The following is a 288,358-nucleotide window of genomic DNA, read 5'->3' as shown; positions in this document are numbered from 1 at the left end:
TGTTAGGAATAAATAAGAATAACTGGGATGCATGATGAAAAGTGTTAAATGCTGAGGTGTGAGATTTAAAACACAAGGGGAACACCGTTCTATACTAGAAGATCCTTCAAACACAATTATATCTTATTCTGTTTTATGTATTCAGACCCTAGATAAGTTGCTAGAAAATAGTAGGCAGTCAATAAATGCATGTTGAATAAATTAATGAATAAATGAACATGGCTGTACTTGGTATTCCTATATTCTGTATCAGCCCATTTTCATCAGTTAAGCACAAAACTTTAGGACCTGATCACAAGGAACAACTTCAATGAGACCAACCATCAGGCTCCTTCCAACAGGAGATAGAGTCTGAACTCATCAACTTTTCATCAGTCATCAGATCCTTTGGAGATCATGATGTTGGTTAAAGAATGCTGGCCCTTCTCATTTGCAGGCTTACCACAGCATGAAGAGCTTTGTACCCTAACGAGGGCTCAGGTGTTGGAGGAAGTGTTAGCCCCTAAGAAGGAAGGTAGCTATCTGGTATGAGCTGATAAAACATTATCCAGCCTCAAACAAGCCCTTCTCCCCACCTGGCAGAAACCTGGACTTTCCTACTCTGCCTTGTCTTTGGCCTTAAGTTGATGTCTCCAACCAACAGGGTTTGGCTTCTGTCTTCCTAACTCCCCTTCTTCTTTTTTTTTTTTTTTTTAATATATTAAATTTTTTTTCTTTTCAGCATAACAGTGTTCATTGTTTTTGCATCACACCCAGTGCTCCATGCAATACATGCCCTCCTTAATACCCATCACCTGGCTCCCCCAACCTCACTCCCCCTGCCCCTTCAAAACCCTCAGATTGTTTTTCAGAGTCCATAGTCTCTCATGGTTCACCTCCCCTTCCAATTTCCTTCAACTCCCATTTCCTCTCCATCTCCCCTTGTCCTCCACGCTATTTGTTATGCTCCACAAATAAGTGAAACCATATGATACTTGACTCTCTCTGCTTGACTTATTTCACTCAGCATAATCTCTTCCAGTCCCATCCATGTTGCTACAAAAGTTGGGTATTCATCCTTTCTAATGGAGGCATAATACTCCATAGTGTATATGGACCACACCTTCCTTATCCATTCGTCCGTTGAAGGGCATCTTGGTTCTTTCCACAGTTTGGCGACCGTGGCCATTGCTGCTATAAACATTGGGGTACAGATGGCCCTTCTTTTCACTACACCTGTATCTTTGGGGTAAATACCCAGTAGTGCAATTGCAGGGTCATAGGGAAGCTCTATTTTAATTTCTTGAGGAATCTCCACACTGTTCTCCAAAGTGGCTACACCAACTTGCATTCCCACCAACAGTGTAAGAGGGTTCCCCTTTCTCCACATCCTCTCCAACACATGTTGTTTCCTGTCTTGCTAATTGGCCATTCTAACTGGTGTAAGGTGGTATCTCAGTGTGGTTTTAATTTTAATCTCCCTGATGGCTAGTGATGATGAACATTTTTTCATGTGTCTGATAGCCATTTGTATGTCTTCATTGGAGAAGTGTCTGTTCATATCTTCCGCCCATTTTTTGATATGATTATCTGTTTTGTGTGTGTTAAGTTTGAGGAGTTCTTTATAGATCCTGAATATCAACCTTTTGTCTGTACTGTCATTTTCAAATATCTTCTCCCATTCCGTGGGTTGCCTCTTTGTTTTGTTCACTGTTTCCTTTGCTGTGCAGAAGCTTTTGAACTTGATGAAGTCCCAAAAGTTCATTTTCGCTTCTGTTTTCTTTGCCTTTGGAGACATATCTTGAAAGAAGTTGCTGTGGCTGATATCGAAGAGGTTACTGCCTATGTTCTCCTCTAGGATTCTGATGGATTCCTGTCTCACGTTGAGGTCTTTTATCCATTTCGAGTTTATCTTTGTGTACGGTGTAAGAGAATGGTCAACTTTCATTCTTCTACATATAGCTGTCCAGTTTTCCCAGCACCATTTATTGAAGAGACTTTTTTCCACTGTATATTTTTTCCTGAGACTGAAGCAGTGATCAAAAACCTCCCAAAAAAACAAGAGCCCAGGACCTGACGGATTCCCTGGGGAATTCTACCAAACTTTCAAAGAAGAAATAACACTTATTCTCCTGAAGCTGTTTCAAAAAATTGAAGCAGAAGGAAAAGTTCCAGACTCTTTTTATGAAGCCAGCATTACCCTGATCCCCAAACCAGGCAAAGACCCTACCAAAAAGGAGAATTTCAGACCAATATCACTGATGAATATGGATGCTAAGATTCTCAACAAGATCCTAGCAAACAGGATCCAACAGCACATTAAAAAGATTATCCACCATGACCAGGTGGGATTCATTCCTGGGCTACAAAGATGGTTCAACATTCGCAAATCAATCAATGTGATAGAACAAATCAATAAGAGAAGAGAGAAGAACCACATGGTCCTCTCAATTGATGCAGAAAAAGCATTTGACAAAATCCAGCATCCGTTCCTGATTAAAACACTTCAAAGTATAGGGATAGAGGGAAGATTCCTCAACTTCATAAAATCTATCTATGAAAGACCCACAGCAAATATCATCCTCAATGGGAAAAAGCTTGCAGCCTTCCCGTTGAGATCAGGAACACAAGGATGCCCACTATCACCACTCTTGTTCAACATAGTATCAGAAGTCATAGCAACAGCAATCAGACAACAAAGAGAAATAAAAGGTATCCAAACTGTCAATGAAGAAGTCAAACTCTCTCTCTTCGCAGATGACATGATTCTTTATATGGAAAACCCAAAAGACTCCACCCCCAAACTACTAGAACTCATACAGCAATTCAGTTACGTGGCAGGATACAAAGTCAATGTACAGAAATCAGTGGCTTTTTTATACACTAACAATGAAAATACAGAAAGGGAAATTAGAGAATCAATTCCATTTACTATAGCACCAAGAACCATAAGATACCTGGGAATAAACCTAACCAAAGAGGTAAAGGATCTGTACTCGAGGAACTACAGAACACTCATGAAAGAAATTAAAGAAGACACAAACAGATGGAAGACCATTCCATGCTCTTAGATCAGAAGAATAAACATTGTTAAAATGTCTATACTGCCTAGAGCAATCTATACTTTTAATGCCATTCCGATCAAAATTCCACCAGTATTTTTCAAAGAGCTGGAGCAAATAATCCTAAAATTTGTATGGAATCCGAAGAGACCCCGAATTGCTAAGGAAATGTTGAAAAACAAAAATAAAACTGGGGGCATCACGTTACAAAGCTGTGATCACCAAGACAGAATGGTACTGGCATAAAAACAGACACATAGACCAGTGGAACAGAGTAGAGAGCCCAGATATGGACCCTCAACTCTATGGGCAAATAATCTTCGACAAAACTCCCCTTCTTCTGCTTTTATTCTCCCTCTCTGACTTGTGATGCCCCCCCTAAGAAGGAAGGATTTGCAAGTCAAAAAAAAAAAATGAGGACAATATTCATGTAGCCATCTGGAAAGACCACCCATAAATAAAGTAAAATAACAAAAAGAGAGACAGAATGATGTGCATAGTCCATGGAGGGGAAAAGATATGTAAAAAAAGAAATACTGGAATGATAAACAGGAAACTATTAAATGAGTACATGAAATTGGTGAGGGGGAAACGAAAGCAAGAGTTCTGTGTATGTATTCTGTATTGCTCTGACCTTTGAATTATGTTGATATAGTAAATTTCCAAAAAAATTAAATTGGGTGAAAAAGCCTCAAATTGAAAACAAATTGAAAGAAATAAAACTAAACTACATATTAAACTGGTAACAGTGGAAGGATTTAATTCGAAAGACTTGAAAACACAGTATTTTGACTGTGAAGACTTAGTATGAGATAGTTTAAGGAAAAAATAACCATATACACAAAAATAAACCTTCCTCAGTAATTAAACTGTTTGTTATAAAATTGGTGTTGGTATTTTCAAACTATATTTAATATAAAAGCAAGTAACTATGTTGATGATGGTTCAGGGATCAAAACTTTCAGTGCAAAAAGAATACAAGTATAAAATTTAAAAAGGGTAAGTGAAAACACGCCAATGTTAAAAGTTGAATTTAAAATATGAATATGAGCTCATGACTTTTTAATTATATATTTAAAGCCCTGAAAAATTCCCAGAAGCAGTGTAACCTCAACAGCAATGCACATTCCCGGCCCCCAGATTATGGCCTCTATTACCACTCTCCACGGAAAGAAACCAAGGCTTCCAGAAGAAATGGCTGATTCATCTGGGGAGAAAAGAAACAAAATGAGCCTGGGATCTTTTATTGTATCAGAAAACAAGGGAGCCTGCGAAGATTAATGGGACTGTGCCAAACAGATCCAGGAGCCAATGTGGAAAGGCTACTACCCCTGGTCAAAGTTGTGACCATCTGGACCTCAAAGAGAATAATGAGTTTAGTGGATTGAAACAGATTGAATCAATGAAAAATCAATGATTACATAATGATATTATAAAAGAGAAAGTCATAGAAATCATATTTGTCACCATTTGAGGTAAGTACTTACACAACTCCTCTCTTTGAAAATTGGGAAATAAAGAAAAACAATTGATCATTTATCTGTCTTTCTGGTGGCAACTTGTTTCAGGGTAATAAAAAGAGCCCACTTGGTGAGGGAAATGTGTTCTTTACCTAGAAATGTCGGCCAACAGATAAAGGAGGAGTGGCAGAATTTTGAAAACATTTTAGAAACTATAATTAAATTAACTGCTTCAGGGAAGGATTATCAGTTGGGGTCAAAACCAGTAGGTGAATGGTTTATAGTAATAAATTCATACAGTGCCAAATAATACCACACAGATTTCTTTCTGGTCCCAAGAGAAAAAAAAGTAATTTTTACAATGGAGAGACTGAATTGTCCTTATTTTAACCCAGGATCAATGTTAGTATCAACAAATATATGTTTTCTGGCATACTACAATATTATATATCTAAAATCAACTAAAATAGTCAGAATGTTTAACTTGAATGCATTAAGCTTTTTGATCTAACTTCCAGTATATGGGAAATTCACAGGACAAGAGACGTGTGCCAAAGCACACAAGCCAGGCAGATAAGGATCGTAGTACATTCTGTCCTACTTGAACAAGTCAGTGGCATAAGAAAGAAAGGGATGGGGAAGCTACACCAGATTAAATGAAACCAGGGACAAAGGCATGCTGGCAAATGCTTCACAACGAGAATGAAGGGAAGCCCCAATATGCACTATTTACCAATTTCGATGCCGTGAACACCCCCATGATGATGATTTCAAGCTACCTGTGTGAGATCAAGCAGCTCACACAACTCCTTGTGCACAGTACAAGACAGCTGTAGTTCATATACCACCGCTGAGGGGACATAACACCTCGTCACTGCGGTCCCAAACTGACACAGGAGAAATCAACTAACTACAAGAGTCATATGAATGTCCTCTGGGAGAACATATGACAAGTTTGTAATTCAAGAAAACGGAAAGGTGGACATCATGACTGCAAAAAGAAGCAGGTTGGGTGCCTGGGTGGCTCAGTCATTAAGCATCTGCCTTCAGCTCAGGTCATGACCCCAGAATCCTGGGATCGAGCCCCCATCGGATTCCCTGCTTCTCCCTTTCCATACTCTCCCTGCTTGTGTTCCCTCTCTTGCTGTGTCTCTCTCTGTCAAATAAATAAATAAAGTCTTAAAAAAAAAAAAAAGCAGCAGGTTGCAGGTAAGTGTGTACAGTATGATCTCACTTGGGCGTCGATACGCACAGACGGATATACAGTAAGGTGCAGGCCATGTTGACTTCTGGGTGACGAGAATGGACTGTTGTTTTTTGTTTGTTTTCTCTAAATGTCAGCGATATACCTCCACTGAGGCTGTAACACTGGGTTTTCACCTTATAGGAATATTTTTAAAAGAGAAATGATGAATGAGGCAAAATGGACATATCCGAGCACAGCAGTACCATGATAGATGCTGTTTGAGGAATTGATGTCTGCTCTCATCCTTCAAAAAGCTTTTTCTTTTTCTTTTTCTTTATTTTTTATTTTTATTATTATTATTATTTTTTTGCCAGTAGGCCCTATTTGGGACCCCTGGAAAAGAAACAGGCTGCACCTGGAGCATTTCATAGATGAAACAGAAGTCACAGCTCATTAAGTCTTCCCTTTCCTTCCGAGAGTTCTCTGTGAGCCCTGCAGCCCACTCCGTTTTGAGTCCTCTCTCCGCTTCAGTCTGACAGAGCAGACTGTCAGACTTTCATTTGTTTATTTCTCCGTCACTCACTCCTTCACTCCACCAGCCGATCTGGATCCTCTGCCACTGGGCGGTTTTGCCACAGACACTGGGTGTGGAAACTCGAACGCATGTTTGTGGCCCTTGGCAACTTTCCCGGGACTCAGCAGATTCCTCTTTTCCATGATGGGGGTGTTTTGAGGGTGGAGACCATCACTCGTGTATCTTTGTTTCTATTACAAAGTTTAGCACAGGACTGTTCACATACTCCTAAAATAATTACTATCAGATGGGCCGACTCTGTTTTTGTTACTTCCTAAGACAAAAAAAGCATACCAACCAGTATAGGCCATTGGCTGGTTACACTCCCTCAGTACAAAAGTACACGAATAAAAACTGAGCATTGTTTCTCAAAGTATGGACATTTCTTTATCTATGAAATACATGTTATATACCACTATGCTAACTTAATATGTCTAAATTTTCTTATTTTTGTACAATAAAAGTATTTCCACGTGTTCTCAAAAACAGTGCTAAAATAGCCTTCCTTTTGTCCTTTTTTATCCTCTCTGCTCTTTTTTCAAAATCCACGAGGACAGGTAGCACAAAATTCTCATTTAAGGAAAGAGAGATATGGGACTCACCGCCACCCTGAATTAAAAGCAGGCCCCCAGCCTCCTCCACCTCTTCTCCGCCTTTCATCTGGAGGAAATGTCACCCGATGGGTCTTGCTCATGTATCTCCCACTCACACACACCCTACCTCTTCAATCTGGAATGTAAGCCAAGTAAATATAGCTTTGTTACCCACTGCATAAATAATACCATCCCCGAGTAGCTTCCAAATGGCTCCAGATGTGCTCTCTGCACACCGCCAGAGAGAAAATAACTTTGAGCGAGTGTCATTTCGGCAGAGAGCTAACTCAGTGATTTTCATCTGGATGAAATAAGGAAGAACTATCAGGACTTGTCTATTACCCATGCAGGTGAGATAGGAATAGAAACCTTGGCTCCGTCAAATTGAATGGCCTCGTACTTTAGCACTCTTAGACTCTGGTTTAACATCAAGATGTCTTGGGCTTTAAATGAAATGTCAAATATAATTTGGCTCTGGATTCCCAAGATATATAGTTGCCCTTGGAGAAAACTTGGTAACTCAGCGTTCCTGCGTCAAATGTGTATCTACCTGATAGGGCACTCTGTAAAGCCGGTCCCCCACTCTCCCTCCACCACATAAAAACCCTCAGCCAGCCTGATGAGCCAGGCTCCACTCCTTGCTTTAACAGGCATGAGACTCCACAAGGAAAATTTTTATGTCCACGAGGCAAAGGCCACTGTTCAGAGTTCTCTCTGGGACTCCAATCTGCATGGAATAGGACAGCCTGGTATTAAAATGCAAAAACTTGTGAAGTCTTTGGACACAGCTGGCCAGGCCAACAACAGCTTATCATACATATTACCTTCCCTTCAAATCTCCTGAGCTCTGCATTTCACTGCCTTTAGTTTGGCATTAATTTTCTTAATTTGTGGGAGAATCAGACTTAGTCCCAAAATCCAACAGAAGAAAAAAAATAAAGAAGTGCACACACACATGAGCGCCCGGGTGGCTCAGTGAGTTAAGGCCTCTGCCTTCGGCTCAGGTCGTGATCCCAGGATCCTGGGACTGAGCCCTGCATGGGGCTCTCTGCTCAGCAGGGAGGCTGCTTTCTCTTCTCTCTGTCTGCCTGCCTCTGCCTACTTGTGATCTTTGTCAAATAAATAAATAAAATCTCTAAAAAAAAAAAAAAGTGCACACACACACACACACACACACACACACACACAGGTATATAGCAGCCTGCTTCTTTAAAGCAAAAGAGGGGCGCCTGGGTGGCTCAGTGGGTTAGGGCCTCTGCCTTCAGCTCAGGTCATGGTCCCAGGGTCCTAGGATTGAGCCTCGCATCGGGAATCTCTGCTCAGCAGGGAGCCTGCTTCCTCCTCTCTCTACCTGCCTCCGCCTACTTGTGTTCTCTGTCAAATAAATAAATAAATAAATAAATAAATAAATAAATAATCTTAAAAAAATAAAATAAAATAAAGCAAAAGAAACTCAGCCTAAATTTGGTAGAGCTGAGGAGCTGGTATTTGCCCAGAGACTATTAGATTACTAGATACTAGAGATAGGGTAGTGAATGAGATCAAAAGACTCACAAGTCTGGTCCAAAGCGATTTTTGAAAACTAACGTGATAGATAAAGAAATGTGATAGCCTTAGCCTTGAGAGTACATAAACATTTTAGTGGAATTTGATCTGTAATAAAGGGCCTTTCTCTCACTGATACATTGGCGTGTCAGAAATCCCAAACTACAGCCAGTGCGCTGAGTGTAAATATGGCCGTGAACTGTGTCTCTGGGAGGGGCAATGAGCCATCCTATTACGAGCATACTGACTACTCCTCATTAAGCATTTAAAATGAGCCTGGCAGTTTAGATCCATTATCTCTAATCCTCAGAACAGCAAAGGATGATGCTCTGATTTGAATTGTGTTGAAGTCCTATCCCAGTACCTCAGAATGGGACCTCATTTAGAAACGGGGTCTTTAGAGAGGTGATCAAAGTAAAGTGAGTTCAATGGGTTGCAGAGTGCTAATCCCATGACCAGTGTCTCTCTAGAAAGGGGAAGTTTGGACAAGGGACACAGAGGGAAGATGAAGGTGATGTGAAGATACAGAAAAATGTCATACGAAGATAGAAAATTGGGGTGATCCATGTACAAGCCAAGAAATGTGTGAAGCCACCAGAAGCTAAGACAGAAGCATATAGCAGATCCTTTTCTGGTGTCTTTAGGGGGACGACAGCACTACAAACACCTTGATTTCAAACTTCTAGCCCCCAGAACTATGAGATAATACATTTCTACTGTTGTTGTAAGTCACCCAACTGTTAGTATTTTGTTATGGAAGTGCTAGCAACTAATACAGAAGGTATCACCATTACTATGTTACAGAGGTGGAAACTGAGGGAAACTTGAATTCAAATTCAGCTCTGTCTGACTCAAGCGCATACTTGGGCAACCACAGCAATGTTTCCAAACAGGTTTCCGCAGGCCTAGGATTCATAGGTATCTGGAATTCAAAGCTTTCAACCCAAAAAATTCCTAATTTTCCATTTGTACTGCAATGGTTTTTGAAATGTTGAGTATGTATAGGCTTGTGTTAACGGCCATCTAATAGCCAAACACTACCCCATGATTTCCGTGTCCAAGCTTGTGTTTGGGTTGGTAATGGAGCTGATTACAACTGGTACTACTTTAATTGTCACAAAATAATGAAAAAGGAGTACAGCATGTTTATTATGTAAATAATGATTTTGGCACAATGTGAAGTCCAAATAGCATCACAGCTGATTATGTGAAAAGAGGTCACAGTAGCTAAAACAGAAAAACTGGGGGCAAATGGAGTCATCATCACACAAAACAACAGGACACTCATGCTGACCTCCAAAGGCCCAGGCCACAGCAGCCAGAGCCAAGGTGACACCTTCTGTGTTCGTTTGTTTGTTTTTCTCCAAATACCATCATCATATATGAGTAAATTGTTAATATAAGTTTTATTGGATTGTGCATTTGCTCCTGTTTAATTAATAACTTTATTATGTTTATTACTATATAAAAAGCCAGAGGCATTAAAAACCATATAACCACTTCTATGACTGTACAAGAGGTAAAAGGATTTACCAAGATATGAAATTGTGTTTTCTGGTCTGTATCAGGCACTTTGTATTATCTCACATCAGGAGTATTTGTGGGGTCCTGCTGAAGCTGGGCTCTATGAAAAAACTTCACTTATTGAGGAAATATGTTGAGTATATCAGAAGGGGATGGAAGAAGGCAAAGATCCTTGCTAGAGAGGAAGAAGCAGAAAAAGTGATGTTAGATTTACCCAGCTGTGGAGGGGGAAAAAAGCCCTGAAGTTCCCTCAAGTAGTAGAAATCCGTGTCTACTCCCCAACAGGAGTAGCATAGGAGTAGAAGATGGGATGAACGGCTGCTTCATGCCCCTTGGAGAATTGGATCCTGGGGATTCCTGGACCCCAAACATGGTCTAGAAGGGGCACAGCAATAGACTGGAAGTTGCCTTGAGAGCTTGGACAAGACCACCTCATTGATAAGTAGTACAACTAATGGCTTACAGGCTTTGTCACTGCCTAAGACTCTCCTAAGAACTTTGCACAACCTTTAGTAAACGTTAGCTGAGACACAGAGAACAGTAATAAGACCAAGATTCAATATCTTGCTGGCCTGATAGTAAGAGCTCAGAGTCTTATTCAGTCTGAATGAAAATACATAAAGTAATATAACATAGCCAGTACACGCAAATGTTCTGCATACCTACTGAATTGATGTTATAACTCAAAATTATCTAGGTTATTACTTTGGGTCTGAAATGCTTTTTTTCTTCTAAATGAAAACTGTATGTTACTAGGTTTAAAAGGCTTAGCATCATTCAGAGTTGCCTCCTATGGTATCAACTAACAACTCAGCATGGGTTAGTCTACCTGCTAGCTAGCTGTCACCGTGGAAACCGAGAAGCAGAATCCTGAGGGATGGGGTGAGTGGATTTATAGACTTAAATACCAATTCCATATAACAAGAGAAGAAATGTCACATGATTGATTGCCAAACGAGTTGCACAAATAGTATCTGCTTAAAAATAAGAGCTCCTTACATATTCTCAGGTTAGAGTTTATAGAACATTTCCGTACACCTACTTCACTCAGTCTTACTGAACTAGCTAAAAATGGGCTATCACCATATGAATCTGCTCCACCACCACCAAATAAATACTCTGCCACCCACTCACCCATATTTGTCATGCCCCTGGAGAGGAACACAGAAGGTGAAGAGACTTAAAAAAAAAAAAAAAAAAAAGACAACTGGTTATCTCAGGAAGATGTAAGAAAGTAAAATTTTGAAGGTACCTGCTATTACTGGGGGACCTGGACAAGATTTTACCCCCTACCCATAGCTCCTAGTTCCACACAGCTAGTCAGCCACTAGGCCCCATCTAAAGATCTTTCTCCAACCAGCCCTCCTCTCCCTGTCTATCCTGCCTATAGCAGACCTTCATTATCCTTCATCTACACATGGCATAAGTCTCGTAACCACTTTCTCTGCTTCCTTTCCAAAGCCCCTTCTGACGGGCAAATGATATGGTAGTGCCACATACCTACAGCTTGTGGGAAGCCCTCCACCCACCCCCCACCCCAGTGTGATCGGCCTCTGCAGTCCTGACGGCCACTCCTTCCTCACAGACCCTACCTGCAGACTTGCTGTGCTGGGATGGGAGTTCACCACCCTCTGTCATCAAGCTTGCTCTCGAGTCTCTGCCTAGAATTGCCTCCTTGCTGTCCTTCCTGACAAGACCCCACTGGGCCTTCTAGATCTCTCTCTTCCTCCATGCTTGACTGCCTAAGGCACTCCTGCCTCTCCCTCCCATTGGACTTGTTTGGTGCCCGGCTCCTGTTAACAGTTATCAGTGCGGTTAGGAATAGTTTGTATTTAATGAGACATCACCCATTGTCTTAGAATCTGGGCTAAAACTGAGGACAAGAGATATGTACCTACATATTCTAGTGAGAAGCTGAAGACCACGTCACCATCCAGGCTGTGTGAAGCAGGAATTGTGAAAAGGGGGTTCAGTGAAGGAACAGAAAGTTCTTGGCTTTTCTCAACCAAGGGGCTGGAGGAAGGACTTGAAGAGCATCATTTTCAGATCCTGGGGTAGCTGCAAAAGGAGGTTGGAGTCCCACCCCCAGCAGGACACTCACTGGGCCACCAAGTTACAGGCTTCACAGCTGGCTTCACAATCAGGGATCCAAGTGAAGCACAGAGTATTCTTGGGAGAGCTTGAGTTAAGGAACACATGTAGACAGGGAGGCTGAAAACTGCTTCCCACATGGAGGATCCTGGAGGTGTAGGGCTGGCCAGAGGAGCCCAGGATGGCAGGGGGAGGCCAGCAGGATGCGGTGGAGCAGTGTCGGACTTGACCTGTGCCTGTACGTTTCCTGTGGACCAAGTATATGGCACAGAAGATTCACAGCCGAGCTGGAGGCAACGTGATGAGATCCTGCCCAAGAGGGCTGGATGCCTCTGGACTGACCTCAGAGAATGGGAGCTGGAAAGGGGTTGCTAGGAGACATTCGGAGAATGTGGCCCCCACATCAGGAAAACACACTGCGGATATCCTCATGATGGAGGTGGGTGGTGGTGCTGGGCAGCAGCTGGACACCTGCTACAGGGAAGGCGTGGGTCCTATCTTACAATCCATTAGTCCTGTGAATCACTGCCTCCCCTACCCTTGCAACATCTAATGCCTGACCTCAGCTCTCCTACACCACCCCCAAGCCCTGAAGGAAAATGAAGCAGAAAGAGGAAACATGGAAACAAAATGTAGAAACAGATCACACTGGTCCCCTGCCTTCCTCCCCCACAATGGTCCCTAAGCCACCAGTTCAACCTGCTCTGAGAGAAAAGCTTTAAATTAGACAAGATCTTGAAGTTTTAAAAACAATAAGATTCGGCTTCCAAATACCTGAAAGGGACTCTACAAGGGAATGGCATTGCTTTGGAACCTGCCCGTGATGCCATCAAAAGGCAAGGAAGGGAAGTGAGATAAAGCATGCTGAAGGAAATAAGCCATTTCCTGTTTATACTCTCCAAAGTTCAGCCCAAGTAATAAATCCATTTTATTTCTTACATATATACGTGTGCACATGCATGTATGTAGGGACATATGTGTATGTGTCTATAAACGAAATGTATATAAATAAGTATGTATGCACACAGACATCCTTTTAGTCTGTAGCTTTTCATAGAAAAGGGCACATTTGTTCATTTGTAGGGCCCTAGCCCCTAGCACACCACTTATGGCAAGATGGAGATGAAGGGGCGCTAGGTGAATAGGGACACGTGCTATCAGGTGCACCCCCAAAATGTCAGGCTGCCAGACACAGCAACTCTGGGCCCCGCTTCACTTTCTCCTCCTGCAAGAGTCCCTTCTGATCAGCGCTGTGACTCCAGGTGGAATCCTAAGAGGGCCTGTGGTCATTACAGAGACCTCTTCATCCTTCCAACTCAACTTGTCTTCTAAAGGCCCACTGTGATGGGGTGATAAATCCCACGGCCAGGCTCATATACTCCCACGTCATTCACCCCTTTGTCAGAGGGTTTCTACCTGTCAGCTGTGTCCAGATGACAAATGCATTCAATATGAAAATGGAACCGCCCAAGCCCTCTTTTACAAAAATGACTTCTCTCACAATCAGGCTTGTGTGAGGTCTCAGCAGGAAATGAAATTTCTGTGGGAGAAACTGAAGAGAAAGTGGGCGGAGAGGAGGCTGCAGCTCCGGAGTATATTTCCCAGGGAACTACTTAAAGGTGTTTTTCTAGTGACCCATTGCCATGCCACAAACTACCCCAAAAGGTAGTGGTTTGGAAATATATACATGTATTTTTGTGTGAAATTTAAGTTCATGACTGGATAATATTAGGAAGAGGTAGACATATATAAAAGCAAGTATCGCTCTCTCTTGGTTGGATTTAATTGTCCAAATCCAGAAAGAAATGGGCATTCATGCCTAATAAATTGTCAGAACCTCAAAAAAAGCCCAATTATTTTATTTGCCTCACATTTTTGTGGGTCAAAAATTTAGAAAAGGCTGGAATGAGGAGTGGAAATCTGAACCATGCAGCATCAGCTGGGGCAGCTGAGGAAGGACGAGTCACATTCCACAGGGCATCTGCCCTCACGACACTGAAGGCTGGCCGTGTGCCTGCCAGCTGATTCTGGCTGATGAGACTGGGAGCCCTGTCGTTTCTCCAGCTTCTCACGGCAGGTGGTCAGGCTCCCCAGAAAGCATCCCCAGAGCAAGGGTATCAAAGGGCTCAGGCAGATGCTACAAGGGCTTTTATGACTGATCTCAGGAGTCTCAGAACATTGCTTCTGCCACATTCTTTTGGTCAAGCAAATCACTAGAAGAGCAGGATCAGAGTCCATCTCTCAATGAGAAGAATAACAATCTATGGCCATTTTTTTAAAAGATATATTTACTTTGAGAAAGAGAGTTCAGTGGGGAGGAGGGATAGGGAGAGCCTCCAGCAGACTCTGTGCTGAGTTCAGAGCCAGATGCAGGGCTTGATCTCAAAACCCTGAGATCACCACCTGCACCCAACGCTTAACCAACAGTGCCACCCAGGCGCCCCTCTGCCATTTTAAATCCCCACAGGGATGATGAGATGCGTTCCACTGGAAGGGAGGGTGACTCCCTCTTCAGTTACTTCTTTCTTCACCTCCTCTTTACAGAAACGGGGCACAGCATGGATATGACAGCAAGAAAAAAGCTGGGTCTTCCTTACACCCAAGGTCAACTAACTGGTCTCACCTTAAGCAAGACATGCGAGCTCTCCCTGCATGTCAGAATAGGCGCTGTTTCCCCAGGTTTCGGTGAGGTTAGAAGCCACGTGCTTGCAGAGTCTGCAAGCCGAACCTCGCCTCCCAGTTTGTTTGGTATAACCACTGCTTTAACAGACATATACACACATTCATATTAAAGCATATATTTGCTTAACTGACACACTTAAAAACTGGATGATGCCATATACCATTCAGAAACAGCAAACTGGACGTGCATTCCAGCACGGCCAAAACCATTCAGAACTGAGGGTCAGTTCTACAGAGCGGCAGTCCCTCTCTGGTGCCTGCATCACTGGGGCACAGCCCACACCGGGGCCAGAAGACATCAAGTCTGCTTCTCCACCACGTGGGGTGATGGTTAAGAGCACACCCATGCTGGCTTTGTGAGGCAAGTACTCAAGTCCCGGCTCTGCCACTTTTAAACTGTGTGACCTTAGGGAAGTTGCTGGACTTCTGGCTGCCTTAGTTTCACTGTCTGTCTTACAGAGATGATGACCTGCCTCCCAAGCTTTGGTGAGGTCTGAATGAATTTACATGTACTGTATTAATAATTGATATAATGTAATAATTAATATATTAATAATATATGTAGAACAGTGCTTAGCCTGTATTATTATCACTTTCACAGTATGATAATCACAGTAAGAATCAAATGAAAGGTTTAATGTAAAATTACTTTGAGTGAAAATGTGTAGGCATATACACATACCAGATTATTATATTTTTACTACATGCAGCACAGTTTTTTTTTAAGTTGTTTTGTCTTTTGTTTTAATTCAAGTATAATTAACATGCAGTGTTCTATTAGTTTCAGGTTGACAATGCTATACAGGTCTCAGTGCTCATCAAGATAAGTGTCTCTTAATTCCCTTTGTCAGTTTCACCCATTCCCTCACCCCTCACTCCCCTCTGGCATCCGCCGGCTTGTTCTCTGTATTAAAATTCTGGTTTTTTGGTTCTTTTTTGTCTCCTTTTTCCATTGTTGCTCATTTGTCTTACTTCTTAAATTCCATATGCGTGAACTCAAAGTGGCTAAAATCAAAAAACACAAGAAATACTAAGTGTTGACAATGCTGTGGAGAAAAAGGAACCCTCAGGCAATGTTGACAGGAATGCAAACTGGTGCAGCCACTATGGACAACAGTAATGGAGGTTCCTCAAAAAATTAAAAATAGGGAGCTCCTGGGTGGCTCAATCAGTTAAGTGTCTGATTCCTGGTTTTGGCTCAAGTCGTGATGTCAGGGTTGTCAGACTGAGCCCCCTGTAGGGCTCTGCGCTGCGTATGGAGCCTGCTTAAGATTCTCTCTCTAGGGACTCCTGAGTGGTGCCATTGGTTAAGCGTGGAACTCTTGGCTTCAGCTTAGGTCCTGATCCCACTGGTCTTGAAACAGGAGCTTGGGAGCTTCGGGAAGGGCTCTAACTCAGCGGGGAGTCTGCTTGAGCATCTTTCCTCAGCCCCTCCCCCACTCACTCGCTCACTCCCTCTCCTCTCTTTCTCTCTCTCTCAAATAAATAAATCTAAAAAAATTCTCTCTCTCCCTTTCCCTCTGCCCCTCTCCACCTCCCCCTCTAAAAACAAAACAAAACAAAAAAACAATTACAATATGATACAGTAATTCCACTACTGAGCATTCATTCCTTGGTTAGTAGTTCTATTTTTTAGAAAGCTCTTCCTTAAATTAAGCCTCCATGAAAGCTGTCATAACACCTTTCCATGTAACCGAATTTCCTTGCTCCTATGAACTTCTGTAGGACTTATTTTCTGTACTTTTCCTCTGGCATCAACTTCCTTATTTCTTCAAACATACATCATCCGTCAGACACGGTGCAGGGAACCAAAACTACCACAGTGAATAGCACCCAATTCCCACGTGAGAGCAGCTCACAGATGAGTGCACCTGTCTACAAGGTTGGGGGATGCTCCATGCAGGAACTATTTCACTCTTTTCTGCATGAAAGTAACACCACCCTGATTTCTCTCATGGGTTACTATTTATTAAGTGCTTCCACAGACCTTATAGCAACTGATTCTCAGAAGAACTCCGTGGAATAAACACTATTGTTCCAATTTTAGAGCAGGAAACTGAAGTTTGTGCTGTGCTCTCTCCACACCATCCCCCTGACCCACTCCATGGCCTGGCACAGGGTTGGCCCCAGAGCACAATGGAAAAAACAGTTCAGTAAATGAATAAACTACACCAGAGCCAGTGAGGAACTGGCGTAGTCCTGGCCAACACCATTTCCAAAGCTGAGCGGCTAATTCAGTCCAAAAGCAATGTAGCCCGTTAGAAAACAACCCATCTAGTTAGGAACAGTCTGAGAACAGAGGGCTCCAGGAGGAGCATCTCCAAGAAAACATGGAGATCATGAAATATCTGATATGTTTAACTCTATAAAAGCCTTTAATAAGAAGTCACTGGATTTAGGGGAAAAATTAGCAACAGACATATAGAAAAAAAATGACCACATTTTAAAATGAGGCAGTTATAAATCTGGACAAAACAAAAACATATATGAGAAAGAAAACATAATTTATGTATAATCCTTGGCTCAGAGGTAAATGACACGAAGCACGTGTGTGACTGTATTGGGAGATCAGGAGGAGCAGAAGACAGTGGCAGCACTGCTAACTCTTTGTCTGCCAGGACAAAGCAGGGACAGAAAATCAAGGTGCTTTGCCAGGGACAGGAGGGAATGGGAATGGAGAACTGCTGTTTCACGGGTACCAAGCTTCCCTTTTACAAGATGAGAAGAGTTCCAGAGATGGGTTGCACAAAACATGCTTGTACTTAAGGCCACGCTTGAACTGAATGCCTAAAAATTTAACCTTAGGTGTACTTAACCACGATTAAAGAGTGTTTTTAAAATAAAGCAACAAACAAAGATATCACAATCCGAAATGTGATGGGGTGATAACAAGACAATATTCAAATACTTCCCAACCAGCCTGGCATGGCTGTGGGATAGTCAGAAGGGACACATACGGTTAAACTGTGAAAAAGTCAGCCACCAACTGCATGCTTACTCCACAATATTCAAATCCAAGCTTTGACCTTTTGTATCTATAGGACGGCTTCATGCTATGAGTACACAGTGTAATTCTGGAGGAACTGAGCCAACAGCAGAAATCAGGAGACCCGGCACATGATAAAGCAGAAAGATCACTGAACCTACAACCAGAAGGCGCCCGTCTAAGCTTTGCTTCCTCCCTGCTTAGCTGAGTCACTAACCTTCAGTCGATCTGTAAACTGTGTAAAGCGATCTTTACCTACAGTGCCAGGAACATAATAGGAATTCAAGAAATATTTGTTGGATAAATCAACAGAAAGAAAGCTTTAAAGGGATCATAAATATGAAAGTATACTGTGGCTATATGTGGTGATGGGTGCTGGCTAGATCTGCGGTGATGATTCTACAAGGTATACAAGCATCAAATCATAATGCTGTGCTCCCGAAACTAAGACAGCATTGTAGCCAATTATGCCCCAAGAAAAAAAATGTAAAGCAATGACCATCCCCAGCCCCCTCCCAAAAAACAGAAAAGAAATCCAACCATTGATATTCTTCCCAGCCTACTCCAACTTGTTCAAACCCGATAAGCCCTCCTTAATTACCAAATTATTGAACAAAGTTGGGATCAACACTCTAGGATTTTCCTCAATCAGCTCTCCATGTGAGTCACCCACTGAATTCACTCTCTCATGAAATAAAAAATAGAAAGTGTACAAACAACAAGGTGGGCACTAAATCTTGAGTCCCCTAAAGCATAAATCAGAAAAATAATACTGCCTAGAAGAGTTAGCTTCAGTGGGATACAGAGTGGGAAGGCACTGCATAGGATGATGACGTTTCTAAAGGGAGGTCTTCAAAATGGAGAGGTAAGGGCAACAAACAAAGACCTTCTGAAATTCACTCTTGTATCAAAGGAAAGCCCCAAGGACAGACCGTCTTGGGGGTTCCTTTGGCTCTCTCATTCTGTAGCCTCCTCCCAGAATTAGGAACTGGAAAGACCTTTACACTGGTAAGTCCAGAGTCTTGGATTTAGTGATTCTGGCATTAACTAGTTGCATGAGCCCAGTGCAGCCCTTTTGATCTTTTTGAACTTCAGCAGCTGCATCTGTAACACAATGGGATGGTTAAGATGGTGTCTCACCCCCTTTAGTTCTAAGGTTCTTTGAACCTGTCTGTTCCCCTGTTGTATCCAAGAGTTTCACTATGAGCCAAACTTGGTGACAGCCACTTCTAAGAAACCGCTGGGTAGAAAGGAGAACAAAGTGGAAGTGAGGCCATTTGGCTCAGACAGTATTTTCTCGCTGCTCTCAGGCATGGGGAGGGGCTGTCACTGACAATCTTAGGGTTCATGAATAGTGCTCAGTGACTCTCCACACATTTCTGGGGTCAAAGATGTGCCTGGAAGACTGACATCCTATAAAAGGTAAAGGGGAAAGACAACCTAACCTCCATCAATGAAGAAATGGGAAGAAGGAAGGTTTGAAGAATTGAACAGGCTGCAAGAGCTCTGGAAGATGTAGAGTGTTTAAAAGACCCAAATCACTCATTCATCTCTTCATTCATTCTTCCAGCAGATATCTATTTAGTCCCTTCGAAGTAAAAGTAATTAAAAAAACGTTGAAAAATACCTTTCTATCTGAATGATGCTTTATAATTTTAAATGCAGTCTTGTTTTATAGTTTCACCTGATTATCTTAACAATCTTTTTGGGATATAAATGGCAGGTTAGTATTATTCCTGCTTAAGAAGAGAACAAAACTTAGAGAGGTCAAGTGAGTTTAATGAGTATCACAGAGATAATTCACTGAAAGGTCAGAATTTAAATTCGGCTTTTCTTATTCTTGCTTTTGGTTCTTCCTCTAACACACAGACATGACCATCTGTTCCAACAAGTTCTACTCTTGGCCTATCAAGTGGATGGCGTTGAGCCTCACCATGTTAAAGCCCTTCTTTTCCTTTATTTGGTTAATTGAGAACAAAAACAAAAACAAAAAAACCTGGAGATAGAAGACATGTAAGAGTGAAAATATTATCCAACAGGAAATGAGAATGTACATTTTCTTCCCAAGAGGTAACAGGATGGTATTCTTGGACCATAGATGGGCTCTCAGCTCTGACACTAGCTCTGTATTAGCTTCTCTGGACCTCAGGCTTACACCTCCCAAACCAGTGATCACATTTTCCCAGCCCAATGTAGAGACTGGTTTCTAGTATCAAATCAGGTAGAATATGTAGAAGCCCCTTGAAAACAAGAAGTGAAGCCATAAATGTGTGGTGGGTTATTATGGTTGTTAAATGAGAAGATATAATAACCGAAGTTGGCTTGACTTCGGGCTTGGAGATCAAGCAAACCCAGAGGAGAGGAATTTGGATGCAACTCCTATCCAAAGGAGCAAATTCCATAAGCAGCTCAATGCCTGGAAAATAAGGAACAGTTGGTCTCACAGCCTGGCGAGGCAGGAGAGTTGGCACGTACCCCCATATCATTGTGCTCTGCCTGGTGAATCGAGTGTGCCTCGCCAGGGGCTGGACATTAGCCTCCTTCTGGCCGGAGAGAAGCAAGGGAGGTTGTGACCACCTGTTCTGCTCAGGATGACACTGTACCTCTTGCACATCTTGCTGCAAAGGCAAAAGGAGTCCAAGCCAGATCCTAGGCAAAAATCACAAAGCAGGAATCTCCTGCCATCATCCTCCCCCATTTCTTCTTCAACATCCCTGTTTCCTCACTTCACAGTCCCCTAGAAGTGCCCAGTGGACCCTAATAGCTCACGCCCCTGGCTCTAGGGGCCTGGGGAGCCAGACCCTGTGCTGCAGATATTTCTGTTCCCCTACCCCCAGATTCACTGAAACTGCACTGCTCCTTCCTTGTCCTGCTCTCAGCAAGCTGCCAGCTAGAATTCGGAGCTAATGAGTAGCTCACACCTGAAAAGCTTCTAAAAGATGACCAAATGTAAAAGTAACTCTTCTCAGGATCACTAGTATAATAATAAGCTTTTGAATAATTTTTCCCAAGAGAAAGAATTCATGAATATCAAATGGATTATCTCCAGGAAAATCAGCGGCATCACAGGGCTGACATCTTGAGGCTAAGGCTTGAGGAGTAAGGGGAGAATTCTACTTACTCTCCTCTAAAAAGCTTGCATTTCAGGTCCTGATAAAGATCTCCTTAAAAAAACAGAATGATTAAACAAAAGCCAAAAAACAAATATAAAGCCTATTTGACAAAATAAAAGCTTTCATCAGTTTTAAAATGCAGGCATATAGAGATTATATTTCTCTTTTTTTTTTTAATTAAAAAATAAAACAGACATTGAATTGGCTCTGGAAACGTCAGATGGATAGTGCAATGTTAGTATGACAAGTGGTTTGGTGTCTGATGTCTGCCGAGGGCTCGGAGTGACACACGCCCAACTCTGGTTGCGCACCTTGATTCAGCTCGTTTTAACAAATTCTTCACTCTTCAACACATTAAGATCTGAGGTCACTAGGGGTTTCACTGGCCATTGGGAATATCAGTCTCCTCTAGAAGATACCTGAGGGTCTGAAACCTGCCTACCTGCTCCCTACGAGCACTTGTTCTGTATCCTTTCTATAGAGTGACCCATACTGGACAGAGACCCAAAGACACAGTCTGTAGCAGGCATGTGTTTCTTTCAAACACCGGAAATCCTTCCCTCGGTGAACCACTTCCTCTGCATCCCATATGGTTCTAGTCTGAATCAGTCAGGTCCTCCAAGAAGTAGACACCAGGTCTGGATGAGTAAGCAGGAGATTTTTAGGAGGAAACTCCAGTGAAGGATTGAGAGAGAAGAAATACATAGTGAGAACCTTCATTTTAGACCCCGAAGGAGGTCTGGCATCTATAAGAGAAGAAAGGGAAGGAATAATTGGGTGGAAAGGGCCTCAGACTACAGGGCAGTTCTGAGAGTCTCAATCAGACCAATGGTGGGGGTGGGGGAGTGCCCAGAACTCAGAGAGCCCATTAGAGGAATCAATCTGTCACCCTTACTGGGCTCGGTCATTGGCTGGGAGCAGCCCAGTGAAAATGTGGCCTGGCCTGAATGAGGCAGCAGATCCAAAGGAGCAGCAGCTGCAGGCACTCAGTCAGCTATGCTCCCTGCAGCAGGTGCTCTAGACGGGAGATCCATCTAGAACATCTCCATCTGGTGGGCTGTCAATCATACCACCCAACACAGCGAGAGAGGGACAGAGGAGCCAAGTAAGACCCCTTAGAGTCCATCTCTGGAGCTGATACACAGATTTAGAAGGAAGCAACTCCTGTTCCCACTAAGGAATCCACGGGGCCACCAACTTTTCTTGGCAAATACTGGAAGCCAAATTGCAGACCAGAGAAAATAAGACCAAATCACAGATGAAAATGAATTCAAATTGGGAAGCCTAGAGTCATTAAATATCTTCTTTTCATTTTTTTCCCATTCTAGTTTGAGTTGTATTTCTGCTATATTAAGAATAGTTATTTGCCTAATACCAGCATGTTTTCCCTGTCGTTATCATCATAGATCAGATCTTGAAAGGCCCTTGAGTCCCTAGCCCTTACTATACATTATAATAATCTATGGAATTTTGTTTTGTCTTTAAAGATTATTTATTTATTTATTTGACAGATGGAGATCAGGAGTAGGCAGAGAGGCAGGCAGAGAGAGGGGGAAGCAGGCTCCCTGCTGAGCAGAGAGCTCGATATGGGGCTCGATCCCAGGACCCCGAGACCATGACCTGAGCCGAAGGCAGAGGCTTAATCCACTGAGCCACCCAGGCACCCCCGGAATTTTGTTTTGATACCTACATTGGACCCCACCCTAGTCCAATTTAAATCAGAATCTCTACAGGTAGAGCCCACCTATCAGTTAACTTGTTCTTTTTTTTGTTTTTTTTTTTTTTGTTTTTTTTTATTTCTTTTCAGCATAACAGAATTCATTGTTTTTGCACCACACCCAGTGCTCCATGCAATACGTGCCCTCCTTAATACCCTCCACCTGGCCCCCCCCCGTAGTCTCTCATGGTTCACCTCCCCTTCCAATTTCCCTCAACTCCCCAGGTGATTCTGATGTCTACCCAAGGTTCAGAACTACTGGTCTTATCAAACCCTCATTCTGAGGATGTGAAAACTGAGGTTCAAACAGAGGAAGTGATTGGTCCCAAATCCACAAGTTCTTGGAGACAGAGCCAGGAGTTAAACACAAATTGCCTTATTTCTAATCTGATTTTTTAAAAACATGGTATGTCATCTTACCTTTGTTCTTTAAGAAGTCTATGTTACTCTGTCTCTCCTAGTGCTTAGAGTTATTTATTTAAGTATCAAAACAGGAAGAAGTTACCCTTCTCTGAAACAAGACCCAACTACAAAATAAAGAGTGCATTACTCCATCATCACAAGTCACTCTATCACAGTGCCATCCTCCCCTTCACAGCCCTCAGATACCCAACACTGGAGGAGAGAATAGGAATTATAGGAGGAGCCACACCATCATGGAGAGAAGCACGGAACAGGAGAAGATTGTTGGTTTTCACGGTGGCTGTACTCACACACAACGATCATTCTACAGCCTGACGTAAAGATGCATCCCCTTCACTCTTGGGAAATAATGACTCCTACCACTCAAAACCCAATTAACATGTAACATTACTCAGATTTTTGTCTTCTGAAAAGCCACCCTATTTCTGAGTCCTCTAGCTACAGGCACTTCAACATCATTATTATAAACACATTATTATTTAAAATGTTAGTAGAAGGAAGAATGCAAATTTGCAGTTGTCACTGCAACTAAGAAAAATGAATTAAAAAAAAAAAAGGCATGAGTTAATGATGACCACTTCTGGATGATGGGGTTTGGGATCTAATACAACATGGCAGGGTCCAAAGTAAAGGAGACCGTAACCAAAAGTCTAGGCAAGCTGAAGGATGAGATGATAGTCATTAGTCTGAGGACAGGTACCAAGTTCAGGGCAAAGGTGAATGGATATAGGGGGAAAACCCTCAAGGCCTGGGGAGATCAGGAACATATCAAATCCCTGGAAAAGGGATTCATGTTCTGTTATGTGATATGTGATAAATATGATATATTTCTTTTTGGCTTTATTATTTTTAAAGATTTTATTTATTTATTTGTCAGAGAAAGAGCACAAGCAGGGGGAGCAGTAGGCAGAGGGAGAAGCAGGCTCCCTGCTAAACAAAGAGCCCAATGCAGGACTCTATACCAGGACCCTGGGATCATGACCTGAGCCCAAGGCAGACACTTAACTGACTGAGCCACCCAGGCACCCCAGGGGATTGATGTGTTAAGGGAAAATGGTTTCAGTTGCCAATGCAATAACAATTGTACCAAAATGGTTTTCTTCTTGAAGGACAGAGTAGAAGTACTGTATGTTACGACTTAGTACTGAGAACTCCTGATTCTGTCACTAATCAGTTTTGTGACTTTAGAGATGGCATTTCCCCATTCTGGGCCACACTGAAGCTACAGTCTTCAGTACACAGTAGACTGTAAGATAAAAGTGGTGAACTAGATCAGTCAGCAAATATTTTTTGATACTTGTTTGCATGCTAGCCATAGGACGTTCAGTTCCCTGTTCTCATGGGTAATGGCTTTTAAGCATTTTGATATGACCCACTGTAAGAAATACACAAATATATTTTAAATCATATACCTGTATGTGTGCATAAAAATAAAAATGCCATGAAAATTCTACTAATCTTATTATATGCAGTACACTTTGCTGTACTGCTATGTTCTAATTTTTAAAAATGCTGTCATTAAATTGATTTCATGCCTGACTAAAGGGTTATGACCAGTGGTTTGCAAAACATCATTCTAGAGGACAGTCTCTAAGATTTCTTACAGCCTTTTAAATCAACGAGTCCATCACTCATCTCTCATCTCTTTAAGCTTCTCCAAGCAAGTGACCATTTATTTAATTTGTGTTTAAAGTTGGGCCCTTTATAATCATGTGGACAGTCAAAGTGACCTTCTAGATCCAGAAAATATCCACATATGGAGTGATTTTGGCCAGAGCACACAATATTATTTCTAACATGCCCTATCTACTGACTTTCATGAGTTTCCTGATGTTGAATAGCTTTGAAATGCTCTTTTCCCCCCCAAATTTCATGATTTTTATTATTATTATTATTATTAGAGAAAATCCACATTCTTCCAACACCTCAGCTTTACAGAAAAAAAAAAAAAAAATACTGCCCATGGCAGAAGGTAAATTCAAAAACATTATCAACCAGTATTTCCAGGAGAATGCCTTTCTTCCCTTGTCATTTTGACCCAGCAGAGCTGGGTTACTTAAGAACATAGTGCTTGCACCAACAGGAAAGGTACTTTTGAAACAAAGCTGTGCAACAGGATGAAAAAAAAATTGTACTTTGTGATAAAGAAACTGTGCTTTTCTTGTTTTACGAAGAACAAATTGGTCCAAAGATGATCCTCCAATCTGGTGTTTGGTCAATTGCTTGTTAGTTTCCCAAAGAAGGGAATTTCTAAGAACTGGAGAATAAAAGGAATTTTTAAAATGTGTGTTATTAAGAATGTGACACACTCATGTCCAAGAGCCCCTAACTCTCTCTGTTCTTTAATTGGGCAGTGTGGTCTGATGGGAAATACCATGGAATCAGAGACGGAAGATAAGAATTTGAGTCTGGCTTCTCTTACGAGTAGGTTGATACAAATAACGACTAAACGCCTTTATTCTTCCCACTGAGAAATTTACAAAATATGGGGCATTAATATAAGAAAATAAATAGGTAGATCAAAGAGTTTTTTAAGACTTGCATAACAACTGTGATATCTCTAACACCTGGGAACTCCACAAATGTCAGCTCCCTCTCATTCTACGTGTCAAACAACTAACAGAGAAGCCAGAGGTCAATGGGGGCTGGGGGAGGGCGGTGAGGTGGAACCATTATACTGAAGGCTTGGGACAATTCGGGTAGATGGCCAGGATTTCTAGAATCCAAGGAGAGGGGACTCTGGCAATCATCTCACTATGGATACAGTGAAAAATCATTCAGTTGAAGTCATCAATAATGATTTGAATCCTACATCTTGTGCTTTCTAACTCCGATCTTGGCCATATTCCATCCCATGTGAATCTCATCCTTTCATGTATTTAAAAAAAAAAAAAAAGTTAATGTTGCCTGTCCTACCCATATAACCTCCTTGTTTTGTTAAAAGAGATGGTTCTGATAAGAGAATTTTATAAACTGTGTTGTGTCTTAGAATTCAAATTAATAATATTCTTTCCCCCAAACAAGCATCGAGGACCTGGGCTGGCGTCTTTGGACATAACTGCAAGTAACCTGGCTGCTTTTCTCCAACTGCCAACTGCCTGCAAGAAGGTAAACGGGAGGAGAGAACTAGGTGAGGTTTCACCAACAGTTGTGTATAAGCAGGTTCTTGAGAGATAAAAAGTAGCTCACTATTTAAAGCTGACAGTAGGGTTGGGGGAAACATGGCTGCAGGCAAGACTTAGGAGAAGATTCCCAAAGGAGAATAACATGAACAGATATCTGTGGTTAGTTCAGTTAAATCAAATACATATGCTTCACACTGGGAAACCAAGATGAATGTGCCATAGGTTCTCCCCCCTAGAAAGACAAGGTCAAGGTACATCCCACGAGAGAGGCGTGCCCCGGATGCCACAGGTGAGTCAATAAATGCATAAAAATGTAGCCAGGTGACACAGAGAAGTAGATCACCTCTCGGAACAGGAAACCAGCCTGTGTGAGCACACGAGGACATGTGAAAGCATGTAGCATGCAGGGAAGGAAAATGGCCAGTTTGGGGGAGGACAAAGAAGCCAACCTATAAACATGGCTTGCACACAGCTTTCAGGAGACAGCTAATGAGTCTTTATCCTGTCGGTGGTGGGGCACACAACAGTCTTCTGAACAGAAAGATGATAGTATCAGGGAGAATATTTCCAGCAGCAGTGACCTGGACATATTAAGGTGGAGAACTAGAGCCAGAGAAGACCAGCTGCAAGGTAAAGGCTGAAAAAATAAACCAGGCCTGGTGATAGTCCAGACCAAAATAGTGGCAGGGGAAATGGAGAGATCAGACATATTTTTCTCATGTGTCAGATGGAGGTAGAGTTCTTTCATAGTATCAGTTGACGATATTAATGTGGATTTCCTTCATTTTAAAATTCTGATGCCAGGATATTTTCTGCTGGTTATTCCTCAGCATATATTTAAAAAGATCAACAGCAGAACCATTAATGCTGCAAGCCCAGCCCTGAATTGGACCGATGAGGAGCCTGAGGCCAGAAAACAGAGAGGACTATCTTAAATCAGCCAGTCTTGGGGACCAGTAAAGGAGAACAGCTCCATTCCTGCAACTCCAGCGTACTTCTTGTCACACTCACATTTCTCTCTAGAAAAGATCCATCATTTTCCCGAGAGACCAATGTACAGAGCGAGGGTTACAGAGGTGGAGGAGGGTGGAAGACGCTCTCAGCTCTGGATTCTCCTGGTTACTCCAAGTGAGAGGCAGAACTTCCCACCCCTCAGGCCCTGCCACCCCAGATCACACATTTACTATCGAATAGTAGGCCTGTGAGTGTCTACAAGGAGTCCTTATGAAGGTGAGCGGCACTTTGCTGACTCCAACAGCCAATGGGATCTGGAATTCCCTCTGCACGGTTAGGTCCAGAATGCTCAATGCATTCACTAGGGCTGACACATAGATTTGAATCTCAGTTTCCCTTGGATGATACCCCTTCAAGCCTGCCTTATCAATCCCCCTCACTGGAACCGAGGCTATGTCCCTGAAATCTTTAGCTACTGACCAGGATATGGCCTGCAAGCAAATGGGCACCCTGCCATGGGTCTGACTTTGAGCATTCCTACTGCACAAAGACACCCCCTGCAATATATTTCACCTGTATTGCAATCTCTTGGCTTCTATGGGAATTAAATCTCAATTTGCCATGCATGTGTATCCAAACATTTTTCACTACAGATGCCTCCTTTGGGGTCAACGTGGCCAGTTTGGTCAGTCCTCATATTGCCTGACCCAGGGTACCCAAAGCTACTCCTCTTCACATGCTCCCTACTGCAGTCCCAGATATGTGTCAGAGCAGAACCATGTGGGACAGGACAAAAGCAACAGGTAGGGAAGACAGCATTTCCCAGAAAACCCAGAATAAAACGGGGCTTTCCCTAAATACTGGCAGCAAAGTACCAAGAAGTAGAAGAAAAGAAAGGGCAGGCACTACGCAACGCATTGACCCTCCCTGAGACTAGTGAAACCCAGATACATGGCTGTTTGGACACGGCTTCATTCTTAATCCAGGTTCAGCTGTCCCAATTAAACTGTGTAGGTTATTTACATGGAAGTGCTGAGCTTTTGTAGGGATTCTTCACCTACAGCTCCCAGGTTTATGTGCGTTCCAACCGATCATTATAGTTCTCCGAACAAGATGAAAAAGCAGAAATAAACCACCCAGAACCATCAAAAGGGGGCTCCTCCCTCCGCTAATGAGCCACCACAGCCAAACAAATGATGCTTTCTGATAATGCACCGTATTATATATTGCCGTAGCCATGGAAACATACTTAGCAACAAAGAAACCTTGACCTTTTCCCATCTGTTTAGAATCTTCACAATGACACATTAATTTCAACATATGAAAACAAAAAAAAAGAAGGGCACAAATGTTACATTTTCTGTAATTCCCAGGCAGCACCTAGCCAGTGTGGATACATCTCATAGATGAGGAAGGGATGTCGCTGTTAGTTCTAGCCTAACACCCCGAGGTGGGACCCAGGTGACATTTTACTGGCAGTAAGCAAAATGACTCAAAAATGCTCTGCAGCTTACCGAGAGATTCCTGGAAAGGCTCCAAAATTGGGCCAGAGATGGACAGCTATGACAGCAAACACTAGCCAGTGTAAATATTCCCAAGAGACAATAATGGAGATCTCCAGAATCTAATATTCTGTGAACACTACAGCTCTCTTTCCATGCAAGCTATCATTAGCAGCCTAAGGCTGAAGACAATTGAGACAGATTCAGTTCAATTCTATCCAATCCAATAAACATTTCAGGAGACTGTCTCTATTTTCATTGACGGATAAGAATTGGATATAGAAGAAGTATACAACAAGGTTCTTCCTCTAAAATAGTACACTTTTTGTAAATAAAGAGATTTTAACTCACTTGAATCGATTACAAAATCTCTATGAAAGGCAAGATGGATGTTGCGGAAAGAGTAAGCGACGGTTCCTGTATGAAGTGTCGCCTGAGCTAAACTTGAAGATATCAGAACATTTTTCAATAAGGTAACTGTCATATGAGTAGAGAGATGAGTCAAAGATGTATTTAACTCTTTAATAAAAGGACCAGCAGGATGGCAAAGCCAATTTGAAGGAGGTGAGAAACTGATATATATCAGTGGAAAAAAAGAAGATTGCAAACTTAGATTGAAAACCAGTTAATGTCCTACAGGACAATAAAACCATAGCCTCTGGAGGGATATTTTCCACCTAATAAAAATCATTTGCAACACATAAATCTTCCACAATTTAGAATCCAGTTTTAGAGAATCTAAGCCTTAATCAAATAATAAATAATAAACCAAACAAAGTCACCTTCCTCCAGTGTGTGAGATGACCCTTGGGTGAATTTGTTACAAAATGCTCGAGGATGACACTGAAAGGGGCATGCCAGATACCGTCTGCCTGATTTCCAAGTTCTGGATAATCTTCCTTAACAAAGACAGAATATAAGTAGAGAGCAACAGTGGAAAGGAACATCTTTAAAACTGAAGGAAGAATTGGAATGACAGGGTCATTATTCAACTCTCCACTCAAGTGCATTGTTACAAGAAAAACATCACTCTCAGCTATGGACTAAATAAGAGCAAACAGAATTCTGAGAAATGTAAGATTGAGCAGATAATCTTTACAGGATTAGAAAAATGTTGAGAATCCTTTTTTTTTTCCATTTTCTAAAAATCCTTGTGGGTAGGTTACAAACAGACTAATAATGTGGTAGAAAATAACTTCTGAGAATTACTGACCTCCTAGGGGAAAAAAAAAACAAACAAACCAAGAGCTACATACAAAAAGGATTTTGACTTGGTGCTGTTTCCTTTAGAGAAATATGAAATACTCAACACTTGCTGTTTTTTCAAGATTTTATTTATTTATTTGAGAGAGAGTAGGGGGAGGGGTAGAAGGAGAGAAACTCAAGCAGACTCCATGTTGAACATGGAGCCTCGATTTTACAACCCTGAGATCACAACCTGAGCCAAAATCAAGATTTGGACACTTAACCAACTGAACCACCCAGGTGCCCCAACACTTGCTATTTTTAATTAAGAGCTAATACTAATACATTCAATATAAACAATATGTGCTGAAAATACATATCGTCCTTCAATTTCATGTTTATGCAATTTGGATGGGAGGAAAGCTGGGGGATAGATAGGAAAAGGCAGAGAAAAGGAAAAGCAGAAAAGAGATCCATGAGCAAACTGTCAGACTGGAATAGAACAGACAAAGATGGCAGCTGGTTGGAATAGGGGATGGGAACAGTGGAGAGAGGGAGAATCCGGAAACGTCACAAATAAGGAGGAACAGATGTAGAAGAAGACATTTAAAAAGAGATGAGGTTAAAAGAGCAAAGTGAGAAGGGGCAAGCAAAGAGAGGGCGGTTCGGGAGAACAGTAAACAAAGGCAAGTTGAAATTTCCACTTGCCCTCTGATGTCTCTGTCATGCTGTCAGAGCAGGAATCCCTTGACTGACCATTACTCAAGGTCCTTTAGTCACTCTTTTCCTTAACCCCAGAGGGGGGAAACTGCACTCTATTCCACAAGAGAATATCACACTGCCTGGATGAACTCAAGCTGGAGTCCGAGACTGATTCCCGGAAGTAAAAGGTTTCTGCTCCCAGTGAAACTGAGCAGCTGAGAGGAAGTGACCCATGTCCATCGTCCCACAGGGCTGTCACCTGACTCTGTGACCTAAGCAAGACCGGGGGCCCTGGCCATCTTCTCATGTGGCAATAGGAACAGGGACTGTATATTGCAAGGACATAATCAAGTTCGAGTGAAACAACAGAAGAGAACACGTGGCCGGGGGGGTGGTGGCCTCCAGTCTCCAGGCATGACAGCCCCTGTCTGGACAGAGTGGGCCAAGGACCATGCTTTCAGGGGACACATACACACGATGATTCCACAGCCACCTCTGTGCTCCTGCTTCTCTGACTAAACCTTCTTCCACTTTACCCTGGGCTCCAGACACAACCGACCCTGCCTTTAAGTGGTTAATACAAGTTAGAGACTGGCTACTTGGAAGTTTTCTGCTTTTAATTTCTGTTTAATGACATATTGGCTGGGGCGCTATCACGTCGTCTTACTTAACAGCCTTTCCTGGACAATAAACTGTGCTTGGCACCCACCTCAGCCCACAAACTCCACAATTAAGTGATCGTTAGTCCTCACAAGCCTGACAGAAACAGGAGTCTGAGGCGGGCTGGGAGGAACCCAGATTTATTAAAGTAATAAATAACGTGGGAGCCCCCACGAAGCCGCTGACTCCCCCTTATTTACTTCCTTTTTGCAGCTTCTGAGATGGGGAGACGGGGGCACTTAATTGCTTGGAAAGAAAGTTGCCTAAAAGCTGCATAGCGCTCTCATCCCAGAAACAATAAAATAAAACTGGGAGGCTTTCGGGCTACAGCTTAATAACGGCTCTGCTGCTGGCTGGGCTGGGCTTCTTGGCAAGCACTCACTCATTCTATGTTTCTAGAAGAGCAACACTCACTGCTGCCCATAAATGCGCTCAGTGAGGCAGACGGCCATCGTGCCGGCCAAAGGGAGGGCCTCCAAGATGAGGTCCTTATTCACCTTGTCATTTGTCCCATCCCCTTTATTTTATTGTTAATGACAAGGTGTAGTTTTGGTTTTGGGTTTTTTGGGGAGGGGTTTTTTGTTCGTTTGTTTTTTATTTTGTTTTTCTCAAAAAATCATTTGGCAAATGCTATCTTAGATGTAAAAATTCCTGGTTATTACCTTGTACTTCATATTTTTAAATGTCATTCTTTCCCTCAGATGTTCTATCTCATTTGATCACAAATTTTAAAATTATCATCACAAAATGTAGGTTCCTGGCCAGAACTCATCTTTGTAGGATATTCTTGTATCCAAAACTTTATAACATTATATATTTCTCCTTTTTAAATTCAATTTAGTTAACATGGGGTGCATTATTAGTTTCAGGGATAGAATTCAGTGATTCATCAGTTGCACGTTCATACCCAGGGCTCATTACATAGAGCATTACATAAAAGTCTTAAGTAAACAAAGCAGTTTTGTAGAAAGTCAAAATAATGCCATACATATATAGTTGTCTATCTATATATCTATACCTACACACACACACACACACTGCTCACTTTATTTTATACAGAATTCTCACAAATGTATTAGTATATTTTCTGAGTCCCCAATCTAGAAAGTAATAATCCTTCCCACAGGCTCATTTTTAGAGACAAATCACTCCTCTTGCTACCCTCCTTGTCCAAACTAACTTTGTGAAATTTACATAATATAAAATTTACCACTTAAAGTGAACAATTCAGTGGTATCTAGAATATTCAGAATGTTGTATAATCACAACCTCTGTCTTCTTCCAAAACATTTCCATTGCCCCAATTTTGACAGTAAGAACCTCGACTCAGTGACATGTGTATCAACCACAAACACGGCCTGAGACTCCAGCATGTCAATAACACTGAATCAGGCATACAGGGAGTCAATGATTAAATCTCGTGGCCAATATAAATCTAGTAAAAGAACTCAAAGAAGCAATCTCAAGAATGTTCTTCTTTGGAATATTACCAAAGGAAATATCAAACTTTTGAATCCTTGAGCCCAAAGAACCATAAATTGATCCTAAGATCATTTCATTATTTAGAATTTTTCTTTGCTGTTTCCTCTCTTCCAAACCATTTGCTCTGACGGCATTACACCCGACCAGGACAGAATGTCAAGTGTGGCGGCTGCTGTGGAAATTAGGAAACTTCTCAAACCCCAGGGATCTGGAAGCAAAGCAGGTTTAATTAGTAGTTTTCCTCATGTCCTGCCAAAGCTTTTTTTTTTTTTTTAATCTATTAAACAGAGACATCTAATTATAACCTGTAATTCTTCTCTTTTGGGATGTTTTACTTTCATCTTTGGCCCTCTCATACAGTTGATATAAATTATCAGGTATTGTGCCTTTTAATACCAGCGAAGTCTATAGATGTTGCACATGAGAAGGAGGTCCCAACTGCATATACATGTACAAAAAAGTCTAGAAAGTCCCCACTCCACAGTTGTGTTTATAAGGAACCACCCAGTGCAACTATCTGAGTTCAGATTACATAGGACAGGTGGTTGCAGTATATTGAGGGGTTAAAACTGGAAGGGGATGTGAAATGTTGCAGTGGAGAAGAGGTTTCCTCTTATTGTATAAAGTCTTGTTCATAATTTAGATTTCAGAGATAGGAGGGAGATGTCCACATCTGGCTTCTGCATCATAATATGAATTATATGAATCAGAAAGTTCTTTGACTTCTTAGAAGTTATTCCAGGGCTACTGCAAAAGGAGTCCTCATTTGAGGATCAGAAAATAGCAGCTCATTTTTAAGGAAGAACTAGAAGTATGAAAACACACGCAGACACACTTTACGCCCAAACGACCCAACTCTATCACCTTATAAAACACTGATAAGTCATCTGGTCTTTATAAACCTGGCTTTCCCAATCTGTGATACATGAAAAGTAATTCCTTTCTTGGCTATTTCCCTATATTTTATTTAATACTACCATTCCACTGAGCAGTTCTCTGTACCTCACTTTTCTGAGAGATTTTTTTAATCCCTAAACATCCTTCCAATTACAATATTCTCTATCCATGTCGTCGCAAAAGGCAAGATTTCATTTCTTTTGATGGCTGCATAGTATTCCATTGTGTGGAACTAGAGGGTATCATGCTTAGCGAAATAAGTCAATTGGAGAAAGACAACTATCATATGATCTCCCTGATATGAGGGAGAGGAGATGCAACATGGGGGGTTAAGGGGGTAGGAGAAGAGTAAATGAAACAAGATGGGATTGGGAGGGAGACAAACCATAAGTGACTCTTAATCTCACAAAACAAACTGAGGGTTAATGGGGGGGTGTGGGGGGTTGGGATTATGGACATTGGGGAGGGTATGTGCTATGGTGAGTGCTGTGAAGTGTGTAAACCTGGCGATTCACAGACCTGTACCCCTGGGGATAAAAAGATATTATATGTTTATGAAAAATAAAATTAAAAAAAAAAAAAACAAAAAAAAACAATATTCTCTAATCTGTGAAAGTAAAATTAATCATTCTGAGCACTGGCTACATGAGAAGGAAGTTAGCTTAGCTTCAGAGAAATTCCAGGAGCAAATGAATTTGTCCTTGGAAAAGAGGTGGGACTTAGTGGAAATGAGAGAAAAGAGTTAGTTCATTTTCATTGGCCCTGAGAGAAAGCTAAGACCAGACATTGGACAGTTAGTTATTGTAGTTACATCTTTTAGCACTGTTGGCATTAAGTATTAATTATAAAACAAAACTAGATATAAAAGAAATATATGTTTTTGGTTGCTTGGTAATAAGTATTTCTTGAGATTATCATGAATACCTCTAACTTCATCTGAACCTAGGCTTTTCTCATTTCCTGACATCTATATTCTAAACTTCATTTTCTTATTTTTTTGTGATTTTCCCCCTTTTAAGGATGTTCATAGGACTTCTGCTTCTGGCCAAGATAGAGCAGCAAGAACCAGATTTACCTTCCCCTGGAACCAATTTCGAAAAGGTAACGTATAAACAATTTTTAAGAGATTACACATCAAGCAATGAAAGAGAGTGATACGATACCCAAGAGACAGAAAACATTTGACTGTGTCAGATTACTGCAAGAGTGCACCTAGAAAAAATGCTATTCTGGTCCCACCTAAAAAAAAATTTTAAATTATTCCCAAAAGGATCAAACTATTTCCAGGCAAATTAACTATTAACTACAAAAGAATTTTAAAATATTTATAAGAATACACAAATATCTACCACCCCCAAAAATAAAATTCACCATGTTTGGCATCTAATTGTTAAATCCAGAGAATACAACCCCTAATAAGGAAAAAAGTCAAGCAACTGAACTAACCTAAAACTAGCACAAATGTTATAATTAGCAAACAAGAATATAAAATAGTTATTATAGGGACACTTGGTTGGCACAGTCCATTAAGTGACCAGCTCTTGATTTCAGGTAAGTTCATGATCTCAGGGTCCATGAGATCAAGTTCCATGTTGGGATATGCTCAGTGCAGATTCTGCCTGTGATTTTTCTCTCCCTTTCCGTCAACCCCTCCTGCTTCTGCTCTCTTTCTCTCTCTCAAAAAAATATATCTTAAAAGATATATTTATTAACATAAATCTTAAAAGAATATATAGCTATTATAACAAGTAGAAAATCCCGATATAGGAAGAATCTGAAAGGTAGCAAGAATACAAGTACTTGAGATAACATGGCAGTGAGTTTCCTGGGTTTCCATTTTGTCTTCCATATATCCAAGAGAGGGGGCTGGGGAAGCCTGAAAACTTGAACTCCAAAGAGTCACAAAGCTCCAAGAAAAGTTTACTCTCTCTAGCTGAAAGAATGGGAAAAGAGCAGCCTTACAAAACAAAAAATATTTTTGACAATACTCACCCTACTCCAGTCAAACACTGAGAGAAAACAATGGAAAAATATACTGTGGTATCTGTGGGGCCAATCAGGTGGTTAATCATCCAGCCCCCACCCACAGAAGTCAGTGGCACTCCAATTCCCCCATTAGAGTACTTATGGCACAACCAACTGGGGAGTTGGGTTTCCATGCCCATCCATCAGCAACAAGGAAGTATAAGTTCATGCTTCACTTTCTCCAAAGAGACATCAGCAGGGCCCAACCAGAAGCTGAACACATACCACACTCCTGTGCAATGAGGCAGTGTTAAATCAGTACTTCTCTTTTGTCAGGGTAGTGTCACCAAGACCCAGCAGGGAACTGAACATTCACTCCCCAACCTGGACCTATCCTTTGTACCTAAATAGAATGAGTGCCAGTTAAAACAAAGAAGAAGAAGAGGTTAAAAAGGATCCAAAGTTTCATAATATAATACCAAAAATGCTAGGATACAACTGAAACCTCTCCTCATGCCAAGAACTAGGACAATCACAAACAGATTGAGAAAAGACAATCCATAGATACCAACACTGAGAAGACTCAGATGTTGGAATCATCTGACAAGACTTTTAATGCTGTCATCAAAAAATTCATCAATTAGCAATGATAAACAGTCTTACAACAAATGAAAAATAGAAAAATCTCAGCAAAGAAATAGAAGATATAAAAAAAAATAAAGAAAAAATGTAGAGATGAAAAATACAATAACCAAAATAAAAAACTGTCACCAAACAGGGTCAAAAGTAGACTGGAGACAACAAAGAAAAGAATGAATGAACTTGAAGACAGATTAATAGAAATTCCCCAATAGGAACAACAGAGAGAAAGGAGATTGAAAAAAAAAAAAAGAAGAAGAAGAAGAAGAAGAAGAAGAAAGCCTGAGGGACATCTGGGACATTAACAAAAGATCTAGCGTCTACATCACTGTCTATACAGAGAGAGAGGAAAGACCTGGAGATGAAAAAAAAAATAATAACAGATACAATGGGTGGAAAATTTCCAAGTTTAGTGAAAGGCATAACCCACTAATTCACGAAGATAAGTAGCCCTAAACAGAATGAAGCCAAAGAAATTCACAACAAGACATATCATAATCAAACTTCTTTTTTAAAAAAGATTTTATTTATTTATTTGACAGACAGAGACCACAAGTAGGCAGAGAGGCAGGCAGAGAGAGAGGAAGGGAAGCAGGCTCCCCGCTGAGCAGAAAGCCCGACACGGGGCTCGATCCCAGGACCCTGAGATCATGACCTGAGCCGAAGGTAGAAGCTTTAACCCACTGAGCCACCAGGCACCCCTTAATCAAACTTCTTATTACCAAAGACAAAGAAAAACCCTTGAAGAAGTTAGTCTTTTCTGTAGGGGACAAAAACTTTTCAAATGACAGCAGATTTCTCAGTGAAACCCTGGAAGCCAGGGAAATGGCATGAAAGAGGCACATTTTCCAAACTCTGCAAGAAAGGAGTTGTCAACACCAAATTCTGTATCCAGTGAAAATATCCTTCAGCAATGAAGGAAAAAATAAAGTAATTCTCAGAATAAATAAAACTAAGACATTTTTGCCAACAAACTTACTCTTAAAGAGTGATCAACAGGACTTCTCCAAACAGAAGAGAAGTGATAAGAGAAGAGAAGGAGACATGAACATAAGAAGGAACAAGAGAATGGGTAAAAATAGGCATAAATAGAATAGACTCTCCTTTCTTTCCATTATGAGTTTTTTGTATTATATGTGATGGAGGAAGCAAAAATTATAACATCCTCTGGTGTGGTACGCAGTGTACACAGAGGAGATACTCAGCAACATTTATGTCTTAAAACTGGGAAACAGAAAGGACCTAAATGGAAGTAAGATTTTTACATTTAACTCAAAGTAATAAAATGTTGATACAAGTAGACTATGCTATGTTACCTGTGTATATCTAAGAAACTATGCAATGTTATGTTTAACAACACTAGAGGGAAGTGGAAATGGAATTCTAAAAATGTTCAAGTAAGTTACCAGAGAGTAAGAAAAAGGTAAACAGAGGAACAAGAAAAAGAATGAACAAAGAGAAAAGATAGAATAAAATAGCAGACACATGAATTAACATCTTAAAAAGTTAACTGTATTCCCGATGTTCAAGAAAGAAAAATAAGTAGCACTACAGATGATATGAATAAAGGTCCAACAAACACCTAAAGTTGAAAATTACAACGTTTGAGGAGGAAAAAAAAATGCGTAGTACGTAACTAGTGTTAGATTAGTCATGGCAGATAGGAGATTAGTGAACTTCAAGACACAGAAATAAAAACTACTCAAAAGGAAACACAGCAAGAAAACAAAAATTAAAAACCTAAAAAGGGCTGTGAGCTGTGGGACAAGCACTCTAATAAAGTGTAATTGGAGTCCTTAGGGAGAGCGGTAAATAAATAAATAAATAAACAAATAAATGAAATAACCAAAATTGTCCAAAACCTGATAAAAACTATAACAGATCCACAAATTTGAACAAATCCTAAGCACAAGAGCATAAAATTAAACCAGGGGATCTCATAACCAATTTTCACAAAAGCAGTGATAAAAAGAAAAAATACTTCTTCTGACCTCAGTGGAATATAAATTAGAAGTAAAAGAAGGATATCTACTCCTCCAATATTTATGAAAGAAGTAGTACACTTCTGCATAACCCATGAATTAAAGGAGATCAAAGAAGAAATTAGAAAATATTTTGAACTGAATGAAAATGAAAAAGTAACATATCAAATTCTGTATGATATAGCTAGATCAGTACATAAGAATTTACAATAATCACCTACATGGGAAAGACGGGGAAAAAAACAAATGAGGCCTCAAATTAATGACCACCTTAAAACACTATAAAAATAAGAAGAAGTAAAACACAATGTAAGCAAAAGAAGGGAAATATTAAACATTGGAATGAAAATCAAGGAAAGAATTCTGATATTTGAGAAGTGCAATGGGTCCCAAGCAAGACAAAAAACAAAACAATAAATCCACAGCAGCCATCTCCTAGTGAACCTACAGAATGTAACTGAGAAAGAGATATCCCAACGGCTACCAGAAAGAAGTGACTGCTTCTCTAAACAGGAATGACAGACTAATAATATAGATTTTCATAAGCAATAACAGATACCATAAAACCAAAGATTGATATCTTCAAAGTAGTGTGGAAATTAATGTCAGCCTAGATTTTGACAGGGAACTAAAAAATCACGCAGGAACAAAACGCAAAATAAAAAAAAATGTTTTCATAAATACAAACACTGCAAGTGCTAACTGTTTCCAAATCCTGAAGCAAGTAACTATGTGAGAGAGATACCTGCCCAAGAGGGAAACTAAACCAAAGAGCAGAAGTAGAGTGCAAGAAACAAGAAAGATGATGGCAACCACTGGAAAGCAGAAACGTGTATTGAGCATTAAAAAAAAGGGGGGGCAAAAATAAGGATGAAACTTCAGAGGATGTTTCAGAGAAGAAAAGACTAATTTTAACCTTTTTGGAGTAAGTGTACATGTTTAAAATGTAAGAGCAACTACCAGAAGAAAACAAATTATATGGATAACTTACAAAGCAGTAGAAGTAAAAAGAGAAACTTAAAATCTCAGTCATTGTAACAGAAGTTAGACATGGAGGAGAGGAAGGAAAAAAAGAAAGGATAATGCTGTCTACTTTGGATTGAGAAGTCAGAGAAAAGAAGTGATGCTTGGTTGAGATGTGAATGACAAGTCACCAGGCCTGCCAAAAGCCAGGACAGAACAAACCTCCTAGGCTGAGTTAAGAGCTATAGTGAAAGCCTGAAGACAAGAATGAGCTTGATTATTTCTGGGACAAGAGCCTGGTCCCTGGCAGGAAAGTCCAGGAAAATATGTCAAAAAAAAAAAAAAGCAGAGAGACATAAAATGCATTTAGGATCTTAGGGAAATTAAAACTTTTTTTTTTTTTCTTTCCTGAGATGGAAGTAGTTTTGGTGGAGGAGGACCTGGTGATGATACGTGGGTTGGAGGGGGGGGTGCCACCCAGGCAAAGGGAAGAAAGGCAAACAAACTCAGAAGATAAGTTAAGCCTAATTTGGGGGCACACTCAGTGCCAACTGAGCTGAAATACCCTGTCTACACTGGTGGGTCATCCTTTCTATGACTTGGACTCTCCCTTTATTGCATGTGTTCTTGTGAGTACCACCCACCCCAAGGAAGAATGAGTTCTCCATGTCTGACGTCAGCATATGTGAAGAGTCATCGAAGTCCTCAGGAATAACATCCACGTAGAGAAAGTAAGCTTCAGAAAACTCCCTGCCTGCGTGCAATCAATCTGCAGTCATCAGAGAGACTCACAGAACATTCAAGCTATGTGCAAACTTAGAGACAATTCACTTTTATTACTTTGTATTTTACATCTGAAAAAATTGATGCTTAGAGATGAAACTGTCTTTCCTATCTAGAAGCAGAAACTTCCTTGAAATCCACACACTTCTTTTACATGCAGACGCCCTAAGAAGGAAGAGGAAAAATAAGCTTTCATGTCAGCACAAGACAGTTTTAAGTAGGTCCAAAACAGCAAGTCCTTTAAAGAGAATTTAAGACAAACAACAGACTGGGGTGGGGGGGGGAATATTTGCAGAAAGACGTATTTGATAAGAACATATATCCAAAATATACAAAGACCTCTTAAAACTCAACAGTAAGAAAGCAATCCAATTTAAGAAATGGGCAAACAACCTGTATAGACAACTCACCAAAGAAAATAGCACATAGCAAAGAGATATGAAAGATGCCCAACTGCAGATTAAAACAACGAGATACTACTACACTTCCGTGAGAATGGCTAAAAGCCAAAACCCTGACAAAACCAGTGCCAACAAGGATATGAAACATCAGGAGCTCTCATTCATGCCCATGGGAGTGCCAAGTGGTACAGCCACTCTGGAAGACAGTTCGGCAATTTCGTACAAAGCTGAACATACATCTCTGTGATCAGCAATCATGCTCCCAGGTATTTACTACATGACTTGGAAACATATGCCCACATAAAAACTCGCACACACGGCACCTGGATGGCTCAGTTGGTTAAGCGACTGCCTTCGGGCTCAAATCATGATCTTGGAGTCCCAGGACCGAGTCCCACATCAGGCTCCCTGCTCAATGGGGAGTCTTTCTCCCTCTGACCCTCCGCTCTCTTATGCCCTCTCATTCTCTCTCTTTCAAATAAATAATAAAATCTTAAAAAAAAAAAAATGGCACACAAGTGACTATAGCAGCTTTATTCATAGTGGCCAAAATTGGAAGCAATCATGATGTCACTCAGTAAGTGAATGGGTAAACAAACTGGTACATCCAAGTAATGGAATATTATTTAGTAATTAAAAAAAAAAAAACAAAAAAACAAAGAGCTACCAGCCATGAAAAGACAGAGAGGAATCATACACTCATACTGCTAAGTGAAAGAAGTCAGTCTGAAAAGCTAAGTACAATGATTCCAATTATATGACATTCTGGAAAAGGCAGAATTATAACAACAGTAAAAAAATAAATAAATAAACAACAAAAAAAAACACACCCCCCCATATATAGATAAAGTCAGGAGTGATCCAAGGTTGGGGACCAGGGGAAGGAGGAATGAACACTTTGTGGAGCGCAAAGTAGTTCTAAGGGGTAAAACTATTCTGTATGATGCTACAATGGTGGAAACATGACACTACACATTGGTAAAAGCCTGTAGAATCATACGACACAAACGGTGAACCCTAATAAAAGAATGGTCTTTAGTTAAGAAAAATCTGTATCCATATTGTTTCCTCAGTTACAACAAATACATCACCCTAATGCAAGACATTAAGAATAAGGAAAATTGGCACGAAGAAAGGGATCTGGGAACTGTCTGCATTTTCTGAGCAAGTTTCCTATAAACCTAAAAATGCTGTAAAAAATAAGTCTCTTAAATAGAAAAAAAAAGGATATTTTTTAAAAAGCAAATCACAACAGTAACTAGGACAGAAGTATTTATCACGCAAAATATCAACAGAGATTGCAGTGCAACAGCTAAGACTAAACCCAAGCTCAAGGCCAGTGTTTTCTTATATTTATAAAGTTAATATTTTTAAGAGAATAGAACAGAGTGTATTAAACAAAAGAAGCTGGAACTCCAACCCTATTACGGTATCTCTTGGGTATCTGTAATTCAAAGAGAATGAAGTTTTAAGATAGCATTTCTCCTTTTAACTTACTCTGTGTTATTATTACCAAAATCTTATCCAAATGATATGACTTTCTTTTGGAAGTCGTACTTTAATTGTTGATCTTCGTTTCTCTCCAGCCCATATTTTGCCTGGGATGTCACATTTATTTTCTTGATACCTATCTTGACTTTAATCATGTAAACCAAAGTTCTAAAAAGTGATCCAATCTTCAAAAGTTTACTTTATAAATGCTGCCTCCAAAACGGACAGCTACTTCAGGAATACCGTGTTCAGATCTGTACCTCAACACTAACGACACTAAATGACAGCTGAGCTGAGAGGAGTTAAGAGTGACCCTAGAGGGAAGACTGAGTGGCTCAGTGGCTCTGCCTTCGGCTCAGGTCATGATCTCAGGCTCCTGGGATCAAGCCCCGCCTCAGGCTCTCTGCTCAGCGGGGAGCCTGCTTCCCCACTCTCTCTGCCTGCCTTGCTGACTACTTGTGATCTCTCTCTGTCAAATAAATAAATAAACTTTAAAAAAATAAAAATTAAAAAAATTTAAATTTAAAAAAAAGAAAGAAAGAAAGAAAGACCCTAGAAAGGGTGCCTGGGTGGCTCAGTCAGTGAACCCTCTACCTTTGGCTCAGGTCATGATCCAAGGGTCCTGGGATGGAGCCCCGCATCGGGTTCCCTACTCAATGGAGAGCCTGTTTTTCTCTCTCCCTCTGCCTGCCTCTCCCCCTGCTTGTGCACTAGGCTCGCGCGCGCTCTCTCTCTCTCTGCAAATAAATAAATAAATAAATAAATAACTTCTTAACAAAATAAAAATAAAGAAAGACCCTAGAACATACAGAGAGGCTTTCTTTTTTCAGTTATGTAAGGAGAAAAAGCTCTTTCAGCCTTGTTTCCTGAAAAACAAGGTCCGGGGACTGCAGGCAGTACCGCACCAACCGTCTGGTGGGCAGCGCCATCTACTGGCAAGACTTTGTACCTAGTCCTAGTTTTACCAGCAAGAGGGTGGATGGCTTCAGAAGTCCCTCATCTGCCTCAGCTGTCCCCTGCACAAAACTGGAAAAGGCAGTGCCTGTTCTGTCAACCTTCTCAGCTACGGACAGGGTGATAGTACAAAGTAATGCAAAGCCTTGGGGTCTCTGTCCTAAGTTCATAGCTTCACTTCAAAGATGAAAGTTAATTTTTGCTCTAACAGACAGTAGGACCCCTCAAGGTCTTGTGAATTTGGGCAAGTGTGGCTGAAAAACCATGTGTTTTCCCTCCTTCCGGGACTGTGGCACACATCAACCCAATTAGTGCATCTGAAAATTAATGAAGTGACTGTGTAGAGCCCAATAACCTTTACATCGCATGTGGTCCACACAAGCCAATTATGTGGGGGAAATTACGGGCCCGGTTCTGAAGCAATCCCTGGTAAATCTCACAGGAGGCTGTGAGGGGACCTGATGCTCACTGAGAAAGCAGACAAAACCAGATGCGGACTTCTACCCGGCTTGGCCAGTGTCCTGCCTGGGATCCTACGGCACTGAGGTGCTCAGGCCTGAGGCCTTCTAATTGGCTTTTCTTGCCTCTGGGCCTCCTTTGTTGCCTCCTCTCTCATTTATATTCAAGACCACGGGTGGAAGCCTTGAACGGGTATGCAAACTGTTTTTTAAATGTAGACAATTGAAATATAAATGTTCCTCCCATGCGTTATTAATTAGTTTACGGCGTTCCCCAAGCACCCTTTGTATAGTTAATGACTTAGTGCTGACCACAAAATGTGAAGAGAATTTTCCCCCAGTTTTTCTGTCCCTGCTTCTCAGAGGCCTCTTGGGTCTACACCCAACCTTCCCCTCTCCCCTCTTAGATTTCAAGAAGGAAAAACTGCATCAAAAATATGCTATGCCTTTCTCTCTCTCTCTCTCTCTTTTTTTCTTCAGTGAGATGGTAAAGAGCCAGAAGCTCTTTGAGTACAATCCCTGCTACTAATCATCCCTGTGACCAGAGTGAAGCTGCCGCTCCCTTACCTTCACCTGTGGCATGAAAAGAGCAGGAGCTGACTTGTGAAAAGCATCAGCACTGCCTGGCACACAGTAAGTGCTCATGGACCAATATTTTAACTAGCTGGGGACAGAAGCATTTTTAAAATAAGAAGTGTGGCCAGTTTCCTGGTAAGGGAGAATGAGATCAGTCCCGAAGACCTATCAGTGCTCTCAAAGGAAAGAAACTGTGGAGGACACTAGGGAGGAATCCGACTCCAAGCGATTCACCGACTTTTGTCACTGACCCCAGTGCCTAACACAGAGTAGGTTCTCAGTGAGACATCAACGATGAATGGGCATGCCACTTATGGGGAGACAATCCTCAATGGGTCTTTGTTGTATCCCGTAAAGCAGAGGCACTGACTCTATTCTGATCTTTATAAGGATGTTTGTGAAGCTAATACTCTTAGAAGATCTCTCCCCAGAGCCGACGGCAGGTCTATTTCCTGTACAGTAGAACAAAGATGATTTCTGAGGCACATATTGGAGAGTCCATTATAAAATGTGAGGGTTTCCTAAATTGGGGGGTTCTCAGGTATGACACAAGCTACTATGTACACAGCATCTACTTGGGCTGCTCATGTCTTTTCAAACTTGAGGGCCAAAGGGAACTGATATGGGGCTACAGCTCATGCTGTTTGCTGTGCCATGAGCAATGAAGTCCTTTGTTTTTGACTTGGGAGATGTATGCCTTCCACCAGTGCCCAGGAGACTGGCCAACTGGTTAGCATGCAGTGTTGAGTAAAATCATCAGATCCTGAGGTGCCTGGGTGGCTAGTTGTTAAGTGTCTGCCTTTGGCTCGGGACGTGATCCTGGGGCGCTGGGATTGAGCCCCTAATCGGGCTCCCTGCACATTAGGGTCCCTGCTCCGTGGGAAGCCTGCTTCTCCCTCTCCCACTCCCACTCCCCCTGCTTGTGTTCCCTCTCTTGCTGAGTCTCTCTCTGTCAAATAAATAAATAAAATCTTAAAAAAAAAAAAAAAATCAGGCCCTTCAGAGTGTTGACATCAGGGCTTTAAATTTGTTTTCTAGTCCCCAAAATGAGTCCTCCAAATGGGCATCTTAGGCAGGCCACTGTGAGAACTCAATAAAATGAGACTCCATCTCCACTTAAAACCCAGTTTGGAAAACCCAAACATGACTGAATCAACTAGCCATTTCATTTAGATAAGTCATTCCTTATCCAAATTAAACCTATTTTCTGTGTGTATAAACACTTCTATGTGTACCTTGAACTATTTTCATTTGAGTCTTCCTCATTCTCCAAAAAGGAGAAGGTCAGTGTGAGGTATTAAGAATCTGAAATATCACGTCTTGCTTAGTAGCTCTAAGCCTGGAATATTAGAGGCACATCTCAAGTTCTCACAACATTGTTCGGTGTTTTTCCATTTTATAGAATGTCAAACTGGGGTTTCAGAGATGTTCAGTATTTTGTCAAGAGCACACAGCTAGAAAGTTGCAGAGCTGGATTAAGAACTGAATTCTGTCTGATTCCACATAGGTTTTGCTCTACCATATTATTTGTTGGGATGAGGAAGAACAGAGGGCCATCCTCAAAGGGATGAGTAAGCTTCTCTAGCCAAAAAAATCTCACTTTCTCTTCTATCCTACCACCTGAAACTCCATTACTAGAGAAGACAGGCAGTTGGGACCCCTGGGTGGCTCAGTCAGTTAAGTGTCTGCCTTTGGCTCAGGTAATGATCCCAGGGTCCTGGGATGAGTCTTACATCGGGCTCCCTGCTCAGTGGGGAGCCTGCTTCTCCCTCTCCCTCTGCCACTCACCCTGCTTGTGGTTTCTCTCTCTCTCTGACAAATAAATTAAAAAATCTTAAAAAAAAAAAAAGAGAGAGAGAAAGAGAGAAGACAGGTAGTGCTGTGTCATAGGAGGAGAAAGTACTTGTGAGATGCAATGAATCCTCCTATCTTTGGGCTGAGGCTTACTGCGGCTTTAAATCTTTTACGTCTCTAGATACCAGTTTTAGCATCTGTGGAATATACATGAAAAAATCTGTCCTTTCTATTGAATAGGGCTTCTGTAATTTAGAACAAAACCCTAGAATAAGATATATGCAAAAACAATCTTTCAACTAGGTTTGCTTTCACTGTTGAAATTCTTAAAGCATTCCGTGTTTTTAATCTTAGATATCGCAGGTCTTCAAGAAAGCCCACTGAAAACTCAATAGAAGGAAAGTGCGTTTATATGATAACTAGTGAACATCAGGGCTCCGAAGAAACCTTTCAGGATGAAGACACGCTGTAGGCCTGTAGGTGGGTGGTAACAGAGGAGGGCCGTGGGAGAGGTCCTACCTAATTCACTAATTTGCCCTACACCCAGCATTAACCCCAAAAGGTCCAACATCCCAAGGGCACAAAGCACTTAAGACTGACAGTGAGTCAGATCCTCTGAGCTTTTCATCTTCATTTCAAATATTAATTCATTTTCCAAACAGAAACTGGAACACTAAATCAACTAAGAGCATCCATCTGATAAAAGATATGCAAATATCTTTATAAATATACAGTATCATCTATAATGTTGACAGGTCAGATAAAGGCACCAACTTTCCCTTAAAACTTTAAATTCCAAACACAGGATGGAAATACAGAGATTTTATACAGACGCATACACAGTCTGTTTCATGTTCAGCTCCACAGATGGTTACAAATTGCATATATTATTCATAAACTTCCCAATCCCAACCCACCTTCACATACAACCCAGATTCGAATGTTGGAGGAACCTCCGACACCAAGACTTGAATTTTAAAAACCACAGGTTATCAGAATTGTCAAGAAATGATCTAGAAATACAATTAGGGCACCCTCCTCTCTGGATGAGTTCAATAACAACAAAAAAACATCCAAACAAAATAAACCTGGTTGAACATTTGAGAAGCCCATCCTTACAACCACAGGCCATGTGCTGCTCTCCAACCATGGGTTCCAGCAACCATTCCTTTTTGTCTCCTGAGTAAGTAACTGGGATGTGAAGCCCCCGAAGGCAGCAGGAGGGCCCTCATGGGGAAGGCAGGGTGACCACACAGAGGTGGCCCTAGGAAGGGTCTGACAGGTGACTGCCTAAACAGCTCTCACTTGGTCCAAGCCGGCCCTGAGCCAGGAGTCCTGGAAGATGATGGATGGTTCCTCACTGACTTTCCTAATGAAGGCGCCTGTGAAGAGAGGTCCCAATTTGTAGTTCTTTTGTTCTTGTGTTTTTGTGAGCACTGACCTCCTACTCCCTCCTCCTTGATTCCATCCTCCCCTCCTCCCCCTGGCTCCCCTTGTCCACATAATTCTATAACACTAAGAGAGAATCAGAACAAGAAGAAAGAATAATCAGGGTCAAAAGACCAGAGGGCCATCTCTGATCTGTCTCGTGCGGCTGATGAGGCCACAGGCTCCTGGGTATCTGACAAAACATCAATGAAATCAATGTGGCTAAATTAAAACATGCAGAACATCCTGTGTTTTACATGCAGCGTTTGGGAGAGAGGAGACACGGGTAGCCGGAGCTGAGGGGACATGCGAAGGCTGCACTGGTCACCAAGGCTCCTGAAACCGGCGGATGGGGAGGCCAGCAGGGGGTGATGAGAGCATTGATCACAGTGCTAATTAGTTCAGGTGGGAGGGATCTTTTATCTGACTATAAAGAACGTGTTATTTTTTTTTTTTTTTTTTGGATATTTATGCTTTTTTTTTTTTTTTAAGATTTTATTTATTTATTTGACAGAGAGAGATCACAAGTAGATAGAGAGGCAGGCAGAGACAGAGAGAGAGAGAGAGGGAAGCAGGCTCCCCGTCAAGCAGAGAGCCCGATGTGGGGCTCGATCCCAGGACCCCGAGATCATGACCCGAGCTGAAGGCAGCGGCTTAACCCACTGAGCCACCCAGGCGCCCCAAGAACGTGTTAATCTTATAAAATTTGGAAAACCCCTAAAGAACCCCCAAAACAAGGCAGAGCACGTTGAATGAATGAAGGTCCCTGGGTAGGCCAGTGAATGAGCTCTCTCTGCGAGGCATTCCCCTGTGTTCAGGATACAGGCTTTGCGCCTTTCAGTAACCCAAGAACAGAGAAGACACTGAACCAACTCAATGTCTAAAACGGACAATAACTCAGCTGCTGACAGGAAGATAGTGACCGCCATGGGCACATGAGTTGGCATCTTAATTCTTTTTTTTTTTTTTTTAAGATTTTTCCATTTATTCATTTGACAGAGAGAGAGATCACAAGTAGGCAGAGAGGCAGGCAGAGAGAGAGGAGGAAGCAGGCCCTCCGCGGAGCAGAGAGCCCGATGCGGGGCTCGAACCCAGGATCCTGGGATCATGACCCGAGCCGAAGGCAGAGGCCTTAACCCACTGAGCCACCCAGGCACCCCGACATCTTAATTCTTACTGGGCTTTGAGTCTGTCTGAAATCTTAGCCAAATCATTCAGACACTGTTTGAGGAATAAACTGGGGTTTTAATGTTTACCTAGTTCACTGAGTCGCACATTAATTATCATATACATTTAACGAGGCAATATGTCCTGTCAATTGTTTCTTCCAAGCCAGCCAAATGCAAAATTCTAATATTTTGCTGCCTGAAGCCAAGCTCAAAGAATTTCAATAATACCGTATCTAATTAGCTACTTCCTATCCAGAGAATAAACTTCAGGGACATAGGTCCCCCCACTCCTAGTCCCATGTCTCCCGTGAAGACTAATCCTCTCGCTTCTCTCACCTCTGCCTACACCCCTCTGCCGCAAGTCCACAGAATGAGGGGGAAGAACTAGATGGTTCATCCACATGGCATCGTAATTATGATAATAGCTGATACTTACATGGCAATTACTATGTGCCAGGATCTGGTGTAAGTGCTTTATACACATTAACTCATTTAACCTTCACACACCCTCTGATGTAGGAACTATTATTATCCTCATTTTACATGTCTGGAGGGTCTCTGGAGTGGCCCTGCTCTCAGAGGGAACTGCAGTCTAAGGAAAAGAGGAGAGAAGAAATTTTCGGTTCAAGGACATTTACTCAGGACTGAAAGGAAGAAGAGATTCAAAGCCTAGCCGTGTTTTCCACTCAGCTTCTCCTTGGTCCAGCTTCTCCTATGGTCCAGCCCTATAACAAAGTGTTAAGGAGGAGACTGCAAGTGAAAACTCTGTGGGACCCCTGCAGTAAGGAAGTACTCAGTGGACTGGTACCCGACTCCAGTAGAAGAAACGCGAGAGGACAAGAGGATGGCTGGCGCACAGCTTTGAAGGGAACATGAGAGAGAGTCACTGTGTTGTTGGGCCAAAATTGCACAAGAGTTTCTCCTGGACCAGATGTGGTCTAAACAGAGAACTGGCCAGAAGCCACGATCAATCCCGCACAAAAAAACTAGCAGGAAGGATGATGGGTTCCAGCAGACAGAGTGTCTTTGAAGCAAACTGCCAAAAAAGAAGGGCTGAGAGCAAAGCAGCCAGCTGGAGGAAGTCACTGGCAGTGTGGTCCCTCAAGGAGCCTCTGAGAAGCCCACTAACGCAAGCACCTGAGAAAGAGACAGCTGTCAACAGCAACTGGTCCAGAACGTTGCAAAGCGAGCTCAGGGCAGCGCCATTCAAGCGATGACTTTCCAGGCCCCCTGCTCACCTCCTCCCCCTCTCCCTACCTTCAGTGTCAGAAACCTACCTGAGTGAGACGGGAGAGCAGAGGTGTGGAGAGAAGATGGGTGATGTTCCCGCTGCCTACCCCTTCACCGGCTATGGGGGTCTTGCCTACATCAGACTACCAGAGAATGACTCTCACAGCCCAGCTAACACAACTGCAGGACATGTGCATTAGGGAGACAGACATCTAGAGGGATGGGGGGAAGAAGGGGAGAAGGGGAAGAAAGCAATATGCTACATATACCGCACCGCCACAGCCAGCCCTCTGCAAAGCACAGTGGAAGGAACAAAACCTTCCCAGAAATGAACCAAGAGAATCACTGCTTAAGGGCTGATGTTAGCAGGGGTACAAGTCCCTAAAGCAGCAGGTAATACAATAAAAGCATCCTGGGCTGCAAAGGGAAATCTAAACACAACAAAGCTGCCCCTTCAGTCACACCTGTTACAGGTTTTCACCCCTTCCAGGAAGCTCTCCTTATAAATTCTTTTCTATCAGCGACGCACACACAGGAAGGTGTAGACAGACTGCTATCCAGAGCACGGGTTAAGTTATTCCCAACGCATCTCCTGGCTGCACTGGAGAATTTCTCTAGGTTTTACTACACAGGGAAGGCAGCTGTGTGGGTCACACCTCACCACCAGACAGAAGGTTCTACGCAAAATCCTCCTGGAGCACCACAATGGGGCTCCCTGCCCAAGGGGGATACAGACCGGTTACGCACCTTAGAAGAAGCAGGTGTGAGGTGTGAATCGTGCACTGCAACTTCACAATTTCTTCTCTGAGTCATGACAGGCAGAGGGGAGCTGGAGAAAGGAACAAGTGCTTTTGGCACCCTGGCGAGGACTCAGTGAAGTGATCTGAAATACCACAGGAGGAACTCCTGATCTGCTTTAGAGAAAAGAGAAACACATACCCCTGCTACCTGAGCCCTGCCAGCCCCTGACAGCCAGCTGACAACAGCTGTTTGATCCGGACAAGTCCTCAGAGCCCGACAACGGAGGTGGCAGCAAGAGCATTCTTGTCAGCAGCAGACAGGGCTTTCGTGAGAGAGTAAGAGTGAGGACCAAAGTCCCCTGGCAGCTGGCAGGCAGCCTAGAACCGGATCTGCTCGCTGGGCTACACTGAGGGGGACCCGGCCACACGTGTCCCCTAAGGTAAACAAGAGCTCCGATCACAATGTCTGAAGAGGGCAAATGAGTAAGGCAAACACGGTCTCCCAACCAGAGGAACGAAGATGAGGGCCTGGACTCAAATTGGAGTCATGGAAAATGAAGGGGTGGGGGAGCCACCAGAGGAAGGGGGGTCCGGGGTCCCATCAGAGAGTTGCATAGACTCCAACCTTGTGAACTCACTGACGTTGCTCTGTCATAACCAGGTTACTACAAAGAAATATTACATTTCTCATGTAGGCGTCAGATGTCATAGACCCTTCATTAAAAATGGCTGAATCTCAAATTTTGCCTTCTCTTCAACTAAGCATTCCTAGGTTACCCCTGACCCAGGATTGGAGACATGACCCCAAAGGAAACCCTCTCTGAAACTTTGCCAACGGAATAATTTGCAGATTTTAGAACAAGGTTCACATAATCACCAGTTCTAAAGGAAATTCATCCAAAGGCTGTTCCCATGTTTCAAGCTTTGCGTTTTCTTGTTTTTTTTTTTTTTTAATCTTCCGTAGAGCATTTAATGCCAAGACTTCAGTTCTCCCCGTCACTGTTAGCTTGTTCTGATTCAGTCTGTAGAAAGTTGTCACTGCTAATTTGTCTTTTTTGTGTATCTGAACATTCTAAGAAGCAAGCTCAAAATATCTCTCTACGGGTTTTTTTTCTGTATTCAGCAACATTAAGCAGCTTATTTAGATTCACAAACCTCTGCTAACTCTTGCTTTTTGATTCTTTCCATCAGTCATATTCAAAGAGAAATGCTTCTTCTCCAGTAACCCAACCAATTTTTCAAGTTGCTAGAGACAGGACGATGGGTATCTGTTGTCCTAATGAAGCCCCAGCAGCCCTTCCTCCTCCTCCCGTTTTGTCGCTGCTTCTGGGTTTCACATGCTTTCATGCTCAATGATTTGTTTCACATGGGCACTGTTTTGCATTTCTCTCAAAGTCAAGAGCAGAGGGACAAAGTCAGTGACCTCCCTCTGAGAGGATACCTTCACCTCAGCTTACGACATCTTCTGGCAAACTTGATGAAGTCATGGAATCTTCCCTGACACCTGCGTGCTCACCTATTGTCACCCCACTCAGGTCCAAAACCGCCATACATGTTGAAATGGACTTTAAAAGTCATACATATTTATGATATATATCCGATATTTATAATATATATATACACATTTTTTTTAATTTGGCTTTCCAATATTTTACCTTTCTAAGCCCATGGCGAGGAGACTGACATCTCCTTGTTTAAAATTTCCTTTCAAAACAAAATTCACCTTGTCATTTAAAATACTGATGACATACGGCACCTGGGTGGCTCAGTTGGTTAAGGGTCTGCCTTCAGCTCAAGTCATGATTCCCGGGTCCTAGGATGGAGACCCCACGTCAGGATCCCTGCTCAGTGGGGAGTCCATTTCTCCCTCTCCCTATGCTCTTCCCTCCTGTTCATAGTCACTCTCTCTCTCTCAAATAAATAATCTTTTAAAAATTTTTTTAAAAATAAAATACTGATGACATAAAGCAGGCACAACAGAAAAGCCCTCCTCATTCCATTCCCTCTCTCCTAAACCCCCAGTAGAAGAGACTGTCCCCCCACCCACAGATCTCTGCTTCTGCCACTTCCACTTCCTATCAGGATGTCCATTTATCTTCCATTCACCCAGCCCTTCCTACTTACCATATGTTGGGTATGTTCAGGTTTCTTATATTTTTCTATTCTCAATGCTCAAGTTTCTCTTATTATTTTCTTCTAATAAAAATTATGCACACTTACTACAAAAATACAGAAATATAGACAAGCAAAATAATACAAAGAATATATTCATGACACTTGAGTACCCAGAGTCACCTGCTGATAATACACTGGAATATATCCCCTTATAAATCTTTCAGTAGGCACATGCATTATTTTATTCACAAGTAGGAATATGCCATCTATTATGTTTTCCTAACCTACTTTATTCAAAAAACCCATCAGTGGTTGTGCAATTAGTATACCAGATTTCTCTATTACAAATAGCACCAAGTAAAAAAGACTTATTTAAAAGCAAAAATAAAGAAAAAAGCTATACAAATTCCAAGCAGAAAGGAAATGCTTAAAAAGTTACTAAAATACTCCATGGTGCATCACAGTCACAAATACTAGTAAATCCTTGCTAACAAGATATTCTTTTTTTTTTTTTTCCCCACCAAATCTTCAGTTCAACGACGTTCTTTTCAGACCAAATCATTTGGAACCTCAGTATCCCAGGGGGTCCTCACCCTATATTGGGGGTCTTCCCCAGATTCTTCAGCTGATCTTGATTCCCCGTTTCCACAAACCATGGGTCTCTTAAGGTTGGTACGTTGACCTTCTCATGTTCTGACCTGCTCCCGAGCTTCATTTTTTGCCCTGTCCTCAGCTTCCCTCCCCCTAAGTTAGGGTGCTTTGCATATGGAAAGTGCTCAATAAATGAATGAGTAAATAAAAATAACTAAGGATTGTGGCCAGTCTTACCCACTATCCTTGGGATTTATTCTGAAGCTTTTTCCTGACCCAGTTTCAATTCCCCTATTGGGCATACATAATTGCATTTGTCAGGAGTCTTTCAGATAAAGGTGATAAAAAACTAATTCAAATTAGCTTAAGCAAAAAAGGAGTAATTTCTTGCTTCACGTAATTGGGAAGAGCAGGAAGACACTTTGGGCATAGATAAGGCCAGGACTCAAATGAACGCCCTTGCCTCTGCCCCTTCCCAGTGCTCACTGGCCCCTTCTCTCGCTTGTCATATTTCCTTTATAGCAGGAAGTTGGGAGCTAGGGTCAGAGTTGGAAGGTTGGGACTACAGACCCACAGAGAGCTCCAGGATTCTATCATCCCAGCTGCTAACCCCACAGCAAAGACTTCTTCATTGCCTGTCTCAGTGACAGCACATAAACTTCCATTTGTATATAACACAATACATGGGTCCTATGATTAGGGCAGGCATGAATCGCACAGCTACCTATGTTGCTGGGGATGCTATGAACCATTAACCGGAAGGTCCCCTAGAAGTACACAGAATGATACAGAAATGTAAAGAATTTCTATATTATTATTTTGAAGAGAAAAACATGACTGAAATTTGCAATGGTGTCAAAAGTCCCATTGAGCACATTCTTTTCCTACCACTCGCATTCCTTTTTTTTTTTTTTTTAATATCGTATTTATTTATTTGACAGAGATCACGGGTAGGCAGAGAAGCAGGCAGAGAGTGAGAGGGAAGCAGGCTCCCCGCCGAGCAGAGAGCCCAACGTGGGGCTCGATCCCAGGACCCTGGGACCATGACCCAGGCCGAAGGCAGAGGCTTTAACCCACTGAGCCACCCAGGCGCCCCTCGCATTCCTTTTTATCTAAATTCAGAGACTACGATCATCTGGTTTTCTACCAGGCAGAACCCTGAAGTTTTAATTCAACTCCTTTATTAGATAGAGGAGAAAATGGGATCTCATTCAAATTCAGTGAACCATGTAGCATTGGGAAAGTCATGCAGGTACCTCATCACAAGGAAGAGGAGCTAGTTTGGGAACTGGGAAATCAACCCACAGCCTTAGCCTCATACACATTCAACTGTGACTCAGAACACTCACTTGCCCTTTCTGGGCCTCAGTTTCTTCCATGAAATGAAGAGTTTAAACTCTGTGATTTCTAAGCATTTTATGATTTTAGGCATTGCAATTATGAGTTATAAAGATTCATTTTTTACGGCTTCAAACCACTGCCATCTTATAAAATCTTATAAAAAGAAAACAGTACTTTTTAGATATTTCTCATAACAATGAACATTCTACCCTGCATTCCATGAAAAATGGTGGAAACCTCCAGTCACGTGTAAAGAAGTTGAAGATTCAGTTACAAGCAACATGAGCAAAACTGTTTGCCCTGGTATTTGCATTATTCTCAAGATCCAAGGTACTTGTGAATTTTAAAAATGTAAAATCTCACAAATGCTATATATAAAAATCTGTATGGGAATGCTTTCATAACATGATACGTTTCAATGGCAACATTCATTTTTAGTTCAGCACTAAGTATTCTCAACTAAGCAGAAACACGTGGAAGTGGGAATTCCATGTCGGTTAACTTTAGGAAGATTGAGAATGGGGAGGGTGAGTGGGATGTCTTTTATATTGTAAGATTCCCACAAAGCACAAAATGAACTTTTATTTTGAAGTCCAAAGGGAAATTAAGATGTAGGAACAGGAGCACCATGTGTGCAAACCACAGTTACAACTCCTTTCCTTTTTACAAGAATGGGTAGGAATGGGGTTGCAAAATGAGGTCATTAGAAAAGTTGAAAAGATTACAAGTCAGCATTTCCTTGGCTAAGCTCAATTCTCCCAGTGCCAAGAAAATGCCCTGCCTGGGCTCAAGACAAAAACATGTGACCATTAGGACCTTCAGTTCCTAATGGTGGATCATAAAGCATTTATTAATGTACACACCACAAACTTCACCAGCACAAGAGAATTACACAGCTGATATATAAGAAGTGACCATACTGTGTATACTACTCTACCGTCTGTCACACCAGGAGCTCTAGGGAGGGGGGTCAGCTCTAGAGCTTGTGCCCAGAACTTGCAGTCCCAGCACATTCCTGATACAAAGCATCCAAGGACTAAGAATTTGTCCAATGAATAAACGGACAAATTAGAAAAATATAGAACTAGAGAGGCCCACAGAGCAATGAAATGTCCTTTCAGATATGGATTAATAACACTGTCCCACAAAGAAAACCTTTTAAGATTTTTCTAAGTTTTAAATGAGAGTGTATAACGATCCTTGGTACACACTTAGACATGACCACCAAAAATGATTTCCCATGTGCAAATGAGTGACAGTGATTCTCTTTAGATAGATGTTGCAAGGTGTTCTCTATTCAAGTCACACTGAGGTGTCATTATAAAGTAGATTTTGAAAGCAAAACCAACTACTACTACCATGAGTAGTTTAGGGGACCATCATTTTCACTCTTCTATATGCACACAGACAGTCCATCCAATGCCCAGGCCTCTCAACTGAATATTTTAACTTTTTTTTTTTAATATTTTACTTATTTATTTGACAGATAGATCACAAGTAGGCAGAGAGGCAGGCAGTGGGGTGGGGAAGGAGGCTGCCCGCTGAGCAGAGAGCCCTATGCAGGGCTCTATCCCAGGGACCGTGAGATCATGACCTAAGCCGAAGGCAGAGGCTTAACCCACTGAGCCACCCAGGTGCTCCTACATTTTTACCTTTTTTTCCTCATCTCTTTCTTAGCTATACACTCACACTGCCCTGTTTAGCATAGACTACGTCAACATCAGAAATTCCATTATCTGAAAAAACTCAGCTTCAGCTGTCCCACTTGGTGACTATCACCACTTACCTTTCTATCTTACTTGCTCACCCATGCCTACCACATTTTCAGTCTCCTAAAGACCTCCAATGCACTGCCTCTATCATGTTCACAATCTACTCCCTCTCCGTCTTCACATCTCTGTGTGGAGCAGGGATGTCATGCCTCATCAACTCAAGCATTCCCTGAAAAAGTTGTAACATCTTCACATTTGTGGAGCCAAACCCAAGCTCTGGATACCTCCAATAATCTCACTTTTCCAAGCCTGAAAATGAAGACTGTTAAGAAAAAGAAATTACCCAACTCTCTTCACTTCATTTCATGATCACAATCTTGAAACGGGCCAACCATGCTGTCAATTATTTACTGGGGTAATCATCCTAGCCAGAGAGATCAAGCGAGAAAAAGAAATTAAAAGGATCTGAAATAGAAAGGAAAATTGTCTCTGTTTACAGATGACATAATCTTATATATAAAAAATCTTAAAAACTTCACCAAAAAGCCATTAGGGCTAGTAGGCAAATTCAGGGAAGCTGCAGGATAAAAATGCAACATACAGAAATCAACTGTGACTCTTTATACTAACAACAAATTATCTGAAAAAAAAAAGTAAAACAATCTAATTTACGATAGCACCAAAAACAATAAAATACTGAAAAATAAATTCTGCCAAAGAGGTAAAAAAATTCTATACACTGAGAATGATAAGACATTCATAAGAAAAATTAAAGAAGACACAAATAAATAGAAAGACATCCTGTTTTCAAGAATTGGAAGAGTTAATATTGTTAAACTATCCATACTATCCAAAGCCATCTACAGATTCAATGTAATCACAATCAAAAGTCGAAAGGCACTTTTTCTCAGAAATAGAAAAAAATCCTAAAATTCATATGGAGGCCACAAAGGACCCTGAATAGCTAACGTGATCTTGAGAAAGAACAAAGCTGGAGGCATTTTACTTCTTGATTTCACACTATAGTACAAAATTATGATGATCAAAATAGTACGGTACTTGAGTAAGAACACATGGAACAGAATCGGGGGCCCAGAAATAAACCCACAGAGATATGCTCAACAAATATTTGCCAAGCAATTAAGGAACACTCAATGGAGAAAAGGCAGTCTGTTCAATCAATGGTGCTGGGGAAATGGGACATTTACATGCAAAAGAATGAAACTGGACCCCTACCTATACCACTCCTACAAATTAACTTGGAATGGATTAAAGAATTAAATATAAAACCTGAAGCCATAAAACTCCGAGAAGAAAACATAGGGAAAAAGCTCCTTGACATTGGTCTTGACACTGATTTTCTTGGATATGACCAAAAGTGCAAGCAACACAAGCACAAATAAACAAAAGGGACTAAAACAAACTGAAAACCTGCATAGAAAAAGAAATGATCAAAAAACTAAAAAGGCGGGCGCCTGGGTGGCTCAGTGGGTTAAGCCGCTGCCTTCGGCTCAGGTCATGATCTCAGGGTCCTGGGATTGAGTCCCACATCGGGCTCTCTGCTCAGCAGGGAGCCTGCTTCCCTTCCTCTCTCTCTGCCTGCCTCTCTGCCTACTTGTGATCTCTGTCTGTCAAATAAATAAATTAAAAAAAAAAAAAAACTAAAAAGGCAACCTACAGAGTGGGAGAAAATATTGCAAATCAGATAGCTGGTTAAGCAGATCAATTAATAAAATTGATTATTATTATAATATATATATTAGTTATTATATTTGTTATTATATTTGTTGATTATGGGATTAATATGCAAAATATATTAAAAGTTCACACATTAGCAAAATAACAAATAATCTGATTTTAAAAAGGACAAAAGACCTGAACATTTTCCCAAAAACATCCAGATGGCCAGGAGACACATGAAAAGATGCTCAACATCACTAATCATCAGGGAAATGCACATCAAAGCCACAATGAGATGTCGCCTCACATCTGTTACAAAGTCTATTCTCCAAAAGACAAGAGATAGTGCTGCTAAGGATGTGGAGAAAGGAAATTCTTGTGTACACAGAAACCCTTATGTTGAGAATGTAAATTGGTGCCATCACTATGGAAAACAGTATGGAGGTTCCTCAGAAAGTTAAAAATAGAACTAATAATATGATCCAGCAAATTCCACTTCTGGTATATATCCAAACCAAATGAGATCACTACCTTGTAGAGGTATCTTCACCTCCATGTTCACTGCAGCATTATTTACAACAGCCAAGACATGGAAAAACTCACACAACTGTGGATGGGTAAACGTATAAAGAGAACCTCTCTCTCTCTCTCTCTCTCTTTTCTCTCTCTCTCTCTCTCACACACACACACACGCAGGAATGTAATTCAGCCATAGAAAGGAAATATTACCATTTGCAACAACATGGATGGACCCTGACAGGCATTATGCTAAGTAAAATAAATCAGAAAAAGACAAATACTGTATGGTCTCATTTATATGTGGAATCTAAAAAAAAATAATAAAGAATTAAAAAAAAAAAAAGAACTAGAAATAGGGAGTAGGTTTGTTATTGGCAGAGGTGAGGGAACCCATGAAGTTAGTCAAAAGATACAAACTTCCAGTTATAAGATGACGAACTTTTAGGAATGCAACATGATGACCATAGTTAACAATATTGTATATTTGAAAGTTGCTAGGAGAGCATATGTTAAATGTTCTCAACACACACACATACAAAACCATAATTAATTGAGGTGATGAATATATTAAGTAATCTTATTGTAGTATTCATTTCTCAATATAATCTCTCCCACCAAACCTCCTACACTTTCCTCTTCTATCACTCTCAACTAATAACGTTTCCTACCGTTGCACTGTACAGTTGAAAACTCAAATTAAAACTCCCTCATATTTATCAACTTTCTTATATCTCCCCAGGTCCCACCACTGCCTCCCACCCTTTACAATGGAAAAATCACTCTCCTGCCATCTAAAACCAATTTCTCCACCTGCCTGTGGGATGACATGCCTCCTCACTTTCCTGGGAACGTCACTCTTTTACTTACAGCCTCCTTTCCATAATCAGCTTCCTTCCTCTGACTCATCACCATCTTCTTATGGCTCTATTATCTAGTTCTGTGCTTTTTTTTTTTTTTTTCTTTTTAAATCATCCCTTCCCCAATATCCTCTTCCATCTCTCTCCTCACCTACTTGCTCCATCAGTAGTCTGGAAAGAATTGTCTGCAATTATTGCTTCCTGTCCTTCACCTGCCTTCCCTCTACATTCCACTCCAGCTGGCCCTGGCTCTGCTGTCCCATACAAATTGATGGTCTTATCAGCTTGCCTTCAAGGTACTTACAGTCTAATGAGACAAAGATATTGCTGCTTGGTCAGACATAGTGGCCGTTTCCTCATACTCAATTTGCTCGCCTCTCAGTAACATTCTAAGACACTCTTCTAATTGGCCTGTGTCACCCCACACACGCATTTCTCTTACTTCTTGGGCCATTCCATCTCAGTCTCCTTGGCCCGTTCCTCCTCCCCTCCCCAATCTCTGAACATGGAAGTTCCTCACAAATCAGGCTGTGTACTTTCTGTTACCCTTTTATATTTTTTTTTTCAACATTTTCTCCGTAGGTAATCTCACCAAATTTTACAGCAGTTTTATTGAAATATAACTCACAGACAATAATACAGAGTTGTACAATCCTGACCACTACCTACTTGTGGAGTAGTTTCATCATCCACAAAAGAAATCGCATACCCACTAGCACTCACTCCCCATCCCCTCCTCCACCCATCCCTTGGCAACCAGTAATCCGTTTTCTGTTTCTATAGATTTGCCTATGCTGAATATTTCTTTTTTTTTTTTTTCAATTTTTTTATTTACTTATTTGACAGAGATCACAAGTAGGCAGAGAGGCAGGCAGAGAAAGAGAGGGGGAAGCAGAGAGCCCGATGTGGGGCTTGATCCCAGGACCCTGGGGTCATGACCTGAGCTGAACGGGGAGGCTTTAGCCCACTGAGCCACCCAGGCGCCCTGAATATTTCATATAAATGGAACCATACAATATGTGGTGTTTGTGGCTGGCTTCTCTCATCTAGCACATTCTCAAGGTTTATCCATGTTGTAGCATGTATCAGAATTTCAATGTTTTTGATTGATAGATAATTTCCACTGTACTATATACCACAATGTTTTATCCATTTGTCAGTTCATGGGTTTTGGGGATGTTCCTACTTTTTGGCTATCATCAATGACGCTGTTATGAACATGTGTGTACCAGTTTTTGTGTGGACGTATGTTTTCGTTTATCTCGGATATATCTAGGAGCAAAACTGCTAGGTCATATGGTACCCCTGTGCAACATTTCGAGGAAATGTAAACTGCTTTCCAAAGTTGCTGAACTATTTTACAATCCTACCACCAGTGCATGAGGGTTCTGCTCTTCCTACGTCCTAATCCACAATTATTGTTTATTATTACACCTACCCTGGGGGGTTTGAAGTGGCATCTCCTGAGTGACTAATAAGGTTGAGCATCTTTTCATATGCTTAGTGGCCATTTGTGTGCATTCTCTGGAGAAATGTCTATTCAGATCCCTTCCCATTTTTCAATTGAGTTATCTGTCTTTTTATTGCTGAACTCTAAGTGTTCTTTATATTTATATTTATTTATATTCTAGATACAAGGCCATCATCAAATATATGATTTGCAAATATTTTCTACCATTAAGGGAGCTATGTTTTCACTTTTTCAATGGTATATTTACAAGTGCAAAAGTTTTTTCATTTTTATTTAGTCCAATTTATTTTTTTCTTTTGTTTATGGTTTTGGTGTCAACTAAAAAAGCCCTGGACTAACCCAAGGTCACAAAGATCCCTCCTATGTTTTTTTCTAAGCATTTTAAATAGGTTTAGCTCTTCCATCAAGGTCTATATCTATTTTGAGTTGATTTTTGTGTGTAATGTGAGGGGACAGCTACAACTTCATCCTTTTGCACAAGCACTATCCAACTGTCACAGCAACATCTGTTGAAATGACTCTTCTCCCCAGTCCCCACCACCAATTGGATTTTCTTGTCAAAAATCAATTGACCATAAATTAATGATTAATATCTGTATCCTGAATTAGATTCCATTGACCTGTATGTCCTTATGGTAATACTATATTGTCTTGATTACTAGAGCTTTGTGGTAAGTTTTGAAACCAGAAGATTGAGTCCTCTAAATTTGTTCTTTTCCAAGACTGTTCTGAGCATCTTTGGTCACTTACATTTCATCAATTCTTATTCCTTAAATATCATTTACTAATAGAAAACCCATGAGATTATTTCCCCCAAATCCTTCACGGCAGCCGTGGCTCATAATGAAGCTGAGCCTTTGATGGGGAGCCCCAGCTGACTATCTCACAGCCATCTCCAAGTGTGCAAACTACACTGAAAATTCACCCTCATAACTCCCCCCCAAATCCCATTTCTTCTTCTGTTCCCTATATTAATCACTGCAGGTGTCCACATAATTCATCCCGTGCTCAGGCCAGAAACTGTTCTTCATCCCCACCCCCTTCCCAGGCACTCTATCAGTAAGTCCCATCTGTTCTTCCTCCAAACTAAACTTCAAATTCATTCATTTGTCTCTATATTCACTTTCAAAACCTTAATCCAAACCACAATAATTATCTCCTAGATGACCAACTGCTCTCTGATTTTTCCCCAAAGGTCCATTTTTTATACCAGAAACTAAGTAATAATTTAATAACTTCAAGGAGACCACTTTGGTCCCCTTCCTAAAAGTTTTAGCTGATAGACTTTACACTTCAAGTGAAATCTCCAATCTTCCCCATGGCTTATAAGGCACTGCAGGATTGGATTCCCACCTGCCTCATCTTTTGCTGTCTCCCCTTGCTCAAAGGTCCTAGACATACCAACTTTCAGAGTCTTGCACAAAGCAACCTTTTCTCCCGGCTTGAGGTCTTTGCACATGCTGTTCCCTCTGACTATAATGCTCCTCCTGACACACTGACACCACACTCTTCCATGGAGCGTTCCTTTGGTCCACCTTTTCTTGGCTTAAGTATTATCTGCTCAAAAAAACACTTTTTTGGTGACTATATCTAAATTAGGTCTTTCTCCTGTATCCTCTTTCACTGCATACAGTTGTTTTTTAAAAAATATTTATTCCACTTTAGACATTCATTTAATAGCCTATATGCTTGCTTATGGTTTGACTCAAAGATCCATGCAGTAGGAACCTGATCTGCTCCGTCTAATACTGCATCTTCAGTGCTAAGTATACAATAAGTCCTGGTCAAATAAATCATCACTTGAGTAAATATCTCCTTTTTAGCCATTTTGGAAAAATTAAGAATACAGAAGAATTTTATAATGCTTAGTTTAAGCCAAGCAGTATTACACAAACTTCACATAGAAAATTTATTTAAATCTCACAACAATTTAATGAGGTAATTCTATTCTTTTTTTTTTTTTTAGATTTTTTTTTTTTTTTCACAGAGATCACAAGCAGGGAGAGAGCCAGGCAGAGAGAGGAGGAAGCAAGCTCCCCGCTGAGCAGAGAGCCTGATGCAGGGCTCAACCCCAGGACCCTGGGATCATGACCTGAGCTGAAGGCAGAGGCTTTAACACACTGAGCCACCCAGGTGCCCCGAGGTAATTCTATTCTTACCCCATTTTTTTTCTTTTGGAAAAGGCAATTATGGCACAGAGAAGATGAGCAACTTCCTCAGTGTCACCCAGGAACATATAAACAACTGTGGAATTAGAACCCAGGCACTTGGGCTCCGGCACCTATGTTTGTAACTGCTGTGCTACACTGATGTACATCAAGAAGGCACAAGACCTATAGAAAAGGGGGAAGTGGGCTTTTGGTTTGACTTAGGGAAGGTAGCATCTTGTCCCTAGCCCTCACTGTGTGCACACTTTGGAGACAGGATGGAACAGCTTGCTCAACAATCCCAAAGGACTATGAGGTAGGAAAAAAAGCACCTGTTGCAACTCTGAAATTCTGAGATCATGGGAGTGTCACAGGATGAAAGTAGGTGCCTCCTAAAAGCCGCATGGCAGGGAGGGTAGCAAGAACCTCAGAGTAAAGTAGATTTGAAGGAATCAGAAATCTAGGCTGGTAACCTAGGATCAGTGCACAATACAGGTCAGGTGGCTGAAACAGTGAGCTCTTTCAGGGGAAGCTGTTGGTCTTAGGAGAAAATGACTGAGCCCGCCCAGAAGTACAGGAAATTATGAGTTGCAGGTGAATCAACACCACAATTAGCTATCACCTCACACTTGTTGGATGGCTTTTATCAAAAACACAAGATAACAAATGTTGATGAAGATGTGGAGAAACAGGAACCATGGGAAAGTAAATTGGTACAACCATTATGGAAAACTGTATAACAGTTCCTCAAACAATTAAAAACTGAACTACCATATGATTCAATGATCCCATTTCTGGGTAAATGTCCAAAGGAACTGAAATGAGTATCACGAAGGGATACCTGTATATCCATGTTCATCACAGCCAAGATACTGATAGAATCTAGAAACATATTATTCACGATAGCGCAGATAGGGAAACAATTTAAGTGTCCATCAGCTGATGAGTAGATAAAGAAAACATGGTATGTCTATATACTTATATATAATGGAACACTATTCATCCTTAAAAAGAAGGAAATCCTGTCATTTGCAACAACATGAATCAACTTGGAGGGTATGAAGCTAAGTAAGGTAAGTCAAACAAAGAAGGATAAATACATCACTTTTTTGTGGAATCTTAAAAAAAAGAAAGAATTTATACAAAACAGAGCAGAATGGTGATGACCAGAGGCTTGGGTATGGAGGAATTGGGAAGATGTTGTTTACGGGTACAAATTGGTTACTGATAGACCCATAAGATCTGGAGAGCTAATGTACAACAGAGTGATTAGGGTCAACAATACTATATTATAAATTTCAAAGTTACTAAGAGACTAACTGTTCTCAACACAAAAAGATTGATGGAGACATGAAAAGAGTGTTAGCAAATGTCACTGTGGTACTCACATTGCAAATAGATGAATGTACCAAACCAACACATTATACATCTTAAATTTACACAGTGTCATATGTCACTTTTATCTCAATTTAAAAATATTTTTTAAAAGAGTTGCAGATGGGGGTGCCTGGATGGTTCAGTCAGTTAAGCCTCTGACTCGGTTTTGGCTCAGGTCATGATCTCAGGGTCTTAAGATCAAGCCCCACGCTGGGCTCTGCACTAGGCATAGAGGTGCTTAAGACTATCTCTCCCTCTCCCTCTGCCCTTCCACCCCCGCTCCCCAACATGCGCTCTCTCTTTTTCTCCAAAAAAAAAAAAGAAAAGAAAAGAGGTAGAGATGGAAAGCTCCTAACAAGTACCACTGTGCTGGACCTTAACCTTCACACTATCATCCTCACGTCCCACAGGGTGCACACACAGAGTTCCCTGACCTTTCAGGATGTACATAGGGTTTCTTGGTTAGAACACCACTGTTTTCTTTCTGCTTCCAAAGTAGGTTTCTGGTTCAAATGAAAGTGTGGTCTCTTAAAGCTGTCAGTGTCCCTACTTTCAGTCACAGACGCCAACACAATTATCTTGTTCACTCTTTGAGCTTCCCTGGATCTCCCCCCCATGGCCCGTGGGCCTCCCCATGTTCTGTGCTCACCGAGCACTGTAAATGCTGATGGAGTGGCAAGGGCATGGACAGTGAGAGATGCACAGATAACCTATCTCCTCTGCTCCTGCGCAGGTGCCCCCATCTCAATGGACTTCAGTTAAACAACACCAGCTCCAAGAGGAAATTACTAAGGCTCTTATCACAGCAACAGCAGAGCATTCAACTAGCCCGGGGCCCTTCTGAACGTGGAGTTTTGTGCAGCTGCAGAGCTGACACACCCACCAAGCTGGCCCCAAGCATCAGCACGTCACTCGTGTCTAACTCCACGGGATTGGATGGGAAGTGGAAGTGCAGACAGAAAGCACAAAGGGTCCCAGACATAAGCACTGTGGTGCTTCAACATCTAGAGGTTGTTCAGAGGAGAAAGCACCCACAAAGGATGCTGAGAAAGAGCAGACAGGAAGGTAAGGACATGATAGTTAGAAATATCTGGACTTGATGCTATTAACTGTGTTTTCTGGGCCTTTCGTTCTGTGACAGACTAAATAGGACGACACTGATGTCTGAGGGGCTCACTACTGAGTTTCTGGTGTAAGGACCAGTACTGTGGTTGGGTATGGCGGAAGTGAGCCATTGCCTTGCAGTGGGGCTGGTGTACAAATGCTCTCGCAGGAAAGTGCAGTGACACTGGAGAACAAGTTCTAAGCAGGTTTTGGATTCAGAGAGAGGCTCATGAGGAAATTTGAGTTAGGTGCCTGTACACATGCACCAGATATTTGAGGATTAATTTTGCTGGCTCAGTGGCAGCAAGGTATATGTGGGGGGCTTTTTCCTAAGGAAAGACAAGCCAAACCTCTACCTGTCAGTGGATGTAGCTACTGCAGCAGCAACCCTAGGAAATGGATTCGAACGGCTGAAAATTCCCAGCATGTATTTTGGGAAGGGAGAGAAATACCTCAGCTCCCAGAATACCAACTTGGGGTTCTCGTTTCATTACTTAAGCATCAGTTTGCAGGGGTGCCCGGGTGGCTCAGTCTGTTAAGCGTCTGACTCTTGGGTTTTGGCTTAGGTCATGATTTCAGGGTATGAGATTGAGCCCATGACCAGGTCGCACACTCAGCAAGGAGTCGGCTTGAGATTATCTCCCTCTCCCTCTTCCCCTCCTCTCTCAAATAGATAAATTTATTAAAGAAGCAGCAGCACCAATTTACAGAACTGAAGTTGCCACTCACCAGGAACTCACCACCCACACTTGCCGTCTATAAAAGGACTAACAAGGGTTACCCTTTTTGAAGGGAGTGCACTGCTCAAAGACAGGTTATTCTCCTCGTTGTGGCAAAAGAGGTGGTGCTTCCTCGCTCCAGACCAAGGCAGCAAGGCCCCCAGAGAACTGCGTGGAAGTTTGGAGGTGTCTGCTTCCATCCCGTGCTTTGCCTCTCAATCTGATGGTCTCCTACCCTATTCTCCAGTCTCAAGGGTTTTCTGAACTGAAGATTCTCCATATCAAATAACGTATAGACTTAAAGCACCCCACTGTGTTTCAAGATCTCAGTCTCCTTAGCAAAGCGAATGTGTCATCTTGCACGGAGTTGGGCCAGCTGGTCGGGACCCGGCGACCTCGGTCCCGGCGACCTCGCACCCAGGCCTCGGTTTCCTCCATCGCTTCCGCGGAGGCAGCCTGGGCGGCTCCTTCCCACCGGCCGTGCTGGAAGGCTGGAAATATGCAACCTGCCTGTTTCCGGGACTCGGAGAGCGGAGCTGGAAGAGGTGGCGTCCGCCAGGGTCTTGGAGGCTTATGACCTGCAACGACAGCCTGGGCGAAATCCGAGACCAAGGCTAGGTGCGGGTAGACGGGTGCTGGGAGCCGCGGGCTGTGGACGAGTCGGTGCAGAACCGCCTTCTTCCGCCGCCCAGCGGGTGCGGAGGCGGAGCTTCTCACCCCATCCCCCATCTGCAGCCTCCTGCGGACTGGAAAGCCCGTGTCACCTTATCTTAGACCTTGAGTTGTCTTGGATCTCTTAAGGCAGGTTTCACTGAGGTGCCACTTAACGTAATTCTGTGGTTTTTAGTAAACATAGTTGGGCAACCGTCACCGAAATCGTTTTAGAACATCCTCATTGCAGGAAGTTTCCCTCACTCTCCCTCTGTAGTCTGTTCCCGTTTTTACCCCCAGTGCCTGGAAACCTCTGATCTGCTTTCTGCCTCTGAAGACTTACTGTTTGTAGAAATGGAAGCTTATACTAGGTGGTATTTCGTGTCTGGCTTCTTGCACTTAATGGAACATTTCTGAGGTTTGTCCGTATTGTTGCCCTGGGAGTAGGGTTTTTGTTTGTTGCTTAATAGTATTCCCGCCCTTGTATGAATGTATCATGTTCTGTTTAGATAGTCATCAGTGGATGGACCTTTGAGTTGTTCTACTTTGGGAGTTATTATGAATCATACTAGGGACATGAATTTACTTGTATGTAAATACAAGTCCTTGGGTGGAAATGTTTTCAATTCTCTTGTATATGTCTAAGGGTGGGATTGCAGTTTTGTAAGCTAAGTTTATGTCCAGCTTTTTTTTTTTTTTTAATGCTAAGCTCCCATCTCTTTGTATTAGATTTAAATGAGAGATCAAGAATCTAAATGAAATTAAAGTTGGTGTTGGAAGTTCTACTATCTTGTTAACTGAGAACCATTATTTTACTCACTTTTGAAACACAGAGCTAGACAGACATTGTACTAACCATTCAGTACTCACTATAGTTAACTAAACACGACTATTTTCTTTGATGACTTGTAATCTTATGAAAGATGATTATGAACGTAGCAGTCATGGTTCAGTGCCATGTGAAGAGAGTGAAGCTGAAGGTACAGACACACTTGGATATGCTTTTTTTTCTTTACTTTTTACTGAATTCCTGAAACTTGGTTTTACTTTTTTTTCTTCTAAAAAAAGAAAAAATATATACATCAGCAGTATCTAGTTATACAGCACATAGGTAAACTTTGATGCTCATAGATTAATTTTGTTGACGACGGACCAAGGAAGTCCAAAGGTTTGGGAGATGGGATTGTCTAAAGCTGTATGGAAACGACAGACTCTGGTATAAGGAAATGACTTTAGGGAGGTCTGAGTGTCTTGTGGTGACTAACATCATCAGAGATAAAGAGCATAATAATAAGAGTAGTCTTCATGGTCTCAAGGCAGATGGTGATGATCTAAAGCTGAGAACTGAAAATACAGCTAAATTCAAGTTAAATTCTATGGTTCATTCATATATGGATTACACTATTCTGAGCTTATTTATATCCATATCACCCTATTCAAACTCGAGTTTTAGAATGGCAATACTGGGCTGCTAAATTCACTTCTATTTTAGAAAAATCAGATATTTTATTTGGGGAATTATCTGCTAAAATCAGATCAGGAAAGAACCAGCGCTCCTTGGAGAAGTGGCTGACTTCAGGGCTGAGGCAGAGAAGCTAGATGATGAGCCTGGAACATCTTGTGCAAAAAGTAAAAAAGGACTCAGAGAATATTGGGGCTATGTCAGGAGACACAGGCACCAGCTTGAAGACAAGTCAGTTCTGGGGGAACTTTACCATCAAAATAAATAATATAGGAATGCACTGTATAATAGATAAAAATCCATTTTAATATAAGCAAATGAATGCATAACTAATGCAGAAAGGAGAATTTTGTCTTACAGTAGAACACTAAACAAGTGTAGAAGCACAAGAGAGTTTAAAAAAAAACTATTTGGTTTTCACCATAATAATAATAAATTCAGGCAGGGATTATCAATCCATGCTAAACTTGGTGGGTAAAAGTGTGGTAAAGAACAGGATATTTACATAGTTTCAAAATGCTTCCTCATAGAATTTACAAATTACTTATTATTTTATGTGTCAAATACAAGTTAACTTCAGAATGGAGAAAGCTGGAAACTATCTTAACCAAGGGATAAAAGTTACCACCACCATAAACAGACCAAATTAACGTCTTGTGCCTGCTGGTAAGATGCCTTGAGAAGAACGTGGCACTATTTAAGTATCTTACCAAAAATGAGTCAACCTTGAGGAAAATTAATATCACAAGTATCTGCTTTGTACTTTTAAAAATGTCAAGGTCAGAAAAGATGAGAGGGCTGAGGAATAATTTCAGGTGGAAGATTACCTTCTGATGCAGTTCACTTTCTCTGGTGGTCACCCAGGTGGGACATTCACTACCTTCTGAAGCTACTCATTCCTTTTTTTTATTTTATTTTTTTAAACTACTACTTTATTTATATTCTTTTAGTTTTTAGCTAATGTCCTTTCTCTTTTGCAGGATTCCATCCCAGTCCAGTAGTATGTATTTTTTATGGTGAAATGTTAATATATCAAATTATTCATTTTGGCAAACCAATATACTTTCTGTATTTAATTAAAGATAGTCCATGCTGTTTCTGCAATTTATTTTTTTTTTAAATCCTTTTAAGTCTCAATCTGGCTTTTTTTTTAAAATTGCAATGTTAGGTCTATGCGCAAAGATATAAAGTACATTATGATTGTAGGTTAACAGTTGCATGGTTAAGATTTATATAACCTTATGTTTTTACTGAATGATATATGCTGAGGCAAGTATGAATATGTGGTGTGATGATACAACTCCATTTTTATAAATTTGAAATTCACTTCAATTTACTTTCTCAGGAATTTTTAATTTATTTTATTGATTACTGCCTATATCTTTGGTAACCCTGTTCAGGAAAGTAAACAAAATCAATAAATGAATGAACAAACAAACAGAATTTTGTTTGGGGGGATCCCAGTCTAATGCGCCACATTCACACACGTGCACATAGTAGAAGTCAGGGCTGTCACTACTGACTCAGTGAGAAATGAAGGCCAAGAGAATTTGATGGTCAAAAGTGTGGTCACTGGAATCTGAGTAATTCAACTTCAGATCCCAATTCTGCTCTCAAGTACAGCCTAACTTTGGGCTGATGGTTCAGTTGTCTTAAAATTCTGGAAAATGGGGACACAATTCTATCTCATAGGACTGTTATATAGAATAATGGGATAAACACATGAAGCAATTGGCAGAGTCCTAATATGTAACAGTAAGGCCTTATAATGTCGACATTTGTTAGTACATTACATACTCAACTGAAAACTCTGTAATATAAGTGAGCTGGGGAACATCAAACCCTGGTGTATAGAGAATGGCAGAAATTGGGTGGTATCAACACTTTATTTAGGAATGTGAATCACATTTTACTTCCTTCCTCACCTTTGTAGCCCTACTCTCAGCGGCTGCTATCAACATTTTTTCTCCCCCATTCAGAACTGTCACTCTGAATACTTAAAAGTACATGACTAGGGTACACACACTTCTGAATTAAAGCACCATGTCCTCACAAACACAGTTCTCAAAGTCAAACATTGACAGAATGTGAAAGGCAATGACAATTAAGAGACATAAAGACCACACGGTAAAGAAAGATCCCTGAACAAGAAAAACAATGGAGTTTGGGGAAAACAGTAGGAGCAAAGAGGTTGCTTTGAGCAACAGAAATTGGGACTGATAAATCACTTTTGTTTCTGATGTAGGCTCACCACCCGCATCCAAAATGCTCTCAGCAAAACGATGGCCACTGTCTATCTTCAAAGATGGTCTTTCCTTACCCAATACTCATCTTCCTCCTTAGAAAATGTCGTCTCCCGTATAATTCTTACCAAGTTTGCACTGAATACAAGGTTATTCATGATCAACTCTCCTTAACAACTGTGTTGGCCCTTATAGAATTTTGTATTAGTCCAAAATAATTCAGAGAGGCATATTATAAACATACTACTATCTATGCAAAGTGCAGTGGAGTTTATAGAGTAAGATGATAGTTTTTGCCTTATACTTAGTTCAAATGGATCAAGAGATTAAGGCCCAAGGGTCAGATCTGACCAGGCCCATTTGCTTATAGGTTGTCTCTGGCTGCTTTTTCTTCTCTAACAGCAGAGTTGAATTGTTGTGATAAAGATTATATGCTTTCCAAAGGTTAACATATTTAGTACCTTGTCCCTTTATAGAAGAAGTTTGCCAAACCTCTGAAATGGAAGATGCAAGTATAACAAAAACACCCACCTTTACTAAATGCCAATTAAAAAACTGTAAACAATTATAAGACGGACGCCAGGCTGGCACAGTCAGTTGATCATTGGAGTCTTGGTTTTTGCTCAGGTTGTGATCTCAAGGTACTAAAATCGAGCCCCAAGTCAGGCTCCGGAGCCTGCTTGGGACTCTCTCTCCCTCTCCCTCTGCACGACCCTCCTCACGGGCATGTATGCGTTGTTTCTCTCTTTCAAATAAAAAATACATCTTTAAAAAAAAAAAAAGGGAATTGTAAGAGTTCAGAAGGTTGGCCACTTTCAATATGGCCATTTCAGGAAAATTTTTCAGAGCCAACAGAAATAGAGAAGTAGGATTCAAAGAATGAGAATGCAGATGGGTTCAGAACTTCTTGGCAACAGAAAGTGATATAAACACGTCAAGCACAGAAAAAGCAAGATAGAGAATGGAGCTTCCAGCTCATGTGGACATCACTCTCTTATTATGCTTTGCAGAGATCTTTTCATCTTTTCTGGTTTTCAAATCGGCATGTATGTTTCACACAAACCATACTCCATGAGCCTCTAGGTCGTCTCCTAATTATGCGCTTCCTACCCAGCTGGGAACTCCACTCTAAAAAGGGCCAAACTCCCAGATACAAGGATGTGGTAACAAACAAACACTGCAATTAAGGGCATTCTTTGAAACCGTGCCTCCATTTAACTTTCTAATCTTTTCTGTTATTGCATATTAATATTCAGCACCAAAAGAATGAGATACTGTTTTTCTTCCAAAACAAAATCACATGACTATGCCACACATTAATATGCAAGGATTATGATAGAGTTACTCTTCTATTTTTGTATGTGCTCTTTTCCTAATGTTCCATGAGGCAAGGAAGCTAGATGAATTAGCAGGACTTTTAGTCTTAAAAGATAAGAAATCATTTTGCTTAAATCAGAAAGGATGTATTACATTAACAGGTCTAATAAAGCTATTTCAAAAACCTTTTGAAAAGTAAGTTTGCATCAAAAATGTATTTATTGCAGAAAGACAATTTATGCTTACATGTATGTGTAAAATTATCTTGGGCTCAACACTAAAAGCTGCTGTCATTATGACCTTTTGGCAAGTAATTCAGATTGCTACATTTACATATCCTGCTTTATGTACTTACAAGGTAGGAGAACTGTAAACTAACCATAGTTTTCAAATAAGATTTATATTTAAAAATGAGAGAAAATGACTGTCTTATTTGACGTACATGTAGTAATTGTTGAACTGTAAAAGAATGAGCCACAATATGTAAAACTTCAAGTATTACAACTTAAGCAAAAACAAACGTGAGTGGGGAGAGAGAGGGAAATGGCAGAGGGAAAGACAAACCAAAAAAGTCTTCTTGACTGAGACAATCCAAATTCATAACTACTGTTCTGATGTGAAGAGATTATTTTTTTTTTAAAAAAAGGACATTCCAAACTCAAAGACTAAAATATTTTACTATTTCAACATAAAATTCTTCCAGAACTCTTATAATATGTACATGATCCTGGAATAAATTTCTCACTTCTTAGCTTATTAACAATGTGTATATTTGAAAATAAATATATACAATATTTCAAAACAAACCCTTCGAGACCATATTTAAGCAATGACATCCAAAGAAACTGAATTCAGGCACCATGTAACATTTAGGATATATGATATCTTGAATATCAAATGTTCTCTTGTTACTCTGAAGTCTTCCTTATACAGAGGTTCCTTCTAAAGCAGTTTTCTTACAGAGCCAAGCATCCTGATGTGCCAAGCCCAATTTCATTTTCTCCAGTACTATAAAAAAAAGATAAACAAGTAGAAAGTAATTAACTTCAATTTCACAAAGAAAGACAAACAACAGAGTCTATAGTTCTAAAAAATGCTTAGTTCTTGGCATGACATTTTTAGCTACTGAAAAGCTGTTAACTTATTCCACAGAGTGCACCCACTTCATTCCAGAACTGATCTGGAATCAAATCAAAGACAGTAGTCCTGAAAGAACAAGGAGGCCCAGTCATGGATTGTGTGGTGGCCAACACATTAACAGTGTTTGATATTAAAATATCAAGTGGAAATGAAAGAAACCAATGTTTGTAGTACCTATTTTATGCTAGGCACCCCCACAGTTACCTCAGATATTGCTTATAAAGAGATGTGTAACACTGTACCTCTCTTCATTATTTCTCAAAATTAGCATTCAGTGAATTTCAGAGAATGCTACCCATTACTTCTGAGAACTGGCTAATATAAATTTAATCTGCAACAGTTAAAGGTTGTCTTTAACCTGTACGGATGCTGCCAGTCACCACTCTCAGTACGGACAACTCTTAATTGTTTGCGTGAACATAACTGAGTCATCCATAACTCATGCGCCACCTCGTTCAATAAAATATATGCTGGCAACATACTGGAGGAAATAAGAATGCTGGACATGGGCAACATAATTTTGTTTCCATTAACTTTACCTCATTATTACTCTAAGAAAAAACAATGAAGGGGGGAAAAAAAACCTCACTGACAAATATTTGTGGGTATGTGTGCATATTCATGTACATGTGTAAAAATGTGACAGATGTTGACTGATTTTAATCTGATACAATTTAAAGTGGTGATTCTGGCAATAATATGGTAAGATTCAGCTTTAATGCTTTTAAAAGGAATGTAATTTCTGATTTAAGAAGTTGTTTAAATATCTTCTAGAAGACAATATCAGAGAAAATAAAAATAAACTTCTCAAATGGTTGTTGGCATTTATATAAAATCACATACATTTATTTGGTGCCTACTATGTGCTAAGAATGGCTCAGGTTTTGCGAGAGTCCCTGTGATACTCAAGACAAAAAAAGCCTGAAGACATATACAGCTCATACACAGGGTCACCACTCATACACACACAAGTACATCCAAAAGTTGGGCAACGGGTGGGGAACTCATTCCAGGCAACAAGCAGAGGTGGACTGTTTGTGGGGGGTTGAGGGAAATATTGGGTATGAGAAAGAGCCATGGGGGTAAATCATCAGAGCTACAAAGAAGACTCTTCTTGAAGGCTGGTGGAAGATTACTGAAGTTGAAAATGCGGGTTAGAGCCAAACTGTGGAGGGTTCTCACAGACATGCTAGGAAGTCTAAATATCCTGGAAACAAGGAAATCCACACATGTGGATACGTGTGTTTGTATGTGTGGGAGAAACACTACTACTGAACACTCTAAGAGGTCACCTAAATACTTGTGAGTGTCTGTCTGCGGGGAAAAAAAATCAGTAATACTATGTACAGAGTCGGTCCCAAAACATTCAACTCCCTAATGAATTTATATAAAAGGGTTTGATTCAACAGAGGGGCAGGGAAACAACAGCATGACAACTAACTTTCCTAAAAGCAGTTAATGAAGCAAACAGACAAATCTTACCATGGATTATACTCAAGTGTTTGAAAACTTGCCCCACAGAAGACAAGGAAATTAAATCTCTACAGATAAAAAATAAACTGCAGGGCATTTTAGCTGAAAATTATGGGGCACTCTACTGACTGCTGCTATTACAGTAATTATTCTTAAGAATTTAAAACATTTGTAATGTCGCAAGTGCCTGTATGCTGTTTTTTAAACATGGCGGGTTCTGACGGCTACTCGCGCAGCAGGGCTGACTACAGAGCCACCCGAGAGCATGTGGGGGGCAATAAAATTCAGGACTGGCTTATGGCCAATGTGCAAAATAAACGTTACCCCACATTTATCATATTTATCTGGGATTAACTGGTTCCAATGACTCCTTTTTATAGCACACTCTCTTAGCTGTTTGCATAGCTGTTTGGTTTTGTTTTTTTCCTTTTGAGGGGCAGATGAAACATTAAGGGGAGAAAAGTTAAAGATCATTTTCTTAAATTTACAAGTATATTTTTTAAATCTCAACTCACAACAAAATCCACTCATCTCTAATAAATTAAAGCTTAAATATACGTATCAAGAAAAACATGATACAGAAACTACTATTCTACAACCTATGGTCTGGGTTTGAATCTGAACTTTTGTCCCACATAACCCTGAGACCATGAGTTATTTAATCTCAGCCTTGGTTTTTCTCTTCTGTAAAACAGGCCTGGTGATACACGCACAGGCGTGAGGATTAAACAAGGTTATACAGAGAAAGTTCTTTATGTAATTTCTCATACTTCTAAGTGTACAGTAGGCTGTAATTATTACTATTATTATTGTTTCTTTGTTGTTAATTTTTATTCCTCCCAGGGTAATTCAGATAAATGAGGAATAGATCTGGGACACAAAATGATACAAAATACTTTTGTATGATATAATGGTATTATGATAGTTATTTACTTAAGCCACTGGTCTGGGAATCATCTATGTCTTTAGAAAGTTATTAACTAAATTAAAAAGAAAAGCTTGGTTTTTGAGAAAAATTTCTCTTTGGCTAAAGAATTCAATACTTTTTGTTTTGTTCAATTAAATATTTTACATTGTTGTTTTTTATTCCTAATGATAAAATAAGGTACATAACATAAACTCAGAAATAATGCTCTATTCTCTTCTCCTAGGTTATTTTTTGCATCTCTGCGCTCTCAAAGTAGATCAGAGAGTAGAGCAGTTACAGACCAAACATCCTACACGGGGCTGAGGTGTTAGGGTCAGCACATAAAGGTAAAACAGGAACATAAACAAACAAAATTACTCAAACAAAACAAAATAAAAAAAACTCCTCAGAAGGCAACACATTACATATAGTCATCTCTCCAAAAGTTTAGAACAGGAAGCTTTTCCCCTACTACTAATGCAAAAAAAAAAAAAACAAAAAAAACAAAAAAAAAAAAAAAAAAAAAAACAAAAAAAAAAAACTAGGGTTTTTTTGAGCAGCAGAAGGGGCAGATGGATGGCCTGCACTTAGAAGCCCCCTTGTACAAAAAAACAAGAATCCCCAGTAACTGGAATCACACTCAGCATGGCAAGATGTCTTGTCATAGGAGACACCTGGGATCTGAAACATCCCTGAAGAAGCTTTTCTCACCTTTATTAGGACATATGCTATTCAAGAAAAACATCAGGCAGAATAACCACACTGTCTCCTTTCACTGTTTGTCTTTTAAATCACCACAAATATATATAGTTGAATTCTCTTCAGTTAAAGGCACATAATATATGACTGCACATTCATGTGCCTCTCTGCTCGGATCTGAGCTTTTCTCCCCTTGAACACCACGGGGGCTAATTAAGGATTCTTACCAAATGTAAAGCAGTAAGTGCTCCCAGTATCTTGAGCTGGAACTTCGGTAAACTTTCTGAATGCCGTCTGTTCTTACTGTTTTACTCAGTCTACAAAAAATACATCTCTAACCCTGGTTAATCTACCAAGACTCAATTAATTAGATCAGTATGTACTAAGATGAATGGAAACCACACCTCGCTCTTCAGCCTTCTCTCATCAATCAGTGGAGAGAGAGAGAGAGACAGGACAAAGCAGAAACAGAGAAGAAACAGGCTGTCATGTGAGAGATTACCAACCAAAGGCTAGTTTTAGAGCAGTAAATGACACAAACTAAGTGACCTCTACCTTTCTGTGCAGACAAGAGTAGAAAGCCCTTTAAAGATCATTTCAGTGGGGACAAGAGTTCTGATGATGCAATCTCAAAGACAATGACCTAAATAAAAGTGTTTTTCAGTGGAAAATTTGTATCACTAATAGGTGGCTGTTGCTAGGCAACAAATATTGCAGTGTTTAATCTCTACCCTTCCTAGGGAATGGTATGATGGAAGAAAATAAGCCTTTTCAGCATGCAACATAATAGTTGTATGTGGCAATTTTATAGTCTTCTTTTTTTTTTTTTTTTAAAGATTTTATTTATTCATTTGACAGAGAGATCACAAGTAGGCAGAGAGGCAGGCAGAGAGAGGAGGAAGCAGGCTCCTGGCCAAGCAGAGAGCCGGACGCGGGGCTCGATCCCAGGACCTGGGATCATGGCCTGAGCTGAAGGCAGAGGCTTTCACCCACTGAGCCACCCAGGTGCCCCTATAGTCTTCTTTTAGACTATAATTTCTTTGATGCTGAAACAACTACAATTTTTGTTAACATGTATCAATTACTTTACCTCCATTTTTAGAAAAATGTCCTACAATCCACAGTGATTAATAGAAATGCAGTAAAATTAGCCTAAATCAATTAGCAGTATACATCCTTATAAATGTTATGAGTGACTAAAAAAATAGATGTTGATCATCCAGATTTGCACATGCATGTCATTTATTCTAAGTATTACTTAGAAAATATACAGTCACTACTCAGAAAATATACAGCATCTAGAAGTGTCAGTTCAAGGAAAAAATAAACTGCAGAGATTCATTAAGAAATAGCTACGCTTCAGGGTGCCTGGAAGGCTCAGTCAGTTAACCAATTCTTGATTTTGACTCAGGTCATGATCTCAGGGTCCTGAGGGTCTCATTGGGCTCTGTGCTCTGGACAGAATCTGCTTTTCCCTCTCCCTCTGCCCTTCCCCTCATGCTCACTTGCTTGTTCACTATCTTTAAAATAAAATAATAAATAAAATCTTTAAAAAAAGAAATAGCTATGCTTTGTAATTTCTTAATTTGAAAAGACTTACATGAGGTTAAAACCGTATTTAGTATCTCCTGTAATCTTCAATGCCTAAACAAATTCCAATGAAATTAAACACCCTTGGGTTACTCTGATTTTGATATTGTTTCAGCTGCACAAGAGTGTAGGCACAAGTAATGAGTACAGGCAGTGGTGACTTATTTAAGGAAACCCAAGCATTGTCAAGTTCATTTTTTAGGATGTAGAATATTGTGGATATTCTGGTAAAGACTTGAATTTGGTAAGCTAGGAAACAACTTTTTATGTGGGTCAGCCCACCCATCTTTAAGCAGGGAAAATGTTAAAACTCACTTTTGTGGTTACAGTAGAGCTTATATAATGTTAAAAAATAGTGAAGTACTGTATGAAATACACAGCTCAAATAAATAAGGTTATTGTCCCAGATACGATTCTCTCTCACTGTAAAATGGAGCGCTGAGATATGATGATGTAAAAAATTTTGTCTATATAAATAGTCATGCTGTATTAAGTCTCCACTATTACCTATCTAGGATGACACTGGTGGTCTCTACATTGCTGGAATCATCCAGATGGTTGCTCTTAATTCATATTCATGCTGCTACAGCCTTGATTTTTTTTCTTTTTTTAAAGATTTTATTTATTTATTTGACAGAGAGAGAGAGCACAAGCCGGGGGAATGGCAGGCAAAGGGAGAGGCAGAAGCAGGCTGCCTGTTGAGCAAGAAGCCTGATGCAGGACTCAACCCCATGACCCTGGGATCATGACCTGAGCCGAAGGCAGATGCTTAACTAACTGAGCCACCCAGGCACCCCTTTATGGTCTTGATTTTAGATAAAAGTACTATTTTGTTATTAAGAATCTATCCTAGTCCGAGAGAATTTGTAATGACGAAGGCCAAAGTAATTTAAAATAACTATTTATCCAAGATTACCACATCTTATCTACCATTTTAATGAAGAACTAAAAAACAGAAACCTAATAAAGACTTAATATTTCTTTCCAGTAAATATAATCCTGTTAGTTCATGCTTATAAAATTATCTTTCCCAAGTCTAAGTTAAGAGTACATCCACCTCTATTACCAATTTATTAGCCATATTCATATTTTCTCTATGAATAGAAAAGGTATATGCGTTAACTCTTGGTTCTGAACAATCTTCGTAATTTAACCATCGGTGCTGAGGGTTTCATTTAATTTCAGTCTTGGCAATAGTCAAGATCAGCTTTATATGCAGAAAGCAATTAACCTTTGTGTATATCTCTGACAATAGATCAACTTTAGTTTCTATCTCAATGCCAATCACTTTACAGATGTGGAAACTGAGGCCCAGAGACATTGGTAAAGAAAGGTCCTTCTGTTACTACCTCCTTCAAATAAGATGTGGTCCCTTTTTTATCTAGCTTTTTCTCTCCTGTATTTTTAATACAAGGAATTTTAAAAAATAGTCTTTCTGGGGCACCTGGGTGGCTCAGTCAGTTAATCCATCGGACTTTTGATTCTGGCTCAGGTCATGGTCTCAGGTCATGAGATCAAACTCCACATCAGGCTCCCTTCTCACCAGGGAGTCTGCTTTAGATTCTTTCTCTCCCTCTCCCTCTAGCCATCCCATCTCAGTCAAAGGCACACACTCTCTCTTTCTCATAAATTGACAAAACAATTTCAAAACTAAACTAAAGTATACCACTAATTCAGGGGCACCTGGGTGCCTCAGTCAGTTAACCATCTGCCTTCAGATTGGGTCATGACTTCAGGGTGCTGGCATCAAGCTCCATGTCAGGCTCCCTACTCAGTGGTGAGTCTCCTTCTCCCATTCCTCCTCCCCCCTACTCGTGCTCACTCTCTCTCTCGCTCGCTCGCTCACTTTCTCTCTCTCAGATTAGTAAATAAAATCTTAAAATAAATAAATAAAGTATACCACAAGTTCATTCACAGACCTTGCATGAAAGCTCAAACTTTAAGCTAGAATGTATTAGATGAGTGGCAGCTGAGTTTTCAAGGATGCCATACTTAATCCCTCTCCAGAGTACATACTTCTCTTGTCCCTGAGAGCCAGGGCTGGCCTACTGACTTACTCTAAGAGGCCTGCTGCCCCCGATTTCACATTCCTTGGGGGGACAGCCATCATCATGTAGGAGAATAGCAGCCCTGGCTAGAGTAGGGAACAGTGAGAGAAGCAGAGACAGACTATCTAGATAGAGCAGCTCTAAAGTGAAGGTGTGTGAAACCTATTGGATCCTTCAGAAAAACCCAATCACCAGCTAAAAACCGCTGAATGAGTGAACCTACCTGACGTAACAGGAAACAAAAGAGCCATATAGGTGGGATCTGGCTGAAATCCTGACTGAAGAATCATAAATAATAAATCATTATTGTTTTTTGAGCTAGTGAGTCCAGGTTTGTTATACAGCTAAAGATAACCTGAAATGAGGTGTCAGGCAGCAGCGTTAATTTTAAGTGTGGAGTTTTAGCTCTATTATACAGTAAATGCTGAGGAACTAAAGGAGAAAATGAGAAACTTGAAGTATGCAAGAATAAAAACTCTTGAAGGAGAGAAATTTGTTCAGCTGTAATAAGGACAGAGCAAAAATGAAATATAAATGACCAACTCTGAAGGAAATGCGAAGACACAGAAGTTAGCTAACCTCAAGCATATTAAAACTATCTGAGTTTTAAAAAAGAAAAAAAAAGCGTGTACATACAAAAAGGGAGAGGGAAAGTAAGTGGATTATGAGGGCTGTGCCAGGGAAAGTTTCAGTAACTCCTAACATAATATAGCAGTAAGCAAGACACTGACAAGAAAACAAGTTTCAAAAATACTAGCTATGAGAGTCAAAAGATTTGGGTTCAAGTCTTGATTTTGTCCCTTGTAGACACATGACGTTAGCAAAGTCATTATCTCATTATTGGTTTCTATCCCTGATTGCTCCAAAATACCCTGCTGTGCTATATGGAGACTCGGATCTACCATTAGCTAGACAAATCACTTACCATCTGAATCAGTTTATTCCTTTGAGAGGTGACCGGTTAGGATTAATAACCTGGGAAGCAATCCCTGATTGGTCCCTGTAATATGACAGGACCCAAACTGGTGTTCTGGGAGAAGAAACTTTTTGTTAAGCCAGAAAAAGAGAATAAGCTAACATTTACAGGAAGAAACTCCTTTACATTCCTTGGATATTTTTTAAGTAGATAAAGCACTGTGCTAATATGTGAGTAACAGATAGAGCCCCGTCTTCAAGAAGTTTGTATTTTAGGAGTTATAAAAAAAAAGTATCCAAGTATCTATAATAGAAAGCAAAATATAACTGCAACTCATAATAAAGATAAAAGTCCTATAAATATCCAGAGGAAGATCAATCAAAGTGGCATTAAGAACAGATCTTAGACAACAGCTTGGATTTGGTAGGCAGAAGTTTACCAAAGATTCACTGAAGAAGATGGATATTCTATGCTGAATAAATGGCAGCTGCAAAGTAATCACAGAGACAGAAAAGAACAAAATATTCAGAGAGGTTATTAAGGAAACACCTTGGAGAGTAGCTTGGAATACAATATCCTAGAAAGCCTTGAGCTGCCAGAGAATGGACTTCACTGTTAAGCAATGGGGAAACACTGTATACCTTGAAATTTAAAAAGAAAAAAAAAAAAAAAAGACATTATTTTGTGAAAATATATCTGACTGGGATATTTAGAAGGATAAAAAATGCTTAGAGAAAAAAACTACTACAGAAGAATTACAAAGGGTTTTAGTTATCCAAGATATCTTAAAGAACAAAAAATGGATTAAGATGTTAGTCGGAGGGCACCTGGGTGGCTCAGTGGGTTAAGCCTCTGCCTCCGGCTCAGGTCATGATCTCAGGGTCCTGGGATCAAGCCCCGCATTGGGCACTCTGCTCAGCAGGGAGCCTGCTTCCTCCTCTCTCTCTGCCTGCCTCTCTGCCTACCTGTGATCTCCTCTCTCTGTCAAATAAGTAAATAAAATCTTGAACAAAAAATTTTAGTAGTCAGAAAATGACATAAAAGGATAATTAAAGAAATGGTTAAACTACAAAAGAAACGTTAAACTGAAAAGGCTTAGTGACAGTAGTACTGGGTGAGGAAGAAGGCAAAGTAGACAGGCGATTAGTAAAATTAGATGATTAGTAAAATTATTAACAGAATAAGCAAAGTCAGGAAGGAGTATGCAAGAAGAAGAGTGTGAGTGTGTGGGAGGGAAAGAGGCCTAATTTTTCTGTTTGCTTACCATTTTCATAATCATCCTCATTAGGAAATTCATAATAAAACCAGGTTTTAAACCTGGGGTTTACCATCACAGGCTAGTGTGAAAAGGTCTCCCTCAGACATCTGCATGCAAGATTCTACTAACAGTAAGTCTACAGATAGACTTTTTCAGTGTGTGGTATGCACTACTTTTCTCAGCTTCTATACTCCTTTCCTAGCACTTCTCCGTTTGTCAAAACGCAACAAGAGTTCAAGTCTCACTTGCCAAGGCCTCTGCTAGACTCAAGATCATTCTCAAGAAAGATTTACAATCACCACCGACTACAAAGGACAAATACCTATGCCGATACTCCACAGTCCAGTTAACAACCATGAAAATTTAAGTGGGATGATTCAGAGTTAATAATGTATGCAACACATTCACATCAGCTGGCTGATGTCAAAAAGTCTTGACAAAACGCAGAGAAGACATCACTAGCAGGAGAAAAGCATGACTCCCTGAGGACTCTGGGGTAGGACACAGAGAAGCTAAGATCAATTGCACTGCCTTCAGAGAACTTACCTGGGCAAACTTGTGAATCTGTTCTACCACTGCAGCAAAGAGAGCATGGACACTTTCGTCAATCAGACTCTGCATGTAATGCACCGCCTCTTCATCAGACAGGTCCAGTCGGAATTTATCCTGAACCTATGAGGTCACAATAAGTTAGTCTTTTGAATGAAAAAAAAAGGACTCAATTTAAAGAGACAGCATCAGATTGATATAGATGTTGTTACAATATATTATGACCTATTTCCATGACAAAGAAGTAATCCATAACTTACAAGAAGTTCTGAATATTATTATTCTTTTGAGTGAAGTTTATTGTTTTTGCTATATGCTCTTTAATCACCCTTTCTTTGTTGGTTGTTAGATATTTTTTTAAGAAAAAATAAACAGTAAACATGATTCTGCCAGGTGCTGCAGATATAAGAAAATAAACATAAATTGTTCTTTTAATTCAAAAGTGTGCTTTATTTTCTTGCATTTTTTTTTTCTCAAGTTTTATTTATTTAAATAATCTCTACACCCCAGGTGGGGCTTGAACGCACTACTGAGACCAGAGTCCTATGCTCTACTGACTGAGCCAGCTAGGGGCCCCCATTTTTTTTTTCTTTGCACTTCAAAGCTAGAACTACTGTATAAAATTTAAAATGAGGCATATTTGTTAATAATCTCCTTCACTTTATCCCTGTTACTTATTATTAAATGGATATACTAAGGTGAGATTATAGTAATATTCTCCCACACCGTTTCAATGCCTCTACAAGAACAGGAATCATGTCAATCACTGGCAAAATTAAGATATTCCAGAATGCCTCCTTTCCTGCAGCAATTCCTTATACTTCTGCCAAGAACTACTTCAATTGGTCTGCAATTTCCAAAGAGAGAAAAATTTTCCTTTATTTCATATTTAAAGTTACAGTTGACTCCCAATAACAATAACTAGAATTTTTATAAGAATAACTAGAAAAATTAGTAGAGACATACATGAGAATGGTTCCTAAAAAATAAAAGCCAATGTAATTGAATGACTACTCTGTACAAAACACTTCACATGCAGTATTTCACCTGACTCTGAGGTAGACAGTATCTCTACCTCTAAGATGCAGAAACAAAGGCAGAGAGAGTTTATGAAGCCAACCAACCCAGAGCCCCTTCCTTCACCGATGGCAAGGGTCTCCTGCTGCCAGACAATCTCATGCCACCGCACATAACCATTATAACTCTACCCCTTTCTCCTTTTGTAAGTGACCCAAATATACTTTTGAAAAAGCAGGTAAGGAGAAAATGTCTCTATGCAAATAAAAAGTAGTCACATTTAGTACTTCCTTTTAAGTACAGAATTTAACTACTAGGAAACTAAGAAGGACACAGTAGGACAACCCACGGCCCTGATTCGTACTTATTTCTTCACTAGCTTGGAAGTATGCCAGATGATCCAACAGCTCTGCAGCTTCGGGATGGGGAAGTAAAAAAGATGTGGATAAAAAAGATGTGTCCTTCACTAAAAAGTGAAGGACAGTTCAATGGAGGGATGTCTTAAGGAATATCTTGAATGAACTAGCTCTCCCACTTCTGAATCCCAATGGTGTATCAGTTCCTTGAGTTTAATCCTTTATTTTCTTTGATTTAAGATGTCTGATAATGGGGCGCCTGGGTGGCTCAGCAGGTTAAAGCCTCTGCCTTCGGCTCAGGCCATGATCCCAGGGTCCTGGGATTGAGCCCCACATCGGGCTCTCTGCTCAGCAGGGAGCCTGCTTCCCTTCCTCTCTCTCTGCCTGCCTCTCTGCCTACTTGTGATCTCTGTCTGTCAAATAAATAAATAAAATCTTAAAAAAAAAAAAGATGTCTGACAAGTCTGGAACTATTTTTAAGGACACGAAAAACTATAGGGCAGGAAAATCAAAGCTTTAGCTTAATTTGTCAAAACGTACATGCTTCTATAAGTGCTGCAACACAGACTATATGTATTTTGCATAGAATATTTATATTTATATTTCATATTTACCAAATATGAAAAAACCATCCTTAACTGCATATAAATGGCTGATTTGGCATCATATATACTGACCAGGCTACTTGTTACTGTCCCATAGATCCTTAAGGTTCTAATCCTTTTCTTCAAGCTACCTTCTCTCTGCTCTTCAGGTTATAGTTTAAGGTCTATTCATGTGTGTGCACACACGCACACACACACACACACACACACAGAGTCTAACATTCCAATTAGTACTAAATATTAAATTTTGTCTTTAATAGCATTTTGATGTATATTCTTCTTGCATCCACATTCTCAGATGTGTAGAGCTATGCCCCATACAAAATCCTGCAACACATTTCTAGACTAAACTATACTGTCTTTCCTAAGGAACACAGAGATTTCATTTATACGTAATCTTTACCCACTCTTTGTCTTTCAAAGCTCAAAATACATCATTACAAGACTAATTTAACATTCATTAATAAAGAAGACTCTTGCTTAAAATAATTTAGTGTTTAGCATCTCTGAAATAAGAGTAACTTTCATTAAAACAATAAAGCAGACATTCCCTATTAAATATTTTTAATTCCAATTAGAATTTTAAATTTTTTCCTTGTACTCATTTCCTAATAATTTAATCACAGAAGTGATTACAACAAAGGAAAAATTTTCACTCATCAGAGAAAAAGGAAGAGTTTTAATGTAAACATTATTTCCTTGCTGAGTTCATTTGATTATATGAGCTGCAACAGAACAAAAAAATTCCATTACTTGAATAAAAACCAGAATTTAAAATAAAGAATAAGGGGTGCCTGGGTGGTTCAGTTGGTTAAGGGTCTGCCTTTGGCTCAGGTCACGATCCCCGGGTCCTGGGATCAAGCCCCGCATTGGGCTCCCTGCTCAGCAGGAAGCCTGCTTCTCCCTCTTCCACTCCCCTTGCTTGTGTTGTCTCTCTCTCTGTCAAATAAATAAAATCTTAAAAAAAAAAAAAAAGAAAAATTATAAAAAGTGAACCCCTATCCAACTACTGCTAAAAGAGAATTAATGCTATAATTGTTTGTAATAAGACACAGGACTAGTTGAGAAAAATAAAACCTCCGTTACAAAAATTAAATGTGCATGGATGTTACGGCTTGTGTTTTTTTAATTTTTAATTTCATTTTTTAAGAGTTCTTTAAAATTAACATATAATGTATTATTTGTTTCAGAGGTACAGGTCTGTGACTCATCAGTCTTACACAACACACAGTGCTCACCACAACACATACACTACCCGATGTCCATCTCCCAGCCACCTCTTCCCTCCAATGGATTGTATGTTTTAATAAACAAACTTTGTAGGCACCAAAGGTAATTAAATTTTATAGTTCATTTGAAAGAGATCTTCACACAATTTGTAGCTGCTTGTAATATATATGTTTGTTTTAAAGTTTAGTCAAAAATCAATTAGAGAGGGGTGTTTGGGTGGCTCAGTCAGTTAAGCATCTGTCTTTCGGTCAGGTCATGGTCCCAGGGCCTGGGGATCAAGCTCAGCATCTGCTCCCTGCTCAGTGGGAAGTCTGCTTCTCTCACCCTCTCCTTCTGCCTCTCCCCCTGCTCATGCTCTCTCACTCTCAAATAAATAAATAAAATTAAAAAAAAAAAATCAGAGAAAGAACACATCCATTTATTCTTCAACACAAAATAGTATTACCTCATTAAATTACTATGAATAAATTCATTACCACAGTTTAAAAGATTTCCTTATTACTGATTTAAAGAAAACAAAAATGAAAAAGCACTATCAAGTAGTTATGTTTATCCATTGAACTATTCTATTTCTCTCCCTCACCCCATTTTTTTTAATAGAGATTCACCTATATCAGAAGCTAGGCAAATTTAAAACTCTCTGAAGATAGGCAATTGTCTTATCAATACACTCTCCCTAGTAACAAAGTTAATAATATGCTAGGAAATACAAGTTTTCTTTTCTTTTTCTTTTTTTTTAATCATTTTTTAAAATTTATTTTCAGCATAACAGTATTCATTGTTTTTGTACCACACCCAGTGCTCCATGCAATCCGTGCCCTAATACCCACCACCTGGTTCCCCCAACCTCTTCAAACCCTTCAGGTTGTTTTTTCAGAGTCCATAGTCTCTCATTGTTCACCTCCCCTTCCAATTTCCCCCAACTCCCTTCTCCTAACTCCCCATGTCCTCTATGTTATTTGTTATGCTCCACAAATAAGTGAAACCATATGATACATGACTCTCTCTGCTTGACTTATTTCACTCAGCATAATCTCTTCCACTCCCGTCCATGTTGCTACAAAAGTTGGGTATTCATCCTTTCTGATGGAGGCATAATACTCCATAGTGTATATGGACCACATCTTCCTTATCCATTCGTCCGTTGAAGATCATCCTGGTTCTTTCCACAGTTTGGCAACTGTGGCCATTGCTGCTATAAACATTGGGGTACAGATGGCCCTTCTTTTCACTACATCTGTATCTTTGGGATAAATATCCAGTAGTGCAATTGCAGGGTCATAGGGAAGTTCTATTTTTAATTTCTTGAGGAATCTCCACACTGTTCTCCAAAGAGGCTGCACCAACTTGCATTCCCACCAACAGTGTAAGAGGGTTCCCCTTTCTCCACATCCCCTCCGACACATGTTGCTTCCTGTCTTGCTAATTTTGGCCATTCTAACTGGTATAAGGTGATATCTCAATGTGGTTTTAATTTGAATCTCCCTAATGGCTAGTGATGATGAACATTTTTTCATGTGTCTGATAGCCACTTGTATGTCTTCATTGGAGAAGTGTCTGTTCATATCTTCTGCCCATTTTTTGATATGATTATCTGTTTTGTGTGTGTTGAGTTTGAGGAGTTCTTTATAGATCCTGGATATCAATCTTTTGTCTGTACTGTCATTTGCAAATATCTTCTCTCATAAAAACAGACACATAGACCAGTGGAACAGAGTAGAGAGCCCAGATATGGACCCTCAACTCTATGATCAGTTAATCTTCGACAAAACAGGAAAAAATATACAGTGGAAAAAAGACAGTCTCTTCAATAAATGGTGCTGGGAAAACTGGGCAGCTATATGTAGAAGAACGAAACTCGTCCATTCTCTTACACCATACACAAAGATAAACTCAAAATGGATAAAAGACCTCAACGTGAGACAGGAATCCATCAGAATCCTAGAGGAGAACATAGGCAGTAATCTCTTCGATATCAGCCACAGCAACTTCTTTCAAGATATGTCTCCAAAGGCAAAGGAAACAAAAGCCAAAATAAACTTTTGGGACTTCATCAAAATCAAAAGCTTCTGCACAGCAAAGGAAACAGTCAAGAAAACAAAGAGGCAACCCACAGAATGGGAGAAGATATTTGCAAATGACAGTACAGACAAAAGATTAATATTCTTTTCTTTTTTTAACTGAAGTATAGTCAACATACAATGTTACGTTAGTTTCCGAATACATAGGTTTCTTATCTCAAATATTTTAACTTCCCTTTATTCACTAGGACAATCGACAGGAGTTGACTAAAAAGTTTTATCCATACCACATGTTCATAAGATATCTCCTTTTCATTTATTCAGAAAAAACTGACACACCCTACTTCGTGAGCCTTTCCTGGCCACAAATTTTAAAATTTCCAAAATCAATGTCAACTCAACATTTCATTTTCCTTCCTCTTTCATTTATTTTTTCTCTAAACACTAATCATGATTATTATGTTATATATTTTATTCATTTTACCCTGTTTCTTTTCTGTTTCCCTTATTAGAAGGTAAGCTCCATGAATGCAGAAAACTTTTATTATTACTATAACTCAAGCACTAAGAGAGTGCTTGACACTTAGTAAATAGCTAAATAAATACTACTAAGTATTTATCAAAGTAAGTAAGTAAATCTTTAAAAAAAGAAAAAAACTAGTATGATCTATTTGCTCATTTTTGGAAATTAGTCTTCGACCATGCTTTAATTATACTAGTATATACCACTCTGCTTTTATTAATATGCATTATTTTTATTAGACTACTTGGGTAACTTTGTTCTAAATTATTAAAAGGATTCAAGCAACTTTTGTGGAAGCTTCCTATAGCACAAAGAAAAGAGCAGTACACTAACCTACTACTACCAGGTACTTAATGTTTGTGATCCATGATCATATGTTTTAAATTGTGATCCCACCTCATATTTTTGGGCAATTGTGTTTTCTAAGAAATAAATAAGTCTGATTTTAAAAATATCATGTATTCCATATGTAAGTATTCAATTTTCGAAAAATTAAAACAAAACTGATATATAATAAATTAAGTTATGGAGACAAGAAAATATTGTTGTACTTCGTTATGATTACTCAAGTAATTTAAATAATCTGAACTTCTCTCAGCCTCAAATATGCTACCTTATTTCCGTAGTTGGTTTTCATTCATGAGGTCAACACAAAAATTTTCCAAGTGGTAAGACTCTGAAGTAATGTTAGCAACTATGATTTCAACAAGGTATAAAAATCTGTACCTTTTTTTAAAGATTTTATTTATTTATTTGACAGAGATCACAAGTAGAAAGAGAGGCAGGCAGAGAAAGTGGGGGAAGCAGGCTCCATGCTGAGCAGAGAGCCTGATGCGGGGCTCAATCCCAGGACCCTGGGATCATGACCTGAACCGAAAGCAGAGGCTTTAACCCACTGAGCCACCCAGGTGCCCCTAAAATCAGTAATTTTCTAAAAGAGAAACAGAAATAGAACAAAAGATCTAATAAGAACAACATAAGTTAACTAGCAGAAGAAACTGGAAGTCTGAATTTAACAAATACCACTAGAGAACTTTCATAATTGACTTCTGAACTCGAGTGAAATCAGGAAAAAGTGACTATATGACCAAAGATAAATGGATTTAAAGTACACATCAAAAAACAAGTCCTAAATAAATCAATGCAAAAAAAGGGGGGGGCAACAATATTTGGAATCTAGTACACCTATTAATTAGTCCATCTGGGCTGCTATAACAAGGGAAATTTTCATCAACCAATTATATTTCTCGATGAAATGAGCTTTAGTCAATAAATAAAAAATAAATGACAAAAGGAAGTCATGCTAAAAACCAGTGTGATAACTAGTCTATTTCCTGTGGGGAGAAGGGAGTTTATTGAAACAGTGCTTGCTGGATAAAATAATAAGTGAAGTCTTAAAAAGAGCATAATTTTCTTAAATGGCTCAACAATGAAGTATTTCCATTAAAACCCCCTCTCAAGATTTGTGATAGACTTATAAAACTAGGTAAAAGAGTTTCTTATTTGTTTGCAATGGTGTGAATACTTGTGCTCCTTTCCCCCCAAATACATGTTGAAATACTAATGCCCAATGTGAAAGATACTAGGGTAGAGCCTTGGGAGGTGCTTAGGTCATAGAGTGGAACCCTTAAAGAGATCCCATAGAGCTCCCTAGGACTTCTGCCAGCTGAAGATACAAGAAATCTTCAACCCAAAGAGGGCTCTCACCTGACCACACTGGCACCCTGATCTTGAACTCCTAGATTCCAAAACTATAAGAAATAAATTTCTGTTGTTTATAGGTCATCCATTCTCTGGTACTTTCTTAAAGCAGCCCAAACGGACTAAGACAATGTTCAATCTCCAGAGAAATCTTTTTTCTTTTTAAAGATTTTATTTATTTATTTGACAGAGAGAGAGAGAGATCACAAGCAGGCAGTGAGGCAGGCAGAGAGAGAGGGGGAAGCAGGCTCCCCACTGAGCAGACAGCCCAATGCGGGGCTCAATCCTAGGACCTCGAGACCATGACCTGAGCCGAAGGCAGAGGCTTAACCCACTGAGCCACCCAGGCGCCCCAGATGAATTTTTAAAATAATGTTCAGAGTCTACTATGTCAGAAGTTAGAGCTTTTTGGTCCCAATTATTACTTTCATCCCCCATAGAGACTCTATCTCTGAGACTGCTACTGTCCTTTAGTAATTATATATTTCTGCAAGGCAAAAATCTATACTATCTTTTAAGTTCAATACTGATAATCACACTGATATTGAAGATCATCTTATGTTATCTTTGAATTTTAAAAAAATCCTTTCAGAGGGCAAGTACTATGATGAACACTGGGTGTTATATTCAATAATGAATAATGAACATCACATCAAAAACTAATGATGTAGTATACCTTGGTTAATTGACTTTAAATTAAAAAATTAAAAAAAATAAAAAATTTAAAAAGTACTTTCTACTTATCACCTCCTACCCCACCTCCCCCACCAAATCAGAGAATCAGAAGCTAATTCAGACAAAAATCTTCAAATCCGCTGCCCTTTCTCCCATCTCTTGTTAGAATTCATGATACAACAACTCTGAATCACTGTTCATCTACACGAAGACTATCCTTTTTTCTTTTCCTTGTAGGCCAAGTTAAAAGGCAGGTCTCTACTCTGCTGACACAGTAAGAAACCCCTGTAACCAAGGATATGGATGGGAAAGATAAAGAATGGGTTTTTTCCTCCTAGTTAGAACTATAATAGTTTGTCTTTGATCTTTAGCATAGGAGCGTAGGAGTGCCAGGAATCAAATATCCTATCAGGAGTATTAAAGAAGAACTAGAAAAAAAGAGCAAGAGTAGTAGTAGTAAGCTTTCTCTGTAGATACAATGACCTAGTCATGTGACTGTGGGTATGAACAGAACTGGCTTGACTGCAGGGACAGGAGAGACTGGTACATTCTGGAAGGTGAAAAAATTATATAAAATGTTTCTTTCTTAATTTATGTTACTTAAGAGTCTAGAGTCAGGGACATCAAGGGGAAATCGATTATTAAAATCTTAACATCCTTTATATATGAAAAGTAGACTATGATACCTAACAATGTATAAAAATTACCTTTTTCACAGTTTTATCTGGTTCAAGAGCAATATCTGGAATGTTTGCATCCACCATCAGGGAAAACAAGTTCAAAATCAGGTTAGAATACCTAAAGCAGAATGGGAAAGAAAAAAAAAAATAGTAATGCGTTATTTCTGCAGTTCTTTCTCCTGCCAAGCATACTCCTAGAAGTAGTTGTACTTGGATCTTTATGATGACTCCTACAGAATATAGAATGTGCCATTGTCAGCTGTCTCACTGAAAAGCCAGCCTTAAAGAAGTATCTTATTCTGGGATGTAGGATATAATGCCCTTTCTAGGTTCTACACTATGGGATACACTTTTGGAGTAGCCATCTAATGGCATTCTTTTCATTTTTACAGTAAGGATATTCTTTTTAGGAGAAATCTAAGGAGAATCCACTTTATATCTAATTAACATTTACTAAACACTGGAGATCTGTCTTTGCTAGATGATGTTAAGAATCTGCTACCTTAAGACTACCTCAGCATGTCATGGCTAAAGGAATGAAAGAGCTAAACAGTCATCTCACTAATCATTCAGGAATATTTCCCCAGGGATATTAATCACCATCTTGAACTACAGTGGCTTATCTGGATATAAGCAATCCTAAATGAAGGATACTCTACTATACTAAGGATAGGCTAAGTATATAAATAATATCATCTCTGGACTATGCTGGTTCCTATAGAAACTAAAGGTTTATCCTCACCAGTCCTCAAACTCTTCCACCTCCTCTCCCTCTAGAAAGAATGGTATTATTCCAAATGCTCATTTCCAGAGGTGAAACCTTGTGGGGGAACGTGTAAGTGTATACTGGGGACAATTCACCTCCTCCTTCAAAACCCTCTTTCCTTAGAGAGTTATAATTTTTCTGGATGGCCCTTTCTTAGCACTGTAGTGATAAAAGACATTCAAGTTTGACTTTGGGGATGGAGGTGAGCAAATGAAGCTTTGTTTTTATGTAATAAAGCCTTTTAGCTGATCTGAGTAAAAGTTTCAACAAGTACCTTGCATGTCTCCTCTAGGGATGGAGGTTGGGCATTAGGTGATACAGCACCTTTACTCTAGCCATCTACTTATCCACTATATAAAAAGGTACAACTTTATACCTGAAAACTAGTTACTACTGAACTATAATGATAATGGAACCTGCAGACAAAAATGATTATTCATACAAACTTCAAATTACCTATTTTATCAATATTTTTGAATTTTATATTGTCCATAAAAATCAAGAAGAACTGTAAGTGGAAAAAAAAAAAAGAGGGACTATAATGAAATCTTATACCTTGAAGTCATCTCCTAATCAAATTAGGATAACTCACTTAGACTGGTACAGTAATAGCTAAACAGCCTTAACTTAGCTTTAAGTTATTCATTTCCTTAAGGGAATTTATTTTAAAAAAAGCACTATCACAGATGTCATTCCATTTCTACTCATACAATAATTGTGTTTATTCAACCAACAAATATTTACTGAGTATTCACTCTATACATTGTTTGAGGCACAAGGGATATAGTGGTAAACTGAACCAACAAGGTCCCTACATCCATGAAGTTTACATTTTGGAAGAGAATGGGGACTCACAAAATAAAATGATAAAACAACATAATTTCATACCTGACTGACTGATAAAAAGATTTTTAAAAAAAGGAAAACTCAGGGAAATGGGTCACAGATTGATAGGTTAGGGAGAAGAACCATCTTAAGCAGGTATGATTTTATTCTAAATGAGCTGGGAAGCAGCAACTGAGCGTAAAGTTCAGAGTGACACACTCAGATATACATTTTTGTTTTCTCTTTTTCAGGGGAAATATGAACACACTCCCCTACTACCACAAATTATGCACTCGAGTTTCCCACATTTGGGGGAATTGCAGGGGTAAGCATATCCAGAGTGCAATGAGTAAGGCTTGCTGTAGGAAAATCATCTTCGTGATCATGGTATCTCCCCTGCCAGGTAAGTAGGAGATGTATTAAAAGCTCGCATTGGCCATCTTGTGGGAATGGAGAATGGAGGTAGGGAAACTATTATACTGATATCTAGGTAGAAAAGAAACAATATAGATGTTTCCAGGTTGTACTTTGGAAATGGAGTGGAAGACAGTTGTTGATGGTTTCAATGGAGCAGGGGAGAGAGGGCAGAGGAAATGAATATCACCAAGGATTCAACCTAAGCAATGGAAAACTACTGTTGTTCACCACAATAAGAAAGAGAATGAAGAAAGAGCAGAATTTGGGACAGGGAATCAGTAATATTCTGTTTTAGACATAGAGAGTTTGAAGTGCCTACCAGATTCTTAGTCAGGATGTCAAGTATACAGAGAACTAGAGGGATTACCAGGGATGATGGCATCAGTTCAAAACATTGGCATCTGGATCCTAATTAAAGTCACAATTCTGCATAAAAATGGTGAAAGAGAGTTTGGGGGGAAAATGATCTAGAACAAAAAGATTTATACTCACAATGGAACTTCTAGACAGTTGAATATGTAAAGGTCAGAGAGAAGAGGGAAGAAATCAGTAAAGCAGAAGTAGCCAGCAAGGCAAAAAGAAAAGGAGCAGGTTACACCAAATCTAAGAAAGGTTTTCAGGAACAAAGGAGTGCTCAACTGTGTCAAAGATGCTAGGAAGCAAAGTGGCCACTAGATTTGGTTTAGGTAACTGTTTATCTTGATAAAATTAGTTTTAATAGCAGAGTAAGGCTAGAAGTCTTCCTGGAGAAGGCTGAAGGAAGAAAAGGAGCCAAATTAGTAGAGACAGTGAGAACAGATCTTTTTAAAGCAGATGGGCTGTGAAAGAGAATAAAGAATTGGGCAGGAGTACAATGTCTAGTAATACTCCTGTGTTACTAGACGCCAGTGGCACTTACCTAGTTTGACAACCAAAACTGTCTCCAGACATTGCAAAATGTGCTTTGGGGGAAAGGGAAGTGTAAAAGAGCTCCGGCTGAGAACCACTATTGAAAACCAATGGTGATGGAGTGCCTGGGTGGCTCAGTCATTAAGCGTCTGCCTTCCGCTCAGGTCATGGTCCCAGGGTACCAGGATGGAGCCCCACATTGGGCCCCCTGCTCCATAAGAAGCCTGTTCTCCCTCTCCCACTCCCTCTGCTTGTGTTCCCTCTCTCACTGTCTCTCTATCAAATAAATAAATAAATAAAATCTTTTTTAAAAATGGTGAGAATACCATGAATGCTGGCTTTTCTTTAGTGACATACAGCTGATGCACTGTAGGAAAAAGAAGACACACAGTTCTGATTAGAGATAAAGTATCAGCAGGTGAGGTTACAGGACTGGATAAAAATGTGCAAGAAAGTTCAGAGAAGGGCAGTGATCATAGTTTGAGGCCATAAAATTCAGTGGGGAAAGGAGAAAAGTGAGATTGTAAGGCAGATTTTATATGGTGGAAGGGTGGCAAGACTTGGATGTATGAGGTTGCAGAATTCCAGGAATGACTATAATGCAAAAATAAGCTGTAAGAATAAAAGAGGTTGGTCAGAGAGTGGAAAGCTTGTGATTGAAATTTTGGAGGGTTACGTTAATGGTACTGATGAGAAGGAGTGGACAAGTTTGGCTCTACATGAGGAGAAGAAGGCCCCCAGAGGTCAGGTCGTGGTTGGAGCACGCAACATATGAATGGTGAAGTCACAGCAGTAGTCATGAAGAAGGCAATATAAGTTTTCAAGGAACAGAGGGTGATGGAGAGATACATGATAGGTAGCAGTGGGGAGGATATCTGTTGGTGTGATCTCACGGTGTGTGTGCTTATGCTTTTCTTTAAGCAAGCAAGGAAAGAAGTGGTTTGGAAGTTGCAATAGAGAGCATGGAAGGCACCAAGCTTTGAGACGTGTAGGATACGGAAACCAAGAAGAACCACTTGAAGGGCTGCAAGGACCATGGCATCAGCAGAGTATAGCCAGCTGCTATGTATTACATCATGAAAAAAATATGCTTTCAATGAACCCGCAATTATTTGCATTCTACTCTTTTGACTACACAGGTTTTCCCAATATTGCCATAAGGGAATCTCAGGAATATATCACAGGGTAGATTCACACAGTAACACAGGGAGGGGGAAACAAGGCTCAATTTTGAAAGAGATATTTCAGAGGTTCTCAAAACAGGTTGTCCATTAGACTCACCTGGGAGCTTCTTAAAAATATCAATGCCAGGGTGCTAGGGTGGCTCATTGGGTTAAGCCACTGCCTGCACCTCAGGTCATGATCTCAGGATCCTGGGATCAAGCCCCGCATCGGGCTCTCTGCTCAGCAGGGAGCCTGCTTCCCTCCCAGCTCTCTCTGCCTGCCTCTCTGCCTACTTGTGATCTCTGTCAAATAAATAAATAAAATCTTTGGAAAGGAAAATATATCAATGCCCTAGCCCAATCCCAGACCAAGTAAATCTGATGGGTCTCAAAACTATTTTTCCCCCTGAAGTTCCCCCAGGTAATTCTAGTGGGCAGCCAGGATCTATGATAAAATGTTTGCCTTCATGGAAGCATATGTGTGTTTCTTTTTTAAAAGGCAAACATTAATGTTTTCTGGAGTATCTGTTGGTTTTAATTAAGCCACCCACGCTGCTATTATTGTAGCAAATGAAAACAAAATGTAAATAAATATAAAATGGGATATTCCATAAGAAGCTTAAACATCCAATTATTTTGTAGAAAATCTGTCACTACCTTAACTGAATTAATCTTTTACATCTGTTGCTATGAAGCTGAATTTTCCATTTAAGATAGCACACATGACCCCCCAAAAGAAAGTATATGTATTAAATAGTATAGTCATTCAATATTCTACACAGAAAAATAGATTTAAAGTTTACTAGACATCTTTAAAACCTTATCAAAAGAAAATATAAGGTCATCTAAAGATGGTCTAAATTGTTCAATGAAAACCTTCAATGCTAGAAAGAGAGATGCATTTAAGCACATCAAGTGAGGTTTCCTATAGTGTTCCAGGGGTCTATTTCCCCTACAATATAACCACTTTGCATGTAACAAATATCAAAGAAGAATCCTACAAAAAAGATTTATTTAGTAAGTGTAGTACTTCAAGGAGGGAGAAAAATGAACATAATGATGAAAGGAAGTATGATCAATAAAGTCACGCCTATTTGGTAACTATGCAAACATTCTCAGACAATGTAAGAACTTTACTTGATACAGTCAAATGCATTCCTAATTTCAGTATTTTTACTGGAAAACTTAGGTTGTCTTTGTATCCTAAGTGTATTAATGTTTGGTATATACGTGGGTTAAGAGAAGGAGTTACGTTTTCCTTGAACACTTAAAATGTTTTAGCATTACTCTTGCCATGAAACAGTATTCAAAACCAAATTTACCAATAATTGGTGTGTTAGGTATTGATTAATGAAAGAGATGACAATGTATTCTGTTACATGAAAATCAGAACACCATAAAATGTATTGTGACATCTACACAATTGTAATCATTCATAAGTTAGTTTAAAAGGAACTGCTCTGGTTACAAGGTCCAATGTTAGTGAACGATTTCCTGCTGCAGAAAATGATCAACCATCCACAAGAACCATGAAAAGAAGGTGGTTTGTCATACCTACAAATCCTAATTTTTAAAAAATGCCAACTAACCTTAGCTCTAAACACAGTTTTAAGTATCAGGTTAACTCTTACAGTATAAAGGCAAGTCTTTACTAACAGATCCATGTTCTAAAAAACAGTATTAAGAAATTAATGTTGGGGGCATAAGTGTCCAACTCTTGATTTCTGCTCAGGTAGTGATCTCAGGGTCCTGAGATCAAGCCCCACATCAGGCTCTGTGCTCAGCATGGAGTCTGCTTGAGATTCTCTCTCTCTCCTTTTGCCCCTCCCCACCACACTCTCTCCTTCTAAAATAAATAAAATCTTTTAAAAAATTGAAAGTATGAAAAATAAATGTAGATTAAAAGATTAGGGTCCAGTTGATCTTAACCAAAGTACAGTGAAATTTTAAAAAATAAAAAAGCAGTTTTCATGAAGACTTAACATAAAACTATTTAGATTAATCTCTGTGATTTTTCTTAGTAGTGATGAAAGTTAACTTTGGCTTCACATTAATAACCTGCCTGTTTTTTCATTCTACTGAATTGCTACTAATCCATTATCAATGACAGTTTATAAAGCACATTGTTTTCCTTCTGCTTTCAGTAAGATAGAGCATCTTTGACATTTCTCTAGTTTTCATATCATTCTGTCTGTCTTGCCACTGAGAATGCCATGGTTCCATCTAGTTTTCAGTAGGCTTTGACTATTTTAAATTAAATTTTCCAGATATTAAAGTGGAACTCTGATCTCATTTCTCTGAAAGTGCTTCTGCATCAACAGACAAATCAAAGAGCACTGATCTCATTATTCTTTCAGCATCTGTGGTAAGTAAAACTGAGTCACTCTGCCACCTAAAGGATAAATAGTGCGGCTGTTTGTAACATGCACGTCAGAGTTCTTGACACATGGTACAGACTGAGTTAACAGTGAAGGCCTAATGAGTCACTGCGGAGACGAAATCTGATTAATAGAGGACAGCCATTCTCCTAGGACAAGCAGCATCAATATCACCCAGGAACATAACCTCACCCCAGGTATGAGGCAGAAATTCTGGGGGTTCTCATTTAATAAACTCACAAAGTGTCTATGTTCTAACCACTGCATGAGTAAGTGAGGTTACAAAGACACAAGACAGAGCTGACGTGCACAGGCAACTTCCTGTCTACTAGTTACATATTTTCACTGGGAAGAGGTGAAAGAAGGTGTGTGTCCTGGGCTGGGAGTTTCCGCATAGTTAAGTTGGGTAAAGTGATCCTGCCATTTTTGACTAATGACTGGAGCCATGTCCTAAATTTAACAAATGTGACTTACTTTTTTTTCCTGATGATATATGTTAAGTCCTAAGTAAACTAGGATGAAGAAAGCAGAGATGGAGTGGCATTGGAGAAAGAAGAAAGGACAGAGAAAAATAAACTTTTTTCCTTTAGCAGGATGACTGATGAGGTGCTAAAAGACACAAAATCATATGTAACATTTATTCTTCCATCATTTAACAAACTTCTAAATGTTCCTTAAGAGCAACTGAAACTAAGGCTGATAAAGTTACTACAGAACAAAAATGAATGGATTAGTATCACTTTAAATAAACTAAATGCTTCATTCTGTGATAAAGAAGTAGGAAGAGAGCTTGGGAGAAGGAAAAGAACTCAACATCGTGATTATAATCCTTCAAGACTGGCTTCAGGGAGATGTGAATGGTTATGAAGCTTCTTTATCTTTTCTCCATCCCAACAACATCAAAGTATACAGAGTATATTTTACTAAAATGATTTTAGCCCACTGATTTTGAAGCCTCCATGTTTGCCTAATCTTATGTAATGTTAGCTTCCTATTTGGTGGCATTTAGCAATCAAATAATTAGTGGGAAAGAAAGCAATTCTTTTTTCTTTTGCTATCAGTTTATCAAAATAGATACCAACTGTGCATTAAGAAATACTCTGCCTGTGTCATTCTGGAAAAGAGTGATGCTAAAGAATGTATGCATTTGAACAACTCCTTTTCTTGCTCTATGAAATGAATTTATTCTTTATGTCAAGCAAATCAACTTACCTTCGAAGGTGGAGAAAAGCCGTGTAACACTGTTTACGGAACTCTTGGTACTGCTCACTCTGGGTGCCCCCCATTCCTTCTACCATTTCTTTATTCAGCTTCATTGGAGGAGGAAGAGGCTTCGGATCCCGACCCAAAATATATCCGAAGTCTATGTGGAAGAGTTTGCCTGGATGTTGATAAGAAACTCATTTGTTTCCAGAAATATCTTTAAAAACTGAGAAGGGGATATATCATTTAACTGGTATAAACAGTGTCTTTTGATAAAGAATATTAATTCATGATGAAGTCTATTAAATTGTTTAATCCTCTAAACCCAGGCTTAGAAGTGGTCTTCAGAGCATTTTGCAGTTCATTTTAACTTACATTTATTTAGATGAAACTACAGTTAAAATAATCTCAGGGTAATATTAATTTATATTCCACTTTTAGATCTTCAGAACCAAAGACAGCGAAAGGCTAGATAACTTTTAAAGATATTAGCAGAAATCAGTATCTTGTAACAAATTTCTTATGCTGAAGTTTTACACAAATTCCATTCATAAGCAGAAGACCTCTTCTTTTAAGTATTCCTGAAATGAATCCTTTATCACTATTCCCCTTACCAAAACAAAACAAAATCCCCCAAATTTCAAAATTATATTCTTAGCTTCATCTGAACCATTTTTAACTAACCCATGTCACTTGATGGCTGCAGACTAGGAAGCCGCAGTATTTATGTCTGCTGAAAGCGGACGACAGACGCAGTGCCCATGATGACAAACCCTAGGACAGTTACCTAAACCCACAGACAAGATATATAATAAGAATGTGACCGATCATTCACTTTAGAGAATGACTCATCATTTGAATTCATAAAGCATCCTGTGACTTACAAGTAGGTAAAAAAGATGCATATATTTTAACAGAAAAAAGTAGCTCCCTGGATCCTACGACCCAAGCTCTATCAAGGAAAGGATTTATGCCTGTTTTGTGTATCCCCAGCCTCAGAATAGTTTCTGGCACACAGTACGCACTCACTGTTGAATGAAGGAATTAATTCACTTAAAAAGCCAGCCAAGGGTGCCTGGGTGGCTCAGCCATTAGGCATCTGCCGGCCTGGGTCATGCTCCCAGGTTCCTGGGATCGAGCCCCCAAGTCGGGCTCCCTGATCCATGGAGAGCCTGCTTCTCCCTCTCCCACTCCCCCTGCTTGTGTTCCCTCTCTTGGCATCTCTCTCTGCATCAAATAAAAAAATAAAATCTTAAAAAAATAAAAGCTAGCCAAAAAATTTCCCTCATGCAATCTGCCCACTCTTATTTGTCTTGTAATACATTATGTGACCTATTTTATGTGAAAACCTATCCTCCATCATGTATTTGGGAAGCTCAGGTATCCGCCCCCTGCCTCTTCAAGGGTAGCAGCCAAAAACTTTCCTTCTTCAAGTACATGTACTAAGTTTGGGTAAACTTTTGGCATCTTGCAAAATATTTTTATATATCAATTCTACCATTAACATGTTAGCTAAACTCTCTACCTCTTGCTCTGAGCATTATTACTATTATCTTTGAATGTTATACTCCATCTTTAGGTCACTGTTGGAAATAGAAAACAATGAGGGGCATAGAATGACTCCAGGTGTGGCCACGAAGTCCCAGGTGAACAGTGATGCACTGGGATGTGGTGTAACTGCTCTTTAGTACAACAGACACTTTCATGTTTCACTTGATCAGGTATGTGACCCTGACAAAGCACCTTAATGTTTCTAAGCCTCACTTTCTAAACTGCAAAATAGGTGATTACTGTTAATTACCTTATAAGACAGAAGTAAGAGATAATACATTTAATATTTAGCACAGTACCAGATACACAGTAAATGGTCTACATGTCTGCTGTCATTGTAACTATTTCCAAATAAGCTATAGATGAGTGTGTCGAGCAAAATAACTAAAATACCTCAATTAAATCAAGAATGATTACATCCATAGCCTTGTCCCATTTTGGAAGCTATGACCCCTGAGGAAAAAAATCATTTTAATCTGAATGTAAAGCCAAAGCTATCTAATATCTATTTAATAAGATAAATTAAGCTACTTAATATCTAATGGCCAGGTCTTTTAAAGGTGCTTACAAATGTTTATCTTAAATACTTCAAATACCACTTAAAAAAATTTTTTTTAAATACTAAACTCTGTTCAAAAATAAATATTAACTACCATCTTAAAGATGTTTAAAATATACTGAATTGGTATTTATGTCCCTTATACCTGAGACCACATCTGCCAGGAATTAGTAAAATTAAATATTAAAGGGATAAGCAATCTTATTATTTGCAACTCTTCCCAGGCACTGTTCTTACAATGAAAAACTAAATAATACATTAAGTTGGAAATCCTATACAACGTTGAAAATGAGAAAGAACTTCAGATCTGCCAAGGCCAAGCAATAAAAAAAAAGTCCAAATGTAAGGCAACACTGATACCAAATTTAAGTAAAATTCATAGACACTGGTGCTATTTTCACACAACAGTAAAGAAAACTATGCTGAAAATGATCGGCAGTAGAGAGCAGACATTGTACTATATCTAGGACATGGAGCTCATATATAAAGAAAAAGAACAGTTTATACATGAATATGCATATTAACAAGTTTCCCAAGTTTTAAACACTATCATCACCCGGTTACGGAATAAGTGGCCATTATCAGTGCAACCACTGCACTGAAAACCAGTTTTCCATTTATCCATATCATCTCCTTGTCTTTTTTTTTTTTTTTTTAAACTTATACCAGGTTTAAAATGTTCTGTTCAAATTGGGGGAACTGATGGAAATCTCATAAGAACTTTTTAAACAAATGTTTATCTATCTAGTATAGTAAATGACAGCTAGGAGGTGAGGGGAGAAAGAATTACAATTAGATATAGAGAGTAAAGGACCTGCAGAGAATTGAAAAAGGGTGTTGTTTCCCCAAAAACAACAAGTAAAAGCTTAGTGAAATGGTTCCTCTAGCTCACACCGGGGCTACCTACAAGGCATCCATCTGGCACGCATCTGGTAAGAAGTTACTAGTGAGGCTTTTACCCCACCTATTCACATCAAAAGAGCTCAGCGAAGTGTGTAATGAAATTATATGTTCACTTAGCTTTTGCCCCAAACTAAACTCTTTCTGAATCATTAAGAGTCTTACAATCAAGAACCTTGCTTTATTTATTTTTGTAGAGCACTGAAACCTAGGATAATGCCTACCAAACAAAAGCACCCAGTGTGACTAGTTTGCATGTATTTAACCGATGATATCTCAATTTCACATTTACAGCTTAGACAACTTTTATAAACATTGTTAATACAAGAAATTTCCTTCTAGAAACCAGAGAGTTCTTGCAGGAAGTTGTTTTGTTTTAAAATTTTTGTATCTTTGTTTCCATGAACACCTACAAAAATTAACAGAGGCTGAATCTGGATCACCTAGATCCTTGCTACTTAGTACTATACTGTGATTTCACTGTTTTTGATTGGGTTGGTATTGAACAGCAAGGCTACTTCAATTGTTTCAGACTAACAGTAATAGAAGCAGAAGTGGTTGGTTATATCCTGAAAGTACATGACACCATCCTGAACAAAGGTTATAAAGTAGTTCAAGGAGAGAAAAGCTGTTTAAGCATATTCACATGGGAAACAATATTAACAGCACCTTGACCTCAAACTCACACTATACTATCTGCACCATATTCACCCTCTAAATGACAATTTAGTTTCAGCATTACTTCATCCATCACAATAATGTTGCTTGATCACATCTTGCTAGTCTGTAACATGATTTAATTTATAAATCTGTTTTTACCTTATAGTTAGAAGAATAGATGCATAAGAAGTTATTATCAGGTTTTATGTTGTACATAGTTTAGATTATAAAATGTAATTATAACACAACGGGTTTTACTTCTATTTAAAACAGTTCTGTGTATTACTCATGACTGAAAAACACCGTTTCTGAATTCCAAAATGTGCTTCAGAGGTCCCCAACCACAAATAAAATAGATTTTTGGAGAAATCCATAGACTTCACCAAATTCCCAAGGGAAGTCCATGATTCCAAAAAGATAAGAAACTACTTTTAGAGTAGGGAGTTTGATAATTGTAGGACTTACTGGGAAAGCTTCATCTCCTAATCCTTTGAAGTTCAAGGGAGTATGCGATCATTTAATTTTCCGTGATTTGGTAAAAAGTCCCTGATCAACTTCTGTTAAGGATTTCACTGCCTTCAACTAAACATGTATCCTCTGTTCCGCTAATCTAAGCTCTTCATTTTATGCTTTACTCTCACTCTGAGTTCCCATTTGTCTTCTACAAATTTGTTGGACAAATACCATTCTACCCTTCAAGACTTATAGAGATGAGAAGCTTATGATATTATAGGTACAGATAAACTTTCCTTGGTTTTGTTTAATTATCTAAATAATGTTTTGTTTTGGGGTACCTGAGTGGCTCAGTCTGTTAAGAGGCTGACTGCTGGTGTGGTCTCAGGTCATGATCTCAGGATCATGGGATCCCACCCCCTGCTGGGCTCCTTGCTTAGAGGGGAGTCTGCTTGAGGGATTTCTCTCCCTCTGCCCCTCCCCCAATCTGCACATGCTCTCTCTCTGAAATAAATGAATCTTAAAAAAAAAACCATGTTTTGTTACCAATATAATTTCTAATGATACTCCACACTTGAGCAGATAACTTATCTGACCTAACTTTGATTCAAAACTGATTTTTTAAAATAAATCATGCTATCCTAATATCAAACTGTATTAGCCATCACACAAGGCTTATTTAATGGGATCCATCTCTTAATAGGAAACCCAACTTCACTTTTCTCCATTTCACTACAGGCATTACTGGAACTCCAATGTCAGCTCTGCATCACTGCTTGCAAATGGAGAGCATCCTTCTTAGAAGAAAACTCTCAAAGAACAGGATTACTGCTTAATTATAAGGCATAAAAGATTCAGTATCTAACAATGAAATCATTATTATGCTTTGCAAGTTCAAAGAGTCATGTATTCTGAGAAGAGGCTATTAATGTTTTAAGGGAATTCATCCTTGCTGGTACCAAAGGGAATGGCTCTTTCAAACTTAATGTCTAAAGTGAAACTTGTAATGATTTTAAAAATGCACTTCATGAAATTTAAAAAAAAATGTTTAATTAAGAAGTTCAGAAAGTATGGATTTACTCAAATCTATTAACAAATCTATTAATCTTAAACAGTCAAGAGATAAAGTATACAGAAAACAAACTGAATGTTGATTGTAATTACCTCCTTTTGTCCTTGACTTGAAATACAAAGGGAGTAAGAGGTACTAATTAAGTTTCCTTGTTATCTAAATAAGTGACATTAACTTATTTCTAAAATTGTGGTTCAAAGCATTTGTAGTTCTTGGATTAAAGAGAACAGATACTGCTGAAATGAACAGTATTTCATAGGAGAGTTTTTTTTTTTTTAATTTCCCTTTTGTCTATCCAATAATTACAATCAATCTCAAAATTGTACTTATTTCATTTTTTTTACACCTCTGCTTAATCCTTCTACCTGACTCTCTTCTTCTGTTCCCCATAATCCAAACTCTATTTTTGAAAATCCTACACAATACTCAAATTGAAATATTCTTCCCTGCCACTCTACTTTATATTAAGTTCCCCACTCTTCAGTTTCTTTGCATACGACCTGACATTTTACTATTTTTCCACAAAATGCCTTTATTTCTTACATGAATGTTGTATTTTTCTTATGTGAATGTCTTAGCATGAAACCCAGGAAAAAAAGAAGGTGGTGAACCACCAACCACTTACAGATGCAATGGAAGCTGTATTTTTGGAATTAAAAATACTCCCTAAGCTACACTCCCAATACTCCTACTTAATAGTTAGTTAAGCCCTTACAATATCCTTAGTTAGAGCTATTTTCACTTACACAAAAGCATAGTAGTGATGAAATATTTTTCAGTTTTTCAGTTTTTGAGTAATGAAGAACAGTAAGACATACCTAAGTACAGATCAATACAAACATTCCAATTATCTGCTAAGTATTTCCTATAATTTTTTTCACATTCAACTGTTAAGATCTTAGGTTTCTTATGAATAGGGACAAAATTAAGCTAACTAATGAAAAGGGGGCAAACTATTCAAGAAAAAACAATTTTTAAATGCTACACATTTTCATTTTCCCTGTAGTCATTAAAGTCATTAAAGGTTTCTCAATAAATTCTCAGACCTACCATATGAACTGAATGAGAAACTGAGCCTGAGGCCCAGCAATTTGTAATTTAACTTGCTCTCCAGGTGATACTGATACAAGCCAAAGCTTGAGGACTTCTGGCCTACTTTATACTGACTAATACAACTCTCAACTGCAGGTAAGTCACTATAGAGGGGACACTGGCAAGGAGAATTACCTCAGTGAATTAAAATTCATATTCAATACTAATGGTTACAGTTTCCCTGTGTTGTATAACCCCATTACTTTAAAATTTGACACATTTTTATGTTCAAGGGGTTACTAAAAAATGTACTAACTTTTTATTAATCTAATTTATGGTTGCTAGTCTATGGTAGAATTTGAATGCTTTAAAGTACAATTTAACCCTGTCCAAAATCATTCATTACAAAAGAAAACAAATGCAGTGACTACCCAACTTTAAGAACTATATCACCTAATAAGAAAAATTAAAAAAAAAAAAAAAAAGAATATCCTAATCTACAGTTTTACTTCAACTGAATTAAGCTTTGTCATGTTAAAGGTGATACAAAAGGAGGTAGACTGATTTGTCTCCACAATGTGACTGACCTTCAACCAATCTAACCAACCTGTGTTACCTGCAAAGGCATTGCTTATTTCAGCTTCTGGGTATTTTTACTAGCATGTGTGCTTTTTTCCACTTATATCCCATAGAAACCCAACACATTCTTCATGACTCAGTCTAAGTTACTTTCTCCATGAAGTAATTTCCAGCCCCTTAAGCACAAAGAGTATAACACTTTATCACTCTCTATTACTTCTAATGAGAAGAAACGATGACCTTCTAAAATAAACTTATGCAAACAAACAAAAAAAAGAAAAACAAGACCTTTACAACAACCATTAACATTTTCCCTATGACAGGTTTCAGTAAACATAAGAAGGCTGACTTCCTGATATTGACTATTCAAGGACCTTTCAAAAACTCAGATTTTAAACAATGTCTAAAAAGAAAACTAGTCACATGAACGTACGTCCTTCGCATTATCTAACCATCTAAAGTAATGATTAATAAAGACTAAAAAAGTATTTATAGATTAAAAGGGGGTGGTCTCATGCACCTGGTTCTCTTTTGCATACATGAACAGAGAAAAAACAAATTGGTAAAAAACAAATATTATGCCCATAGTCTATAGTAAAAATAAGTGTAGGCTGGAAACAGATTATCCTAGAAAACCTAAGGATGGTTAAAAATACATGAAAAAACTTACTTCATTTATTCCTTTTAAAAGCATTTACTGGGTGCCTACTAAATGCATAGAACTTTTTCTGCCCTCTTCTCTCAAGTCCCAGAGAATAAATAAGCACATTAAGAAAGTCTATATAGATTTAGATTTTAAAGTATACTTTATCTACCAAACTAATTAACTTAAATACAAATAGCTTAGGAAGTGCAACCATTTGAATAGTTAACAAAATTCTTTCTAGGTAAGATTTTGAACTACTGTGTTATGCCTCATGGTGGGGGGGAAGAAAAACAAAACACAGAATCAAACATGTTTCTTTTCAAAATCTCAAGGTTTACCTTAAAACACAAAAAGAATAAGATAAAATCAATGATCAAATTGGCTGTTTCTCTTTTATAAACCTTCCAATACTGGGGCACCTGGGTTGTTCAGTCTCTTAAGTGTCCAACTCTTAATTTCGACTCAAGTCATAAACTCAGGGTCCTGAGATCAAGCCCCACATCAGGCTCCATGCTAGGCATGGAGCCTGCTTAAGATTCTCTGTCCCTCCCTCCCTTTGCCCACACCCCTCTCAAAAATAAACAAAACAGGCAAATAAACTAATAAATAATAAACAAGTAAATAAACAAATAAACCTTCCTATACTACCAAAATAAAAAGCCAGTCAAAACATAATTTAAAAGGCAGTAACCTTAAAAGAGTTTGGATTTTAGGATGGGGAAAAAGGAATTTTTGAAGTATTTTTTTTTATGTCTAAATATATGACTCCAAATAAAAGCTTCATAAGCCAAAAAGGAAAACATTCTTATTTCCTGGTAGTGAAACAAACAAAACCGTAACAGTTAGCCAGCCCTGAAGGAATGTTTACTATAAGCTCCAGATACACAAAAACTCGATCATATTATCTTATTCAACCCTCACACTACCACCAAAGAGAGATTCTGTTATTATCTGCACATTCAGAAAAGTGACTGAGTCACAGATGTAAGTAACTTACCCAAAGTAACCCAATGGTGGAGGGGCAATTTAAACCCAAAGACTTTTACTTTAGAGCCTGAATATTAACTCCTATGTGAGAATGTTCCTCAGAATTAAAAAAGAAAGTCAGTCAATTTCATATAAAATTAAAGAATGATAAAGAAGAAAAGTGCCCAACTAGGCTAACAATGACTTTCTTAACTTCAAGCTTTCTGACAAAAGATTCAGAGTATTTATTACTCGGAAGTGCTGAGACAGACAAAAAGCCACCAACTCCTCTCACTACACAAAACGACAACTCCAGATTGGATGAGCCAACCTTGGGACCTACAAAGAACTTTTCCATTTACTACAGACACCAAGTTCCTAGTTCCACTTGTGAATGTTTTTCAGTTACTTAAATACTAATATTAAAAGTTAATCCTATTATAAAGTCTGTATATCATAAAGAACAAAGTTTTTCAGTTATACTGGTCTTGTTTTTTCCCCTCAAATTTTAGAAAATTAAAAAGCAAAAAACAAAACAAAAAAAACTTTCCCAAGAGTTGAGATAAACTCATATTATGTTCTATTTGAGCCCTGCCACAATTGAATTACCCTGAATAAACTTCTGAAAGCTCCCTCAAAGGACACCAACTCTGAAAAAAATAAGTTTTTCAATTCCACTGTAGAGCCTAAATTTTTAATTTCTTGCCCAGAAAATGCTATATCACTGGATTAATAAGTGAAACACCATTCACTCCCAATTTGCTTCAGGAAAACAATGTTGTAAGGGACCACATGGCAATACACTGACAAAGGAATTTCCAGACTTTCACATTTATGGTGGACACACATCGCCCTCTGCTGGACAAGCTAAGGATACTTCAACTATGCAAAAGTATCCACAAACCAATAAATACAGGCAAAAAAAAAAAAAACCAAAAACCAAAAAACAAAAACAAACTTCTGGGAAATCTGGAATCGAGACTCAATTTTGCATTTTTGCACATTATTGTATAAATTTTACAATTCTTTCTATGTTGTGAAACACTTTCCTCCACACACTTCTGAAGTTATCAGTCTGACCTTTTTGTGTCTCATCTAAATTTATAGGTAGAACAGTGTGTTGGGGGTAAATCCCTAAAAGATCCCCAGTAAAATGAAATTTAGCTGTCTTCTTCCTCTCTGTTCCATCTCTCTTACCAGGGAACTAGAAATAGATCAATCAGTGGAACTGTGATTACCATTTCAAACCACTTTCATCCCAAAGCAGAGACATAGACACTATATCTATTCAGGCTGGTAAATCAGAGGACAGAAGGTATTTTATTTTGAAGAATGAGAGAAATGTTATTTGTCATTTAAAAAAATTGTTCCTCCAAGACTGAGATTGGAGGGTTATAGAAGAGAATCTCAAATTTTAACATGTCACAGTCTGTGTTGAAGGCATAAGGATCTAAAACAAACGAGGGAAGGGCTTCATGATATTTGAGGCATTTTAACTACAAGTACTGAAGTGTATTTCCTGCAATGAACCACATTCAAAATTCACTTTCAACATATAATAGTTGTCTAAACTATACAAAGTCTAGTTACAACATATATGTAATTAATATAACTTACTACCTCTTTGAAATACGGACTTTCAGTAAAAAATGCATATAAACACAAAAAAACTCAAAATAAATCATAAATTCTTAGAAGTCACAGAATGCATTTTATTTTCATTTGTCTTGACATATTTAGTGTTTCCTTACACAGTATCATTCAAACTGAACTTGAAAATTAAAAACATTTATGCTAGTAAGACTTAACATGATAACTGTATGATATAAATGGATGAAATAACTAAAGATGAGTTAAGAAAAAATAACTGAAAGAAATGCTGTTTCTTAAGAAAGAGTGTGTGTCTCTCATCTAGCACGTGGTAAGGTTTGGATTTTTAAAGCCAAAGTTGGAGCACCCTCTAGTGGAAAACTGGTGACAAGATGCTTAAAACCTGATTCTGAAATTTTTATACTTCTAATTCCATTAAAACAAGTAACTGTGATAAGTAACTGACCACAGAAGTATATTAAATTGACTCCGCTTTCCAAATCTTATTCCTAAAATATCCCTATCAAAATATACACACACACAACAGAGCAGTTCTCAAAGTTCAAAAGAAAGAGGTCTATTATTTAACCATTTCCAAATGAAGAGACAACACATGTGAAAATAACATTATAAACGTAATGCTACTCTATACAACAGATAATTCCAATGTAATTATCAAATGATTACAACACAAAAACAAATGGAATCACTCTGGTACTCTGATTCTTATGGTTAAAAGATTTAACTGAAAAAGGCAGTTAAGGGACAACACGACAACTTTTTCCAACTTACAGTTCTCTCCAAACACACTGCAGTATTTTATAAATATCCTTTGCTAAATTGGCAAATTTGGCAAGAACCTCTATGACATTCCTTAGTCCTGGTTAGTAAAACTGCCTGGCCTTGACAGAGACATGGTTTCCACATGCAATTTCTTTTTTCTTCTTTTTCTTTTTTTAAAATAATTTATTTGGGAGAGAGAGAATGAGAGAGAGACAGAGCATGAGGGGTGGAGGGTTAGAGGGAGAAGCAGACTCCCTGGTGAGCAGGGAGCCCGCTGAGGAACTCAATCCCGGGACTACAGGATCATGACTAAGCCAAAGGCAGTCGCTTAACCCACTGAGCCACTCAGGTGTCCCCTCACATGCAGTCTCTACCATAGATAATTTTTCACACTAAGCAAAACTAAATATATGAAATTCCAGATGATGAAAATTAATAGGGTTAGTCGTATATAATAATTAGACTAATTTGATGTATGAAGCTACATTTGATGTGTTAAATTCTTGGTATCACATTTTGAAGGAATACTAACTAAAGAGAAAATGTTCTTACCTGAGAGACCATTTTAAGAGTAATTTAAAATCTATTTTCTGTGGAAGGCTTGAGGAACTTGAATTATTTAGCCCAGGAAGAAAAGACTACACAGAGAGTGCAATATTTACTCATTCATTAAGTCAACAGTGATTTATCAATCACTTTAGCTAGGGGTTGTTCAAGGCTCTGCAGGTACAGGAGCAAATCAGATGGACAAGGTCTCTGCTCTCATGAAACCTGCGTCCTGAATAGGAGATGATGATAAGAAGTCAACAAGGCCCACAAGGACCTGGATTTATGCCTATTCTGTTCTTTTTGGTATCGCCAGTACCTAGAACAATACCTGACACACAGGAGGTGCTCAAAAACTATTTGCTGAATTATACAAAAAGGAGGGCTTTGGCTAGTGCTTAAGTGCTTTAAAGAAAACAAAACTATAATAGAGTAATGGATAAGGGCAGTGTGCAAGTATGCACCTTTTCAGATCAGACAGTTAAAAAGGTTCTTCTTAGGAGATGCCCCCTGAACTTAGGCTTAATAACCAAAGATGGACTTGAAATGATTTGAGAGAAGAACTTTCCAGAGAGAAAAACAACAGGGACATTTGCCTGAGGCAGGAGTAGTCTGACATTCACTCATTCAACCTGGTCAGTATGGGGAAGCCACAAATTTACCACAGTGAAGAGCTCAGATTCTATTCAGATAGTTTGGGCAAAAGGTGTTGGTGGCTTCAAATAGGGTCAAGGCAGTGGAAATGAAGAGAGCGGGTAACTTAATGATCCATTTTGGAGAACAGTAGACAAGATCTGCTAATAGGTTTAATAATGAGATGATGCCAAGAGAAGAATTAAAAATGACTCTTAAGCCTGGGGCTTAAACAACTGGGTGGATGATGCTACAATTTCCTGAGACAGAAAAAAATGAAGTAAGGAGCAGGTATTATTATGCAGGTAATGGAGGAAGGGAACAACTTTTACAACTGGCCACCTACCTGGGATGTCAAGTAAGTGGTTGGATATTTCAGTCTGAAGCTTCATGAAATGGACTGAAGTACAGAGCTGTAAGTTTGGAAGTTGTGTGCTTAGAGATGGTGTTAAAGGCAAGGGGCTCAAGAGTTAACAGGAAGAGAGGGATTAGAACGATTATTCCATGGAACTCCAAGGGGAAAAGCAAAAAATTAAAGATAAGGGTTAATGTGAGTTAAATACAGTTTGGTAGGAGAAAGAACATTCTGACACTCTAACTAGAGCTGTACGGTAAGAGACTTGACTACTTGCATACATTATGGGCTTTCTACCCAAGGAGGTCTTTTTAGAAGTAAGGGCTAGATGACCACCTGTTATTACTAAAGTGATTCTTTTAAGGGATGAGAGTTTTCTTCAAACTTATCATATAAAGGAACTTTTAAGACATATATGATTAATTTCCACTTATGTAACTTATGTTACTAAGCAGATTTCACAGTAAAAATCACTGGCATATAAAATGTATGTATCTGCTAGTAGCCACTAGTTGTTACCTGTTTTTGTTAGCAAAAGGTTATCCAGATGTCTGTCTCCAACTCCAAGTATGTATGTAATCACACAATATCCAGCTGCAAAGTAACAGTTCAAAACGAAAAATAGTGAAAAACACATGCAAACCAGGTTAAAACACACAAATGAATATAAAAGCAGTCTGTGTTACTCTAATTTCAATTTGATGACTACTTTTTGATATCTCACCTAACTTCTCAAATATGGCATCTTCTTTGATTCTATGAAGAGTTTATCACTTGAAACTCAATATAAATTACTATTTGCATGAGAAATCACATCCTGTAGAATTCTGTCAAATTACAAAAGTCACTTGTATCAAAAGTTAATTCAGGCTTCAGCAGCCTTAATTATAACATGATTCTCCCACTTCTCATTTCAAATTGGACACGTTACAGATGACAGCGAAAAAGAAGTATCTACAGAAATACACATAATGAAGTCAATCATCCCACTACACTATTATCTATAAGATAACAAAAGTAAATGCAGGGTTTAAAAGGAAAATCTTTAGAGAACCAATTGTGAAGTGTCAGCAGATAGAAAAACAACAGAAATGTGAGTGGTAACAGCACTTAAGAAGTTCAAAGTATAATCTTTTTTTTTTTTAAGATTTTTTAAATTTATTTATTTGAGAGAGATCACAAGTAGACAGAGAGGCAGGCAGAGAGACAGAGACAGAGAAAGAGGGACGCAGTCTCCCTGCTGAGCAGAGAGCCCGATGCGGGACTCGATCCCAGGACCCTGAGATCATGACCTGAGCCGAAGGCAGCGGCTTAACCCACTGAGCCACCCAGGCACCCCATCAAAGCATAATCTTCTTAAGTACTCAGAAAAATTACATGAGCAGAGCCAGGGGCAAAGTCACTCACTGACTCTAGCTTTATTCTTTTATCTTTCTCTTCTAAAAAGTCTGGAAACCTGTCATATGTTGAAAATGCTCAAACAAAATAAAGCAAATAACTCCTTTTTGAAGGTTATTTTCTTCCATTCTATTGCCTGAGAAGATATACAACTGGCAAACATACAGATGACTATACCAGTATTTACAAAAACATATTTATCTCAGTTAGTATGTAGAAAAAAAGACTGGACCTCCTGTTAATGACTAAATTAATTTCACTGGGTTAATCTTTAATTATTAATTAACTAATCACAGTTACAACTTATGGAAGGTTACTTAGGTACGCACATTACATCCATCATCTCTAACCCTTATAATGATGCCAGTTAAGTACTACACTACCATCCAAATGAAAACACCTTAGGCTCTAGAAGTTAGCAAGATTGCACAAGGTCACTGGGCTGGAATTTATTCTAAAGTCCTTGCTCAGGCCACTTCCACACTATAAAGCCCATGTTCCCCAAAGTGGCTAGAGAGGTGCAGTACTCCCCAAGATATTTAAACTCAAGTTTATTTGTTTAGAATAACTAACCATATTCTACAGATAAAATTCTATAGTATATGTATTTGAAACTATATCCATATGTACAGAATGTAGGAAAGCATACTCTCATTCAAAGAATGCTTCTACTAACAATTTTCACTTAACTGTAACAAAATCAGTTACTCTCAAAATAGAGCCTGCAGTGTGACAGGACCTAGTCATTTGCCCATGCACTATGCTTCTTCCTTAACACAAAACCAGGATGTGGGGGGTGAGACTGTGCCTAGGTAAGAGAATGTGTTTCCCAGCCTCGCCTGCACTTAGGCATGCCCAGGGAACTAAGTAAATGTAGCTCTGTGATGAGTGTTTTGAAAGACGGAGCAGACTGAGACAAGGAGTGGGCCTTTTAGGCTTTTTCTCCAGGCTAGCTAGACCGCAAACCTGATGACTGTGTTGGCAAAAGTCATTTAGGACCATAGGGAAAAGGCCAAGAGAATCACAAAAACCTTGGCTGGCCCTAACATCTGTAAGCAGCTGAAACAACCGCAGCGGCTGACATCTGGGCTTCCTACAGAAGATAATGACCTGTGTGTATAAACCACTACAGATTATGTGAACTTCAGCTGAATTCAACCATTGACACACTGAGTGATCCACTGAGGAACTTGAGGGTCACTGACATAAAGGATGAGCTTGATGGCCAAAATTGGACTCCTGTTTTTATAGTTTATAAATAAAGTTTACTGGAACTCAGCCACACCCAGTCACATATTTCTTGAGCACCACAATGGCCTGGCCGAATGGCTGCACCAGAGACCATGTGGCCTGAATCTGGGCTACAGTATTTTCTACATGGAGGGCTTGTGAGGAAAAGTGGTCTGACTCTTGATCTGCAGAGCAGCTTGTCAAAACATGAGACACAGACTGGAAGCATCACCCTCACCTAGAAGCCTGATAAAAACAAAGATGCTTAGGGCACACTTCAGTCTTGCTGCATCAGAATTTCTAGAAGCAGTGGCCAGAGAGCGATGATTATATACAAGAGAAGGTTGGAAAGCCCTCTCTAGTATTTTAATGTACATAAGAATCCCCTGGGAATCCTATTAAAATGAAGATTCCGATCAAACCATGAGAGGCCAAGCACTGGGATTCACCAGCACAAACACACTTCCAGACGAAGCTGAAGCTGCCGGTCTGTGTCTTGGACGTGCAGCAGCGGCACGCTCTAACACTGCTGCAGAATGTGCAGTTCCGCAAATGACTACTGGCTCCCCACAGAACACCCGGGAAGTGACTTACCCAAGGATGCTGAGTCTGGTATTCACAAAGAGAACATATAAGCACTGAGTACACTGAGCTAAGATGTGAGTCACTTGGAAATCTGGTTTGTCGCTCAATACTTGTGAAGGATACAAACTCCTGCTGATAATGTGCTTACAAGGACAACTGAACTGCAATTTTCAAAAAGTACATCACTATGGGGATGCCTGGGTGGCTCAGTTGGTTAAGCGGCTGCCTTCAGCTCAGGTCATGATCCCAGCGTCCTGGGATCGAGTCCCACATCGGGCTCCTTGCTCGGCAGGGAGCCTGTTTCTCCCTCTGCCTCTGCCTGCCTCTCTGTCTGCCTGTGCTCGCTCACTCTCTCTCCCTCTGTCTCTGACAAATAAATAAATAAATAAAATCTTTAAAAAAAAAAAAAAGTACATCACTATGTACCAATGCACTTGAGCTACTGTTTGGTACAATGTCCTTTTTTCTTAATTATAAATTAGCTTTGTCACTACTTTGTTTCAAACTGTTTAGCCATCCCTACAGAGTAATAATGACTCATATGTGCAGCAATAGTACTTTTGACCTAGAAGTTTTTATGTAACTTGATATGCCATAAATTTTACCTGTCTCTATTGATAGGGCAAGATGTTTTGATAAACTACTTTCTATCACTGCATTTGCTTTCACAATAACATTTCGTTGTTATTATTGGATTATTTTCCAGTGGAAACGGGAAATGTATGGAAAAGCATCTTATACCCTGCCTCAGTGGGCTGGGGTCATAAATGTGTTCGATGGTCACTTCAATTGATGTTTTTTTAGGTCAAGTGAGATACCATATGATCTTCCCTCTTTCACATTTATATACATGGTGGGGGTGTGAATTCAGAGTGTTCCAATAATTCAAACTGTCAATGCTTAAGAGAAAGAGTACATCCTGAAAAAGACATTTGAATTAAGAGTGGGATGATCCCCAGAAATTTTTAGGACACAGATAATAGATTCAGAACCATCTAGGATGGCACAGTGTAGATCAAGGGATTTTTAGAGGAACTGAAGCTATTCTTTAACTTCAGTGGAAATACTATACCTGTCCAAGAGAATCTTGTCCAAAGGATGCTGTCCATTAGTATTACGACCCCATGTGAAATGTATTCAAATTGGGTTTTTTTTGTTTTGTTTTGTTTTTAAAGATTTTATTTATTTATCTGACAGAGATCACAAGTAGGCAGAGAGGCAGGCAGAGAGAGAGGAGGAAGCAGGCTCCCTGACGAGCAGAGAGCCCGATACGGGGCTCGATCCCAGGACCCTGGGATCATGACCCGAGCTGAAGGCAGAGGCTTTAACCCACTGAGCCACCCAGGCGCCCCTCAAATTGGTTTTTAATACAACTTTGATTTAAAGTAAAATACAGAGAAATATTAGACAACTAAGCAATAATTTCCCTTTACTTAGTAAAGATATGTGTGTGAAAGTAAGTAGTGCTCTCACATTTACTTGCATGATATAGACTTGACACCTTGCATAATCTGGAAATGTCACCCTAACTATTATCACTTTCTTCTTACACTCTGCCCACGACCCAAAACTTTACTTTCTAAAATGAAAGTTACACATACATCTATATGATAATGTCCAATAACCAGATTCTAGTACAAAGTAGCTAACAACTTATTAGTCACTAACTCCTCTAATGAAAAATTAAAGTAATGACTTTCAACCTCTGGTATAACCTGGAATGCTACCAAACTTACTGAAACACAAATGATGATTTTGTAACACAGCAAGATATATATGAAACAGAAGGCTACTCAAAATAAGATGAAGAGAAGGCCTGCCATCAATCAATTATCAGGGAAGGAATAATGTGTAACACTGGGGGTAAAAAAGAGGAACAAGATCCAATTTGAATTTAAGTGTCCAAGAGGTGTAATTTAAATGGCTATTTTTTTTTTTTTAATGAAAAAGCCAGTCATATTTTCATTAGGTCTTGGGAAAAAATAGAACACTATATAAAAGGCACGACACTCTGACATGTATCTGCAATACACTGTTCTAGTAATTTTACTAAAATTTTCAAATTTTAGTCAATATTTATAGATGATATGTGTGTGTGTATATATATATATTTCAACTAGAAAAAGTTAGCATTCTTTATCAAATAGATTTATGATGTAAAAAAGTTTACAGTAACTATCTAAAAGTTCAGTAAGAAGACACAAGGTAATTGTTGGAAGGCATGTGAAATATCTCATGTAACAAGACACTGAGAACTGGATAAAGATAAAGAGAGAGGGGTGCCTGGGTGGCTCAGTGGGTTAAAGCCTCTGCCCTCAGCTCAGGTCATGATCTCAGGGTCCTAGGATCGAGCCCCGCATCAGGCTCTCTGCTTCTCTCAGCGGGAAGCCTGCTTACCACTCCCCCTCTGCCTGCCTCTCTGCCTGCTTGTTCTCTCTCTCTGTCAATTAAATAAATAAATAAAATCTTTAAAAAAAAAAAAAAGAGAGAGAGAGAGAGAGAGAGAGAGAGAGCCACACATTCTTTAACACACTTTTCATTCAAGGTAGGAACTACAGCCCCTCCCTTTGGGTCCAGGCAAGCTCTGTGACTTTTCAGTCCAGGTCTTCAGAAACCAACAGTTTCTACTTCCTGTCTCTTAGAGTTCCTCTTGGAACCCAGTTCTGAGAAGCCCAAGCCACAGAGAGGCCATGTACAGGAGATCTGACTGGCAAGCCTTGTTATAAAAGACAGTATGATCTGTCATGTGAGTAATCTTAGACATCCAGCCTGTCTTCAGATAATATGTAATTTTTTCAGAAAACAGAACTGAAGGTCTGAAAAAATAGGAAAGAAAAGAAAGAGGAAAAGGAAAGAAAAGAATGAAAGCAGGGAAGGTAGGAGAGAAAGATAAGAAAAATCCAGAGTGGGAGAGCAAGGGTAAGTAAAAAGAAAGAATACATTTTCTCTGGAATGTTTCAATTTTTTTTAGTTCTTAAATCTACACTGTATGTGGTCATTTTTATGGGTAAACACAGTTACATGTAACATGTTATATTCCTTCAGTAAAAATAAGATCAAACTGTAAAGGATTTTAATATACATACATATTTTATTTTGGTGCTTTTAAAGTTCCCAGGAATATTACATTTTCTTTATACTTCTAAGCCAAACCTACAACATCAAGTATAAATTTGGGGAGAAATTATGTTGTCTAAAATAATCTAGACTTCACAGGAACATTGTGAAAAATATTTAAAAAATGCCATGTATAAGAAGCAGTTTACAAGACATAAAATGATATGAAAGTTTAAATGTAATAGTTACATGTCTATAAAACCCCTTACTTGCTTCTTCCTAACTTAAGGATAGGTATAAACAGGAACATAACCATAAAATTTTAATAAAATGACTTCTTATATACCATATCCCATCCAGGGCTCAAATCTACTATCAACTCCTTTATTAACCCTCCCTTAAACAATCTAGTTACTAAAAACAAACAACAAACAAAAAAACCTCTTCAGAAAATCTTGAAAAAGTCCTCTAGAATATAAACTTCATGAGGATAGGTAGGCATAAATGATCAAAACATATGAATTAATCCCTATGGCATTTTACCACTTACTTATTTCCAGGAAGGCACCATAGAATAAAATATCTTGAGAGGCATCCTCCTAACACAGCTCTTGAGATTTATCTAAACCATAATTATTGCTGAGATTTTTCCCACAGTCTACTAACTGCAGTTATGCAAACACAGGGAAAATATAGGGGAAAATTAACAGCTTCCGGGAAGAGATAACTTGTAATTTTAGCACAGTTAACCCATTAAAGACTAAATAGACTTTAGACCTTGTTACTACTATTATGTCAAAACATTAATGACTTGTTTTATCAGGATTTTGTATCTTTTAATCATCTTCTTATAGAGAATTTAAATCTGCCATGATCGGAATGTCTATGTCCTCCCAAAATTCACACAATGAAATCCTAATGCCCAGTGTGATGGTATTAGGAGGTGCTTACCATCCTAAAAACTCAAAAACGAGAGCCCACAGAGCTCCCTAGCCCATTCTGCCAGGTGAAAATACAACAAAAAGTCTTTCACCCCAAAAAGGCCCTCTCCTGACCATGCTGGTATACCCTATCCTGGACTTCCAGCCCCTAAGCCAACCTCTGGTATTTTGGAGCCCAAAAGGACTAAACAGCCCAAAAGGACTAAGATAAAATCCTACAAAGTGCTAAATGTAAATGTGTATGAATACGGCAACATTGGGATAGCCTATTTCCTTGACTCCAACGTACCAATGGAAGAGTTTGAAAAACTTACCACAGCTTTTAACATATGTGTCCATAACTTCAGCACTAATGCCATTTGGCCCATTCTCACTTGGTGCATACTTTCTAAAGAAGTTCTGAAAAGATAAAATTTACATGTTTATGAATTCAGTATGATCCTTAAGCAAATCAGACATTTTGAAATGATAAGAAATTACCAAATGTGTAATCTAAAGCTTAGTCAGTAATTATAAAATGTGGACTTTAAAAAGTATATTCCAAGAATTAGTCTTATTACTATGCTTACTTACAGTTAAGATTTAAAAAAAAAAAAAAAAAGTATGCTGTTACTTTCATATCTTAGGGAAAACATTACATAAAATTAAATAAATTTACTGCTATTTCTCTATACTCAATTCATCCTTTTCTTTTACCTTTCTTCTGAATGTAAAAAATGAGGGTTTTTTGGTACCATATATTCCCCTTAAAATGAACATGAGTTATTAAAATTATCTTTTAAGTTTAACTACTATTAGTATTAAAAAACCTCCAGTTATAAAACAAATAAGGGGATGTAAAGTACATCACAGGAAATATGGTCAATAATATTGTTAATAACTTGGTGACAGACGGTGATTAGACACATGGTGATCATTTCGTAATTATATATTGCTGAATCACTGTGCTGTACACCTCAAAACAAGATGATATTGTTATGTCAACTATATGCCAATAAAAAAAGCTCAGTAAAATCACATTCAAATTTGTAAATTAATTAGAATGCAAGTGCTAATTCTTACAGAAAATTAATGGAAAGATAAATACAAGAGAGATGTGAACTGAACGAAAGAATTACAGGGGGACAATAAATGCACTACAGTGAAAGAGTCTGGAATCAGTGTGGAAAACAGTGTTTTGTTTTGTTTCTGACTACCAACTGGAACTATTCCCTTACTTATTAAATGTTGAAGAAAAACAACTTATTAAATGTTGAAAATACAAGTAACATGCTGTTAAAAAATTTTATCCTATGTTTCAGCTTTTCTGAAAATCCTTTGACAAAGGACTATGCCTTGAATATATAAAGAATTCCTATACATCAATAAAAACACAAATAACCCAACAGTAAAAAGAACAAAAGATGTAAATAAGCATGTCACAGAAGAAATAAATGACCTATACATATATATTTTAAGTGCTCAACCTTGTGGGTAATTAGGGAAATGCAAACTAAAACAAAAATAAAATACCAAAATTAAGAAGTCTGACAATACAAAAAAAAATTAAAAATTTAAAAAAATAATAATAAAAGTTTAATAATACCAAGATTAGGCAAAGATGTGTAGCAACGAGAAATGGAACATTTTTTTTCCAAAAACAGCTATTTTGGAAAATAGCTTTTAATTATCTACTGAAGTTGAACATGAGAATAACCCATGACTTGGCAAAACTATTTACAGAGATCAGATATGAAAACCAAGAATCAATATACATACAAACTGCCACTGGCCTTATTTTATTAAATAATAATTACACAAAGCAACATAATAACTGACAACTTTATTAAATAATTACTTCAGTTAGAAACTGTATTAAAGATCTACCTATACTTCACATCATCTTCAAAACAATCCTAGAGGGAAGTATTATTAATTATAACCTAAATTTTACAGATGCAGAAACTGAGACCTGAAGGGTATGTTAGGGGTTCAAGGCCTCCTACATGTGTTACATGGAGTCACAGACTCAACATATGGTTGGTACCACAACTGACACTTACCACACACAGCAGATCCAGCATAGGACAAGTACACATGGAAAGTCTGGAGAAACCCACGTGTAAGCCTCCTGACTCTCTTCTGTGAGGGGATACACTGATCATATTTATTACTTTTCTTCAACAATTAAAAAAAAAGGCAGTAATATGGGTGCAATATTTCTCTCCAGGAAAGCCTACTGGAGACATTACTCAAGGTTTTATTGGGAGCTGGTCATATAGGTACCCTCTGTCTAGCAACTGCCAAAATTCTAGAAGGAAAGCAAGTTGTTTGCTATAAATCACATATCACAAACAGTCTAGGCACACTGAACTACTCTTATCAGTTAGGGAACAGAGGAGCAACACACTGAAGCCAAGTTCCCAGACACCAGTCAAAGGCTACCCTAGCAAGTGGGCTTTTCCAATGATAAGACCCTCAAGTCGGCTATATTAACTCTTCTTTGCACAAAGGGTTAAGAAGCCACTCAAGGTTTACAGTTGAAAAGGTGCATGGCCAAACTCCAACCCCAGGCAGTTCCATGGTTTTTTTGTTTGTTTGTTTTTTAAAGATTTTATTTATTCATTTGACAGATAGAGATAACAAGTGGGCAGAGAGAGAGAGAGAGAGAGAGAGAGAGAGAGAGAGAGAGAGGAGGAAGCAGGCTCCCTGCTGAGCAGAGAGCTGGATGTGGGGCTCAATCCCAGGTCCCTGGGATCATGACCTGAGCCGAAGGCAGAGGCCTCAACCCACTGAGCCACCCAGGCGCCCCGGCAGTTCCATGTTCTGAGCATAAACTTTTTTCCTTTTTTTTTTTTTCCCCATTTCCTCCCCACCCTACCTCCTCTCTAGTAACCATCTGTTTGTTCTCTATAGTTAGGAATATTTTTTTATTTATCTTTTTTTTCTTTGTTCATTTGTTTTGTCTCTTAAATTCTACACATGAATGATATCATATGGTATTTGTCTTTCTCTGACTGGCTTATTTTACCTATCATTATACTTTTTTTTTTTTTTCCATTATACTTTTCTAGATCCATCTACGTTGTTGCAAATGGCAAGATGTCATTCTTTTTTATGGTGGAATAATATTCCATTGTGTATGGTGTGTGTGTGTGTGTGTGTGTGTGTGTGTGTGTGTATCCCACCTCTTTTTTACCCATTCAACTATTGATAGACACTTGGGCTACTGCCATAATTTAGCTACTGTAAATAATGCTGCAATAAACAAAGGGGTATATATACCCCTTCCCTTCAATTTAGTGTTTTCATTTTTCAGTTAAACACCCAGTAGTGGGATTACTGGATCGTAGGATAGTTCTACTTTAAATTTTTTGAGTAACCTCCATACTGTCTGCCACAATAGCTCTACCACTTTGCAATCTCACCAACAGTGTACCAGGGTTCTGTTTTCTCTAACTCCTTGCCAAGACTTGTTACTTGAGTCTGATTTTAGTCATTCTGATGGTGTGCAGTGGTATCTCATTGTGGCTTTGGTTTGTATTTTTCTGATGATGAATGATGTTGAGCATCTTTTCATGTGTCTGTTGGCCATCTGGATGTTGTCTTTGGAGTCTGTTCATGTCTTCTGCCCATGTTTTAATTGGATTGTTTGATTCTGGGGTATTGAGTTGTATAATTTCTTTATATATTTTGGATATTAACCGTTTATCAGATATGTCATTTGCAAAAATCTTTTCCTTCCGTATGTTGTCATTTAGTTTTGTTGGCTGTTACTATGAAGAAGCTTTTTGTTTTGATGTAATCTTAACAGTTTATTTTTGCTTTTGTTTCCCTTGCCTCAGGAGATGGCTCTAAAAGGATGCTGCTATAGCTGATATCAGAGAAATTAGTGCCTGTGCTTTCCTGTAGGACTTTTATGGTTTCAGGTCTCACATTTAAGTCCTTAAACCATTTTGAGTTTATTTTTGTATGTGGTGTAAGGAGTGGCCCATTTTCATTCTTTTGCATGTAGCTGTCTAATTCTCCCCACACCATTTGTTAAAGAGATGTTTTCCCATTGCAAATTCTTGCCTCTTTTGTCAAAGATTAATTGACCACATAATCGTGGGTTTATTTCTTTGCTTTCTATCCTATTCCATTAATCAATGTCTATTTTTGTGCCAGTACCATACTGTTTTGATTACCACAGCTTTGTAATATAATCTAAGGTCTGGAATTATGATACCTCTAGTTCTGTTTTTCTTCTTCAAGACTGCTTTGTCTATTTAAGATCTTTTGTGGTGCCATAGAAATTTTAGAATTGTTTGTTCTTGTTCTGTGAAAAATGCTGTTGGTATTTTGATAGGGATTGCATTAAATGTGATACTACCTGGATAGTATAGACATTTTTACAATATTTGTTCTTTCAATATGAACATGGATTGTCTTTCCATTCCTTGTGTCATCTTCAATTTACTTTACCAGTGTTTTATAGCTTCCAGGGTACAGGTCTTTTTTAATTCTTTTATTTCTAGGTCTTTTATTTTATTATTTCTGGTGCAATTTTAAGTGGAATTGTTTTCCTAATTTCTCTTTCTGCTGCTTCATTATTAGTGTATAGGAATGCAACAGATTTCTGCATATTGATTTTACATCCTGTAACTTTACTGAATTCATTTATCAGTTCTAGGAAGCTATTATCTCTCATGAACATAGATGCAAAAATCCTCAAAAAATATTAGCAAACTGAATTCAAGAATATATTAGAGGGCACCTGGGTGGTTCAGTTGGTTAAGCAACTGCCTCCAGCTCAGGTCATGATCCTGGAGTCCCGGGATCGAGTCCCACATCGGGCTCCTGCTTTGCAGAGGTCTGCTTCTCCCTCTGACCCTCTCCCCTCTCATGCTCTCTCTCTCACTCTCTCTCTCTCAAATAAATAAATAAAATATTAAAAAAAAAACACATTAGAAAAATCATGCACCACAATCAAGTGGATTTATTCCTGGGATGCAAGGGTGGTTCAATATTCACAAACTGATCAACATGATATGTCACATCAGTAAGAGAAAGGATGAGAATCCTATGATCATTTCAAAAGATGCACAAAAAGATTTGACAAAGTACAACATTCCTTCATGATAAAAACCCTCAACAATGTGGGTTTAGAAGGAACAAATCTCAGCATAATAAAGACCATATGTGAAAAAAAACACAGCTCACATCATACTCAGTGGGGAAAAACTGAAAAAAAGTCTTTTTCCTAAGGTCAGGAGTAAGACAAGGATGTCCACTCTCACCACCCTCGTTCAAATAGTACTGGGAGTCCTAGCCACGGCAGTTATACAACAAAAAGAAATAAAAGGCATCTGAATTGGTAATGAAGAAGTAAAACTTTCACTATTTACTATATATTTGGGAGACCTTAAGGACTTCAGTAAGCCTGAGCTTTTAACCACTGCATGTGACTGTTCCCTAAACCAAAGAACAGAATAACCATTTGCTTTGCCAAGAAATCAGAGTAATGCTTTTCTGCAAATATAAACTCCATACTGAATTACTGTGACATTTTAAACTAAGAAAGATGAAAACACACTGTAGCAAATATCCTGTCAAGTCCTTCTCATATTATCTTTCATCTCAGGTATATCAGGTTTTCTGTGCAAATTACATACTTTTTTCCCACTGGAAAAAAGAAAAATCATATTTAAAAAACAACCAAAATAAACTATTGAGATGTGATAAGAAGTAATCCGTGTATTTAAAGTGTAAAAAATTTCAAAAACACACATGTCATGATTCTAGAAACTGCTTACCTTTTCTTACATTAAAGGACAGCAATGAGGCTGGAGGGACATTTTTTTTTTATTAACTATTTTTATTAACATATAATGTATTATTTGCCCCAGGGGTACATGTCTGTGAATTGTCAGGCTTACACATTTCACAGCACTCACCGTATCACATACCCTCCCCAATGTCCATAACTCAACTCAACCCCTCTCCCCTCAGCAACCCTCAGTTTGTTTTGTGAGATTAAGAGTCTCTTATGGTTGAAGACAGGGTCTTAAAAACAAATGTTCAAACCATGTAGGAGCAAGACTATGTAGTACTGTTCTGAATAACAACAAAAATTGGAAATAATCAAATGTTCAATTAGGATTAAAAAATTATAGAATTTCCATAATTTGGAATATAACCATAAACTAATATATTTTTAATTTAATTAATTCCTGCTTCCCTATTACATGCCAGGCACCGTTGAAGGAATTGAGCATCTATCTGTATGTACTAACAAGAAAGAATTTCCACCTGTTAGCACTGTTTATGTCCAAGGAAAGGAAAACAATTTGAGGGAAAAATGGTGATAAAAGGAGACATTAATTTTTAACTGTATTTATTTTTTATAAAGATTGCAATTTTTAGAAAAGTTATATATTCATGAATTATATAACTCATTTAAAATTAGTTCTGTACCTGAATGCTTCCTTCTGTATCAAGAACTTCAGCAACAGGAACTGACTGGATAAACTGCATGAAGCCTGCACAGAAATACATGCATTGAATTAAGCACAACTATTGATTAAGCAATAAAAATAATGGTTCTACTAAGAATAAACCTCATTTTCAAATGCATACACTACATACCTGAACAACTTAAAGAGGTCTGTAAACAATATACTTAGACTGGCATTTAAGTCACAGGAACTGTAAGAAAACTTTTCTTTCAATTAAGCTGATTTATCTGTATGTTTCTCCAGGCCAGTTTCCATTACTATATACAAGGAAGAGAAAATAATAGCTAAGCTTCCTAAATTGGGCACAAAAATTTCTTCTTTCTGTACTTTTGTAACATATACCAATTAAAAATATTCCTAATTTAAAATCACTTTAAGAAATCTTAAGTTACGTAATATCAATTGCCTAAGCCTAAAACTGAATTATGTTTATTGGCTTTTTTAATCTAATATTCCATTTTCTTTTTTTTTTTAAGATTTTATTTATTTATTCGACAGAGAGAGATCACAAGTAGTCAGAGAAGCAGGCAGAGAGAGAGAGGAGGAAGCAGGATCAACACCAAGGAGGGAGTCCAATGCGGGGCTTGATCCCAGGACCCTGGGATCATGACCTGAGCCGAAGGCAGAGGCCACCCAGGCGCCCCTAATATTCCATTTTCTAACATTTCCTAGAAATGATAGAAGAAGAAAGTATAAAACCCTTATAGTACCACAAAGAAAGGGAAGAGGACATTACATGGGAGAACAAGAAGGAGAAAAGGTAAGTGTAGTAAGTCTAGAAACCACAACAGTAGTATAAAATAACAAATCTATGAAAATATCAAAGTTGAATGAAGGAAACTACTGTATACTCCTTTAGAGTAAGAAAAGTCTCATTCATTGCTGGATTACAAACAGGGAATAGTCTGCATTGATTCACTTGAAAGATATTTATTGTCTTTCTCCCATGTAGTAAATACTTGGCCACGTAAAAAGCATAGCTTTGCCCCTGCCTTTATAGACTGTACTAGCCTGCAAGTCTTACTGGGATAAATACTATGAAGAAAAGGGTTCTATGAAAGAGAAAAGTGTAGGGAGACATAAATCATCAGAGAGATCAGAGGGCATCAGAGATTTGGGCCATGTTTTGAAGGATAATGAAAGTTAATAGGTAAAGCTGTGGAGGAATGGATGCTAAAGATGATGACCAAATCATACATGAAAACTGTAAGGCTGAAAAGAGCATGGTGTGTTTGAGAAAATGGAAGGTGGCCCGTGTGGCTAACGCCTGGGAAGCAAAGGGGAGACTGGCAAAAGAGAGGCTTAAGAAACAGGCACAGGAGCATGTCACAGCAAGCCAGAACTTGTGAACCAAGCTAAGGCTTTTGTGTTTGTCCAAAGAGCAAAAGGAAGTGAATAAATCAATTTATGCAGGATAGTCAAAGAACATAAGTACACTTTAAACAAGATCATTTTTTTTAATTTTTTAGAATTTATTTGAGAGAGAGAGAGAGAATGAGAGGGAGAGAGGTCAGCAGGAGAAGCAGACTCCCTACTGAGCAGGGAGCCCGATGTGGGATTCGATCCTGAGACTCCAGGATCATGACCTGAGCCAAAGGCAGACGCTTAACCAACTGAGCCACCCAGACACCCAACAAGATCATTCTGAGAGAAAAATGAGCAGAGGAATTATCCCACCAAAAAGATTTGAGGGTGGCCAGGGGAAGAGCGGGAAAACTAAAACAGATACTTTTGTTGGTCCCAGGTACCTAAGGTAGAAGCTCTGAGAGTAACAAGACTAGGGAATTTACAACGGGTTTTAGGTAAGCATTCATAAGGAATCATCTATCGAAGTTCCAGAGGTTATTCCATCCTAGAAAGACTTAGATGCCATAAATCTATATTACAAAAATTAGTTAATAAGGCATAATCTTTGCTGAGTGGCTTTTTTAAGCAGAGCACAATACAAAGCCACTTTGCATCAAATGATGCAAACTCTCAAATGATGATTCAGGACAAAAATTACTACGAGAGAAACTACTGTGAATTGTAACCAGGTTTGAAGGCAAATAAATACAGTACAAAGGTGTTAATTTTTCCTTACAGATACGCTGTTTAATGTTTTTAAGAGGAAGCAAGGGAGAAAAGAAGAGGCACAATCAGTCTTCAGTGCTACAAATGAATTCAATCTCTAATGTTCTTAACTTTCAATTAAAAGAGGAAAAGCACCCTCATTAGATGCTGAAATAAAAAACCATGGTGTAACATAAACTTACCATGTTTTGTACTGGTGGCTAATACCTTGTAGGGTGTTAACTTCAAATCCAGATTTTCTTTCCGTAGCAGCTTTTGATCAAAAGATAAAATATGTTAACCAAATATAAAGACTGTTCTAAAAAGTTCTGTAGGCAAGTACTGTAATAGCTTAATGTAAGAGATTTAGGCGATAAATCTAAATTGAAATTTAAATTCATCAGTTAATTTTACTTTGATCATTGAAATAAACTTATTAAGCACTTACTTGATGGTATGCCAATTTTTTTATCTTATTCTAAATCACTGTTGATAGATTTCAATGAACAGTAGGGTTCCTCCAACTCATTTAAACAGTTCTCTCTAGTCACTAAATATTTCAGAACTCACAAAAAGGAAAATGAGGGCAAATACGTTCCTTTTAAAGATGGGCAGGGATGCAATTTAACGAATAAAAAGAAAAAAATAAAGAACAAAAAGATCTAGCAAGAGAAAGGGAATTACTAAACATGACATCGAAAGAACTTAGCTTAGAAGAAAGTTTTAATAAAAAGAAATGCATGCAATTTCATTTAATACTCATCACAAGAGTCACTCTGCAGTGTACATAAACAACTACACTTGTTCAAGGTCAAGTAGAAACTGCTGAGCTTCCTAGGATTGTACCTGAATGTTAAAAATACTTCTGAGTCCATACACAGTGTATACACTAAACCACCATTTTCCAAAATTAAAAAATGTTCCCTGCCAACATAAGGTTATATAGTCACCTTGTCCATGAGTGAAATGATTTGAAGAATAAGTTGATCTTGCCGTAAATCATCCCCATGCTTAAATATAACTGGGTATTTGCCTCCATCTTCTGTCTTAAAGAATAACTGTGCAGGCATAAGAGCACTCTGGAAATAAAAATATTGTTTTCAAATTTGGATATAAATTAATGCATGAAGATTTACTATACACAGGAGGAAATGGTGACCTGTAAGGTAAACAAGTAAGTTACCAGAACCTAAAGAAACAAGATGGGCTGGCAGCAAGATGTAATCAGATACCCTGGAGAAAACAATCAGCGAGCTACCAGACAGAAGATTACAGGGCTTAAAGGACAAGAGCTCTAGGGTCAGTGACAGAAATCCAAGCTCCAACAGATACTAGCTGGGTGATCGCTCACGTGTTCTTTAACCTGTCTCCTCACTTGTAAAATAAAGATAACTTTTCCTCTGCACAGTTCCTAAGAAATGTGACAGAGCAAATACAGTAAAATGTTAAGAAAAGTCAAACAGTAGGTACCTAGTTGTTCACCGTGTAATTCTTTACTCTTTGCTGTATGCTTGAAAACTTTCCTATAAAATGATGGGGTAAAAGGTGTCAAAAAAAATGCTTCAGTGAATTTATGTTCAGAACTTACAACCTCTTTTGGATTAAAACTCTGAATTTTAAATTATCTTCAATTTAGAGTATCCTTTTATCACCCCAAGCAAAAAATGTATTTTGTAAATTACCTCAAAAGCATTTGCAACCAAAAATGATTAAGAATTACTATGACAGAGTTATGTAGTAAATGACCTATAACCATTAATCCTAAACTCTAACCCAGAATTTTTAAGAATGCTTACATACTTTAAGGATTGTAAGAAAAACAAACAGAAAGACTGGCAATCAGGATCAAAAATATGTCTGATAGTTTACTGACCATCCACTTTGTGCATTTAAGACGTAATTATAATACTACACACTTAAGAAGAAAATGGGTCCAGAATCCACCTAACAATGTGGCAGCTGTACACTACTATACCACACTCTTACAACTCCTATTCTGTCTTAAATATTTTTTCCCATCTTGTTTCCAAAAAATGGTATAAAACTACCTTTTTGATTTACTGCTCTTGATTAGTCCTCAGGGAATGAGAATATTAGAAGCTGGTCTTGTCTGAGAGTTCCAGCCCAAAGGAATACTAGTTGTACACATGTATACCAGTTGTTACATGTCTGTGTGTAGCTTCTAAAATCTCAGCTTCTCGTGGGTTCTAAGCACAAACTAAGAAATATTTATTTGCATTTTATCTCCTGCTCCAGTGCTTTTTAAATTGCAGGTTATAATCCATGAATGAGTTTTAAAACCAAGTAAACAAGTTGCAAGTTATATTTAAAATGTAATGCACCAGAATAATTCTTAGAAGAATAGAAACTATCAGAGTCTATAACATGCAAAAAGGTTCAGTGCTACTTTAAAAACTTATGTTTCAGTTGTGTGAGCTGGGATGCCACAGGTTGTCTTTAAACACATCCTTGAAAAAAAAATCCGAACTACTTCTTACTATAGTCACATCCCTTTTTATAAGTGTAAGTAGTTGTCCTATGAGCTCTTTCATTTCTGGTACAAAGTAATATTCCAGCACAACATATGCCCTTCCACCACTAGAATCACAAAACGTAAAACACCATGTCTCAGAGACCTTTCTTTATGATGCCCAACAGAAAACGATGCTTCACAGATAATGATGCCCACCCAGTACTTTGGCCCAACTCGAGAAAGTGGCTACCATCAGCTTTTTCTAAATATCCAAGCTATGGCCAACCAAAAGAAGCCTGACATGCTATCAAGGACTAAAGAGAATTAACTACTTGAAAACACAAGAAAAAAATTTAAGTCACAGTAATAAATATCAGAGCAAGAAATATTAAAAAGGTTAACCGAGACTATAACCATATGAACTTATGAACAGAATAAATAATACAAGTTTTGCAATTTTAAGGTTTTTTTTAAAAGCTTACATTGAAAAGTAGGTGTGGGTCTAATAAAACATTCAAAGAATTAAAGATTAAAAACAACCCACAGATAAAAAAAATATTTGACACATTCCATAAAAGTATCTACAGGGAAATCAAAACACAATGATTAGGGGCGCCTGGATGGCTCAGTGGTTAAAGCCTCTGCCCTCGGCTCAGGTCGTAATCCCAGGGTCCTGGGATAGAGCCTCACATTGGGCTCTCTGCTCAGCAGGGAGCCTGCCTCCTCCTCCTCTCTCTCTCTGCCTACTTGTGATCTGTCAAATAAATAAAAATCTTTAAAAAAAAAAAACAGAAACAAAAACACAATGATTAGAAAAAGGTAATTTTTTATCTGGCACTTACTATATCAAACAAAATTACAGATATTATCTGCATTGTAATCATTTTGGAAGGGAGTACCTATGTTTTTGCTTTACAGAATTAGGTTCCAATCATATACATTAGAGATCCATCACAATTACCTTAAATAGTGTAGCTGTTTCTGGGATTATTCCTCTAATTTTCACCTGAGGTTCTAAAGGCAATGGGATAAGTTCCACATCTGACAAGTTCATCTTTTCATTGTCTCCAAGCAATGCCTGTAGTCTCTCATTCTAAGAGAACAAATCAGAAAGAACTGATTACATTAAAATGAAAAAGAAGTTTATAAACAGATGATGAAGACATAAAGACTACTCCTATTAACTTAAAATGTCTCCAAAGCACCATAAATGTAACACAAAGCAGACAGTGCACCCCTAAGAGACAAGCACTCACACTCGGAATCTGCCTGACGAGAGCAGTGGCACACTTCAAGAGGAGTGACTTGACTGTGAAGAGCTAGATTTACACAAGGTTAGGCAATACATTTCTCTTGCTGCAACTGAGAATAAGGAATACACTCATGACAGATTTTAAAACTCCATTTCTGTTTTCAAAGGATGTGTGAAGCCACAAAGAGAAACTCATTTCATTTGAAGCTTAATTTTTTTTTTAGCTTAGCTTAATTTTTTTTTATTATTATTTATTTGATAGACAGAGATTACAAGTAGTCAGAGAGGCAGGCAGAGAGAGAGAGGAAGGGAAGCAGGCTCCCTGCTGAGCAGACAGCCCAATGTGAGGCTCGATCCCAGGACCCTGGGATCATGACCTGAGCCGAAGGCAGAGGCTTTAACCCACTGAGTCACCCAGGCGCCCCTTAGCTTAATTTTATATGATGAAATATTAAGCAAGAATTTCAGTATGTTGCTCCAGGGCATATTTCAGGTTTAAAAAGTAAACAATTCACTTGAAGGAACTTGAACCCTACATTTTACTGTTCATTGGATCTGTCTGATCAACAAGAATATTATCATTTATTTTCTTCAGCTCACATGCATACTGCCACTGAGTCAAGAATTCAGAAACTGAAAATTTCAAGTCACATGGCTTTGTCATGTAGCAGCATCTATACTGCATAGATCAAGTCCTTCCAATTTCAAAAGAACAATCCACTTGAAAGCTTCGAGAGTCTTGCATTTTTAACAGGTGTGCTTGTTCTTTAAAGGGGAAAACCTGACCTGCTGATCCTAGCAACATAAAGCACTTCAACTGTAAAGCTACTGAGAGGATGCGGTATCACAGGAGCAAACTCTGCAATCAGTAAGGTGGAAATTCAGAAAAATCATGTTCCCGGGACCACTAAGACAGAAAGTCAGATTCTTCACCTCCAGTAATATTCCAATTCTTCCTCTGAATTGCAGAAAGTCCAAGTTAAGGTCAACTGAAAACCGGTACAAACTTCTACACAGCCCTTATAAAAATCAGTAAATCTACTCCCTAACCCAATGTACAATCAGATATACAAATATGAAGTAACGTCAATTAACCTGAATTTCAAGTTATCCTATCATGACCAATTTCTAATTGATGTACTAATAAACAATAAAATAACCAGAAAACAGATCCAAAGAAGGGTGAGAAATCCAGCCACTTCTCACCACGTCCACTGCTCTAAGCCCTGGGCTCCAAGCTGCCCTCACTTCTCAGCTTGAATACTGCAGTAGCCTCCTGATGGCTCTTCTTCTTCAACTTTGCCTCTTACAGTCTCTTATCAAAAACAACTAGAGTCGGTTTTTTTGCTGCTAAAACCAAAGTCTGGTCATGTCACTCTCTTCTTCCAAACCCCCCAAAGCTTCTATGTGAACTCAGTATTTAAGTTAAAGTCCTCGTGATGACTTACAAGAATATATACTCCAATTCCCTCTTATCTCTGTCCTCAGTCCTCCTCTCCTACTACTCACCCCCGCCCATTCTCCCTCCACTCCACATACACTGGGCTTCCTCCTAGTTCACAAATATGTCATGCACACAACACACATATGCTCTCACACCAGGCTTCTGTCCTCGCTATTCCTCTGGCTGGAATAGTCTTCTCTAGATATGCCCATGGCTTGCTCCCTCACCTACTTCAGGTCTTTGTCCAAATGTCAACTTCCCAGTGAGGCCTTCCTGACCACGCTACTGAGAGGTAAAACACTGCCTTACTACTCAAACCCAGCACTTCCTGCTTCCTGTTTCTGCTTTATTTTTCTCCAGAGTATACAACAGTATCTACTCTATATTTCACTCACTTCTTCTATTTAATTTCTCCTCAAAAGCTCCCTTAAGAACAGAGTTTTTTTAAAGATTTTATTTATTTGACGGAGAGATCACGTTAGGCAGAGAGGCAGGCAGAGAGAGAGGGGGAAGGAGGCTCCCCGCCGGGCAGAGAGCCCAACGTGGAGCTCGATCCCAAGACTCTGAGATCATGACCCGAGCTGAAGGCAGAGGCTTAACCCACTGAGCCACCCAGGCACCCCAGAACAGAATTTTTATATTCACTGCTGTATCCCGAGAACCTGAAGAAGTATTTGGATGCAGTAGGCATGCAATACATTTTTACAAACAAATAAATGACTGTCACCTAAAGAATCAAAAAGTGAAAGGAGAATATTTAACAACATTTAAAATGAAAGCTTTAACTAAAAGTTTTTAAAAGATTTAATTTATTTATTTGAGAGAAAGAGAGAGCTCATGCCCATGAGCGGGGTAAGGGGAAGAGGGAGAGTGACAAGTAGACTCAATCCCAAGACCCTGAGATCATAATCTGAGCCAAAGGCAGACACTTAACTTACTGAGCCACCTAGGCACCCTAATTAAATTTTTAGAAAGTACTGATGGAAATGCATTTTTAATGAACTCCAATATCTAGACTCAGAGACCTCTTTCAGCAGAATTCTTCCTAAACTAGAGGTCAATATAGGAAAACACTATTGCAAAAACTTTATCATTTGTTTTACCCATGTTACTAATAACTCACAGATAACATTCCTATATATCTAATGCTGCTGCATTCACCATGACATATTTCTCCCAAACTCATTACGGAAATGGGGTGATGGAAAAGCACTACATGTAATTTCAAATTCTTAGCAGTAGTGAATCCACCGTTACTAGTAATAACACAAATAATAGTAGTAGACAGCCATCTTGGCATTTCTCCATGGTGCCAGGGCTTGTTTCTAGTAAATCTGTATTAACAAAATTGTCTTTTAATACATCATTAAAAAAAAAAAAGTCTGAAAAGATCTTTAGCCCAAAGATTGAGACTATATTTAGGACTGTCTGGTTTAAAACAGGATGTGTGGCAGAAACAAAATTTCTTTTGGGAAGCTTTAAATGATATCTTAAATGGGTATATAGCTAAAACTGAGATGTAGCCAGATTCCTGTGAGTGACAAATAGAAGAGCATGCCACACAAACACAAACTGGTTTAAACACATGCCCACACTGACAGTCGCAGGGACCGCACTGTTGCAGGTGGGTGTGTGGGATCACACTGCTTCCTCACACAGGCACCTATGGGGAGAGGGGCTCCAGAATGAATAGCAGTAGAGATTTAGTTATTTAACCATGGTTTCTGATTTTTTTTCACAGCAATGACAAGAAAAGTCATCTCAATAAAAATGTGTTTCTCTTCAGCCTATTTTCTCCTTCTTAACTTTGTGAACATTATTTTTTGCACATACATCTAGTAGTATTTCTCTTTAGACCTGATCCCCTGCCTTTGAGCTCCTGACTCCATTTTTCACTTCTTTTTCTCTCCACTTTTCCTCTCACAAGTCTGGAGAAGAACAGTAAAATGTGTTGTGCTCTTTCACAAAGGTCACCAAGAAAGATTTGCCTATGGCGGGATTAGTTAAAGAGAAGATATCAAGTGAATTCTTTATACCATTTGGGCTAATGATGAGGGAGAATGACATATGAAGAACAGATACTCAGCAAGCAGAAGCCTTATTTGAGAGAAAGATCCATGTCCTAGCCATTAGAACAGAAGCAAAACCAGTGCTGTTACTAACAATTAATTGTGTCACCCTGGGCAAGTCACATTGGACCTTTATTCTCTCAGAGTAATTCCAGTCTCCATGATCTGCAGAGGTTCTTTCTGCAACAAATACATTATATACTAAGATGCTAAAATTTTAAAATGAGACCCAATAAAGCATTATAGATTAATAATACGGACTTAGAATGCCTGGGACCAAATCCCAACTGTAATACTTAATAGCTGAGGACGCTGGACAAATTACTTAACCCCTCGAACCCTCATACACTTTGTGAGAATGCAAAATGGTGCAGCCACTCTGGAAAACAGTATGGAGGTTCCTCAAAACCTTAAAAGTAGAACTACCCTATGACCCAACAACTGCACTACTAGGTATTTATCTAAAGGATACAAATATAGTGATTCAAAGGGGCACAAGCATCCCAATGTTTATAGCAGCAATGCCCACAATAGCCAAAATATGGAAAGAGCCCAGATGTCCATCAACAGATGAACGGATAAAGAAGATATGGTATATGTGTGTATACACACACACACACTAAGTCATCAAAAAGAATGAAATCTTGCCATCTGCAAAGTGGATGAAACTAGAGGTTATTAGGCTCAGCAAAATAAGTCAATCAGAGAAAGACAAATACCGTATGATTTCACTCACATGTGGAATTTAAGAATCAAAACAGATGAACACAGGGAAGGGAAGGAAAAATAAGATGGAAATAGAGAGTGAGGCAAACCGTAAGAGACACTGAACTCTAGGAAACAAACTGAGGGTTGCTGGAGGGAAGGTGGGTCAGGGGATAGAGTAACTGGGTGATTGGCATTAAGGAGAGCACCTGATGTAATAAGCATCGGGTGTTACATGCAGCTGATGAATTACTAAATTCTACTTCTGAAACTAATAAAACAGTATATGTTCACTAAACTGAATTTAAATAAAGAATTTTCAAAACATTACTTAACCTCTTTCCCACTTTTTTTTATAATTGAGATAATAGCATCTAACTTACAGAGTTGTTGTGAGGACTAAATCAATACACATATATGTACATACACAAATTCATAAAACAGGATCCTGTATGTAATCAGTGCTTGTAAGCTTCCCTATTGCTATAATTACATAAGAATTTCATAAAATATATCAACCCAGAGAGATAGTACCAAAATTCAGTATTTATGATACTGAAACATCATTAGTAATAAACAAAAAGCAAAGCCCATAGGTTTACCTTTTTCTTACGATTTCCGCTTTCACGCTGCACTGCCTTCATTAGATGCACCAACCGATCTACAAACGTCTGCTGTGCAGCCAGCAAAGAACGCATAACTCTGACAGACTTATCACCCTGAAGGGATTCAAAGGAAAGGAAAATTAGTTCTGTGTAGCATAATAATCAGGGTTTCTTTAATAGCATGGGTGATCTTTATTTATTCTTCTAATAGCTACAAACTTCAATACAAAGTGAAATTGAAAAAGATTAATTATCTTGATTCAGAGATAACGAGAAAGCTGCTGGCTTATTTAAACACTGCCAACTCTTCCACAGTTGAAAACTATCTGAGCCTTCAGCAAATACTGATCTATCAAAAACAGCACCTTTTTTCACATACAACCATGTGATAAGAGAATCCGTTCACCCAAAATGCATTCACTCATTCACTCAATAAATATCTGGAAGACTATGATGTCTTCAGAAATGCACTAGGCGTATGGCAGAAACAGTATCATCTTCAAGGAACTAAAAAATCTACTGGAAAAAAAAAGAAAAGCATTCTCAAATAGTACCATAATGCATGCTTGCTTAGTAAAATATAAGTCATAAAAATTAAATGCCATAAAGTCTTATGCAGTGAATTCCCAGTTCATAAAATATTATAAAATACATTTTCTCACTTAATCTTCCCAATTACACTGATAAGGGTGGCTAGGCAACTGTTATTATCCTCATTTCAAAGGTGAGGAAATTTAAGCTCAGAGAAAATGAAATTTCTTCACAGGATAACAAAAACTGTAAATGCAGAATTGAGGTTAGAAGAGAAGAACAACTACTTTATCTGCCAATAGGTGAATGCAGAGAAGCTCTGAGCTCTGAGAACTATAGAAAAGTTTAGTCTTCAAGATTTCAATGAGATTTAAAGTAGTAAAAACATGAAACATGTTTATCTGCAGTTGCAGATAAAAGATGCTATGAAGTTAATTATTTCTGTAGCAAATCACAGATCAGTGCAGTGAGGGTCCTCACTACCCATGCACCCTCTGCTGTCTGAACTGTGCCACCGCACTTTAAGAATCACAACACCAAAGAGTAAAAAATGGTTTTACATAGATTCTAAACACTGTTTAAGAAGCAAAATATGTTATGTCGTAAGTACCTGCAATATGAGCATTGTCAGATTTCTCAAAATGTAACTAGTCTTGATAAACAAAATGAGAGGGAAGAAATAAAAGAGCAAAGCTTTGGAATTTGTTCCATATATAGGTTTATTTCATTAAATAAGAGGTCAACAAACTTCCTATAAAGGGCCAAGGAATAAATACTTTAGGTCTTGTTGGCCATACAGTTTCCATTTCAATTATTCAACCACTACTGCAGTATATAAGTGGCCATAAATATGTGAAAACAAATGAATATGATCATGTTCAATAAAATTTTATGCAGGAATACTGATATTTGACTTTCATATAACTTTCATATGTCACAAGATATTCTTCTTCTTCTTCTTCTTTTTTTTTTTAACCATTTAAAACATAAAAACCACTCTTAGCTCATGGGACATAACAAAACATGCAACAGGCCAGATCTGGCCCATGCCTGGTGTTTTTGCCAACCCCCATACAAAATGGTTACCTTCAACAATGCTTGGCTGAATCGTCTCATTACATTCAAGTACATCTCATGGGTCTTCGGGTCTCTTTGCTGAGTGTCTTGATCTTCACATTCCACAATCACATACCTTAAAAATTATGTTTAGTCATTCATAAGAGGTGAAATAAGAGTCAGATTCATTTTGTAAATATTTCTACTTTTCCACTCAATCAGGCTAGTTCACATTTGCAAAAATAAATAAATGGAAGTAATGAAACATATTTTTCATCACTCTTTTAAAAGTGAAAAATTAGGACACACACACAATCATTTATAAAAGGTAAATTAACAATAATAGTGCCTTACTTTGTATAATATCCTAGAGTCTCTAAAAAGTTTGGGATCAAAAGAAGCATTTTCTCCTAATACGTTATGAGGTACACACAGCATTACCATATTCAGAAATCATCTAAGCTCACATATCTACCAAGTAACTCACAAATAATATTTTCAAAATCTATGTAGTCCTTCTGTACAGCTCTCTTATTCTGAGAACTGCACTGAAGCTACTTCTCATTAATATACCTCTGCAAAATGAATACAATTTTAAATTTATTTTTTCCCATCCAATCTCCCCATTTCTCAAAAATCCATATATAATCTCCCATTTGTGTATCATAAAATTGTGGTTTTAAAGGGTTAAAGAAATTTTAAATATATTCTTAAACCTGGACTGCTTCTACAAGTACCAAATCTTATACGCAAGGATTTGAATTAGATCATAGAGGCCAATGTTCTCTAACTGTTCTGATAGCATCAAGCCATACTAACAAACATATTTTCTATCACAACTCAGGACACACAGCCACATGTGTGCACACAGATGCCCCCAAACAAAAAAGCTTCACAAGACAATATTCTATGTTAATATTTGCTACTCTCTTTTATTTCATTTTTCTTTAAATACTAGATTGTGAGCCTGTAAATTGATTTCAGTAGATCACAACATGTAGTCTGAAAAACACAGATCTATCTAGACCAACTTGCTTATTTCATCAATAGTGAAACTTAAAAGGGGTTGTGTCTTGGCCACAGCACAATAATTAGTTGACTGTAGATCTGAAATCAGAGCCCAGGACTTTGGGGTTCCTGCGTCAGAACCCTTTCTGTCTTTCTAAGCTTACCCTCACCCTGTTTTATCTTTAAAAATCACATGAAACTTTTCAACTCCCTAATTTGATAATGCTTTTCAAATCTCAAGTCACAGCCACTTAATTATTTTCTTTTATATTATTTCTGGGAAAAAGTACAGTGCGCCAGTAGAAGGTGATGTTCGTAAGAGCAGAAAGCTTACCTGCCTTGTTTACACTATACCCTCAGCACCTCCAGGCCTGGCTCCTAACACTTAATAGGCTATTGCTGAATTAATGAATGACTCAAATCTCACAGATCTAGCCATTATCTCAATGCTGATAATTCTCAAATATGAATATAGTCATACCAAAAGTCTGACTTTGCATTTCTTCACATGTCCTTTTACATTCAGCCATCCTAATTTTCAAGTAGCATACTCCTTAAGACACTGTCATTTTTACCTGAACCTATGTAATACTGAACTTAACACATTATATGAGTTATTTTTCAATCTCTATTGAATCTACCAATATTCCAGTCATTTGGACTGGGAATCCCACTGTAGCAGGGTTTGCAAACTCAAGTTTTCTCAAAAATCAGGTAGGAAACATAAATGTTTAAATCACCTGAATACAAAAAAAAAGAGAGGCGAGGCAGTAGCCAGACCAGAGAACATAAGCTCTACCCAAAATCTGCACTGGCACTTTGTGTTTCATTTGTGGTCCACGCATGTAGAGCTAAGCCTAGCTCCCACTCCCTTGCTTCAAACATCTATACTCAATTAGTCACCAGACTGTGTTGACTTTTTCTTCCCTATAAAATGCCTCTTACCATGGTTCTATACTACTAGCCAGTCCCATCTGGAATCAACCAGCAGATAACCTGTTACCTGGCCTCTCCAACTATAACAAGAAACCTGTTATTGCTCAATAAAATCATCCTAAATTTTTTTTTCTTTAAACTATCTTCATAATGTCCCACCTCTATTAACACCAATGATTCTCTTATCTATCAGTTTAACATAGACTTCGTGGCCCCAGCATTGGATTCAAACTTCCACTATCCTCAGTTTATGCACACACACTGCAGTCAGGTCAGGCCCCTAACCACTCCTAGTATATGCATCCACTTGGAACTTTTGCTCAGGTTGCAATGATGTTCAGAAATACCTTCCCATCTCCTACTCACCCTTCGAATACAGGAGACATTTTATCTCTTCTAGGAAGTCCCTCCTTCTCTGACTTCCTAGAAGAAGCTTAGCAGACAACTTGTGTTGAAGTTACCAAACTGTTTCACGTGTTTAACTCTTAGTTCCCCTCATATGTTATAAAGAAACTGATGCCACAGGCCACATCTTAAAATTTTTCAATAGCCCCTGACATACCCATAACAGTCTTATACACAGAAATATTTTAAGGGCTCATAAAAGTAAAAGCCTTCCCCTCTTGACTTCCCACTACAAGGTTTACCATGATACTAGCAGCTGTTTAAAGCCCTAGAGTTGTATAGCCTAGAATTCTCTGTAAAGTAGAATGAAGAACTGAACCATGACATTATTTCTACCATATCATGTTCCCAACAGGAGTTCTAAGTCAAAATTTCAAGAAGGCATTCTTGAATCTTGAATCAAGAAAGCGTTCTAGAGGGGTACCTGGGTGGCTCAGCTAGTTAAGCATCCAGCTCTTGATTTCGGCTCAGATCATGATCTCAGGGTTGTGAGATCAAGCCCTGCATCAGGCTCCACACTGGGCATGGAATCTGCTTAAGATTTTCTATCTCCCTTTCTCCCCACTCTCTGAAGGGAAGGAATGGAGGAAGGAAGTGTGGATGGAAGGAAGGAAGGAAGGCCGGAAGGAAGGAAGGAAGGAACATATGACTATTTAAAATAAAGTTAATTAGGGGCGCCTGGGTGGCTCAGTGGGTTAAAGCCTCTGCCTTTGGCTCAGGTCATGATCCCAGGGTCCTGGGATCAAGCCCTGCATGGGGCTCTCTGCTCAGAGGGGAGCCTGCTTCCCCACCTCTCTCTGCGCCTGCCTCTCTGCCTACTTGTGATCTCCATCTGTCAAATAAATAAATAAACACTTAAAAAAAAAAAACAGAAATAGGGGCACCTGGGTGGCTCAGTGGGTTAAAGCCTCTGCCTTCAGATTGGGTCATGGTCTCAGGGTCCTGGGATCGAGCCCCACGTCGGGCTCTCCACTCAGCGGGGAGCCTGCTTCCCTTCCTCTCTCTCTGCCTGCCTCTCTGCCTACTTGTGATCTCTGTCTGTCAAATAAATAAATAAAAATCTAAAAATAATAATAATAATAATAATAATTTAATTAATTAAAATTAAATAAAAATTAAAAATTCAGTTTTTCAATCACACACTCTATATTTCAGGCACTTAGTAGCCATATGTGCAGCATTATGGATAATTTCCATCACTGCAGAAAGTTTCATCAGACAGCTCTATTCTAAGAACAGTTAAGAGAAACTCTTTTTTCCTAGTTGCGGTATTCCAGAATGTTTGGTCATTTCAGGATACCACCTAGGAATGTTAAATAGACAGTGATTCTAAACAATGAAACTGTCAATATACAGTCCTATTCAAATCCTATTCAGACCTTTCCATCCTTTAAAGTCCTTGACTATCTCCATTACCTTAGTATATTGTCCTTTTCTGTGTCTACACAGAAATTCAGTTCTAAATGGGTAATAGAGATGACCAGAACATACAGGCTCCACTGCTTTTGTTCAGGTCTCCCTGAATGACCATGAAGTTAACACAATGGTCACAGCTATTTCCTATGACTGAGGGTCTATACTGATGCTCATGATAAAGGTCAAAAAATCTTCCAAGCCAAAGTTCTGCTGCATAAAGAAAAGTCCATCTAAAAATACAAATGACAATGTCATCTCCAAATATGAAGGACAAATTTAGAACAAGACTAAAAGACCTAGATTTGAATCATTTCTGAATTCTCAGTTCACAGCAGTAAGTAGATTCTACAAAGCACTCTAAGATATTCCCTTGAAACCTATCATCTTCAAGTAGAAATGAGACAGAACTGTCCAGGTACCCTTGTATGATGACTGCAGTGGGCTACCTGCTTCCTGGCAATTCCATTTTGTGGGGTAAATAACCTTTATTACCTTGAAAGGTCTTAAAAGTTATAGAAAAACATGTCAAAGCATCCAAAGTTTACTTTCAATTTCAACATACTGGAACAGCTATAAAAATAAAAAACTGGAACGATTTATAGATCCTGATGCCCAACACTTTACAGATTGGAGACTATAACTCCCCTCCGTGGCTTAAAAGGTTGACACTCTTCATTTTAAAAGGATTGTCTGCACAACTATAGGCCCCTAAGGATTCAGCTATAGCAGGAATCCCATTTAAATCACTGGAAAGGGAACAAATGAAAAGGGAAATTCAAAGGTTCAGAAAGAAACAGCACAATCAATTAAAATGTTTATTTTAATGCATTTGTTATAGTAAGAACACTCTTAGAATGAGAGCCCTTTAAATTGTTACACTTGATTAATATTTTTATACTAGTCTGTCCATGTTCAAAGGAAGAGAATGATCATTTTAAGCCAACTACTGAAATTATTTTCTATATTTTCACCGGACATTCACAAAAGCAGTGTCTACCAATGTCAGAAGCCCACATCAATAGCTTTTTTCTCCCCATGAGTACTTCTGAATATGTAATATGCAGACTGTAAATACAGGAAAAGCAATTACTCCTCAGAGAAGGAGTAGACATAGCACATGCTATTGCTTCAATGAATCAGAGATATAGCGGGAAAACACAAATCAAATCTAAGTTTGATGGAATGCTTATAAGACTGGGAGTTGGAGCTGCACTTTGTTTACTGTCTATGGAGAAAACAAAGCACTCTTTCTGAATGGAAACTGTTGCCTTGCTGAAAATTGCTCATCTAATAGGTTTCCTACTGTTTAGCTGCTTTCAGAATGGTTTTAAAACTCTTACCTACTTGAAATAAGAGATCAAAGGTTCTATCACAACTAATTTCAGATTTTACAATGAAATCTCTTCTACAGTCAAATCTGAAAAATACATAATTTTAAAACACCACATAATCAGTATATGCACACAGAGCTCCTACAGTAGTGACTACTCTAGACTATAAATTCTGAGCCAGAGAAAACTTTTCATGAATATTGCAAGAAAATAAAAATACCTATAAAGGAATTCTCAGAAAATGATTTTTAAAAATATAAAATCTTAATTTTAAAATACTAAGAAGCTCACCCCAAAACTCGGCAACATGCTTAGTGCTATATTTTTTTAATTTCCTTTTAAATATTTACTTAAATGTTCATGAGTAAATATTCCATAACACCAGTGAATAGACATACACTTATGAATTCAGACTGGAATATGGAGAACATTAGGAAGCAAGAAATTACATTAAAAGGAAATAGTAGCTATGTGGTACTATGAGAATTGCCAAGTAAACTTTTCAAAGTAAAAAGAGTGATTAACAACTAATCAAAACATTCTGTGGGTCTTTTTCAAGGACAGATTGACATTTACTGTGAGGGTAATGTAGTTTTATGAATATTATATTAAACTGCTAAAATAAAGAGGTATTTTTCTTGCCATTACCAGGACCAAGAGGAAAAAAAAAAATACAGATTCCAAAATGACAGATTTAGTTAAGACTGTTGATAGCAGTTTTCTTCATTATAAAGAGAACCATAAAGGTTGAAACTAAACAATTACTTATTGTGCATGTACATAATAGACAGCTGTGTTTGTTAAAAGAACCCTCTGATTTAATTACATATTTCTTGGCTACATGGGCAGTATCCAGAAAAATGTTATGTTTGGAGAGTAGGAGAATGAAATTAACACTTGATTTGACCTGTAGGACAGTTTCTAAAACTCAGTCTAAAACAAGACAGTTCTTTGATTAATTTCTTCATGAAAAGCAAAATGCCTCAAATGAGCTTTCAGAATGGGTATCTATCTATTCCTTTCTATTGTTAAGTAAATCCAATAAATCAGGCAGTATTTTAGATCAGAAACAATTTCCACAGTTAAACACTATCAAGTATGTTGTACGTTTAAAAATGTTTCCAAATGTACAGAGGCTTCAGGTAGCGATTGACCAGCTGGCTCAGCTCTTCACTTGCTCTACAAAACTAGAGGAGGCTCTCTTGTCTAGTGTTTAATCCTAGTACTTTCTCTTATTGAACCAAAAATATTGCTCATTGTGACTTAAGCTAACTTGTCCTTTACCCTTAAATATTCTGTGACAGATAAAGGGAGCTGAGCCAGGCTTCGTATTACTTGTGTCTCAGGAAGTCAGTCAGCCTTTCTATGGTCTTAGTTGCTCTTCCCTTTGCCTCACTCAGGAAACCTTCTCATGTAAACAGAGACACTTCTACATGCCCCATTTAACTTCATGAGGACAAGGAAGAAGAGGTCACTGAAAGTACTCTGAAAATAGCAAAGTGCTAAATAAATGATCTAACTCTAACTGAGATTCCAAGTTCACCTACATCATGCCTCTGCCTCAGTTTCCTCATCTATGAGAGAAGTACCTTCAAATTCCAGCTTCCTGTTTTTGCATGACTCCAATACTGTGGTAAACAATGCGAAAACACACACTGCTGAAAGATTGTGAGGAATCATACTTACACTACTTAAATAGCATAAGAGGCAAATAGATATCAAACTGTAAAACCTATTACCTTATCCAGTTTTATCTTGGATCCTGGAAAGTCAGTGAAGGGAAGAGAAACCACAGTGCTAACAAGCATTTCCATGAACACAGTGGTAAAGAAATATAGCCAGATAGATGTAAATACTACATTCAGGATTTTGATGACTTCTCATACCTTATTTTAAATTACCTTTATGTTTATAGTATGAGAAAAAATAGTCCTAACCAGTACAGAAAATAAAAAAAGAAAGTTATTTCACATACCAGTATAAATAATTAGCCAGTGTTGAGTTTTTGCAGGCCCTTGATATCAAGAAGGTGCAGAGATCTTGCTGAAAGAATTAAAAGAAATGTATATTTATTACCATCTGCTATTAACAAGGGGAAAAGAAAAGAGTCTACATTTGTCTATCAGTTTTCATCTATATATCTCTTGCCACAGATCAGATTTTTACACATCCATCTATCCCTCCATACTTACATCCAATATTTATTCTAAATTAGGCACTATATGAGAGGCTAACGACACCATGGTTCAAAGAGATACTTGCCCTACTGAAGTTTAACATTTAATGGGGAAGAGAGACATCAAAGAAATTCATGGAAATAATTTAGATCGGGAGGTCACAAAAGGCAGCGATGGGAATGTGATATTAGGCAAGACCAAAATGACACTATGGACAGAGGCCCTAAACTTGACTGTTCAAGAAATTTTAAAAAGGCCCACTGTAGCTAAAATACAGTGAACATGAAAGTAAAGGAGGCTAAAAAGGTAGGCAAAGCCCAATTGTGCAAGACCTTTAAGGTCACACTATTGAGTATGGATTTTGTTTGCAAAGCAATGGATACTGAACAAAAGATCTTAAGCAGGAGAGTGAGATGATCTGATTTCCATTTTATGAAAACGACTCCAGCAGCTCTGAGAAGTAGAGGCCTGAGATCAGTTAGAGGGCTATTACAGGAGTCTACAAAAGTGAACCCGCGGAACAGAGAAGGAGAGAAAAAGACAGATTTTTTAAAACATTTGGGAAGTATAATTAGTAAGACTTGCTGATGTTAAAGGAGGGAGGAAGGAAAGAAAGGAATTGAGAGCAATTCCTAAATTTATGGATTTAGCAAATGGGCTGATTTGCTATGTCATGGATGGAAAATTCCAACTGAGGAACAGGCTGGAGTGTGGGGAGAGAGGTGTATTTTGAAATATTAACTTCAAAATGCCTGTCAGTTATACAATGGAGATCAAGTAGGGTTTGGGATATATGAATTTAGAACTCAGATGAGAGAAATGTGCGAGACATATAAATTTGAGTTTATCAGTGCAGCCTTGGGCAAGAGTATAAATTGAGAATAGAAGAGGACCTAGAGGAACATTAAGATGTCAGGCCACAAAGAAAGTGCTGACGAAGGAAACTGAGAAGGCACAGCCAGAGAGCTGGGGAGGAAAACACAGGCCTTACGGTAACTTCTTAACCATGAGAAGAGTCCTTCAAGAAGGGAGCCATTTGGGGCGCCTGGGTGGCTCAGTGGGTTAAGCCTCTGCCTTCAGCTCAGGTCATGATCCCAGGGTCCTGGGATCGAGCCCCACATCGGGCTCTCTGCTCCACAGGGAGCCTGCCTCCACCTCTCTCTCTCTACCTGCCTCTCTGCCTACTTGTGATCTGTCTGTCAAATAAATAAATAAAATCTTTTAAAAAAAAAAAAAAAGAAGGGAGCCATTTACTTTGCTGAATACTACAAAGAGGAACTGAGTATACATAATTTCAAACATTAAAGTCATTTCCTACTTTAGCAAAATAAGTTTTCAGTTAACAATGGGAGGAAAAGGCCCGAATGATGTGGCTTGAAGACTGGGGGGGAAAAAAAAGGAAGAAGAATCAGTATGTACGAATAACTCCTTTTAGAAGACTGATCTTATTTAAAGGGAAGTAAGAAAATAAGGTGCTATTTCAAAGGATGTGGTGTCAAGGGAGAATTTTTGTTTTGTTTTGTTACGTTTCTGAATTTTATTTGAATATTTCTACCAGGAGAAGAGAGCGTATCTTTGAGGACAGTTATATTTCTTCTGTATAAGAAAACGGAAGGAAAGAATGAAAAAGGATTAGGTTCCCATCTGGTGATGGGAAACAGACCATTCTTACCTAGTGACTTCTATTTGTTTCCATTAGTATGAAGCAGGGCATGAAGGACAGAACAGAAAAAGTACGACAGAGTCAATACAGAGCAGGGAGAGCAATCCACCCAGAGAAATATGAGATGGCACACAGTGTTGAGTAACCCCCTGATGTCTACGATCATGAATTTACAGTGATGCCAACATGCTAGGCTATGTGCTTCCTTCAGCAATAGTCAGGCATAGAGCAATTAGGTAATTCATTAGGCTTATCAAGGGCTGAGATTTCACCAGGGGAACTGAAAGTGCTTATAAAAGAATGATAATAAAGCTGAGCCATGGGATTAAAGCTATATTCAGAGGAAAGCAAATACTGAAGGGGGCTGATGAACAAAGAAAGGGGTAGAGATCAATGGATTAGAACTTTCTATGTGGTGGGGGTATTTCAGAAAGTAAGCTAAAGTAATAAAAGGTTATTATCACAAAGCATATTTGCCAGTGCGTCCAGAAGTGGCAAGAATTTTATCTCTAATTTTAAGGCTAAAACCTTAGCACTAGATTTTAAATGTGAAACATTTAAAAGCCCAGTAGGGAGATGGCCTCAATCAGAAAGCCATGGTAATGAATCCATGAATTTAACAGGTAGAATCTAAGCCTAAAGTTTAACTTAGACTTTATGAGAAGGATATTACACTTTTATATAATTTTATATATGTTATATATATTTAAATAGAAAACACAGATAGCATTTGATACTATTTTTTATTAAAGAACTATTTATAGAGCATAGACAGGGAAGAATTAAATGTAAAAACATTGGGGCACCTGGGTGGCTCAGTCATTAAATCTGAGCGTCTGCCTTCAGCTCAGATCATGATCCCAGCATCCTGGGATCGAGCCCCACGTCAGCAGGGAGTCTGCTTCTCCCTCTCCTACTCTCCCTGCTTATGGTCCCTCTCTCACTGTCAAATAAATAAAATCTTTAAAAATAATAATTAAAGGGCGCCTGGGTGGCTCAGTGGGTTAAGCCGCTGCCTTCGGCTCAGGTCATGATCTCAGGGTCCTGGGATCGAGTCCCGCATCGGGCTCTCTGCTCGGCAGGGAGCCTGCTTCTCTCTCTCTCTCTCTCTCTCTCTCTCTCTCTGCCTGCCTCTCTGTCGACTTGTGATCTCTCTCTGTCAAATAAATAAATAAAATCTTTAAAAAAAATAATAATAATAATTAAAAAAAATGTAAAAACACCTGTGAAGGGAGCCTGGGTGGTTCAGTCGATTGAGCATCTGACTTTACCTCAGGTCACGATCTCAGGGTCCTGGGATTGAATCCCACGTCTGGCTCCCCACACAGCAGGAAGTCTGTTTCTCCCTCTCCCTTTGCCTCTCCCCCTACTCATGCTCTCTTTCTCTCTAATAAATATATAAAATCTTAAAAAAAAAATAAAAACATGTGAAACAAGAAACCCGTGATATAAATTTTTAGACTCAATTTGGGTGAGCAATTTTTAAAACTTTAAAACAACCAGAAGGAAAAAAATATTCTTTAAAATATGCTTTAAAAAAGAAAATGATCTCATATTGAAGGTCAGAGATATAAAAAGAAATGGTAAAACCTCTAAATAGTTACTGATCATATACAATAATATTATCTAATTAGGGAGTTAAATAAGCTAGAACTAAGTCACTGGGTAAAATGACATACAAGTAGAGAGGTATACTGTTTTGGCAAAGAAGAATACTTCTTACACCAAATTTAAAGGATGGATGTTAAAATATCTAGCATAGCCAATAAAAGAATTGATAGAGACAATATAACCTCCAAGCCGAGGAGAGAGACAAAGCATAGGGAGGGGATCCAGGCAAATACAGGCAAGAGAAAAATAGATAAGAATAGAAAGTACCACCATTTATGATGAAATCAATCCAAGTATAGCTCTAATCACGATAAAAATGGGGAAGAAGTTTGGTTAAAAGAGAACAGTGCTGGGGCACCTGGGTGGCTCAGTTAGTAAGGGTCAGCCTTTGGCTCAGATCATGATCCAGGGTCCTGGGATGAGCCCCACATCTTGGGGGGGTGAGGCTGGGATGAGGCTTCCTGCTCAGTGGGGAGACTGCTTCTCCTCTTCCCTCTGCCCCTTCCCCTTTCTGTGCCCACACTCTCGTGCTCTCTGTCTCAAATAAATAAAATCTTAAAAAAAAAAAAAGACAACAGTGTTACACTGTATTAAAGATAAAGCTAATATATAAGGAGATATATATATATATATATATATATATATATATATATATATATATATAAAATATATAAGAGATAACCTACATATAAGGCTCTAGAAATACTGAAATGAAAAGGCTAAAAAGTTGGGGCGCCTAGATAGCTCAGTGGGTTAAGCCTCTGCCTTCGGCTCATGTCAGGATCTCAGGATCCAGGGATTGAGCCCCACGTCAGGCTCTCTGCTCAGAAGGGAGCCTGCTTCTTCCTCTCTCTCTCTGCCTGCCTCTCTGCCTACTTGTGATATCTCTCTCTGTCAAATAAACAAAATCTTCAAAAAAAAAAAAAAAAAAAAAAAAAGGACTTAAAAAGTATACCAATGTATACTAACCAAGACAAAATTCTATTACTATCAGACAGAACAGACTTTAATGCAAAAAATATGAGTCAATATATTATACTAATAAACAGTGATAAAAGATTCAATTTACTTGAATGCACCTAATAAAATAGTTTCAAAATATTTAAAGCAAACATCAACAGAAAAAGGAGGAGAAACCAACAATTCCACCATCATACAGGGGGAATTTTACCCTAATTCTTAAGAGATCAAGCACAGAAAAAAACATCAGGAAAGGGTTCATTAATACAACGAATGAGCTTGCCCTAGTGACATATGTACAATGTTGTACCCAAAAACTGGGGAATATTTCTTCTTTTCAAGAATCCAGGGAATTTATGGAAAATGACCACATCTGAGCAATGAGACTTGAGTGTCTATCTTCTTTCTAATATTTGGCCACACATGGAGTTTTAGTGGTTTCCTAAAACTCCAAGAACAGGGAAAGGAAAGGAGGAGAAAGCAAGCCAATCCTCAGGTGTCAGAGAGGAGACAAGAATGTTGGTATCTGCAGTGATAAGCAGGGGAAGTTCAGCTTGGTCAGATACCACCTGATTATCTCCAAACACTGAATTGTTTACAGGTCTCTTAAAGGCGATGACTGCTTATACAATATTATTATTACTCTGCTAGGGGCAGTGGGGGCAAAAGTACTCAAAATGAATCCCAGTGCTTTCTCCGATAGCTTGAATTACTTAAACCCTTTATAGAACTATTCAGCTGAGAAAAGGCAAAATGGCTTAATCGTTGAGTAATAACAGGTTCAACAGTCACAAGAGAAAAGTAAGAAATAAATAAAAACTATTTTTATTTTTAGTCTAAAAGTTCTGAGTCACACTGTGTAAAACTGTATTCTGAATATAACATTCAGAATCCAATCACTTCAAACAATCTTCAATGTAAACTACCCTAGTTGAAGCCACCAACAAGTCTCACATAGATTATTTCAACAGCTTCCAAGTAAAAGCCATTTGATAACATGGCCTCCAAGACCCTGCTTGACTCCTACTCTCTCTGGCTCATTCTTTTACCATGCTCCCTTCTGCCGCTCCTGAGCCAGGCATCCTCTGCTGTTCCTCACACTTAAGCTCTGGTCTTCAGTCCTCTATTTGCTGTTCCCTCTGCCTAATATACTCCTTTCCCCAGACCACTCACATGGTTATTCCCTCACCTATATCACCTTTACAGAAGATGTCACTTTTCCAGGGAGGCCTTCCCTGACCACTTTTCAAAAATGCAACTGTCTAACCCTACCCAATACCCCCAATCATCCTCTGGTTTATTTTTCTCCTTAGAAAGAAGATATCATTATGTTTTCTACTATATATAAATATTATTGACTACTACTATCAGCACAAACACTAGAATGTAAGCTCCAGGAAGACAAAGATTTTGACCATTTTGTTCTCTACCTCCAGCACCTTCAATATTTCTGGCAAATAATAAGAGCTCAAAACACGTGTGCCAAAGAATGAATTACTGAATCAGTATATTCATACCTTAGACTTGAAAAGGTAAAACAATTAAACTTGAGCTGAATGTCTTAAAGAGCTCCTTTAAGGATTCTATGACCCTGTAATTTAAAATTCTTTTTTCAATATTTTCTCTTGTATCAAGAGGTAAGCAGGTATTAAATTCTGGTTAACAGTTGGTGATAAAAGCAAGAGTCATTCAGTCATCAACATTAACTTCTAAAATTTGACTAAAAGCAATACATATATATATATATTTTTTTTTTTAAATCAACTTTACCTTCTAGTATCAAAGCATATATTATTTGTTTTCAACATCAGAGGTGAGAAAGGTTCTCAAATTAGAAGTCTTAGGGAGAAATTCAAGAACATACTCTATCAGCTTCTGCAAATGTACTTCCAAATGTATCTCTCAGAGTAGTAATAGCCTATTTGACCTGTACACTCAAAAATCAGTCTAATTATTTAGAAAGCTTTCACTTAATTTTTCTCTATGAGTTAAAAACAGCTACTTAGTATATAATCTCTAGTATGAAAGTCATACATTTTCTACAGTGTAATCACAAACACCAACAATTACAGTAATGTTCATAAATTTGCTAACAATAAATATTCTGAGTTTCCTTAATAAAATATTTAAGCCCAGTTTATTTTCATATTGCATATTAATCCATTTATATGCCCAAAGCACAAATAAAATGCCTTGAATGAAGATCATGGCACTTTTTGCTGAGAGGAGAAGTCATAAACATGTATCATAAAACAAGTTATTTAATAAAGTTGTAATATTTCGTTTATTAATCAAAATCAATTTTTAAAGACCAAGATAAAATGTTTATCTGTTAAGACAGCTCCTGTAGGAAACTTAAGAACTTCGTACTCACCTCTAGATTTTCGCCATCTGAACTATCCTTTGTTTTAGCTGCAGGAGGAGGAGAAGACACTGGAGGAAGAGGGCTGGTTATAATTTGGGAGCTGAAAAGATAAAGGAGATATCATTGATATGTCAAAAATTCTGTGTGTAAGAGAAGATACACATTTTTTTTTTTAGCACAGTTTACCTCAGTTGTATCTGATTAAAGCATCACTGCTAAAGCATGTTTTGTGCAACACTAGAGTCACATTATGTCCTAGAAAAAGCCTACAATCAAAATATATGGATAAAAAGCCTCTTGGAAGATTTTTGTGCAACCTGGTATATTATAGGTTTTTGATAAGTACTGCAGGTTTTTTTAAAGCCCATATTAATTTAAACCAGCATCTCCCAAACATATCTGGCCACAAGACCATCCCATCTCTTTTATCTTTTTAAAAAACATAAACTAGTGACCAGAAGACCATAATTTGGGAAATACCAGGTTACATTTCACATGTTATTATAAAATCTTAAAAGACTTCTAGTAAAATATTTTTGATGGCATAAGGGAGGAGGAAGATAAATAAGCAAGTATGACTAGAGAATGAAGGCCTCCAATGTATGGTGGGAGACAAAGTAATGGGGTATCTTCTCTTAAAAACAGAAAAATATAAAGCAGCCTAGAGAAGAAAAAAATGGTATATCCCATTTTTCAGTTCTTCATTAAATGAAATACAGATGATAAAAAACAGCAGCATCATAATCATAATAAAAAATTCAGAAATACAATCGAGCTCATGTGATAATTATAATAGTTGGAGTAATTCAGGAAACCTGAATTCTAAATCTCATCTGTCATTAACAAATCTCATGCCCTTCACAACACAATTTTTTTATTATTGAGCCTCAGGTTTCTCACCTAAAGGTTCCTATTTATTTCTAATTTTAAGACTTCATGAAAAACAAAATGGCAATACATAAACAACATGAGCTGTGGAGTCAACTCTACCATTTGCAGGATAGAAGACTCTGGACAATTAACCTCTTGTTCAGTCCTCCATCTCTAAATTAGGGATATGAACACCTACTTGAGAGGATTAGTAAAATGAGTTAATGTATGTGTACCACCTCAAAGTGTTTGCTACAGAGGTGTGAGTTCTTAATTGTTGTTATTATTGCTTAACAGCTTTTAATTCACGTATCATGATATTTTTTCATTGTAACTACTAAAAAGATGAAAACTAGCCAATAAAACATACAATAAAATATTTGAGCCCACTAACATGCCTCTTCCTCTTTATTTTCGCTTGAACGATAATAGTAGCTAACCCTGAGCAGTATCCTAAAGGCTTTATGTATATTAACTCATTTAATCTTCCAACAGCCCTCAAAGATCAGTTACTATTATTATATCCCCATTTTTAAGATGAGAAACTGGGGCCACACAGAAAATATGCACCTTCCACAAGTTTACACAGCTAGTAAGTGGCAGAGTGAAGATTTTCACTTAGGTATTCTGACTCCACAGCCTGCAAAACACTGCTGTGCAATATAGTAATTTGTGTTCTCTAAGTGCACACACCACACTCATTGGTAAAACTTTAAACTTAGTACCAACGAGGGTTTGGTACATCTGGGGAAAAAGGAAAGGAGAAGAAATCTGAAAAGGGGGGAGACTATTAGATTTGAAAATAAGTCCTCTTGGATATCCATACCTATCTATTTCTGCAGAATTTATTCCAGAATTTGACACACTCTCTGACACTGAACCCTGACTATCCTTCTTGGTAGGTTCTAATCCATTCTTTATGTCATCAAAATTTTCATATTTGAGAGCTTGGACCAGCTGTAATAGGTACATCAACAAATCCTGGAAAACAAACACAAAAAATAAGCTAATATTAGAAAAACAAATGCAGCAGGATTATAGACATCATTTATTCCTAAATATCAAGAGAACAGTTTAGTTTCATCTACCACTTACCAGCTGTGTTACCTTTGGCAAGTTATAAGTTATTTAAGCTCTTGGTGCCTCACTGGGTCCTCATCTATAAAATGGACATAATTATATATACCTTAGAGATCAGTTGTTAGGATTAAATCAGTTAATAGAAGAAAGTCATAGAATAGTGCCTGGCACAGAGTAAATGACCAATAAATGCCTTGTTAATTTTTTTTAATTTTAAAGATTTTATTTATTTATTTGAAAAAAAGAGTAAGAGAGCAAAAGCAGGGGGAGAGGCAGAGGGAGAGGGAGAAATAGGCTCCCTGCCTGAGTTGGCTTGATCCCAGGACCCTGAGGTCATGACCTGAGCCAAAGGCCCACAATTAAGAGACTGGGTCACCCAGGTGCCCCTAAATGCTTTGTCTGAAGTAATATGCAAAAAGCAAAGCAAAAAACAAAAACAAGGATTAAGATGGTTCATGTAAAATTAAGAAATTAAAGAAGGATCCTTTTCTCAACAACAGATCAGATAACAGCATTTTATGTCTATGATTTTGTAAGAAACTCCAAATTTTCAAGTTCTAAAAGACTTTCTATTTCATATGCTTTTCTGGTTAGGACTTTTTTTGAATCTTGAGCTCTTCCCTCCCACCCCCCTTGAAAGCTCAGGTTTTGGAGAATTGGGGTTACTTCTCAAATGAAAAATCCGATAAAACAGACATTTTAATTTTAACACTCTTGGTTAAGGAAAAAGCTTACTTTTCTGCCAACTAGCAATAATGGCTTAAAGAAAATAAAACCTAAGACTAAATTTCCCATACTGCTATTGACAATCAATGGGATAATTAGGACTCAAAGTGTTAACAAAGTATTTTTTACTTTTCTGAGTTTTCCTTTAATGTAAAAAGACTTTTCAGGTTTAATATTTTGGATGGAAATGCTTCCTGTCATACTCTCTATAAATGTCATACTCTCTTGGCCCTTCCCAATGACTGTTAAGAAAATTCCAAAAATTTCATTTTAAAAATAATTACAAACTGAAGAAATTCACAAAACTCAAAATATGTCTTATAAGTATCATTACTGTTGCGTTTACGTTGTCACTCACCCAGTTAGCACCTCAAAACTCATGATTAGGGGTGCCTGGGTGGCTCAGTGGGTTAAAGCCTCTGCCTTCGGCTCAGGTCATGATCCCAGGGTCCTGGAATCGAGCCCCACATCGGGCTCTCTGCTCAGTGGGAAGCCTGCTTCCCCCTCTGTCTCTCTGCCTGCCTCTCTGCCTACTTGTGATCTCTCTCTGTCAAATAAATAAAATCTTTAAAAATAAAACAAAACATAACAAAAAAATCATAATTAGATAATTTTTGAGACTTGGTGACCACACCTCAATCTCAGTCTCCTCTTTAAGCCCACAAACCAAATAAAATCCCCTGTCAAAACTTGAGGGTCCACACTTTCCTTCACTATTTGTAACAAACACAGAATTTGTATTTATTTGCTACATTATTTACTCTTGGTCTTCTCCAGTTTATTACAAATGTCATGAGGACAAAGACCACTTCCAACAACCTGTTTCCTTTACTTAATATCATACTACACATTTTAATAACTTTTTTCTTACATTAATATAGTCAAAATTTTTATCACTTTCTAAATACTGACAAAGAATAATATACAAGATTTCACCATTAAATATGATTTTGTCACAAAAATGTTAAATGAAAGGTTAACAGGTTTATTCATCCATATTCAAATATACTGATGTCGGTGGCCAGAAAAAACAAAATGACTCTGTATCAAAGCACCTCTATAGTGTTCTGCAAAACCATTTTTTAATTGGAGTAAACATCTGATTTCCTACAATTCTTCTGAGACTTATGACATCTAATAGCAATAGGCATGCTTTTTCCAAGAAAAAAAAAGTGAATTAAATAACAGAAAATTGATTAATATATTTAATGACAAGTATCCTTCTCAGGAGGTATAAGTAACTAAGTTTCACTGCTAGCCTTCCTTACCAAGGCATGCTTCAAAAATGCTGCTGAATATATTACCTGTTATGTTTTCTCTACTGTAGAAGACTTAACCATATGAAATCAAAAAGGCTGTATCATTATTAAATTCCCTAGGAAGGAGGAATTCAGAAGAAAACCTTCCTCTTTTTAAGTCACTCATTACTATCTGATTTGTTGGCATGGTATTCTATAGTCAAACTGCTCTTCGCTTCATTTGTATAAAGTCTGTTTGCTCATTGTACAGTCACATCTTGAAAAACATAAAATTCTTCTGAGAATGAAGGACATAAGCATCCGAGTAAAACAAAAGAAAAAAATCAGGTTTCCGACTGAGACAACTCAGTAAAAATTTCCCAAGAGCTATAGAATATTATCTAGATAGTGATCACCATTCTTCTTGATAATATGTTAATTCTAATGCTTCAGAGTGCACAGGCAAAGTTCCATGTAAAAAATCGCTCACTTATTTCTCATTTCTTATTGAATTAAGAGTAATTCTTCATATAGGCATTTACAGGTAGAAGGACATGGGTTCTGATCTTACTTCCTGAACAGCTAGCTAGCTACATACAACCCACATTCCTGTTAAAGTAAAATACTTTCTATTTTTCTTCTACTTTTCATTCTCTTTGCCGTTGCTCATACAGGTCTCTCCACTTAAAATGTAAATTCAGGTCCAATGGTGAAAATTCATTCTTCCTTCAATATCTATCTTAAATGCCACTTCCTCCTCCAATTCTATGGAGTATCTCTCTTTTTGAGCCACACAGCAATAAGAAATATGGCTTTTAAAAAATTCCTAAATAGAGTATCAGCAAATTAAACTCAGAAAAGTATTCAAATATTGGATAAAATTTATTTTACAAATGTGTGGCTGTACAACATTAGGAAATTCACCAGCAGATTCCATATTTGGCATATATTGTATGCTGATGTTTTCCAGATAGCACAATGCCATACCCACAAAATGTATTAAACCATCCAACATCTATAAAAACTAACAACAGAAATCAGTGAAGTGATTAAATAAAACATAAATATGAAGACACAGTTTTGGGGTGCCTGGGTAGCGCAGTCGCTAAGCGTCTGCCTCTATCTCAGGTCATGGTCCCAGGGTCCTGGGATCAAGCCCCACATTGGGCTCTCTGCTCTTCAGGGAGCCTGCTTTCTCCTCTCTCTCTGCCTGCCTCTCTGCCTACTTGTGCTCTCTGTCTGTCAAATAAAAAAATAAAAATCTTTAAAAAAAAAAAAAAAAAAGATCTTTGATGTTACTTGTTGTATGGGGTCAACATTCACATATTTTATATTATATATATATATCATATAAATATAATAACATATGGGATATACATATAATATGACTTATGAGATACACACACACAAACACATGCATGCATATATATCTATATCTATATCTATCTATATATCTATCTATCTATATATATATATATATATCTTGAGGCTTGAAAAGAGTTATCTCATATCCATAAGTCCTGTAGGCTAGCATAAACTATTAGGTTATGTTTGGAAAAGACATCCACCATATAAAAATTAATAAGTAAAAACAAAATTGCTGGATTACTCTATCTTATTAGCAATTACTAAAATTCAAAATCTAGCAATGCTTTGTGTCGACATAGAGCGTTCCTCCTTCCTTGGTGGCTTTATATGTATATAAATAGCCAACATAAAGTTTGCAGTCTTTGCTTTCCAGAGGATTCAAAACCACCTTCAGGAAATCTACATATACATGTAATTGTCAGCAGCTGAAAGTTTAAAGGAGAAGTTTGAAGGAGAATAAGATGACCATGCATCTCTATGCCTTAAAGGCGCCAAGGGCTTTTCAAGGCTGCAATTAAATGTGGCTTGTTGTATACTGACTGATAGAGGGGATCTGAATTATTCCCTAGCTGGTGCTGCATTAAACCATTTTTCATTAGAATTCTTTTTTCCAGACAGAGCAATACAAGCTCTGCTGCCAGGTAAATGTCCTGGGAGAGATTGTCCTATCATGTAACAGATCAGGAAGTAAATTTTCATTTCACAGAAGAGTCCTTGGAGGAATATTTTAATTTTACTTCTGAAAACACACCTAGTATATCCTCTTCCCTTCTAAACATCTCTCTCTCCCTCCCTCCCCACACACCCCCCCAGTCCTCCCTTACACACACACACACCACACACACACACACACACACACACACAGGTGGCAGGGATATGCTATAGAAGTCTATAATCAGGCTCTAGTTTAAAATGTACCCAGTCTGGGCCACCTGGGTCGCTCAGTCGGTTGAGCGTCTGAATCGATCTTGACTCAGGTCTTGAACTCAGGGTCATGAGTTCAAGACTTACACTGGACTCCAAGCTGGGCATAGAGCCTACTTAAAAAAAAAAAAAAGTATCCAGTCAAAGAGGAGTAATGAATAATAATGTACCTCATCATCTGCTTGTCGCAACCGGGCAACAGCATAACGCCTCACTGTTGGATTGGTGTAATGGGAGGATAACAGCTCCAAGGAGTCCTCTACATCCATTGGCTTCCATTTCCCTAGAAGTTCCAATGCCTGTTTGGCCTCCTGAGGTAGATCCCAATTAACACATTTCAAGAACTTTGTCAAAGCCTGAAATCAGAAAAGATTTCAAAATTAGAAACAACAGCCTATCACCTGGGGTAAGGAAGGTCAAGGGTGACTAGGCAGAGTTTCACTTAGTGCTGATGGCAGAGCCATGGAGTCGATGACAGACTCCTTGTGTAATCACTACACATAGTTATACATATGATCCTAGAAAAATACTACAGGACAGAGAAATAAAAGAAATACATTCCCTGTAAACTTAACATTTTTCAGGTTAAACCACTTATAAAGCACTATGAATTTTTAAATTTCGTTGGCTTTTCATTTTCCTTTTTTATTTTAAAATAGTGCAGGCCTTAAGACATGGAAATAAAGAGATGAGGCATATTCTCATGAGATGCCTTAAAGACAATCTTCATTTTAAAACATCAACACGTGATATAAAACACTGCAGCCAATGAATGAAGAGTCCAAAGTCAAGTGAGGGTAGAATCCCCAACACTAACCTTACTCTCAAACATCTCCCCAGGTCACTGGGTTTCCTAGACACTCACACATGAGGGCTCAAACTATGTACAGCTCTTACACCGAGAACTAACTATTTGAAAAGACAGTCAATCAAAAACTCCAGAGAAAGAAGCACATAGATAAATGCAGAAGCAGCAGCAAGTATTCTATGATTCAGCTGCCCGTTCATCGTGCCTTTCTGGAACCTCACTTCTTTAGACAGGCAGCATATTTATCTAAAGTTTTCACAAGATCGTCCCAGGTAAGTAAATGACCTTGGAGCATAACACTCATGGTTGCATACATAATAAATGCTCTTTTAAAAAGGCTGAACACTTGTTTTCCATAAGGAAAAAGGAAAAAAAAAAAAAGATCTCTATTGTCACATCTTCCTACTGAGAACACTTTTCAGGCTGATCCCATTTTCTTCTTTCCCATGACTTCATCTTTTGAACAAAGATAACTTTAAAACTTTAAATTCCTACTCTGCCCAACTAAATCCTTTCATTAGTAAACTATCAAGTTCTCAAGAAAATGTCTCTTTGGACAATAAAACACAATTACTGGTTAGTATGACATAAATGAACCTTGATGCCCATCACCTAACTTACTCTTAATTTAACTAAATTAAGCAAAAAAGCACAATGGAGATTATCTAGTTCATGGCTCAAAGTGCATATTATCTCAGTTAAGTGGCTTACCTATCAGCTCAAAATGGTGGACAATCTACATGCAAAATCCACATTATCTTAAGTATGGCATAGCCTTCTAGCTAAGAGCCTTAATACCAGTTTCACTTCTAATCATTTCATACAAACTCTCAGAAGCTCAAGTTAGAAGTGATGTTAGAATGACTCTCCAACTATCAACAGAAATTCATCTTCTAACATCCCTGCCAAAAAGAGACCTAATATTTAAGTAATTTCAGTGACTAATTTCCAAAGCACCCATTCTTTTTATGGACAGTGAAGCCATTTTTATTTTTTAACTGTAATGTACCAAAAGACAAATGTGTTTTCATATAACTTCTTCCCACTAATCAGTTTAAATGGGAAGAATGAGAGTAAATTTAACCCCACCACATGGACATCTTTTCTAACAGTTGATAATGACTGCCATATGGTTACAGTGTGGTGTCCTATTTATAAAAACAAACAAACAAAACCAATATACAAACATAACAACAAAACCTTGGCTTCTTTCCCAAAACCGATACTTTTCACCACAATCCTCTAATTCTCATTAAGCAACCTTTAATTCTCTTTCTATGTTTCAACCAAGCTAACCTATTTTTCACATGACTTTGTCTAACTCCCATCTATAAGCTCTTCACCCAAATAGTAGTGTCATCTTCAAGGCCAGCTTGTCAAACACTCAACTTTTCCAGTAAGTTTTCAGCAACTCTGAGCTCTTCCTTTAGTAGCTGCCTTAATTGTACTCTCTTCATTCAAATGATGCTCTTCTAATTTGGCAGGCACTCTTATCTCTACAACGGGAGCCTGCATTGCGCAAGACTGGCTATCCATTTCTTCTGTACCTTCCACGTGCCATTTAGCACAGTGCTCCCTTCTCCATGTAAGAACACAGACCACCCTTCTAACTTATTCCATGCATTTATTTTTTCACTTTTAAAATGTATTTCTATGTTGAATGTTAAAACAAAGCAGTATTTCTTAAATAACTACAATGAAAAATGTTCAATTTCACAGCACATCAGCAGTCTTAATAGAAATGTGTGGATATGTACTTATAAGCAAATCTCATAGCATGCTGATGTACTCAACTCAATAACTGAAACAATCTCACCCCCAGATTCTCAGATTTACAGATTTACTAGTAAGATTTATAGATCGCGCTGCTGCCAAGGAACTTAAGGCACTGTACAAAAAATTCACAACTTTATAATGCTGAATGTCACAGGTGTAAACAAAGAGGTAGTAGAATAAAGAAGGAAACAAGGAGAAGAGAAAAGAGAAAGGCAGGAAGTGCAAGAATTTGAAGCAATAATAATGATGATACTTAATCTCTGGCCCTTTAAAGATGTAAAGGTACAGGATTCAAATGATGCAATTTTATCCTTAGAGTTTCCACAGATAACTGGAGAGTACAGGCTTTAGAGCCAGAGTGTTTGGGGTCAAATCCTAATTCCCAACTCCATCAATTAACTAAGTCAGTAGGAGCACATTATTTAACTTTAAATAAAATATCTTATAAGGTTGTGGTAATGATTAAATAAAGTTAATGAGTGTAAATGTTTAGAACAGTACTTTGTATATAATAAACATAATACATATTTGATGTTATTTTATCATCTGATATTACTGTTATTCTACTTGACGTTGAGTCAACATCAAATGTTAATATTTACACATTTATTGCCATGTTTCATATTAATGGGAATATTATATTAACCTCCCTTCTGATCTTAGAACCTCCCCACTATTATCTCCAACTCTTAGAATCATGTTCACCATCACTTCAAAGATGAAAAAACTATGTTCACCATATATATATGTCTAGTTTTTACATCTACCGAGTAAGTTATTGGAAATTTCTAATTTGTTGCTAAAGAGAAACCCATTCCTCTACTCAGAACACTTCTGACAACAAACATGGTTTTCCACACCCAACATTCCTTAATTTTCTGAGGACAGTAACTAGGTGTCCCACAATCTAACTCAGTTTGGAGTTAGTTACCTGGAATTACTGAAGATTCCATAGATTAAAGAGTTGGTCTCAAAAAACTGCTTCCCATTTCAGATGTCAATTGCAAATTTGGGGTCCCCACGTTGCCCACACTGCTGTCTGACTTGGGTACAAATCAAAAGTTACCAACAACACATTCCTCAGGTTCAGGAATTTGCTCTAACAGCTCACAAAACACAGAGAAATATTTTACTTATTATTGCCAATTCACTGTGAAGGATATAAAATGAATAACCAGATGAAACATTGGGTAAGGTGTGGAAGGATCACAAGCAAAGGAGCTTCTGTCCCTATAAAAGTCTTGGGTATGCCACTCTCCTGTCACATGCATGCATTCACCAACCCAGAAGCTCTACAAACCCTGTCATTATAGGTTTTTATGAAGGTTCCATTATGTAAGTATGATTTCTCAAATTCGTGGCCAGTGATAATTAAAGCAATTCCTAGTCCCTCTCCCAGAAGTGAGGGGATAAGGGTGAAAATTCCAACTCTCTAATCACTTGGTTGGTTCCTCTAGCAACCAGTCCCCTCAAGCAAGAGTCACCTTATTAGGAAAACCTCCAGTATGGTTGAAAGGGACTTATCATGAGTAACAAAAGACACTCCTCTCATCCCTACCACTCAGGAAATTCTCAGGACTTTAGAAACTCTGTGCTAAAGACAAAAACCAAATATCTATTTCTTATAATATGACAATAACACACTGGTACGTCTAAAACTTTAGACTGAAAACTGAAAATATCTCCTCACCCTGCTCTTTTCATTTGCCCTATTTCCATATTTTAGGCACTTAAGCCAAACTCCTGGGAGGTGTCACCAAGTTATTTTATCCATTCTCCTCTCCTTCCCTTGCCCTCCAATATCACTCTTAAAATCATACATGAGCCTCCTAATTAGGTCTCTTTTTTCATTCCTAGATCTCCTCCAATCCACCTTGGCTTGACTTCCTTAAAACAATTACTTCTTAAGACACATTCTGTTGCTGTAGTGGATTGTTTCCTACTGCCAGTGAAATCCAACTCCCAGGTGTAGAATTCAAGGCTCAAATGGACTCCATCTTTTCTGTTTCTAAACCATTCATACAATTTTTTGTCTTTGAACCTAACACATTGCCTTACTCATGCTTTTCTTCCCCATGAAAAATTATCATCAAATAAAAATATCATTGAAGCTTATTCAAACTTCAAGACCAATCTTTGTTCTGTGAAATTTCCTTCATATCACAGCACACTGTTTGTTCTACTCCACATTTCTATTATAGCAATTACCTAAACGTTTATTAAGAGAGTAACCTTTAATCAATTACACGCTTATGCTTCTCCATTTTAACTGCGTAGAAATATTATTTCCCTAAAACAGTTTCAATTTATATGAAGACAGAGAAATGGTATTTTGAAGCCCAGAGTCTTGAACGATACTAGGCCAAGAGTGGTAACAAACGCTTTCTGAACTGAATTCATTATTGCTATGGTTCGTCATCAATTTCTTGACAGGAAGCACAAATATGATTATTGTCCTGATGCCACTGTCTCAGTAGCTACTTCAGAAACAGCCTCACAGAACATTCAGTGCATCACTATTATCTTTACCACATGTGACTCTTCTTACTGCTTTTTCCCCCCAAAGATAATAAAAAGCCATTAAGAAAGTTATTTTCAATTAATATTTTTATAAGCAGAAGCCATTTACCACTGACTCATTTCGAAAGTTACAATATTCACATTTTGGATTTCATAAAAATAGGTCACTTCCTACATAGTATGGACCATAAATTTAAAAATTCTTCCTAAATGTCATTGGTTTTGCTAGACAAAGTGGTTATTGTGAACTTTTTAGGTGCAATATCAAATCCAGACTAGATGGTTTTCATCCGAAGTACTTAAGACAGGTCATTTAGAAAAAAGTAGGTGAGAAGACGAAATTTAATTAAAAAGTAATAAGAAACGTAACTTTGTAAGAACTAATTTCTATCAATTTGTTTTCTGAGTACTGTTTTCTCTCCAGGAAATCTTTTCAGCCCTGGGGCCCAAATGCCAAATAACCTAAATCAGTTTCTGAGAAACTGACACTGAAAGAATTTCTTAGTATAAATAAATTAAGGGACAAGGGTATCAGAGTATTTGTTTTCTACAAAACCCATTTTAAATTATTACAAAGATACAAATGCAGCTGTGTAAATAATTCCTCTGGTTACTTCAAGGCCAATATATATATTTGGTTTACTGAAAAGTGCTTCCCAAACATTAAAAAATATTGTTTGGTCTACTCTAGTGATCATAAGAATCCTATAATATGTCCTGAGAATTGAAGTTTCATCACCCACCTTTCGAAAACTTGAAATCAACTAGTTAAATGAAACTTGTCACACACTTTATATCACTTGAGCATTTTATTTCTTTTGCACATATCTAGAAGTAATTGAATTTCAGTGAGAAGTGACTACTTGTTTAAACAAACAATTTTTCTTGCAAGCCTTTCTATCTAAGGCAGTTCTGCTCTGTAAATCTTTTCTATGCTTCTTGAACCCATACATTCTAACAGGTTTAATTCAATATCTCACTGTGTATTTTAGAAAACACTGTGCTAAATTCAAGATGCAATTTCTGGGACCAAGGTTATTCTTCATTTAACTGAATATCATGTACTAACCCAATCTTTCTATAAAACACAGAATCATACCCTGAGTTTCTATTGATGAATATTTCCCTTTTTGCAGTGATGACAAGAATAACACTCAAAGTTATACTAAATTTAAAATTCTTCTCTCACTCTTGTTAAGGACATAAAGAAGAGTTAATATGACTTATCTACAAAGAATTTCCCAAGGCATCAATAAAAGATAAAGAAGAAAAGCTGAAGAGTTAAGATGAACTGCAAATGAATTTTTTTTTTAAAGATTTTATTTATTTATTTGACAGAGATCATAAGTAGACAGAGAGGCAGGCAGAGAGAGAGAGAGACAGAGGAGGAAGCAGGCTCCCTGCCGAGCAGAGAGCCCGATGTGGGGCTCGATCACAGGACCCTGGGATCATGACCTGAGCTGAAGGCAGAGGCTTTAACCCACTGAGCCACCCAGGTGCCCCTGCAAATGAATTTTTATCTTTACTTCAGAAACTAAAAGAAATGCAATTGTTTCAGAAAAGCAAGTTCAACAAAGTAGCTAAAGACTGTCTCATGAGATTGTAGAACATATTCATTCATTCTCATAGAATTATATAATAGCTTTCTGACAGATATTAATTTTCTTAACACTTCTATGTTTTGTCCCCAAAACGTTGCAGAATGCCTGCTCAGGCACATGCATGACGTTGCAAATATTTTCCCTACAATCCACTTTTCTACAGCTTCATTGACTGAGTTCGCTTCTAACTCAGAGATATGAGCACATCAAGAGTTAGCATCTGTAAGTTCTGTGCTGCTGCACAGGTCTCCTCATCTGAAGAATACCAACATTAACACTGATATTCTGGGGTTGTTGTGGGACTGGAAAGATCCCTGGCACACCGTGGCTGGTGAATCGATACTGGTTACTACTATCTTATCTTTAGAGTTAATCCTAGAACCTATGTTCTAACAATTGACAGTTCTAAGAATTAACATACTTTAAGTATGAAAAGAGACTTAGAAGTTCCCAATTATTTAATCAACTCATATTAAATGTGAAAAACCACAACTCAGACAGGTGAAATGATTGACCAGCTATCAAAAAGCTTCTTAGTGGCAATAGTAAGACTCAGAACCAAGTCCCCAGACCCAAATCTAGTGCTAATTTATCATAATTCTCTCTCCAGAAACTTCATCAACTTCTTGGTTTCATTAAGAAAAGCAAATGTCTAGGGGCCCCTAGATGGCACAGTCAGTTAAGTGGCCGACTCCTGATATTCGACTCCTGATTTCGGCATAGGTCATGATCTCAGAGTTGTGAGATTGAGACCTGCATCAGACTCCATACTCAATGCTGAGTCTGCCTGAGATTATCTCTCTCCCTCTCCCCCTGCCCCTCCTCTCTATTTACACAAGCTCTCTCTCTCAAATAAATGAATATATCTTAAAAAAAAAAAAAGGAAAGAAAAGAAAAGCAAATGTCTCATTCTAACCTTGCCTCCTGCATGCCAAGATGGATGCCACTCCACAAACTCAATTTACACATTTCAAATTACACTTCTCATACTCTCTCTCTAGCTACATCGCCTCCAAAATTCTATAGTCCCTTTAATAACATAAATAGTTGGCTAGTCATCTAGGCTGAAAGAGGTGAGAACAATGAAGACAGAAGTGAATCAACATTCACTCTGCATCTACTAAGTGCCAGGTACTTGGACAGTTTATTCACCAGTATTACCTCACCTGTGAAGAAGGGCTGACATCATTAGAAAATTGAGGAAACCAAGCTTCCAAAGCAATTCTCCTAAACTTACATAGTTAAGAATAAGTAGAAGTGCCAGAAACTGAACCCAAGTCTCTCTGACTTAACCCATTCAAACTGTGCATGTATGCATAATCTGTGCACCACGTAACTGGTACCTGTGTCTTTGTGCATATACCCTTTGTGATATTTAAAAAATAATGTATCATACATATTCACCTATATCGTATTTTTTATTTGACAGTAACACTCTATTTCCATGGGAATTTAACTTCATCTTACTAGCAAAAAGTTTACAGATAAATCAGATATATGAAAATATTCAAGATACTCACCTTTTCTTGATTAGTAAGATAATATCTAAACTTCCAAACAAGATCTTGTTCTTCATATGTAAGTTGCTTGGTTGGTGGATAACTCACAATAATCTACAACAAAGGAAAAAAACTACTTTTGTCAAATATATTCTTCCTATTTACTTCCATTTCATTAAAAATTTTTCATTTATTTAAATATTTCTATAGTAGAACTTTTATAGAAGTAGGGAGAATGTACATGTGGCAGAGTAAAACTTAAATCTGCTGTACTTATTAGTCTAAAAAGAATATTATTGGAGTGCAGGGGGAGAAAAAGACGAAATTTAAAAATTAACACTCCATATAAAAATCTGTAACTACAGAGCTCATTTCATTCAACCAAAATAAACCAAATCAAAATAGCAAAAGTCCCCTTTTAGATAACTGAGTTTATAAACAATAAACATTTCCCCTATGAAGTTAACACACACAATGCATTTGTGCACACCAAGGTTTCTCTGAGCCAGTACCTTAGGGCCACTTTCTAAGACCACCATATCAAGAAAGTATATACTATTTGTAGCTCTGCCTCCAGGGTTAATATATTTTCTTAAAGCCCCAAAATGGTTTAAAACAAAAACAAAAACAAAAACAAAAACTACAGAAAAAACAAATCTGTTGAAATTACACAGATTTTATTACCCTGAGAAAAAAATATGCATCTGAACCACTTTCAAATGAGTGGCTAACATATCAGCTGCAACCAAATTACACATTTCATTTTTTTTTATATTAATACTTTATAAATTCTCTTACATTTAGTTGATCTCTTGTGGCAGCATTAGGTTTGAGATCATGGTCAGACGGTCCACTTCGTAAACTCCGGGCAAGCTTGTGGTGTTTGCTCTCAACTAAATTCTCCTATAAATTATTTATAAATACTTATCAATAATGTACGTTTCATCAAAAGGAAGTTTCAACAGCCAATTTGAAATGCAAAAATAAGTAGTTGTTTACTCAAGACCACTTTATAACACTTAACATCTTATTCTTGTTACAACTTTTGTCCCCTATGTATTTTTTTTCAAATACCTCATCTCAGGGTCATGATTTCATAGGTCCTGAGACTGAGCCTCAAATCAGGCTCCACCCCTGGCAGGAGTCTGCTTCAAGATTCTTTCCCTCTGTCCCTCCCCCTATTCTCTCTCTAAAATAAATAAATAAATCTTAAAAAAAAAAAAAAAGAATGAAAATTAATTTGAAAAAGAAAAACACCATTTTGTGATAGGGAAACTAAACATGCCTTATGCTTCTCTAGTGCCGTAATAAGCATTTGCTGTTCCAACTTCTTAAAACATCTCATAACACCCCCTATTCTCCATACAGTCAATACATCCTCTACACACTCAGATAAAACCTTCACTCTATAATCTTCCCTGACAACCCAGGCTAAAGCATTCCCTCTTCCTACGAGCTACTAGTGACCTTGTGATATCACTGTACTATCATCTTACCAGTTTAAGTTGCCAGTAGTGAATGAGGGCAGGGAAGATAACCATAATGATTGAATATACACATATTTGGTGTGAACTATTCTACCTATGGCCAAAATCATTAGTTTTAATCATACTGTCTATGCTTAAAGAGACTTATTTTACTTATTTTTGCATCAGTGAATTATATTCTCGTCTTTCTCTTTTCAATTGTTTCTTTGCTGCTCTGTCACTTGTTTTTAAGAATTCTCTCTATATTAGATATTCATCCCTTTGTCTGTGATTTATGTCAAGAAAAATTTCTTCAAGTTTGTCCACTGTCTTTTAATTTTTAGTGTTTTGCTATGTAATTTTTAATGTAATCAAATTTATTAATTACTTCTTTTACTGCCTCTGGATTTTGTGTCATTGTTAGAAGTGTTTCCCTACACTGAAAGTAAAGTACTCATAAGGCCTTGTTTTTTTAATACTTAAATCCAATCCCTGATCTACTTGGAATTTTTCTTTATATATGATGTGAAGTATGGGTCTAATTTAATTTTTTTTTAAGATTTTATTTATTTATTTGACAGGCAGAGATCGCAAGCAGGCAGAGAGGCAGGCAGAGAGAGAGAGGGAGGAAGCAGGCTCCCCGCAGAGAGCCCGATGCGGGGCTGGATCCCAGGACCCTGAGATCATGACCCGAGCAGAAGGCAGAGGCTTTAACCCACTGAGCCACCCAGGCGCCCCGGGTCCAATTTAATTTTATCTTTTTCCAAATGGCTCATCATTAAGTTCCTCAGCACTATTTTCCAGTGATGAAATGTCACCTTTATGATATTTAGGATGTTTGTTTCCAAAAGATTCCCAAGTCGCCTTTTTTCCTAGGTTTTTAATACTCTTTCTCCCCTGTCTCTTCCTTTGATGTTGGAACATCAGTCATTACTTCCTGCTTTAATGACCTGCATTTACCTCCATCATCATGCTTTTATCTTCTAATATATTACTTTAAATTCACTTTGGTCTGATTAAGAACGTAACTAATCCAATTAGAAACATAAAAAATAAGAATAAAATGGTTCAGGGTGATGTCATGAGTTGTAAGTGTGAATATCATGGTATTATGCTACTAAAAGGATTTTTTGCCTGAAACTTTCTAAATTTAAAGTCATCAAATTAAACCACTGTTGCAAAGAATTCTTCCTGCTTCACATCCCCAAACTATCACCTCAAAAATTCCATAGATGGGTATCTCTAAATCATCCAAGTCACCAAGATCCAAATTAAACAGTTCTAGTAGCTACAATGATCTTTCAGATTTTTCAACAAAATTAATCTCCCTAAAATTCTCATCCATTGAACCCAGTGTTAGTTACATCCTGGTATAAAAAACTCCCCTCCCACTCTTTCAAATATCTGCTTCCCAAGTTCTCACTTTGAGACTACATCCCTTACTCTTCTAATAATTCAAATAAATGTTTCCCCAACAATATACTATCCTAACCGTATTTTTAGATGTTGACATTGTAAAGTTCCACCTGAACCTACTTCCAGTTAGCTAAAATGGACTTATAAGTCACTTTTGGATAACTGACTTAGTTACAAATATACTTTTTTAAAAGAAAGTGTATGCTGTAGATCCAAGTCATAATCACTCTGGAGAAAAGCACTTTTGTAAGAAATTTGGCAATAACTCACCATAGACATCTGAGGGTCAGGAACTTTTACTATCTCAAAGCTTGTTAAAATTGGAGATGACTCATCACCATCCTGGATTATAGTGTAGTAAGTTAAAAAAAATAAACAAAATTTAACCAAATGGTAAGAAATAATACATGATAATGTACACTCCAAAGCATTTTAGTTCTATTTAATGAACATTATTCCTCCCTTCTAAAAAAGCATCTTCTTTCAATTGTAATTTAAAATACATATCCAATTTTTACCTGTTATTGCTAATGAATATTTGGGGAAAAATAAAATCTAACAATAAAAAACTTGTTACAGTTTTTAGATATATGAGGTCTAAAAATCAGTAGATTGTTTTTGTCAGTTATTTTTAACTCTGCTTATAACCCTAGTGGGCCAAAATAATAATATCCTAATTTTCAAACTTACAACTAAAAACCACAAAGTATGATTAAATTATGGCACAAGGGATGTGTTGCATCATTTGCAAAAAATACTAAGTAGATGTTGGTAACTTTCAAATTACCACAACTGAGTTCCATTCAAAGAAGTTGGATTTTAAGCGAGGTGTTAATGTTACCTGAAATTTATACATAGCTAGAGACTTAGCAGCGTTGCTTCTACTCAATACAATGGAAACTTGAATAAGAAGAATTAATCCATCAATTCTTAAGACACAAAGCTGCTTTACTTTGTTGGTATTATCATTTTTGGTAATTCAGCATAGTAAATGTCACTGCATACATACCAGAAAATGGTAAACTAATTAAGATCAAAATTCATTTCCTCACAACTGTATACCTCGCATCAAGCTTTTCTGTCAATTTCCAAATGCTAGTATTTCCAATGTTAGATATGTGCAGGCAAATCAGGAGAGTGAAAGAAGGGAAGTACTGGGACTTGACTTTAGTTCAGTAATTGAGTCTTACAGAAAACCACAAATTCCCACAGCCGTTGTTTAACAGGCTGGTTCTCAGTCACAACACCAGAAAACACATTTATCAGCCCAACTGTGACAAGTAATCTTCACTAAGGCTATCTGTCACAAAAGACAGGTGACAAGAAAGTCTATTTCCATTAGATTCAATACACTGGCCCAGCAATCTTTACACTAAGTGGAAATATGACAGGGTAGGTAGACAGGCATTAATTTATGAGCAATTTTCAAGAAGCAGCAGAAAGAGGTCAAGAACCTTTTCAAAAACACTTGAAATTCTTCCAATTTTTATTGTTATTATTTCATCTATTATCAAAGTTGTCTTTCAAAAGATTCTTCAAATCTCTTATGCTTCAAAGCACCATTGGCATGTTTTTGCAATACAAACCCTATATGGAGGAGAAATAATACTTTTTCATTACATACAGTATAAGATGTAAAATGTTAGTTTATTAAAGTGACAAAACAATTTCACTCACCTATATTTCCCCTTCTTTTTAATGTAGCTTTTCTAATGAATTAATAAGCAATGTTAGTCTATCTCCCTAACTTCTTTTTACCAAAGACTATCCTTTTCAACTAAAAGTTAACTTTTCCTAACCTTTTACTAAAGGGAAGGGATACAAGCTAAAGAGAAAAAAATATGTGTTAACTTGAAAGTTACCAGAAAAATGATCATAAATTAACTACACAAACCCTAAAACTCCATTACGAAAACTTCTTTCAAGTAGTAACTTACATTTATGAAAAAATGTATATTTTAAAAAATCACTATGACAGCTTTAATAAATAACACTGAAGCATAAATATAATTTAGAAGTGTTGCTTCTAATAAACAAATATATTGCATATAAGTTTAGCTATATACTAGAAGAAATATTATTCCATTACGCCATGTATCAAAAGTCTGTCCTCACTCATACTGATTTAAGCACCTGTCTAAGATTATTTCCACAATAATACCTGGTTTATGCGATTCTGAACTACGTGTGCAATTATTTCTATAGCACTTAAATTAAGACCCTTCAACAAGCATTTAAGGCACAGATATTTTTCAAGTAGTGACATATCAAACACAAAACTACTTTCTTTTGGATAATGAGCAGACCAGAGCCAATCCATTAAATGCATACTTGTTATCACTCAGCCTACTGAAAACATGTTTTTTTTAAATTCTGCATTTATTACATAAATACACATTTAGGAAGTTTTTTATAAGCATACATATGTTAGGCTCACACATTATATATACAAACTCAAATAGTAAATATGCCCTTAATTTTCAACAGCTTATCACTTAAAAACTGATTCCCTTTTTATTTTTCAAATGAATACTAATTGTTAATAAAGCTATTACTTTAATGTCCTACTTGCCAATTTGCAGAACAATTAATCAAAAAGTTTTTAATCTGTTGCATATTTATTGAATTCTGGAACCCAGAACTGCATTACATGAATGATAGGCTTTTGTAATCTTGTTGTAGCTGTATGATCTGATTTGTGTATTTACAAACAGCTGCAGCTGACAGCTGTCTGCTGCCATCCTGCAACCAAATAATTCATCTCAGCAGGTACAACAGTAATTTTTTTTAATGTTTCCCCTCCCCTCTACTTCAGAGACCATAAACAGTTCCAAGGCAAATACCTTTTCATAATAAACAATACCATATTCCTTATCATCACACTTGACACATCGAAACTCAACCATCAAGTACATGAAATTAGAACTTCGTTTCTCACTCTAAAAAAAAAAAAAAAAAAAAAAAGATTTTTATGAAAAATCTTGATCTTCAACATTGTCTTAAAGGATCAGTACATATCATTATTTCCAATTCACTAATACATGATCTCTCAAGTACAACTTAAAATATAACAAATATTTATTCCATTATTATAAACAACCTTCACAAGTTCTTCACAACTTACAAGTGGTCTTAAGATAACTAGAAATCATTTGTAAATTTTTGTCAATATACTTGAAACATATTGGGAAATAGTTCCTTTCTCTCCAACATAACAACAAAAAAGGAAACATGTAACAAAGTGAAAATAAAATGAAGTCTAAAAGGGTGATAAGTCTTAAACCAGTTTTTAAAATGGCTTTAAGTTATTACGTGTAAAATCATAAAGGTCTAAAGAAATCACTTAAATTGTTCAGCTTTATGATACATATAATAGTCTAATTATGGTAATGGCAATGCTCTCCTACCTTTTAATGAGTGGGGGTAGAAAAAGTAAGTACGACTGGACAAAGTAAGCCCTAACTCTGCCTTTTCTACACCAAAGGCTATCTAAGTTAAAGAACAGAAAAACATAAGTAAACATTTTGATTTAACTATTTTAGGAATGTGACTATTATAAACATTTAAAGAAGTAAATTTTCTTCTAATTTCAGTAGATGAGAGTGTATTATGAATAAATTTAGAAAAAATGCCCAGTTTATTCATACTGAATATAAACAGCTAAACCAACTAATTTCTTTTTTTAAAAATGAACAATAGCAGAATTTAACTTTTATTAAGCGTTCATTATAAAATTAAAATTTTCTCTTTCAACCCAGTAAAAATCATTCAGAGAATATAAAATAAGTCAGTTATGCCCTGTGGTGATCACAATAAATTAGGCATATCACAAAAGTTGACATTCCTCTCTGCTAATGTGATTAAAATAATTGTTCTTTCTACTCTCTAGACACAGAACGTTAAGCCACACATCTAGTATTTCAGTGTAAATACATAAAAAAGAAAATTTTGTTCTAACTTTTGGAAAGTTTCATGGAAGCCATCTTTAAACATATTCTAGACCAATAAACAAGATCCAGAAACAAATAAATTACTTTGAACCATGTAAGCTGCAGAGTCCTCTTCTCTATGTAGTATACACACAGTATCTTAACTGGGGACAGGGATTACTAAGAATGACTTAGGGTAACTGAAGTAAAGGGCAGCACTATTTCGGAAGAATCCAACACTGAACTGAACCTAAACATAAACTGCCAAATGAAGAGAGAACACACCAGTGAGGCCTCAAGCTTAACAGTGGCTTCACTTGTATAATACAAGTACACTTATGATGTCCACTGCCTTCTTCATGGTTCAATATAACATTAAAACATAAGAAAAACAGATATTCCAAGTTTTCCACTTATTAACACAAAACTCACAATTACAGGCTATTCTCAATGCTCTCACATTTATGAGATAACCTGGCAACAAAAGTGCTTCTCAAAAAATCCTGACTTAGACATCTGGGGAAGATATTTAGGGGGAGCAGGGGAAAGAGGGATACAACCCACCTCATTTATCATTTCTATTTCTCTAAATGTCAATCTGTCCAGCCAATCTACTTTCACCATGTGTCCTTGTCGATGAGCTTTAGTGAGCTGTGAATAAATTAAGAAAATTTTCACACAGATTTCACAGAAAGGAGGATAAAAATAGTTATGATCATCAACAGGATACTGCAAGTACTAACTAATGCAATAAGACAATAGATTAAGAGAAAATAAATGGTATACAAATGGTGAAGAAAGAAAACTGTATTTGCAGATGACATGATCATCTATGTAGATTAAACAAAGAAAGGTCAAAAACTCCAGGAACTAATAAGCAATTACAGCAAAGTTGTAGGATATAAGGTTAACACAGAAAGTCAATCTCTTCTCTATATACCAACAATAAACAAGTCAAATTTGAAATTAAAATCCAGTATCATTTACATTAGCACCCCCCAAAATGAAACTGGCATGAATCTAACAAAACATGATCTCTATGAAGAAAACTATAGGGACGCCTGGGTAGCTCAGTTGGTTAAGCAACTGCCTTCAGCTCAGGTCATGATCTGGAGTCTGGAGATCAAGTCCCAAAATGGACTCCTTACTCAGTGGGGAGCCTGCTTCTCTCTCTGCCTCTGCCTGCCACTCTGCCTGCTTGTGTGCGCGCACGCTCTCTCTCTCTCTGACAAATAAATAAATGATAAAATCTTTAAAAAAGAGAAAACTATAAAAATCTGTGGAACAAAATCAAAGAACTAAATAAATGGATAGATATTCTGTTCATGGATAGAAAGACTCAAAACTGTCAAGATGTCAGTACTTCCCAACTTCATCTATAGAGTCAGTATAATCTCAGTCAAAATCCCAGCAAGACATTTTATAGATATCAATAAGCTGATTCTAAAGTTAATATGGAGACAAAAAAACAAGAATTGCCAACACAATACTGAAGAAGAACAAAACTGAAGGACTGACACTACCCAACTTCAAGACTTAATATAGAGCTACAATAATCAAGACAGTTTGGTTTTGGCAAAAGAATAAACAAATAGACCAATGGAGCAGAACGTAAAATCCAGATATAGATCCCATAAAAAGAGTCACCTGATCTTTGGCAAAGAAGCAGGGGCAATATAACGGCATAAAGACTTTTCAACAAATGGTTTTGGAACAACTGGAGTTCCCATACAAAAAAATGCATCTAGACACAGAACTTATACACAAAAATTAAGTCAAATGGATCGTCTAAATGTAAAATGCAAAATTATTAAACTAGAAGATAACAAAGGAGAAAATCTAGATGAACTTGGGTATAGGGATGACTTTTTAAATGCAACACAAAGGCACAAGCCATGAAATAAATCACTGATGAGCTGGACTTCATCAGAATTAAAAACTTCCGCTCTGTGAAAGACAGTATCAAGACACTAAGCCACAGATTAGGAGAAAATATTTGCAAAAGACACACCTGATAAAAGACTGCTATCCAAAATACACAAGAACTCTTAAAATTCAATAAGAAAATAAGCAGTCTAAGAAAAATGTGCCAAAGAATCTTAATGGATAGCTCATCAAAGACACATAGAGGGGCGCCTGGGTGGCTCAGTGGGTTAAGCCTCTGCCTTTGGCTCGGGTCATGATCTCGGGGTCCTGGAATCGAGCCCCACATCGGGCTCTCTGCTCAGTGGACAGCCTGCTTCTCCCTCTCTCTCTGCCTGCCTCTCTGCCTACTTACGATCTCTCTCTCTGTCAAATAAATAAATAAAATCTTAAAAAAAAAAAGAACAAAGAAGACACATAGATAGCATATGAAAAATATGTCAAGGAAATGCAAATTAAAGATATCAATAAAATAGCCAAAATCTATAGATACCTACAACACCAAAGGCAGATGAGGATGTGGAGAAAACGAAGTTTCACTGATTGCTAGGAATTCATTGCTACATTGGGAATACAAAATAGTACAGCCCCTTTGAAAGACAGTGTAGCAGTTCCCTACAAATTAAATATGTTCTTTTACCATACAATCCAGGAATTGCATTCTTTGGTATTCACCCAAATGAGCTAAAAACATGTCCACACAAACGCCTGCACATGGATAATTATAGCAGATTTATTCAGAACTGTAAATTTTTGCAAGAATTAAGATGTCCTTCACAGGTGAATAGATAAATATGGTAATTCAGACAATGGAATATTATTCAGTGCTGAAAAGAAAGGTGCTATCAAACCATAAAAAGACATGGAGGAACTTAAAGTGCATATTACTAAGTGAGAGAAGCCAACCTGGAAAAACCACGTATTATATGATTCCACCTATATGACATTATGGAAAAGGTAAAACTATGGAGACAATAAAAAATAATCAGTTGCCTGGGATTAGGAGGAAAAGAATAATAAATAGGTGGAACAGAGAATTTTCAGGGCAGTGAAGCTACTCTGTATAATACTGTAATGATGGATAAGTGTCATTATATGTTTGTCCAAATCCAAAGAATGCACAACACCAAGAGCGAACCCTGCGGAAAACTGCAAACTTTGGGTGATTATGATGTGTCAATGAAGATTCATCAATTATAACAAATGTACCACTCTGGTGGGTATTGCTGATAATGGGGTACACTATGCAGGTATGAGGACAGAGGACATATGAGAACTCTCTATGCCTTTCCCTTAATATTGCTGTGAACCTAAAACAGCTCTATAAAAATAAAATCTTTACATGTCTAAAAAAAAAATTGGTAATGTCACCTTCACATTTGATATATTTTTATATGTAACAAACCATATACAACTATCAGGATAAGAAATACAGCTGGCTAGAGACTAATCATTATATTTTTTAGAAAAAACAACTTAAAAATTTTCTTTAAAGGTCCACAATCAGTCATTTAAACATATTAAAAAATAATCAAGGCCTTCCTAAAAGTATCTCCATTTCTCCATTTCTTATATTTTGATTATAAAGAGAGAGATTTATAATAAGAACAGTTTCTCAAATGGGAAATAAACTACTTTGTCTATTTCCTTCCCAGCTCTGAATCTTAAAAAAATTATAAAAAGTTATATACAGTAAGGCATTTCTCTGAGGCCTATAATTTAATACTCTAAGATTTAAGGGCATAGGTGTGCAAGTGTGTTTTAATTTTAAGAAGCAGTGATTAAAGGATTAACAATAAAAAAGAATTAGTAGTAAGAAAGTAATTTCTGGAGTTGCAGTTGGTACAGCTCTCCAAAGACTTACATACCGATCTACCCTTGGTTTCAGAAATCAAGTAATATATTCGCTTCAAACCCACAGAGAATTCAAGACAATTTCCAAGGTGCTCAAACTGAAACAAGACTTTTGTCTTTGAAAGTATAATTTAAACACAGCATTATTCTTTTTCAAGACCTCGTTTTCATTTTAAATAAGCTCACAGAATAAAGCAAAACTGGGCGGCAAAGCCTAACACAATAGTTTTTATTTATCTGTTGCCTTCCTTTCCATTATATATGTTACGATGGTATTCCTACAAGGATGCCAAACATTTCTATCAATTATTATTTCTCAAAGAACTAAAAATCTTCACCAGCAATATTCTTTATCTTCTTCAACTAAGGAACTCTCATCACAACTATGTGGTCATACTATTTCAGAAGTGAAAACAGTAACTTCATACAAAAGTTTGACGATTACTGGGGGCACCTGGGTGGCTCAGTGGGTTAAACCTCTGCCTTCAGCTCAGGTCATGGTCTCAAGGTCCTGGGATTGAGTCCCACATCAGGCTCTCTGCTCAACAGGGAGCCTGCTTCCCTTCCTCTCTCTCTCTGCCTGCCTCTCTGCCTACTTGTGATCTCTCTGTCAAATAAATAAATAAAATCTTAAAAAAAAAAAAGTTTGACAATTACTGTAATATAAAAATATCAGCTTAAATTTCTTCCAAATAACTAATTCCTTTTCACCTGAGGTAATTTCTTTTTTTTAATATTTTTTAAATATTTTATTTTATTTATTTGACAGACAGAGATCACAAATAGGAAGAGAGTCAGGCAGAGAGAGAGGAGGAAACAGGCTCCTGGCGGAGCAGAGAGCCTGATGCGGGGCTCGATCCCAGGACCCTGGGATCATGACCTGAGCTGAAGGCAGGGGCTTTAACCCACTGAGCCACCCAGGCGCCCCAACCTGAGGTAATTTCTAAGTGAAAAAGAATAAGGAAACATAATTGCTTAGCATACTTCCTCATACAAAACAGGGACTAAGCATTTTGTTGGCTCTGGTTGAAGTTTAAACAAATACACTGCCATTGTGGAAAGAGATCAAGAATTAGTCACAAGGAAATCAAAAGCACATTTGACAATGTGACCTAAAGGAAGGGATACTAGAGTCAGAGCCAGAAGACCCAGGTTCCAATCCTAGCACTCCATTTTCCAACTCATTTTTTTTTTTTTAAAGATTCTATTCATTCACTTGACAGAGATCACAAGCAGGCAGAGAGGCAGGCGGAGAGAGAGAGGAAGGGAAGCAGGCTCCCTGCTGAGCAGAGAGCCCCACTCGGGGCTTAATCCCAGGACCCTGGGATCATGATCCGAGCCAAAGAGAGGCTTTAAGCCATTGAGCCACCCAGGCGCCCCCAACTCTCATTTTTTAATTGGAGTATACTTGACATACAACATCACATTAGTTTCAAGTGTACAACATAGTGATTCAATAAGTCTATACATTATGCTATCCTCACCACATTATGATATGCTACCAGTCTAAGTCTGTTGTGTTTCAACCCACATCTACAAAATGAAAGTATTAACTTCTATTCCTAGTCACAAAATTCAAAGAAGAAAATTGATGTAAAATATAACACGTAGTAACATTTCCTGTAGTTCATGAAGAATATTCTTGCTCACTTTGCAACATGTTCCAAACTGGTTTTTAAAATTACCATGGCTCCATATTACATGTTGTGCTTTTATGAACACAAGTAACAGTAAAAATTAGTAGGTAGACTTTATATGACTAGACATATATAGCAAGAAGGAAGAGAAAAATAACATTTATTTACATACCAAATTTTTGGACCTTTTTATAACCTAATCACACCATACAGTAGGTAGTTCTGACCCCAATTTGCAGGCAATTATCAACTACTATAATGAAGTGGGAGAACAAGGATTTAAATCCCAGGTCTAGGTCCAAGCTCCATCCACTAGTTTTGCTACCTTCTTTAGTGATGCACTCTTAGGAAGAGATTCAAGTTCAACTAATTTCTGTAATGCATTAAATACTAGTTTCCTATATATGGTTGAGTAGTTGATTCTACACCAGCTATCTTTGAGAAAGAATTAGCAATAGCAAATTAAGTTTGGGTGTGGGAGAATATAGTTGGGCCCTTTCTTTCCCTTACTAAATCATCAGACAAATCATAAATTTTCTGAGGTCATTTTCACTAATTCCAAAATTCACGTTTTCTGTTAATATTTTACTTCTTATGCAGCAAAGTCCTAGCTTATCCATTTGAAGACTAAAGGTGACCATTCTCAACTTTATAAATAGCCACGAAAGAACATCAGGGTCAAGATGGTAGTACCATAAACTGGTAAGGCCACTCTGGAGGACATGTTTAAATTATCCTGGACAGGGGCACCTGGATGGCTCAGTTAATTAAGTGACTGCCTTCGGCTCCGGTCATGGTCCCGGAGTGCCAGGATCAAGTCCCACATAGGACTCCCAGCTCCATGGGGAGTCTGGTTCTCCCTCTGACCTTCTTCCCCTCATGCTCTCTCTTTCTCTCTCTCAAATAAATAAATAAAATCTTTTTTTTAAAGATTTTATTTATTTATTTGACAGACAGAGATCACAAGTAGGCAGAGAGAGAGGAGAAAGCAGGCTCCCCGACGAGCAGAGAGCACGACACTGGGCTTGATCCCAGGATCCTGGGATCATGACCTGAGCCGAGAAGGCAGAGGCTTTAACCCACTGAGCCACTCAGGCGCCCCAATAAATAAAATCTTAAAAAAAATTATCCTGGATAAATACACATTTGTACTTCATTATTTGCAATACAGAAAATTTAGTCATAAAGAAATGTATGGCACACATACACTATGGATTACTGTATACCTGGATAGGGAAAAAAATCAAGGTTTCTGTTGAAAGCACAAGTGACTGCAAAAGAAGAGGTACCACTTATACTGTTATACTGTTATACTGTTTACAAGTTTGTCTCCTGAAAACTTGACCCTGAGATTGAGAGAATTTCTAGATATTTCTGCTTGAATTAGTTTTATAATTTCTGCAGAATTGGGAAGTTGTCACTCACAATGTCTACTAGCCACCTGTACTCTTTATCTATCACTATGTAACAAAGCACTCCAAAACTGAGTGCCTTAAAACAATAATCAGTTTCTTATTTCTCATGATTCCTGGAGAAGTCAAGAAGCCATCTTCTTGTGGGATATCTAGATTTTTTTTTCCCTATTGGCCTAACGGTCTCTCATGAGACCACTGTCATTTTGGTGGCTAGAGCTAGAATGTCCAAGATAGCTTCACTCACATTTCTAATACTTTTGTGGGAAAAGGCGGGTTCATCTGGGAAGTCAGGGTGGTTGGACTCCTCTCTTTCTGCATGTATGTTCAGTGCTGCTCCCTCTCCAGGTCGCCTTTCAACATAGGCAGTCCAACAGGATACCCAGACCTCTTACATATGGCTCACTGTTCCCAAAAGTGCAAAACAGAAGCAATCAAACTGTCTTAAGGTTTAAGCCTGCAACAAGCATAGCATCACTTTAGATGGGCTGTATTAGTTAAAAAAAAAAAAAAAAGTCACAGAGCCCCTATGACCCAACAATTGCACTACTAGGTATTTACCCCAAAGATACAAATGTAGTGATCTAAAGGGGCAAAGGCACCTCAATGTTTATAGCAGGAATGCCCACAATAGCCAAACTATGGAAAGAGCCCAGATGTTCATCAATAGATAACTGGATAAAGATGTGGTGTATATATATATTATGTGTATATATATATACACATACATACACATATACATACAATGGAATATTAATCAGACATCAAAAAATGAAATCTTGCCATTTGTAACAATGTGGATGGAACTAGAGGTATTATGCTAAGCCAAATAAGCTAATCAGAGAAAGACAATTATCATATGATTTCACTCAATGTGTGGAATTGAACAAACAAATCTGTAAAACCCAAATAACAGCATGTCCAAGATACTGCTTCAAGTACCAACCATGTACTGATAGACTTAATGGGAAGGCAGAAACAATGTATCGGGGTTGGATGTATTGGATGTATTGGATGTTCAATACAAGTGCTGTACTGTATATCAACTAACCATAACTGGGAAAACAAACGTCAAACCTGACAGTTATCTGTGGGAATATAGACTTCCATGATCACTGCAACTCACAGATCATCTCTCCTTATATGTCTTACTAGACAGACTCATATTTGCCCTATTAGACTATTAGCTTCTTAAGCACTAGAGCTATAATGGATGATAGAACCCAGCACACATTCACTCAATGAGTATGTTTTGAAAGGCCTTCTAATGTAAAAGGGTGACAGATGGAAATCAAATGTTTCTATACTTCAGAATTTTGCTTAAGCTTTGGAGAAAGGATGGGAAACATGGTATTGGGGGGAGGGGTGATACTCAGAAGGAAGCTGGAGAAAATGATTCATGCCCTTGGGTCACTTTTCTTAGAATTTATAAACCCTCAATGTAATTACATATTACTTGATTGCTACTGTAAGCTGCAAACTTCCATTAGGCCCTCTGTGCTGGAAGCAAGCACAGAAATGTTGAAAAAGAGATGCAAGTTTCCTGCCCGCACAGAACTTAAAGGTAAGACCATAAATGACCATATGTGTATCTATAAATTGAAGCCATAATATGAAAGCACTGAACAGAATGCTGTGACACAAAAGAATGGGGGATCTTGAGAAGGTCTCTCAAGAAGATAACATTCAAGCAGAGACCAGAATGATAAAAGAATCAGCGAAACCAATAGAATATCTCCCAGGCAAAGGAAAGAGTTTGTCTGTCAGCCCAACAGTGACATTCATGTGCCAAGGGATTAAAGACAGATCAGATGGTAGTCCTCAGTAAATATTTAATTAAATAAACCAAGTTCTCTTGAAGGTGGAGGGTAGAAAGATCTATATATATGCTTACTTGGAATCACCATTCTTGAAGTTAATCATCATTTAGATTTTTCCTTATAGTAGACACTACACTTAAAGCCTAAAGAATAAAAGGGAGGAGTAATAAGAAGGACTGAAAAATAATGTTTATTTATTACAAGTCTGCACAGAAATCTGTAGTGAGGTAAATGGGGAGAGGAGGAGAGGAAGGGGAGAAAGAGACTCACTGACTCAAAAGGAAAATGCAGAGAAATGATTTCTGCTTTACAAATATTCCTTGGCCGATTTCTTCCATATTCACATAGCTATTCTATCTTTACAAAAGACATCAATCAACATGTATTTATCAAACAATACCAGACACATGGCCCAAGTTCACAGATGCTATGAAAAGGGGTTACTCTTGTTTGTTAAGAGATGATATGATTGCACAAAAAGTTTAGTGTCTAGGTTTGAAAATGAGATGAACAAATGAGACAGAATATAACTGATAAAACAAAAGAACTCAAAGATGTGTACCAAACTTTAATCCTGATTTTAAGCACCTTATGACTACATCTGATAACCTGGAAATAGAGTATATGAACAAATCAAATAAGCCATTTAAAAACAACTTAAAAGAACAATGCTCCTCTTTTATTTTTAAGCCAATAGAAAATTTAAATTGAATAATGGCTTTACAACAGCACAGAATTGCACACATTTTGAATATTCAACCATAGAGGACTGCTGAAATTCATTACAGCACAGCCATCGACACCATGCAAATTCCTGCAGTCTTTACAAATCATGTTGCAGAAGTATCTTAAATGACCTGGAACAATTTTTAAACACCATTTAAAAAATGTAAAATCACAATTCAATTAAACACACATACAGTATGATTCCAATTTAAAAATAGATACATATACATTTATATGCCACATATATTAATTTGAATACTGAATACATTATCAACTAAAATATTAATGATGGCTATTTCTGGGAAGAGGGTTAGAAGAGATTTTTATAGTCTTTGTGCTTTACCATTCTTCTTTTTAAAATCTTCTGCTTCAAAAAATGTTATTTAAAAGTCATTTTAAAAACAATTAATTGTGAGATCTCTGTTGAGAGAACCACTAAAGACTGGCATTAATCAAGATGATGCAAAGGGAGGAGTCAAGATGGCAGGGGAGTAGCTGACTGAGATGACATCAGGTCACAGGAGTTCAGCTAGATAGTTATCAAACCATTCCAAACACCTACAAACCCAACAGGAGATTGAAGAGAAGAGGAGCAGCAATTCTAGAAACAGAAAATCGACCATTTTCTGAAAGGATCAGATGGTAGTCCTCAGTAAATATTTAATTAAATAAACTGAATTAAATAAACCTCTGAAAGGTAGGACATGCGGAGAAGTGAATCCAAAGCGAGGTGAAGATAAACCATGGGGGGACGGGCTGGCTCCCGACAAGTGGTGGAGCAACGGAGCACAAAATTTGAACTTTTAAAAGTCTGCTCCACTGAGGGACATCACTCGAGAGGCTAAGCAGGGGTGGAGCCCTCGTGGGGACAGTGTGGTCTCAAGTCCTGCAGGGTCACAGAAGAATCAAGGGTGTCTGAGTGTAGCAGACCTCGCAAGTATCAGAGTGGGGAAGCAGACTACAGAGACGGAACTGAGGAGTGAGCTCTCAGCTTGGAGTTACCTTAAACTGTGATCCATAGCACGGTGAGACCACTGCACTTTGAGCAGGGACCCCACAAGTGTCAGATCCAGGGAGACCCACCTTCATCTGCCAGAAAAGCAGAGCAGCAGTAATCTGCTGGGTTTGGAGAATCCAAATGGGGCTGATGCCAGAGACAGAAACAATAGGTCACAGGCCGGGTGAGCCCAAGTGCAGCCGGAAACCAGGGAGACAGCAGTGATTGAGCACTTTTCTCCGAGGGCACTCTGAGGAGTGGGGCCCCGAGCTCTTGGCTCCTCCAGGTTGGAGACTGGAAGGCCACCATTTTCGTTCCCACCCTCCAGAGGTCTACGGAAAGCGTTCAGGAAACAAAAGTTCCCAAGAGTGGAACCCGAGATTACTTGGCCCTGCCCCTGGCAAGGGTGGCACAATTCTGCCTCAGGCAAAGACGTTTGAGAAACACTACAATAGGCCCCTCCCCAAGAAGATCAGCAAGAATATCTAGCTAAGACTAAGCTCACTGATCAAGGAGAACAGTGGAATTCCAGAGGAGGCGAAAGCAAAACATGGAATTCATGGCTTTCTTCCCATAATTCTTTAGTCTTGCAAAGTTAATTAAATTTTTTACTTTTATATTTTTTATTGTAATTTTTTAACTTTTCCTCTTTCCTCTTTTAACATTAACTACTTTATCTTAACAACACCTTTCTAAAAAAAAATCTTTTTAAATCATTATTATAGTCATACTTGATCCTTCATTGTATCTAACTTTATATTTTGTATACATACAGGCTTTTTTCCTCTAAAAAATTTTTGAATAGAATTTTTTGTGATAAATCCAAATATACCCTAAATCTAGCACAGGGCTTTGTTCTAGTCTCCAGCCTGGGCAAATTCTCTCCACTTCCTTTTTCTTTCTTTTTCCAACCAATTTATTTCATCAATTCCTTTTTCAGAACTTTTTTTACATTTTCATCTTTACAGTCATATTCTATCCCTTCATCATGTTTACCCTTATTTATGATTATATATAAGTTTTTCTTTCTTTAAAATCTTGGGACTTGGTTTCTTCTAAGAGACCAAAATACATCCAAAATCAAGTGGGTGGCTCTGTTCTATTCACCAGTCTAATATAGATATAGATATAGATATAGATATAGATATAGATATCTGTATATATATATATCTTTTTAAAATTTTTTAAAAAAAATTTTTAAACTTCTTTTTACTCCCTTTCTTCTCCCCCCAATTTGGGGTCTCTTCTGATTTGGTTAGTGTACATTTTTCTGGGGTTTTTGCCACCCTGATAGTATTTTATTTTCTCATTCATATATTCTTATCTGGATGAAATGACATGGCAGAAAAACTCACCACAGAAAAAAGAACAAGAGGCAGTACCAAAGGCTAGGGGCCTAATCAATACGGACATTAGTAAAATGTCAGATCCAGAGTTCAGAATGATGATTCTCAGGGTGCTAGCTGGGCTCGAAAAAGGCATGGAAGATATGAGAGAAATCCTGTCTGGAGAAATAAAAGCCCTTTCTGGAGAAATAAAAGAACTAAAATCTAACCAAACTGAAATCAAAAAAGCTATTAACGAGGTACAATCAAAAATGGAGGCTCTTACTGCTAGGATAAACGAGGCAGAAGAGAGAATTAGTGATAAAGAAGACCAAATGATGGAGAATAAAGAAGCTGAAAAAAGAGAGACAACTACTGGACCATGAGGGGAGAATTCGAAAGAAAAGTGATACTGTAAGATAAAACAATATTAGAATATACGGGATTCCAGAAGAAGAAGAAAGAGAGGGGGGCAGAAGGTATATTGGAGAGAATTATTGTAGATAATTTCCCTAATATGGCAAAGGGAACAAGCATCAAAATCCAGGAGGCAGAGAGAACTCCCCTCAAAAGCAATAAAAATAGGTCCACTCCCTATCATCAAATAGTAGAACTTGTAAGTCTTAGTAATGAAGAGAAAATCCTGAAAGCAGGCCGGGACATGAAGTCTCTAACATACAATGGTAAAAATATTAGATTGGCAGCAGACTTATCAACAGAGACCTGGCAGGCCAGAAAGAACTGGCATGATATATTCAGAGCACTAAATAAAAAAACATGCAGCCAAAAATACTATATCCAGCTAAGCTATCATTGAAAATAAAAGGAGAGATAAAAAGCTTCCAGGACAATAAAAAACTAAGAGTTTGTAAACCTCAAGCTAGCCCTACAAGAAATATTGAAAGGGGTCCTCTAAGCAAAGAGAGCATCTAAAACTAGTAGACCAGAAAGGAACAGAAACAATATAAAGTAACAGTCACCTTACAGGCAATAAAATGGCACTAAATTCATATCTTTCAATAGTTACCCTGAATGAAAAATGGGCTAAATGGCCCAATCAAGAGACACAGGGTATCAGAATGGATAAAAAAACAAAATCCATCAATATGCTATCTACAAGGAACTCATTTTAGTCCCAAAGACACCTCCAGATTTGAAGTGAGGGAGTGGAAAACAATTTACCATACTAATGGACATCAAAAGAAAGCTAGGGTGAAAATCCTCATATCAGATAAATTAGATTTTAAGCCAAAGACTATAATAAGAGATAAGGAAGGACACTATATCATACTTAAAGGGTCGGTCCAACAAGAAGATCTAACAGTTTTAAATATCTATGCAACATAGGAGCAGGGAACTATATAAACCAATTAACAAAATCAAAGAAACACATCATCAATAATACAATAATAGTAGGAGACTTTAACACCCCCCCTTACTGAAATGCACAGAAAATCCAAGCAAAAGATAACAAGGAAATAAAGACCTTAAATGACACACTGGACCAAACAGACATCAAAGAGATATTCAGAACATCCATCCCAAAGCAACAGAATACACATTCTTCTCTAGTGCACATGGAACATTCTACAGGAGAGATCACATCCTGGGTCACAAATCAGGTCTCAACCAGTATCAAAAGATTGGGATCATTCCCTGCATATTTTCAGACCACAATGCTCTGAAGCTAGAACTCAATCACAAGAGGAAAGTTGGAAAGAACCCAAATACATGGAGGCTAAAGAGCATCCTATTAAAGAATGAATGGGTCAACCAGGAAATTAAAGAAGAATTGAAAAAAATCATGTAAACAAATGATAATGAAAACACAATGGTTCAAAATCTTTGTGGCACAGCAAATGCAGTCCTGAGAGGAAAGTATATAGCAATACAAGCCTTTCTCAAGAAACAAGAAAGGTCTCAAGTACACAACCTAACCCTATGCCTAAAGGAGCTGGAGAAAGAACAGCAAAGAAAGCCTAAACCCAGCAGGAGAAGAGAAATAAGAAAGATCAGAGCAGAAATCAATGAAATAGAAACAAAAAAACAGTAGAACAAATCAACGAAAGTAGGAGCTGGTTCTTTGAAAGAATTAATAAGATCGATAAACCCCTGGCCAGACTTATCAAAAAGAAAAGAGAAAGGACCCATATAAATAAATCCATGAACGAAAGAGGAGAGATCACAACCAACACAAAATACAAACAATTATAAGAACATATTATGAGCAACTACACGCCAGCAAATTTGACAATCTGGAAGAAACAGATGCATTCCTAAAGACATATAAACTACCAAAACTGAACTAGGAAGAAATAGAAATCCTGAACAGACCCATAACCAGTAAGGAGATTGAAGCAGTCATCAAAAGTCTCCCAACAAACAAGAGCCCAGGGCCAGACGGCTTTCCAGGGGAATTCTACCAAGCATTTAAAGAAGAATTAATTCCCATTCTCCTGAAACTGTTCCAAAAATAGAAATGGAAGGAACACTTCCAAACTCATTTTATAAGGCCAACATGACCCTGATCCCAAAACCAGACAAAGACCCCATCAAAAAAGAGAATTACAGACCAATATCCCTGATGAACACAGATGCGAAAATTCTCACCAAAATACTAGCCAATAGGATTCAACAGTCCATTAAAAGGATTATTCACCATGACCAATAGGGATTTATTCCAGGGCTGCAAGGTTGATTTGACATCCACAAATAAATCAATGTGATACAATACATTAATAAAAGAAAGAACAAGAACCATATGATACTCTCAATAGATGCTGAAAAAGCATTTGACAAAGTAGAGCATCCTTTCCTGATCAAAACTCTTCAAAGTGTAGGGATAAAGGGTACATACCTCAATATCATCAAAGCCATCTATGAAAAACCCACAGCAAGTATCATTCTCAACGGAGAAAAACTGAGAGCTTTTCCACTAAGGTCAGGAACATGGCAGGGATGTCCATTATCACCACTGCTATTCAATATAGTACTAAGTCCTAGCCTCAGCAATCAGACAGCAAAAAGAAATTAAAGGCATCCAAATAGGCACAGAAGAAGTCAAACTATCACTCTTTGTAGACAATATGATAATTTATGTGGAAAACCCAAAAGACTCCACTCCAAATCTGCTGGAACTTGTACAGGAATTCAGTAAAGTGTCAGGATATAAAATCAATGCACAAAAATCAGTTGCATTTCTATAACATTTCCATAAAACAAGAGATAACATCTATATAACATTTCTAATAACAAGAATAAGAAAGAGAAATTAAATATCCCATTTATAATTACACCCAAAACCATAGGATACCTAAGAATAAACCTAACTAAAGAGGCAAAGAATCTGTACTCACAAAGCTATAAAATACTCATGAAAGAAACTGAGGAGGACACAAAGAAATAGAAAACTGTTCCATGCTCATGGATTGGAAGAACAAATATTGTGAAAATGTCTATTCTATCTAAAGCAATCTACATGTTTAATGCAATCCTTATCAAAATCAGATCAATTTTTTTTCAAAGAAATGGAATAAATAATCCTAAAATTTATACTGAACCAGAAAAGACCTCGAATAGCCAGAGGAATGTTGAAAAAGAAAGCCAATGTTGGGGGCACCTGGGTGGCTCAGTGGGTTAAAGCCTCTGCCTTCAGCTCAGGTCATGATCCCAGGGTCCTGGGATTGAGCCCCGCATCGGGCTCTCTGCTCAGCAGAGAGCCTGCTTCCTCCTCTCTCTCTGCCTGCCTCTCTGCCTACTTGTGATCTCTGTCTGTCAAATAAATAAATAAACTCTTTTAAAGAAAGAAAAGAAAGCCAAAGTTGGTGGCATAGCAATTCCAGACTTCAGGCTCTATTACAAAGCTGTCATCATCAAGACAGTATGGTACTGGCACAAAAATCAGACACATACATCAGTGGAACAGAACAGAGAACCCAAAAGTAGACCCTCAACTCTATGGTTGGCAAAGCAGGAAAGAATATCCAATGGAAAAAAGTCTCTTCAACCAGTGGTGTTGGGAAAATTGGACAGGCACATGCAGAAAAATGAAACTGGACCATTTCCTTACACTGCACACAAAAATAGACTCAAAATGGATGAAAGACCTCAATGTGAGAAAGGAATCCATCAAAATCCTGGAGAAGAACACAGGCAACAACCTCTTCGACCTCAGGCACAGCAACTTCTTCCTAAAAACATCGCCAAAGGTAAAGCAAGCAAGGGCAAAATGAACTATTGGGACTTCATCAAGATCAAAAACTTTTGCACAGCAAAGGAAAGAGCCAACAAAAACAAAAGACAACTGACAGAATGGGAGAAGATATTTGCAAATGATGCATCAGATAAAGGGCTAGTATCCCTAATCTATAAAGAACTTATCAAACTCAACACCCAAAGTACAAATAATCTGATCAAAAAACGGGCAGAGGACATGAACAGACATTTCTGCAAAGAAGACATCTAGATGGCCAACAGACACATGAAAAAGTGCTCCACATCACTCGGCATCAGGGAAATACAAATCAAAACCACAATGAGATACCACCTCACACCAATCAGAATGGCTAAAATTAACAAGTCAGGAAATGACAGATGCTGGTGAGGATGCGGAGAAAGGGGAACCCTCCTACACTGTTGGTGGGAATGCAAGCTGGTGCAGCCACTCTGGAAAACAGCATGGAAGTTCCTCAAAAAGTTGAAAATAGAGCTACGTAGGACCCAGCAATTGCACTTCTGGATATTTACCCTAAAGATACAAATGCAGCGATCCAAAGGGGCACATGCACCTGAATGTTTATAGCAACAATGTCCACAATAGCCAAACTATGGAAGGAACATAGATGTCCATCAACAGATGAATGGATAAAGAAGACGTGGTATATATATATATATATATATATATATATATATATATATATACACAATGGAATACTATGCAGCCATCAAAAGAAATGAAATCTTGCCATTTGCAACAACGTGGATGGAACCAGAGGGTATTATGCTGAGCAAAGTAAGTCAATCAGAGAAAGAAAATTATCATATGATCTCTCTGATATAAGGAACTTGAGAAGCAGGGAGGGGAGTCGTTGGGGGTAGGGAAGGAAAAAAAATGAAACAAGATGGGATCGAGAGGGAGACAAACCATAAGAGACGCTTAATCTCACAAAACAAATTGAGGGTTGCCGGGGGGAGCGGGTAGGGAGAGGGTTTTTTGGTTATGGACATTGGGGAGGGTATGTGCTGTTGAGTGCTGTGAAATGTGTAAGCCTGATGATTCACAGACCTGTACCCCTGGGGCTAATAATACATTATATGTTAATAAAAATTAAAATTTACCCAAAAAAAAGATGCTATATGAAGTTATTTCACCTCATAATTAAAAACTCAAAAAAGACCTATCTGATTAATGAGCTACTAAAATGGAAACCAGGTATCAATATAATTGTTCTCTCTCAAACTGTTTCTTCCAAAAGCCTTTCAACTAGGTCCAACTAAAAAACTATATAAATTTAAAACTACCATTTTTTATTACATGGTTACTAAAAACTCTTATATAGAGGGATTTATAGGCTTTATGTATCAAACCTTACTCATGTCAAGAAACCTTAAGAGGAGAGTTACAAGATAAATGGATTTTCCTTCCAAAAAAGTAGCTATAGAATAGATGATGCTTGGGCCAGATATACATATGCTCTCTTAGGGAAACTAAGGGGGAAAAATGGCAAAGTTGTATTTTTTTTTTTCCAGCTGCTGGAATATTAAATGAAAAAAACCAAGTCCACCTGTCACCAGAAAGAGAACTTTCAGATTCACAGAGCCTATGTGAAAGTTCAAAATTTCTCTCTTGAAACATATGTGAGAATACTGACCAATAAAAGTACTTGCTACTACCACACACAGGACTATTTTTCTCCAGCATGACTATATAAGTGCTGTTTAATTCAACTATTTCATTATCTTCTTCCTCTAAATTCCCTCAAGTTAAAGGCCAAAACATAACTCTTTCAAATATAACACTTCCCTGAGCCTAGACTAGAACTGAGCTAAATTAATAAATATTCATTGAACAGAATACCATTATAGATCAGCTAATGCATTCACATGATGCACTATGGCTCATAAATTTCTATTGTTAAAATGTACAATTCTTCAATAAATGTAAGACAATGAGTCCTATTTGTATAAAATTAAATACAAGCTATACAGTAATTTATAATTCAAGACCAAATATAGTTGTATTTAAGAATTCACTTAAACTACTAAGAATAAAAAAGGAGCTCTGTGTGTGTGCGTGTGTGTGTTAGAGTCTTTGTTACATACGCATATGTATTTAATTTTTAGGAAGCACAGGAGCTTCTATCCTCTTGATTAATGAAGTCTTAGCTACAAATCTTCAATTTTACTTTCTTTTTTTTTTTTAATATTTTATTTATTTGACAGAGATCACAAGTAGGCAGAGAAACAGGCAGAGAGAGAGAGAAAGGAGGAAGCAGGCTCCCTGCTGAGCAGAGAGCCCGATTTGGGGCTCGATCCCAGGACCCTAGGATCATGTCCCGAGCCGAAGACAGAGGCTTTAACCCACTAAGCCACCCAGGTGCCCCTTCAATTTTACTTTGAAACTTTACATGTAAATCTTACTCAGGAAGAGTGGCTTTTGTATCATAAAAGTTTCATTCAGTTAAACTTCTCAGAGATTAATCTAGTCTTAAAAGCATGTTACTTCCTATTTTTCTGGCAGAAACTATAGCTGTAAAGACAGACAACAGATTTATAGAACATCAATCAATATTCTTTTAGGGCTCAATCTTAACACTGACAAAAACTAATTTAGTCTATTTGCTACCAATGCTTTCAAGACAAATCTAAAAGCTTTGACAGTATTAGAAAACAGTAAGCAAACCAAAGTGATTGATAAAGAAGATTCTACCATGTATCATTAGGAATAAATGTATAAGAGATTCCCAAATCCTTCTTTATGACAAAAAAGAATTGCAACAGAGAATCAAATCAAATAAGCTATGTTTATAAAAGTTACACCTATTATTTATATAAAAACCTATAGCTAAGAGGAATTTCTGATGATGTCAGTGGTGCCACTGAACAATTTTCACAGCCTTGAATAATTTCAGCAGCTGTCATCATAATTCTGTTTATTATTGTCATTTACAAAAAATCTGAGGAAGGAATAAACCAAAGTGAGATGCTTCTGCCTAACTCAAATTTTACAGCAGGATTCTGTTCTTTCATTTTTAAAGTAACAAATCTCTCCATTAACACTTCTGACCACTGCTTTCCTTTCCCCAAAATGTAAAAAAACAGGAGTTTTTTGTTGTTGTTGTTCCTGGTTTCTTGTCACTAAAATGCATTATTATGGCAAACAAAAAACATGAGTGGGTGTCTCATTTTTTGAGAGCATGACATCACTTCTACTATACTCATTATTATTTGTTTTTCATTGTGATGAGGATGATAATAGTAACAATAATTTCATTTTTATGATTCCTATAACAGAGAGAGTCCAACTAATCACTTTACCAATGAAAAATATCCACAAATACAGAAATAGCTGGTTATGCAATGAGACTCTGTGACAGCTATAATCTGGAGTTTTGATGGCCAGTCTTTCTACCCAGTTATAATATATCTCATTACTATTTAAATCTTACACCAGTTTTGATAGAGGTCTATTAATTTTAAAAATATAAAATAAAAGATAATGCCTTCATTTTTCAAAACACCTCTTTGGATAATTGCATGTTTCTCAGATGTCTAAAACCTAACCAGAAAATACCATTATGCAAAGTTCACATTTAAATCACCAGTTTGATAATGGGTCCTAGAATTTATAACCAGAAATGATGTCCAGCGTATAACAAAACTCATTTCTAAATCATATTTAATCGTATTTCTAAAAACCAAAACACTTGCCAATCTTAGTTTTCCAATATAGGTTCTCTATATCTAACATCAAGAGCAGATAAGCAAATAACACTGGGTTTGAGTTCCAATTTCAATAATGTGAAAGACTAAGATAAAGTGAAAATCCTCATACAACAAACAGCTAAAACATATGAATAACAGTAAAATAGGTATAACAACGTAGAAAGGCAAGCCTCACAAAAGGTAAGTTTCCAATCTACAATTACAATCCAATGAAAAGCTAAAGTCAATAGTCATAACAAAGAACTGGAACAAGTGATTTTACAATCTGGATCAACAAAGCCGCTGAGATCAATATGACCATAATTATTAAAATTAGAGAAAGAAAGTCAAAGAAAGGAAAGTGATAGGTAATTCTTACTTATAAATATATATGCAAAATTTCAGCAGAAAATTAGCAAACTGAATCAAGCAATTAAAAAAAAATATCGGGATGCCTGGGTGGCTCAGTTGGTTAAGCGTCTGCCTTCAGCTCAGGTCACGATCCCAGGGTCCTGGGATCAAGTCCCACACCGGGCTCCTTGCTCTGTAGGGAGTCTGCTTCTCCCTCTGCCTGCCGCTCCCCCTGCTTGTGTGCTCTCTCTCTCTGACAAAAAAGTAAATAAAATCTTTAACATACATACATACATACAGAACACATCAGGGCGCCTGGGTGATTCAGCCAACTGAGCATCTGACTCTCGATTTCGGCTTGGGTCAAGATCTCAAGGTTGTGAGATCAAGCCCTGCATCAGGCTCCACTCGAATCTCTCCCTCTACTCCTACCCCTGCTCATAGGCACTCTCTCTAATAAATAAATTAAATATTTAAACAAAACATATCATGATTCCAAGAACATAAGAAGAGTTTAACACAGAATACCTATTAGTTTAATCCTTTACATTAAGTGTATCAGGGGTTCCCAAAATCAGCAAATTCATACGACTCAGAGGCAGCTGTAATCACAGCTAAGATTCATCACATCAACACAGTAAGAATATACAGCTAGATGGCTGAGTAAGAAAAAAAGACAAGGCAGGGTCTGGGGAAAATCCATACACAGGCTTCCTATAATATCCCCTCCTTGCCCAAAAAGTAACATACTTGAATAAGCTTCTTTCTCTATAAAGAAAAATGCAGCCTAAGAAAGCCCATTTGAGACTGAGATTAGAGATTTTTATCAGGGGCTGGTCACACAAGCGTTCTCTGCTTTCAACTACCTAAGTTCTAGGTTCCCAGGAAGAAAGGAGGTATTCACCATCAATCACAATGTACAGATAGCCTACGCACAGTCAAACATCTATACCAGTTAGGGAATGTTTCAAAAGCTAAGTTCTCAAACATCAGCTGAGAGACATCCCGCAAGCAGGACCTCCTAAAGATGGCAGCCTCAGGCCTACTACATTAACTGTTTTGGAAACAAAATATGGTAAAAGGATCCCAAAATTGTTTTGGTAAGTTTCAACACTCAGGCATCATACAAAGTTTTGGTACTATAAAAGAGGACTTTCTTAACCTGATTTTATATATATATATACACACACACACACACATACACACACATATATGTATATATGTATGTATATATATATGTATATATCAAGAAGTAATAGCCAACATCTTATCACATGGTTAAATGTAAGAAGCATTTTCATTAAAGTCAGGAACAAAACAAGAATGCCTCCACTACTGTTTCTGTTAGACACTATATCAGAGTTTCATATACCAGTCAGAGAAGAAAAACACAAATGAAAGAAATAAACATTATTTATAGGTCATTATCACACAGAAAAGTCAAAAGAACCATTAGACAAACTATAACAAACAATGAGTTCAGAAATGTTACTCAATATAAGATTAATGAAAAGAAATCAATATTATTCCAAAATTCCTACTATTCCCTCTTTACCAATCTGAAAATACAGTCTTTAGAAGACATATACAATAGCAATAAAAACTACCTGAAATTTGGAAAAGAAAATGTATAGATGGTCATCTTTGCAATTTCACTCCTAAATTTCTACCCTAAAGAAGTCACTTGTGGGCATAAGTTGGAATATGAAATAGCATTCACTTCAGCCCTGTATGTAATACAAAAAACTGAAATTGTTGGGAGAACAAATAAACTAATCTACTTATCCAACGCAATACTATAGAGTAGTTTAAATGAAAGCACTCAAGCAAAGCACTGCATATACTGACATGGATAAATCTCAAGAACATCATTAAGTTTAAAATGTAAATTACAAAACAAAAAAATGAAGGAAGTTTTAACAAATATCTGTGATTTTTTTAAAATTTTTTAAGATTTTATTTGTTTATTTGAGAGAGAGCACAAGCTGGGTGGGGAGGGGCGGAGGGAGAAGCAGACTCCGCACTGAGCAGGGACCCTGCCCCCAATGCAGGGCTCGACTCCAGGACCCTGGGATCATGACCTGAGCTGAAGGCAGACACTTAACCAACTGAGCCATCCAGGTGCCCCTTTAATCTTTTCTAAAATAATGTGAAACAAGGCAAAATGTTAACTGTTCAATCTTGACAATGAATACACAGATGTCTATTACATTATTTTATGTGTTGAATTTATAAAAATTAATTGAATTTATAAAAAAATTTAAAAGTCGGAGCACTAAGTTTTCCCTGGTCATTGGAAAGGCTGCTCCTCCCTCTCCCACTCCCCCTGTTTGTGTTCCCTCTCTCAACTCTCTGTCAAATAAATAAATAAAATCTTTAAAAAAAATTAAAAACTTAACAGTACACATAATTTTAAAACCCAGGCATTTAACTTGCAAGGACTGGAAAAACTGAATGAATCTACAGTCTGTGTGCCTTCACACTACCTCTTCTCACCAGTCTTGGGGTTCAACTACCGCTTAACTTATTTAGTTGACTCCCTTGGGCTGAAGAATACTCTGATGAGGAAGATAAAATGAATTCAATTGGGTTATCTCACATAGACCCCCCTCCTTCCATATGATTTTAATGCTTTCAAAATAAAATAAAATTTATACTTAAAATATAAATATTCTGGGGCACCTGAGTGGCTTGCCTTTCTCCACTCTTGTTGAAATTGTTTTCTCAGAGTCCAAGACTAACCCCAAATTCAATCCATTATTCCATTCCTTGGCTATAACTGTAAACTTGATGTATAATGTGATATCCTTAGTTTTTTTTCCCAAAGTTCCTATTTTCCCCCTTTCACCAAGTGGTTCCTTCATACTGGCTATAATTTAGTGCTAGAGTAGCCACACTTTGTTTCCTTAACCTTCTAAAAAATTACCCTGTTATCAAGCAATTTGACAAAAGCCTGGGCTGAACAAATGAGACTTCACTGCCACTAATTTTCTAGCTGCATCATTTTTTGTGATCACACAAAGAAACTACCAGCACCTTTCCCTCCACAGCTCTAAAATATTTCCACAATTTTATCAGCATCTGTTTTCCTCTTTTATCTTTAGCAAAGGATTCTCACATCCAGTTGTACCCTGAAGTTCCTACCGTATTGTTTCTTTGAACAACACATACCCTCTTTCACTGTTACGTTTTTTTTTCCTCCTAAACCTTAGTCATTTGAGGTCTGTGGGTGAAAGAAATCTTAAGAGTGACTGTTATTTATTGCTTTTAACCTATGCATTGGTGACAACTGAAGCCACAAGTATTGTTTATAACTCGGGGTGCCCGGGTGGCTCAGTCAGTTAAGAATCAGACTCTTGATTTTGGCTCAGGTCACGATCTTGGGGTCACAGGATTAAGCTCTACATGGGGCTCTCTGCTCAGCGAAGTCTGCTTATCTCCCTCCCTCTGCTCCTCCCCTCACTTACTCTTTCGAGTTCCAAAATAAATTTGTTTATAACTTCATTCATAGCACATGTTTGCAATGGGTACTCACTGGCCATGGGCAAATCCTTATTTACTAAGTTCCCAGGCACCATTTATTATGCCCTACATGTGGACCTCCAGGTACATATGTGTGGTTTCAAGCTCCCTCTGCCTTTTCCCCTATTTTCAATTTTTATCTCCCTGATAAGAAAACATATTCTCCATACAAACAAATTCTTCACAAGCCTTAAATCTTAAAAAAAGTCAGATACTTATCTTCGGAAAAACATTTACATGAAGAATTTAAAGACCTGAATTTAGATCCTGGTTCAACTTACCAAGCATGATACCTTAAATGAATCATTTAGCTTCTCTAAGCTTCCATTTTCTCAGGAGTTTAAAAGCAATGTATGTTACAAGTCCAATCATTATACTCATCAAAATCAAATGAAAGTACATAAGTAATAACAACAGCTAACATTTGTTAGTGCTCAGTGATGTCTAGCAATATCAAATCCTTTAAATAGTTTATCTCATTTATATTTAGTCTTCACAATAACTCAAAAAAGTAGATGTTAACTATTATTACTATTGTACAGATGATAATTTCATGGCTTAGAAAAAGTTAAGTAGCTAATCTAAGATCACAAGAGACAAATGAAATCTAAATGAAAATCCATACTCAAAGTCATGATTTTAACCACTGCTCCATTTTAGTCCTCAATCTACACTAAAAGGCTTTATAGATATTAAAACACTTTATACATGTAAGGTGATTATCATTATTAGTATTATTATTACTCATAATGGCACTAATAGTAACAACAGCATCAACCTAGTAATACCTTTTTTTTGTCTCCAGCATACAGAAGTATGCCTTCGATAGAGCAGGTGATGGTGGTGGAGACAAAGAGGGATAATAAATAGTGTTGGGTGACTACACTTATCACGGTGAGCATTTCATAAAGCATATAAATGTCAAATCACTATGTTGCACACCTGAAACCAATATAATATTGCATGTCAACTAAAATTTTTACTTATGAATGTTCCCAAATTTTATTTTGCCAAGTAAAGTCATTTTTTAAAGTGCTACTATCAAGCGAGACATTTTAATACTCAAAAACACCAAAAGAACACAATCTTAGAATAAAGTCCTTTATATTGAATAAATTTTTATGAAAACATTAAAAAGAGGACTTTTCCACATATTTAACATAAAAATCCCCTCTAATTAATGCCTCTAGACTAGTACCCATTCAATGTAATCCATTCAATGTAAAATATTTTCTTTCAAGGACAAATGTTTCAGCAGGTCAAAGAGTACTATAAAATAATTTTAAATAAATAGCCTCAATCCCACTTCACAAAGTTATGTCATGAGAAAATTTCCTGTTACCTTAATCTCAATTTTAAAGGATCATTTTGTAACCATGATAATATGTCGGTGTTTATTCAACAGATAGAGTGTAGAGAGCATATTCAAGTAATCCTATAACTAAAAAGATTCAAGAGAGAAAGTCCTTTTAAGATTCTCCCAAACTGAAATATCTCACAGCAGTTTCTAGTTCCTTCAGGCTAGCTCCTTCATGGCTCACTAAGAAATCAACAATCTCCTGAAGACTAATTTAATTTCGAAGGTGCCTTAAAAAAACGCATCCTGGGTAGCAGACACAAGTAATATAGTTACCAGAAAGATAATAATATGGTTACTAACCCATTACTAATTAGTAAATTGGCACTCTACACCAGTGCTGTCCAACAGACCATTTGGCAATAATGGAAATACTCCATATCTGTACTGACCAATAGCTGCTGGCCACATGTGGCAAATGAGCATTTGAAATGTGATTATAGTAACAAAGCAACTGAATTTTTAACCTTATTTAATTGTAATTAACTTAAATTGCCACATGCGAATTATGGCTATTATTTTGGTCAGTACAGCTCTAGATTATAAATAACCCTTCAAATCGATTGGCATAAGCCTATTCTCAAGACACTAATTATTCCTCAATGAACTAAAAACATCCAGTTTCTATTGCTACAAACCTGAAGTCTGGACCCTGGACCCAGAGACCCAGATTGATCCCATGCAGACAATATCAGAGTCAGCCTGAAACTTCACCTCATCTTACCACAACTTCACTATCGCACTGCTCACCTACATACTCAACTTGCCCCAACCTATCTGTGTCACACAGACCACAAAGCATTTTTCATCTAGTCGTTACTTTCTCTTTGCCTCCTCTTAATCAAACTGACAGAAACTAAAGCACATTCCAAAGGCATCAGGCAGAGCTGCTAAAATGAAAAGGAGACAGTGGAGAAGCATGCTTTTGCACTAACCTTTCATGTCGAAAGACGTGGATTCAAATATAAATCAAACACTGAAGCTTGGTAGTCACATCCAAAACCCCAGGCGGATATGCATCCTAGTCATAAAACTCTTACAATATGACAAGCTAAAAAACGGAGCAGATGGGAACAATGGGCAAATCTGCTCAAGTAAGGCCCACAATCATTAAAAGGCTGGGTCATGGAAAATGAAAGGAGAGTAAATGCTCCAGAGGTCTGGCCTTTGATTATTGTCACAAATCAATTCAAACAGAAAGATACTATACTTGTAAATATTAATTAGGAAAATTTAGAGCTGGGTTAAAAAAAAGATAATGAGGAAGAACTGGGTGGGGGGGGGTGAGTCTATTTTAATGCATTCATTTCTTCCTATCCCCTACTAAGTCTAAGAAATCTAACTTAGAAAAAATGAGAACCAAACTGAAGACCGCCCCATTTTGTTTCCTTTTCTCACATTCCTTTACTCAAATGAAAACTAGGCATAATGTAAAATCATCACAGAGGTTAATTCCACTAAAATCCTGCTGAAAGGATTTGACTTTTAAAAATATTCAACGTAGAAATCAGGCTTTTAAACCTCAGTTATTCATACTGCAGTTATAATTCAAGCTTCATAGCTGAACAAGCAATAAGTCAGAATAAGAACAGTTAGTCCAGCTTGAGTTTGAAGTTCTTTGCTTAATAATTATCTAACACCATCTTTCCACAAGCCATTTAAATAGTTCATCTTCATTTCACAGTCCTCTTGTCCCATTATCCCCAGGCAGCCAAGACTAAAGCACTTCTGTAACTGAATAAACTTTCCTACACAGCGGTTTGAAAATTGTCACTATGCTATTTATTTTGGCTCATGGGTACAATGCATGGTAACTACGCTTTGCTATTATTAAGATTTATGTATACCTTTCTACTCTGAGTCCAACTGCCTTCTCAACAATTAGAAACAGTCATAGTAAATTCACTGGCTGGAAAATCAAAGTACAAGAAATAAACTATTCAGTTCTAACCACTTCAGCCTCTTCTCATTTATTTCCTTAAAATGGTAGTGTTATAAATAAGAATATTGTTAATCTAAAATCTGTTCCTTGGGGTGTCTGGGTGGCTTAGTCTTTAAGCATCTGCCTGCCTTTGGCTCAGGTCATGATCCCAGAGTCCTGCATAGGGCTCCCTGCTCAGCGGGAAGCCTGCTTTTCCCTCTCACACTCCCACTGCTTATGTTCCCTCTCTCACTGTGTCGCTCTCTGTCAAATAAATAAATAAAATCTTTTTAAAAATAAATAAATAGGGACGCCTGGGTGGCTCGGTTAAGCAGCAGCCTTAGGCTCAGGTCATGATCCCAGCGTCCTGGGATCGAGTCCCCCATCGGGCTCCTTGCTCAGCAGGGAGCCTGCTTCTCCCTCTGCCTCTGCCTGCCACTCTGCCTGTGCGCTCTTGCTCTCTCTCTCTCTCTCTCTCTGACAAATAAATAAATAAATAATCTTTTTAAAAAAAAAAATAAAATAAATAGATATAAATAAATGAAAAAAAAATCTGTTTCTTTTGTATAAAAATGGAAACAAAAGCACACACATTCTTTCCTGGTTTTTAAAAATGTATTGTACCAGAGACAATTTCAAAGTGTTTTGAGGAAAAGAATCACAATCTAACTAAACAAACTTTTTGTGGAACCAGAAAAATTAGAGCGGAAGGAAAATGAGAGGAAAAGAGAGCTACTATGGCACAATTTAAGAACAAAACAAAAGGGAAGTATAATTTTAAGTTCAGACATAACAAGTATCAAAGTATACTTTCTCTGGTATAAGGCAAGGGAAACAGACTCAGGAAGCTACTCTGAAAACCTAAACTAAAGAAGTAGGTACTAATCAAACAACAACAACAACAAAATCAGATTTAAGAGCAGAGCCACATCATTCACACTAGGCAGGTCCTGAGTAATGCTTTACTCTAAGCATACAGATTGCAGAAAAAAAGGAATGACATGAATACAGCACATTCACAACTGCAAATATATGATTACATGTTTATTCTCTACTAAGGTGATTACTATAAAATCCTGGTAGATATATAAAACTGTTATTCTAGTACCTTTCTTTTTTTAAAAACTTATTTATTTGAGAGAAAAAAAAGAGAGAGGGTGTGCACATGAGCAGGGGGAGGAACAGAGGGAGAGAAAGAATCCTCAAGCAGACTCCCCAGTGAGTGCAAAGCGAAGCCCAACACAGGGCTCCATCCCAGGACCCCAAGATCAAGACCTGACCAGAAATCGAGAGGCAGACGCCTAACCAACTGAGCCACCCTGCTGCCCACCATTTCAGTACTTTGAAAATAACTGAATATGAATAGCTACACAGGACCCCAGAAATCATCCATTCTAAACTTCTGACTTTACAGGCTCAGAAATTATTTTCTGCGATTCAGCGGGATGGCCAAGTCCCTGACTCACACTACAGTGCTCTTCCCACTGAAAAGTGCTTCCAAGTACCCAAACTTCCAATTGCACCAAACCTAAGTTATCATTTTTTAAAACACATTCTTCCTCTACATCAGCAGGGATAGAACAGGTTTTGAAACCTCACACAGCATGACCAACTGCTATACAGAAAAGAATGAAGCACATTAACCCAAAGTGCCAAGAAAGAGAAAGAGTTGACCTCAGAGGGGGAGCAGTTCCTTCAGCAATGCTACAAACATGATGTATTTTTCCATATAAGAAATGTAATTACTGGTTTTAATGGTTTCTCTTTAGTCTCTGGGGAACTTGAGGTAACACTAAAGCAAGGTGTCCCAGCAGAGCAAGCTCTGACGTCTCCAATCAGAAGTAAAAAGGACAATTCAGTAAGGAACAAAGAACTCTGGAAGGAGTTCATCTCCAATTAGCCTCAAAAAAGCTGTTAAGATGCTCATTCTCACTAATTTTTATTCCCATTTCAAAGGTCTATAAACTAATGAATAAAGACTTATTTGAAAACTGTTAACATACTCTGGGAAATACAGACAACATATATATGTTAATATCTCTTAAAAAATTAGGACCCAACTTGCCATATTCTTCAATACAAAGAACTGAGACTGCAGACAATTCCTACCAATTGACAAATATGTTAAAAAAAGCTTCTTCCTGACACCTCATTTAGCTCTGCATATGCATAGACATCATTTCTAGAGCTGCAAATGTGCACTAATGACTAATGACCAAATGTGCACTAATGAACCTTGATGAACACATGAAAAGCTTGAGAACTTTACTATATCCCGTGTAAGAATGTAAACAAAATCTCAGAAGGAGTAACCATACTGAAAATAAATTTTATTTATGTTATTACGGAGGGGAAGTTGACAACAGTAATTTGGTTAGAAAGCTTATGAGGAAACTATGGCATCATTTTTCCATAAAAGAGCAATACGAAAAGGCGGAGAATGAACTTGACAGTAAAAAATTTATGTTGAAAAAAAAAAGCCAAGCTAATGCAAGTAATTATTCTTTATAATTAAGATTTCTCCTATATGTAGGTTGAGGCAACAAGCTATAAAATGCTTAGCATCAAAACTTTCTCCAGGCATTAAAGAGTCGTTCATACAAATACGATTGCAAAGGAAATTTACATTAAGAATTAAAAGAGAGTCTCTTAAAAGAATTGTAAAAGGATCTTTACACAGTATCTGACATAGTGCTTTGTGAACAAATATTCACAAAATAAGTTATAGTGTTGTGATTTAAGCACATAATTGAATCTAGTTTTTCTTTTCTCCTAAATGAAAACACTACAATAAAACAATTTTTAAATAAAAAGGTAACAATTCAGTCTGCTTACAAAAAAAAAAGGGGGGGGGTACGAGAACAATTGAGATTGAAGAGTAACATAAACTGGTGATATACTGTTACTTCCAAGCAACATTAAGAATGTCTAGCATGTAACACTGGCATCTTTAAGACTATGTCACCAAAAAAAGGAGGCAGTCATCTTGAAAGTATCACCAAACACTCTATGTTCTCAAATCTGGCAGAATTCTAAACACAAAAGGCCACATATTGTATAATTCCATTTGTATGAAATGTCCAGAATAGGAACATCCACAGAGACAGAAAGTAGATTAATAGTTGCCAGGCCAGGGGCTGAAGAGCAGAGGGAAAGGGGACTGACCACTAATAGGTAGAGTGTATGGCGACATTTTTGATGAAAATGTTCTAAAATTCAATAGTGGCATGACTACACAATTCAACTTTTAGTGAATTTACTAAAAAACCACCGAACTGTACACTTTCCAAGAGTGAATTTTACGGTATGTGAATTATCATTCCAATTAAATTATTATTAAAAAATTAAATTTAGGATGGCTGGGTGGCTCAGATGGTTAAGCCTTCAGCTCAGGTCACAATCCCAGAGTTCCAGGATCGAGTCCCGCGTCAGGCTCCCAGCTCCACGAGGAGTCTGCTTCTCCCTCTGACTTTCTCCCCCATCATGGTCGCTCTCTCACTCTCTCTCTCATGGAGAAATAAAATCTTAGAAAAAATTTAAGTCAAAAGAATGATCTGACAATTCCTAATGTCAATTTCTACTACAGCAGGCACCACTCAGAGCTTTCCACCTGTTTCGATAGTTTCTTTTTTACCTTGGCAAGGCGGCTCATCTGATCTTCGGAAAGAGTACTGCTTGTTCTGCCAGGAGTTTTTGTGGGTTCTGATCCATCTGCTTCTACATTAGGCCAGACTTTCAAGTCATGCATCCCTTGGCGAAACATGCTAGGTGAAAAGAGAATGTTCAGGGTAGAAGTAAATTAATGCAGTTCATTACAGGACATTTCAGTTCCCAAACAGAGAGAATTCCACAAAGGAATATGCGTATCTCTCTTGCCAACCTCGAAGCCTCCAGTGGGTTGTAAAGCAATTAATTAACTAAAATCCATGTAACACTTTTTTACAAGGTATTCTTTGTTCCTCCACATAGAGCTGTTACAGAAATTCTAAAGGTAGAGTAGAAACAGAAAGTTCAGTGATGGGCCACACACTTCATTACTTCAGTGGAGATCCTAGAAAAAATGAGACTAAATTCCTACCCAATGAAAGAATGTCACATTTATAATGACTGAAACCAAAATTTAAGTAATTTCATAACTCTCTACTTTAAATGACAATTCAGCATAGTAGACTGTAAAGTAAAAATGCTGAGATCTGAATCCCAGCTGTGCCATCTATCATCTATTACCTATGCGACCTTGGGTAAACTATCTAACCTATGTGCCTCAGTTTTCTCATCTATAAAGTAAGATTATAAAGAATATACCTGCATCTTGTTAGAAAAGTTAAACAGATGGGTAGAAATAAAAAGAACTTAGAATAGTGCCGGCATTAAATGTTAGCTAAAGGTTAAATGTTAGCTACTATTTTCTGTTCACTAAGTACAGGCTGATGTCTCTCCTGTCTTCTCTTGCCCAAGAGGTATGTCTTAAACAGAATACGATTACAGATTCACATGAGAAAAAGCTTCCATGTCTATAAATTAGAGATTTAACATACAGTCAAAATTCAGTCTGAACATGGAGATCCTATTTTAAAGTGAAAAATTCTACGACTGTTGATTGTCAAATTTCCTTCAAAAAGCTACCCAGAAGATCTAGAGTAAAGGTTGAGCAAACTTGTAAAGGAGCTTTACATGAACTTTTGAAATATGCTACTGTTTAGTATCTGAGTGTTTTTTTTTATTGGGGGGCGGGTTACAGATGTTCTTCTGTTACTGTGTTCTTTTTTTTTTTTTTTTTAGGTGTTTTTTCTTTTAAACAAGACCTTTCTAACAGTATAAATTCTATTCATATCCTCCCAAAATCAAAGAGCAAGCTGCTGACTGCAATGGTAAGAATAAGACTCGAGGTGTGCACAGGTGAGAAGGTAAGTCCATTTTGCACACTCTTGCATTTAATAATTTTTAAAATAAGATATACGGTAGTTATAGTAATCTATAAGTTTTAACTGTAAAAGATTTACATAAAGTTTATTAACCATTACTATCATGTTCTAATAAAGAGAATTTTCATAGATGTGTAATGTATATAAGCAATGATGCCATGAACAATTACAATGGGAGTGATAAAGTGATCGCTATAAGCTCATGAGCACAAATAAGGTTAAGGTACAGCCGTACCTGTTGTAAGATCTCTAAGGCTGGCAAAAATAGGTGCTATCCAGCAACCGTATCTGCAAAAGCTTCCAATGGAGGCTCAATAAAAAATGCACTGACTAGTTGTAAAGAATCAAAATTCTCAATATTTATTTATCATATGAAAGATCCAAAAAAAGTTACATTACAAAAAGCCCATATGCAAGCCTTTTATAAAGATCTTTCAACTCAGAGACAGATTCAACATCAAGTAGACCCACTTAGTATCTAGGAAACTCGGTACAGTCAAACAGTAATGCCACTTTTAGATGAATATCCTTAAATGTACCTGGAGAAGCAGAAGGCCTGCCTTCCTTCTCTCTACCTCTGTGTCCCCCAGTGGATATTGTGACTAGCTGAATGTAACTAAATCAAAAATAAGTATATTTGGCAGGAAGTCAGTTTACTAAATGATTTAGGTGCCTTGGGATGGATCTGGAGAGAAGATTTAAGGATATGGGATGTGGAGGGTAGGGGTGATGCCAAGTGACTCAAATAATCAAGTGAACATATTACTTTCTTTTGACACTAATGGAACCTTTGCAGAATTACACAGCCTCCAGGTGGTAAGCCAGAGGATACTCAGAGCATCATGTCCACTTGGGAAATTAAGCCAAACAGGCAAGACAAAAGAAACAGCATAGGAGGATCTCCTTCAGACTCCAACAGAAGCCCCAGCAGCAGCTGTGGCTGCTGCTCCCACTCCCAGTGCCAAGCCACAACTGCAGCCACTGCCCTGACTTCCAAACTCCTATTTGGAAAAACACCTGCAGGAGAAATCTGCAGCTTGCCTGTGGTTCTTTGCCAATTCAACCCACTGATCAATCCATTCTTTAGCTACTTAGAAATCTCACAAGCTAAACTTCCAAAATGAAGACAATTTAGTTATTCTAGCTGTATCTTAAGAGATCAGTCTTTCAATTATTAATTATACTATACTCCAAAAAGCACTGTTTCACACAGACTAAAGTATAACAAAGAGACATTAGCAAATACAAAACTTGGTAGTCACAAGTTTCCCAATACTATGCTACAACTACTACACACTCTGAAGACCACTTTTTAAAAGCTACTAAGTCCATACCAGGACTATTTAGGGAAAAAGGTGGGGGAGCAAATGGTGTGACATCATTATTCAAGAAACATCTGAAGAAACTATAGTCTAAAGCACTATTTCCCTAAGTCACAAAAAAACTGTGGTGGCCCATGACATGATTTTCAATAGTTGGTGGAAGAAAATTTGCACAGGCTTCCTGCTCAGGATACCCAGAAGACTGAGGCTTCTTTCTCTCCCTGAACGTCAGGACCAGCCTACAGAGAAGCAGCCATGACCAGCAGTCCAAGCAGACGTGTGCAGCCTGCCGCAGCGCCGAGAACATCCTGACCAGCGGCACAGAGCACCACTACCAGCAGCTGCACACAGAGTCCTGCTGCGTGTGAGGGACTCCTGGGCTCCGAGTCACTGCAACCCACTTCGCACCCTCATGGAAAAGCCCCAGGACACACAGAGAAAAAGGAGTTATTTCAAAATTTTATTTATTTGACAGAGACAGAGAAAGATCACAAGTAGGCAGAGAGGCAGGCAGAGAGAGAGGGGGAAGCAGGCTCCCTGCTGAGCAGAGTCCCATGTGGGACTCAATCCCAGGATCCTGAGATCATGACCTGAGAGGAAGACAGAGGCTTAACCCGCTGAGCCACCCACCCAGGCGCCCCAAAAAGGAGTTATTTTAATTTCATCAAGTTTCTTATGCTTTTTTCTGAGGTGAAGGTCAGTATAAACATCAGGCTGGAGGGAAGAAGAGTAGGTGATCAAGCTTTTCTGCATTCCTTCGACACTCTTCAAAGTATCCAGAAATCTCTATTAAAATCTGATGTTATCATTTGGCTAACTGAGGACGTACAACCACGTACGAGCTGGACTGATTAACAAAGAAAATGTTGGTAAAAACCTTATCTTTTACCTTCAATTAAGCGACAGTGAGCTAAATATCTGACTAGGCACAAAAAGAACCATTCTAATTAAAGAAGGACTTTCTCTGCAGATATTATGTATTTTGCAAATCAAATACATTTACTATCAATTATATTTCACTGCAGTTTTCTTCCTTTGATTTCTAAAACCTAATAACAGTTATTCTCATTGTATTTATTTTATTCTTACCCATCAATGTCAAATAATACTTGCTTCCCTTGTGTATTAGGGATATTAAGCTTTTGCTTCAAACTAAATTAAAGTTAAAAAAAAGAAGTGAGCTGGTTCAAATAAAAAACCAAGTATGTAAGAGTATACTTAGTACAGAAATAAGGCAGGAATTCTGAAAGTAGTAAGTCAACAACTCCTATCTGAGAAACCCTGCTCTAAGTGAAGGAATGTCACAGAATCAGTACTACTCTCCAAAATGTTTCATGTTCATCTGACATCTCAGGTGTTCAGGACATGGAGGGACAGCGTGACCTACTGTCCAGTTAAGTGAAAACAGATGACTCTCTAAGATTCAAAGTCTTAATTTACTTAATATCGGAAGAGAGAATTGAAATATAAGTCCCACTTATTGTTACTACTACATTCATGGAAATATCTGGGGTTTAATTACTTTATAAAGTAGAACAAGTACTACTGATTTATCTTCCAGGCACGTTTCCAGCATGGTCTGGGTGGGAGGTAAAGGAATTTGTCTTTTACTGGGATTCATACAGAAATACAAATAAAGCGAGCAATGGGATAAAGTCAAGAAAGAAACTGTGAAAACAACTGCAAGCCTATGTCCGACAAATACACTACTAAGAAAAGGTTATTGCAGTGTTTTGCAAACTGTGATCCACAGGTCTGCAGAACCACTCAGGATGCTTACTAAAAATGCTGAATCTTGGGCCCCATCACACTCTTAACAAATGTAAAGAGAACACAGGAAGACGCTTATCTAGTTAGCTTACCAGGTGCTTCCTAGTCATAGGTTGATCACTACTGACTTCATGTACTTCTCAAAACCTTGCCAAGAGTCAAGTCAAACTGCATCACAAATGTTAACCTAAGAGTTTGTTTGGCTTTAGGTAGTTCATTTCACTGCACTTCTGTGGAAATTCCAGCTGTCTCACACTTACCGGCTAGTCAGGGTGTCCTGAAACTATATCCTAAGGTCATCTAAAATGCACAAGTGTCCTCAAAAAGGTGCTTTTATGAGGGAACCTCTGGCTGATTATTCCAGAAGGTAAATCACTTACAAAAAAGCCAAGAGGAAAACCCAAGAGGTCTAGCTGGTAACTTCTCAAGAACATTTAACTACAAACTATAGAGTAAGAGTAATAAACTGTTGCCCATTTTTCTTCTGTGTGGCAAGCAAAACCCACCCGAATAAAGTAAAAAGGAACAAACACACTGGAAAAGGAACAGTACAGATTTAATATCATCTCCAATCTACTGTAACATACTATTTTACTCAAATTATATCTAATGTGTCAGACTATGTCTAAATTTGTTCTTCCATGTATTTCAATAATAAATATCTAATAGTTAAAACATTAAACTAAAATACCTTCATATTACTAAGCAACCAAGCTATTCTAAAGGAAATTACACCTAGGTTTTATTCACGAGTTGAAGCCTTTCTGACACACCCTATTTCTGGATGGAAAAGTTCAATATTACAAAGGTGTCAATTTTTCCTTAATTAACATATATATTTCAATATGATTTCCTAACAAAATAACAATGAGCTTTTCTATTTGAGGAAATGATAAAATTTATCTAACAAAACAGAATATCCAGGGAAATTATAAAAGGCAGGTAAATAAGGAAGATCATCGCCATCTAGTATTAGAACATTTTATAGTATAATAGTATTCAAAACTAACAGAATAGCGCAGAAATAATAATAGCTAATATATACTAAATATTCATTAAGTTAACTATGTGTCTTCAGTAATTTATCATCATAAACTACTCTATAAGGTAAATACTATTCTTACATCATTTTACCAATGAGGAAGCTGAGGTATAAGGAGATTAAATAACCTGCCTAAAAATACAGACATTAAAGGAGTCGGGAGGTGAAGCCAGATAACCTAGTTAGACATCCTGCAAGCCTAACCACCACCATCTGATAGACTACGCTGTTTCTCTGAGACTTCAGTACTTGATGAATTGAACCTATAAGGGTACCATTTCAAAATATTTGGAAACAATGGCTAATTTAATAGTGTTAAGACAAATAACTAGCCATTTGTCAGATTTTTTTTTTTAAGTTGATTCCCAATACATCACTCCTTTGACAGGGAGTGTCTTTCACAAGACTTATTTATTTATTTATTTGAGGGGGGGAGAGAGAGAGAGAGAAAACATGAGTGGGAGGGGTGGAGGGAGAATCTCAGCAGGAGCACAGAGCAAGACGCAGGGTTCTATCTCAGGACCCCAAGATCATGACCTGAGACAAAACCAAGAGTCGCGGATGCTCAATTGATTGCGCCACCCAAGCAGTCACAAAAATGATTTCAGATGAATCGAGTATTTAAAGGTAGAAGACTGAAATCATAAAATCATACAAAGAAATACTTTTTCTAAATAGAAAAGGACTTTCTAAAACATTAAATTCACAGGCCATAAAAATAAAAGCTGATCAATTCAACATGATAATTGAAGATACATGAATAGCAAAGAAATATATACTAATTCAAAAAAAAGTCACAGGAAACAGTATTTGTAACATGTAACATGCAAAAGGTTAATTTCATTAATGTACAAAGACCCCCTACATATTGATGAGAGAAATAACAACTCAAAAAAAAACAAAACAAAACAAAAATCAGAATTTTATGGCATGTGAATTATATTTCAATTTTTGAAAAAAATGGGAAAGAACATCAAAAAGCAATTCACAGAAACATATACACAAATAGTAAATGAACATATCAAAATATGGTCACATTCATTTACATTTAATAATGTGAAAATTAATTCAGGAGATAAAATTTTCCAACTTCAAAATCGAAAAACACTAGTTAAGTTCAGTAATACCAGATTTAGTTCTCTACCATTTCACCCCGAAAAGAATTAGGGCTCCTTGGGCACAGTCGTTAAGCATCTGCCTTCGGCTCAGGTCACGATCCCAGGGTCCTGGGATCGAGCCCCACATCAGGCTCCCTGCTCCGTGGGAAGCCTGCTTCTCCCTCTCCTACTCCCCCTGCTCTTATTCCCTCTCTCACTGTCTCTGTCAAATAAATAAATAAAATCTTAAAAAAAAAAAAAAAAAGAATTAGGACTTCTTTCAGAGATTCCAGTTCTGGGGTGGAAAATTGACAAATGAGGCTGAAAGAGCTTGCCCACCAGAAAGCAAAGAAGCTATGAATGACTTTTGGAGTACTATCAAAAAAACATGGAATCAGCTTGAAGGGACTCTTACCAACCAAAAATGGGAGTTTTTGAGCATTATAAAGACTAAAGACAGCAATTAATCGAAACATTCCAGAAATGTTTAAGACTAAAAGTTCATGACAAAATTTAAAAACAAAAGGAAAAAAAAAAAAAAAAACCATCAAATATCCAAGTTACCAGGACACCAACTCATTCTTAACCCACTGAGCCACCCAGGCACCCCCAACTCATTCTTAAAACTGGTAAAGGGGAAAAAAATTAAACAGTCATCTGTCTTTCTTACATGAACTGTATACCAAAGTAACTCAATACTTGATGAATGACCATGTTCTTTAGTGGAAAATTCCAATTAATAAACACAGAAAAGAATAATAGAATTATCACCAATTCTCAGGGCTCCTGGGTGGCTCAGTCAGTTGGTATCTGCCTTTGTCTTGGGTCATGACCTCAGGGTCCTGGGATCAAGCCCCAAGTCAGGTTCCCTGCTCAGCAGGAAGTCTGTTTCTCCCTCTCCCTTTGCCCTTCTCCCACTTGTGCTCGCTCTCTCTCTCTCTCTCTCTCTCTCAAATAAATAAATAAAATCTTAAAAAAAAAATATAAAAAAAAAAAAAAATTAACCACTTTTATAAAATGATCCTTCTTTTCCAAGAGAAAAAATACCCTCCAGGATTACACCTTTTTCCTTTTTTTTTTTTCTTACGATTAGCTCCTGTTATCTGTAAAAATTTTTTTTTTAGATTTTATTTACTTATTTGACAGAGAGAGACACAGTGAGAGAGGGAACACAAGCAGGGGGAGTGGGAGAGGGAGACAGTGTTCCCTCTCTCACTGTGTCTCCCTCTCAGCAGGGAGCCCGACATGGGGCTTGATCCCAAGACCCTCAGATCATGACTTGAGCTGAAGGCAGAAGCCTAATGACTGAGCCACCCAGGTGCCCCTATTACCTGTAAATTTTTAAAAAAAACTGAGTTGACAACTCTTTTATTACAATCATTATTAGCAAATTTGTGCTTTTTAACACTGCTTATTGTCCTGTCACTATTTTAAGAAAGCAAAAACCTTCTATTAACAATGAAGTTACAGTATACACCAAATAGCCTCTTTTTCCTAGCAAGATTCTAGTTTCTAATGACTATATTCAAACGCAAATCACAATACCAAACACTAACAGTAGGTTTCTTAACTAATCTATCTGCATATCCCGTAGGAAAATGTGTCAAATTCAGTCTTGAGAACGAAGGAATCATATGTACCCAACAGGTTTTCATTTCCTACAACATAGAGAATCAGACTGGGTATAAACTATTCAAGCTCTCGCAAAAAGAAAAGCTCTCCCAACACTCCTAGAGAGAAGACAAAAATGCTTACCCATATTTTCCAAAGAGTGAAACCGTTGTTCCTCCCACAGGCACTGCCTTCCCTGGTCCATACACATCCCATATTGTGAGGGCCACCTGGGCATTCCTGGGCAGGTCAGGGTACTTTACAGGCAGTTTCAGCCATTCATTCCAGCTATGGGAATAAAGTCAACATAAATATAACACTAAGAAAATAAAATATATATATATATGTGTGTGTGTGTGTGTGTGTGTGTGTGTATATAAACTTCCTTTTAAATTAACAAACCATATAAGAAGATTTGTCCAGAGAAAATGTCCCAGAACATTAAGTTAATACTACAAAAAAATGTGGCACTTACCTTAATTTTAATGAAGGCAACTTCAAGTTTAAACACAGAACACATGAAAAAAAATTTTGAAAAACCAAGCTCATGAAAATTAACACTGGTAAATTCTTTAATCAAGAAATTCAGGGGCGCCTGGGTGACACAGTCGGCTAAGCAACTACCTTCAGCTCAGGTCAGGTATCCTGCATTGAGCCTCCCAAGGTACTGAATAACACACACTGAAGGAACAACAAAACTGTACCACAAAATCTACCAAATAAGAAGAGGCAAGACTTTATATTCAGGACCCACAAGAGTGTTCTGGAAAAACGGGACGTTCATGTTCATTATTTACCTTGCATCTCAACAGTAGTTTGCTAACATACCATGCTCAAAAAACCATGAACTTTAAAAAAGTTAGTTTCATATTTAAAATAATAATAAAAATCTGATCCGAATAGATGACAACAGGTGTGTTTTTGTTGTCTGAGAGATTTCATCAAATCTGAGCACCAAACAACAGGTTGGACAATTCAGACTATCTATCCAGAAATGTGCACGTGTTTGGGCCATAGGGTGGTAGAAAATGTAAAGATATTACATCTGTTTTTTGGTTTGGGTCATTTTGTGAATCAGTCTAGCTCCTACAAAAATATGTCAATATACTGAATACAAACATAATTCAAATATAAATCCACTTCTACTTAAAAAGTATAATACTAGTATATATAAGACCTTATTCTATCTGAGTAGATTACTGCTTTAAACTATTGGATCAATGCTTATAGGTCTTAAATCCAATTTTTTTTTTTAAATTTTCCTCTTGAATCCCTATCAAATCATACTTGCAACATCTATAAGAAATGGGAGAATAGTCTGGAACCCACCATATGCAAGACACAACTTACTTCCATCTTGTACTAAATGCTTTGTAGGATGTTCTCACTGGCAAGGCCAGAGGCTTCCCTTCTGCAAAAACTTGACAAGTAACATAAAGGTCAGAGCATGTCTCTTGATACAGTCCTGAAAACTTCAACATTGGGTCTTCTAGAACAGCTTTATAACTCTTCTGTTCTCTCTTCCCTTCCAAACTTCCTCTGGAGGCATAAGAACAATAATGATTAGATGTATTTTTTAAGCATATACACAACAAATACTAAGAACAGTTTATGGTTGTATCACAAAAACCTTTCGATACCTCAACATTTTCTTGCATATAAAATTAAAACAAACTTTACATCTAATAAAGGTAAAAATAAGTCCCAACATATCTAAGATCATTCCAATCTTCACCAACATATTTCTCTATTTTAGGCTTTTACTTTATTTTAAATCCTCTCACCAACTCTTGATCTACCTTCTAGACATCATCAGCTTTCCAGACCTTAGTTTCCCTTTATTAATTTCAAGCTGAGCACTTACTCATGTATTCATCCAACAAACATTCACTGTACTAGGCACAGAAGACCAAAAATGAAAGATGAGATAAATACAACATTAAAAGAAAATATTAAAACTTCACTTCCACTTATTTTTAACTGCATATTTTTCAATACTCTTTTAATTTTGTTACTGTGTAAATATATTATCTGGTAAGTTCTTTAAATTAAAAAAATACAATGTTATAGATCATAAAAGATATGTACAAGACATTAAAAAGGAGGTAGGAACATTGCTTGGACGTCAAGATTATGTCAAATATTGTGCCAGAGATTTTATATATTCTCTCTTTTTACCCTTTTCTCATTTTATAAATAATGAAGCAGACACTCAGCGATCAAACTCATTATTCAAGTTAACAAAATAAGTAAGAGAGCTGGCAAAAGAGGCCTAAGTGGGGTGCCTGGGTAGCTCAGTCAGTTAGGAGTCTGCCTTTGGCTCAGGTCATGATCTCAGGGTCCAGGGATCAAGCCCCATGTCAGGCTCCCTGCTCAGTGGGGAGCCTGCTTCTCTCTCTGCCCCTTCCCCTGCTAGTGCTCTCTCTCTAAAATAAATTTTAAAAATCTATTAAAAAAAAAAAAAAAAGAGGCCAAAGCCAATGTCCTTCCTACTACAGAAAGGCATACCAAAAAGTCTCAGGAGCATGTAAACTTGCTTGGGAGCAAGAGCTTAGTATCCCAGATTGATGTCTGAAATGAGCCCAACCAATATACGAGAAATGAGAGCCAAAAAGGCAGGGAGTCATCCTAGAAGGAAAAAACACCATTTACAGATGAAAATAGAAACAAGAAGGTATGTTTGGGAAACTACAAGTTGTTTGGCATACCTAAAGCATAAAGCTCATGGGGTAAAGAAGCTAAAGATGAGAATGAAAAGTAGGTAGAAGATAAAGCTAGTAGCCACCATATTCACTACAGTGCCTGACACAAAGTGAACATTCAAAAATATGATAAAAAATTATTTGAAGTGAGAGTAATGTAATCAGAGTCGTACTTTTGGCAGGAATGTACGAACATAATGGAGAGGAGGGACTGAAAGCGAGGAAATCAGTTAGAAGACCTTCAGTCTGCATTAAAAGGAAAAAGGTAGACTAAGGCCAGGGTTGTGGGGTAAAAAAAAAAAAAAAAGGTGGCATCGATCAACAATATGAAGGTAGATTCAAGACAATTTGTGAATGATTAAACAGAGAAGGTAAGAGAGGGATGTACGCAGAACTCAGTTTCCTGTCTTAACCAACTCGATTATGCCAACAATCACCAAAATAAATGAGACAACACAGGAAGATCAGAATCAGAAGAGTAGGCTAATGATATGCTAGTCTCAGACAAGTTGCTTTCAAAGTGCTTTGGCACATCCAAAGTGACCATGTCTTGCAGGCAGTTTTGACATCCAGTTATGGGGCTAGGAAAAGAGACTAAATTGCAACTTGTTAATTAAAACTGTCACAATAAACTAAAACCCTGGGGAGAATAAACTGAATTAAAGAATTCATTATTTTTTCATTATATGATTCTAAGTTGATACTCCCTGCCCCCAATGATCAACAACGGCAGCCTTAGAGGCTAAAAGATAGTATTAAATTTTGCCAAACTTCTAATTTATGCTTTAACTTTGCCTCAAAATACTGAATGTGTGTCTGTTAATGACAGACCAGTGTTTTTTACTTTTCTTCTTTCCTTCTAGGGTTCAAAAGTATAAAAAAAAAAATCATTTTTATGTCCAAAAAAATACTGAGAGGAATGAGACTGAAGGAAAGCCCTTTATCAAATGAGAGCAATGCAGTCCTGTATAAGCATGTAGTGCCACATGTTGCAGAAATTTCCTGAAATGGGTCTGTAAATTATTTTACAAAACTATAGTTTGGTTCTTGAAATATTATTTTTACTATCACCACAACATGGATAGTAAAAGATTTGTCAGAGTCTGAAGTAAGTAACTTCTGAAAATAATAACAGTCCTTCAAAGGTGCACCTGACAGCTGAAAAAATGTATTCACTGCATGTATGAACATAAGACGAATACTGACTAAACATATAATGAATGATATGATTAATAATTTGTGATAGATTTCACATATGAAAACACTTCTTTAAGACTGCCTTAAAATGACATAATTTCCAACTCAGTCCTACCCACCCCCAATCTCGGTTTCATTAATCTCATCTCAAAATATCATGCCCTTGGCCTTTACTTCAACTGTAATGCTCCAAAATCTTCCTGCAAAGCCTTTTCTCTTATCTTCTGGTCCCTCTGCAACTGACACTCTCATCTTCGACGGACTCCTAACTTCCCTGGCTAAACAATGCCACAATGTCCCAAGATTCAACCTAAGTCTCTAACACCCCCTGTGATGCTAATACTGTATCCATGTACTCATGTTACTCTCAACTACCAGATCTGCCTGTGTCTAATTTCTGTACCCTCCATTCCACCCGCCAGCCCGGTTCTAAAGATCTTCCAACTATTAACGGCAGGAGGACGAATTTACTGAAACTTGATTTCTTAATCTGTAAAACGTAAAAACCCTCAAAAGGTTGCTGTCAGCAGCAAAATGCTTTGAAGAGAGTAAAACACCGTGGAACTTGAGGGCATTTTCCTACTGCTATCCTTGTCCCAGAGACCTAGTGCTCAATCCCTTCACAAGGCTCCCATCTCTACCTCCGGTTTTCCTCCGCTTCCCTGGCTACAGCCCTCCCAGCCGCCCCCAGGACGGTCTTCAGGCTAATAACCACCTTCTCCCCGCCAACCCATAGGCCCCCATCTCAGCGTTCTGAAGCCCCAGCAATCCCAGTCAGTGTCCCGATTCTCTTACATCTTAAGCTGCACGTTGATGTCCAGATCACAACTGTAAATGTAGTGAAACTTCTCCGCTTCCCCCATGGCAATCCCTGCAAAAGCAGAACCAACTGCTGGTAGCAAGGCGCTGGAAAGACGCCGGGAGACAACAGGCTAAGCCCCACAACACAGGCGCTTCCGGTTCCGCCTCTCCCACCTGGCGCCACCAATCCCTGCCTGGAGCGCGACCCGGCGCAACGGAACTCCCGCCCAACTTTTCCTTCTGCGCATGTGCAAAAGGAGCCAAACGTATTGCTTAAGGGTAAAATTCCGGAAATACAGCCTATCTAGTTACATTCCAGGCTTCCTGTGTTTTTCCTGTCTTAACAGAACTTTTTTTCTTTCTTTTTTTTTTCTTTCTTTCTTTTTTTTTTTTTTTTTTTTTTTTTAAGTAGCGCTGTTGTTTGAGCTTTAACTGTTTCTAAAATCAAAAGAAAATTCTACCCAAAGAGAATGTTAACAGCCTTCACTGGCTGCAGGTTAAACAGAGAGCAATCACTAGAATTAGAATTTTGCCAAGTTTTATTTCTAGTGGCCTTTACAAAAATTGCAGATTTAATCACTTATTTGCTATCTCAAGCTAAGATTTCCTCTTTGTACTGTAAAGAGTGGAGAAAGGACTAGACAAAGAGCAGTTTGGCACTACCGATATTTATGCACTTTGGGCAAAGCATTTGGTACTTGTTTACACTGGTAATATTCAGAACCAATGTAGTTTTCAAGACAGCCCTAGTTAGAACTAGAAACATCCAATAAGATCTAGAACTCAGTTTTCTGAATCATCTGAACTCCTAAAATGCTTGTTTTTAATAATATTTAATATTATTTAAACTCGTAATCTTCATTTCCAACTAGATTCAATACACTTGGAAGGCAAGAGTAGTGTGTCATTTATTTCTATATCTGTCCCCATTAGTGCTTAATACATTTTTGAATTTAATAATTCCTATTTTTATTTTTGGTGATATTGAATAAAATTCTCCATTCTGTATATGTTTATTTTGAGGTGCCACATTGTGACAAGGACATGGCTAGAGTTTGTATAAATTATAGTAATTAAGAGGAAAACCTTTCAAGGAAAGGTTAGAAGGAGTGTAGCTGTTGAAGCTGGAAAGGCAAAACATAGCTCATGCCCAATGTTTTGGCCAAAGTAAGTTCTCAAAAATATTTGTGAAAGTTAAGACTATGGAAAAAACGTGATAGTTATCCTCCTGTAACTTTAAAGTTCCCACAAAAAGAGAACAGAATTGATATGTTCTTAAGCATAACTGCTACCAATGGTTGGAATTTATAGGAAAAATAGTATCAGCAAACAATAAAAATTAAACTTTCTAGTCATCAGAGGTGTCAACAGTAAAACAAATAGTTACAAATGCCCTGTCTATGGGATAATTCCAGCAATGAGTGTGAGGTTTGATGTGAAACAGGTTTATCAAAATTGAATAAAATAGTGACAGTTATGAGAAATTAAACCAGGGTCTCTTATACTAAAAAAAATTAAAATAAAATAAAATAGTGACAGTTTGTGAAGGACAAATTCTCTGAACCGGGTGTTGACTTAAATTACTTTTATTATTAGACCTAAGTAAAACTTAGTAAAAAGTAAAACTTAGGTAGGCGCCTAGTGGCTCCATTGGTTAAGCACCTGCCTTTGGCTCTGGTCATGATTTTGGGGTCCTGGGATTAAGCCCCATGTCAGGCTCCCTGTCCAGCAGGGAGTCTGCTTCTCCCTCCCTCCCTGCCTCTCCCCACTGTTCCTGCTCTCTTGTTCTATTTCTCTCAAATAGATACATAAAATCTTTAAAAAATAAAAATAAAATTATCATTAAAAAGAAGAAAGAAATGATTATATCATGAGGTTAAAATGACATAATTAATTCCTTTTTCAGTTTAAAAAAAATGCTTTTACAAGTTTTCTATTTACTCAAGGTGTTTTAGAACCTAATTACATGATAGAACAAATAATGTCAGGAAACTTGAAAACTCCTACCTCATAAACCAAGACTCTTGGCCTCTTACCAAGTTACAATGTGGGAAATGAGAAAGTCTGCTAAGATCCTGAGGAGGAACCCACAAGACCTGAACAGTTCTATTCAAGAAGGTAATTCTTATCTGCTACAAAATGGTAAAAAAAAAAAAAAATCAAAAGCATGAGGTATTCTGGGAAATAATAAACATGTCTTACATATATAAATATATATCTTACTAAGTAATGTAATATATATTATTACATAATACTTCTATTATGTTAATAGAAGAAGCTCTACTTTCTGTGTTACAATTGAGAAAAGAAAACTTGCAGTAGCTGAATGATATCCCTATCAAGAATCTCAGCTATAAAAGAGGAATGGAGTCCTATCTCCTCCTATCCCCAGGAACATTGTTTACAGGGAGCCCTGTGTGTCTTCACCTTTCTCACTAATAGGACAGTGATCTCTCGTGTAGACCTTGGAAAGGAGAACTAAAAAACAGTGTGATAAATATCTGATTATTATTTATAGACTTTGAGTCAAGATTTTAAAAGATTTTTGGGGCACCTGGGTGTCTCAGTTGATTGAGTGTCTAACTCTTGGTTTTGGCTTGGGTCATCATCTCTGGGTCATGCGATCAAGGCCCCATGTTGGGCTCTATACTGGATGAGGAGTCTGCTTGAGATTTTCTCTCTCCTTCCCTCTGCTTCTCCCCCCACTCATGCTCACTCATGGGGTCTCTCTTTCAAATAAATAAATAAAATCTTTTAAAAAAATTTAGAGATTTATTTATTTGAGAGAGAGAGCATGCGCAAGCATGGCAGAGGCAGAGGGAGAAGCAGGCTTAGCAGGGAGCCTGATGTGGGGCTTGATCCCAGGAACCCGGGATCATGACGTGAGCCGAAGCCAGATGCTTAAGCGACTGAGCCACCCAGGCGCCCTAAAAAGATTTTTAACTCTGGGCTTTTATAAAATCACACTGGGTCCTGGAAGAGTCTCTAACCCCTCCCCCCACCTCTGCCAGAGGAACTACTGTTAGATCTTTTCCCTGCAAGCCTAAGCTGGTTTCCTCAGAGGGAGGCCTCCTCTGACCTCACCTTTCTTCCCAGCACTGATTAAGTCATCTCACTCAAAAATTCATCCCTCTTCGCATTCTTCACAAATTTTCAAGAGTTTCTGTCACAATAATTTGGTTAGTGGCTGTCTCCCCCAGTAGGCTACGAGCTCTGTAAGAGAAGAGTTATGTAGACTTTATTCAGCACGGCATCCTACTTCAGTTCCTAGCACAGGGCAGATGTTGTATAAGCAAAGTAGGGAAGAAACTAGCATTTGAAAAACTACTATATGTCAGATAACAGGTTAGGCAATTTCACGTGTATTATTTAATTAGTTCAACAAATTAATGAAGTAGGTGTTGTTACCCTATTTTACAGAAAAGTAACAATAAGGTAGATTAAGTGATTTGTATATCATGAATAACTTAATACGTTGCAGAGCTAAGTGGGTCTGACTCCAAAAGGCATGACATTTTTACTGAACTACACAGAAATATTCCAGAACAATTTCTGAACTTATTTTTTGCAACAGAAAATAAATTATTAATGGCAGTATGTTTAGCATCCTCCATGTTATTTAGCACTGCTGTTGATCCCTCTGCCTCTCTGTAGATTACTTTCTCAGGTAAGTATCTTGATTTATTACAGATTAACTCCATGGAGGGGGGAAATTTTGGTCCACTTAGCATCCTTGCAGATCATCCTTTTATGTAGTAAATATTTACTGAGTACTTAAAATGTGCCATGAACCACACCAAGCATTATATTAGACATTGACCCCTCCAGTATCACCAGAGAGAAAATGGTATTCCCCATCTGTTTGTGATGCCACCACTGGCACCCCTCAGTATGCGATGTTCCCTATGTCATCATGCAGCATGTCCTGTCAGATCATAGGGCACAATGAGCTTTAATTTGTTCTGTGGATATTATGGGATGACAATGGCTTTAGATATTCCTGAGAATTCACTGTTGTTAGGAAACCCATTGCAATGAGTGCGTTGTCAGCTCGCATTATATTTGATCTGCAATTTTGATCTGCGTTCATTCTTTACGTTTGCTTCTACAAGCTCCACAGGACAGAGATGCTGCTCTTATTTTTGGCACTTCTTATTGCCTTGCCTGTGTGCATTTGTGTTTGTGCATGAATATTTAATCACAGAGAGGTTGCTGACCCGACACTCAGACTTGCTTCTCTGAGACAGAAGGAAGAGGAGCAATCAGGGTCGGAGTCCATAGACAATAATTAGTGACATAAGTAATTCCTTGTGATCTCTTGAGTCATTTTAAGTCACTTTGCCACCTACCCAGATGCTGTAAATGCACAGGGAAAGAGTAACAGAGACTCTAAAAGAAAAGGAAAGACCCTCACTGTGTTGTAGGAATTTATCTTTTAATAAGAAACAAAACAAAAAGCTTATGTAAACACTAAAAGAAACCCTGGAATGAAAAAGAAAGGCGGGGGAGTAGAAGGAGAAGCGTTCACTTGAGAGTCTGCCTGGATTTAAGCCATGCATTAGTGTGAGAACTCCAAAAGTTAATACTCTCTCCAGAACGAGAGGGATACTTGTCAGGCTGGAGGGGGTATTTAATAAGTGAACAGGCTTAAGACTCAAAGGAGAGAATGTGAGAAATAAAACACTGGGACTTCCTCTTCTCAGAGAAACCAAGTCTAGCTAAGGTGCAGAGGCAAAACATTGTCTCTTTTTCTATCTTAAAAACTGTAGGAGGATGTCATGGAGAGGACGTGACCACTGGTTGACCCTGGAGCTGGCTCCAGGCAGTCACAGGCTCCTCACCCCCCATCCCCTGTCCCATATTATACGTTGTGCTCACCATTCTCATAGTGGGAACTGTTTGGAAAGATTCAGCCTTGTTGAGCAATATGGTGTTGAGACCCTCTGGACAGTATATGTGACTGAGCCCTGTTAAGGCCTCAATATAAACTGTCAAGATTCTAACAGACTGGTACAGAGATCCACTCATCTTGAGACAGTCAATTACCTGTTGGTAATCCCTTTGCTTATGAGACCACAACTTCCCAAAACTGGAGAGGCCAGCCTCTTTCTTCCCATCTCTCCTGGCTCTCTGTTTTGGAGAGGGATGAAGTTTCAGATTTTCCCTGGGGACTCCCTGTTTGGGGAACCAACAAAGACAAAACAGCACAAGAGTGCTGTTCAATACTGGGGATCTTCATGGCAGTTAAGAAGAAGCAGAGGCTTTCCAGACCTCAGAGACTATTTAGAATTGGAGCTAAGTTTCTGTTGTTTTGTGTAATGGTAATATTCTCTTTGTCTCTTAATGTTCACTTAAAGACATCAGTCTCAAATAATATCTTTCCTATTATTCTATATTCAGATCGTACCTTTATCTTCACCCAGTAGGGGAACACCGATTCCTGTTATTTACAGGTTATGTTCTATAAGGTCACAGAGCCGTTCACTGAGTTAGTGAATATTGAAATATTGCTCTTAGGGGAAATAAACAGTTATGTTCCTACAAGCCTCGGACCATGGCATTTTCATCAAACAATGGGTATATAAGCTTCTTTGGTGTATAGGTCTGCTTAAAGATACCTTATTTTATATATATATATGTGTGTGTGTGTGTGTGTGTGTGTGTGTGTGTGTGTGTGTGTGTGTATCTCGTTGGTTTGTTAACATTGAACTCATGGCCAAAGCTCTATAACTCAAACCAGAACAAAGCTTACTACCATATGTATTTTCTCTAGGAGGCCCATTACATTCTTCTCATGTTAGAAACACCAGAGGGCACTTCAACACTGCACTTGGGGGCCATTTTAAACAAGGAAATCACCACTGCAAAACACACAAACAAACCACAGCATGGCACTAAAAGACTGCAAAAAAGACCATTTGTTCAAATTATGAGGAGTTAAGAAGGCCCAGCATTGCCTTGTTTGATCTCAGCTGGGAATGTGTACATCAGGTGACTCAGACATTCCACTGCTCTTTGCCCATTTGTAATGGCTGTGAATAGTCATTTGGGGGTTACAGATAAGTCTTAATGAGCAACCAAATACATAAATATGGAATCCATGAATAATGAGAATTGGCTGTATTTGTTCCCCCAAAGACAAGGAAAAGCCTCTCTAGATCAATGTGCATATGAAGTGCCAGGGAATCCTACTAAAATGAGGATTCTGATTCAGTGAGTGTGAGCTGCGGTGTCTGAGAGTCTTCATATACAATGAGTGATGCTCAAACTGTCTTGAGTAGTACTAATCTGCACCATCCATTTCTCTTCATTTAGTGACACAGAAATTGAGTTCTGGAGGGATGAAAGCTAATTGCTGGGGTCAAAATTATAGAGTTGGAACTGGAGTAAAATGTGCCTCTGTGCCCCTGGAGTACAGTAGACCTCTGGTGATGTTAACAGACACAAAATTAAATTTATGGTTAGGGCTTCCTCTGGCTGCTCTCTACTTCTCTCCTTTTCCACTCCTTTCCCAAATCTTTTTTGCATTTCCAGAAAGCCAACTCTATCTTATGGAGGGTCTTTTTGATACTTCTTAGGAAGAACTAAAGGTTTGGGGTACCTGGGTTGCTCAGTCAGTTAAACATCTGCCTCCAGCTCAGGTCATGATCACAAGACCCTGGGATGGAGCCCCAGGCTTCCCACTGAGCAGAAAGTCTGCTTCACCCTCTCCCTTTGCCCTTCTCACCACTTGTGCTCTCTCTCAATTTCTCTCACTCTCAAACAAACAAACAAATAAATTAATAATATCTTTTTTAAAAAAAAGAAAAAAGCTTTCTAATAGGATTTCCATAAGCCCACCTAAGGGTCCATTCCTTTTCTTCTACCATGCCTACATTTTATTATATATCAAATTATTATATATCAAAAACCAAAAAGACCTACTCTTTGTGATCAAGGAAAATGGCTTACTACAAAGAAACACACTTTGATTTAGATAAATCACTAATCACATAAATTTAGATTTATCTAAATCACACTATGATTTAGATAAAATTTGCTAATTAATCTTTGTATTACAGAACCAGACACAGACCCTCCAAATTTCCATTCTTTGTCTCATAATTAATTAAAGTGTCTATTGTCCAAAAATTAGTTACACACAGAGAGAAATATTATTTCCCATTTAAGTGACTAAGAATCCTTCTGATTATAGAAACAATCCCTACTGTAAAATCATCCTACCTATAACTTGTCTCCTTCTTCCTATGAAAGCCTAAGATGAAACCATCCTGCTAAGAAACTCTGATCTACTCACCTGGGGTGTTCTCCCTATGGTAATTGCCTAAGTAAAAGTAATATCTCTCCTTGTTTGGTTTTTGTCTTTGACAGGGACCAATCTCAGATTCCAAGTGCCACCAAACTGTCTTGAAATTGGAATTAAATCCAGAATTTAATAGACAACTTGTAGGTTCATTGAAATCATTATTTCTCTTCAACCTGAGTTCCAATGTCAAGTCTATTCGTCTTCCCTTCTCCCATTCCACAGCTGGAGTCACCTCCTGCAGTTTTTGCATCTATTGTTTGAACATCTTTCTATTGAGAACCTCTGTGAGAGCTGACTTTTCTTTACAAAATAACCCCTTAGTAAAAATTAGAAAAATTTCTTATTGAATTTAATTACTTATAATTAAACTAAAACAATTAAAATTTATACAAAGAAAGAGAAATAAAAATTCTGAAGGTAAATTATACAATATGCTATTTTGTCTTTACTGATACTTAAAGCATTAAGTTATTTAGTACCACGCAAATTTGCTGATACGCTTTTTAGTGCTCACATTCCCAGCTGACTTGAGGATTATTGAAAGTGTTTTTCAGTGTAAGGCACAGAAGCCTATGGACTCCCTTTTTCTATAGAAGGCACCCTGTTAAAACACAAGTTTTTCTTATACTGAGTTTAAAAGTTCAGCCATGGGGCACCTGGGTGACTGAGTCAGCTGAGTGTCTGCCTTTGGCTCAGGTCATGATCTCAAGGTCCTGGGATTAAGCCCAGCGTTGGGCTCTCTGCTCAGCCAGGGGTCTGCTTCCTCTTCTCTCTCTCTCTGCCCCTCCCCATGCTCCCATGTTCATGCTCCCTCTCTCGAGTAAATAAATGAAATCTTAAAAAAAATAAAAATAAAATAAAAGTTCTGCTGTGACTTAGAATCTGTCAGGGGGTTGTGTTTTTTTTTATTGTTGTGATTAGCTTCACAAATGATCTGTGCAATGAAGGAAAAAGACCTCATCTTTTAAAATTTCATTTGAACCAGATGATTTGCATATTATGTGGATGAGGTGGCCAGCATTACAAAATAGCATAATGTATTTACAGGTCAGTATTACTATGGAGAAGATATAAGCTTTATTTCTACCTGTATGGAAAACCTAGAATGTGTAAGGTATATGCTACTGCCTGCTGGTACTTGTTTACTTAGTATGCTTTTTTTTTCCTGCTATTTTTTCACATGTTTGCTTTTTCACCCCACACTGACCAACATGGCATATGATCTTTTATATCTTACACTTACAAAAGGCCCCAGAACAAAGCCAGTCAAATATTGGCACTCAAAAAAAAAAAGGTATTGATGTTAAATTGATTATCTTTTGAGTAATTGCTTCCAGGTGAGTGACAGTAAGCATTTGCAAATCCCTTTTCTATTAATACACTAAGCTTTTAAATACTGAGACAAATAGTAGACAGACAAATAGTAGACAAAGTAACCTTGGGGCATCCCCACTGGAAGTAACTTAAATAAAACTTTCTTTAAATGTGAACCAGTATGTTCAGTTTTGCTAAAGTCCCCAGAGAAGAATAGTGATTAAAACAAGGACTCTCCCTTTCTGTTTTGCTCTATGGAAGAAGGAAGGAGTAGTGAGACTCTATTGCGCAAGTTCACTAGGTTGTTAAGTGAATAAATGCAGATGTAGAGAAAAGGGGGAGTAAATGAGAGACATCAAGACACTTTGCTGATCTCTGCCTTGCCTGGTTTTCTGCCTAAGGAGACTGGCAGGGCCCCCGACGTGATTTGAATCTGAGAGTGAATTCATAAACTCTCTTTGGTCTTTTTCCTTCCCTCCCCACACCCCATCAATCAGAGATTATATCTGCACAGAGGCAGTCTCCATCATTAGGAAGCTGGGCTGTTTCCCAATGTAAATTTGTATTTTAACAAAGACAGAAAGAGAGAAAAAGGGAAGGAGAGAAAGATGCCCGGGGCAGGTTCATTCTCTGACCCTAGGCAATCGTCCTTCCCAACAGAGCAGTCCCCAGACCCAGCCCAGGCTAAAACAAACATACCTGCCCCATCAAATGCTTCCTTGCCTCTTGCTTTTTGAAGAAGAGGCTTCTCCCCATGGCTGCCTAATGAGTGCTGCCTGCCACTCTCAGGCTGGCTTTTACAGCATGAAGAGCCCTCTGCACACCCATTGAGCCCTTCTCTCTACTTTGCACTTCAAGAACTTAGCAAGCTTCAGAGGATATAAGGATTCAGGATTTTTTTCTCCCTCCATTGTGATGAGCATTTGCTTTCCCTACAGGATGCACTGAAGGACCTTGAAAACTCAGTGCACTTTCAGGACTGGGTACTCAGAGGCTGATGTCATGTGGTCTGCAGAGTGAGAACTGGAGCAGCGCAGGGGATCCTTCACAACACTGGGCCATGAGCATCCCCACCTGGCATCCCACCCTTGGCTCACCCAGCCCTGCTACATAAATGAGAGTGGCTGAGGCTACAAAAAGGGAAAGAATAATGGCTGAAAGACCTGAAATGCTTGTACCCTCTTCAGCCTCAATTAATTGCTAGTCCTCTCTCTGCCATCCCCAGCTCTTTCCACCAAAACTGCCAAGGCGCTCTGCTTGCAGATTCAATCCCTTCCCAACGTCTGAAATTATCTGGACCAAACAGGAAATATATACAATGTTCCAGCCCTTAGCCCTGTCCTTTTCCTTAGTCTTCACCCCCAGGTACCCACCAAAATACACAGCTATTTTCTCCAGTCCATTGGGGAGGTCTGATCTAAAAGGGTGGCCTCTTGCATTAACGCTGCAGTATGTACTTAAGCCAACTCTGGATATTAGAGTTTGGGTGGAGAGAAAAGTGGTCAACTGGAGCTCAGGTCCTCAGTATGTAAGGACAGAACCCTGGTCCTTAGATGGATTCGCAGCAGAGAAGAGGTGATGGACATTGACAGAAGGAGCTAGGGAAGAGCTAGGGGTCTAAAGCAGGGCCACATTATGACTTATCTGGGCCCTAGGCATATTAGCCCCTTCCTTCATAAAAAAACTAAAAAGTATATTCACAACTGTTTGAGTAAAAGATGAATACAATTCAGGTTAGATTATAGTCATTTTCTTCTTAAAATTTTAAAAGAAATGGAAATATTTTCCTAGTCCCCTAAAAGCAACACAGGCACTATGTCTACTGTGTCCAGTATGCCAAATGTATAAGTTAACCTTCGTCTAAAGGAAGATGAAGGAGAAATGGCTAGAAGCAGCTGTGGGGATCAGGTGAGTATCTAATCTACTTCCTGACCCTAAGGAGTTGGGCAGGAGAAGGAAAAAGAAACAACAGCCTCCATTTGAAAGGGGACATGGAGTCCTCAAGAGACAGACACACTTCACAAAGGCATGGAGTTGAAGGAGTTTTTCATAAATGGAGCTGAGGCTGATTGCAAAAAGTTGTTCCAGAAGGTCCAGGGAAAGAATTCAGGGAGAAGAGATGGAATTGAGTCAGGTTAGGGGTGTTATGTCCAAATAGGAATGATATTTCAGGTGATGATGTATGCCCTAGATGCAGGTGGAGAGGGGTAACACACATGCAAGGCTTAATGTGGTCATAGTGGTCCTGAGTAGTTCAGAAGTGGGTGGACAGTTGGTCCATGAGAGCTCTGCTCAGGCAACTCAGCTCACTGACATGCATGCTAACTTTAACCTCAGAAGGATAGTTCCTCTGCTGTGATCATCTACAGAATGACTGACAGGCTGCATACTCAAAGCATGTTTTATGCTCTATCCAATTTAACCCTCATACCAACCCATTTTACAGAAGAGAGAACAGAGAAATAGAGAGGTAGATTCTTGCCTAGGGACACTCCTCAATAATGATTCTCTGTGCCATGTGTGTGTGTGTGTGTGTGTGTGTGTGTGTGTGTGTGTTTTATACGTACAAATGTATGTGTATATATGTATATCAGAGGTATATGTATAATTATAGAAGAATATATATAGAAGTATGTATATAATATATATGCAAAAGTATACATGTATATACATATACACACACACATATATACTGATATATATATCGCATGTTCCTGCTGTAGTTTTAAATGTAAATTGAAAAGTGAGGCCCCTAAGCAGTATTTTATGGTCCATTAATGTATAGGATAATGTTTTTATTCTGTAGGCTGTATGTCTTTTATGTATCTGTGCTTCCCATAATGTGATTGCCCTAGATTCTAACTTCCAAAAGGCAAGAACCATTTCTAAGGCAATCTCAGTATACATAAGTGTGTACATAAGTGCTAAATAGTGTTCTGATGATACTGAAAAGATAGATTTTTCAGTTTCTTATATTAAAATATTGGCTGTCTATAGTCACAGTTAGTTATCACAATGGGGTGAGAGAAAGAGAGTTTCCTGTATTCATTTAAAAAATGAGTGAGGCATTACTGCTTGTCAGAGGCCTAAATCCTGGGGCTAGACTTGCCCCCACTAGCTGGTAAACCTGGACAACTACTTTAATTCCTTTTAATTTCTGTTTATCATCATGTAAAATTACTTAGCATAATTCCTGGGAATCAGTACTTGCTCAATAAATAAAAATTATTACCATCAAATTACTACTACATGCTAGGTACTTTGTAAGGCTTTAGGGATTCAGAGGTACTCTCAAGGAACTCATCAACAAGTGGTGAGACTTTAACATTAAAACATTAACCCTCGCCTCACACACACATGCACACACACACACAAGGAGTTGTGCATGTTTTAATAGAGATAGGCACAATGAATATTGAAATTAGAGTGGAACTAGCTAATTACCAAAAAGAGCCAGAGAACTCAGGATAAAATGGTGGCATTTGGTTTAATTTGTGTGTTGGGTGGGGGCAGTCATAGTTATTGAGGACATCTGCTTTCTTCACTTGAGCTGTTTAAGATTCCCTGCTCAGTCCCACACTGATGGGAAGACTTAGTGGAAAACTGGTGTCTGTCATGGGGTGCCTGGGTGGTTCAGTCAGTTGAGTAATGTGCCTTCAGCTCAGGTCCTGATCTCAGCATCCTGATCTCAGGGTCCTGGAATCAGCCCAGGATAGGGTTCCTTCTGCCCCTCTCGTCACTCATGAGAGTATCTGGCTCATTCTCTCTCAAATAAATAAATAAAATCTTAAAAAAATAATAAAAATAAAAATAAAAAACTGGTGCCTGCCATTTATATTCTTCTCTGGATGAGCAAAGAAGCATGGAGGAGGAAGGAAGCAATACCCCAGAAGCGTGAAGCTCCTGTCCCATACTCCCTTCTGTCGGTGCTCTCCACACCCCAACCTTCTATCAGCATTCATCCTGTGAGCCAGGTGCATAAATAAGATACTTTGGTCATGAGATACCTAGGTGAACACAAAGAAGTTTTCTCTCTGTGCCTCGTTTTTCCCTTTTCTCTTTCTTTCTTCTTACTTTTGGTCACTTTATTTTTGCTAAATGAGCGGCAAGAATTCCAAACTTACTGTTTCTCAGAATCAACGGTCAAGAGCCCTGCACTGCTGATAATGTTTGGAGTTTTTCTCTCTCTGGGATTATAGGCCTTTTCACAATGCTGATGCACGTTTTTTAGCTATGTTAGTTCTGTAATGTTAGTTCTGAATGTTTTCATAATATTCCCTTGGTAGTTAGAAACAGGGAAAGATTTATTTTAAAGGGAAAAAAAGAGATCATTATTTCAGCCCCAGAGTCACAAGTTAAGAAAGGAAACTTGGAATGTATGAATGCAATACTCCCAGCTCAAACTCCAAACCACCTCGGGTTTTGCCCAGCTCCATTTTTTATCATGTCAATTACAGAAGCGATCTGTTGCTACAAAGAGCCAGATTGTGTCTATTTTCTAAAGGAAGAAAAAACAGTTTAAGGCAATTTAATCTTTAAACTCTTTATGTGAATATTTTTTCTCCTGTCAAGCATTTTAGGAAATGAAGACCTTTACCTATAACTAGTTTCCTTTCATCCTCAAATCATCTGAACTCAATTTGGTTTTCATCTTTGGTGATACCCCTCATATCCCTTTCTACTGAAGGTTAATTATGTGCTTTACAGTGATAAACAGATTTCATTTTTTTTTAAATCATATGATTCTTATAAGCCAAAGTTCTTTAAAAATTCCATTAATTTACAAGCTACCTACGGTCATCCTCAAACTGTGTGTTCAACGTTTTTCCTAGACAACATTCAAGAAAAATTAATACAATATATTTTTTCTCATGATACCATAAAGACCTAAAAAGTCCATTGTGTTCAGGTATATTTTAAAGACATGTTTACTATTTCAGAGTAAAATACAATCTTCACACTTCAGTGGGAAAATAAATGTCATGTAAAAACCACTCATCATTAACTCAGTGTAGTTAAGGAGACCATCGAAAATATCATAAACTCTATTAAAGTATCTAATAACAAAGATGTAAATATGTGGTAGAAACACGGAGCTCACATTTTCCATAGACATGTATATATACTGTGTACATTTTTTAAAATGTAAGTACAGTTAACATACAATGTTGCATTAGCTTCAAGTGTACAACATAGTGATTCAGCAGCACTATGCATTATGCTGTGCTCACCACAAGTATACTTACTCTCTGTCACTATACAACACTACTACAATACCATAGACTATATTCTTTATAGTTGTGACTATCATCCCTGTGACTTGTTCATAACTGGAAGCCTGTACCTCCCACTATTTTTCACCCATTTTGCCCATCTCCCCACTCCCCCACCCTCTGGCAAACACCAGTTTGTTCTCTGTATTTAAGGGTCTGTTTATGCTTTTTTTGTTTGTTTGTTCACTTGTTTTTTTAGGTACAACATATAAGTAAAATCATATTGTATCTGTCTTTTCTCTGTCTGATGTATTCCACTTAGCAGAATACCCTCAAGGCCCATCCAGGTTGTCACAAATGTCAAGATCTCATCCTTTTTTTAAGGCTGAGTAATATTCTATCTTCCTTATCCTTTAATCTTTTGGGGGACACTTGGATTGCTTCCACATCTTGGCCATTGTAAATAATGCTGCAATTAACATAGGGGTGTATATGTCCTTTTGAATCACTGTTTTCATATTCTTTGGATAAATAGCCAGTAGTGGAGTTACTGGATCATATGGTATTTCTACTTTTAATGTTTTGAGGAATCTCCATACTGTTTTTCACAGTGGCTGCACCACTTTGCATTCCCACCAACAGTGTACAAGAGTTCCTTTTTTCTCTGTGTCCTAGCCACTTGTTATAATATTCGTTATTTCTTGTCTTTTTGATACTGGCCATTCTGACTGGTATAAGGTGATATCTTGTGTTTTTGGTTTGCATTTCCCTGACAATTAGTGATTTTGAGCATTTTTTAAAAAGATTTTATTTGTTTATTTGAAAGAGAGAGAGAGAGCATAAGCAGAGAGGGGCAGAGGGAGAGGGAGAAGCAAACTCCCTGCTGAGCAGGGAACACTACAGGGGCCTCAATCCCAGAACCCTGGGATCATGACTGGAGCTGAAGGCAGATGCTTAACCAACTGAGCCACCCAGATGCCCCTGTTGAGCATATTTTTAGGTTTCTTTTTGCCACCTGTATGTCTTCTTTGGAAAAATGTCTATTCAGATTCTCTATCCATTTTTTAAAAATGAGATCAGTTTTTTTGATGTTGAGTACTATGTATATTTTTATAGCATATCAAAAATTCCAAAACTGGGATCTTAACTATTTCTCTACCTTTATTAAACAGATCAAAATACTATTTTTAACCTTATGGGATCAATTTGCTCTCCAAAATAAAGATTGAAGGTAACAAATCTGTCTTAAGGAAATAATCACAATTATATAAAGATGGACATTTATTTAAAAAATGATTCTTTGCAGCATGATTTATAGTAGCAAAATATAAACCATCTTAATATTCAGCAAAAGGGGATTATCCAAATAAATTCAGATTTATCTCTAAGATGGTAAACTCTGTTGCCATAAAAATAACCTTTCCTAATATTTTTAGTCTCATAGGAAAATGGTCAAGACAGTGTTAGATGAACAAAGGAGAATTTATGGATCTGGTTAGTGCATCTCAATAGACACACAGAAAGACTGGAAAGAAACATTCCAAAATATTAAAAGTTAGTAAGATTAAAGGTATTTTTAGCTTTTTCTTTAAACTTTTCTATACCTTGAGGTTTTCTGTAATAACCGTGTACTGCTTTTCTAATAAAAATAAAAATGAGCTTTTCAAAAGTTAAAGTAAAAAGTCTTAAAAATCAGATTTGGAGACAAGCTCAGCATTAGATTAAAAATGAGGTATTTATTCCTTAAAAGCTTGAAATATAAACATTATAATTAGAGTGTTTTTATGTGAATTTGTCTAATTGTCTTAGTAAAATGTCTTTTTTTGTGTGTTAGAGTGAAAATAAAGGGTGGTTATATTAAATCACATGAAAATGGATGACAGCTGGACCTTCTTTTGAAACCACATAGCAATGGCTAAAATTTTAGAATGTATGCTATTCATTCATTCATTCATTCATTCCTCCAAAGTATTTTTGCCTAGGAAGATTTCTGGTTGGGCTGGCTCCCGCCTGAGATTCAAGAGACTGTCTCAATTGCCTGAACCAAAGTATCACATCCCAAATTTTTGTCCTGACCAAATTAGAGGTCAACTAAAAAACCCTGGACATAAGAGACAAATAAACATAAGAAGACTCTGAAAGGTGGAAAGAAATTGACTGCTTAGGGACCTCAGGGCTTGAGAAGTCAGGCGAGTGTGTCCCCTAGGTTTATTATCTCTCATATAGCCCCAGATTGGATCCAGGGGGTAAAAGCTTCCAAACTGGAACTAATAATAGACATAGACTAAAAACCTCCAAGAAAGTCCTTTCTCCTAGTCAAAGAATACGGAAAAGGTGACCCAATGGAAAAACTAGCCCAGACCCCCAATGTAGTTTCAGCAGCGCTGAATGGGGAACTGCTCTTCCATCCCTTCCTCCCCCAGTGCAGTAAGCTCCCTGGACAGGGCAGTGGCAGCAGGGCCCTATATGGAGCTGAGCCTCCACCCTCAGGAGGCAACAACAAGACTTAAAGAGATGGTGCAAGGTAGGCTAGCGTAGGGGACTTCTGGGGATTAGGGTGTCTCGGTGCCAGTATATTTCAGTCCTCTCCAGTCCAACCCACTCCAACCCACATCGGGGAGGTTTAATGGGGAGCTGAACCACTACATACACCTGGCTGCAATGAGACCGAATGAGGAGGCAATGCAAAGCAGGGCTAGTCTACACTCCAGTCCCCCTTTTCCCCTTAAGCTCTCCTCCACATCCCACCCTCTCTCTCCTCTCAAAAAGCAAGACCAGGCAGGGAACCAGTCTCTACCCACACCTGGCATCTAACAGGGCAGAGTGAGTTGCTAGGAGGCAGAGCTAGTTAGCATGTTCTCTCCTCCCCTCTTCTGGTTATCAGTGGAAAGCCCAGCTTGGAGCTGAGTTTATACTCCCACTAGAGGCAAGGATGAGATGTTAGTGTCATCTCACTTTCTTGGGAATGTGTCAGCCAGGCCAAAGCAGAAGATGAACTTCCAGTGCATACATCTGCAAAGAGGCAATAGGAATTAGGCTCCACTTTTGCAGGATGGTATGGGAAGCAGAACATACACACCCACCTGGCCTCTCACTATACTAACAGGTGTGCTGTCTAAAAAAAATAAATAAAAAAAGATTAAATAGGATCCAGAGGGTCCTTGTATAATATCCAAAATATCCAGGATATATTTTTAAAAATCACTCATTATACAAGAACCAGGAAAAGCACAACTTGAATGAGAAAAGATTAACACATGCCAATACCAAGATGAATGATAGATTACAATTATATGGGATAAGGATTTTGGGGCACCTGGATGGCTCAGTGGGTTAAAGCCTCTGTCTTCCGCTCAGGTCATGATCCCAGGACTGGGATCGAGCCCCGCATCAGGCTTTCTGCTGAGTGGGGAGCCTGCTTCCTCCTCCTTCTCTGCCTGCCTCTCTGCCTACTTGTGATCTGTGTCTGTCAAATAAATAAATAAAATATTTTTTTTAAAAAAGATTTTAAAGCAGCCCTCCCTGAATGCTTCAACAAAAAAATTAAAAATTCTCTTGAAACAAATGAAAAGCAGAAAATCTTGTCGAAAAAATAGAAGTATTTAAAAAAAAAAAAAAAAACCACCTGATAGAGATTAGTAGAACGGGAAAAAACTTGCGTGATGGGCTCAGTAATAGAACAGAAATGACTTGAATGAGGTGAACTTGAATAAAGATTAATAGAATTTACCTTACCTGAACAATAAAGACAAAATGGACAGGAAAAATAAATAAATAAATGGTGTCTCGGGGAACTCAACTAATATTTGTGTCATTAAAGTCCCCCAAACAGGGAAAAGAGTGGAACTTGAAACTTATTCAAAGAAATAACAGCCAAAATATTCCCAAATGTGGAGAAAGACATAAGCCTATAGATTAAAGAGCTGTGTAAATATCACAATAAATCCAAATTATCACATATAAATGTCATCATTTATGACAATGTCATCATCACATATAAATAAATCTAAAATATCACAATAAATCCAAAGTATCACATCCCCTCTGATCATAGGTATTAGTTAGGAAGGGCAAAAAACATTTGGGTTACAGAGAAAGGGCATATCTTATTGCTTAATGATTCCTACTGTTCTTTTTGAAAACAAAACAAAACAAAACAAAACAAAAACCCACTCCGTAGGGCAGGTGGAATTCCACTTGGAACTTTATTAAGGTCTCATTACTCATCTGCATCTTACTTTTCAAATTTTTATTTTTCTTCCTCCCTCCATTCCTTTCTTTTGGATGGTATGTTCATATTATAAGGAAACATTTTGTTTTTTCTTTGTCCAGAATATTTATTGAACATCTACTGTATCTCTTCTATTCTGATCCTACAGACCGTTAAAGGTCCAGGTAACATGAAAGGGGAAAAGGCAAATTATCGTCACCTTAGGGTTTAAGAGTTTGATGCAGGACACTAACATTGATATGACCATGTGCTAAGAGGGGCCAATAGAAGTGCCAGTTGGAGTAATGCTTACACTAATGTAGGTTTGGATTTTATAGAATAATATATATTTATTTGAAAACATTAGTGCTAAACCTATTATCAAGTGATGGCAGCAAAGACTACTTAGATCACGTATGCCTTTTTATTTGCTGGCAGGTAGTAACATATGGTACTGGGAACAGGAAACTTAGATCAGTAAATAATTAAGGGTTGGCTTTATGAAAAGATCAACTTCCCACAAGGTGGCTTTGTGTAGAGCTGCATTCCAGAACAGCTCTATCCAAGTTCAGGGTCTGATGTCTATGCTCAGACTCTGTTCCATCTTCCACAGTGCAAAGCATCACAGGAAGGGAACAGCAGCAGAAGGCGAGTCCTTATCCAGCCTCCTAGTGGGATTGGTGCTACTCAGCCCATTACCATTGCTCCACAGGATGGCATGAGAGCTGGGGAGACATACATGTGCCAACCCCATCTTTGGTGTCCAGCCTGAACAAAACAATGCTTTCTAGTGTTGCTCAAAATGCTGTTTGTTAAATATGTTTAAAAATCAATACCCATATGAAGAAACAAAGACTCGGACTGCCTCAATTCCTTGTTCAAGGACTCCAATCCAAGAGAGGTGGAATTATGATTTCAGGGCAGGTATTCTAACAATCAGGCCCTTTCTACCTCATCAAACTGTCATTTCTTGTAGGATTGAATCAAAAGAGGGTATAAATTCTGAATGAAAAAATATATGAGAAAATATATTATTCATAGCTTGAAAAGTTAAACAGAAAACTCTTCTGACTTAAATGTTTCAAGATAGGGGAGATGCCCATTATTGACCAGAAAGAAGACATCAATGTTTCATTTACTAATGTTATGAGGTCTATGTATATTTATCTTCAAAATTTGAGGAACTGATTTGATTGGCTCCATTAAAAAACTTTTTTTCATGTTACATATGCTTCTAACTGAATAAGAAATAGATTGTCCACACAGTATTCAAGTCCTATAATTTCAAACAAGAAGCAATCATTATTGTTGATATGATAGAATTGAATTTTCCTGCATATTTACTTTTGTTTTAAAATGACAATAAATTTTACTAGGATACATGTTTACCTGCATGTTTCTTGATCTATTCTGTCTCTGATCTATGCTGATCTTGATCTAGTCTGCTCAATATTACAAAGAAAATTTTTCTAAAATGGCTTTTATCCTATTATTTACATGTTTTTGTTGCATAATGTATCATATGTCAATTCATCTACGTTCTGTAACAAATAGGTAGGGGGCGAGTCCAGCCGCAAGGCCATGACCCTTCTGGAGACCCTTGATTCAGAGACTGAGCTCCCAGCATCCCTGAATGTATGATGTGATCCTCCTTCCTGGCTACAGCTGATTGGGTCAGTGGGGGACATCTGACTTGTACAGCACCCAAAGGTCATGTTTCCTGGGATGTGATGTTGCAATCCCGACATGACCAGTCTGTGCCTGAAATTATAACATGTAAATAGAAGCTGACAAAGCCAGTCTGCAGAGTGAGTGAGAGAGGAGAATGAAAAAGACATGCCAAAAGAAAAAGTAGAGGGGAGATAGTCAGAGAAAGGATTTCTACCAGCTTTCCCGGATCTGGTTCTCAATCTTTTCTGAGCCTTGGAGCATTTGTCCATGTGGGTTCCTTTCAACTCCACATCATTTTAGTGATTTCCTCTATTTCACTTAGGCTAGCTCAAATCAGTTTGTTTCTTGCAGTTAAAGTATCTCACGTAATGCTTTGGGTTCAAGGACTGTGATATCTGGTCTAATACCATAGAGCTAACCATACTGTCTAATGTTTTCTATACATTTGTCATTCTCCTCTTTTACTCAATTGGATTTCACACCTCTCCTTCTGCTCAAATTGCATATACTAGCCTAGAATTTTTTTTTCTTTCCAAGTAACAACCTTTCTTGACAAAGAAGCTGAACACCCTTTTCATACAGATTTGCTCCATCAAAGCCTATATTACTCAGGATTGGTAGGTTATGTTGTGACAATGAATATTAGACTTGAAATATGTCATTTAAGAAAGCTTCATTTCTTGTTCATGCTGCATTTCTAATAAAGGTTATCAAGGATTTTTCTTCCACACAATCACTTAGAGACCAATACCTGAAAAAAAAAATAGCTGTACCATCTGGAACACACAGTAACCTTAATTACCAAAATTAGATTTGTTCCTGCCAAATAATTTCTGGAATATAATATCCCATTTACTTAGAAATAAGACTTCAGATATACTCAACCCTGTAGCATTATCTGTGAACCAATAAGTAAATGAACAGGGACCCTGAGATTCCAAAATATCTCTTGTAATATTTTAGCATTCAACAATCTGATTATTTTCTATCCATGCAAATGCAAAGGCTATTAAAGTTTTGTTTGCAATTATGTAACACTGAAGTGTTGGGAAGACAAAAGAGGGAAAACAGGTGGCAGCCAGTTTGGGAGAAATTTTCTCCTGCAGATACCTTTTCGTTCCTCTAAGGGAAAAAAACCCAAAACCACAAAACAAAACAGAACAAAAACCCAGAAGCCAAGACTATGTCAATACTCAGGGTTCAGTGATGAAAGATGGTACATAATAAAAAATAATCCTGTTTGGCCAACATCATGCAGCCAGAGAAATGCATTAATTTATTTAAGTTGTATCTTTAAGTAAGATTAAGAAGCTAATACTATGACAATTAATTCCTATTCTTCTGCTTACGTCTTAGAAGAAAATAAGTCAATATAAGAACCATGCTCTTGCTTCCTTTGTGCCCCCTCATCTTCTAAAATCTCCCCACATTCTCCTACCCTAACATCTTTAAGGAGGGAACATTAGTGAGAAGGGAAAGGAGATAGGAGTAGGAATCCTTGTGACAAAATGGGGCTGCTGGGAGTAACATCATATCTATTTTATGGGGATGAAGGCCTGGTGCCCACTCCAAGTCCTCTGGCTCTCCTTGGAACTGAAAGGTGGGGATCCATCCATTCTTTAACAGAGTCTACCATAAGCCATCAGTGCTTGAAGGAAGAAAGGGCGAATGCAAGAGCCTTCAAGTCTATCAGTTAAGCCGGGATCCGATTGAGTTATGGGAGTACAGGCCAATTGTCCTTCATTTTCATTTTCTCTTTATAAGAAGGTACCATTTTCCCCCCTAAAAGTGACTGATGTCAAAGACTTTGTTCAGTTGAAACATGAGGGAGGGGTTGGGAAAAATGAAATAATCCCTCTGTACATCTATAAAAAAGCCTTCATGGAAGGCATTCTGCGATGACAGCAGAAGTGACTGTTGACAATCTGGGAGGATGGGATACTCAAAATCAACGAAGAGCCAGGTGGTGTATAATAGTGTATTACAGGGAATGGACATTAATAATGCTGACCCCAATTCATGAAAGAAAGGTGGGTATAGTTGCTATTCTTTGCTTCAGAAGTCAGGGAAACAAAGCATTTTTGAGATATTTCTATCAAGTGTGATTAAAGAGAACACAATATGGGACTTGGCTGTGGATAAATTTCAGTTATTGTATTATATTTACCTATATGGAATCTTTTTTCCTTAATAATGATAGGTGAATATTATATCACTGAATTTTGATTTCCACAAAGGGTTTTCCTCAGATCTGATGAGAAAGAGAATACATTTTGTATTTAGAAATAAAACCTAAGAGAAACAGGAGAAAAATCAATATTTGGTAACAGGAGTCTTAGATTCATTATTGAATAATACTGAAAGAAATCTCATAAAATTCTCGGAACCATCCTTATGTATTCAGATTAAAAAACGTCTAAAAACATCAAGATAGTTTATAACACATTATCTTCTGGGACCCCTCTCCAACAATGCCCACATATTTTCTGGAAGCTTTCTGAACAATTCTAATAGGTTTAATAACTGTGATAAGATATTCTTTGAAAATGTAACCCCAAATTTTCCCCCTTTTTACTATTTTTATTTCTCTCCTTAAACTTTTTAATAACAGCTTTACTGAGATATAAATCACATACTGTGACATTTACCCTTTTAGAGTGTATGTATAATTCAGTGGGTTTCAGTATATTCTGAGTTGTGCATCCTTCACCACTAATTTTAACACATTTTTATCACCTCAAGAAGAAACCTTGTACCCATCAGCTGTCATTCCCCATTTTCCTTTCCCTTATCCTTTGGCAGTCACTAATCTACTCTCTGTTTCTATGAGTTTGCCTATTCTGGGCATTTTATAGAAATGGAATCATATAATATGTGACCTTTTAAGTTTGGCTCCTTTCACTCAACATAATGTTTTCAAGGTTTATCCGTGTTGTAGCATGTATTATTACTTTATTCCTTTTTAGGGCCAAATAATATTCTACTGCATGACTATACCACATTTGTATATCCATTCATTAGTTTATGGACATGTGGATTAATTCTACTCTTGCACTATTATGGCTAATACTACTATGAATATTTGTGTCCAAGTTTTTGTATGAACATATCCTTTCAATTCTTTTGTGTATAAATTTAGGAGAGGAATTGTTAGATAATATGAGTAATTCAATCTTTAACCCTTTCTATTAGAAATATTTATTTATGGGGCGCCTGGGTGGCTCAGTGGGTTAAAGCCTCTGCCTTCTGCTCAGGTCATGTTCCCAGAGTCCTGGGCTCGAGCCCCACATCAGGTTTTCTGCTCAGCAGGGAGCCTGCTTCCTCCTCTCTCTCTCTCTCGGCCTGCCTCTCTGCCTACTTGTGATTTCTATCTGTCAAATAAATAAATAAATAAATCTTTAAAAAATATATTTATTTATTTGAGAGAGAGCATGCATGCATGTGAGTGAGGAGAGGGGCAGAGGGAGAGAATCTTCAACCAGACTCCTTACTGAGCATAGAGCCTGAGGTGGGGCTTGATCTCACAACCCAATGAGATCATGACCTGAGCTGAAACAAGAGTCAGATGCTCAACTATCTGAGCCACCCAGGTGCCCCCCTATCTATAACTCTTTGGGGAAACTTTCACACTGTTTGCCAAAGTGGTTGCCCCAATTTACATCCCCTCTAGCAAAGAATGAGGGCTCCAGTTTCTCCACATTCTTGCCAGCACTTGATATCATCTCTCTTTTAGATCATAGGTATCCTAGTGGGTATGAAGGGGTATCTCATTGTGGTTTTATTTTAATTTCTCTAATGGTGTTGAACATCTTTTCATGTGTTTATTGCTCCTTTGAATATTATTTGTGTCTGTTCAAATCCTTTGCTTATTTAAAAAAGAGGAACTGTCTTTTTATTGTTCATTTGTAAGAGTTCTTTATATATTCCTGACATAAATCTCTTATTATATATATAATTTGAGGATATTTTCTCTTTTTACTTTCTTGATGGTAGCCTTTGAAACACAAAAGTTATTAATTTTGATGAAATCCAATTTACCTATATTTCTTTCATCTCTTGTGCTTTTACAGTCATATCTAGGAAAGCATTGCCTAATCCAAAGTCACACAGATTCCTATTTTTTCTAAGAATTTTATAGTTTTTAGTGTCAATGAAATATTTTGAGTTAATTTTTGTGTATGGTGTGATGGTCCACTTGATACTTTTCCATGCAAATATCTAATTGTCTTAGTACTATTTGTTGAAAAGACTATTCTTACCTCATTGAATGGTCTTAGCACCCTTGTTCAAAACTGATGGTCCATGAATATAAGGGTTTACTTCTGTTCTCTCAATTCTATTCCATCGATCTATATAGTTGGCCTTATATCAGAACCGCTATGTTTTGATTACTCTAGTTTTCTAGTGTTTTTTCTTAAATTTAACACAATTTCCTCTTCCTATGCTAGAAAGAGCAACTTGACTGGCCCACCCCATCATGATAGGTTCTTTTCAGTTATTAAATATTTCAGCTAGAAAGGAACTTGATGATTAGCTGGCCCAGCTATTTTATTTTATACTTGATAACTATAAGCCCCAAAGGTTTGTTTGCAGAAAGTGATTATGTGGGCCTTTCTGCATACATAGTACCAACTTTAAGAAATCTCATCTATTTGCCTATTTGCTTCAGACTTTTTTTTTTAAAGACTTTGTTTATTTGTTTATAAATAAATGTGCGTTCGCAGGAGGAGCAGAGGGAGAGGGACAAGCAGACTCCAAGCCCAGTATGGAGCCCCTTGTGGGGCTCCATCTCACAACCCTAAGATCATGAACTGAGTGGAAATTAAGAGTTGGATGCTTAACCAACTGCACTAGCCAGGCACCCTTTGCTTCAGACTCTTTAAAAAGAAAAATCAAACATCACAGACTCTCCATTTCTGCCTGATTGTATTCTTCTAAATCTCATCCTTGGAAAAACCTCCACCCTAAATCTAGTGTGTATCATTTCATGATTCTGTACTTTTCCAGGACCAATACAGGTAGTATAATATTTTTTAATCATTCAACAACATTCTTTTCTCATTTTACCATTGTTTTGTTAGGTTTATCCAGGTTGATAAACATACCTTTGACTCAGTCATCTTAAATGGTCTATCATATTCCATTTAACAAATAACTTTTATATATTCATTGTTCTGTTGAGAGACATTTATATTTTCTCTTTTCCTCCACTGAAAGCAATATTTGTGCATGTGGCTTCATGTTCAGACACATGGAGAGTGTCTCCAGTGGAGAAATCCCACAGGGGAGCAGTAGAGGACCTGCAGCTTTTTAACTGGATATTGCAAATTGCTTTCCCAAGTGCTTCTCATAGCTCCTGTTTCTCACATCCTCACTTGTATTTGATATTGTCACACTTTTTAATTTTTGTCAATCTGATGTGTGCATAATAGTATCACATTATTTAATTTGCATTTCCCTGATCACTAGTAAAACTGAACTTTTTTTTCATATGTTTATTGGCCATTTGTTTTTTCCCCTTCCATTAAATGCTTAAAAAATACATTTCAGAACATTGTTTTTTTCCTTTCCAGTATGAAATTGCTGCTTTGTATTTAGCCTGTCGTTACATATGACTCCCCAAAGCCTAGTCTACTGCTCCTGTTCCTGCTGTCTTACTTCTGCTGCTGCCGGCGCTGCCGCCGCTGCCATCACCAATACCTCACTACTGCTTCGCTGAGTGGCTATGCTGAGCCTGGAATATTTATTATTCTAATTCTCACATGACATTTGTAGACACATATTGTAATTTCCATTTTGAAGATAAGAAAACTGAGGTTTAAAAAGGCGAAGTATTGTCTATAAATTTATATAGCTGAGAAGTGGAGTTTTATTCACATTCAAATTCATTTTCTTGAAAGTCCCTTTTCTCCCTCAAAGCTGTTTCTTCCAATCTAGTTCTTTCTTTTTATTTTCTCTACATATGCCTCCTTGTCCCATTGATTTTTGTCCTACTTAAAGGCGATTTGCCCAATTTCTTGGGAATGCTTCAAATTTTCTGTCTTCCAAAACTTACTTCATGATACACTGAAATTTCTTAACTACTGTGTTGGATTTCTGAAAAGAACTAGTCATTGTTTTCCACAAATAGACTGAATGGAATGGGTGCTAAAGATGTGTCATTTGGGCCACTGTTTGAAATTGCCAGATGAAGAGTGAGTCATTTCTTTTTTTAAAAAAAAATTTTTAAAGATTTATTTATTTGGCACAGAGAGAAAGAGAGAGAGAGAGAGAGAGATCATAAGCAGGCAGAGACAGGCAGAGAGAGATGGGGAAGCAGGCTCCCCACTGAGCAGAAAGCCTGATGTGGGGCTCGATCCCAGGACCCTGAGATCATGACCTGAGCCAAAAGCAAACATTTAATTCACTGAGCCCCCCCCAGGTGCCTCATGAGGGTGAGTCATTTCTAATTCCATGAAACATGTATCTTTTATTTATGTGATCTAAGCTTTATCATCGGAGGAAGCGAAACTAGTCCAAAATGTTATGTTCTTCTGGAGAACACGTTGATGTTTGCATATTTTATGCACAAAATAACTGCTACATGATTGATGACTTGTTCTGATATTTCAGGCCTAATCTGGCCTAATCTGTCTTTATTCATTCATTCCATTCAACAAACACATATCTAGTTCCAATTATGTGGCAGGTACTGCGCTTGGTTGTGGGGATAATAATCCTCTATGTAATACTATTAAGGCATAGGCGTAGGTGTTTTATATGAGCTCATCTCATTTAATTTTCCGAGACCCTTACAGGGTTATTGACCCAATTTTACAATGAGAAAACTGAGGCTTAAGATATGAAATGACATGCCCAATGCCACCAAACATGTAAATGGTGAACCCTCAATCAATCACACATATTACTTAGTTAACTTATATGTTAGGCAATTGCCAATCAGGCCAAATCCTTGTGTCTGCTGACCTATGTCTCGAGAGAAAGGAATGAGACAAGTAAGTACTAACAGGGCAGAAGAAGGCAAATGTTAAGGTATAACTTGAAGCACCTGAGTGTGGGCTCCTGGGAAGGCACCAAACGTCATGAGGATGTTGGGACTTGGCAGTTAGGGAAGTAAAAGATAAGCTTGTTTAAAATTTTGTTTGTGACAAGAGCTGCTGGTACCTTTAGTTGTTGGAGGCAAGTGAAGTAGAGAACAAAGGCCTGTCTCCTGGAATGAAATTGAGTAATATATATCTCTCTCTTTAGATATTTGTTTTTTGGGTTTTTTTTTTTTTTTTTTGCTATTAATTAACCAGAGACTTTATTTACAATAACTGATTTTTCACAAAGAGCAGCGTTGTGGTCCAAAAGCAATTATTTTCAGACTCACTCGTTGGAAGCCATCCTCTGACCTACATGGCTCTGCTGTGTGCTCTGAATGTGGTACAAATGGATTTAATCATTATTAGCATCACTATTTTATTAAAGGTGAAATATGACAAAGAAGATTCATGCTTGTCAACAAGGCTACTTAGCATTTCATGGTTTTCCTTTTCAAATGTGCTTTTGCAAATATTAAACAGACAAATGGTTTTACTGTGATGTGAATAGAAGCCACACAGCTGTAACTCCACGGACTCTGTGAATATGTTCCCTGCAATGTCAATTAATTTTGCTTCCTGAAGCATATTCTTTCATGTATAGTTTCATCCATGCTGTGTGTTCTGCCTGGAATGATTAGAGGCCTGCTAAAGTGGATAAAAATAACAAATTAAAAACAGAAAAAAACAACAAAACATAATAGCTTTTCAGGAGTGAGGCCAGAACTCAGAGACTGTTTTCTTTCCATTTTCTATGTTTTAATTTATAGTGTAAATTAATCGCCTTTCTCCTACCCCTTGATAAGAATGGTCTTTTGCACTCTATTAACCCCAGGTTCTAGAGAGAGGCAATTTCCTAACAGGTGAATTAACACTAGATAACATTACCTCAAATGCCAAGTCATTTAATGTGTAATTGAAAAAAAAATTTTTAGGAGGAAGGAAAGCAGTGTCTTAACTCAAAAAAAAAAAAAGTTATAAAGAGTCTTTACAAACTAACTATAGACTCCCTACCTCCTGCGAGTGATTTGCCTATTAACAAAGCACAAGAACAACTCCCACTACCCGTACACAAAGAAATAGCCCCAATTTCCAATTACTTTTGCCGCTGACAGTTCACTGGACTGTTAAGGCGCATTCGACACCATTGTGTGCATGTGGTGAAGCCAGGCTGCCGTGTGCACCTCTCTTTTTGATTTTGCAGTAATTAGACTGTTCCACTAATGGAAGGAGGGAAAAAAAGTTTCTAGAGAAAATGACATCTAGTGAAGCTCGCTTTGAAAAAATCACGGGCACAAAAGAATAAAGAGTAACCTTTTTGTCATAAACACTGTGAAAGGTTTTATGTTAACTAAGCTGCATTAAAAATGAAAAGTTGGAATCTCAAATTAGCTCAGGCATAATTGTATGTTTGCTTGCAAATAATAAAGCAAATAGGTGATTCAGACAAGCTCATTAGTCAATAATAAGGCCTTTCAGCGATGTACACAGGAGACTTTCTGGACGCAGACAAGCATCTCTAAGAATTCCGGATTCTGTGTCTCTGCTCCGTGAATTCATTGAAGATCCCTTGACACTGTTCGGAGAGTGCGAGCTTGCCCTTTTGTCCTTGAACTGGCTTCACCTGAGAACTCAGCTCTTCCTGTAGGTTATTAATGTATTAGTCACCCTATAAAAGTTCCCTTGATTTATTTTTCTACTGAAGAATTTAATTCCTTCTCCTCTTAAAATTAAAAACTCAATTCAGTCCCTGCTCTTTCAGTCTGGCCCCAGCACCCACAGCCTTCTTTTCCTTTTCTCCTTTTCTTCCCACTTTTTTCCCCCCTCACTCAACTTTGTATTTTTAGTATTTTGTGTGAATGTGACATTTTCCTTTTTACCTATAGAATTCCCCCATTCTCTCTCCCCAGTGTGAATTGAAAACGGCAATTCTTTGTTCGGTGCACTGCAATGACTGGCAATCTCTTGCAGGTACGAATATAACCAAATGTCTCCCTTTTTGGTCTTATAAATTCTTAGAAGCTTGGATGCCCTTTGCAGTTTCTTCTCTCTTTTTCTTGTTAACAGACGTAGTAAAAAGAGTTTAGAGATGAAAAACGTTAAAGTTATCAGTTAAATGCATTGCTCTGATGAAAGAGAATTTTTATTTATGTGGGTTTTCAGGTATTACTGGTTTATACCTAATTAAATGTCTGTACAACAGTTCTCTGGTTCTGTTTCTCATTTATATGGCAATTAACAAACATTATATTTTTAGCTATTGCCATGGTGACCATATTTTTTAGACAAAAATTCAGGATTCAGAATTTGACAAAAGATTTTTGTGCCAATTCTGCCATCGAGAATCATATCGTTAGATTTAAATTGTGAGATTGCGACAGACTTGAACGCTGGGATCTTTCCTTGTTTATGGGACGACAGGGCATTTAAAATGAGGATCTATGAAGGTTTTCAGCATGGGGCTTGGTATGGACAAATAGAAGGGCTTTCGGTACAATTTTTAATGTACTCATTATATCATCATTTTTTCCCTCTCTCAGGAGAGCATATTTGAAAGAAAATGTGTGAAAGTGACATTGTTCATGGTAGAACCTCAAAGAGACTCTATTTTGTCAAAAACCATATTTTAAAGTATTTTCCCTATTAATATCTCATTACTTGCATCATACACTAAGATTGATTTTGAAGTATTCCATCGTTGTTATGAACAAATGAGTATGTCATGACACGTTGGTTGAGAACTGGTGATTTAAGTTATGATTCCCTGTGTCAAGGAATATAATGTAGTTTGAAATTATTTGTGATTCTCTACCTATTATTGCCAATGGAGAAAGGCGAAAAAAATAAAAGGAAAAAATGACAAGTTAAAAGGGCGCATTTCAAAGATGAGATTTTTCATTTTGGCAGTCTTGACTACCTTTCCCATCAACATTATTACTGTCATTAACATCATTAGTGTGATCACCACCATCATCAGACCCTGCAAATCTGGGAATAACAAAAAAGACACCCTGTGTCTCTGCTCTTGAACGCCTTTGTTGTTGCCCAGCATTAAAAAAAATACCCCAAAGTTAAAAAAAAAAAAATCTTTCAACTAGTACTTGGAAAATGAACTTTTAGATTAGTTAAATTACCCTTGAAATAAATGTTCTCAGACTTCTCTAGTATGTATTTTATATTGCATACTTCATTCATTTTTAAGATATATAACTTGTAAACTGATGTCAGAAAAGCAGAGTTTCAACAACAACAAAAATGAGCTGCTTCTCTTTGTGAAATATTGGTGTGAGTTAAATTTTTATAAGTAGAAGAACATTTTAATTGAAACATGCTTTTACATGAACTGGACTGCTCACTTTTAAATTAACCTTGCAGCAAGTTATCTATTAAATAGGACACATTTTTTTGGCAATAGAAATAATTGCTTCCCCATCTTTTTAATAAATGTTTTAGAATTTTTTATCCCTATTTCCTTATATTGGATTTTCTTAAAGTTTGATATCCACTTGATGTGCAATCTTTTTGCTTTATTGTATAAGCAAAGCATATGTAAGAAAATATATACATGGGTAGGGTTATGATATTAATTCCCAGAACTGTTGAAGGATATTGTAACACTTGTGACCCAGAATATAAGTATATATTTATGAATATATTTAAGACCCCAGCTGAGGAAGGTTGACTTTTAAAATCTTCTTTAGTTTACATCATACCATCTCCACTACTTCATGCAAGGCCTTTTCCATCACTGTACCCTACTCCTATAATTATGTCCTTCTTCCACAGCTACTTTATTGAGTTTAATATATATCTTTTTGTTTATATAGATTTTTATAAGATGCATGTTTATTTGTCTATGAGTATGTTTAATGTCTACAAATGGTGTTGGCATAACATTGTGTTTTTTTACTTTTCCACTAAGCACTATCTATTAAAGACCCATTCATTTTGCTGTGAAAATGGATTGAGTTTAAAAGTTAGGAAGGAGCTGGCAAGCAAGCAGCCTTCACTCTTCTGTAGAGTAAGAGAAATTTGGTGACTGAAATATGGAAGCAGGTGCAAATTAGAAACCTAGATTGATACACAAACATACAAAAGTCATTATATCATTAAGTACCCAGGTATGAAATACATTGTAATATTTGGTAAAATTTCAAAGTGGGAAATCAGTAAGGGATGGAGAAATATAAGACATCTAGAAATGGAAGGATCCAAGATTTGAAAATGCATCAGGATAAGAGATCTGAGTGTTGCAAGTGGGCTGAGGGGAGATGAGTGACAAAAGAACAATGCAAGTGAAGGCATGAACTTGGAAGGTGAGGGATACAGGGGAGTGAGAAATAACTAAAATGATGTACTATAGATTTATAGCAAGATTGGAAAATTGGTTTTCCTATGGACTTGCTCTGCCTTCTTTGTGCATATTTGCTTCTTTCTACTGCGTGTCTTCTCTCTCTGCTATTATAGACAGCTTTCCTTATATGGTTGGGGAAGATGGGGGCTATAGTCCCAGCCCAAATCCTATGTACAAATGGTGATCCAAGAAGAGGCTGTTTTCTTACTAAGAGTCTGTTCATATCTAAATTCATGGATAGGGGTGCCTGGGTGGCTCAGTGGGTTAAAGCCTCTGCCTTCAGCTCAGGTCATGATCCCAGGGTCCTGGGATCGAGCCCTGCATCAGGCTCTCTGCTCAGCAAGGAGCCTGCTTCCCTTCCTCTCTCTCTGCCTACTTGTGATCTGTGTCTGTCAAATAAATAAATAAAATCTTTAAAATAAATAAATAAATAAATAAATAAATAAATTCATGGATAGACTACTCCTAGTTCTTGGATCCATTGCTGAAAAGCATGAGAATGGAATACCAAAATTGATCCGGCATCTACCACATGCCCAGGTTTGAGATAAGAAGAAAGCAGATCCCTATGATGGACAGTCCCCCAGGAGACACGCAGTTGGAGAAAAGGCACAGTTCCTTCAAGGGAAGAAGGAATCAGACAGACAAGAGCGGCAGATATAAATTTTCCCACCTGATTCTCGCAACAGTTCCAAATGGCAGGTAGGAAAAGAATTCCCATTATCATTAATAGATGAAGACACAATGGCTGACCTAAAGTCAAATAATTTGGAAGAGGTTGAGCAAGAACTTGATCAAAATCCACTGAAGATTTTAAAGCAGGGAAGTGAAATGATCAAAATGATATTTAAGAAAGATGAACAATATAGAGAAAAGCTCTAACAGCTACATTTTATTTCCTACCATTCTATAAGTTTGCTTTCTTTCTATAACCTACAACCTATGAATCCTATAATAGTTCTTTGAAGATAAAATTCAGAAAATCAATGCCAAAACCTTTTCATTATTTAGAAAAAAATGTATCTAGGTCTTTAGCACACACATGCACACACGTTCACACACTCTGTTTCACACAGATTTAGTCCTACTATGTTTATTGAGAGTCTGTTCTATACCAGGCACCTCTCACGTGTCTTACCCATATTATTTTACTTAACCCTCACACAGTGACCTTATGATGCAGGCTCTACCATAATTCACATTTTATAGAGTCAAAGAGAGGTTAAAAAATTTGCCCATGTTCATGCAGATAGGTGATGAAGCCAATATTCATACACAGTCTGGTTGCCAAAATAGATGTTCTTATCCACCAAACCATACAGGTAATAATGTATGCATATGCAGAAAGTATTGTGTATATATTTTACTCTATAGATATATTTTACATAATTTATTATTATTAATGTCAAGTAATCTACAATTAATGTAAACCACATTTTTATTCCTTCAGAACTCAAAAAATTCCTTGATTTAGTTTTCCACTGTTCACTAGAATAAGTGGACACATAATTCTGGACAAATGTAAGTTTAATTGCCAATAGATGACCAATTCCAATTCTTCCTACATAAAAAAAGCCCAAATTGGTCACGAGGGGAAATTTCAGATGTCAAATAGTATGATATTCACAAGTACATTGACCTATATACCATTTTGTGACTTTATCTGTTATACAAATACCTCTGCCAGGACTGAAATCTTACTAAATGTATTTTTCATGTTTCATTCTGAATATACTTATTCTTGAACTATAATATAAAAGACCAGCACCTAGCAGCTGGAAAATAACATTTTGTTGGTAGCTGAGACCTGGGGGTGGGGGGAACCCTCTACTACAGATCCTGTCAATATTCAGCTGACAGAGGCTACTCCTGTGTGTTTCAGGGGAAGATTTTCAATCTGTCTGCGACTAGCTGCCAAAACTTTTGGATGAATAGGGAGGAATACAGTCAGTCACCCAGATGTTCCACCTGCAGGAGGCCATGCACCTAGCTATTTAGAAACAATCAGGTGTCTGGAACATGAAGACAACACATCTGGAGGGTGTGTGTGTGTGTGTGTGTGTGTGTGTGCACGCGCACACACGTACACATGCGCACGTGTGGTTGTATGAACTTTTTGAGGAGATATATGGATGTCATGTAGAAACAATTATTAACCCCTCTTGCACCCAACTTCGAGAGAGAGCATGTAAGATACAGTTTAGAGGAATGTTTAAGTATAGTCCATATTATATGTTGGTCTTATTGACAAGATGTGAATAATTCTATCTCCACATATGTCTGAATGCTGATTATCTAAGACCTAACCCTATTTTGATATTGCATATAGTATACTTCATCTAAACAATGGTTAATTAAACAATATACCACTTCTAGTTTTTCTTGGCTTCCCCCATCTCCATCTAACTTCTTTTTTTTTTTTTTAAGATTTTATTTATTTGATAGAGAGAGACAGAGACCACAATTAGGCAGAGAGGCAGGCAGAGAGAGAGGTGGAAGCAGGCTTCCTGCTGAGCAGAGAGCCCGATGCGGGGCTCGATCCCAGGACCCTGAGATCATGACCCGAGCCAAAGGCAGAGGCTCAACCCACTGAGCCACCCAGGTGCCCCTCCATCTAACTTCTAACACTTTATCAAGGTCATCTAGTTCTAAACAAATTCAAATGACTAATAAATAAAAGAAAATATTCCCAACCTCTTTAACAACTCAGTAAATGTGAATTTAGATAACAGGATACGTTACAGGGATTTTAAATAGGGGATATGTTCTAAATATCCCCTATTTAAATAGGGGATATGTTTTAAATAGAGGATATGTTCAGAATGGTTTTTAAAGGTTTAGCTCAGGACATAAATCATACAGATCTGAGATTTTGAAAAACACAAACAAAATGTAGTAATTTTGTACATGGAAATATCACAATATTCTGGAATAGTGAAATACTGAAAGCTGATGGTATAGCTCTAAGATGCATTGGGGTATCAGAGTCCCAATCTTAGATGGATACAGATAATTAATGGGCAGGTGGTGAAGACAGGAACATAGGATAAGAAAACAAGAAAAGTGTACTGTTACCAAAGTTGGGCATGAAGGGAGGAGGTTGGAGGGGTGCTGACTGGGCTTAGGGTCTATGCTGAAGCATACTGCAGAGACTGGTGATACGACTTTTGGTAAGGAGTCAACTGAGAGCTGAGGGTTCCAGAGAGAGTGCCATACTCTGCAGTGGATGTACTGTAGACCCTTGGACAAGTCTCTATACAAAATCTCTGAGGTCCAGATATTAGCAGTCTCTCCCCCTAACTCAGAATGAACTTATAATGGCTTTAAAGTTTTGCTTTACAGTTGGAGACAGAATTCCACTTAGAAAAAAATAATTGTTTAGAAAAGTGCCTTGGTAAGATTCAAAGAGAAAGGTGAAATCCTCACCTGAGACAGGGTCTGCAGGAACCCAACACACAAGTGAAATAACTACATGTCTTAAAATTAGAAATAAATAGAAATTGTGACAGGAGAGAGAAGGTAGAAGAGTCAGAAGAAGGAGAGAAGAACCATTGAGAACACACAAGACTGAGGCATCTTAGATGAAGTAGCCTGTTTAAAAAAAAAAAAAAAATCCCTGGTGTGGGTTAAAAGTAATTGAGAGAGCAAGGCTAACATTCATTTTGAAGTTGTTTACAGTTCTATAATGCGAGCTTCCCTTTCCCCCAAACCATTGACAACATTTGATGGGATTTTTAGTAGTAACTGAGGAAGGGGTTTATCTTCATGCCTGGGTTGATGTGGTGTAGAATAAAGTGTGTACCCTGACAAGATGAAATGAACTCCAAGCAGGAGATCATCATTAAGACATATCCCATCCACCTCCATAGCCTCAAGAATTTGGAGAAAATCTGCTAATTGCTTTGGATTTCCATAGGACATTGAATGGAGTTTGAGCCAATCAAACAAGTTCTAGATAAAGATTCTAAAGAGCAAGAAGCCATAAGCTGATCTAGGCTACTTTGTAGGTCTGGAGCCCTATTCTCTTCTTGTTAAAATAATAAACAATTTTTCTCCTTTAAGAAATAGATTTAATGCAACAGCTGAGCACTGTGATAAATTGTCTGAAACTAGTGTGGACCATCTGGCTGTCATGAATAGTCTTAAATAAATCGAATCCAAAGTAGGAAATCTAAGGAGACAGTAGATTCCATCTTAAGAGAATGTGCAAGGTTTGAAAAACATGCTCTGGTTTTCAGAGGCTTGTTCCACAAGGGCTAGTCATAGGTGATAATGACACCATGACTAGTTCTAGATAGTTGAAGCAGAAATAGGATTATCAAAGGACTCACAGATCTCAGAATACCAGAGAGACTCTCCAGATGACTAATTACTCTGTCCCTATAAATTTGTACTCAGACACTCAGTGTTTATTTGGCATTAATGAAAACTTAGTGATGTTAGAACCACTGTCTCCTGATGATTTCTTTTTCTTATAGGCCCAAATTTTAAAGTATTCATTAATTTACTTATTCATCCATTCTCAAGCATTTACTGAGTATTCCCTTTGTGTCAAACACTGTAACACAGTACTGAGAATATAGAGATCAATAAAATATGTTCCCTATTCTTAGGAGCACAGAGCCTAATGAAAGGACAGCAGGTAAACAATTTTAATGGAATTCCAAGTCATGAAGCCGAGGCGAGGTTTCAGTGGGAGCACAGTAGAGAGACTTACTGACTGGCTGAGGAAGATGGAAATAACTTCAAAGAGGTTACACAATAAAGCACAATATGAGCAGAATCAGGGGCTTCCAGTATCTCCTAGGAAACAAAATAGGTTTCTTGAGGCCAACTCTCCTAGGAAATAAAATAGATTTCTTCAGCCCAAACGAAGCACAGGCATATGGAAAGCTTAATTTTATCAGTGGCCATTTTATTTTTCTTTACTACTCTAACCACAGAAAAATAATCAATTTGGATGAAGACACAAACCTTAAAATCACATCTTCCATCAGTATGTAGCAATTATATTAGTTAATGTAGGCTAAGCTGTTGTAATAGATAGACCCCCACATTCAGTGGCTTAAGGAATATTTTATTTCTTGCTCATGTAATTCCAAGGCAGGTATTCTAAGATCAGAAGATCAGATTCTAAGATCTCTGCACAGAGATTCAGAGAACCAGGCTCCTTTTGCTTATGGCTCTGTCATACCCAAAGATCTTTTGTCAACAGTATAGTTAAGTATGGTCAACAGTTAATATGAGTCATGATGTTCATGTTCAAGAGTAGGAGGGAATGCAGTAGTCATGCTGCTGCCTTAAAGTCCCCTGAAGTACTATAAACTCTCTTTACTCACATTGAGTTGGCTGGAAATCCATCTCAGAGATGCATCTAACTACACATGGGGCTGGGAAATGTAATCCAGTCATGTTCCCAGGAAGAAGAGAATAGGTTTTGGTGACCTGCAAGTATTCTCTACCAGAGATGTAAAATAAAAGTTGATAAAAATTTAAATAGTGGGATCATTATAAAGCAGTATAAACCAATAAGATAATTTTTTTCAGTATAGTATGTAAGTTCCTTCCTTTAGCCTAAAAAATTAATTGCACAAGTACAGAATAGGAAACTGAAGTAAAAATGCTCATACAGGAAAAAGTTGGAGATGTTTCTTGAAGACTAATTCAGTATAAGCCTGCAGTTTGATGTGATTCTGAAAAACAAGCAAACATAATTGCAAACAAAAAAGAGGATACAATTGTAGGCTGCATCAAAACAAAACAGTGTACAGGAAAGAAATGAATTCTGATCTAGAAAGATTTAATTCAGAATCCTTTAATAGCATTCTGGTGCTATTTTTAAGAGGCAGAGATAGTGAACAGAAAGAGTCTAGGATGATAAGGTGACGTGGACCTAAAAACTATGTTATTTGAGGATGAGTAGTGAAAATGTCAGGTTCTGTCCTAGAGAAGAAACAGCATGATGAGGGAAGGGTGTGTGTGTGTGTGTGTGTGTGTGTGTGTGTGTGTGTGTGTGTGTAAGTAGTGAAGGGTATGGCTTAAAGCGGTCTTTTAAACTCAACAAATTTAAAGATTTTGAAGATTTGATGCTTGGGGGTTAGCCATATGGAAAAGAAAGTAGATTCTTTCTCTTTTGCATCATGAAATCAAGGAAGGAACATTATGGCTTAATATGATGAACATCTAATAACTGAAGCTGTCTAAAAATGGTAGAATGGGCTTCGTCGAGAACTACTGAGATTCATGTCACTGGAAGCACTTGGTCAGAAGTTGAATGATCTCATGTTAAGCCTGCTGTAGAGAAAATTTTCTCATAGAGTAGACTACATGACATCTAAGATATTTTCTAGTTCTGTGATTCCCTAAATTTGGCATTATTACTATGGCTCTTCTGGATGATTCAAGCCAACATAAAATTCCTGTTGAGATACATGAGTGAAGGCTACCACTGTTAACTTGGCCAAGAAACACAAACAATGTAGCCAATATTATAGATACTCTCTTTCCTATTTGAAAAACACTTTGAAATCATGTAACTAGCAGCTTTTTTCATGAGACCCATTTTGCTTGAAATCCAACACTGACAGACAAATTATGGTTATTCATACTTGATAATTTGGCAGACATTTTCTGAAAACGAACAATGTGAATCTGTCACTTCAAGAAAACAATGAAAAATATTGATTGCCAATGAAAACATTTGAGCTTTTAAGCAAAAATTGGCAGTATGGACCTCTTGTATTTGCCACATGACCATGATAGATGTCTAATACTCAAGGAATTTTCTGATGAAGTCAGTGGTGATATTATTAATAAATGTGGGGGTTTTATATAATGAAATTATCATATAATGTTATTATACAATGAAATATATCAACATTTAGATGATCCGTATAGCTCAGTGAGCCAGTATTTTCCAAATGATGAATACAGAATGTTAAAAAATCATGCATGGATGAAAGATCTACTCAAAGTATACAACACACCAGTAGATTTTTATGTAACAGAGTATGAATATAATTGATATGGTTTCAGATTTCATGTTGTAACTAACTTTAAGGAATACCACTTGCTGAGTTTTGGTGTAGTATTAAAGAATAACCACAATGATCTGAAATTGCTAATAAAATATTCTTCCCCTTATCAACTACATATCTATTTGAGGCCAGATTTTCTTCATGTAATAGAAACAAGATCACAGATTGCAGTATTGAGTGCAGAAACAGATATAAGAATCTAGCTATCTTCTATTAGGGCAGACATTAAAAGAATTTATTAAAAATGAAAAACAATGCCACCTATCTCCCTGAATTATTTTGCTTTGGAAAATACAGTTATTTTTCATGCAAAAAAATGCAGTTATTTTTATGTAAACGTAATGGGTTTATTGTTATTATAAGTGAATTCATGTTTTAAATATTTTAATTTCTAAAACAATAAATATTAATTTTTTTTTCATTTGCAGTATCTCATCTAACACTTTCAATTTCAATAACACTTTTAATTGAAATACATATTTCTATATTATTATCATATTATTAAATACATATTAAATACATATTATTAAATATATACATATTATTATCATATTTTACTTTTGGTGAAAGGAATAGAGGGCCAGAGAGCTTATGGGACATGCTCAATATTATATAGTAAGTTATAATTCCAATTCATTTTTTTTAGCTTTAGGTAGACTTTATGATTTCTTTTAAGAAAAACCCTAACAATCCAGAGAAGGAAAAGAGGGCAGTGACTGAAAAGGCACCTGGGACAGCTGTCCTAAGCAGAAAATTTGAGGAAATAATTACATTGAACTTGCAACACTCAAGAGGCATAATTACAAAACAACTTGATTTATTTCTCCACCACCCATTCAAACATGTGCTGTATACATGACTAGTATTTACCTTACCTTTTGAGTGAAGACTAAAGCATGGTCCAATACTCTTGGTAAAGCTGAGGTTATAAAAGTGGTTCCCACTAATTCCCAGGAATTAGTATGTCCAGTGTAACAATAAAAAAGTAGAACTTCTCTTAAAATTACAGCTTCTCTGCTGGGGCGCCTGGGTGGCTCAGTGGGTTAAAGCCTCTGCCTTCGGCTCAGGTCATGGTCTCAGGGTCCTGGGATCGAGCCCCACATCGGGCTCTCTGCTCAGTGAGAGCCTGCTTCCCTTCCTCTCTCTCTCTGCCTGCCTCTCTGCCTACTTGTGATCTCAGTCTGTCAAATAACTAAATAAAATCTTAAAAAAAAAAAAATTACAGCTTCTCTGCCTCCCTAACTCAAGATTAGGTCTGGTGAAGAAAAAAAAGGAACTATAGATCTTTTTCCTTCACATAGTCCTCCTGCTCGTTGTTCATCTTTCTGAACATGAATTATCTTGGTGGATTGAGGGTTGGAGAGGAGACAAAGGGAGTCAGTGGCAGCAGGAAAGTTCTTACTTGACTGGTGGTATCTCTATGATCTGGGTTTCTTCTACCAAAGACTGATTCTTTTTCTCATGAGGGGTGTATCTATGTCTCTTTGGAACCCTGCCTCCAACCTTCTCCTAATCTGAGCATCTTTGATCATCAGGTGCCTCACAATGGGTATTTGTACTCCTTTTCCAACTGGTCACTTGACTTCCAGGCATCCCATGGTACACATTATGCTTCCTTTTGCTTGAGTCCTTCTCAAGGCTGTCTAGATGGGGATCCAAGACAACCTTATATCATCTCTTTAAAACTCTTAGTTCACATCTCTTCCACAGGAAGCCTTGCACTTGTGACCCATCATTGGTGGGAGTTCAGTGATTTCACAAACTACAGTACTTTACCCAGCTGTCCTTACTTCATATTTATCCTGATTGAGTCAGACAGCAGTTCACAGCATCCTCCAGATTTTAGGAGACACATTTCAAGCTCTTTAAGAAGTCTCACTGAATTACCTCTTTGTACACTTAGGTTAAGGAAGGCACTTGTTACCCTTTATCTTGGGGTGTGTGTAGAAGGGAGTGTTAGTTATATTCAAAGCCTGGTACCCTATCTCTCTGATCCCTAATTCTTGATGAGAGCGAGGATTTAGGAACTGCAAACCTAGTTTCAGATAGTTCCTTTTAAGTTCTACAGAGGGACTCTCTTGTCGTTTAGAAATATAGATCTATGGAGGCCTTGAGACAGGCTGACTGCTAAAATGACCATTTTTCTTAATTTCTCTGGTATTTATGTTCTGTACAAAGTGACTTTGTAATTCATCCTATCCAAAGGCAGAGTCTATTTCTTTCTTTCTTTCTTTTTTTTAAGATTTATTTATTTGAAAGAGAGAGAGAGAGAGAGAGAGCACATGAGCCTGGAGAGCAGCAGAGGGAGATGGAAAGAATCTCAAGCTGGCTTCTGGCTGAGCATGGCAGGGGGTGGGGGTGGGGTGGGGACCTGAGGTGGGGCACAACCCCATGACTGAGATCATGATCTGAGTCAAAATCAAGAGTCAGATGCTCAACTGACTGAGCCACCCAGGCGCTCAAGAGGTAGAGTCTATTTCTTTGTAATTTGAACTGATCTTGTGATTTTTCCTTGGCCAACAGATTGTAGTAGAAGTGACAGAGCCCCAGTTCCAAGTCTGGAACTCAAGAAGCCATGAGTGGTTCTGCTCTTTCTGGGTACCTTGTTCCACTATGTGAGCAAACCCTGGCTAGCCTACTATATAGGAAAGCACAGAGAGAACAGTCTAGTTGTCAGAGCTCTGACCATCTTAACTAATTAAACAGGAAACTATTTTCCTGTAGTTGTCTCAGAACATTTTTGACATCAAAACACATGGGATTTTTTTTTCCTTCAATCAATCAATTCTCCAAATCTCTGGGTACCAACTGGATATCCTACAATTTAATTATAACCTTAAGGTTAGTGGTTTGGTCCCACAAGACTGCTCTCCACTTCAGACATCAGTTGCAAGTCCCATGTTGTCCTCTGTACTTCTGACCAACTGGCTATAAATTGGTGTTCCCACAATCCTCTTCTCAGGTTTGGTCATTTACTTTAAGGGCTCACAGAATGCAGGGAAACACTTACTTACATTTGCTGGTTTATCAAAAAGGACAGAGATGAATAGCCACATGAAGTGATACATAGGGCAAGGTTGGGAGCGTTCTGAGACAGAAGCTTCTGTCCCTATGAAGTAGAGGTGTGCCACTCTCCCAGCACATGGATGTGTTCACCAACATAGAAGCTCTCCAAACCTGGTAGTTCAGGGATTTTTATAGAGGCTTCATCACATAGCCATGACTGATTATTAATTCAATCTCCAGACTGGAAGTTACAAGCATCTAATCATGGCTTGGTCTTTCTGGTGACTAGTCCTCATCCTGAGGCTATCAGGAGCCCACCAAGAGTTGTCTCCTGAAAATAAAAGACTTTCCTATCACCCAGGAAATTCCAATGGGTTTAGGAGTTTTGTATCATGAACAAAGACCAAGATGAAATATTAGAACAAATGATGCTCCTAGGACTCCTATCACTCACTTAATTCCAAGGGTTTTAGGAGCTCTGTGTCAAGAGCCAGGAACAATAACCAAATATATATTTCTTATTATGTCACACCAAGAGACATGTAAAAGAGCTGGACCAGGAATAGGAGAGCTGCCCACATGACCCACCACTGAGCACAGATGCATGAGTAAGCCTAATTGAGGTTGCAACTACCCAGATAACTCATAGGGTTGTGAACAATAATTAATGTTCTAGTTTAAAGCCACTAAGGTTTGGGGTTATTTGTTATACAGCAATAACTAATTAGATATAGATTTCAATGTGATACAAGACTATTTTTTAGTCTTGATATCCATTTTGATATCCTATTACAGTAATATATAACTTGAAGAATGAATAGGATTGAATAAGCAGGGAGAGGAGAGAAAGAATATTGCAGACTAGGGGAAGGGACAATAGTAAGAAAATGAAGAGAGGCTAAAATATATATTTATTCAGGAGTCAATGAATAGGCTAAAGTGGAGATCAAACTTTGTACCAGGACACAGAGGACAAAGAGTTCAGAAAAGTGAGTCTGTCTCAGACTTTAGAGATTTTGATTTGGGTGTGGTAGCTTCTGTTGTTATCGTATATGCAATAGGGAAACACTGCAGGTGATGACTGTCGTTGGCTCCTCCCAATTTCTTGCTTATCTTTCATTCTAGTCACCATTCATTTCTAACATGTTTGCTAAAGTTGAGTACAATGTTAATATAGAAACACCTCGATTTTATTCCACAGAGAAGTGACTGGTGATAAAGGAGACATTCTCAATGTGTTTCCTTGTGAATAAACCCCAGCCTACATTTTATGGCTCGAAGCACATTTTGACAGAAAATGAGCCAAGATGCTTCTATCACAACCAAAGAGAAACAGATGGAAGAAATAATTCCTTTAAGAAAGAAGGCAAATACAGAAAACTTGTCCCGTTTAAGTAAAAAAAGATAAAAAAACACTTTTGGTTATTCATGAAAGGCTTTAAGTCTTTCTTTTCTGAAGAGCCATGTTAATTTACTGACGACCACTAGATGGCACTTGTGTACAGCATTTGAAATCGAGTCCAGTCAAAACAAGAGTACCTGTGGGGCTGTCAGAATAGAATCTGAGGTTTTCCTCTTAGGCAGCCTGTTTCCTCCCCTCACCCCCCTACAACCCTGAGTCAAGAGGGGTGTAGAAGAGAGGGCCTAAATCTCTTCTTCGCTTTTTTGACTTATAAAGAAAAATGAACATGGCAGAAGCGTTCCTGATTAGATTGGGAGAAAAAGGATGATGCATTCTTGCCGGCTGAATCAGGAGAGATGATACTCTGTCATTCTTTAGATATAGACCTGAAATACTAACTTTAAATTTATGGTTGCTGGTAGGACCTGCAGTTTTCTGTTTATCCAGTCAGAGCATTTGGGTGAAGCATGAATAGTGTGTCTTCTAGTTGGTTACTTTATCACATTGATGATTTCAGAAGATATAATAACTCTTACCCTTTTGAGTGAAAAACATGGATCTCACAAGTCTTCTTATCAGATCACCATGGTTTGATTCATCTTTATGAGAACTGGCTGCCTGGTTGTTCATACTGCCTCCAACTCATCTGGACATTTTCAGATGATACAAAGTGCGATAACAACTGTGAATGTCATCCATGACTGTATTGAGACCAGTGTAGGACACATCTTCAAGAAAAAAAAAATAATAAAGACAAGCATACATGCAGGCAAGCAAAACCCCAGTAATACAAGACATCCCAGTGAAGGGCCAGAGGAACTGACAGTCTTGTCTAATCTGTGCCCCTCATTTCTCTGGGCCTGGAACTACGATCATCATCTAGAACCACCTAGCAAACAGGACTCCATTTCTGCAAGGTAAGATGCTGGCAATCTGCCAGTTACAGCTCTGCCAGCCCTGTTACCTTGTCACCACGGTGCTGATGCTGACCTCTTCTGGGTCTCATCTAATCTGGTCTTTCAGGAGCCTCAGTTTCCTACTTTTGAGCCTACACTGGTGTTAGTACATGTTTTGGAGCATCAAATCACCCAGATCTGATACAAAAGAGACATCTGTCCTAAGGAAGATTAGGGTGGGATCAGGTGTCCCAATAAGGCAAGAAGAAAACAGCAGATTGTGTCATATGAGTAAAGGGAAATCAGAAACAGAAATGTAAGTGCTAGGGAAGTACAACACCAGAGACAGGAGCCCTCTTTAATGTCTGCAGTCCTGTGGTTTTGACCTCTTGGATGGTGTCTCTTGGTCCTCATTTTGGTTACTTGCAGGTTTTATGTCCTTTTATTCTCTTGGGAAGAGGATTGATAAACCAATTCCAACTGAAGATTGCCATTTTGACAGTAAAGAATCTGATAAAGCCACAGAATCAGATTCTAATGGTAGAAATGCAAGTTTTGGCAAACAATGTCAGAGATACCTCCTTCTCGTTTGTGAAGCCACCATTAAGGCTTATTACTTTTGTGTTTTTTACAAAACTATCCCTGGCCACATACATTCACGCATGACTGGGAGCCTGGTTAGCTCCTTGGTTTTGACAGCACCAAATATGCTCAATTTGATTAGGAAATAAATAAGGGCTGAATTATTGGTGAAGTGCTAGAGTTGTAATTTGGGGAGGGACACATATAAGAACGTGAAAAAGCATATACAAAGAACATTATGCATGAGAAGCTCAAGGATCACGTGGAGGTAGAGACAGCAAAGGCCCTTGGGGGCTAGGTGAGTTGACGGAATATGAAAGGTGCCAGAACTCCATGAAGGAAAGAGATAGAGCTCATGGAGGGTTATGGCGGGAAGTCACAGGTCCAGAAGGCATTCAGGTTCCAGAGCTGACAAAGTTCCGAGTAAGGTAACCCCAGTGATGGTAGGTACTGTCAGGCATGATGAACTGGCCCAGAACAGAGGCTTGTTTCCTTGCTGCTGTTAGTCTTTCTTGTTTTCATGGTACCCTGAACCTGTAGGCATTAATCACTGTCAGAACAAAGTTTGAAGATTTGGGTGATACCTGCTACTGTTGTCAGGGGCAAACAAAGAGATGACCACAAAGTTCTTAAGTAGACTGAAGTGGGTTTTTATGATCCAAAGGAAGTGGTCATAGGCAGGACTTCTTGTGCTGGACATTTAAAAAAAAAATCTGCTCAGCATACCTTTCCTCTTTCTTCTAGTATAAATATGTCCCTTCCTTTGCACAACTGACTTTTGAATCTGCCAAACACAGTATCTCAATCTTCTGCTTAAGCATGTTATCAGGCCTCATTAATCATAGTAATACCTGGCTTGTGATCCAAAACCGGCCAATCAGACTTCTTCTTTGGGATTTTGTATATGAAAAAAATGCTGTCTCTTGAAGAGCAATGCTGGGATGATGCAACTGGACCTCTTGGTGGAGCAAGACTGTCTGAAGTCACAGAGAATGAGGCTCATGTGCAGAGAGAAGCAAAGGTGTGAGCTGAGCAAATAGAGAAATGATGAAATAGCTGTTTTGAATATCCTCCCAGTTTGATGGCCCAATGCAGTCCCTTTTTAGCTTAAACTATTTGAGATGGGTATCTTTCCTGGCTACCATGAGAATCTTGACTAATATATTCCACCAACCAACCCAACTAAGTCTTCTAGTATAGCATATACTAGGAATTTAATTCAATAATTAATTTAATAATACAAGGAATTTAATTCAATTATTTTATATCTCTAGCTCAGCTTACCATCTGGCTTTAAGAGAGACAACAAACAGTATCTTTAGAAAATATAACTGTAATTCAAATTTTGGTCATCTTGACTCAGGATCATTTTATGACCTGAAGCCCATGTATTTAGCTATCCCCACAAGAGGTATTATTTAGGACCAAACAAATAATATTTACAACAATTTACCAAATTTTCATAGGTGAACCTAGAATGAATGTATTTTTCATCAACTCCTGGGCTTAAAAAAAAAAAAAATACTGTGATGACTGGCAGTGTGCTGAGCTGACCAACATTTTTCTTTTATGTTTTCTCCTAACAAGGGCCAAAAGTAGAATGTTAAGAAAGATTTGTTGAGTTTCTAAGGCAGTTTAAGCCTAATAGCAACAAGATTAGAGGAAGGAAATTCACACATCAGCAGGAACTCGAATATAACCTATTGCTTTGGCCCCATAGGCTATTCTCCTTACCCCCCACCCCTCCTCAGTAGAAATGCAGGGACCTCAGTCCAACTCCTTTATTTTGTAGAAAGGAAGACCTAAGAGATTAATGGAGTCATCTAGGCAATGTCACAAAGCATGTTCATGAAGAACCAAGACTCTTCATTCTCTTAATATACTAAACTGCATGTATATACTTGCTTTAAGAGAAATTATTTGCTATCATTTATGGTGGTTATTTCCTCTAATTAATGAGTCCCACAGAGCAGATAAAGAAAAAAGTTAGGTGACCTCTATACAAACATAAAAACAAAAATGGTGCATTTATAGCCTGTCTTTTTTCCAAAGTACCATCACTCTTTTTTCCCCTTGTATCCTGGATATGCCTTAGTTTTGGAACCTATGCCACTATTTCTGTTGTTTGCTTGTCTTGGAATTGCCTTCCTATCTCTTAGTCTGGTTCTACACACACAAAGAATGTGGTGAGCACCTTCTTTATGTCAGACACTCTCAACATTGGTGCTGTCTGACAGAAACAGAGTACAAGCCACATATGAGAGTTTAAATTTTCTAGTAGCCACCTTAAAAAGAAGGAACAATAGAAATTAGTTTAATAATATATCCTATTTAACCCACTATATCCAAAATATTATCATTTCAACCTATAACTGATATAAAAAATTGTTAATAGGATGTTTTTAATTATTTTCTTTGTACTAAGGCATCTACTTCTGGTACACATTTAACACTTATTGTACATCTCAGTTTTGACTAGCCACATCTTAAGTGCTTAATTGCCACTGACTATCACATAGAACAGTGTTGATGAAGAGTCTTGGAATAGACTCATGGTACAGCTTAATCTTACCAGTTTCTCAAGATTAACGTCAAGCTTCCTTTCCCAACTGTAATTTTTCCTCTCTTTTGCAGGGCAAAAGAATTTCCTACTCTGAACTACTATTTCTATAATTGTGAAACTTCCCTTTTGCCATGAGTACAAAGAGCCAGCATCATGCTAGATCTTAGGAAAGTCTCTTATTATTCCTTGAGTCACTGGAACACTTTGCCTTTATCTCTTGGGACACTAATATATTGTTATACTTTATCCTATGTATTTTCTTCACACATGCACTTTAGTAGAGTGGAGGCAATCTGCCTGCAGGAGCTATCTCTGACTTATACCTGTATATTCCATCCTGTCTCACCTGTGGTGGACCATTAATACAACATTGTTGAATTGTAGGAGTGCCTGGCTGGCTCACTTGGAAGAGCATGGGATTCTTGATCTCTGAGTTGTGTGTTCAAGCCTCATACCAAGTGTAGAGACTTCTTAAAAAAAAAAAAAAAGGATTGGGGGTGTTAAATTGTATAGATGGGTTGGAATCAAGTCCTGTATGTTTTGTCTTCCTACTCTTGAGGGAAGGGTCCATATCTTTTTTCTGTGTGCACTCAGAAACTCGTAAGAAAAATATTTATCCAAAAATATGCTTGCAAAATATTTACTGATTGGTTTTGTTTTAAAGATTTATTTATTTGGAATGGAGAAGGGGGAAGGGGCTGAGGGAGACAGAAAGAGTGTCCCAAGGAGACTGCATGCTGAGCATGAGCCCCACATGTAGCTTGACCTTGTGACCTGGAAATCAGGACCAGAGCTGAAACGAAGAGACGGATGCTCAACCAACTGCACCACCCAGGTGCCCCTACTGATTGGTTTTGATTTCCACCTAAAGTAAAGGCAGGTGTTTTCCTATCCTGAAGCATGGTATAGATGAAAGGAGATGAAGGGCCAGTTTTCACTAGATGTTTACCAAATAGGCTTATTACCAACCACTCCATGTATCTGTGTAAGATGATTAATTTCCCAGCAAACTTTTTTTTAAAGCCAGAATTTATTTCTATTTCAAATGTTCAAAAGGCTGCAAAAAGGCCCAAAGGCCCAAAGATGTCTGTATATAATATAAGATTATACTGAGGTGGTGACTGTTGGTTCCTCTGTTGCTGAGTTTTAAAAATTTTCTATCTTATAAAATTAGATTTGTATGGAATACAGATTTAGTGAAAGGAGCAAGAGCTTCAAATTGAGAAAAACCTGGATTCTAATGTTGGCTTTGCTGCCTTCAACTTACATAGTTGGGTTCATTTATTTAATCTTTTAAACCTTCATTTTCACATCTGTAAAATGGGATTCATGATATTAATGTTAGTTGTTCTAATTATGACAAGAACTCATGGGTTCAATCAAGGCTATGTTCTTTCCTTATTTGTTGCCAGAAGAAATGCAATTACTAAATGATAAGCTGGGGTTACAAAAGAGGTCTAAGCTCTGATGCTATATTATTTCTCTTTCTTATGACTTCCCATGTGGCCTCAGGCAATAGTGCAGCTACAAGATAAATGACCAGTAAGCTGGAGGTGAATCTTTTGGAGCAAGTCTTGGGGCTCTGTCCAGGATTTTGCCTAGTGTCTTATTGAAGACCTAGTGAGGATAGTGAGAGAATGCTGATAAAATTTGTAAGTGGCACAAAGCTAGGCTGAATATCTAATATGTCAGAGGTCAGAATCAAGGCTCAAAGAGGTCTTTAGATGCTGGTATAATGTTCTAAATCCAGTAAGACAAAATTTACAGGGAATAATGTGAGGTCTTGCACTTCAGTCTGAAAACTCAATTGGGGGAGATGTAACTTAACAATAGATCTGTGAAAAAAAATCTCAGGGGGGTCTTAGCTGACTATAAACTTGATATGAATCCATAGTAACAGGATTGTTCAAAAAGAAAAGTCAGTCTTATGTTGCATTTCTGGATGTTTAGCATCTAGGATGGAAGTAGTGATCACTCTGGTTCTCTGTTCTTGCTGGACAATCCCCAGGTTTTACACTATTTCGGGTGCCACAATTGAAGAGGAAAGGAGATAAATGAGGATATGCTCCTTATAAGTCAAAAACTTTTGGAACTATTTGTTCATTCACATACTCATTCAGTACGTCTTTACTAAGTGCCCACTGTGTTCTAGGCACCTCCCTTGGCTTTTGGGATACAAGAGGAATTACAAGAGGAATTAAAGACAAGTAATTCATGAGAGAACTCTGGAAATTTAGTCTGTAAAAGGGAAAACTTAGCAAATATGTGCCATCTCTTTTCTAATATTTGATGAGCATAGCGTCCTTCTGGATGATCACAGAGCTAGTACTAATGTCTGTATATTAAAAGAGAGTAGTGTCTGGGCCATGACTTTCCACCAATTAAAAGCATCTGCTGGTGGAATTGGTTGCTTTGCAATTGAGGTATACAGCTTTAAGTTGATTGATCTCTTATAGGCCATAAAAGGGAGTCAAATATAGTAAAATCCTGTGACAACGAGCCCTATGCTAACAGGAATTCTAATATAATGTACTTAACAATTGGCCCCTTTGTCCATTCTCTTCTTCTAGAGAGGTTGGCTAAATTTTTTAATTTCTTAGGGGTGAAGGGAATGGAGAGATCATTGAGACGTGAACAGGGGAGGGATTTTAAGTAGGGAAATAGCAGGCAACCCCATCTAGCGAAGCAGGTCTCTGTTCTCCTAACCCAATCTCTTCTGACCAGGCCTACAGAACGGTGTCATTTCATTAAATGATTCTTGTAATTGCTATAGGAATCTTAGAAGTCCCAGCCAGCCCCAAAACAATGAATAGTCCTCATTAATATTAATCTGGAAGAGATAACTACCATCAGGTGGTGCCAAACCATATCTGGGATCTGAGTAGATCCAGATTATACCACCAAGTAAAATGCCACACTTGTCATTTTATTAACTTCATAATAATCAACCTATACATTTTATGTGATTAAAAATTTTGAGCCCACTTTTCAAATGATGGAGGGATTTTACAATATCAAATGCACTGCTGGACCGCATCACCAATAAACTTCCATCCAACTTTCTGTTTATCTAACTGCCCTAATTTTGTAGTGACCCACTCATCATTCAGGGCTCAGTTCGAATGTTATGTTGCAATATGTGATTCCTCCAGTCAGAAATGATTTTCCTTTATTTGTATTTCTTTTGAATTCTTTCATGTTTATCCTCAAACAGTTATTAAATTGCATTACAATTCTCCAGCCCCAATACATTCATCAGTAAATATTTGCCAAGCACCTGCTCTTGCCTAAACACAAGGAGAAGAAACTGCTTCTGATTTAAAGGGCTTTCAGGACTTTTGGGCAGATCAGATCTGAACAGCATGGGCCCTCAGACAGCATTGCTGCACCAGACTCCATGAAATGGCACTGAGATTGTGCATTGCTCAGAGATGGGAGAGGCTTGTGGGGACAGAGGAGAAGGGAAGACCCCCGAGGGAGCCAGGCAGGATTCATCATTGCTCAGATTACTGTACTTGGGGATGCCCAGGTCTTTCACAGCATTATTCTACCATGTGACCTGATTTCTCCCAAGTTAACAGTGGACTAAAGTGGTGTTAGATGAGAATATACGTATTTCAACATTTCAGTGTATGAGGTCAGGTTTTCAGGGCAATGTCACAAAGTTATCATATGTTATATCCTAGCAACTATAGTTCCATTCCAGAACAAAACTCACCTGCAGTCTACGAGTATTATTATCTTGAGAGTTAGAGAAAAGTGCCAGAAAATCATTGTCAACATAGCTGCCTTTAAACACAGATATTTGAAACAGGATCATTTCCCCACACACCTGGCCCTTTAAAAAAAAAAAAAAAATCAAGACATTGGCTTTATTTTTTATATTAATTTATTAACTGTGTACCTCTAAGCCATTTTCTCTCTTTGAGTCTCAGAGTTATCTCATACAAAAATATTACCCTACCTTTCAGGGCTACCAAGAGCGTCAAATGTGATGTTTAATATAAAATTACAGAATAAATGATCTTCTGTGGGTATCTTCTATACAGGGCAATTTTTGCCTCAGTTCCCCATTTTCTTAGTGCTTATTTCCTTGCTTTTGGCCTGCCGTTGACTTTGCTTGATGAAGTTTAATTGCTGTTTTTCACGATCAATTGCTGTTGGCAAATCTCTCCAAATACCTCATTTTTTTTCCATCAATAAATAAGGGATTAAAATTATTTCATTGAGTGCAGAGCAGCGTATTGGTCTTTGGGAGGGTTTTAGATGATCTAAAGAAGACTCAGTCCTTGCCCTCCAGAAGTCAATAGTCTTAAGGATGTATTAACCAAGACACAAAATTTTCTATAAACACATATATTAAACTCTGTGTTCCATCCACCTAAAATTTATTCTAGCAAGGCATTAAAGAAGAGGTTGTGGGAGCCTCTGGCTCTTCTTGGAGTTAAGGAGTTAGGAACATTTTTCCAAATACTCTGATTCTTTTCAAGAACACCTTTAGATCTATTATCTATGAATTCATATCAACCACTTTTGAGCTATTTGTAAATTTCTAGCTCATGTTACAACTTGTGAGATACCAGTGACAATTGTGAAAATGTATTATTTATTATGTTTTACTATTCTATATGCTTCATGGACATTGTCTTGTTTTATCCTTATAGCAACCTTGAGAGGGATGATACTCTGATAACCCCCATTTTACAGACCATCACACTGAGACTTTTTGGAAGGTTATTTGCCTTAGAACATACTTAGAATAAAAGTGAAAGAGCCAGAATTCTAATTCAGGCTTCTGATTGCAGAATTTTGTCTGCATGATGGGTCTGCTAAACGGACTTAACAACTTTATTCATCTTTAAACTGCTTCTTTCAATTTTTAAATGTTTCTCCACTCTGCCTTACCCAATTCTGATATTCTGCAATGTCAAAAATCCTCTCTTCCACCCTTCCAAACCTTTCATGAGAAAGGAGCTGCAGTGCAATGGAAGCACATTGGGTTAAAGATTAGAAGACCCTCTAATTTTGGCTCCACTAACATCTGTCTGGATAAATATGAGAAATACACAACTCCTCTGATTTTACTTCTGCCTCTGAGAAATAAAGATGAATAATGTCTTTAGTATAGGCTGTGAGAAGCAATAAATTGACACACATGAAACTATATTGTAAACTGTAATAGATAAAACTAATATAACATGTAATTAAAACCATAATTGATTTCAACTCTATCTTGTCAGTTTTTTTAAAAAAGTTATGTATTTATTTTGAGAGAGAGGGAGAAAGAGTGAGAGAAAGAGAGAATGAGAGAATGAGAGGGGGGTGCATCAGAAGGAGAAGCAGACTCCATACTGCGCAGGGAGCTCCTGGGAGTCCCATGTGGGGCTCAATCCTGGGACTCTGATCCTGGGACTCTTGAATCATGAGCTGAGCCAAAGGCAGATACTTAACCAACGGAGCCACCTAGGCATTCTCTACCTTGTCAGTTCTTACCCTTCCTTTGGATCCTTGTAGTTTGATATTACAGAGTCACTCTCCATTTCCTTAGATATCTTCAATGTCTTTTCTGGATCTTTCAGAACAACATGAAGCACTTCAGAAGTACATGTACTAATGGAAAAGATATTGTCTTGTTTTTTTCATTTCCTGTCTTATAAATGTGCTTCTTTTTCATTCCTTCAGAAGATTCTGAGATGGGCTGAGTAAGTGCTAAAACACAGAAGGGTCATTTTGCATAGCAGTGAAAGATGGGAGTCATTTGGGTTGCCTTATAAATGGCTGTTGAGTGTTTCATAGTCAGTGATAAAAGCAAGAATCAACTGGCTTTTTGTGAGATGTGGGTCAGCGATGACCAAATAAAACCATTTCTTCCCTTCATGTGTACAATTATTGTGCTATCCAGGGAGAATTCCAAAGGGTATTATGGTTTAACCGTATGGACTCCCATTGCTGCCTACACCTTTAGGTCTACTTTTGTATGAGGAATAAATGGATCTTCCGGAAACAGTGGCACTCGTAATCTAGCCCTAGTGCTGAAATTCTTAAGCAAGCAGTGTGTAAATGACCATTTTTATATGGGGAGATGGAGGTTCACTGATTTTTTGTTCACTGATTTTGGGCCAGGATGATGATTCAGTTGGGTGACAAAGAATGGTTTTTAACAGTGTATCATTTTAAACTTGTGTATATTGCTGTCTCCCTAAGAATCTTAGTCCTGCAGCCATTCTTTGCTAGCTATGCATAGGACCTATGAAATAACCAGTGAAGAGAGAAAGAAGAACGTGGGAATGAGAGGTAGGAGGGTTTTTACAATCTTTTTGTTAACAGGGATTCTAAATCAGAGATTTTATGATGGCATTCGCCATGGGTTTCTGACATCTGGAAAACTTTGACTTAACATTCTTGAGTTCTCTGTTTGGTAGGAAAAACAGACTCAGATCATGGGATACTATGTTACTGTTCTTACTTCATGCACCCCCACCACCATGGGTACATACTTTTTACTACCTACAGCATCATCTTGGAGAGTACTGGAAACATTATTTATGAGAATGAATTGCTGTGAGTGAAAATTATAAAGTAGGAGGTTATTTGTATTAGATCAATGTAACATAAAGCATAAGTTTCCCTATTTACTGTAAGCTTATGAAGATGATGATAGAGGAGGGCATTAGCAAAAATGTTAAAAGAGTAGTTGAGGGCTGATGTAATAACCCAGAGAAAAATCATCCATAACATGAAGGAACCATTTGCCAAGGCAGAGGGTCACCTTTTGAATATAGGCAGGGAGGCTGACTGATGAGGAGAAAACACCTCCACTCTCTGCTGACTTATTGTAATATACCCAATTGAAAAGACAGGACTATGAACAAAACTTCTCAAAGATGGAGAAGCTTCCATGTCAAAATTCTGAGAGGAGCACTTCTGCTATTTGAGCATCTGCCAAAGGGCACAGTGGCCTTTCCTGTCACCTCTGGCAGTGACAGAGTACCTTATTTTATCAGCAAAATGGAGCCTAAGAGCTAGTGGAGGAACTATATACATCAACATACCATTCTTCTCTGTATAGTCTTGTCTTTCCTTTTCTCTTTATTTTTTTTAATGTCTTTCTGTCTTTCCTTTCTCTCTTTCATGTTAACTTCTTTTTTCTGTGTGGAGAACAAGCCTTTATAAAGTTAGGGAATCTTATTTAATAAGTTTTGAAATTCAAACCCAAGATAAGGGGTCTGTTCTAAGTCTTGTGTTTTGGGAAAATACAGGAGGTAGCTTGGAAAGTTGGGATAGGGACAGGGAATTCTCTAAGCGCAGATGATACTAGAGTAGGTTCCAGAAAGATGAACACTGTGTTTAGTGACATCATATTAACAGCTTAAAATTAACTATGGTGGATGTATTTTCACCATGGAAATTAGTAGACTCTACAAATCAGGTTTTGATTTATTATTTTTTAATTTTTTTGATTGTATGGACTCCAAAAGATTAAACCCAAAATTGTGTTGTCTCCATAGTTATTACATTGTGAATGTGATAAAATTTGAGGAAATGTTCTTCTACTATTCAAAACTATTATTGAGCAAAGAATTCTCTCATGAGTGAAGTTCCAACATCTTCATTTTTTCAGTATCATCTTACTCATTGACATTTAATTAATTTTTTCCCTAGAGAACCAGATGGTTAACCTTTATCATAACGTCACTGCTCTCAGGCTATCATTCACTAAGAAAGGCACTATCAGAGAACCTAGAGGTTGGGGGGATGAGGAACGTTGGGGAAGTAGTTTTATACATTCCAGCATAAGAAGTAGGCAGTAAGAAATGAGCACATGACATGATAAGTTTAATAAGGGAGATAGAAAATGCCAGGGAGGCCATTGTTAACTGAAGAAAATAGGGCAAAGTTTATGGACATTTTCATTGAGGCACACAAAAAAGGATGGCCTTTTGATGGAGATGGTAGGAAAAGACAGTTCAGACTGAAAGAGTGGTGAAAACAAAGATATTGAGTTAGAAGAATGTAGGATGATTTTAGGAAACAGTTAAAAGTCAAATTGACCTAGAAATTAGAGTAGATATAATAGGTAAATTTGGGAGATCTTATTAGAAAGGTAGACTAGGATAATAATAGAGGGTGTATTGATCACCAGTATGAGGTGCCTACTGAAGAAATATGAGATGAGATGAGATAAATCACAAGTAAGGTATTTTTCTGTAAAATGGACAGTGTGGGGGGTCTTCAATAGATTTCTAAATTTATAATTTTAGAGCTGGAAGAAAAATTATTCATTCAGTCCTAGTCTCTATTTTTATATGATAAATAAAAATATACACAGATTTTTAAAAGTCAGATTCAAATTCAGAACCTCAGCTCCCTGGTTTAGACTGCCCCCCAACTGAAGCTTGCAGGTTTCTAAACTCTGTTTGCCTCTGTGTTGAATTATTTGTTTACATGGGATGCCTACAATCTTACTGGCATCCAGCACAGTTCCTGGCACATAGTAGCAGCTCTATAAATATATTAGCTGAATAAATGCATGAATATCATGGGAATGAGTGAAGACATATTATATATATATATGGAGAGCCAGGGAAACCACCACCAAAATAATAATAAGAAGAAGAAGAAATGAGAAATTTTGGTGAAATGGTAAGAGTAAATCAAAAGCTTATGCCTCTAGCCTGATAACTGGTTAAAAGTGAAAGAAACACAAGAAAAAAAAAATAAGGAAGGAAGAAATGATTTTGCCAGCAGTAAAAATGGTGGTTTGGATACCAGGAAGAAGCCACCAAAATAAATAATACGTCTATCCATATGTACATACATGCATACATACATGGCTTGATACAAATTTACTGTTAGCTAGGTGAGATTGCTCCACTGGGTATGCCTGTGAGATGTCAAGAAACCCTTGAGGGGTGGGAGTTTATTCAGGACTGTCATGGTGGCATGTCCCGACTCCTCATAGTACAGGCTGTCAAATAAAACCAGTATACAGAAGACTTGGCAGCTTGATTCAAATGCCAACCAGAAGCCACTTCATGAATTTAATTTAGGGTGAGCACAGAAATGGTGATTTAGTGTCAAATACTCTATAAAAAGCTTTCCAAATTGAAATTAGAATTTGCCTCTAGATTACTAGAAAGGATTTGGTAGAATAATTTGGTTCATAATTAGACAGTAATAGAAGCAGAGATGGGACCTCTCAGAGGATAAATATAGGTACATATTATGTTAATATGTAAATATATATACATTTTGTCAATGGGATTTTTCCAGGTTGCTGACATAGGTATCTGAATAGAGGGACAGAACTCCTCTTGAAAGATTTTCCATGAGTCATAATTCTTGATATTCAGGAGGTATTTCAATACATTTTGGTTAAATTTCATTAAATAAAAGACTTCTCTACCTATAACAAGCTGGCCTCCCATGTTACGCTATTTCATTATTCTTTTCCTAATACATTTTAAAAGTATCTGCTTACTGTATGTTAGATGTTGTGTTTAGGTGCTGGGGAACTGAAGATGAATACTACTTTCTTTATGATGTTGCCTGAAATTTCTTTCTTTCTTTCTTTCTTTCTTTCTTTCTTTCTTTCACTTGCTGAGTTGAGTAGTGGAAGGCAGGTTTGAGAATCAGATACAGGGTTTTGGAATAAGGTATGGTATGGCCTTGGGAAAGTCATTTCATTTACCTGTCACTACTCTGCCTCCCTCTTCCCTTGCCTCTAAAAGTTGGGCTATTTACTGGTGGTACAGATGCTCCACCTCCATGCCTTTGCTCATACTGTTTTTCTTCCTTCCATAGGCACAAGTGATGTCCTCCAAAACTAGGAGAGTTGAGGGAAATTGGAAAGGGAGATGAACCATGAGAGACTATGGACTCTGAAAAACAATCTGAGAGTTTTGAAGGGGCAGGAGGTGGGAGGTTGGGGGAGCCAGGTGGTGGGTATTATGGAGGGCACATATGGCATGGAGCACTGGGTGTGGTGCATAAACAATGAATTCTGTTATGCTGAAAAGAAATTAATAAAAAAAAAAGAAAAAAAAAAAAAAAACCTAGGCTCCATGCCATGTGATTTTCCTATAGGAAACAATCTCTTACTTCTCCCTGAATTTCCACAACTAAGTACTTGAAATTCTTTTAGGGCACTTACATGTTTGTTTACAGAATTGGATTAGTTTGTTTACCTGTAAGCTGATCTTCCAGAGAGTCATCAGCTGAGGGGTCTGATGTAGAGGGGTGGGGCTTGAGATATTTAATGGATTATAGTTCTCAGGATAATATTATATTAACCTGTTCATTTTTTTATCCCTGTTCTATTTCTTCACATTTCTAGGCACTTACCTGGTTTTACATTTCAAGACAGGACAGACAGAAAAATAATATGAAAGCAGTCAACAGTTTTTGAGCACTTAGCATATAGTCAGGCACTATCTAAATGCTTTTCTTTTATCTCATTTAATCCTCTAGGCAACTTTGTGAGGTAGGTGCTATTATTGTCTTTATTTTACACTTGATGTTACTAATTTAAGTAATAAGGATCCAAGTTTCCTTCCGCTTCTGCCACTTTTGAAACATTGATTTTGAGAATAAAACAAACTTCTTACCATCCCCCCTTCCCAATTTCTTATCCTTATAATTACATAACACATGTGACCTGTCTCCCTAGTTGGTTCTCTGGTCAATAGTTCTTGCTTCAAGTGCTTTGTGAAATGTCTTGATCTTTTGTCTTTGTATGCATTTTATAATCCTGAATCCAGTGAATAATATCATTGTTGCTTTCTCTGGTTAGTGAGTCAATCAATCATTAAGTATTTATTAGATTAGTACATACCTTTTGACCTTGGTCTCTGCTGGAGATACCCTAGGTTTGGTTTTGGTTTTGTTTGTTTGAGGGAAGAAGTTACTTTTAATTTCTATAGAGAAATTTCTCTGTTCTACAGAAATTTCTCTATTTCTATAGAGAAATAGAACCAGTGGAATATGTGTGTGTGTGTGTGTGTGTGTGTGTGTGTGTGTGTGTGTGCATGCACACACGCATGCATATGTATGAAGAGATTTAATATAAGGGATTGGCTCGTGCAATTACAGAGGTTGGCAAGTCCCAAGATTTGCAAGGTGGGCCAGCAAGTTGAAGACCCAGGAGAGACAGTGTTCCAGTTTGAGTCTGAAGGCCATCTGCTGTAGAACCAAGAAGAGCCAATGTTGCAGATGAAGTTCAAAAGCAGTCTGCTGGAGAATTGTTTCTTACTCAAGGGATGCTGGTCTTTTTGTTCTATTCAGGCATTCAACTGATGGATGAAGCCTATTCGTATCATAGATGGCAATCTGCTTTACTTGAAGTCCACTGATTTAAAAGTAAATCTCATCCAAACACACCCTCACAGAAATAGAATGATGTTTGATTAAATGTCTGGGCACCCTGCAGCTCAGCCACGTTGCCACATTAAATTAACTACCATGGGAGTATTCTAAATATTTTGAACTAACGTTTGTAGAATGTTGGGGGCTCCTAGCAGAAAGAAATGAAGGAGACTGGTCTAGTAGTTTTGGAGGGCATGTCGACTATAGTAGCTGCATTGGCTCCTATCCCTCTGGGGGAGCCAGAAATAGAAAATATCAGGTATAAATGGCAGAGCTAACTCAAGTTCAATTCAAGCTGATGTCAGTACACAAACAAGATCATTTAATACCAGCTGAAAAATGACATTACTTCCTTGTGTATTTATTTATTATCTGCCTCCTCTACTGTGTATATTAAATTTGTGTGAATATTACAGTATCATCAGTAACTGGTACACAGTAGTGCTCGATACTTTTTACTGTTGTTGAAAAATGGAGGTATGGTGGAAAGTACAGGTTTCTTTGTAGCAGCAGATTGTAGTTTCTGGCCCAGGGCTGTAGTTCAAAGAGGACTGTCCAAATTAGGACAAGGGATACCAGACACAGGGGCTAGTCCTGGAAGAAAGGGCCAGGCAGAGTGGAGTAGAGACACTCAGGACCCCAACTGTCCACTTGGGAGTCTATAGCAAAGGCTTCATTCATGGTGTAGGTAGAAGCAAGAAATCAGGCTAGAACTAGACTAGAAGCCCAATGAGATGGGTTAAGAATTGGTTGTATACAGTCAGTGTTAACTAAGAGAAACTATAATGTGATACTCTAGGCATTGCTAGTTCCTTAACAACAGAACCCCAGACCTAGGGCAATAGTCTATATCCTGACTTATTAATTGGACATGTTTACCTATTGGGCACTATACAACTTCTCAAGCTTTGGAATCAGATTGAACACCTCCACCCTTATTTCCTCTTCCACTTTATTTCCATGTAATAATGTAATTAGTATTGCCTTTCTTATCACAGCAATCACTGAAAAGAGCATCACAAAGATATGATGTCATTGAAATAAATGTGTGATTTAATGTTGAAATTGCAGTGTCTGATGTGGAATATTGTTGTTCCCCTCAAAAATTAAAAAACGTTGGGCACCTGGGTGGCTCAGTCAGTTAAGTGTCTGCCTTTTGCTCAGGTCATGATCCTTGGGTCCTAGGATGGAGTACCATGTTGGACTCCCTGCTCAGCAGGGAGTCTGCTTCTCCCTTTCTCTCTGCCCCTCCCCTGGCTTGTGCTCTCTTGCTCACTCTCTCTCTCAAATAAATAAATAAAATCTTTTTTAAAAAATAACAAAATGTACCAGAACATTCTTTTGAGTTTTTAATGGAGCACATTTTGAGAATTGTGAAAAAAAGGGTTTCAAGCAGAGCATTCACATGATGAGCCTATGTTCTGAAGAAACCAACCAGCCAGTTGATTGGTCAGAATAAAAGCAGAATTGGGGAAGATGAGTTTGGAAGCTCTTGGAGTAGAGAAGGTAAAATGACAGAGGCTTAGTCTTGCATAGTGTTACTAGAACTGAAGAGGTATGTGTGAATATTATTTAAAAGCCGTCAAAAGCCAACAAGTTCTGGAACTAAACTAAGGGCAAGGAAAATAAAGGATTTGGATCCAGGATTATTTACTTGGGATACAAAATTTTTGAAACATGCTCTGTTTTAATGAACTCTGCCTGACCCAGGTGCAGAGATATATTCTCTAGGTGTCTCATGTTTCAGACAAATAATTTGTTAATCTTTTGTGCATAAAAATTGTCTGTAAATTTTGGTTTCCCCAGACCTCTGCAACAGGATAAGTCAGGATTCTTGGGTTATGTAGAGAGGCCTCTGGGTAGTGTCCAGCTCCATAGTGGCTACATGTGTTATATCTTGTGCTAGAGGAATGGGCTATATTTTCCACTTGCCTTTCTTCCTAGCATACTAAGAACTCCATTAAGGTTGTAGAACAGGCCAGAGTCTCAAGGCTGCAGGAGCTTTCATCTTGACTACCTGGACTCAATTTTCTGAACCTCAAATCTGTATCAGTCTTCTCCTTTACTTCCTTGCTGACCTGGAGCTCTTGCCAAAACATCTCACCTTCAGTAACAGGGCTGTGTATCACTGTCAGTGTGACAGTTCTTTCAGCCAGCAGTGGTCAATGAGGGTTCTCATTCCAGCTCTTTGACCCCCAAAAGTTGGTTTTGATCTTCTGGGTTATTGCTCCCTCTCAAGGCATGTGGGGGAGGAAGGGGTCTTCATTGGGAACCTGTCCTCATGCCCTGGGCTATCTAAAAGAGATGTCACCTTAAGAATTCTGACCATGACTGAGGCTAAGGCAGGGCCATGCTCTATAACATCTTCCTTTGAGCCATGTGGCTGCCTGCCTGGGCATTCATGCCTGTGGCTGGGGACCTTTACAGCCTCCCTTTTCATGCAAATGTCTTAGTCCTGTGGTCCAGTGACTTAATTATAAGATCCTGAGTGTTCCTCATGGCTTTCTTAGAGGGTCTGAGGATCTATCTCAGTGTTTCACAATCTCCAGTAGGAAGATAGGGATTATGCTGCTCTACTATGACCCTTCCCAAAAGTTTGAGGAAAGTACAAATTAATTTTGTCTCTCCCAGAAGACAGATTTTCCAAGTCCTGTGCCAAATACACTCCCTGGTGCTTCTATTTCTTTCTTTATTCATGCTTAGAGACTTATTTTCTCGGAATATTTGGGGCTAGAAGTTGGAATGTCACAAACACACCTATCTTCTAAATGTAATAAAATATTTAGGAATGGATAGTAACTATCCCCAAACACCAAACCACCCTTAATGCAAAAAACTCCTGAACCTATCCTAAATCCATAGTGCTCACAAGAACTGGACCTATACTCCAATTTATGGGGTTATGTTTATAGGAGAAAGTTACACAATAGATACCTACACATGCATATGACAACTCCCTACAAATGTGCGTCTATATGCAACCTTTTAACTGTGATACCTTTTTTTTCTTCATTCAGCATTAGAATAGGGATGGCAATCTCATTGTGTGGTGTGGCTTTGTAAAAGTCTGCTTGTGGCCAAACACAGCTCCTTTGAGAGAGCCTTGGCTCTGAAGCATAAGGAATCTGAAATGGTATTTGAAAGATGGAAGCAACCAACATTTCAGCATTTGTGAGGTGCAGGAAAGATGACTTCAAGCTGCAAAGCTGGGCCTAGACAGACGGATTTAGCACCATTAGCAGTGGCTTGTTGAAAAACAAAAATGACTTCAACACTCTTCCCTCTGAACCAGAATGTTACATTCATCTCTTCGTTAAAACATCCGTTACTTGCTGACTTGTTTTCTGTCACCCCCCCACCCCCAGCATCTTACTCTTTTGTGTCAGAGCTAATGTTCCCAGCGTCTACACTGCGTAGGCCCTGATTATTTGTGAGACAGAGTGAGTTAATGCAGATTTGCAAGCTGTTCCCATTTGTTAAATGTCAGAAAAACACATGCAAGTCACTGGCTTTAGCACTTAGCTGCCAGCTGGCTCTTCTGGAGGCAGGGGACAAATGACAGTCTATCACACAGCATGCTTTCAAAGAAAGAGGGGACCTATTCCAGAACCGCAGCATCGGAGCGGCTTTTAACAACATAAGCAAAATAAGAAGCCAACATCAGTTTTTTTTCCTCCCTTATTTCTCCCCCTGTTGTTGAATGAATGGCAGCACAACATTTGGGAGCTTTTTAAAGCCTTGGGAATATCGATTCCACTGCCCACCATCTGAGAGAGTGATGGGATAATGGGAGCTTGCCAGAAGTGCTGCACGTTCTCTGATGAGTGACGGCAGAGATACCCTTCATGCCTTGAGGGAGAGGGTGCACCCCACCTCCCTCTGTCCTTCAGGTGGTGGTAGCCCCCGCCTTCCCTCTGCCAAACTCTCTGCAGGTGTCTGGATTAAAGTTGAATTTCTGCCCCTGTCTTCTTATTGGCATCATGCTGCAGTCCTTGTCTGGTCCTAGATTCTGTCACTCAGAGTCCCCCACCCCACTCCTTAAGAAGGCAAAAGTTATAGGATGGGAGTAATGTAGGAATTTTTCTGTAATTCATTCACTCATTTTTCTATCAGGTATTCACTAAGTAGCTAGTAGATGTCAGGTATTGTGGGGGATGAAAAGAAGTAGGAGACATGGATTGTTCTTGTATGCAAGAATCTAATAGGGGTTTTGGGGATTAAGAAAAAAAAAAATCACTCCAGAAAGTACAAATGGGTGCAAGTGATTACAGAGGAAGATGAAATCATAATTTTCTGGTATCCAAGGAAGAACTCATGGAATGAGCAGGTAATGCACTGAGCTGGGAAAGACATGAGAGATTCTAACAGCCTGAAAGAAACAAAGGGCATCTGAGCTGGGGACAATGCTGGAAAGAGGAATGAGAATGAGAAAGTGGGAATAAGTGTTGGCTGTGAGCGTATCAGTCTGTTTAGGGTAGAAAGTTAGTGGGGGTGTGGTGGGAGAAAATGAAAAACCAAATTGAAACCAAGCTAAGGAATATGGGCTTTCGATAGAAGGTTCTGAATTTGAGATGTCATTTTGGCAGTGGGGTTTCAGATTTTTTTCCACTTTTAACCACTTTACCCACACGAGATCAAATTCAGTGCTCTAATATACCTCATCGATTTATGCACAAAACCAAACCAGGTTTTCTCCCTGGTGAGCCCCAAAACAGCATGTTATAGAGGGCAATTCCATGGTTTGGATAGAAAAGTTTGGGGGGGCATCAATGTCCTTGGTAAAAATCTGATTTCACCTTAAAGCCAACATCACCCTTCTTCTAGCTGAACTACTTATCTTCTGATGGTTTGTCAGCGTTCTGTAATTCTTCGGTGCTGTTTCTAGGTCATTACTCTTCAACTATTGTGGAAAACAATTCCTCCCTTTTTAGGTTCATGCAACTGGATGGCTACCCTTTGCCACCTCTTTTCATTTAGGACTTTGATTCCTGCCTTAACTTATTTGTTCTTCTCTCTAAAGCCCTAGGTGACTTTAATATCTACGTAGACAGCCTAGGCAAGAGGTGGCAAAAAATTGTCATAAGTTTCTGCTTTTATTGTTTCAGGGTGGCTATTACTTATTGTCTATGTCACCCTTTTCTATTAAGCCTAGGTGAACCCCTAGAATCCTTATCAACACAGCACTTCATGAAACAAAACATTTTTGACCTTCTTGCTTCCGCCTTAATACTTGAAATAATATTTATCCTTCTACCTCAGGCTCATAATTCCAAGATCATACCTTGGGTTTTCATTTCTCTTAAGCAACTAAAATCTTACGCTGTCTCAATGGCCTCTGATCCTTCTTCCACCCTTCCTAATGTGATAGATTTCCAATTCCATCCCCCCCCCTTTTTTTTTATTTCCAGCCTGCTACCTGGCATGATTTCACCTCCTTCCCTGGCCAGCCTACCCCTATGGTAAGGGTTGGCATCCCTACAAAGGGAAAACCTAGCCCTGCATTCCCAAAGCTGTAGTGTCCTGAAGAGTCACTTCATCATGTCCCCGAAGTTCCCAGCTTCAAATCTGCCACTGTCATATCAGGTGACCTTGCCTTTTATTTTCAGAGAAATGTCTACATTTATCCAGGCTCCCCACCTTTCCTGAGGGACAGGTAAATCCCACCAGAGCTGCTCATGATGCATCCTACACTTCTCCCCTCAGACCTTGTTATTTTCTGCCTCTCTTCTCGTTTCTAACCTTTCTTTCATTATTGGTTATTTTTCTTTATCCTATAAATATGTCCAAGCCTCTTCTATTTAAAAAAAAAAAAAAAAAATCCCCTAAACGGTCTCTGTATTCCACACTCCCCTCTGTTTTCCGCATTCCCCTCTCCTCTGGATGAAAGTCAAGCTTCTTGACCTCACATTCAGTCGTCACCCCACTGCCTTCTGATTTCCATCCCTGCACTTCTCTTCAGCATTTCTGGGAGAGAGTGTAAAGGAACAACTGAGACTCAGTCCATAAGATTTTTCTGGCCCCTCTTACGTGACCTCTGAGGAATGTTTAACCTTACTGAATATGCCTGAGGACAAATGACCAGATTTCATCAATTTCCTCCTAATGCTGATGATTATGGGCTTGGGCTGGTAATAGGAATGATTTGCAAAAGCTGCCTCAGTGTGAAGACTGGCTTACTTCATATAGCTTTTTGAAAAGCCTACTCTTTGGGCTGGGCTTGAGATGTGGTCTTGTTTACTTCCTTAATGTTTGTGTATATCACAAAGTAGGTGCTCAGTAAATACAGGCTCTATAAATGAATGAGATCAGCAAAGAATTTACGTAATGGATAAACTTGTCAGACTCATTCTGCCTTCACGATCTTAACTCTAGTGGTTTCCAGAGGCTACAAATACTGAATATAGGGCTGGAGGGAGTGGAGTCTGGCATGACTAGAAAACAAGAGCAGGGGACCCAGAATGGCAGTGTACCTAACACTGAAACTGAGTCTTGGAGGACAAGTAGAAGTAAGCCAGGGAAAAGGGCATTTCACAGAAGAAAAATATGTGTAGAGAGCATGGTTTATGTGACATCATTGTTTCCTGACTCCCTTCTTACTTCATTCCTCTCAATCTCTGCAGGTTCTTCTCTTCTACCTGCTCTTTTCAGTGTTCCAAAATTCATTGTTTATGCACCATACCCAGTGCTCCATGCAATATGTGCCCTCCATAATACCCAACACCAAGCTCACCCAACCCCCCCATCCTCCTCCCCTCCAAAACCCTCAGTTTGTTTCTCAGAGTCCACAGTCTTTCATGGTTTGTCTTCCCGTCCTATTTCCCCCAACTCACTTCTCCTCTCCATCTTTCTTACACTGTTGGTGGGAATGCAAGTTGGTGCAGCCACTTTGGAAAACAGTGTGGAGATTCCTCAAAAAATTAAAAATAGAGCTACCCTATGACCCTACAATTGCATGACTGAGTATTTACCCTAAAGATACAGATGTAGTGGGAAGAAGGGCCATATATGCCCCAATGTTCATAGCAGCCATGGCCACAGTTGCCAAACTATGGAAAGAACCAAGATGCCTTCAACGGACAAATGGATAAGGAAGATATGGTCCATATACACAATGGAGTATTATGCCTCCATCAGAAAGGATGAATACCCAACTTTTATATCAACATGGATGGGACTAGAAGAGATTATGTTGAGTAAAATAAGTCAAGCAGAGAGAGTCAAGTATCATATGGTTTCTTCTACCTGCTCTTTAAATGTTGTAATAATGAAAACAGCAACATTGATGAAATCCTTATTCTATAATTTGCATGCATTATATAATTTAATCATTAAACCATTAATCCTTTGAATAAATATTGACTATCAGCACATATCTGACATTGACTTTGGTTCTACAATATGAAAATGGAAAGACTAGACTAGATCATTCAGCAAACTCATGGTCTAGAACTCAGACACATACACATATGTGCCATATGATGCAGCTAATTTATGCCTAGAACATAGTACGTACTCAACCAATGTTTGTTAACTAAATTATTGATACAGTTCAATTATTTAGAAATTGTCAAACTGGCTTCCATTTTTCACCCTAATCCCTGCTCCCACTGCAGATTCATTTCTTTCTGGACATTAGACACGTATAATAAGTACAGACTCTAAATGAATAAATGAAAATGAAACTTGAGGAAAGAGGTTTTGCCTAACCTCTCTTTCTTAGTCAGATATAGCTGAACCTTTACTTGGTCCAGCCAGCATTCTGACGGTAGTGCAAATGATTCTACTTTTTTTTTTTTTTTTTTTTTTTTTTTTTACCAGTTTTACCTCTTTACCATTTGCTGTCCAACATACAGAAAATATACCACCTCCTCGAGTAAGCTCTTTCTAATGAAAGGCACGGGTTATTTACTCAACCTTATAAAACTGAAAGGAGTATATATTTTGACTAGAAGTTATTAGGAAAGGTAAGATCAGTATAAGAGAGTATAAATGGTCTTGATAATCTCAGATTGCAGACATTCTGTCTCTATCTCTACTTCTCTACCCCTACGTACACCTATATCCACATCTACATCTGTTTTTATATATCTATATATGTAAATCCATATCCACATACATCTAACTATATATTCCTATTAATATGGCTTACACACTTGTCTTCATAAATTATTCCAAATGCCTCACCTTGACTCCCAAAGAATCAGGATGGCTTGATAATTCTTTTAACATATGACATATGTTTTCTATTCTCTACATAAGTACAAAAGAACTTTTCAGATGCAGCTGAAGAAAACATAATATGGTTTTCTCTTCTGCATCATGCATGCAACAGCACACTAGGCCAAGACGAAGTTAAGGTATAAAATGTAAGAAATGGACAAACAAAAGCTCAGGATGGTGTGAGGGAGAAGAAAGAGTATCTAATTGAATTATTTTCCAGAGATAAGAGACCAGGAGAAGAGAAAAATTGCAATCTATACATACAGTCGATACTATTGGTCTTTCTAAAAGGATTATGTCATCATGACAAATGCTGGGTAGATGGCCATGGATGCTCAAGTCTGGAGATGAGTCAGAGTACATGGGCAATGCTGGTTGCCACTGGGCCACTTTCTCTGTGTTTGTAACCAGTGTACTCTCCAGGGGAAGAGAGTCTTTGGAGCAGCTTCATGAGGGAAATTAATTTGTGGTGGTATTTAATAATGATGACAAGGATATTTGGCCAGCATTTTATTCTTTTCAAAGCTTATTTTAAAACATACTCCTTTTAAAGAATAAATTATATTCCATATTTATTAAGAATATTCCTATTTTTGTACTTTACCTCCTATTTCTTATTCTATAAATAGCTTCCATTTCACCCCAAATTATTCTTTTCTGACCCTTAAAGCTGGTTTATACTTTTCAGCCTTTTTATATACCATCTTATGTGCAATGCCTCTTTTCTCCTTCCTATCTTACCAAATTCTTATAAGCATGGCTCAAGCTCCATCTTCTCTGGAAATTCTTACCTTGACCTTCTACCCTGAGTTCCCATAACTCTTGTTATCTGTATATCTCACTTGGCAGGTGTCTCTACATATTAGTTAACTCTCTTTCAGTTATAAGTGTTAGAAACCCAACTCAAACTATCTTAACTAAAAGAAGGAGATCTTTTTTGAGAGGTCACAGAACAGATAAATTAAAAATGTGGATGTAGCTTTAGGAGCAGCTGAATTTAGAGGTTCAGTGACATTGTGGGACCCCTGCAGTTTCTGTTTCTCTCATCCTGGCTTCTTTCTCAGACAGGCTCTCTCCATGTGTTGGGTAAATTGCCATTGGCAGCCACTCGCCCTCATTCTCCAAGTTTAGGAAGTTTAGGACTTCCCGGTGATAGAGGGGGATTTTCTTTCTTTCTTTCTTTTTTCATTTTATTTTATTTTATTTCTTTGCAGTGTTCCAAAATTCATTGTTTATGCACCACACCCAGTGCTCCATGCAATACGTGCCCTCCATAATACCCACCACCAGGGGGATTTTCTTAGGGAGATCTCCAGCATAAAATTCCTGGAAAGGACCCTAATTTGCAAACTTAGATCACAGATCACTTCTACATTAATTGCTGCAGCTGCTGGTATGAGTTTTTGTGAGGTCATTTCTATCTGAACCACAGTGAGAATATTCCTTATTAGAACAGAAAAATGAAGGAAGAGAGGCAAAACCAAAGGACATCCCCAGCATCTAGTAGGATAATGTTTTCATGCATTTAAAGGTTTTTGCTCTAACTAAGAATGGAAGACTTTAAGGCTTGAGACAGTGCCTCAAAGTCCTTTGTTTCCCTAACTTTTTTTTCCCATACACGTTTCCTATACATGTTGTTCAAATATATATTAAAATGATTTTGAAGTAATCATGCAATATGTCTGCAGCTTGTCATTTTAATTGGTTATAGAGTGGTTTTAAAGAGATCAAACTGTGGAGTATTACCCAAACAAAGGCTAGTTTTCCTGTACATTTTTTCTGGGCCACGGAGTATACGCCTAAGACCTCAGAAAGCTGTCTTAAAAATACAGCCATTGGATAGGGGCGGGGGTGGGGTGCAGATGAGAGCCTGGAAATGGATCACTGCAAATCTAATCCCTTTGTTGGAAAAGCAATTCCGTGTGCACATTCTGATGGTGTATTATCTTCACAAGAGAAAAACATGATTAATAGTAGAACATAATATATGACGCTAGGGTGGCTGGGAAAAAAAAGCCAATTTTCTGTTCAGCACTTGGACCCCCTTGGAAGTAAGTTGTATTGTAAATTCAAAAGAGTCTTGTGTAAATCTGGTAAAATTTCTATTGGAATAGATGACCTATTTAGTCCATTACATCTCTAGTTTCTACAATTCTGGGATTCCTTGGGGCGTGTGCAGAATGGAGCAATCGAAGAACAGCAAGTTTCACAGTATGGTCCACCGTCTGTATAGGAACAGCAAGAAAACTGATGGGATTTCTCTCCCTGGTAGATATTTATTTCTCAAGTGCCTTTAAAACAGGAGGTCTGCAAAATTCTTCATGAGCAGTTAAAACATGAAGATTGATTTACAAATGTATATTTACTAGAAAGAAATATTTCACAATGTGCCTGAAATTTCCATTAAAAAATCTAACCAAATATTTCTAGCTTCTCCCCAGACTCCTTAGCTCCCACAATTTTAATAAATCAAGGAACATTTGTAAGTGCTAAATGTTAAATGGTTATTCACAGTTAATTTTTAATCAACTAACAACAGTTATGTGTTAATTGAATGCCATTAACAAACCATAACTTGATGCATTAGCTCTTTTGTTATGCAAAGAAACTTTTCCCTACAGCTTTTATATATTGTCTGACTTCCTTCTAAATAGAACATCAATATCTGCAGACTGTGAATTTAACAAGAGTGTTTCTTGACAGTTAGGTGTGTGTGAGTGTGTATGTGTGTCCCTGTACCCATTTAAAACAAATCAGAATGTGCCAAAGGGGGCACCTGGGTGGCTCAGTGGGTTAAGCCGCTGCCTTCAGCTCAGGTCATGATCCCAGGGTCCTGGGATCGAGTCCCACATCGGGCTCTCTGCTCAGCAGGGAGCCTGCTTCCCTTCCTCTCTCTCTGCCTGCCTCTCTGCCTACTTGTGATCTCTGTCTGTCAAATAAATAAATAAAATCTTTAAAAAAAAAAAAAAAAGAATGTGCCAAAGGACTGAAAATGAAAGAGAAATCCAAATTTAGTCCCGTAGAAGGAATTAGATAAGTAGCAGCCAATTTGACATTTTGGGATTTTAATCTTAACTCATTGTTGCTTAATACTTCTTTGGCTTTTTTTTTTTTTTTTTTGCTTCTATTTTTAAGAACTACTTTTGAAAACAGATACATTGATTTTGATTTTGATAGGGCATATTTCCTCATAACAGACTGAAACAGAAAATTAACACATTCTTACAAATGATAGGACTCACTATCTTCATATATTTCTGAAAAGGTAGAGTGGCTTTGTGATCAAAAAAAGGTATAGCCAAGGTCACAGCAGGGCAAATTATCATGGCTCCAGTGGAATAGACTGGAGTCCTACCAGGGCCTTAAGAACAAGGTCCAGTGGGAGATGAGGAAACAGCTCAGTCCTCATGCATCTTGTCTAAAGAGCTAGACCATGAGTATAGCCATGGTCAACTCTAGCCAAAACACACACCATTGAAAAGTACTAAATTGTGAAACTTTTTTTCCCCCTCAGTTTATTCTTTCTGCTCACACTTATGCTCCATTGTCCCATCAGACTAACTTATAAAACACAAAATTCAAAGACAAGATTATTAAGAATAATAACAAGGGCATTAAACTACTTGTGAGGCCTTTCTGAATGTGGGACCCTGTGTGACTGCCTGCAAAGGATGACTACAACCCTGGCCTCTCATTGGTTCTAAAGATGTATGAGAAGTCTTCAGATAATGGTAATCCTTAGGAAGAGTTGGGATGGGGTCAATTAAGGGAATGGGAAGCATTACATTGAAACTGAACATACTGTTAGCTTGATCCTTTGTAATATCCTCATAATAAGTTTAAAGTCTGCAGTTATTACCAGTCAATCTGTTATTTAACTGACCAGCCTTAAGATTCTCCAAGACTCTTTACAGCTGCATTTGAGGTCTTTCAAGCATGTGCAAAGGAGAATAAAATATATTGTGCATTGTATTTATGTTGTAATTAGGAAATACATTGGTTTTATTTACATATAAAGGAATTCTAGCCTATCAGAAGTATAGAGAAATATTTCTTGGTTGTTCTTTCTGAAAGCATTTGCAGTATTGTGTCCATCTAAACACTTCTTGAAGGATCAGGGTGACCTCCCACCCCTACCTCACACTGTGCCCTAATTTTCACACTGGTTGAAAGGTGTACACAGTGACCCAGAGGCCAGATGCACCTCACAAATGTACTAGCTCTTGATTTCCAATTTTAGGTAAATATTTATTTTCCTAGACTATAAGGTCTTTTCAGGACACACTAATTTGATTATGTGTCTTGCCCTAGTGCTAGATGGCTTCCACCAAGCATGCTGGGCACACTTCCATAATAATGATGATAATGAATATTTGTATAGCTCTGTGTAGGACTTTTTAAAAACTTATCTAGTTTTGTTCTCATAACCCTTTCAAAGCAGTAGTAAAAATTTCCTCATTTTGTAGATGAGGAAACAAGCTAAGGGAGGTTATATGATTTACCCAAGTCACTCACATGTTAAATAATGAACTCAGTTCCTGGAGTTGAGTCTAATTCTCTCTACTACTTTGGAGCACTAGGTTGGGGATTCAAGGGTACTTCAAGGTTTCCTCTTATTTTCAGTGCCTAAAAAGTGGAAAAAGGACAAAATCTCCAAGGCCATGTAAGACCCACCTTGTAAATTCTCACTAGTTTTCTTCATCCCAGTCAACAAGGCTCTTCACAGTCCTGTAAAAGTACATTGTATATCTGCTTCTGTGGCCACCTTTAATGCACCATCCCTCATCTGCAACTCCTGAGGTCTACCTTGCCCTTAAGTTTAGGTTCAGATTTGGTGACACATTAACGATGAAGACTTTCTGCAGTAGAAATCATGTCCTCCTCCCTACTCCAAACACATATTCAGGGCTTAGCTTCTGCTTAGACCTCCTGCCTGGACCTTCTCTCTCATCCTATTAGGGTTATCTGTGTACCAGGGCCATGTTCTCTACTAAGCTAAAAGTGCAGCAAGACTTCCCTCATACCTATGCTGCCTTGGGTTTATCAGAGTTCAATGACTGCTGGTTGGCCACACTTCTAAACCATAGCCATTGTGTTTCTTCTGTTGTTAAGGTTTCTGTCAAACTTGTCTCTATTCATTTGCTGTCCCTTAAAGGAAAGAAACGCATTGAGTGCCTGCATGGTTCAGTCCCTTAAGCATCAGACTCTTGATTTTGCCTCAGGTCACATCTCATCTCCATGGGATGAACACTGTATTGGGCTCCATGCTTAGTAGGCAGTCTGCCTGAGATTCTCTTTCTACTTCTCCCTCTGCCCCTCTCCCCCAAATAAATAAATAGATCTTCAGAAAGAAAAAAAAAAAAAAAAAGGAAGAAACATATACCTCAAGTTCCCTTCTGCACTTCATAGCAGAATTTAACACAGAAGAGGTGTACAATTAATACTTGCTGAAAGAGTTATTAAGCTTATATCAGCCTATGTTTTTCTTGGGGACCATCCAAAGTCAACTGTAGCTCAAATAAGGAAATAAGGCAACTTATGTTTTGTGTCCTTTTTTATCTTTTTCCCTTCAGTAATTCAGCTACTTGCTCTCCTCTAGTTGTAATCTGACTTTAATAGAACTCACCCTTATGTTACCTTTATGTTTGCCTGCCCTAGGCAGCACCCATGGCTTCAGGTTCTACTCTTCCAAGCATGGGTTGTATGTTAGATTTCTTCAGGGTCCTGCTATGCCCATGCATTAATAACTGCTACCTGATTCACGTTTTAGACTTTCCTAGAAGTAGCATTATACTAAGTAGCATTAGTTTTCTGAAGACAAAATACTTTACATCTTAGTGTTTTGGGAACAATTTTCTAATGGTAAGAACTTTAGACACCATGATAGGCAAATGATAGAGAGGTTTCAATGCACAAAAGTACTTTAGTTCTCATAAACTGCACATCACAGGCATTTGCCAAAGTATGAATGTGGCACGGCCATCATTCCTGCCTTTTAAAGAAAAATAGGAGGATGTAGGAGAGATTCCCTGTAGCCAAGTTTACCATGGGAAATGGGGTTTTTATATCTAGATGAAATCCTTTATGGAGACAGACTGCTTCTTTTTCTAAGTTGGCTGGAACATGGGAGTCTTTCCCAGGAGGCAGTAGGAGGGAGTAGGAGGATACAAGCCTGGGAGATTGGGGTCTGCCTGTGTGACTCCGGATGATTATTTTGCCCAATTTCTCTCAGTTATAAAGTACACTCTGTTTTAGGCTTCTAACAGTCCAGGCCATTAACATTTTACCTAATCCATGCAACAAAATCTTGCCTTGGCTTTGTCCCAGGAGGGGGTTGGATTGCTGATCTTTAAGACTTCCTCCAGCGATAAACTTATATTTATTTGAAGACAATTATTAATTGCCCTTTACCTTTCTCTGGCTTTATCATTTGGGGATTAATTCTAGGGATTAAAAAAATTCTTTGTTTCTCTGTTTAAAATATTTATGAAAATATTTCTAATTGGATACTTTTCAAGCTACTAATTACAAAATTAAAGATGAAATATTAGGCCTCTTGCTTGACAATGTCTCTTTAAATTGCTTTTTCCTCCTGCACAGCTAGATCCACATCTGTAAATGTCTGAGTCGTGCTGCCAGCCAATCTTGCCTACAGCTACTTGATTCTGGGAGAGACTTCCATAAAACTGATTATAACATTTCCCTGCCACACAGTCAAAAAACAATGTAGTGTGATATGATAAAGCAAGGATTGAATATGGGGGATATGAAAGTGTCTCTCATCAGATCGGAAGGGGCAACAAGAACGGTTTTCTTCTTTCTCTGGGGTGAGGTGGGAAGAGAATTGCATAGATATTCAGTGTGATAAACTCCCTGATCTCTCCTGAGAAGTCACTTTGTTATCAGAGCTTTGTCCCCTTTCACCTATCAGTGAATACTGTCAGCTTCCTAGAAGTGTGTGTGTGTGTGTGTGTGTGTGTGTGTGTGTGTGTGTGTGGTGTGATAGGGAAGACAAAAAATGACAGAGGATTAGTATTTGCTAAATATCAACTTACTGATTATTTCTATATATGTTAATTGAAAGCCTACAGTCTTGGTAAGGGTCTGGCATCTAGTAGGTGCTCGATTAAATTATTGAATGAATAAAAACATAGGTTTTTAATTCAAGGAAATAAAATTTAAAACAAGATGAATATTTTATTTTGGGGTGAAATGACAATGCATTGACTGGGATTAAGGTTCTGTGAATGGAAGTAGCAGGG

At 38.0% G+C, this 288,358-nt stretch overlaps 1 protein-coding gene across 3 annotated transcripts; it reads right to left on the bottom strand.

Moving 5' to 3' along the window:
• Window positions 1–71,314: 71,314 nt before the first annotated feature.
• Window positions 71,315–215,074, bottom strand: LOC111142649 (phosphatidylinositol 3-kinase catalytic subunit type 3). 3 transcript variants are annotated; one of them, XM_022495965.1, is made up of 25 exons: window positions 214,871–215,074; window positions 211,527–211,715; window positions 210,321–210,464; window positions 202,044–202,173; window positions 172,206–172,292; window positions 170,556–170,651; window positions 167,983–168,054; window positions 165,629–165,733; window positions 164,852–164,944; window positions 156,797–156,982; window positions 152,117–152,271; window positions 150,430–150,520; window positions 143,620–143,687; window positions 136,579–136,684; window positions 134,959–135,075; window positions 129,848–129,979; window positions 127,364–127,492; window positions 126,617–126,686; window positions 124,321–124,385; window positions 118,200–118,284; window positions 111,194–111,268; window positions 98,359–98,527; window positions 90,737–90,827; window positions 81,899–82,024; window positions 71,315–72,329 (listed from the first exon to the last, which is right to left on the bottom strand). In XM_022495965.1, the coding sequence occupies exons 1-25, from the start codon at window positions 214,936–214,938 to the stop codon at window positions 72,315–72,317; spliced, it is 2,664 nt and encodes an 887-aa protein (XP_022351673.1). In that variant the 5' UTR covers window positions 214,939–215,074; the 3' UTR covers window positions 71,315–72,314. The 3 variants fall into 3 exon arrangements, with proteins under 3 accessions (XP_022351673.1, XP_022351674.1, XP_022351675.1); XM_022495966.1 differs by lacking the exons at window positions 170,556–170,651; window positions 172,206–172,292 and having other exon boundaries at window positions 214,871–215,021; XM_022495967.1 differs by lacking the exons at window positions 71,315–72,329; window positions 90,737–90,827; window positions 98,359–98,527 and having other exon boundaries at window positions 81,957–82,024.
• Window positions 215,075–288,358: the final 73,284 nt, after the last annotated feature.

The sequence above is a fragment of the Enhydra lutris genome, unplaced genomic scaffold (genome assembly GCF_002288905.1).
Source record: "Enhydra lutris kenyoni isolate GAN:26980312 unplaced genomic scaffold, ASM228890v2 scaffoldscaffold8, whole genome shotgun sequence".
Classification (NCBI taxonomy): Eukaryota; Metazoa; Chordata; class Mammalia; order Carnivora; family Mustelidae; genus Enhydra; species Enhydra lutris.
The sequence above is the reverse complement of the archived record's forward strand: the minus strand, read 5'-3'. Positions and strand labels throughout refer to the sequence as shown.

Excerpts from the sequence above, each read along its gene's own strand:
- LOC111142649 (XM_022495965.1), bottom strand. The coding sequence starts at position 214,938 with ATGGGGGAAGCGGAGAAGTTTCACTACATTTACAGTTGTGATCTGGAC. Across the intron at positions 168,055-170,555 it reads GTATTGTTTATTATGAAAAG|GATGGTGATGAGTCATCTCC; the intron begins GTATTTGCCTTG and ends ACTATAATCCAG. Across the intron at positions 111,269-118,199 it reads CACATATGTTAAAAGCTGTG|CTGGATATTGTGTGATTACA; the intron begins GTAAGTTTTTCA and ends GTTACTTTGCAG.